General features: G+C 39.5%; 11 protein-coding genes across 15 annotated transcripts; 6 read left to right on the forward strand and 5 right to left on the reverse strand.

Moving 5' to 3' along the window:
• The first annotated feature begins 8,243 nt into the window (after positions 1-8,243).
• On the forward strand, positions 8,244-18,925 carry LOC141444110 (uncharacterized). 2 transcript variants are annotated; one of them, XM_074109542.1, is made up of 3 exons: positions 8,244-8,405; positions 11,951-12,238; positions 16,642-18,925. In XM_074109542.1, exons 2-3 carry the CDS (start codon positions 11,968-11,970, stop codon positions 18,915-18,917), a joined length of 2,547 nt encoding a protein of 848 aa, XP_073965643.1. In that variant the 5' UTR covers positions 8,244-8,405; positions 11,951-11,967; the 3' UTR covers positions 18,918-18,925. The 2 variants fall into 2 exon arrangements, with proteins under 2 accessions (XP_073965643.1, XP_073965644.1); XM_074109543.1 differs by lacking the exon at positions 11,951-12,238.
• Positions 18,926-20,424: 1,499 nt separating this feature from the next.
• On the reverse strand, positions 20,425-29,672 carry LOC141444116 (uncharacterized). The gene is made up of 7 exons (XM_074109548.1): positions 29,599-29,672; positions 28,975-29,091; positions 27,822-28,025; positions 25,628-27,054; positions 23,550-23,631; positions 23,196-23,275; positions 20,425-22,153 (listed from the first exon to the last, which is right to left on the reverse strand). The coding sequence occupies exons 1-7, from the start codon at positions 29,641-29,643 to the stop codon at positions 22,081-22,083; spliced, it is 2,028 nt and encodes a 675-aa protein (XP_073965649.1). The 5' UTR covers positions 29,644-29,672; the 3' UTR covers positions 20,425-22,080.
• An 8,661-nt stretch (positions 29,673-38,333) lies between these two features.
• LOC141444371 (uncharacterized) lies at positions 38,334-49,533 on the forward strand. 2 transcript variants are annotated; one of them, XM_074109921.1, is made up of 5 exons: positions 38,334-38,390; positions 38,937-39,008; positions 40,324-40,572; positions 41,490-44,152; positions 45,393-49,533. In XM_074109921.1, the coding sequence occupies exons 1-4, from the start codon at positions 38,379-38,381 to the stop codon at positions 41,511-41,513; spliced, it is 357 nt and encodes a 118-aa protein (XP_073966022.1). In that variant the 5' UTR covers positions 38,334-38,378; the 3' UTR covers positions 41,514-44,152; positions 45,393-49,533. The 2 variants fall into 2 exon arrangements, with proteins under 2 accessions (XP_073966022.1, XP_073966021.1); XM_074109920.1 differs by lacking the exons at positions 38,334-38,390; positions 38,937-39,008; positions 40,324-40,572 and having other exon boundaries at positions 44,050-44,152.
• Positions 49,534-50,399: 866 nt separating this feature from the next.
• LOC141444374 (prostamide/prostaglandin F synthase-like) lies at positions 50,400-58,671 on the reverse strand. Of its 2 annotated transcripts, none has more exons than XM_074109926.1 (7): positions 58,448-58,671; positions 56,360-56,455; positions 55,670-55,778; positions 54,574-54,702; positions 53,492-53,625; positions 52,633-52,704; positions 50,400-51,296 (listed from the first exon to the last, which is right to left on the reverse strand). In XM_074109926.1, exons 1-7 carry the CDS (start codon positions 58,505-58,507, stop codon positions 51,279-51,281), a joined length of 618 nt encoding a protein of 205 aa, XP_073966027.1. In that variant the 5' UTR covers positions 58,508-58,671; the 3' UTR covers positions 50,400-51,278. The 2 variants fall into 2 exon arrangements, with proteins under 2 accessions (XP_073966027.1, XP_073966028.1); XM_074109927.1 differs by lacking the exon at positions 58,448-58,671 and adding an exon at positions 58,259-58,277.
• Positions 58,672-59,031: 360 nt separating this feature from the next.
• Positions 59,032-79,959, forward strand: Trx2 (Thioredoxin 2). Of its 2 annotated transcripts, none has more exons than XM_074109929.1 (3): positions 59,032-59,142; positions 70,800-70,974; positions 78,938-79,959. In XM_074109929.1, the coding sequence occupies exons 2-3, from the start codon at positions 70,804-70,806 to the stop codon at positions 79,085-79,087; spliced, it is 321 nt and encodes a 106-aa protein (XP_073966030.1). In that variant the 5' UTR covers positions 59,032-59,142; positions 70,800-70,803; the 3' UTR covers positions 79,088-79,959. The 2 variants fall into 2 exon arrangements, with proteins under 2 accessions (XP_073966030.1, XP_073966031.1); XM_074109930.1 differs by lacking the exon at positions 59,032-59,142 and adding an exon at positions 64,585-64,692.
• A 1,323-nt stretch (positions 79,960-81,282) lies between these two features.
• On the forward strand, positions 81,283-88,070 carry LOC141444376 (thioredoxin-2-like). Its single transcript, XM_074109928.1, has 3 exons — positions 81,283-81,763; positions 83,550-83,760; positions 85,740-88,070. The coding sequence occupies exons 1-3, from the start codon at positions 81,564-81,566 to the stop codon at positions 85,893-85,895; spliced, it is 567 nt and encodes a 188-aa protein (XP_073966029.1). The 5' UTR covers positions 81,283-81,563; the 3' UTR covers positions 85,896-88,070.
• Positions 88,071-88,710: 640 nt separating this feature from the next.
• On the reverse strand, positions 88,711-98,767 carry Bx42 (Puff-specific protein Bx42). The gene is made up of 13 exons (XM_074109574.1): positions 98,676-98,767; positions 97,864-98,015; positions 97,477-97,634; positions 97,181-97,363; positions 96,724-96,803; positions 96,243-96,424; positions 95,115-95,348; positions 94,267-94,414; positions 93,640-93,773; positions 93,100-93,244; positions 92,005-92,104; positions 91,152-91,310; positions 88,711-90,477 (listed from the first exon to the last, which is right to left on the reverse strand). Exons 1-13 carry the CDS (start codon positions 98,690-98,692, stop codon positions 90,424-90,426), a joined length of 1,746 nt encoding a protein of 581 aa, XP_073965675.1. The 5' UTR covers positions 98,693-98,767; the 3' UTR covers positions 88,711-90,423.
• A 5,862-nt stretch (positions 98,768-104,629) lies between these two features.
• Positions 104,630-115,742, forward strand: NC2alpha (negative cofactor 2 alpha). Its single transcript, XM_074109715.1, has 5 exons — positions 104,630-104,783; positions 104,877-104,949; positions 111,681-111,823; positions 113,364-113,431; positions 114,264-115,742. Exons 1-5 carry the CDS (start codon positions 104,742-104,744, stop codon positions 114,931-114,933), a joined length of 996 nt encoding a protein of 331 aa, XP_073965816.1. The 5' UTR covers positions 104,630-104,741; the 3' UTR covers positions 114,934-115,742.
• Positions 115,743-124,443: 8,701 nt separating this feature from the next.
• On the reverse strand, positions 124,444-128,938 carry lin (protein lines homolog). The gene is made up of 2 exons (XM_074109948.1): positions 128,736-128,938; positions 124,444-128,504 (listed from the first exon to the last, which is right to left on the reverse strand). Exon 2 carries the CDS (start codon positions 128,419-128,421, stop codon positions 125,980-125,982), a length of 2,442 nt encoding a protein of 813 aa, XP_073966049.1. The 5' UTR covers positions 128,422-128,504; positions 128,736-128,938; the 3' UTR covers positions 124,444-125,979.
• Positions 128,939-129,647: 709 nt separating this feature from the next.
• On the forward strand, positions 129,648-213,338 carry gek (serine/threonine-protein kinase gek). The gene is given in 47 exon segments (XM_074109510.1): positions 129,648-129,755; positions 131,506-131,688; positions 136,176-136,355; positions 136,805-136,926; positions 137,719-137,829; positions 138,209-138,313; positions 141,352-141,500; positions 144,861-145,011; positions 146,060-146,114; positions 147,321-147,451; positions 148,175-148,261; positions 148,748-148,869; positions 150,071-150,224; positions 151,779-151,896; positions 155,106-155,215; positions 156,380-156,508; positions 157,709-157,822; positions 159,409-159,543; positions 160,014-160,127; positions 160,772-160,957; positions 161,615-161,719; positions 162,158-162,294; positions 162,787-163,053; positions 163,290-163,355; positions 164,059-164,177; positions 173,494-173,600; positions 174,838-174,888; positions 176,504-176,623; positions 176,891-176,995; positions 177,908-178,078; positions 179,068-179,162; positions 180,067-180,193; positions 181,330-181,470; positions 184,528-184,735; positions 190,624-190,790; positions 192,262-192,432; positions 192,435-192,456; positions 199,433-199,624; positions 200,139-200,231; positions 200,873-200,995; positions 202,092-202,194; positions 202,867-203,005; positions 203,927-203,999; positions 205,023-205,116; positions 206,076-206,175; positions 206,879-206,961; positions 207,732-213,338. Coding segments are annotated over 45 exon segments (5,511 nt in total). The 5' UTR covers positions 129,648-129,755; positions 131,506-131,627; the 3' UTR covers positions 206,960-206,961; positions 207,732-213,338.
• A 2,714-nt stretch (positions 213,339-216,052) lies between these two features.
• LOC141444391 (thioredoxin-related transmembrane protein 1-like) lies at positions 216,053-226,672 on the reverse strand. The gene is made up of 7 exons (XM_074109947.1): positions 226,485-226,672; positions 224,144-224,311; positions 223,571-223,745; positions 223,189-223,290; positions 221,573-221,695; positions 219,960-220,046; positions 216,053-219,789 (listed from the first exon to the last, which is right to left on the reverse strand). Exons 1-7 carry the CDS (start codon positions 226,634-226,636, stop codon positions 219,703-219,705), a joined length of 894 nt encoding a protein of 297 aa, XP_073966048.1. The 5' UTR covers positions 226,637-226,672; the 3' UTR covers positions 216,053-219,702.
• Between the last annotated feature and the right edge of the window lie 33,707 nt (positions 226,673-260,379).

The raw sequence follows: 260,379 nt of genomic DNA on the forward strand, positions 1-260,379 counted from the left end.
CAGCAGTGCTACTACGAAACTCGAAACTTGAAGTTCGTATCGTACGTACCGTCCCTCTCGCTCTCGTATTAAATGGTATAAGTATCAGAGGGACCGCACGACACGAACTTCGAGTTTCGAGTTTCGTACAGCCCCACAGTACCCTGAGTCATGAGTCATGAGTTCCTACCTACTTACTCACTTGTTAGGTATGTATGAGTGAGTATGGACTCATGAGGATTGTCCTTTTTTTTGTCATAACACTTTTGTATTCGTCAGTACTGGTTCTCAAGCGCCACTCTCGAGTGACGGACATTGATAAGAAAATTGCTAAATCAATTAAGTATTTTACGTTGAATCGGTTTTAATTATCATTAAAAATAATGAAACAGGTTTTGACAAGAGATATGATACTGATTTAATGAACGATATAGTTAAGTGCAATTTTATTTTAAAACTGGTTTATGCCTATGCCTAACGCTTTACCTCTGCGACATATTAAAAATAGGCTAGCTCCATATTCCGCGGATATTCCGAAAAATCCAGACATAGTGCGCGTTTTCATCATCAGCCGGAAGACGTCCAATCTTAAACAAAGAATAAAATTCTGGCCTTTAGAACGCTACAATCATAGTAAAAGAGACCAAGTAGGTTCACTACGTACAAAAGTACATCGCGCGGCTTAAATGTGTGCGCGCCGGTTGGCGCCGGTACGCACGCACCCGCCGCACGCACACACTAATAATTTAAGGAGGATTAAGTTTTCTTTAGTCAAGGCTGCGCTGCCGTCGGTGCCGTACGTTTCGATTTTAGCTCGCTCGTCTTGCGCTCGCTTCGCGAGATGATCACCTTTTACGTTCGCGTAGGTAATCGTACTTACGTATTTTTTGTATTAGGTATAGTTGTAAATTAGTAGTATATAAGTGTAGTGTGATAGATTCGTGCAAGGACACATTAAAAATAATACATACCTACCTATCTATAAATAATACAGTTATAGTATTATGTGTAGGAAACATGAGTAGTATGTATCTACACAGTCGTCATCACCACTTCGGCGAATTTATAAATAATATTTTTAAATTTAGTATAATAATAATAATAGAGCGGCAAAGAATCTTGTTTCTCTAGACACAGATATTGGACAATTTTAAGTTAAATTTCATTCTAAATGTCGATAGGTAATTAATTAATATAAAATAAACATCGACAATCCTAAGCGTCCGCGCTGGAGTAGGCAGTTAAGTCTCCTAAAGGGTCGGAGTGTGCATACTTGTTCTCTTTTACTATGATACAATGGACGATAACTCGCCATTTGCATCGACTGCAAATCACCTGCAAATCTCGTGATGTTTTCAGTCCACCTAATAGGAGGTCTGCCAACGCTTCGTCTTCCGGTTCGTGGCCGCCACTCGAGGACGGTTATCTGTTCGAGCGACGTGCCCCGCCCATTGCCACTTCAACTTGAATATTCTTCGAGCTATGACGGTGAGTTTAGTTCTTCGGCGAATTTCTGCGTTACAGGTTATACTTATCGCACAAAGAAATGTTGAAAATAGCCTGAATGGCTTCGAGAAAAGTATGGTACGGCCGTGCCTTTGTTTTTGTTTTGCTCGACTTGGCGGGGGCACTGCCGTGCCCCCAGAATCCGAGTATAGCTTTCTACATAGCTCGATACTCTACCCTAACCTCTCCCAGTCAAGTATCACGTCTCAGAGCTGTACTCTGTTCCAACGGCAGGCAAAAAAACAAACATTGAAGAAGTACATATTTTGTCCAAAGCACTTGTTTATCATTTGCTCTTAGTACAAACTTTCAAAGTATATTATTATTATTATTAATCGTTTATTTCATAATTACACATAAATTACCTATTACAGAGTAAATTACACTGCCAAACTGCGTAGTAGTTTGTTGGCAGTTCGAATGCTCTTAAATTCTTGAAACACTTGTGTCTTACATCTAGTTAGTCATGAGGTATTATTTACTAGGTATATTGCTTCAAACAGATCCCAGGTTCCTATACCGGTCAATCAGACTCCCCTGGAATATGTAGATAACTAAATATATCTGGGAAAACAAATATCTATTAAATATCCGTATATATAATCCGTAGCCCTTCGTCTTCGGAGCAACGCGACTCAGCGGCTGCTGCAACACGCGCACTGCGCGCCGCTGCTCTGCTCGCGCGACTACCCGACGAAACTGACACCGGCACACAACTACCCGCGTTTTCATCATCATTACAACTGTCAAATGTAGGGTAGCACACAACACTAACAACATCGCTCTGTAAAGGTACGTTCACACACACCGATGACGCAGCACGAGTAGCACGCGGGTAGTTGTGTGCCGGTGTCAGTTTCGTCGGGTAGTCGCGCGAGCAGAGCGGCGGCGCGCAGTGCGCGTGTTGCAGCAGCCGCTGAGTCGCGTTGCTCCGAAGACGAAGGGCTACGGATTAGCCCGAAACAGGTCGAGCTAAACTCGATTTAAGACGTGAGTTATCCGGGTCATTATATTTAATATGAGTGAGTCTCACGGTAGTTTCATGTTTAAAACAAATATCTTTCAAAAACTCATGACACATCGATAAAGTGGAAAGGAGAATAAACATAAGCTGGAGAAAGTTCTGGAGCTGCAGAGAAATTTTTAAATCTAAATTACCACTCAAACTGAACAAAAAGGTGATGGACTCTTGTATACTACCTAGTCTAACATACGGCTCACAGACTTGGATCTTTAACAATAAAATAAAAAGTAAGATTCAAACATGTCAACGATCAATGGAAAGAAGCATGTTGAATATCATAATCAGTGACAGACAAAAAATGCAGATATAAGAAACAATACCAAGATTATCGACGCTCTACCTACATCACTCGCAACACCTAAAGTGGAAGTGTGCGGGACATGTGGCACGCGCACCAGAGAATAGATGGAGAATACGGGCCACACACTGGGCGGGGCCTAGCAGCCACAGAAGAAGAGGCCTAGAGGGCGCCCTAGAGAGAGGTGGATGGACGATATACGTAGTGTCGCTGGAAAAAACTGGACAAGGAAAGCAGAGGACAGGAAAGCGTGGAGACAACTGGAGGAGGCCTATACCCGGAAAGGGGCCTTGACTCATAAGCTAGATTAATATAATTTAGAATATAGGTTTTTTTCTTAGACAGTGTATATACAGTTAAGGAAATAAAGGCTTATTATTATTGTATTATTATTATATAAATAAAACTAAGCAAGCAAATTGAAATTGTATTTGCGTAAGGTCTAAAAGCAGTGAAAATTGGGTACCAGTTGATTACCAATTGAATGAATAATTAAGTATACAACTGGCACCCATCACTGCCTTGAGTACCTATCCTAATAGTTCTGTATAAAGTATTTTTTGGCATTATTTATTCTAATTTTCTCATCAAACAACTTCTGCGGTAAGGCGTTATAAATTTTTGGAGTCATGTACTCAAATGTGCGTTCTCCATAGTAGTTAGTTGCTTTATATTTATCAGAGAATAATTTAGGTTTTCTTCTTGAGACACATTTATCATCCGGTAATTTGCATATGAAAGATTCTTTTTAGGGTTCCGGAGCCAAAATGGCAAAAACGGAACCCTTATAGTTTCGTCAAGTCCGTCTGTCTGTCTGTCTGTCCGTCTGTCCGTATGTCACAGGCATTTTACTTCGGGGGGGCACTCCATACACGTAACAGAAATTGAAAAAAAAATTTTTGAACTCGCATCAACGTGTGGCACATAGTTCGACAGCTCTTTTGAAAAGATAGTAAGATTTCTCAAAAACTTTTTGATTAAGTGAAGATTTCCGGAAATAATCGCTCCCAAAGTAGCAAAAATTGTGTCCCCCCCCCCTCTATCTTGTAAACCAAATGGTTTACAATCCTTAATCTATATGCGATTCTACCAATGCACAGTACAAAGTTCGTAAAATTTTGCGGTGGGCTGTTAGTGGTCACTCAAGACAATAAAATTGTTGTATCATGTTTTAGAATGACGTTGAGAGATACATGCGAAAGGTTGTCCGTAGTAAGTTTTTTCGCCTGCCGTTGGAACAGAGTATATGAGGTCATCACTGACTCACACATTGGTCGAAGACTAGTCATCAGGCACTGCACTACGTTATTTATAAATTACTAACAAAGCAAAATCTCTTCAGTATATATAAGATTTCCAAAACACTGAATTTCAATACAAGAGCTTCGTTAAGGCAGATCGATTATTTTAATTAAAACAACTAATTAGGGACAACCCAAAAACATTCTGATTAAAAACGTTGAAGAAAGTCTCCAGTTTCAAACACCGAACTTAGACCAATTTATATTAAAAACTTTTTCTTTTCAAGTTAAAATTTTAAGAGCTATTTTTAACGACGCAGAAAGTTTGGCTGTCTGTAGCTGTCAACTTCGATACGGTTATTTTACCTAAAATAGAGTTTTCTTGCATTGGTTTTTGAGATATTGAACTTAGAAATGACGATGTTGGCGGTTTTTCTAAGTTTAACTTTTTTTAAGTTGGTTAGGTTGGGTTATTATCTGAGGTTAGATTAGGTTATTATCTGAGGTTAGGTTAGGTTATTATCTGAGGTTAGGTTACGTTATAATCTGAGATTAGGTTAGGTTATTATCTGAGGTTAGGTTAGGTTATTATCTGAGGTTAGGTTAAATTATTATCTGAGCATAGGTTAGGTTATTATCTGAGGTTAGGTTAGGTTATAATCTGAGATTAGGTACTGAAATTAAGCTTCAACATAAGTTTAAAAAGACGTATAATGAAGTTCTCTACCCACTACGCCGTATAATGCCATGACCGTAATAAGAACGTGCCAGGAACAGAATATAGTCCATATAGGCATAGTCTGATACTTTTCAATACAAAGAATTTATTTTGCCTAAGACGTTGTTGTTTCGATACGGTGTAATGGGTAGAGACCTTAAGAGCGTTTATACCTGCTGAGCTGGCAACAACAAAAAAATCGGATTGAAACAAACTTCCCTTTGTTTTGGCGAGCTCAATGGTTATGAAGCTCAATTATTATTATAAAGTGGAAATTGTTAAACTATTCGGTCGGAGCCGGACAGCGTCGTCCGGCGGCAACTCGATTAAACTTGACCGGCAGCACTTGGGCCCTTTCCGAAATATGAGACAGACGAACTCACTGCTAACGGCTACAATGGAGTATACACAAGAATAACTGTAGAGATTTTTGAGAAGTTTAGATCTACTAATAATATTATAAATGCGAGAGAGAGAGAGAGAGAGAGACATTTATTAACACATATTCGATTCGATACACAGAAAAAAGACGTTAGGAAGAAATAATAATTAAAAAAACATCGAATAGTATAAATTAATGTCCACTCAGCATAATGTTGCGGCAAGCCGTATCGCTGTTTTTCAGTGGGACCCGTATAAAACTAAACACATAAAAACATATACACACTATAAGCGCGCGCACGAAATCGAAATGTCAAACTACTAGCCGCATAAATGCTGACAAATATTGCAAAATAGTTCTGCTAGCTTAAAAAATGTCTACTTTTCGTGAATACTCAGCCAACTTCTGCATAAGAATCTGTTACTTTTGCTTTTACCCCAGTTAGCTGCACATGACAGTAATTTCTTACTTAAAGTGGCATAAAGTAGTTATAACAGCTACCTTAAATTCTGTTAACTAACTATATGCTTCATAACAGGAACCACACCCTACTTTATACAGCAGCTGTGTAACTGTCAAGATGTGGTGTGTAATACAGCTAAAAGAGAACAGAACCTCAATTATTCAGTACTCTGCTGGATAATAGAATCTTATACCAGTGTTATACAAAAGGTTACACAAACTTAAGCCTATAGGCTGTGACGAGACGATCGCCAGCGGAAAATAGTTCGCAAATAAAGTCACATTCCGGAAGAATGTATGGCAACACTTGCTTAGTTTAACCATTTTCGAATTATTCAGACTTAACAAGTCAGACCAGGATTTGATTTGTCTATTGAATTTCAATAATTATAGCATGCGTGTTTTTGTTTTTTTGTCTCCACGACGGAAAACAGCACCCATGGGCTACGGGCTGGGCTTTGGGCTGACGTTAGCATCAGCAGCAGCATTCTGCCTTTTTATTTTCAGAGATGTGTGCCCAGTAGTGGGATGAATATAGGCTGGAATGCTAATTCTGTATAAAGTGTATACCTAAAGTGGTCCCGCCGGAAGACCAGCGCTGACTCCATCCCAGAAGTCCGCATCTATGCTGAGCTTAGACATACAAAATTATATTTTATTTCATATTTCATTTCATATTTTGTATTTCAACTATTTTTGTAACTTTTGTGTGTAACTATGTATTATATGTGTGTTGAATAAACTTTTTTCATTCATTCATTCTAATATCTCCACGCCAAAAACGCCTGACGTTAGTCAAGTAAAAATGTCACATCATCATCCCAGCCTATATACGTCCCACTGCTGGGCACAGGCCTCCTCTCAGAACAAGAGGGCTTGGGCCGTAGTTCCCACGCGGGCCCAGTGCGGATTGGGAACTTCACACGCACCATTGAATTGCTTCGCAGGTTTGTGCAGGTTTCCTCACGATGTTTTCCTTCACCGCAAAGCTCGTGGTAAATTTCAAATGTAATTCCGCACATGAATTTCGGAAAACTCAGAGGTGCGAGCCGGGGTTTGAACCCACGACCCTCTGCTTGAGAGGCGATAGGTCAAACCACTAGGCCACCACGGCTACTCAAACCACTAGGCCACCACGGCTAATAATAATGTCACATACTCCGTCACTAATTTGACTAACAACGCAACTCAGACTTAGTATTAAGGGATTTGTAGTTCTCAAATTAGTGAGAGTAATTGGGCAGGAGTAGAATTTCGAACTTTGATTACAGTTTGCATCAGTTTCAATCTTGTATTAACAGGCATGCTGTTAATCCATGGATTATCTGTAGATTTTCTCTGTAGTAGATCTGTAGACCCTTAAGTTTGTTAACCTGTTACCTGAATGTTTTATTGCTAAGGTAAGCAAACACTCCCATTAGTCCTGCTAATGATATGTGTTGAAAAATAACCTAACCTTAAAAAAAACATTTTTAAATTTAATACAAGCTTTTTTTGCTGACTGTACTTTTTGTTGACGGTACTTGCATTGTCACTAAAACTACATTTGCATACCAAATTTCAAATCGATGCCATTAACCGTTGAAGAGTTCCGTCCTGCGGAGACGATCCTGGCCGGAATACCAGGATGTCACTACTATGTTATTGTATTGTCACGCGATTTACATGAGTATTCCGAATTTCAAGTCAATCTGACTACTTGATTACAGACAGATAAAAGCTTGTAAAAAACTAACCTTTTTGTCCATTTTCTATGTCCCACTGATGGGCCAAGTCTTCTCTTTCAGATTCCCAACTTCCTCTGTCGGCAGCTAGGTCTTGCCAGTCGCTTCTGAATGGGACTAGGTCATCCTTGCAGTTCTAAGTTAGGTAATACTGTTTACAAATAACTGTGTACATTTTTTGCTTAGGCGGTACCTTTACGTAACAAAAAAAGAACTATGAGAATTTATTTGCTCACCCGCGACCTTCTTTTAGTTCATTGATATGAAACCTCCGCAATGTAACGCCTGATTAAATAAACTATAATTTACCTATCCTCGCTGCGCTCAGCTGTTTCCCCCAAAGCTTTGCTGTGGAGGACCCATCCTCGCGTACCATGTTTTCATTAACCAATTGAAACGTTTCCTTTACCTCATCATCCCAGCCTATATACGTCCCACTGCAGGGCACAGGCCTCCCCTCAGAACAAGAGGGCTTGGGCCATAGTTCCCACGCGGGCCCAGTGCGGATTGGGAACTTCACACATACCATTGAATTGCTTCGCAGGTTTGTGCAGGTTTCCTCGCGATGTTTTCCTTCACCGTAAAGCTCGTGGTAAATTTCAAATGTAATTCCGCACATGAATTTCGAAAAACTCAGAGGTGCGAGCCGTGGTTTGAACCCACGACCCTCTGCTTGAGAGGCCATATGTCAAACCACACGGCCACCACGGCTTTCCTTTACCTATAAAATATAAATATAATTGGTTCATGAAAACACATTCGTCACAGCCTGTGCTCGCACGCAACACATCCTCGTACTTCTCTGGTGGAAACGCAGGCTAAGTCAGAATAGACAATGAGATCGATGAATACAAACTATCTCATAGTCAAAATATAAGTACTCCTGGCAGAATATTGACAATAAGTCAAAGAAGAAATATATCCGCCAGGCTAAATACCTATGTCAATAGCTAAATTTCCATGTTGACTACATAATTTGATTAAAATATAAATGAAATTGCCGAAATTTCAGGACAAAATCAAAATTCCGTATTTATTTGACGACATGAAACGATATTGTCTTAAATGAATGTAAGTAATAATTGATATTTTAAATTAGATACTTTGTATAAAATAACAGCTTTAATGGTAGTGTTGTGAAAAACACTCACTTCGAGGCTTAAAGACTCGAGGCTTAACGACTCAAAGGCCGCAAAGGTTTCTTGCATCCATAGGCATAAAATAATCCAATTTGAAATAAATAGAGACAAATATAGCCGAGTCTTTAAGACTATGGAGTCTTAAGAGTTCGAGTCTTGCCTCGAAATGAGCGTTATCCACAGCTCTAGTTAATGGTCATACATTTATTGAAGACAAGAGTTCATATTATAGTATAGAGGGATGATAAATATATAGTAACGGCGCCACATGGCAAGGAGCGCCATTTTACATTTTCCAGTGCCAAATAAAATTATGATGGCACCTTTTGAGAGGCGCGAAAGCGGTGTAGATGTCGGCGGCCGATCGTAAAATCCGCCAAATGACGAAATTCCTAGGCATATAATGAAATGGCGCCATTTCATGAATTGGCTAAGGGCCATCCGCCATATCGTTCAAAACTCAACATTTAACGATTTGCCTAGTGACGTAATCATGAAATTCCTAGGCATATCATAAAACGCCGCCATTTCATGATTTGGCCAGTTTAGGCAGATCATGAAATTTCTACGCATATCATGAAATGCCGCCATATCGGTTCTGTGTTCACAATTAATACTAACCACTCCTCGCTTCGCTCGTCGTACCTAATTTTTTCTTTTTTTCGGCATATCACGATGTGCCCGATATAGAGCTAGGAATATCGACGAATGCGTTGCTCTAATCGATCTGCCGTATTGTTTCTCAGGCACATCGTGATATGCCTGGCCAACTTTTAGGCATAACGTGAAATTGCGCCATTTCATGATATGCCTAGAAATTTCGTGATCTGGTGGATTTTACGATCGGCCGCCGACAAAGATATCTCGCTTTACATTGATCAAGGGCTAAAGTTAGCGCTGATTTTAAGCGTCCTCTATTAATCGGGTCAGACTCGAAAAGCTCACTTTCACGAAACGTACGCTATCTCTAAAAGTGCACTTCTTTAAAAGGATCACTTTCTCGGAACGTACTCTGTCTCTAAGCGTGTTCTTCCCAATAGGGTACACTTTCATAAATAGTGCATATTCTCAGAAGATGCCATTTTCAAAAAGTGCTTTTTCTCAGATGGAGCACATTCTCAGAAGACATATTTTGTCAGAAGGTGCACTTTCTCAATTGATGACCAATGCTTAGTAGTATTAATAAATCTTTAAATTTAATAAAACCGCGGCGGGCCAGCGCATGTCGAGTCATGCTTCGGGTAGGGTTCCGTAGTTGAATAATATACATACTAAATGAGTGCGCTTTTGAAAAGTGAATGGGCATGGCCAGATAGGAACAAGTGTAAGTAAGTTTGTAAAATGTCCAATATTCAAATCGTCCTATACGTAAATTTAAATTACTAAATGTCGCCCATAAAGCTGAACGCCAAAATCGCCAAAACGTCGAAAACATTTAATTTCACTTCTAATCAAACCAGCTCTATACAAATATGTGAATGGTTATTTATTTATTATTAAACTAATTTAAATTTCTAGACTATTATGGTCACAAAGGAAGACGGAATTATGCTGATTTGGGACCATTTTGTGACCGCGATAAGTAATTTATTCGTTTTCTTCTGTTTTATTTTGTGTAATTGTCACGAATAAATGTTTTTTCTTTTTTTTCTTTCTATTATTTACTATGTTATTTTTTAGACGGATGATTTTAGAACGCTTTGGTTTTTTTGGTGACAGCGGTTTTGGCATTATGCAACACAAACAAATTGATATTTTGTCCTTTGCGGTATGGATGTTATGCTAGTGAGGACATTTTCTTGATCAATTTACGTCGCTGGACATTTTGCTACACAGACGATTCTGATGTCACTCTGTCGTTACTTTGATCATCCCTCTATTCTAAATTCTAAACTCTTTATTTAAGGATATAGAGGAATTTCACCCACATTATCTATATTTTGACACCTTAGCTTTTTGAAATTATTTGAATTGTCATTATTATATTGGTGCTTTTACATTCGGTTTGGTTCGACATTTGTCGGCCTGGAAATGGGTAGGCGCGCTCGGCGACACGGTGAGAATGTTGTCTGTTCATTACTTGCTGCCAGGTTACCACTGCACGGCCACAGTAGCGACCACGCAATGTACAGAGAAAACGTTCATCGCACCGCTAGGCCTAGTCGTAATGCACTCGATAGTGGTACTTGAGTTCATTTTATTAGTCCTGCAAGAAAAATCGCTCAAGTTGCATTAGGATCAATCGCCTTTTTAGGGTACCTAGCTTGTTGCCATGAGTTACTTATTCAAAGTATAATTTTTATGGGGTACAAATAAACTGAAAGTTAGTAGTTGTGACAGTTTTAGGGCAATTCCTTCATGACTCATCTTCTAAGCAGGCTAATAGTATTATGCATTGTTAACATTTTTCTAAGAAAGTGTATCTCTTATGTCTCGTGGGTTACGGAACAGAATAACAACACTAAGAAGTTGATTGACGCATTATAAATTAGCGGCGCTTCGTTGATTACTTCGTGGCTTTGGGATTAAAACCACTAAATTTCATAATACCTTATTCACTAATACCCCTAATTTTATGCTTAGTATTATGTTGTTTTGCCATGAAAGTGTTTTGAAGTTTAGGCATTATGAGACTAAGGTATTTTGAAATTCGGCCATGTTAAGGTTCCGGTGTTTTAAGAAAATAAATAAGGCATTCTGCAATTTAGGTATTTTGAGACCAAGATATTTTGAGATCTGGGAATATTGATAAAGATGTAAAATAAAATTTAGTAGTTATAAGCCCAAAGCACTTCGTTCTTGTTCGATTTACGGCCTCGCAATGTACTGCAACTTGCACGATTTTTCTCGCAAGTCTAAACTGGGCTTTAGACTTAAACTAGCTACATGTCGTTCGGAATTCGAAACAAAGGATCGGCTTTCTCTTTCTTTCCTTTATGAAAACTGAGAAAATCGACTAGTCCCGAGCGACAGCGCCATTAACATTCGGGTTGTGCTTTTATGTTATAATCGTTTGTTACCGAACATTCGGGGCTGAGTCCGTTTACGTTTAGAAGCAGCCCTACATCTGGTATTTGGGAAGATCATATCGTTGAAAATCATCCATCGAAAGCGCATTGACTAGTTAAAAAACTTTAAAATTTTCGCAAAACATTGTTAATGTCAGCGTTGTATTATTTATTTCACTCGTCTTTGCAAGACTATAGTTTTTACCATTACGTTCTGACCGTTATTTGGCCAATAAATCTGTATTTTCAACAAAAGCAAATATTTTACAAACCAACACTCGCATTTTACTTCTCGTACAAGTAAAACGTGTATCAAAACAAATGTCTGTGTATCAATATTTATTTCTTTTTCTATTTATTTAAGGTTTAAGTCAAGTTTCGCTGAAGTTGCATTAATTTATGTGACGTGTGCATTACGTATATCAACAATGAAATAATATGAATAGAGTACAAATATTTTTGGTTCCAGACAGCTGCCTTTCAATCATGGGGAAAAGGAACAATGAATTCGGTGACAAAGGAGACACTAGAGTCCTCTACAAGAAATCTATAAGCACCATCCGGACACGCTCTAAAACTTACTCAGGTCATTCCCAGATATTCACCAAGAGCGGTATACAGCAGTTGAAGAAAGAGATATCACAAACGAATACGCTTAGCACGCAATGTGGGAAAGAGAAGAGAGATCTAGCCGTGGAGACAAATGTGTGTATGCTGAGAAATTATGTAAGGAAGAGAATAAAATATTCACATCGCGGTACGTCTTCTAAATCCAAGTTTTCAGTACTCACTAATGTTAAAAACACTGAAGATTCTTCGGCTTCTGGCGATAGCACGCAAAATCCCGAAGCAGGAGCTAAAGTTGCTCTAAAGAATATAGATGTAGTTTCAATAATAGTAGATAATTTCAAAGACCTGCTTAATAAATGGATATGTGAAAACATTTTAGAGAATATAAATGAGAATTTTCCAAAACTGGATACTGTCCGCGATTCACTGCTGCACAAATTAGAACGAAATGATACGAAGGAAAAAAACTCGCATTCAACATTTGTTTACCGTAGCAAGATTGGTAAAAATCGTCCCCAATGTTACAATAAACCGAAGGAACCAAAGAAATGTTCGTCGACAATGAAAAGCAAGGAGAAGGTGAAGTTTGTGGGAAAGCTCTCGCGCTACACGATTCCCTTTCGATGCAAAAAGGTTAGGCTGGTATCTACACTGAGTATCCCAAGGGACTTTGAAAAGTCTTCTTTGAACAGCGAAGACACAAACGACAACGCTCTTTATAGAGTGAGGAAGATAAATCAGAATGTTTATCTTTCATTATTGAAACCTAAAGAATTGTTCGCAGGTTCATCCACATTCGACCTTCTGGTTATGTCCTCACGGTCTCTAACTAAACGCTGTGCCACTTACAAAATTGACAATAGTCAAAAGAAAAATTTATCAAAAAAAGTTGCATTTGAATGTCGGATGCCAGATTCTCAGAGCAAAACAAAATCCAAATTTGCCATGAAAAATATTAGTACGGGTGATACATTTCAAAAACAAGGATGCAATACTGTACCCAGTTTAGTAAAAAGCATTTATGGTGATACAAGTCCAAGTTACGTGTTTTTGATGAGTGATAATTATACAATGACCGAATATAGTTCTACACCTGAAGGAACCAATGGCGAGTCGGAAAGCAGTGAATGTAATACACAAAGCCGCGAAGATAAACACTGTGAAGCTCATTTAAAATCAGATGTATTAAGTGAGAAAGATCGCAGTGATCCTATGATAACGATTGATTTTATAAGCCAAAGTCTTGAATTCCCTCCTCTAAAAATTGTTACATCGAATACTCCAAATAATATCCTACGCAAAAAGGTTTATTCTAAAATTAATCGAGCTTCGAGAAAACGAACATATAATAAATGTAAAAGAATAAAAAATAATACTTTTAACACAGCTAATATCAAATCTAGACATTTCACTTATTTATATAAAAGAGTAAATAGAATAAATGCAGAGAGTAATGAATTTTTAAATCATTTTCAAAGCATTTTGAAGCATTTAAGCAAACATGATGGCGATAAGAACATGCGGCTTGATGTTCAAGTGAATGTTTTTCCAATTATTGAAAATGCGGCTTCAAACTTAGAAGCTAAAATCAACATTGATGAAACCCTCACCAATTCTAAAACTGAACTGACAACAAACCGTAGAACACTCGACACGCTTATTGAATCTATAGAAACCGAAGCACTTTCGAAAAACGGAAGTACAAACCTAGAGAGCAAAGGTGCACCAGAGATTATAACACTATTAGATGGTGCAATGAGTGAAGCCAAATACATTCTCGTTCCTGAAAGTGATTCTATCAATAATGATAAGAAGAATAAAGAACTTTCCAAAGTTTCGGACTGTTCTACCATCACGGCTGGTCTAGAAATTTCTCACGAAATAAATGAGCTAAAAAGTGTAATCAAAGGTTTGGCAGTAACAACGGAAAAGTTGATGAGCGTACACTTGCAAGAGAAAAACTTCACGACATCAAAAAAGCCTCCAGTGGAAACCACAGTTTTGTATAATCCTACTACATCTACCATAAGGTCCAGTGATAGCTCGCAAACTCCGATTGTATCAAAAGAAAGCAAGAATAAATCTAAAGGTATACAAATGTCAGATGAATTTATAAGAAACAATGTTCATGCAGACTTTAAATTGAAAAAAGAACCCAAAAAATCTGACAAAACTGAACTTAATGTTAGATTAACAGCTAAAAGCACAACTTATCGGTTCATAGAGAGTGAGTCTATTCTTAAAGTTACAGACATGACTTCACTGGGGAACAACGCAACAGGCCCGAACGACGTAGGGCTAACGTGTTCCTTCCCAAAATCGAAATCGCTATTCGAAGTAACAAATGAGAAAGAAAATCGTAAATTGATGGCCTTTTACTGCGAAGGTCTGTTTCGGAAACCCTGTCGCGTCAAGACTTCTAACTGCAGCTCATCCGTTCCAAGCTCGTGCCGCCCATGCGATACCAAGTGTTGTGCATCGTCTGCAAAAACAATTATACCACCTCAATCAATACGGACAATTGATCTGCGTTGTCCAAGAAAATGTGGACCTTACGGTGACGATTACCCCGAAGAAGACGAAAGGAATTTAATTGATTGTGAAGACGTCTGCGATGTGTGTCCCAAATGCCGAAGAAGCGTTGGTTTCTACGAAGGTTTTCTCTACTGCCTTATTATCTGGATTCCAGTGATAATCATACTTAGTGTATTTTATCTATCAGTTATCAAAAAGAATCTACCGAAGAAGACTACTACAACAACTGGAGGCAATAACACATTGGTACATTTAAAATTATCTGATTTGGGATTTTGATTTTTTACTTTGTTTTATTGTTACGTTGTAATAAAAGTCACATAATAAAAATATTTGTTTTCATGCCTTGAGTAATTAAAGTATACCCAGAGAATATACTATTTACTAATATATTTTACACCAGCTTACTTACGCTCGTGACTATTTCTCAAAAAGTTGTCCATTTTCAGCTGTCCACTTATAAAAATAAAAATAAATATTTCCTGACACACAAAAAATAAGTAATATTGTGTTTAAATATAATACAAAAACAAAACCTAGTGTTAAAGGTAATACAAAGTCAGATAATCTTTGTTGCTGGATCCAATAGAAAGTTTCGATGTAGTTTCTCAAATAACGATTTTTTCCTCGCAAGATTTCGTGACGTTTTCCTGACGTCTAGAAATTTTGGATGTTTTATGCAGTTTATGCTTTATGATCTCATCCTTAGTGTTAGTAATTTAAATTTATTGATAAAACTGATTTCTTGTCAATTTCGTGACTAGCCAACTTTTTGAGAAATACTCTCGTAGCATTGCTTCGTTTGCCGAATTCCATATTCTGAGAGAAATTCGCAAAACCTATCCTTATTCCTTGTCTACATCATAAATCAAACCATTATGACGAATTGCAGGTCTCTGTGAACGATTATCGATTTATCGAGTAAGATTATGGAATGACTGAGTTGGAGTGAATGAAAAGACAGGGAGAAAGACGTGAAGCTATGCGCGAGTGAAAACTTGTTTCGTGGCTTTCATTTCGAACGTAGGTAGGTACGCTTAAATATTTCGCTGAATAAAGTGTTTTACTAAAAATAAGCTCTACATTGTTCATTTTTAGGGTTCCGGAGCCACAATGGCAAAAACGGAACCCTTATAGTTTCGCCATGTCTGTCTGTCTGTCTGTCTATCTGTCCGTCCGTCCGCGGCATTACTCAGGGACTATCAATGCTAGAAAGCTGTAACTTTGCACGGATATATAGGTAAACTATGCCGACAAAATGGTATAATTAAAAATTCAAAAAAAAATTTTTTAGGTTACCTCCCATAGACGTAAAGTGGGGATGATTTTTTTTTCTCATCTAACCCTGTAGTGTTGGGTATGGATAGGTATTTTAAAACCATTAGGGGTTTGCTAAGACGGTTTTTCGATTCAGTGATTTGTTTGCGAAATATTCAACTTTAAAGTGCAAATTTTCATTAAAATTGAGCGTCCCCCCCTCTAAAATCTAAACCTGGGTGGAAAAATTGGAAAAAATTAAGGATGGTAGTAAGTATATCAAACTTTTAAGGAAAACTATAACGGCTAAGTTTGCTTGAGAATTATTAGTAGTTTATGAGTAAATAGCAGTCTAAGGTATAAAATATACCTAAACTTGGAAGATTCCGTATGAAATACGAAATCCTTAGAAAAATATTACTTGATTTTTTCGTTATGGCTACGGAACCCTATTTTGGGCGTGTCCGACACGCTCTTGGCCGGTTTTTATTTAACACTGCATTTGGGCGGTTGAATCAGCGTATATTTAGTTAGTCATTTTGTGATGCACACGGTAGACATTATCATTTATCCGTGTCAGCTCTTGTAAATCGACCTGTACTTTGGGAACATTTATTATTTTCTTACAATTATCAGCAAGTTTCAACCTAAACAAAGTCTTATGCCACAAGTGCTAATCAACAAAAAAACTCACCGTTAAGGACAAATATAATGTTTCACTACAACTACGAATTTTTCGATAATAGGTTATTTTTTAACTGAATCACCGAGGGTCACCTAAATCTTACTTTGTTTCAGTGTCCAGTGTTAATTGTGAAAATATCAAAATGCAAACTAACAAAGAACGTAATGGACGTCCATCAAAAAATCATCCACTAAAGAGACTCAAATCGGTCACGAGGTATCCGAGTAAAGAACCTTCTTTTATCATAGCCTTTGCACTTCAAGAAACGTATGACAATTTAGCAACTGAACAGCAGAAAATTTGCTGTAGTAAAAATTCAAAGGCAAGCGATCATACTATCACACCGAAAGTTTCGACCAGTAATTATTCTACTGGTGAAATGGGAGAAAACCAAAGTGATTCAGTTGTGCCAGAAACTTCACTTAATTATGCAGGGTGCGATAGAGATGAGGGTGGTGATCTAGAGCAAAAACTTCCATCTTTGGAAGAATGCATCATGATTAAGAAAATAGAAAACCCAGAAATGGTTTTTGGGAGGTCCAGTCATCGTAAGAGTCTAAAGCAAAGAACAAGTAATAAACAAAACAAATGCAAAGATTTAAATAAAGTAAAAGTGGTTTACAATAAACGAAAGGGTTCGAAGAGACTGGATAAAAAATTATGTAAATACTTTGGGGAGAAACACATGAATGTCAACACAATATCGAATAAAATCCAATCTGAGTCTATTTCTAAAATGTTGTCTAGATCCAGAATTCTAGAAAAAGTTTCTGCTAAAGAAAATTTGATTGAAGATCAACACATAAAAGGCATGAGCAACCAAGATTCAGCGTCAGCATCATTCATAACTGCTAATGAGTCATTTTTTAGTTACATCAGTCAAGACACTTTAACATATAAAGAAAGCAATAACAGTGTTAAGGATACAGAATGTGATTTGTCTAAATCCGAAAGTATGAATTCTGTTATCCGCATATTACCTGATGAGACGTTCAAAACTGTGATTAATGTGTCGAGAGCTGTAATACAAAGCGGCACCTTCGCTGTTGAACATAATATCAGAACGATGCCCAGCAACACAGTTATAATGCACCAAAATTTGACAAGCACAGAAACTTTTATCGAACCAGTCCCGTTGACGTCCGATCCCGTGAGTGAAGTGTCATCTAAAGCCATTTGTGATAATTATATGGATTTAACTGTCAGTGATATTAGCACAGAAAGATTTGAAGGTGATTCAAGGCTTTCAACAACAGAAGCATCAGATGAAGAATATACTTTTTATAATGCTAAGACGAGCTCATATTTCAACAAATGTGATAATGACTCCATTTCCGAAAACGCAGTTCAAATTGAAAGACCAGATGAGCTATTCCAGGACACATTTGCCAAAGCTGATCCTTGTGCAACTAATTCAAGTCTCATAGACAGGGTTATAAATCTAGGAATATTTCCTGAAATAATATCTCACAACTCCAATCATTATCCAAATGACGACATTGTAACGGAAAAAATAAGTCATAACTATACATACCCTAAAGATGAAGATACTACCGCTTATGATCAAAATAATGTTAACAGAATGATTCCTAACAACATAACTCAGAAATCCTTCTGCCCAGAATTAAACGTCAGCTTTATTAAACCAAAAACAGATTTGAATTTGGTGAATGAAGCAGCAATTACGGATATTCTGCAAGGAAAAGGAAAGCATGAGAACGTAAAGCGAACAGAAGAATTGAGTAATAATTATCCATCAAATTTGTCCGAACTTTGGGAGAAACTGCTCATAGCCCTAGACTCAACAGCTAAGAAAATCGAAGAGTCGCTCAGCGAAAGAATTATTCAGGAAATGAGAGACACATTCAAAATGTTAAACAAAGCTAACGCTAAAAAAGACGTAGAAGCTGGTTTCGTTCCAACAGCGCCAACCGTGAATAATGCAGGTGACACAGACGAGCCAATGAAAGAGGTTTGCCCTGAAGATGCACCAAGCAAACTGGAGCAAGGTTTGCAATGTAATCTAGTTCAAAGTCAACTGATAGACGAATTGATGTTGTTTAAGAATCGCTCTGTAAGTGGCAGGATTTGCCCTGCTGTTTCTCACCAGAGTAGCTCAAAATTTATCGAACACTCCTTCGAGGTTTTAAAACCCCCTGGTGTGATGAATATCCCTAATAGAGGAGACGTGGTCACCTTAACTGATGAAGAAACTGTGGAAGGGCCATCTGCTAAAGTTCTACACATACAGCACCCAACATTCTTGAAGATTTCTGTAATTTGGAAATTTTTGAAAGAAAATGTGTTTGTCTTAACCAGTGTTCCGGTGTTTTTTTTCGTGTTCATTTTGTTTTATTTATTCGTTCTTTTGATAGCTCAACCACTTTAGACGTCTTTGTATGCTGTTTAATGATTAATAAAAGTTTTAAATGTTAATAATAAGTATCTGATTTCATGTGGTTTTCTATAATTTGATTAACTTTATATATAGCGTATATTACAGGGACTAATGTTTTAGGACTCGGGTATCTTAGAATACAGTTCATCTGTAGGTAAATTAATTATCACACATAGTTGTGGGGTATCAAAGGGTGTGAGCGGCGTTTATTTTGGTTGCAACAAACAAGGACGCATATCAAGACCATATATAATTATCTAAATGTATACTTAATACTCGTAATTATAATTACTAATGCTTTAAATCAATATTTGGTACTATTCTACACCAAATTTCCGTCCTCAACCCAATAACTCATTCAAGCTAAATCCCCAAATAAACCTTTGAGTAATTACACACAATTCGTGCCCGAATCCCTAAAATTTACCAAACTCCATCAATACGTAAAATATTCACACAGTAGCGATAAATGATAAAAGTTGAGCAGCGCCAAATTTTACCTAATTCAAATGTAATGGCGCTGACATAGCTTAGTTGGGTTGTCTCATTTGCTTACGAAAAGGCGGTTTAATTTGATTAATGAACTAAAATAATTTCCTTGCTCACCCGCGACCTTACGATGGCACATCATCGCTATCGTAAATCGTGTATCGTGTCGTTGATTGGCTATCGTAAGGTCGCGGGTGAGCAAGGAAATTATTTTAGTTCATTGATATGGACCTCCGCAAAGTAACGCCTGATTCAATAAATTTGATTAAGTCGAAGCTACATGGCATGTCTTGTTTTACCAGGCTTACAAGGCTTAGGATCGTACACCTTCCCTGAAATGTGCAATTCCTCAAAATCGGGGGCGGATTTTACGAATGCAACATACACCTATTATATTTTTAGCGAGGTATCATACTATTTAAATAATTTAATGCTGGGCGTTTTATCTGTCAGTCGGATTTTTTTCTAAAAACGGAGAAGCGCAGCTAATAGGTATAAATTATGAAAACAAGTAGAATTAGATCATGAATGACTTGGCAAAACATACGAATTTCTTGTAATTATTAGGGTACTGGCTGGAGAATAAACATAATGAACAAAATACTGTTGGCGTATCTGTAATAAGTAGGTATAGGTATAGAGTCGTTCACGATGACGCGTGCCGTGGTATATTACAATGTCATTAATGGCTAATTTTGACAAAATCACGCGTCTTCGTGGATGGCACTAGGTGGCACTAGGTATATCCGAGGTTTTCAATTATACCTACCTATTAATTAATACGTTGCAGATGTGATTAGGGTTTGCTTCATTTAATAGCAGTTCTGAAGAAAATACTGTTTCAGAAATAAATTACTTTAGGACAAATGAAAATTATGGAAAACGATACATTATGGCACATTATTATGAAATTCGGACAAACCGTTTCGGTTGGACACTAAAATCTCATGAATTGAGATTTAACCAAAATTTAAATGCCAGTTGGTTAAAAAATCAGTAAAACACCATCAACATTACAATACATTTAATTGGCTCATAAATAAATAAATATCACCCTGTTCACATTATACAAGTTCAAAATAAGTTAAATAGATTGCCTAGGCTTGAAAACAGGCAGTTGCTGGCAGTTGGTTCGAATATTGCTGTTTTTACGTTTTGAAAGATTTTTAATTATACAACAATGAAATTTGTGTACAATGTTGCTTAAGAGTTTAGCGCTTCAGTATTTTTTTTAATTCAAAGTGACCATCAATTTACCTCCTGAAAATAAGGGTTCCTGTGGCAGGCTAGTTGGCAATAGTATTGCGCAGTACATTTGACAACTTTGACATTTGTGTCACGTTTATGATTGGTTAAAGAACTAAATGAGCCAATCGTAAGCAAGACTAACCCACCTTTCGATACTAACGCCATCTAGCAATATTTTGTCTAAGAAATAATTTACAATGACGAATATTACGAGTATACGTTATGCCAATCCAATTTATGGAAAGTGTAAACAAACCGATTTCATCAAAATTCTTGTGTAAACACCCACTGGATCGAATCAATAACACATTATTTATCTATAATTCGTGTCTTTTAACTAGACGTCTAATCACATTTTTCACCAAAATTCACTTGATTTCAATATTTAATTTTCATTTGAAAAATCTTCGTCAAAATCTGACGTTATTTCTGTGTATAATCTGTAGTAGCATAGACTAGCGTAGTGGTGGAAAATTTGACATTTTAAAAATCGATTAATACTCGATTGAATAAGGGATTATTATTTATTTACCTTAAAATTAAAAAATAGTTACTGCTTTTATAATTGAATAAACAGTCTTTGGAATTAAAAATAATAAAATAATGGCGTGTTTCTTTACCCTTTCTATAAATTGCGTTGACATAAACCATACGGAAATTTGTGAGATATATATTTCCGAATAAGATGGAATATAAGAAATAGGTCATAGGAACGTTCAAATATTTGGAGTAAATATTTGCCATGGGGAGGGATAGCTAAAAATTTACCTTATACAAGGTAAATCGTGTGGCTAAAAATTTGCTGCGAAGAATAATATTTGCCGAAGTGATGTCTTGATTTTACGGTCCTCTTTTGCGATTAAGGAACTTTTTTTAAAACAGGCGGGTTTTACAGTTAAATCTTCTCCGCAAGTTTAATAAGTTCTTAACTAATGTCAAACGAATTAACTATAAACTATGTATTAAAGAGGTTGCAAAAGTGTCCTTTAAGCGGTAAATATCATTTACAAGTCCTTCCAGATTAGCGCTAGAGCTCTAAGGCTAGGGTAGCAGTATCAACATTTTCTGAAATAATTTATCGAAAATACAAACTGAGACATGGGTGCACAGAACAACCAGAAAAAGAGGCCAGCGCTGGGAAATTTGGAGTTGAAATAAAAAATACAAAACTTCAATAACCAATCATAATGAAATAATTTAGTAAATATGTAAAGTAACCGATGCATGTGAGAAAACATAGACGTAATTTTTTAAAGGCTTAATTTTTTAATAAAACATTTATGGCCTTTAGTAGTTTGTAAAAACAAAAAATGGGAGCTGTAAAAGTCATTGCTGACAGGACAAAAAAAGTATGCCAGTTGGTGATATCAACTACTTTTTATGAAGATAAAGTGATTATTAGTTATGTTATTTTATTTTATTGCTGGTCTTGAGCTAGTATCAGGTGCCCGGATCTATCCAGGGTGAAGACAGGTCGGACGCGACGGTTCCTGAAAAATTAAAAAAATATTAGTATTTTTCCAAATTATACTAAAACTAGAACAATTTAAAAAAACAAAAATGTAAATTTTAGGCCTGGAATCGATCCCAGTTAATTCCGTAAAACGTGTCCACCCCAGCCTATATACGTCCCACTGCTGGGCAAAAACCTCTCAGAATGAGGCGGCTTGGGCCGTAGGTCTCGCTCGGATCTAGTATGGATTGCTTCCCAGATTTGTGCAGGTATATTCACGATTTTTTCCTTCAAAAGCTCGTGGTAAATTTCGATTGTAATTTCGCTAATAGATTGGCTGGCTAATGGCTATATAATTGGCTGTATTGACTGAATGGCAAAGATCCCTTCAGGGATAAGTCCGCCCTTGTACTTAGAACCTTTTGTTGGTTACCTTTTTGTATTTACTTTTTTGTACAAACAAAGAAATTCCGAAAAACTCAGAGGTGCGGGCCTGGGTTGAAACCAACGACCCTCTGCTTTAGAGGTGCTGCGCTGCATGGGTTATGATAGGTCTCAGCTCTTATCATGGTTTAATGTCCGCGATCCCATGGCGCTCCCATAACGGCAGAGTGGACCGATGTGTTTTTAGATTTCAACGAAATGCGTAAAATATTTTCACATCACAAAAAGGTCTCTACGAGTTTAACTATAACATCCATGGAACCCTGGGCTTGTGGGGAGCCACCCGGACCCTGACCTAAACACTAGTCATGAAATAAGTATTGGTAAAATTTTCATTTTTAATACAAGCTTTTTTTGCTGACTGTACTTTTTGTCGACTATACTTGCATTTTCACCCAAACTACATTTGGATACCAAATTTCAAGTCGATTCCATTAACCATTGTAGAGTTCCGTCCTGCGGAGACGATCCTGGATGACTACCAGGATGTCACTACCAGATTATTGTATTGTCACGCGATTTACACATGTATGCAAAATTTCAGCTCAATCGATAACCGGAAATTCATTTGCAAGATTTGATGACAAACATCGGGACAGGTGAACCTAAATAATAATAAAAGCTTGTAATAATACCTTAGTTTAGCACTCTTTCTCCTGCCCCCTGTGGCGACAGCAGTGGCTTCGGCTATGGCTGGTCCATTTTCAGTCGTGACCTGAAAAAAAAATCATGTATTTTTCTGTATTTTTTTTGTTTGTGTAAATTTTGCTATATGTGTGTGTCTTCTGTGTTAGCGAATAACTGTCTTCTTTCTTTCTTTCTGAATAAATATTTTTTTGCTTTTTTTTTCAAATCAGTTGCGTGATTTAGGCGCAAGCCACACAGAAGAGAAAAGAAGAGACGTGGGACGGGGGCGCGTCGCGGACGGGGCGAAAGACGCGGATAGCACCTTTGTTTTGTGTTTTAAAGAGGTAGGTATCAGCACTTACTTCTTCCTGGACTGGTGGCTCAGTGGTCGGGTTCTGCGGCGGTGCAGGGGCTCCGTACCGCGTGTACACTCGGGGCTGAGTCCTAGAACGTAAAGTCAAGGTCTCAGGGCTTTTAGAGATCTGGGACCTTATTGTCTAACTTGGAATCACAATCGTTTTTACCATGTTCTTTCTGTCACACGGTATAAGGCGAGGGTAGAAAGAGATGGTGGATGCGATCGCAAACGTCAGCGCATTCGACAATATGAGTTGCGACCAAGGACCAAATAATACAACCTTTTGTAGCTGTAGGTATTTTTAGACGAAACTCACGGAAATCAAAAGCTAAACTTCCCCGTTGCCATAGATTTTTATGAAATATCGCAAAAAAATAGTTTACAAATTGTAAGGAACAAGTAAAAAAAAACGATTGAAAATTACTGATCTAAAAAAAAACTATATTAGTTTGTACTGAGCTGGATTGCAAATTTCCTCTTCATTGCGCGAGGGGTCATTTAAGTTTATTAATGCCGCAAAACGCGTGGGGGGATTTTTACTATATCAATAACCAAACCCGAACAGCTTAAAAAAATTATACCGTTGCTTACGTAAGTTTAGGGGACGGGTTCGAACTTTGCTTACTTTTGCTCACAAGGGGAGGGGGGAGTAAAACTACAAAATTCTGCTTTACACTTGCATGACCCCTTATGCCGACTTGCGCTTGGCCAATTTTTCCCTTTCGAGGTACCTACCTACTGTCCTAAAAATAAAACAATGCTATAGTATATTAGCATTCTGCGCAGTGTTTATTTCGGACCATGGCAGTTAGCCTCAAAACCCGCGCTACCCGACCTTAGAAGTTAATATATTCTCTTATTTATATTCACCGATATAGCTGGCTACGCCTCGGACATAATATATTAGATTAGATGATAGAAATGACCTTCACATCCTTTCAAAAGGAAAACTAAAGCTTGCCAAAATATTTACTTTTCATACAGGCCGATTCCAAATACTGTCTAATCTAAGTAGTTAAGTAGCCTTAATTACTGTCTAATGCACTTTGTTTTTTTTTTATTCGACTGGATGGCAAACAAGCAAGTGGGTCTCCTGATAAGAGATCACCACTGCCCATAAACATCTGCAACACCAGGGGTATTGCAGACGCGTTGCCATCCTAGAGGCCTAAGATGGGATACCTCACGTCCCAGTAATTTCACCGGCACTGCTGCTTCACGGCAGGATTAGCGAGCAAGATGGTGGTAGCAATCCGGGTGGACCTTTGAATCACGATCGTTTTCATCATTTCTTTCTGTTACACGGTTATAGCGTGAGGGTAGAAAGAGACGGATAATGCAATCACGAGCGCATATCAATGAACTACCTTATACCTTGGTTCTCCACTACACTACAGATCAGTTCACTCACGAAGGCGCGCCCCTACTCACCCTACTCACTCATCCAAATCCTCAACTCTTAACTACCGCTATATATTAACTTCCAAGTTCTGTCTGGTCCAAAGTTAACTGCTCAGGCTAGACTCATAATTATAATTTGTCGATCAGTTGTCACTTTTGTTTGATTTTAATCTCAAAATGTAGAGCTTGCAAAGTAACTTTACCATTGAATGAAATAATCTGAAAACAATATAAAATATGTTTTTTTACCTTTCGAAGAAATGGTAACCATAGCAATTGTTCGTGATGAAATGAGTTGCTTAGATGACTCAAAATGTGTTAAAAAGAATAATATTTTATTTACCCAGGAAACTTCCTAATTAATGGGTTACTGAAAAGTTTACAGTGCCGTAAGGTACTTCGACCCATTGGAGGGTAACTGACTTTAATTCACATGAAAACCACATAGAAACGTAAAAATAAAAACATCAAAATGTGATCGATCAAGCAACACCAACCACATGGCAAAGAGCCATATTCTCAAAGCACTAATAAAACCAGGACCGAGTTAATCCTAAAGGCCAAAGTTACTTTTCAGGACCAAGGTACCCCGACCTAATGTTAATCAACTCTGGAAGAAAATACACACGATAAACTTTTAATTCCTCTTAATATTAACTTTGTGACTTTAATAACACTAACCTTGCACCAAAAGCAGTAGCCACAGCAGTCGCCGTCGCTCCGCCGTCTTCATTCTCATTCTGATCCTTCTCTTCATTCTCTACACTGTTCCCTTGCTGGTTTACATTGAAACCGCTCTGCAGCGCATCTTGACCCTGGCTCTGCTGAGGCTCAGCAAACTGCTGCTGGTAGTACTGCCCCAAGTTCTGACCAGGAAAAGAGACTAGTTGCCCTTGAGCGAAGTTCTCCTGAGGAAACTGTTGGTAAATCTGCTGATCAGCCTGAGGTTGGTAAGTCTGAGGTTGGTAAGAAGTCTGTGGTTGGAAAGCCTGAGGTTGTGCCTGGTATACTGTTTGTGGTTGCTGATAAGCTACTTGAGGTTGCGGGAAAACCTCTTGTTGGTATACTCCTTGGGCTTGAGGTTGATAAGCCACTTGTGGTTGCTGTTGGAAAGCATCAGCTTGTGTATAAACTGTTTGAGGTTGCTGATAAACTGCTTGCTGCTGGTACACATTCTCTGCTTGTGGCTGATACTGAGGTTGGGCTTGATAGATTAGCTGTGGTTGTGGTTGGAACGCCTGAGGTTGTGGCTGATACCCAGCTTGTGGTTGCGGTTGGAACGCCTGAGGTTGTGGCTGATACCCAGCTTGTGGTTGCGGTTGGAACGGCTGTGGTTGAGGCTGATAACCAGCTTGTGGTTGAGGCAACAATTCACTCTGTGGCTGTTCAGACTGATCATCACGCTCATCGTCATTTTCCTCTTGTTTAGATTGAGGGAACGCATTTGGCTGAAGCTGATTCGCACCTTGCGGCTGCAATACAACGTTCTGTCCTTGAATAGGAGCAAGAGGTTGAATCAAAGGTTCGTATTGACCGTTCACAAATGGCTGAAGCTGTGGGCTTTGGATAAGGAAACCCGCACCAGAAGTCTGTCCTCGGATCACATAAGCTTGGCTTTGTGGGAGCTGACTTTGAATAAGCGCTTGCTGCTTAGCCAACTGTTGCTGAGCTATGATTGCGGGTAGAGCAGCGAAGTGTGTCTGGGCGTCGAAGCCAGAAACCTGCTTTTGCGAAGCTTCTTGTCCAATTAAGAAGGGAGTGTTCAACTGTTCAAGCTGCAGAGGCTGCAGTCTTAACTGAGCAAGAGGATTCAAGAATAACTCAGGAGGGTATTCCTGTATATTTTGCCTAGTAACTTCGACGGAAACCTTCTGTTTGCCAGCGACTGCTGGTGGTACGACCTCGTCTGTTTCTCCCTCATTTAAGTCAGATTCGGTAGTTGGTACTTGGGTGGTCCTGAAGTCTGGTCTTGGTGTGAATGTTGGTTCCGTGGGGTTCACAGTGGTGCGTAAGAACTGTCGCGGCGCGTTGCTGCTGGGAAGCCTGTTTGCTTCGTTCTCTTGCCTCTGACGGGCGAATTCTCGAGCCTTTTGCTGCTGGATCTGGAACTGTAATATGTGGAATTGTATGCAAAGCTTATAATCATCGTAGATAACTGCCCAGAGGGCTAAGGTAGATGATAGAATACTACTAATATTATAATTGCAAAAGTTTGTGAGTATGCGTGGGGGTACGTGTGTATGTTAGTTACACCTTTAAGGTAAAACGGCTGGACAGAATTGGGTGAAATTTGGTATGCTGGATATCTGCATCCAGAATCTGCAACCAGATCATCAGTCCATCTCGATGGCGTACTAGTACGCTGCGCTTGCCAATCCACAGTCTCCATTAGAGAACTTTTTTCTCCTTGTTACATGGCCTGCCCATCCATCCATCCATCCCAGCCTATATACGTCCCACTGCTGGGCACAGGCCTCCTCTCAGAACAAGAGAGCTTGGGCCATAGTTCCCACGCGGGCCCAGTGCGGATTAGTAACTTCACACGCACCATTGAATTGCTTCGCAGGTTGTGCAGGTTTCCTCACGATGTTTTCCTTCACCGCAAAGCTCGTGGTAAATTTCAAATTAAATTCCGCACATGAATTTCGAAAAACTCAGAGGTGCGGGCCGGGGTCGTGGGTCCCTCTGCTTGAGAGGCAATAGGTCAAACCACTAGGCCACCACGGCATGGCCTGCCCATTGCCACTAATTTGCTTCGATTCTATAGACAATCATCATCATCATCGTATAAGCCGTAGGACGACCACTGTTGGACATAGATCTCCCTCATCTATAGAAAACTACAAGATGAAAAGAATAAGAAAGAGAAACTTACCTGGGTCTGCTGCAAACTCGGGTCCAGATTCTTTATGTCAGCGTTAAGAGTAGGTCCAACGTACTGCTGCCCACTGATGGGCGAAGGGTGGAAGATGGGCTGTTGCTCCTGGCGCGGCGGCAAACCCTGGACGCTCACGTCGTCTTCAGCATCAGGGGCGGATGCTGGGTTCCGAGGGTCCACGGGCGGGAGGTAATTTGGGTTCTGATAATGAAATAAATCTTTGAATAGCTAAGTATTAAAAAAAGTACAGAGATTGATGGCTTTAAATCGGTATCCCTTTGTTTCCTATTACTTATGCTATTGGGCATTTCTATCTACCGTTGTACCCTGAGTTTATCTCTCCGATTTCAACAAAATTTCGGAGGTAGACTCAGTCCATGATTCCGAGCTGGAAAAACAGGGTCTCCAGGTGTGTTCCCCAAATATTGTATGGATGTGCGTTTTATTACGAATTTTTCTTAATAATTTTCGTAACAAAACGGACACATCCATACAATATTTTGGGGACACATCTGGAGACCCTTTTTTTCCAGCTCGAAATCATGGACTGAGTCTGAGTCACCAAATTTTGTTGAAATCGGAGAGATAAACTCAGGGTACAACGGGTATGCTCTATTACCATATTCTGTTATTATTTATGATTGTTTTTTGGGGGCTTTTTGTATTTTTTATTTCAACTCCAAATTTGTTACTTTTACGGGTATCCCGTGAAGTGAAACCATATCGAAAATACAAACTGAGACATGGATTCACAGAAAAACCAGAAAAAGAGACCAGCACTGGGAATCGAACCCAGGTCCTCAGCAATCCGTGCTGCGTGCAACCCCTAAACCCCTGCTGGACAGGAATCTAGACACGAATTTTTCCTATGCATACATATCTCAGCAATCAAATTATGTTATTCTGTTATTATTTATTTAAGTGTTGCCCAAGCGAGTTCTCTACAGATATCATTTTTCAATCGAGTCACGTGACATTTGTGTGCAATTTCGATAATCTTCTAATATACAAAATACTCAAGTATACTTTCTTTTAAGACCGGCAACAGACCAGCGACTTCCCTGGAGTTGTTTCTACTCATAGACGGTGGTGATTACTTTCCGTCAGATGACCCATAAATAATAAAAATTAATTTAAAAACATGACGTACCTGTCCTCTTTGCGGCAGCTCGAAGGCGGGCCCGGCGGGCCTCCACCCGCTTGGCGCGTAGGGCGCCGGCGGCTCCGCCAACGCGCAAGCGACCAAACATAACACTGCCAATAGTCCCTATTGACAAATAATTATTAATTGCCAATCTTCAATACAGAAAACCATATCAATAAGCAATTACTATAAAAATAACCTAGTCAAATAACCCTCATTCTTCGTAGTCGGGTATTAACTCGCCCCTTGCCATTTCCGGCGCAAAAAAACCCATGGGTAGGTTAATATATAACTCTCGCGGCATGTCCACGTTGGATAGCTATGGACAGCCTTTGCACCAGAAATTACCAATTAATTATTAATATCAAAATTGTTAATAAAAAAAACAATCGCATAATTTGTTTCGATTCTGTAACGGCACGTAGACACTCATGAAACCCATCGTGCGAAAGTCTCTAATAATATTTATATTGTATTGATAAAAAATGTAAAACCGACACTTTCCTACACAACACAACACTTATCAGATCAATTTTTCTAATTAAAAAGTAGGCATATAAAAGAACATAGAATTAAATTTTTGCGATACTTAAATTTTAGCACAACACAAAACAAAAGACGTGTAATCACCTTCATTTTCGTCCACTTTCGCTTGCAAGTCCCATGCGCGCGCATGTTTTATAGACAAGTATTAACACTTATCATTCCTGTCTCGAACATAATCGACCTTACCAACATAACCTTAAAGAAACACCTTTAAACCTCAACAATCAAGTATCAACCTTCTTTCTTTAGCTATACGGTACTGTCAAATTTGCTAAAGTATCAAGTTACGTTGGGCGTAGTAAAAGGTCTTTTATGATGACGCGATTGGTTGGGATGACACCTTTAGATTGATTTGTATTCTGTGGTCGATTTTGATTGGTTGGAGTGCATGTTTAGCACGTTGTTTGTCTGATTTCTGTCTGTCTTGTGTCATAATTATTGTAATATGACATTGAACGCATAGGTATTTCTTTCATTAAAGCACTGCGATTGCAGTGCAGTGCATTCGTCATTTCTCATTACCATGTCCACCCTAACCAAATATAGCGGTAGTTGATTGATGGTGACGTCACATTAAAATACCAATCTTCGTCTGCGGGGGGAAGCCGCTATCAGCAGGGGACTGAAAGGGGACGGGTGCGTATATCATCATCATCATCAGCAGCCTATAGCAGTCCACTCCTGGACATAGATCTCCCTCAATGAGTGCCATTGCGCCCTGTCCTCTGTGTATTGTGCTCTGCGTCTCGATGGGTGCGTATCTAGTACTTTTTGAAAGTCATATTGAATTATTCTTCCTAACTCTTGTTAGTCATATTTTCTTTTAATGTAATTTTTTCAGAAATCTTTTAATATTCACCTCTAGATCTCTACAGGTTAGGTTAGGCGTGTTATGTGCGGATTTATAATAATTTATAACTACAACCGTCACATTATGACAAAAATTACATTCTGACTTTCAGCAATCTTCTGAGCCGACATGGATGGACTCAGAGTTTACATTCTGTACACACCACTATTTTAATGGGGTTGAGTGAATCGCCTTAAAAGCCAAAGTCTGTGTTCTTGCTGTTTCTTATAATTGTTTTTAATCCCCGACGCAAAAAGAGGGGTGTAATATGTTTGACCGCTATGTGTGCTCTTAAACGGGTGAACCGATTTGAATGCGGATTTTTTATTTGAAAGCAGGGTTTTTAGCGATGGTTCTTAGACATGTTCATCAAAATCGGTTAAGCCGATTTTGAAATATTTAACAACTTTGAAGGGACAATGTCGGGGGTTTTCAACTTTTTGTTGGTTAGATTAGGTTATTAAGTTTGTAATTTTTATTTAGGAGATAGAGACGTGCAGTCGGGAAAACTAAAAAGGGCAAATAAATTCTTGTTTGATAATTAATTTTTCTCAAAAATGTCCGTAAAAGTTGTCATGATTCTTTACATATCAGAAGGTGAAGTGCATAGTTTATGGTCAGCGAAAAATTAAAAAGTTAAAAGGATTGCAGGCGCGCTAGCTCGACAATAATGAATTAGTGCGCCTGCAATCAGTCACATTTATTTTAAAGTTAAAAAGGCCATGGAAATGTTGGCACAAGTAGTATACAGCCAAGTCTAATGACCGGTATCAGATATTTTGTTGGAACTCCGGACTTTTTCTATTGGGTCTGAAATAGCTTGTGGTGTTTTCGGTGGAAAAATACACCTGCAGTTTATTTTTAATGAAAAAGGCGGGAAAGCATAAGAAAATATTGAAATAAAATTAAATTTTATAATATATTTTGAGAAAAAGTTTATTCTATTTCAGAATTATTCATCATTTTTGAGAAAAGCTTTATATTAGTCTCGGCTGGAATAGCAATTGCTGGCTTCGTATTAGTTAAACGGACTCGCAAGCTCGTCCGTTTAATACTCATACTCAGCCAGCAATTGCCTAATTCCAGGCCACGACAATAATCTACTTAATGAACGGTCATTCTCATTTTATTGTGCACCTGTCTAATTACCGTACTGCTTTCTTTTTCATGCAAAAGCGACACGGCACTGAGACTGAGTGCACGTCTAGAAAAAGGATGGCTGCCATTTACATTTATCTGTGAACTCAAGTCTAAATACCGTGATACTAGTGCGGGAAAAAAGCGGTACGGTAATTAGACAGGTAGCATAGTAAAATGAGAATGGCCGTAAAACAGCGAAAAATAATTCCTCCTTCGTAGCCAAGTACGAAACCAAAATTACGAAAACGGACTAAACACAAAACGGATTATACAGCGTTTTGTTATTTTATGTTATTATGGTATACAATTCTAACGATGATAATAAAGCTTAAGTTATCCTCCCACATTTCCTCAGTAAAGTTCGCCGTAACTTTACGCAAGCCTTGGAAGTTTTTGTAAAATATATGTTAACGTTTGTTTGATGCCCTGAGTTTGTTACAATCGGACCCTGAGGGGCCGTAAAGTTTACGGGTTACGAATTATGCTCAGATATTTTTACATGCTCAGATATTCTTACACGCAGGTAACGTTAGCATGGGTCCAAACACGCCCTGTAGTGCTTACGGAGTGCAAAATTCGAACTTCTTATCTTGTCGTCCCGCTGATGCTCATGTTATTTAATACGAGAGTGAGAGAGACGGTACGATATAAACTTCGATTTTCGGCTACTACCCTAACTAACTTAGAAAAGTTGAATAACCTCCGTCATTGTTATTTCAAAGTTCAATGTGACATAACCATCAAAAAGTTGGAAAACCCGCGACTTTTTCACTTCAAACTTCAATATCTCAAAAACGGCTGAACCGATTTTGAAATAATAATAATAATAATAATAATAATTTATTCAGAAAAAATGCGGTACAATTTTAAAAATACAATCTTTTGATTAAATCTACGTAACACGTGTGCCTGAACTAAGGCACAGGCAGGTAAATGAATGTTAATAAAACATGTCTAAGAACTATCTCTAGAAAACCTGCTTTTGACAGCTGCCCTCCCTTGCCATCATCATCATCATTATCATCAGCATGTGTCTACTCGTATTAAAGTACCTATAGATATACCACGTTTTTTCCTATGCATGAACCTAAATATAATCTCGCCTGTTCCCAAGCAACCTTGAGCCAAAAAACCTTCGTGTATATTAACAGTCCCGCCAACTGTTACAAATGAATTCTCCTGGAGTGTTGCCAGGCGTTTGAGTCATGACTAGCTTAGCTGGCAACACCATAAAGGCATAAGTTTCCTACTAAAGCTTGAGCACACGCCTTTTTAGATAGTGAGCAATGCCGTATAGCCTAATGCATGCTATTTTGAACGGCAAACTTAGTAGATGTACCTACGACCTACGTGATAGTTCTATTTCATCATCATCATCATCTCAGCCGTAGGACGTCCACTGTTTGGACATAGGCCTCCCGCATAGACCTCCAGTTGCTTCAGTTGGAAGCGGCCTGCATCCACCGTGAACCCGCGGCTTTAGCCAGGTCATCTTCTGTTCATCTCGTTTGTGGACAATGGACATCGATTCCGTTCAAGAACTTTTCTGTCCCAACGGTCATCTCATCATCATCATCATCATCCCAGCCTATATACGTCCCACTGCTGGGCACAGGCCTCCTCTCAGAACAAGAGGGCTTGGGTCATAGTTCCCACGCGGGCCCAGTGCGGATTGAGAGCTTCACACGCACCATTGAATTGCTTCGCAGGTTTGTGCAGGTTTCCTCACGATGATTTCCTTCACCGCAGAGCTCGTGGTAAATTTCGAGCCGGGGTTTGAACCCACGACCCTCTGTTTGAGAGGCGATAGGTCAAACCACTAGGCCACCACGGCTTTTTTTTCATCTGCTCTTCATCTAAACGAGATAATTTGCTTCATAATTGTATTTACGACTAACCTTTGTCCGGGGCTTCGCTTGCGTAAACATCAGATATGTGTGGCAGCTGAACTGAAACTTCAGTTATACTATGTTCCAAAGGGAATTCCGGAATCTTTCATCAGTCATCTTTATTGTACGAAGAGCACCTATTACACCTATGCAACATTTCGTCTCTAAACAGTTATAGGTACGTACCACGTTTCGACCAAATTCGTCTAACCGTTTTAGCGCTAACCCTTTCCCTGTTCAGTCGAACAAACTGAATCATGTAGGGTCAAATTCAAATTCAAATTCAAATGATTTATTCAGTAAATAGGCCGCAATGGGCACTTTTACACGTCATTTTTTTAAACTACCAGCGCTTTCGGAAAGACCATCATTGCCAAGAAGAATGCGCCGCAAGAAACTTGGCAGAAAGTCATTTTTTCATAAAAATATAATTACAAATAAAATACTTAAAAACTATATTATACAATTAAAGAAAAAAAATACAAAAAATAATAATAAAAGAAATACAGGTATGTATGGGGTCCCTTAGTTACAATACTAAACACTAACTATATCTAAACTATATCTACGTTCAGTGGAAGTGTAGAATACTTCCACCGTCATAAATTTTAAAATAATAATAACAATAATTTAGTTCTGAAATATACATTTCAGGTCAAGTAACCGTTATGGTGGAACCTTTGTAACCTTTATGTTATGCTACTAATATTAAGTACCTGGGCGACTGAGTATTAAAACTCGGTAACAAGCGTTTACCCAGATATGACCAAGATAAGATACAGATAAGATAGATCGATTTTACTTCCCCGAAAACCCCTACATACTAAATTTCATCGAAATCGTTGGAGCCGTTTCCGAGATCCCCGAAATCCAAATCCAAACTAATATTATAAATGGGTAAGTGTGTGTGTTTGTATGTTTGTCCGTCTTTCACGTCGAAACGGAGCGTCGATTCGTCACAATTTTTGGCATAGAGATAGTTTATGGGCCGCGGGCAAAAGCTAGTATTATATGTATACATTATGTACAAGAATTGCTCATTTAAAGCAGGGATGCACCAGAGGCCAGTCGGACAGATTATGCGCTTAAGGTGGGCCACAGCAAATAAACACAACGAAATTATCACAATTTTTCTAGGTTTTCCTTATCTCTATTAGGTTGCTGGCGGGCCACATGTGGCCCGCAGGCCGCGGTCTGTGCATCCCTGGTTTAAAGTAATAAATGTCATGTTGACATCCCATACTTGTCCCATACTTTAGTCAAGGAAAGCATAGTGACATTGACTATATAAAGGCTCGGATGTAACTTTTTCAATTTTCCGAGTGACCTTTACGTTTTCTCAGGATGCTGCCAAAAGCGGCGGAATCCCGAGCGGAGGCCGCATGCTAATCAGCGCACGCGCCGGCCCCGTTTGGCGGCGCATCGTGATAGACGCAGGGCTGGCTGAAATGTATCGATAGTTTTCAAAGTTATCGACCTTTTTGTGCAAAATATCGTAGAACTGTTGACACCAATTGATGTAATTCCAATCCAAGCAAAACTTTAATTATTTTATTTACTTAATAAAAATAATTATTTACTTAAATTAAATCCGACAAAGGTTCTTTTACTGCTTCAATAAATACCCTAAATACCTTTGTAAAATCCCTCTTGTGTGAGTGTGTACGGGTATGTGTGTGTGTGTGTGTGTGTGTGTGTTTGTTACTCCTTTACGCTAAAAGGGCATGGATATCTGGATCCGGAATACACATAGTCTACTTTTTGTCTCCAAATTTCAGGGGAATCGGGTAAAATCTCGAAATATTTCAACAGCTGTGATTAGGGTTATGAACTTAACTTGATTTCGGTTCAATTAACAGTGCCCTATGCAAACACGAACAGCGCCTCTAGCGGAAAGTTTGCGATGTTCGTGTTTCCATACAAATTGAGATTTTAACGCGAACGCGATCGAGACGTATTTTGTAACCAAAAACTTACACTAAGGTACTGTTAATTATTAACTTATACCACGATGAAAACATCATAAAATAAATCGATATATCGAAAAAAGTACAACGATAATATCGATACTTTTTCTAATCGATGACATATCAAACTTGCACATGCCTAATGTCGAGTGACCAGCACGTATTTTAGCTCGTCAATCAGTGTCTCTTTTCTATTAGCTCAGTTAGACAAAGACGCAAAGAGAGGCAAAGCAAGAATCTTAATAGAACTGACCTTAGCTTTTGTGAGCCCTTCGAGGAATTTTAAAGTAATAATTGTAATGCGCAAGCGATTCTGTTTGTTACAAATTGAAGGCTAAATTGAGCCATGAATTTGGATATAGGGAAGTATTACAAAATAATAGTAAGACTTGTTTCCTTTTTCGGGTTCCGTAGTCAACTAGGAACCCTTATAGTTTCGCCATGTCTGTCCGTCTGTCTGTCAATCTGTATCTGTCTGCGGCTATGCTCAAAGACCGTTATGTACCTACTAGAAAGCTGTTATTTGGCATGAATATACAAATCAGTCACGCCGACAAAGTGGTAAAATAAAAAACAATATTTTCAACTTCAAAGTGCAAATTTTCATTAAAATCGAGCGTCCCCCCCCCCCCCTCTAAAGTCTAAACCGGTGGGTGGAAAAATTAAAAAAAAACAGGACGGTGGTAGTATATCAAACTTACAAGGAAAACTATAACGGTTAAGTTTTCTTGAGAATTATTACTAGTTTAAGAGTAAATAGCAGCCTAAGGTATAGAACTTGGAATATTGCGTACAAAATACGAAATCCTTAGAAAAATATTACTTCCTTATTTTTTTCGTAATGGCTACGGAACCCTATTTCGTGCGTGTCCGACACGCTCTCGGCCGGTTTTTTTACTAAGGAGTGATGCCACGTTCCCACTTCCAGACTTTGACGCGCTTCATCTGTCAATTTTTTTTATTTTTTATTTGATCGAGAAAAGAAAAAATACTCGTCAAATAATGTACCTAACTGATGGACTAAATTCAATATTTCTTTTTACCTTTAAACTACCCAATTCTTTCAATGTTTCAGCGAGAATAATTCTAGATTTTTTTAATTGTGATTAACAAATATCCATACATTGATCTATATGTACTACTGAAATATTCCCAAACAATATAAAGATATCCGGTATACGTCCCACTGCAGAGCACTGCAGGCCTCATCTCAGAACGGAAGGGTTTGGGACTAATGTCATGTTGTCATGTTGACATCCCATACTTTTGTCAAAGACATCATAGTGAAATTAATTATTAATAATAAAAATAATTTTAATCGTCTTTTGTTGTCTGTGTGCCGTCCATAACATTTTGTTATTTGTTTTAGGTTCCCGTCTGATCCTCCCCCAAAAATCAAAATTTTCATAAACCGAACAGCCTCCTCATGTGTGTAATGTCTCTACGTCGACATTGGCAAAATACGTCGTACTGGTAAAAAAAAATATTAATAAAAGGTTCCGGGAGGTGTGGAGATCAAGAGGAGATGCATTTGCCCAGCAGTGGGACACTATTGCAGGCTAGTAAAAAAACAGGTTCCACCCTGGTACATGAATCAGTTTGTTTGACTCTACCTACCTTAGTTTTTGACGCTAACTGTACCTACACAATAAAAATTTAATCACAATAATCGAAATATTCTCATCACATACGGAAGCAACCTGATTATTCCATAACAGAAAACAAAGTAACTTCAGTGTGGACAGTATTTTCAGGGTTCATTTAGAAGGGTTTCCATGACTACCCAATGGTTCATTTATTTATTCTGTGTTAAAATTACATTGTAAATTTGTTTAAAAAAAATACCTGAGTTTCTTGTCGACTTCTTCTCATCTTTTTCTGAGGTTTTTCCGGACTAAGATATTTTGACTTTGACTTTGAAAACCTTTGGTATGCCGTAGGTATGTTTTAGGTATTCAAAAAGAAAGAAGAAAGTTGGATTCTAATTAGGAAGTTTTTAGGTTCAAATTACATTGGGGGGGCCCGTGACGGATCCGAAGAAAATTGGACTCTAATTACGTAACCATTAGGTACACATTACATTGGGGGCGTGGCCTGGACGGATCCGTGACACGGCAGACGAAAGGTATAGGACAAACGTCTGTTATTTCGAAATTATAACCTTTTTTATTACATGCTTTTATTTAGTTTCGCCAATCAGGATATTTGTGTCTGAAATAAATTTTGCAAGTCGTATTTCTTCCAATGTTCTCGGTTCGATAATCTACGTATACTAGTAACAAACATACATACATTACACGCGCACACTTTTGCTATACATAGATACTACTCAAGAAAGAATGGACCACACAGTTTAATTGAAAATGAAAACTAATGAAGAACTTTTTATGAAAGTCTTAGAATATGCATTATTCCTAAACAAATTTGATATTTTGACTCAGTAGTAGGTAATATGCCAATATTGATGTTCGAAACTATTTAGGAATAAAAATATCCCTAAGCACTTATAATGACCATATTTTTAATTTAATTTCACCGATGAAACTCAAGTACCTAGCTCTTATTTTATTTTGACTAGTATATATTTTTATATCAATAGAATGAAAAAAGTTGTAAAACCCCCGACTTTATCACTTCAAAGTTCAATATCTCAAAAACGGCTGAACCGATTGTGATGAAACATGTCTAAGAACCATCGCTAGAAAACCTTGTTTCAAATATAAAACCGCATTCAAATCGATTTACCAGTTTAAGAGCTACGGTGCCAAAGACAGACACACAAACACACATAGCGGTCAAACTTATAACATCCCTCTTTTTGCGTCGGGGTTAAAAATTGAACTAAACTTTACCTGTAGCGATGTTTCTTTAACTATCCCAGTTGTTGTTTATATTATGGTTTTAATTTTAATAAACACGGAACTCTGGGAGCAAAGGCGATTCTCACTTGACGTTACCACGTTGGGCTGCCCATCCGGTTACAATTTACTGTTCTTTGAGCGTTGGTAAACCAACTACATGGATCTAATGGTAAATATTTTATTTAATATCGTTCATTATAATCCTAGTTCGTGTTGTGGCCGGTTTTAGAATAGGACCCATCTCTTCCCGTGTAGTGTTGCCTAACGTCAAGATTAGTCCCGACATGTCAGGATTTTTGGCCGTTTGCCAGGATTGCGGTCGGACTTGGCAAGTGTCAGAATTTTTAAAAATTGCCTGATTAAATAAATAGAAAAAATATATGTTTTCATGATACATTTTATTATAAATTTTACATAGTTTTAATGAGTGAAATGATAGTTAATTGTAATCAGAAGTAGTCAGCAAAAACGAACAATATTTATTTATTTATTTAATTTAATTTTTTTATTTTATTTTATTCTAAATATTTTATCTTATTTTATTATTTTAAATACAGCTAAAGAGATATCAATATTTTTTTTGTTTAAAACTCTAATTACAATTTAAAAGCCTTATATTTTGATTGTTTACCATAGGTGGTGGAATTGAATAGCTCGTATAATATACTCGTATGTTAATTACTATGATATTAATTAATTATGTTTTGGTTCGCAGACCGTGCTAGAGGTGACGATTGCCTTGGTCATCGTCGCTACCCATGCTAGACTCGCCGAGTACTACTCAGAAGTAAGCCTCAAAATATCCAAGGGTTTACACCATGTCGATAAAGTTGGGTGGTGCTTTGAAGCATCTAAACCGCCAGGGCAAACGTTGGCTTGTGATACTTGGTAATTCAGTGATACTTGGCTTATCGATGATACTTGACAATTCGGTGATACCTACTGCTTTATTTTATCTTACACAGATCTCACACTGAGAAAATGCAATCTATAAAATCTATGGCAGCTCTCAGTTTTTGATGCTTGCGATTGGGTTGGCAGCGATTTAATTGCTTAAATTTTACTACTGTGAGCTCAGCGTAATTATAATAAAGCAGTATCACTCAATTACCAAGTAGGTATCACCGAATAACCAAGTATCACCGAATTACCAAGTATCACCGATAAGCCAAGGTTTACCCCTATATCCCGTGTGTTACGAAAATCTAAAGGTGCTGATAAACTTGAGCATTCACTAGTAATGAGCATTCTAACGAATGTTAATTACAGGTTGAAGCTCACAAAATCAGGAGCGTTTTAGCGAACATTCTCGCGAGCGTTCCAAGCGAGCAGTCAAGCGAACTGATGGTAAATTTGCGTCGAGTTTTTTGCCGAGCACCCGTCCGACACCATCGTGAATATGAATTTTGACGAGAATTTGCTAGAACGTTCCCTAAAAAATGATAGTTACAACAATGTTTGGTTCTATGCTTGGCTTTGTTCGTTGTTCAGTTCGTCAAATTTTAAATCAGTCAATTTTGGTAACGCACGCAAAACGGCGGTAGGTAACGCACGGGAAACGTCGGTAGGTAACGCACGGGAAACGGCGGTAGGTAGCGCACGGGAAACGGCGGTTAAGAGCCCCACCCAAGGGAGCTACTACGAAAATTGAAGTACATATCGTACCATCCTTCTTACTCTCGTATTAAATAATATAGGCGTCAGTTAGAATTTTACACTTCGTAGTTCAGGGCCAGTAACGTTACGCTTTACGAGTATGCGACTGCATTCCCCACTCTGTGTTACCTCTTCACGCTTAAACAGCTGAATCGAGTTAGACGAAATTTGGTATGGAAATAGTTTGATACCCCGAGAAGGACATAGAATAGTTTTTAACGCGGAAAATTGCATAATTCCTGCAGGATACCGATAAACAATACTAACGTCATCGAGCGATATTTTGCCTGTCTAAAAAAAAAAGGTTGGAATTGTTTTTAGTTCATTACTATCGCCTTCCTTAGAACGCCATTCGAACTTGCATGCTATTTGTGCCTACTACAGAACCCTCGGTTACGCACCGACTCACTCTCGGCCGTTTTTTTTTAATTTGTCTAATTTTACAGCCTTATGCATTTGGGTTAGCTCATCGCGAGCACGAAGCCGGTCTGCCAGATCAGCTATACAATCTAGAGAGCGATGTGGGACAGAGACAGGACCGCAAAGACCCTACGAGCGAGACAGAGACCGAGCGAGTTTTCTACAACTTTAAGACTAAAACCGACGACGACGATGTCGTGGACAGGGAGGACCACGTCACACAGTATTTGTCGGAACTGTTGGTCAATACTGACAGTGAAATAACTAGTTTACAGGTATGTATACAATACTGTCTTTACCATAAAGGTCACAGCTCATTACAGCCACCCGGCACCCGACCGATCGTTAGTATAGATTTGTATGGGTATGCGCTCGCTAAATCAACTCCGTAGCCACGCGAGGTGGCCACGCGCGGACGGCGAGTGGACCACTCGGTGACAGCCCGCTGCTCGCCGCCATAGTGACTACTAGGAAAATCGTGGACCACGCGAGGTCCACTCGGTGACAGCCCGCTGCTCGCCGCCATAGTGACTACTAGGAAAATCGTGGACCACGCGAGGTCCACTCGGTGACAGCCCGCTGCTCGCCGCCATAGTGACTACTAGGAAAATCGTGGACCACGCGAGGTCCACTCGGTGACAGCCCGCTGCTCGCCGCCATAGTGACTACTAGGAAAATCGTGGACCACGCGAGGTCCACTCGGTGACAGCCCGCTGCTCGCCGCCATAGTGACTACTAGGAAAATCGTGGACCACGCGAGGTCCACTCGTTGTCAACGCGGCGTCCACCCGAGGACCACCTGTCGCCAACGAGTCGACGCCGAAAGTCGGGGCGGTGATGGTCGGGTGTCGGGTGGGTCTCATGAGCTGTGTAGTTTAGGGCCCCCCGGAGCCCCCATCTGTTTTACTTCTATTCTCTTATAAAACTTCAAGGAGCCCCCTATTCTGATATAGCGCTTGCAATAATGTAATTGCTAGGTGGAGATGGGCAGCGTGGTAGCGCAGGGGAGCAGAATGAAACCCTTAAGATGGTTGTATCCAAGACCCCGTTTATTGTAATTACCTTAGATTATATACAGTAGCATTGTCGCTGATACAAGCAATATGCGTTTATGTAGCAGTAAACTACTGTGTTACTGCTAATATGTTAAAGTGACCAATTGCCATACTACACGCTCTTAATTATGTTTCAGGTTAACGAGTATGACGAAAGTTAATGGCTGAGATGGTTACAATATTAATAAGGTACCTGCTTACTTATATAACTCACGACGGAAGGTATAGTTTAAATTTAAGTGTTTATTTGTTTGAAAACAAAACTGCAGGGCTACTACGAAACTCGATACTCGAAGTTCGTATCGCACCGCCCCTCTCGCTCTCGTATTAAATAGTATAAGTGTCAGAGGGACCGCACGACACGAAGTTCGAGTTTCGAGTTTCGTAGTAGCCCTGCTGACGTTGCTATTTAATTCATTATTAAAAAATGTGGCTCTCAAATTTATGCAGTCTTAGGTAATTTTGTATGTGTAGAGTGGGCCAAATTTTACCTATATGTTGCATAAAATCCATTCTCATAATTTCGTTTCGCATCAATGCAATTTATGCAGTCTTAGGTAATTTTGTATGTGTAGAGTGGGCCAAATTTTACCTATATGTTGCATAAAATCCATTCTCATAATTTCGTTTCGCATCAATGCAATTTATGCAGTCTTAGGTAATTTTGTATGTGTAGAGTGGGCCAAATTTTACCTATATGTTGCATAAAATCCATTCTCATAATTTCGTTTGGCAGAATCATCATTTCACAGAATTTCGAATTCTCAATTCGTATAAACCTATTATGCTATGGATATGCCATAATAAGGCCGCGTTTCCAACAGGAATGTGTTGCGAGGAATTGTTTTTCATGAACCAATAGAAAGGCTTCATTTGCCATTTGCCTATCCTCGCACTGCACAGTACCGCTCTATTGGAAACAGCTGAGTGGAGCGAAGCGAGGTAAATGAAGCGATCCTATTCAAAGTCAAAGTCAAAGTCAAAATATCTTTATTCAATTTAGGCTATAACAAGCACTTATGAATGTCAAAAAAAAACTACCACCGGTTCGGAAAAACCTCTGTTGAGAAGAATCCGGCAAGAAACTCAACGAGGTATATTTTTTAAACAGTTTTACAATATTATTAAATGAATGTCTTCTTGACAATAGATCTGATTTTTGTATCTGCTTCATTTATAATATTTTTTGGAATTTTATTATGAAAACGTATGCAATTTCCCAGAAACGACTTTTTGGTTTTAGCCAGTCTGTAAGATGGAACTTTAAGCTTCCCTGTGCTTCTAGTAGCCTTTGGCTTATCGACGTTAGTGGGAAAATCTAATATTAGTTCATGAAAAACACATTGCTCGCAACACATCCTTGCGCAGAGGGTTGAAAAGCGCCTTCATTAAGCGGAACTTGTATTCTGCTATATACAATTAAGCGAAATTAAAATTGGCGATATTATGGGACATGACAGTTAGGTATGATAAGTAAGTAGGTATAAAATTATGCCAAAGTATCATTCAGTTAAAAATGTTTCTGCGATAACTGTATGAATATGTATTTCGTACAACTGATTATTATGCGAGATGTGAACCCGTTCCTATTTTTATCGAAAATCAACTTGAGCAATGAATTTTAGATAGGTTCAGGATTATTATTTGTAATTAGTTAATTATGAAAAAGACTTGCGGATACCATTGGCATATTGTAAGAAGACAGTTCTTCAATGGAAGCCCTGTGCCACTGGGCGGATTCATGGGGGAGGGGAGATGGTCATAGGCAAGTCTAAGACAACCAGTAGTCATATATTTTTCTAGACTGAATATGAAAAAGGAGAATGTTCACAATTCGACTGTATTTTTTTATATTTAACTAAAGTTGTGATCTAGTTTAAGATTTTTTTGTACTGACAATCTGTTTATATAATTTTCTAAATAAAATATTGAATCTATTAAGTTAATTAAAATATGAAGTGTGAGCCCTGAGCAGCCTTCACATTCAACTCGATTCACATTTATCTGTCGAGTTGTGTCGTTACGCATCAGAACGGTACAGCAGGGCTACTACGAAACTCGAAGTTCGTGTCGTGCGGTCCCTCTGACACTTATACTATTTAATACGAGAGCGAGAGGGTCGGTACGATACGAACTTCGATTTTCGAATATCGGATGTAGTCCCTCCGGTTTCATACATTTTATATGGTTGCGTTCATATTTATCTGATGCAGTGTGTTGTGGCTTGTGTTGTGTCGCATCAAAGCTGTAGAGAGAGAGAGAGAGAGAGACAGAGCATCATAACACACAGGCCCCTCTTCACCACTGGGCACACTAGGCACGTGCCCAGGGCCCCGCGTTGGATTGGGGCCTCCTGGTCCCTACTCCAATACCAAACGATAACCGATAGCTACTCAACTCCGGCCTGAAAATTAGGCCTACCGAATGCATGCAGCATGTTGTGCCCACTAGTGCCCAGGGCCTCTAATAGATGAAAGACGGCCCTGATAACATAACACGACAGATAAGTGAATGCTGCTTCTGATGTCTAACAAAACTAACTCTCGACAACTGATTGTATAAATAATTTGGTTCAAACACCTTCATTCTTACTCTAACAAAAAGGAGATTATACTTATATAGTAATTTAGCCTTGATTTCTTATTATCTGAATATTATATTTAGTAATAAAATACATGAAAACATCTATTGACCTTTTATTCGTTATAGCTGACCATTGACCCTAGCAAGCGATATGGTTCCAATCAAATCAACTCTGGCAATATCAGTGTTGTAAAAACTTTTGTGTGACTCGGACAGGGTAAGTTATTGTTTTCATACAACTAGTTAGGTCTAAAGAGAATCAAAGAACTAATAATAAGATGATAAATATACCGCGCATATGGCTGAAAAGCCAGCTGTGTGTAAAGAACTGTTCAAAACTGATGCCTGACCTGTTTAGTTTTACTCCTTGATATACTTACCTACCATTTCATTTCATGGTCTATTCACCTTTTTATTTTAATTCATGGCTCTATATAATTGTATTCTTCTTGTTAGTTCTGTGGAGAAAATCTACCAGCAAAGTAATTTATGATGCAATAATGTGTAGATGAGACCATAAAACAATTCCAAAACGAGACTCGTAAAAAGTATTATCTTATGACTGGTTTTTTGGTCTTTTTGTATTTTTTATTTCAACTCCAATTTTGAACTTTTACGGGTATCCCGTGAAACCATATCGAAAATACAAACTGAGACATGGATGCACAGAAAAACCATAAAAAGGGACCAGCACTGGGAATCGAACCCAGGTCCTCAGCAATCCGTGCTGCGTGCTATAACCCCTACACCACTGCTGGACAGGAATCTAGACACGAATTTTTCTATGCATACTTAACATATCTCAGGTTGCTTATTTCTACTATGCTACTTAAGCAGCAGCACTACCCCTACTACACTACTAGTGCTGGTCTCTTTTTCTGGTTTTTCTGGTTTCACTTTACTTTGTTACCACCTTGTTGCTATTACTTTTCTATAAAATTATGAGATGTATTTTGACCTTGCCTGTACAGTCACCATCACCAATATCTGACACAACAAAGTATGTACAAATATCTAATACGACTCTATATCTCATACACACCATTGAATAACTTCGAAGGGTTGTGCAGGTTTCACGATGTTTTTCTTCACCGTAAAGCTCGTGGTAAACCAATGTAATTTCGCACATGAATTTCGAAAAACTCAGAGGTGCGAGCCGAGGTTTGAACTCACGATCCTCTGCTTGAGAGGCGATAGGACGAATAGGCCACCACGGTTTTTGTTACAAACCACTAGGCCTCCACGGCTTTTTTACAATCCGCACTGGGCCCGCGTGGGAACTATGGCCCAAGCCCTCTCATTCTGAGAGGAGGCCTGTGCCCAGCATTGGGACGTATATAGGCTGAGATGATGATGATGTTGACTTTATGTCTAGGGCCGGTAGGACGTGTCAAATATTTGCGCGCTCCGCTGTAGCAGATATAATGCAGTCTGTACAAACGATTCATAATTTTCAGGACCAAACATGAAGTTCATCCTGATCCTCTGTCTAACCTCCTTTGTGGCGAGCACACCAGACTGCCACAGCTGCTTCTTCGGGGTCTGCTATGGGCGCACAAGACTCTTCGGAGGCCAGAAGATATCAGGGCAGTTAGCTGTCGACCGGAGCCAAAACATCATCTATTTCCATTACGCAACCCACCAAGACAAAGACCACACTGGCATGTATAATTTAGATGACATGATATATTCCGAAATACCCGGAATTTCCTTCACCTTTGCCCGTGCAGTGGACGCTAACAATCGAGACGTATACTTGTCTGGCACTAAGGGCATATACAAATATTCGCACAAATTAAACGCGACAGAGCTACACTGTCTTCCAGACAAGACTATATGGCACATGCAATACACTAATAAACTGTATTACAGCATTTTTTCTGCAGCAGGATTAAACACTTTTGAAAATGGACGCTCAAGCGCAATATCTGCTTTAAAGAACTATAATATAGATGATTTCGTCATAGATAAACTCGGCGATGTATATTTTTTGAGTGATGCTGCCATATATAGATTAAAGAATGGTACTGTAGGCAAACTAAGGAATGGGATGTATTCTTTGTCTACTGATATACATGGTAATGTTTACTTAGCTCAGTCAGCGACGAACGGAGTGTATAAGATGGATTATGGCAGTGATAAAATAAGGGGTGCTGGCGCGTTCGGTGCTGGTACTCCATTGAACTTCGCGTTTGACAGAAGCAACAAGGTTGTGTACCACGACAGTGACAGCGATGCGTTGTATTACTTGACACCGAATTATGGGAAGTGCAGGGTGACTGCTAAGAAAACGAAGACGCTGGGGACGTTGGGAAAAATGAGGGTGACCGTCACTCACGAAGGTAATAACAGTAACGGCGTAGCAGCCGTGCTTGATGATGATTTGATATCCATGCAGATGTTTTCGTCAGAATCCGACAAAGAGTAGATTGAAAGAGGGTGGCACTTAGAAAGAAAGAAATATTTGAGCACATTATCCATAAGTTACAGTCATGGAAACTAAATCGCGTACCAGGGTGGGACCTTTTTTACACCATCCATTGATTAAATTTATTTGACGGGTGATAGGTACCGTACCGTCCATGTTGACGGAGACGGCACCACATATTTATCCGACAAATAAAATTAATCAATGGGTGGTGAAACAGCCCCTAAATCTAAAAACCGGCCAAGAGCATGTCGGACACGCCCAAAATAGGGTTCCGTAGCCATTACGAAAAAATGAAGTAAAACAAAATTTTACAAAATTAAGGATTTCGTATTTTATACGGAATCTTCCAAGTTTAGGTATATTTTATACCTTAGGCTGCTATTTAAGAGTAAAACTACTAATAATTCTCAAGCAAACTTAGCCGTTATAGTTTTTCTTGAAAGTTTGATATACTTACTACCATCCTGAATTTTTTCAAATTTTTCCACCAACCGGTTTAGATTTATGAGGGGGGGACGCTCGATTTTAATGAAAATTTACACATTAAAGTTGAATGTTTCGCAAAAAAATCAATGAATCGAAAAATCGTCTTAGCAAACCCCAAATGGTTCTAAAAGACCTATCCAACGATACCCCACACTATAGGGTTCGATGAGAAAAAAAAACACCCCTACTTTACGTCTATTTTTTTAGTTTTTTATTGTACCATTTTGTCGGCATAGTTTACATATATATTCGTGCAAAATTACAGCTTTTTAGCATTGATAGTCCCTGAGAAAAGCCGCGGACGGACGGACAGACGGACAGACATGGCGAAACTATAAGGGTTCCTAGTTGACTACGGAACCCTAAAAAACGGACCAGTTTTCAGCTTTGTTCTCGTCGGTATTTATTTTCTGTTTGTTGCAATAATAAATAGGTAGGTTCAGTCACCTGCCTTAATATCTGCCACAGTGGAGCGTGAAAAAATATCTGGACACGGACACGTACCGGCCTTATAAATAGTCGCATCAGAAATTTTTATGCACGCTTTGTTTTCATATATCGGTGCGGGTGATTGTACGACGACGTCAAATATATGTTTACACTTGAGTAAGATACTTTAGTACCATCTCAGTATATTATTTTACTATGCGTAACTATTATGTAGAAGTTCAAACAGAAAGTGACAATGAGAAGGGAGTGAAGTGTAAACATTTCTTTGGCTTCGATTGTACCAATTGCTTGATGAAGTGAACTAAAGGCTTTACTTAAAGTAGGTTTTTCCCGCATATGCGGAAAGCTTCTATTGTAAATCATTGTGATATACTTTTCCAAATATACCAATAAGATAAAATAGAGTAAATTATATGTATATGTTTGTCAAGTATGTACAGCCAATCTATTTGATTCCTGGGCCACTACAGTTGCTACAGAACCCTGTCATTGTGACATTTTACGTCATCCAATAAGCATTGCTATTGCTATAGACAAACCAAAACTATTTACTATGGCAAGGTTCTATAGTGGCCTAGAAGCCAAATTGGTTGACTGTACAGTAATAATCATATTCATAATATAAAAACACACGGTAAAATAAAAGGTGTATTTTATTGAATTCGTGAATATGTAACAAGATATGTATTACGTATAGGTACATAATAAATTCTTATTTCTAATAGACTACAATTTTTCAAGTTTTCAAAGGATATATTACAACAACATTCTCTAGATGGCATTGCTATCTCAATTCTTATTGGTCGACATTCGATCGTTGTTGATAATGGATAGCGCCATCTAGGGATAATTTACAAAAGTAATCATCGATCAATCAACTTTTTAGTGTAGCTTGTCTCCCGAGTTACATTAAAAGTATGATGTTATGTGGTATAAATCCACTAAAAGTTAGGAGTTGTGACAGTATTAAGGCAATTCCTACATGGCTCATCTGTAGCATGCTGAGCTTAGCATTACAAACAATTTTTTAAGAAAGTGTATCACTGTTGGATGTCTCCTTAGTTACGAGACAGAATAACATACCTACACTTAAAAGTTGATTGACCCTTATATAACTTATTTTAAGTATAAAAATTTATAATAAGTACAAAATAACGGAAGCATTTTAATTTTAGAACAACATTTAAATAGAAGATTTAGATTTTGATTAAATGGAATACAAACCAGTCTTCTCGTTGCTTATCTCTTTCGATCTTTCACATTGTGCCAATTTTGCTCAACGGCACAAAATTTGGCCCACCCTTCATACAAAATTACCGATTCTGCATACATTTGAGGGCCAGATTTTTTGCCGCTCAGTATATGTTAATTATAAGAGTCAATTAACAAGAAAAGGAAATATGAGTACATAGGTACGGACAAGGGTATAAAACTTATAAACAGGTATATCTGCGTTACCAAGACGTGAAAAATAACAAAATAACTATACACCATGCCGCTAATCGTAAGGTCGATGTATACGTACAAAACAACACACACACTATGATCGTATCTTATACATATTTATCGGCGGCTAGTGTCAGTAAGATCAAATACAGGGGCACAATAAACTTCACAAATAATACAATACGGTATTTGACAACTCCTGATTTTGCCATATCTTAATATTATTATGAAAATATAGATATACAGATAGTGTTTAGCGAAGAGAAAATTTAAATCGATTGAAAATTGGATTTATAGTGATTTTTTGAAAAATCTATATACCTGTCTCTTTCTCAAACGCTTTTCTCTATGCAGCCAGTATGGCGGTACTGGCGTGTGACGTCACATGCCAGTATGTCTTTCTCTGTCTAATCTTGAATTTCAAACCTTTATAACTTTGTTATTTGTAAAGGTAGCTTAAAAATTGTTTTTCTATTCGATAACAGGCATTGTGTAGTTTTAATTTATAACACATATACAAAATAGTCAAATACCGTATTATTAAGAATATTCCGAAAAAAAGTAACGAGGTCTGACATTTTAGACGACGTTATGCCCTTGTCTGTACCTACATACCTACAATCAATATTTCTCGAATAGGAATTTTATTTAAACGTACATGTCATGGCTAACTATTTGGGATTATTATCATATTCCTTTTTTTTTCAACAAAGTTTTCTGATTCAAATGGCACACTTACATTATTATTTTTTTAACAAACGGAACGAACGAAGTAAAAATTCGAACGTATTAAACATAAAATCGCATAAAAAATAGTCTCAAAAAATCATTGATTGGATCCATCAACTTTTTCTTGTTTGTTATTCTGTCCGTTGTCCAAGAGAAAACAGTGACAGAGTTTCTTAAAAAAACTGTTATGATATATGCTCCTAATGTGCTTAGGAGATTGTCCATTAAATAATACGCTAGTAACTACGATAAAAATGTACGCTTTATGAATTTATAACCTCAGAAAACATAGAGAAACTCATAGTTTTAAAGAGTTGTCCAGGGGACGTAACCACGGCAACGCGGTACAGGGAAAAGTTGATCGACTCAATTATTTAAAATTATCAGTCGACTCCCCGACACCATACAATACCCTACCCCAAAACATAACTATAAAAATATCCTAAGATGGAAGATAGTAAATTAGATTCAATACATTACTAATTTAGTAATTTCGAGCAGTAAAATTTTACACTGTGTTTACTTCTGAGGCATGTTATTAAGGGGGCTTGTACATTATTTTGTAAGTACATGGGACCTTTTATAACAGGGGCTACACTTAGCCTCGTAAGACCCAGCGTACATACATACGTCCGAGCAAATGTCAGATTTTTTCATTGACTTCTCAAATTCTAATAATCAGAATTGAACGCGTCTCTTACGGTGTTGAGGCACCCGCCTTTGGTATTCATTGACGCTGCTTTTCTAAATCAAGCGTTTTGAACAGGTATACGCAATCAAACCTGAAACTTTTAAGACTTAAACTGCCTTCAAAACTATTTTTTTTAATCAGGTAATCAGGTAAATATCAATATTCCTTGAAACTTAAACGCACAATATAAAACTGGAAAATAAAACAAATGACGAATAAAATATTTTTTTATTCCATACCTTTCGGGAAAAATAAATTTCGTATAGACTTTCTAGTCGTCGTAGCATTATGACGTCATAATCCATGACCGATATCTGTCTAATTGCATATTCTCTATTAATGGCAATTGATGGCGTTAATGCCGCAGTTACATGGAACCAAACATTCTGTAATGTACCACACATACAGTACCCAGCCATAAAGATTGCACATCGGTCTTTGGAAAGGGACTCTGCTAGTTACAGCTTCGTAGAGCGTTGTCACACACTACTTATGTGACGTTTGTCAGTCGTTGTACAGGTGCAATGGAGTACAGACGCATTTAGATAATAATATATAATAAAGAGTTGTTGAAACCCAACAAAACTTACCCAACAAAACAATTGTACGATGGCATCTTTAGGAAAAAGGGGGAACATCCTTTTTCTAGTAGTTGCAACAGCTCTCTATAGATATCTGAAGTTTACATGTCATTAATTTGACGTAAACTAATTCAGGCCATAAAGGTGCAGTATTTTTTTGATATAAAACGTCTCTTAATAAATACGATGATTGATGGGCGGTCGCCAGTGTTCGGAAATCGTCGTGAACAGCCAATTGTGTTTTTCCGAAGATCGATGTGCAATCTTTATCGCAGAGTAGGTACTGTACAATGTTAGCTTTAACTTGAGTAATTACTTGAGATCTCACGCGTTGAATCCAAAACATCTGATCACCGATAAAAGGGTCAATGGTACGCAACACCGTGCCTTTTCAAGTGTCTCGGGCCCTTTGTCTTTAAACTACGCAAGTAATGTCTTGAATCATACTCTGGTCTGCTTACAGCGGCGCTCCGTCCATATCGTGTGAATGGGGGCCAGAGCTCGGTCCCTTAGCGTCATCAGCCAAGGCCTAGGGCTTAGCATCTGGCTGGAAAATGGAAAATGTTTGACACCGATATTAATTTTTGCTAACTACTTCGCAAAATTAGACAACTATTTGACAAATTAATTTTGAAGTGACATTTTTGCGATGCTAAAACAGATATTGGTAGTGCCACGAGAGTTGAAGTGAATGATTTACGCAGCTACATGAAGAACTGATTGGATAAAAGGAAAATGAATGAGTGTATGTCAAAATCCCGCTGTTATCCTGTGCGTTACCTCAATTCTGGTGGCCCCACCTATAACAATCATTTTTGTGACTTCCAGAAAAAGGGTCATCAACTAAAGTTGTATCCACACCCCGTCGACGCGAAATCGGCTTTAACCGATCAAAAACCGAGTGTACCGACGGAAAAAAGTCTTTTCGATGCTTTTTTCGCTCTTATTGCGCGGGCATAAAGAGTTGTTTAGTTTATCAGCTGAAGCCGCGCCCCGATAGGTATGGGGAGACCCTAAAAGGGGGCAATGCTATCAATAGGGAGGCTCAAGGGACAAAAGGTTGCGCGACTCAAGTGATTAAATACGAAATACGGAAATTTTGGCTCCGGAACCCTAAAAAGATGGTGGATGATACAAATGCACAGGAATCGTACACAGTAAGCCTTTCTTTACTTGTAACTTTGCATCACTTTGCGTTCCACGATTCTTGAAACTTTTGAGTTTCGGACCCCAAAAACATGGTTCTGTTTGCAGACTCTCGAGAAAAGCAATTACGTTACTCCACTCCATAACCATAGTACGTATTTCAAAAGCCAAACACGTGCGGTCCCGCTCGCGCACACTGACGCACGTGACAAACTTATCGCATTAATTCATCGCGTTTCTTTTCTCGCGTTGATATCGCCTAACGCCAAACGGCAATGTTAATGCCGTTGTCGGTTAACGGCGTTAAGTCGTGTTAACATTATGGCAACTAATGCATTTCTCGTTAGTGTGGCCCCAGCATAATACGTCGCCCAGAACTGAAACGACTGGTGTCAAAATATCGAACTAAGTTTTGGGAAATCACGAGTATTTTTCCTGACTTTTTGCATTTCTAGCAAATTTCCCTGATTTTCCCTGACTATCCCTGACCACCTTGAGCTTCCCTGACTTTCCTGAAATGACCATCCTGCCATTTGCTAACGTTTCTAACGTTCTGCGACAGTTTTCGCATACAAAATCTGTCATTTGATTGTGATCGCGAATGTCAGAAACGGTAGGCAATCGGCCTCTGTCATCCATCCATCTCGTTCGGAGGCAACGAGGGGAACCAATCTTGATTTATTACTGCGCGGACAAAGTGGGTGAAAGCTAGTGATAGAAAAAGAGAGGATACGTACGGTGCATTCTTTTTCTTCTGTCTTCTTATTCGCCATAGTATCGGCATTGTATTCATGCTCTAGGCCAAAGGTCTGAAAAATTAGGTTTTCATTATTTCGCAACGAAACTAACATCAATCATCATCATAATTATTAGACGTAGGACGTCCACTGATGGACATAGACCTCCCGCATATGCTCCTAGTAAGCGGCCTGCATCCACCATGAACCCGGAGCTTCAACCAGGTCATCCGTCCATCTCGTTGGTGGTTGTCCTACGCTGCTCTTGCCGATCCGCGGTCTCTATTCGTGAATATTTGGGCCCTAACGGCCATCTGTTCTGCGTGCTAACTAACGTGAAGTTATCTAAATATACAGATTGATTGGAAATCAGGTTTTGGCTGACATGTAGAAATCCACTAGAAATCAATACCAAATGTGACACAAGCGTCAAACGGACCTGACGTTACTAACGCCATCTAGCGATATTTCACCTCACCTGTCAGAACACCCTCATTGCAATATACGCGGGGAAAATCATTTAGTAGAGTTTAATTATAAATGGGCCAATCAACTATTTTACCGACACTTTGGGCGTCTCCTGCGTTACCAAAATTGTCTCTGGCTTTACCAAAAAATCGTACTTCCAACAAGATATTTCACGGTTTAATAGGTTGAAGTTACTTACGTAGGATGGCATGTATTCATGTACACCATCTATTAAATTACAGAAAAAACATGTTTAGTTACAAAAATCTGCAATTGTTTGAAAAATGTTGCGGACAGATTAGTGTCGGTAAAAAAGTTGATTGGCCCAAATATACAGTGCAATTCTACAGCAGTTTTAATGAAAACATCTATTCTATGGTATAATACCAACCTTCAGTATATCCTGGTTAGAATAATGGTCACCTGGTCCGGTTTGAACGAAATGCTTTAACACATTTCCCCCCTTTTCCACCAACAAGGCACCTCCAGTTTGCACCCAATCACCCTTCAGATCACCACCAAGCCCTAAACAACAAAACATCTACTAAAAAAAAATTCAATTTTTGACCTGTAGAATGTCCGAATTGGGCCAACGGTCGGCCGGTCCGAATTGCACGAAGTGATGCGACAGTCGGCCATTTTGTACAACAAAAGCTCCGCCATTTTGTAGACCGTCGCCGACACAGTCGGTGTGTAGACCTGGGGGCGTCCCAGATGTTAACTAATGTGATCTATCTATCTAGAGTTACCCAAATCTAAATATTTAAAAAAGTCCTGACACATGACTCCAAATAATGAGCCAGAAAACTAAAATTTTGCAAAGAAGCTTCCTTCATGATACAGTCAAAGAACAGGGCCGTTATTATTACTTTAAAGCAGGTTGCGTGTGGTTTTTTTAAATCGTTTTTAACTCTGCCTATTCCAAAATAAAGGCCGGTTTTCAGCTAATTTGATTTTCTTCAAAAAACGGCGAATTGCAACTGACAAGTAGGTACAAATTAAGAGTGGAGAGTTAAAAATCAAATAGAATTACTGAATTAGCAAAACAAACGAATATTTTTGACACAGTGGGTACTTGAAAATAAATGCAATAAACTAACTAAAAATAAACCAAGACTGTTGGATTGTCTGAGGTTTTTAGTATGTTAATTAATACCTTGTACAGTCGAGTTCATAAACTTCTGAGCAAAAATTTGATCAAAAATATCTGAACACGACTCTATTGTCAACGGCGTAGAAGCGTGTTCAGATATTTTTGATCAAATTTTTGCTTACAAGTTTATGAACTCTACTGTATACCTTTTGTGTATGAGTCCATCTCGCATTTGGTCGTTTTTTTTAGGGTCTAAAGTCTCAAGCGATCTAATATTAAATACTATAGATGTATGTATAAATATCCAAGATCCAAGGGTCACAGTTTATTGTCAAGTCTATTGACTAGACGAAAATTATCGAAAGTTGTCATGGACTTACCCATGCCCCGCCCTTTAAAGATGGCGTCGCGAGACTGCTTCCAGAACAGAGAGGTTACGATGCTGACAGTGTTGAACCTCTTAAAGCCCAGCTTCTGGTACGTTGCCAAGTCTTCTACGTAGAAGAGTTCTGAAAATATGAAACAGTATGATGGTTAATAAAGTCAACAAATACAGGCCTTAAAGTAATTTCTTTAGAATAGAGAGTAGAATTGATTACACTTTAACACAGTTTTGTGTTTTTAAATTCTTTTTTTCATTGTGCCCAGTCTAAAAGTTACAAATACAAAATACGCCAATAAAATGTCCCACGCGGTTGCATATTATTTAAATAACTTTAAATACCTACTGGTAATTTTTGTCGGCTTCGAATTTCTTCTAAAAACGGAAAAGTGCAACTGACAAGTACGAATTTCTAGAGTAGAGTTAGAAATCAAGCAGAATTACGGACTTAGCAAAACGTACGAATATTTTTTGACATAGTTAAGATATTTATAAGAATACTAGCTGTTGCCCGCGACTCCGTCCGCGTAGAAGTATGAAAAATAGTTTACGTCCTATTCTCAGACCTACCGAATATGAATTAAAAAAAAATCATAAAAATCAGTCAAGCCGTTTTGGAGGAGTTTGGTTACAAACACTGTGACACGAAAATTTTATATATTAATTGAGGCAATTTAAATAAATGGGATGCCTAAAGCTTTCAGTTATTTAATTAACATGTACTTATATGGTGTTTACAACTATTCGTGTGCATTCCAGATCGAGAAATATGCGGTTGTACAAATAACAAACCGCATTCATTTATCAAAGTCATAAAAATCCTAAGTAACTTACTTTATTATTATGAAACAAAAACAAGCCAAGTAGATACTACATAAAAAAACATGTACAAACAATGCGCTATCTATCAGCTGCACCTAGAATCATTAACACTTAACAATAACAAAAAACAGAATAACCGATAAATACACATAAACAAGTAAGGTCATATGTAATCCTGGGCATAGCAAAAGTGTTTGAATTTGGCCATAGTCTTTTAATGAGGCTGGCATAGTCACACAGGTGCACTTAAGACTAGAAAAAAAAAGTCATACCTCCGTCAAAGTACTTTCCATCAACAAACTCCTTGGAACCTGCATCCTCGACACCAACTCCGACTAACTTGATGTTGTGCTTTTTCAGTACTGGAGCTATCTCACCCAACTGTAAGACACAAAATGACGGTATTGGATCATTTAAAAACACATGTGCAACACTCCCTTCGCTCAAACCGAGTTCCCTACAAATTTGTAAACTACAGTAGGTACTTATAAAAATCCAATTCTAGCAGAGCCCTGCCTTTAAGCAAAAAGCACACAAATTTTATATTAGTTTATTGGAACACCTTTAATTTGTAATCAAAATCATTTATATGTTTTAGCATTTCTATCTGTTACGGTTCTTTTGATACGAAGTTTCTTCTATCATAGAAGCTTATTAGTTCAGGGCTGATTTAGTAAGCAGTATAGCTACCTCCTGAAGCCATGGTGGCCGTGTGGTTTGACCTACGGCCTCTCAAGCAGAGGATGGTGGGTTCCAACCCCGGCTCGCACCTCTGAGTTTTTCGAAATTTGTGCGGAATTACATTTGAAATTTACCATGAGCTTTACGGTGAAGGAAAACATCGTGAGGAAACCTGCACATACTTGCGAAACAATTCAATGATGTATGTGAAGTTCCCAATCTGCACTGGGCCCAGCAGTGGGACGTATATAGGCTGGGATGATGATGATGATGATAGCTACCTCCTTAGCCCACAGGCGACACAGCATGCAGCCCCAGCGACGGAAGAAGATTACCAGCACATTCTGGTCCTGCCACAAGCTCTTCAATTCCAAGGACTGAAAATAAACAATGTAGAACATGTCAAGTTCTTTTGTTCAAAGAGTTAAATATGAATCTGCAGTCTGCAGGGCACTGAGCACCCTGATTTGAGCATTACTTAATAATAAATACTTTTTGTTAAAAATTATCTTTATTTCTCAGTTTTTAGTGATTCGTAGCCAAAGTACATCTCATAACAATTCCATTAAGCCCAAACACAACTTAGTTACGTAGTTTTATAACAGATTTCCGTTGCCTACGTTCTGGCTTCAGCATCAGATCAGTTCGAAAGAATCATTAACTTAAAGCTTCTTCTTAGTCGCTTATCTAGGTATATTAATCATGATTGTTTATAGACGAGCGAGCATTACTTAGCTTTGATGAGTTACATTGGTCATCTACGGTCTTCTTCATCAGGTCCAGGTTACCAAATGATACTTTCTGAATGTAAATGCTCATCTTAATGCTAAAAATGCCAAAATCGCCATAGGTGTGCCTATAAAATTTGAGGTTTGCCCTCGATTTTCCTAGGATTTCATCATCAGATCTTGACTTGGTGACAATGGGACCACCACAGAAGAATACTCGTTTGAATAAAAAAAGAATTTTGAAAATCGGTCCACAATTGACTGAGTAATCGGTGAACAAACGTAAAAAAAAAAAAAATATACAAACATTGGAACATAGAACCTCCTCCTTTTTTGAAGTTGGTTAAAAAGTCAAAATATCTTTATTCAATTTAGGCTAAAACAAGCACTTATGAATGTCAAAAAAATCTACCACCAGTTCGGAAAAACCTCTGTTGAGAAGAATCCGGCAAGAAACTCAACAAGGTATATTTTTTTTAAACAGATTTACAATATTATTAAATTATATCTATACATCACAAGTATTTAACATAACTTTATTTTTGTTTCTGTTGGTGGGTGGGTATGTTTCTGCCCATGGTCATTTCAAATAAGGAAGCCGCTATAGTAAACTAACAAAAACATGTTTACAGAGGATAACAGAAAATAATGGAATTTTCCATGGATTCTACCTCTTTATCTATGGAAATAGATTATGTCAGATAAAAACTCTGGACAAATTGACATGCAAGATAATCACAACATGTAGAAAGATAAAAGCTGATAAAAGTCATTAGTCTCATTTACTATTAGTTATTAATAACATTTGATTATTTAATCTGCTCTTGAACTCTGATTTCGATGATCAGATAATAAACAAAATCCTTAGGTGGAAAAGTTATTACAGAATAAGTTTTTTTGTGAAACATTTCATTTTTAATACAAGCTTTTTTTGCACTGTAATTTTTGTTGATGGGTGGATCTACTATTTATTGTTGTTATTCTGTCCCGTCAGCGAGGTGACAAAAGTAGTACAGTTTAATAGAAGAAATTTTGTTTCACATTATACTAACATGCTTATTAGATGACTAATTATAGAAGGGGCTTAAAACTAGCACATAATTTGCTTGCTTGGCAAATTTTAATGCTATAAACTTACCATTTAAAGAGTGACTCAGGAGAATGTAATTACACCAACCACTAACAAGAAAAAGTTGATCATCAAGTGCCAAGTAAAACTAGCCCAAGAGTCCCAAGACCATCTACTTATTTTGTACAGTATAATTGTTACTTCTTTGCATATTAATAAATAATACTTTATCACAAAAAAAAAACCTGGACCTTGATAAAATTTTGAACAGCATTCTCGGACACTACTTAAAACTAATTGCCAACCCCTGCCGTAGACTATGAAGTCTATTCGTGAAACTGCAAACTAATGTAACTATCCAATTATGATACATTTCCACTTACCATGAATCAATAATTACAAAGTACTGGCATATGAACAATAGTTACCAATCAAGTATAAAATTCAGAAAAAAATATATACCACAGCATGTCATATCGGAAATCTAAAAAGTGTCAAGGCGGAAAATCAAAATATTGCCGTTTGCTTGTTAAATAGTTCCACGACTGATGCAAGTGCAAAAATAATATTACCTCTCCGTTAGGAATTCCTTTAACTTTCTGAGCACCGATTGTTGCGACGTCTACAGACATTTTTTTAATAAATGTAATAATATTGTTAATATAAAATAATTTACAATGCTGCAACTGTAAAATATAATCTGTTATCTGAATAATAGCGTTTACATAGAGCCGGGTTCAACCAAAATAAGAACGTTTCCCTGATCCGTTTGAAGAACTTCTACACGAAAAATTTTGTTATTCTGTCAAATTGACAAGTCATTGAGTCCGAATTGAAATAATGATTAGTGTAATAAAATTAAATTGAGCTGGTAATTAGTAATTAAACAGAAAAATATTTATTATTAATTGTATTTCGTTATTGTTTTACTTTATTACTATTTAAAAATGTACTAGCTAGCTAGCAATGTTCACTAACGCCTAGAAGCTTAAAAAACGCCTTAATCTCGATTATCATTGGTTTTTCATGTAGTATCATTAAAAAATAAATATCATTTTCCATTGGCTGTTAATCATTGTTCAGAACATTTAACCAATCAAAGGACGAGTTTAGGTGTTAATAGTTTAATTGCGTTGTTCTTCCGCCCGTTCAATTTTTTTTCCGTTTGACACTTCCTCCTATCCTGTCCCGAGTGCGAGCGACTGCCGATTGTGTCACCGCGTGCTTTGGCGTGAATTTAATTACTCTCTACCTGCACAACTTACCCGTAAGTAATATTTTGACTATATTTAGTTGCTAAACTTGTTCCTCTTATATCAAATACCCATGTTATGTTTGTTTCATGCGTTATCTCCTTATTATAGAAGTAAGCCGATGACGGCGGTGACCAATTGAAGCGCCTTGATTTTTTTCCTGTTTTCCACGCTCCTCAGTTATTTTTAGCGTCTAATAGCTCATTCAATTACTTACTTATTTCCATTTGATTCTTTATAAACTTTAGTCTTCATTCGTACTCTAAGTTTAACGCGAGTGATTGATTATCTTAATGTTCTTTTAGTGGTGTGTAAAACATTCTTTTATTGTACTGTTGGGCTCTACGATCGAAGCGACGTATATCGTCGCTTATTAACATCTTATAACCTTGTAATACATTGCTTTAAGCAAGCCATAGGTAATAAAAAATACCATTTTGTTTTTGATAATCAAATGGAAAGATTATTAATGAATGCAGATGTTAAATGTTCTCTTAGGCTATTATGATTCTCTAATGAGCCATTGTTGGTGGTTTTCACTTGTGAATGTACTGTTACTAGTGGGAGTAATGTTAAAGCTTTAAAATTAACTTAAATTTTAATGCCAGTTGGTTGTTTTCTTATCAGAAGATAACAGTACGCGTCATTCAAAAGTACTTTAGATTCAATCTTGAAGACTTGGTTAAATACTGCAAGTAATTCTGCCTTTGCCAAGTAATACGAAAATCTTTGTGCTAAAATGTTGATGGATACAGTTGAATCCGGCCAAGGGTGATATTACATCTTACTAACTGGACGCCATACTAAACAAACAGATGTACTTCGAATCCCGGCCGGGGTAGATATTTGTATGAATAATATGAATGTTTGTTCTCGGGTCTTGGATGTTTAATATGTATTTAAGTATGTATTTATCTATATAAGTATGTTTATCCGTTGCCTAGTGTCCATAGTACAAGCTTTGCTTAGTTTGGGACTAGGTCAATGAGGGCTATCGTTTTTTGTCTCACTAGATGGCGCACTGTTGCGTGAGGTTTTTAAGTGTGGCTTTCAGAGTCTGTTATTACGGGCGTTAAAACAAAGTTTAGATTAAAATCATATTTAAAACACCTTAAAACCGTACCATAAAAATATCCAGCAACCACAGTGTTGCTAAGTTCCGTTTTGTTCGGAAAAAAAGGGAGGACAAAAGTTTCCGAAAGACAAAACTGTCTCAAAACACAGACATAACGCAACGCATAATTCACAGCACAGGCGTAACGCATAATTGCCATAATTAATTTCAGGTTATGAAAAAAAACACAAAAAAAAATCTTATTATAAATAAACCCGCGTAGCTCACCCAAAAACTATGAGATTTGACATTTCGGAGACCTCACGCTACACTAGCGCCTCTAGCGGCGAATTCATTCGCGATAGCCCTCATTGGTGTCAAGTGTCCCATGATATTTATTTATTTATTTATTTATTACTTTCATGGTGGCTCCTATCAAAACCAAACATATGCCTATACTTACGTCGCTAAAACCGATTGGTTGTTAAAGGCGAAGTCATACTAAATGCACTACACTGTATGTTTACTTGTGTTATAGCTGTATAAATATTTTTGGCTGCAACTGTCCTGTCTCTTGTTGACATTTTTTACCAGTGTAACCAACATTAAAAACTTGTAGTTCATTGATATGGACCTATCAAAGTAACATGATTGAATTGATTGATGAAATTGTTAGCCAATTCAGACATCCGCAAAAATAAATAAATGTAGGTACAAGAATTTCTTGTCCGGTTCTAGCACTATATGAGCCAATCAATGCTACTTACGGGATATAGTAGTAAAGTGAAAGCCAGATTTATTAGATGAACTATTAAAAAAACTTTTTGATATGTTAACAAAAAACATAGACATTTTCTTTTAACAAATCAATAATTTACAACGGCGATAAATCATTCCTGTGAATGACTAAACATTTTCACAAGAAAATTTGTCACACAAAATTAAATTCATTGGGTTTCCCTATTATTCATGAAAATGATTGTATATAGGCTTCTTTAGTGTTGGGATTGTTAATTTCAAATAAGTAACACTTTTGGCTCCAAGCCAAAGTACTTATGATTATGACCAGACATCAAAATCTTGGGGAGCAACTAGAGTCAGACAAGACATTTTATTGACTTGAATATTAATATTTTTCATTATATTTATAGCTCCTTTTAGAGGTTTACCTTACATTAAAAATGAAATTTTTATGGGTAGGTTATTTGTTGTGTTTAAAGAAAAAAAATGTTTACAAACATTCAAAGAAAATTTTTGAAAGTTGCGGAAGTTGCCCCACTTGCTGTTATCTAGTCTAGACCTTACTTCTGTCTAGGGCATGCAGAACCGGTCCCGGTTCCAGATTTTTGATACCCGGTTCTGGGATGCAGATAGAACCGGGGAACTGGTTCCGCCGGTTCTGGGTGATAAAATTGGAACTTTTAGTGATTAAAATATATTATACAGAATTTAAGAGGATAAAGCACTTTTGGGAGTTGATAGAGCAAGCAGCGTAGTCGTCGTGATAAGATAAGCAATACGAAAATCCAGAATAATATTACAATGGTTTTTATTCAATTTTAAAGTCTGTGTTAACAGCAAACAAAAGTCTCGACCACCGCAGATTCAGCATTGCCACACCTTTTTGTTTTGGGCATTTAAGCTCCTGTTCAAAACGCCACACCACCCCCCTACGGAGAAGAATAGACCATGGTCCATGTATTCTAATCTATCACAAACAATATAATGCTAAAAGTAGTGGTAGACGTGATTTACTAGTTGCTGAAAACAAGACCCAATATGGACGCTGGATGCGTCCGTGAACAATCCAAGGGGTGCGCCGTTGACAGGATGCTGTAGTAAATATATTCTATGAAAGTTTTAGAGAAAGAAATTCTGTGAAATTAAACCACTTTTACTTATTTGTTAAAACCGGGGGAACCGGGTTTATTGCGTTTGGAACCGGTTCTACGAATACCTTAAAGGAACCGGGTAGAACCGGGTGCATGCCCTACTTCTGTCTGTTAAAAAAGGTTGCCAGGAAGAGATCGCTCTGAAGCGATAGCCGCATTGCGTACCTTGTAATTTTCTCTCTGTGTACTTGTTTTCTATATCACTTACTATTTGTGGTGTACAATAGAGTCATTGTATTGTATTCCCACTATTTTAGAACAATAGTTAGGTTTCTTTACAACCTTTACTTGCATTATTTTCCGGCCATAATCCTCTTTTATATTTTGTCTTAGTCCATTCTCTGGTAATAATCCTAAAAAAAAAAGTAAACCACAGACGAAACAATTGAGATTGACATTGACCCTGACATTGATTTTTGTCATAACCTTGTTTTTTGCTTACGTTTTTTTCCAAGTTAGCAGTTTTTTCACATGAGTGTTGGTTTGTGTAGAATTTCTGCCAAGTCCGCCTTTAAATTGATCAACAATGCTCGTTCTTTTACTTGGCAAGGAAGGCGAGATAAAGAAATTCGAGTAGCATCTGCACAGTAGGTGTTATATTGTTGTTATTTTTATGTCACATTTAAAAAAAACCGGCCAAGGACGAGTCGGACTCGCGCACGAAGGGTTCCGAACCATTATCTATACAAAATTACACATTACATTAGCAAAAAAAAACGCGTTTGTTGTATGGGAGCCCCCCTTAAATAATTATTTTAACTGAATATACGACTAAATATTATATGAGTATTTCAAACGTCTACCTGTTGCCGTTATTAATATCGAGCTAAAAACGGTAAAAAAATCATGTTTGTTGTATGGAAGCCCTTAAATACATATTTTATTCTGTTTTTAGTATTTGTTGTATACATAATCTGTGAAAATTTCAACTGTCTGGCTATCACGGTTCGTGAGATACAGCCTGGTGACAGACGGACAGCGGAGTCTTAGTGATAGGGTCCCGTTTTGACCCTTTGGGTACGGATTACGGAACCCTAAAAAAACGACCAAATGCATGGGTTACTCTAAGTCAAATCTTGTACAGATATGTTTAATATTGTTTTTCCATCATTTTTTTTCGGAGTTCGTATTATTCTTGCTATCTCAATTAGGTTTAGTAAACTTCAGTAAGCTAGTTAAGCGAGCAGCATAAATACGAACTTCTCCGAAAAAATACTATGACGAAACATTATTCATTACATCTGCAATTTGATTTTGACCCACCTTTAGTAGTCAAATTGAGTTGAAATTTGGTATACCTAATATGTTGCTGATATACAAGCTGGCTGCCAATGCCATTCTCAAATTTAGGGTCTATTTTACGACTCGTTAGATGGTTTTAGAAACTAAGTAGCTCATTAATATTGCCATTAAGTGATTCATATATGCATTAGGCTGCGTTTCCACCAGAGATGTGTGAGGAATGTGTTCATCATGAACCAATAGAAACGCTGCGTTTAATTAACCTATCCTCGCTCCGCTCGCTGTGCTGTTTCCATTAGAGCTGCGCGGAGCGAAGATAGGTAAATGAAACAATTTTCATGAGACACATTATTTGCAACGCATCCTCGCACATCTTTGGTGGAATCGCAGCCTTATGGTGGGCGGGTAGTAGTTTAGTTTGTCCTTACGCCTTACATGCTCTTTTTCCTTTGAATTTATCCAGTTACCTACACAGTTTAGGTTATTTGGAAACCCACACTTTCCTACTATGTGGTAGGTAGGTATGCGGTATGCGGGGAATGCAATTGCGCAAGGCAGTGCGAGTCATTGGCCTATAGTGCTGGGAATGGGCCACAACTAATAGGATGAAACGAAATTAGGGTTGTAGGTATAGGAAACGACACGAAAGTAAAACCCAAAATCATACTCTCTTCAAGGGCGTCGCCGATGCGCACCACCCCCTCTAGGGATTCTAAAAACATACCAAATGTAAAGCAACCAAACCAAAGGCCCAAGTACCAAAGTTCATATACTCTCGACTTAACCTATAATTCATACTTTTTTCATTCTCCATGTACATTTTTTCAAATACTAGCTATAAATAAAACTCGAGTCGCGGACTCGCACTCAATAGTTTACTCACGCTCGACACGACTCGGGACTCGGAGGCTTCGAGTTCACCGAGTCATCTAAAGTGAGACGAGTCCACAAAATTAGGACTCCAGCACTCGAGTCTTTGAACACTACATGCCATAGTATAGAAACACTGCCAAGGCGGCTACCATGAGCAAGCAAAAGTTTTAGTAATAATCGATGATCTGTATCGGGCCTCAACACTACATGCCATAGTATAGAAACACTGCCAAGGCGGCTACCATGAGCAAGCAAAAGTTTTAGTAATAATCGATGATCTGTATCGGGCCTATGTCGTTGGAACTATTTCTATAATGTCATTCCCTGGATCGCGTTTCTGATTCATAGTACTGACGTCACCTCATCACTTTACTCCCCTTATACCGATGCCAATCGACTTGCCAATCCAGTCGTCTACTGCGCGCCGAACGCGTCACATGTGCTAACAAACCACCAACTTTAACCATAATTTAGTGATCTGTGATATATTTCTAGTTTATCAGGTACGTGTTAACTTTATGCCCTTGGGTTGGAAATGTTCATTGTTGTCGTGCGACAGCGATAACATTGATTTTTTATTACCATTTACAGTGATTTGCTTTTTAACTCGTACAAAATAAGGTTCGATTGTTTTTGTGTCGTGGAGCTTCTAGAAAAATGTTTTGTGCTTTTTTATCTACTTTTTGCGTATAGTTTTAAACTGTTGTCTGATCATTATCACATGTTTTCACAAACTGATTTGGTTTTTAATCAATGAATTTATTTAATTAGCCAGAGCGAATGGCATAGTAACACCGATTCGTTCACATTCCATTGACCACAGAACTAATCATAATCATAGATAGTACCTACCTAAGAGCAATATAAATGGTATCGTGTATTTCCATGTGTTTATGTCAACATTAAGAAACATTTTGACATGCGTTCATATACGGGTGAAGACCAAAAAGTTGCACACCGTTAAATCTGCGTTAGCAGGTAGTTATAATTTCCATTAACTTTTTCCATATGGTGTTTGTGTGGTTGACTGTACAAAGGCGAACTTACCACTTTAAAGGGGATCTCTATCAGTCAAACTTTTGGGTGGACAAGGAGAGCATTTTTAGGGTTCCGGAGCCAAAATGGCAAAAACGGAACCCTTATAGTTTTGCCATGTCTGTCTGTCTGTCTGTCCGTTCGTCCGCGGCTTTGCTCAGGGGCTATCAATGCTAGAAAGCTGTAATTCTGCACGAATATGTATGTAAACTATGCCGACAAAATGGTAGGTACAATAAAAAATTCAAAAATATTTTTTGTAGTGTACCTCCCATAGACGTAAAGTGGGGGTGATTTTTTTTTTCTCATTCAACCTTGTAGTGTGGGGTAGCGTTGGATAGGTCTTTTAAAATCATTAGGGGGTTGCTAAATAGTTATTTATGTGGCTGGTGCATAATGAGAGGCATTAAAGTACGAGTGTGGTTTTATGAAACGAGCCGAAGGCGAGTTTCATAATAAGATCACACGAGTGTTTTAATGCCTAATTATGTATAGCCGCATACATAACTTTATCTACATGCATATCATAAGTTTTCTATAATATGTTCAGATATGGCCTGTATTTTTAAGTTAGTGTTACTGATAACTAGTTTGAAGTACCTACCAAAGCTTAAATAAAACAGATAATAAAAAACTAAAGTTTTATTTATAATAATTATTATTATCTACATGCATGTCATAAGTTTTCTACAATATGTACAGATATGCATTGTTAAAAAAAGTATTACCGATACTTTAATGTAAACATTAAGATGCACTGTACTTTAATGTGAACATAAAGATGCACCCGCAGATACTAGGTTTCTTAATAAAGTCCATTTGATAGTCGTTTCTGAACATATAATAGGGAAGTTACGATATGCATGTAAATAAACGATTTTTCGATTCAGTGATTTGTTTGCAAAATATTCAACTTTAAAGAAATGGGTGGAAAATTTTGAAAAAATTCAGAATGGTAGTAAGTATATATCAAACTTTTAAGGAAAACTATAACGGCCAAGTTTGCTTGCGAATTATTAGTAGTTTAAGAGTAAATAGCAGCCTATCAGTCTAAGGTATAAAAAAAACCTAAACTTGGAAGATTCCGTATAAAATACGAAATCCTTAGAAAAATATTACTTTTTTTTTGTAATGGCTACGGAACCCTATTTTGGGCGTGTCCGACACGCTCTTGGCCGGTTTTTTGTAGTTCCTGTATTGATCGATGCCAACACTATCGCTTCTGCTATTAAATGCTAATATCAACGTACCTACTCCACAAGTGATTTTTTCCTTAACATTCAAAACGTAGTTTTAGTAAATCAAATATCATAATTTGTTGATTTTATAATAAACTTCCTGTGGTTAGAACGAACGTTTCGTTGGGATTTTCCCAAATCGAAAACAATTTGGGGAAACCAATCGCGTTTATTCCTCGAAAGTTATAAAATTTCCTTAATTTTATTTTGGTGGATGTTGAATCGATGTGACGTTTTAAAGATCACTCTGCGACATACACATTCATTGGATGGATAAATTACACATACTTACATACATTGGCATTTCAATTGGCTTTCATACTTTTATGAGCTGTCAAAACAAGATTTCCGCTTAGATTTTGTACAGTAATAGAGGACTGTGATGAACACATGATCTCTACCTATAGGTATAAGTCCCACTGCTGGGCACAGGCGTCCTCTCGGAATGAGAGGGCTTGGGCCGTGGTTCACACGCGGGCCCAATGCGAATTAGAGCGATGGTGATAAACACATTTTTTTAAGTAGCTTATACAGGATGGAAACAATGAGTGATCTCACTCGATTATTTCTGAACTATACCTACAAGATATCGAAACTGGTTATTGATTCTGAAAGTGCTTTACGAGCTCTATCAAACGGTATCAATAATAGTTACAGGTTTTTTTTTTTTTTTATACGACTGGATGGCAAACGAGCAAGTGGGTCTCCTGATGGTAAGAGATCACCACCGCCCATAAACATCTGCAACACCAGGGGTATTGCAGACGCGTTGCCAACCTAGAGGCCTAAGATGGGATACCTCACGTGCCAGTAATTTCACCGGCTGTCTTACTCTCCACGCCGAAACACAACAATGCAAGCACTGCTGCTTCACGGCAGGATTAGCGAGCAAGATGGTGGTAGCAATCCGGGCGGACCTTGCACAAGGTCCTACCACCTGCAAAATTAATGAATTCCTACTACTGTTACTCAATGTTATTGATACCGTTTGATAGAGCTCGTGAAGCACTTTCAAGATCATTAACCAGTTTCGATATCTTGTAGCTTTAGTTCAGAAATAATCGAGTGAGATCACTTATACCTAGTGCCATCCACGAAGACGCGTGGTTTTGTCAAAATTAGCCATTATTGACATTGTAATAAGAACCACGGCACGCGTCATCGTGAATGACTACATATATCGTTTCCATTCTGTATAGCGTGCCACTGCTGAGCCGGCCTTTGACCTCCACAACTCCCAGTTGGAACTCAATTGATTACTTACTTAGGCATATATATTTTTAATTGAAAATTAATCGATTCAGGGCGACTGCAGAGAAATTTATTTCGGCACCTTCCTAATTACACTACAGTACAGACCACACCTGCTAACTTGTAACTATTCACTCCGGACTAGAATAGTCCTAAATTGTACTCATCCGGAAAACCAGACGATGGAAGTGAATTATATTTCTTCCCATTATAAGATTACAGTGTCTGCCCATTAACAGTATGGAAAAAAAAAGTTTTTTTTGCAAATCAATCCTATATTTCTTGTTCGATGATTTGATCAAGGTCAAGCTCAAGTTAGTTTGGATTAACTGCTATATGTTTATATCTTAGGCTAATATGAGTCATGTTGGTACTCAACGTTGTTTTTGTTAGTCTGTTCAAATCTTATAATTTGTATGACAATGAAAAGGTTTGCCGGTTATTAGGTAGGTAAGAAGCAGTGGCAATTGGCGAAGGGTCCATAGAACCATATTCCCATCGGCTTGCCCAATATTTACAAAATAAGACAAAAGGACATTCGGTATTTATGAAAAATGTAAGCGATCTTTGCTTTGACTTTACCACGGCAACATCTGACGCTACACCACTGTACGAAGCGATATATTAACAACGTATCTATGAATAAAAGTTTTAACTTTGAAATTGGGTTAGACTGGCTGTTGCCTGCGATTTCGTCTGCCAAGTATTCCTTAGCTATCCCGCCAGATCTATGTAATTGTGTGGGACATAGTGTCAAATTTGTTAATTCAGGTTATATTACTGTTATATACTATCAGTGTTCCAAATCATAATTCATAGTGTAGGGCGACGTGATGACGTATCATGTTTCGTGTTTATTTGGGCAAAACACGGTACAATATAAAAACACTTATGAACATTGACCAGAAATATGCCACTATTAAAAGAAAAGATGGGGTAAACGTACGATCTAATGAAGAAAACCCTGATAACAATTACTCGGTCGTACAACGGCACACGATCAATGTAGGCCTCCCCCCTATTTAAGAAAAAGTGGGGTGACCCTCCCCCTCCCTAAATCTCGTTGCGTAATAAGCAGCCCCAACAGTCTATATAAATATGGAATGCTGTAGGTTCTGAGGATGACCCTGAAACTGGCCTCGCCGAAGCTAGCGTGAAGTCTCTATTGTTACGTAGATATTAAGTATATAGATTTATAAAATTTACTACTTGTAGTCGTACAATACAATACAATAACTCTTTATTGTACACCAACACAGTAAGCAGTACAGAAAACACAAGTATATACATAGAGATCGTATCTGTTGGTTTGCAAAAATCTTACTTCCTACTAATATTATAAATGCGAAAGTTTCTGTGTGTGTGTATGTTTGTTATTCCTTCACGCTAAAACGGTTGGACGGATTTGGATGAAATTTGGTACGTAGATAGCTGGACGTCTGGAGTGGATAGGCTACTTTCTATCCCGATATTCCCACGGAATAGGGATAAAATCTTGAAATTTCTACCGCTGGGTTTAGTCTCGAAATTTTGGACAGTTGTTCTTAACACAACCTCAATGAAGACCACGATATAAAATTTGGGAATTCTCAAGGGAATATTGTAAAATCCCGGAGTTTCAATTGTAACTACCAGATCGAATAGTTACGCGTGCGAAGCCGCGGGTAAACTAGTACATTATTATTATAAAATGTAATGTGAATTTTTGTGAGTGTGTATTGTGCATGTATAAATTTGCGAGTACTGCCTTTTCGCAACGTAACGTTTGGCAACCTGTTTCATTTCGCAAACTCTAAAACTGTAAATATTTCAGGATTTATTTCAGGGCCATCGTGTAAGAACCCTTTAGGTTAGGTTAGGTTAGTTTTATAAAAATCCTGAAATATTTACAGTTTCAGAAATATTAAACAGTTGGGAAATGAAAAGTTGCGAAATGAAACAGGTTGCCAAACGTTATTCGCCGAAACATTAGTAAACCATAAATTTGATACACATCACGCTAAAACGGTTTCATACATTAATAATAATTATTGAATGATTATGGTATACACGTTGGTGAAGTTGTTATTTAAGTTTGATAGTAAGTCGCACATAATCTGCCCCATTGGAGGCATTGGAGCATACAATAGCAGACACAGAACTAATACATGCATTAATTTCAATGTCAAATAAATTAATAATTGCTTAGTCATGTTACTTTACTACTTAGAGTAATGATTAGAAGATAATGATTAGTTGCAACGCACATTATTGCATTTTATATGGTTGCGTTCACATTTAGATATCTGACGCAGTGTGTTGTGTTGTGTCGTATCAAAGCTATAAAGAGAGAGAGACAGAGAGCATGACACACAACACGACAGATAAATGTGAATGCGGCTGTTCCTGTGGCCCGGCACACTTATGAATTGGCTATTAAATACTAATTAATAGATAGGTAATGATCGAAGGAAGCTGATGTGTATGATTGATTGCATTTGCTCTGCTTAATAATACACGTGTATTACCTAATAATACCTAGCCATCTTCCCGCGAGCTGTTCAGTTATCTTCGTATGCAAAATCTGTTAGCCATTTTTTACACCAAATAAATTTATTCTGTTCTATAACCTACTAAAGGCGTTGCTTATGTTGCGGGCCGCAAAAATATCGGCTGCGGGTCACAAGCTGCGTACGGACAGCGCGTTCATATATTGGTACGCATTGTCGGTTACGCGTGTTTACGCGTACATTGGATACGTACGGGTACAGCTCCTGTACGGACCGCGAAGAACCTAAACGCGAGCTGAGTCGGTCCATAGCGCTACGAGCTTACAAGCTCCAGAGCTTTATCCATTTTGCCGTCCAAATATCGCCTACCAGAACGAGCGTGTCCTCTTTGACGCGCGGCCAAAGACTTGACTGCCGGCGGCTCGCCCGCGAGTCGGTTCATGAGGCACGCGTTCTCCAAGAGTGTACCCGTAGCGGCACGTACGGATATGGCGTTCCAGGACACGCGAAGCACTGCTCTAAGACAATCAAAATGGCCGAGAACTTGCACAACCGACCACACGACACCATTTCTAACCCCCGCGCGTATTGTTGCAGTAAGATGGCCATCCACATCAAAGACGCCGACGACCTGAAGACCAGGCTCTCCGAAGCCGGGGACAAGCTGGTGGTGATCGACTTCATGGCCACGTGGTGCGGGCCCTGCAAGATGATCGGGCCGAAGCTCGAAGAGATGGCCAATGAGATGGCTGATGTGCTCGTTGTACTTAAGGTCAGTTTTACTTAACATCATTATATCAGGTCAGCCGTAGGACAGGACGTCCATTATTGGATATAGGCCTCCCCCAAAGACCGATAGTTGCTTCGGTTGGAAGCGGCCTGCATCCACCGTGAACCCGCGGCTTTAACCTGGTCGTCCGTTCATCTCGTCGGTGGACGTCCTACGCTGTGCTACGATAATGAAACATTGGCTTTATATCTTTATTTTCATATCATAATATACAGGATATGACAAATTCATGAGTTATCGAATACTGTATTGCGAACTCTTCAGACAAACTTTATATATAGGTACCTAAATAAAGTTTTTGGTAAAAAAAAAACATTTTTTATAGAAGCTTTTTTTTTGTCAACTTTACTTGTATTGTCACCCAAACTACATTTGCATAAGTACCAAATTTCAAGTCGATGCCATTAACCGTTAAAGAGTTCCGTCCTGCGGAGACGATCCTGGCCGGACTACCAGGATGTCACTGCCAAATTATTGTATTGTCACGTACATAACTGTCAAGTTCATAAACTTGTGGGCAAAAATTTGATCAAAAATATCTGAACACGACTCTATTGTTAACGGCGTAGAAGCGTGTTCAGATATTTTTGGGTCGTTCTCGTGAGTCGTTCAAATCGCCATTCCAGGCGACAAATCGGTGCAAAAAATGTTCTTTTTTGTAAACGTTGTATACAGAAAGAACGGTCTCAAAAAGATAGTTAAGGAGTCTTTTGCGTCGAAGGCCTTTACCTATTATTAAACTTACGCGGTTAAAAACATAGTGTCAAATCTCATTTCCCTCCCGTTCCAAATTACGTGCTGATAAATTGTTCGATGTATTTAAGCACTTTTAAAAAGAAAACCTTCCAATTTTTTTAAGCGATCTGATTAACTAACTATTAAGGAATAAATCTGTAAATTTGCACAATTTTAAAACTACTTCATAATAGAAAGAATGAAGATTATGATTTTGTCCACCGAAAACTATCATTCCCTTCCGCGATACCAAAACATTAAATAAATCCCAAGTTCTTCCCTGTGTGGCGGTAGTAAGTGCACTGTTCCCGCCCCGCACCGCTTCAGTGTGCCGCCGCATCTAGTCATTGGAGGACATGCGTTTCGCATGCAAGAAATTCTGGATTTACGTGCACAAAAAGTACTTTGTCACAGTTTGGTCTTCATTACTTTCCAGCGTTTTATGCAATAAGTACTATTTTTATTTTTTGTTTAATTTCACATTAAAATGCTTTGTGATTACTTATTTAATGATATAAATATAAAATGTTCAAACTACATTTGGAATTTATTAATCGAGAAAAACGGCCGATATCTCATTCCTCTCCATGGCATTACCATCCTAACCCTCCAATTTTTTGCAGGATGGTAATGAGCATGTTTGGAGGGTAGTGATTGTTCCAAGTAACATTTGTTTTAATAGTTCTGGTAAAGCCTATTTTAATGAAAACCTATTTTAATTATAAAGATATGTTGTTTAATAGTTATAAAAATGTAGTATTTCTTTTAGATCAGCATAATGGCTAACACAAAAAAGCTAACTAGGGAAGAAATTTTAGCAAAAGACAGATTACGGATAAAACAAGAATATATAAAGATAAAAAGTGATCCCGAACTACATAGACTTCAAAAAAAAGGAAAGAAGAAGGTACATCCTGAAAAAAAAGCAGAGTATTAACCCTTTATAAGGCCCCATTTATTGGAACATACTATCACAGAATCAAAAGCAGCTATCGACCTACCTAGCTAGCAAAGGATGTTTTTAAAGCTAGTAGTATTTTCAATAATAACAATGAATATTGTAACTTATTACTAAAAGAATAATGTAGAATTTCGAAATCAATGCATGTGGTCGCTGAATCGTCTCTGCCTTATAAAGGGTTAAAGATATGACTATCAGAGCACAAAGAGAACAAAGATGAAGATGGCGTCAACAACAGTCGTAAACATTCGAACAAAAAAAGGAGCAGCATAAAATACAACTAATTTTGTTGGAAAACTCACCACCAACCACACCACTTGCTACTGACAACGAAGACAATAATCAGGTCGCACCAGCACTTGTGCCAGATTGGGACCCTTTATAGCACAAAATCCCGCGTGCGTGATAGAAGAAAAAATGCGTGGCATACGTAAAGAATCCACTTTAGTCAGAAAAGTTCGCTATAAAGCCATGAAAGTAATCAAAAACTTAAAAGAAGAAGTAAGAAAATTACAAAAAGAAAGAGATATTTTAAGAAAGCGAACCCAAAAATTAGACTTACAAGAGAAGAACGTAACAAAAACAATAGAAGATAGGTAGCGTGGAAAAAAAGGTAACGAATGAATAAAAGACATTTTATTTATTCGACTGGATGGCAAACGAGCAAATGGGTCTCCTGATGGTAAGAGATCACCACCGCCCATAAACATCTGCAACACCATGGGTATTGCAGACGCGTTGCCAACCTAGAGACCTAAGATGGGATACCTCACGTGCCAGTAATTTCACCGGCTATCTTACTCTCCACGCCAAAACATAACAGTGCAAGCACTGCTGCTTCACGGCAGAATTAGCGAGCAAGATGGTGGTTCTTGAACTTTTTCTTCTGGCATGTGGTAGGACCTTGTGCAAGGTCCTACCACAAAGTCCTAAGTTAAAAAAAGCTTTTATTTGATGAAACTGTTTCAAGAAAAATACAACAAAAATATTGCAGCTCTAAACAAAACAGAAAAAATATCATTTGTAGAAGAAATAATTGTAAGTGACAATTCGAGATTGAAAAGATATAAGATATCATTTTTGATCTGTTTATATACCTAGTCGTGTAAGAAAGAACCTCTAATAGAGGTAATGGTTAGTAGGTCCTTACAATACCGGCTATTTTTGTGTGTGATTTTTTATAATAATTAGTGAAAGAAGCTTTCATTTTTAATAACGAACTGATAAATAGGTACTATTAAAAACAAGTTTTATCTTATAAAAAATCACTTCACACTAACTAGCTAGTTTTTATATGTATAAATATCTCTATACAATTAAATAATTAAAAATTATTACGGAAAAAGCATTACTTTCCATATAATACTCACTACCATCAAGGCATATTTCATTAATTTTGTAATAAATCTCATTACCTTCCTAACGCACTCATTGCCATCCTGTCATATTTCATTTCCATCCGAGCCTTCATTACTTTCCTTCAAAAAAATCTTAAATCATAACCTGTACAATGACGCCTTTACTCATATATTACTCTACGCGGGTATGTGAACCATTTGAAAGTATAAAATTCTCGAAAATCAACAATATTTTGAAAAACAAAAAAATGACTGAATTTGAACGACTCGCGAGAACGACCCTTTTGATTGAATTTTTGCTCACAAGTTTATGAACTCGACTGTACGTAGTAAACCAAATTTCAAGTCAATTCGACTACTAGAAGATTTGACTACAGACAGACAGACAGATAAAAAGGCAGACGTTCTGGCACGAAAGCAAATTCGCGTTGTATGTAGATTACCTACTTACTGGCTTTATATAGTGACAGTAGTTAGTCTTATGCTTTATTACGGCTATTATCATTAATTTGTGGCGGTGATGTCATCCGGTGCTAGCTAACATACGACATCATTCCCACTGCCAAAGTGGCCAGTCATGCTGATAAGGGGGTGTGCACACGGCGTGTTTTATACGCAGACAGCGCGTAGGTGACGTGTGATTTTCAGTCGCCTTTAGGTATTTAACATACGACATCATTCTCACTGCCAAAGTGACCAGTCATGCTGATAAGGGGGTGTGCACACGGCGTGTTTTATACGCAGACAGCGCGTAGGTGACGTGTGATTTTCAGTCGCCTTTAGGTATTTAACATACGACATCATTCCCACTGCCAAAGTGGCCAATCATGCTGATAAGGGGGTGTGCACACGGCGTGTTTTATACGCAGACAGCGCGTAGGTGACGTGTGATTTTCAGTCGCCTTTAGGTATTTAACATACGACGTCATTCCCACTGCCAAAGTGGCCAGTCATGCTGATAAGGGGGTGTGCACACGGCGTGTTTTATACGCAGACAGCGCGTAGGTGACGTGTGATTTTCAGTTGCCTTTAGATATTATACTGTTTTTCACTACATTATACTTTTTACTGTTGAACTAAAATAAAGTGTACAAAATACTGTTTTCAACATCAAAATGACTAACACTAACCTAAATCAGTGCAGCATAGTCAGAATAGTGGTGTTTTAGAACTAATCTACCAATGTAAAAATAAAAATGTAGCGCCTTATTTATTTTAATTTTAGTTTTAATTCTGACGAGGTCTATGAGGCTTTTAAAAATGATACTTAATTGATAAGTCGTGCGAGAAGCACCAAAAAGTTTGTCTAAAATAATGATTATTTCCCTTCTCAGACTTTATTTCTTGTAAAAAAACGTTGGCAACCCTGAGTAAGTTTTTTTTTGTTTAAGTATTTCGTCCGTCAGTTAAATTATTGTAAAATATAGGACGCGTATTTTTTTTTTCTATCACTACAGTCATCAACGAACATGAAGCGCGTCAAAGTTCGGGCCTGCAGGGCTACTACGAAACTCGAAATTCGTGTCGTGCGGTCCCTCTAACACTTATACTATTTAATACGAGAGCAAGAGGGACCACACGACACGAACTTCGAGTTTAGAGTTTCGTAGTAGCCCTGTACCACTACCATGAGTTAACAGTGACCGTACTCGATAGCGACGGCGTAAATTATTTGTATAGAGAATTGTACAGCGCCTCTACAAATAATTTACGCCGTCGCTATCGAGTACGGTCACTGTTCACTGTAAACTCATGGGTAGTGGGGGTTGCTGGGGGGCCGTGACGCAACGTCGTGCTAAAGTAACGCACGCCGCGACGTCGCGTGGAACTTACAATGTTTATTTTTATATATTATTTCATAAAATAGGCGAATTTAAGAGACCTGTTTGAAGAATTTTGGTTTTAGTTGCGTTTCATTTTTTTACCCTATTTAGAAGTTACCGGAATTATAGCGAACCATAGTTGCCATGGCGTTAAAAACTACGTTTTTCTTTGCCCGTCACAATTATTTAAAAAAACTTAGTGTCTTCTGTCACCTGGCAGTGTTAGAATTAGGGGGTTTAGTTATATAACGTTTATTTACGATGAAAGTCAAAACAAAGGTCAAACGTTATTTTGCAAATATACACACGATCAATTAGTATTTTTTTACAAAAATGTTATGAAATCGTTTTGGAATTAGACCACATTGTAAAAAAGTGATCAATACCAATTAGTACGTCAGTCAACTAGCTCTGCTCAAGGTCAAAAAAAAAGGTCGTTGGCGCTTGGCATTTTAAGTCTGCGCGTAAAAAATATGACGTGTGTATAAACCCTAAGACAATGAAAATCTGTTTCTGATACTGACGAGATATTTGATAAGATAATTTACCAAGCACTTGTAATAAATTGTGATGTGTATTGTGCTTAGAACAATAATATGCGGAGTAGATCTGTGCACTATTCTCTCATAAGTTTTTAGTATTTTAGGGACAAATATTTGTTGCAGTGCTTTATTTTGTTCTATATTGTTTTTTTAATAAAATAAGTAAATATCATGGGCGATTTAAACCAAATTGAACTAGTCCCAAAGCAAGCAAACCCTGTGTACAGTACCCGGCGATAAAGATTGCACATCGGTCTTCGGAAAAAGACAATTGGCTGTTCACGACGATTTCCGAACACTGTCGACCGTCCATTAATCATCGTATTTAATAAGTGACGTTTTATATTAAATAAATACTGCACCTTTATGGACTTTATTAGTTTACGTCGAATTAATGACATGTAAACTTCGGATATATAAAGAGCTGTTGCAACTACTAGAAAGAGGATAGTTCTCTCTTTTTCCTAAAGATGCCGTCGTACAATTTAAAATTTTGGTGGGTTTCAACAACTCTTTATTATATTTTTTCATTTAAATGCGTCCGTACTCTACTGCACCTGTAGAACGACTGACAAACATAAACGTCACATAAGTAGTGTGAGTGTGTGAAAACGCTCAACGAAGCCGAAATTAGCAGAGTCTCTTTCCAAAGACCGATGTGCAATCTTTATGGCTGGGTACTGTACATTGTATTAGGTACTAGGCAAAGCAGACAACGGATAAAGGCTGAAATACCTAGATAGATACATGCCGAAATACATATTAAACACCCATGACTCGAAAACAAGCATTCATATTACAAATAAATAAATAAATATTTCTCATACATAATATCTGCCCCGGCTGGGGATCGAACCCGGGGCCTCAGGCTTCGTAGTCAGGTATTTTAACCACTAAGTTATGCGGTCATTAATGTATAATTATAGAAGAAATAATCTTTAGCAGGCTTCCAATAGAAGCGGATGAAGTCGCTCACAGAAACTAGTGATGGATAATGTATAATTAATTGATTTAATGACGATTGATTTGAATGATGACTAACGTTAGTAATGCTACGAATAGTTCCTGGAATGCATGAGGAGTTTGTTATAATAAAATAACCCAGCATGTGTGATTCAGGGAAAAACCATGGTAGCCGAATGATGTGATATGTGTATGATATGTAAAGTATGGTGGATTCAGTGGGTCGAACAATCCTACCAAAGCAAATATTAGATGCTAAAGTTCGTAAGTGTGTGCGTGTTTAATACTCTTTAGACACCTGAACGGAATTAGGTAAAATTTGATATACAACGTATTACGTTTTCAATTAACTCTTAAGACGGGATAAATGAAGTTTTTTTTTTTTTTTTCAAAACAACTGTTTAAAAGATAATCAAAAACTAAGAAAAAATTTTTTTTTATATCATATCATGTGTTACGCCAATGTTAGACGTGAATTTTACAATTTGTTCTTTTCATATGTAAACTCGATTTGGCCAAAAAATTAATTTCTAGGTTGTTTCTATCAACGAACTGTGCCTTCTGTCGAAGTCAACAGAAATTAAAAAAAAAACACTGACACAGGAGACTATTATTACCTAGATTGATGGTGGTAAGACTTTTCGGACAGTAACTCAGATTTTTTTTGTGGTTTTTGTCGTTGGGTAGTTTTGGGCAGTAAGCCAAAATTGTGAAAAGATATGATATCAGTGCGTTTATAAAATTAGAGTATTGGTAAGCGACTGTCATTCTGAGAGCCTCGTTAAAATTTTGTATAAAAAAAAACTTAAGAAATGACAGTGACGCTCGGACATAGACGCCGCGCCACTGTCGCTGAGCTCAATGAAAGGTTTTTCTATATATCGTTGGTGACAATACAAAGTCCGTTGTGATTTATTTATTTATATTTAAGTGCTTTTGTTTGCTTTTGTGGCGGATGGATGCGAGCGGCTGAAGACATGTGGCGCGCCATGGAAGAGGCCTATGTCCATCAGTGGACTGCTGTAGGCTGATGATAATGATGATGAAGTACTTTTGTAGCTTTCAATTTAAAATTGAATTCCAGATTTAAACAAAACAGAGCCGGCCTTAACCATCTAGGCACCCCGGCGAGTCATGCCTCTGACGCCCTTTTAGATACGACAAGCGGTCAAAATGACAGGTCGTGTTTGTTAAACATTGAATACTCATACTCACTCCTACGAGATAAGTCTTGTTTTCCTTTAGTTTAGATCGAAAAAATAGGTATTCAAATTTAGTGTTAAGTTGAGCTGGCGCACGCGGTGCCCTGTATGTAGTACCTCCCACCTCCTCCTAAATGACCAGATGGTCCCAAAGGAAGACGTGCGCTGTTCGCAAGACCGGCAGATTGCATATTTGGGACCATTTCGTGACATGCTATTTTTTTAAACCATTTTTCTCATGTCACGCCTAAATGTTTTACTTCTTTCTTTCTTTCTAAAATCTTCTCCATCGTGGCAGCAACGACTGCTTCAAAATTTTCTTTAAGCTAAGATATAACTTAAACCCAATCTTCTTCCACAGATCGATGTTGACGAGAACGAAGAGATCGCCGCGGAGTACCACGTCAACTCCATGCCCACTTTTGTCTTCGTGAAGAACTCCAAGAAGCTGGAAGAGTTCTCCGGAGCCAACGTGGACAAACTGAAGAACACAATCCTCAAGCTGAAGTAGGGAGCCACCATAATCTCAACAACGGACTTCGCGGACACGTCAGAACACAAGCACGGGGCTAACTGGGCCGAGTCATGTTAAAAGAGCGCTAAATTGTTATGTAGTCTATTTTGGCGTACAGGGGGGCGTACCTACCACAGGATAGTCCTGATAACACTCTAGAATCGACCCAGTAACATCCAAGGTCTGTCTTGGTACCAATCTTGTCCAGTCCTGGTAACACTAGGATTGTGCTGGTAACAACCTCGTTTTACCCCGGTAACACTGGTAACACACAGGATACTCAGATGCATGCATAAGCAAAAATTCTAGGCTATTCTGGTGTTTTCCCTCCCTGTAATACTTTTCTAGACCGTCAAAGTACATTGTGTACATGAGATGAGAACTTGACTAGTGTTACTCGCATCTCCAATGCGCGAGTTGTGATCTGTTAGCGCTCTTTTAATATGACGCAAAGGTTTAGAACGCTAGAGTAACGTCAAAAAAAGTACTTCTTAATCGTGCGACGAGCTCGCTTAAATGTTGTAGTTAAAATTTTAGCTACGTATACGCTCCGAGATGGTAGTCTGACGTTTCCGTATAAAGTGCAGGACCTAAGGCCCCAAGTGTATTTTATTTATTCATTCGGTCACAACGTCTCTGTTAGAAGCGTAGTTCGCTTGGTGTGATTAATTTGCGCATAATATTTATTTTAACTTTTGTTTTCAACGGATTATATTTTTATACTTATGCCGAGAAGTGTCTTAAATACTTAGCACAATTTTGCGCGTTTGTTTGTACTACCGATGGTCCGTTGTTTACTGTATTGTATTCTGCATTTATATACATTACAAAATATTGTTATTACAACAATTAAAAAAAATAAAATACAACACTTGTTTTATTTTATTACATAGGTTATTTTTCGAATAGGGCTAAATATTAATACTAGGGTTAACCACCTCTTACCAACTCAGTGATATTTTCAATCTTATTACTAAAGGAAGAAGGTTAATAATTCTGGCTGCAATTTGGTGCCAAAAATTGTCTATGACAGGGTTTTAGGTGGAGTCTTTTACATGGAGAATTCATTATGTTACGTACAACTAAATTGAAATCCACATTTAAACTCGCTTCCACTGTAATGTTGTAATGGGATTCTAAAAGGTTGCCTGGAAGAGATCGCGCTGAAGCTCACCTATTACTTCTTAATGTGCATTAGATATATGAGCGAATAGGTGCATATGTGTATCAGGAGATAGATCTCCATAGATGCCCCCAGGTGACCTGTCGTTTTGCCGAGTTTCATTACGCAGATTTTCGTTTCGCAGATCTCAGATTTTTCTTTTCAACGTTTGGTATAATTTCATTACGCCTATTATTCGTTTCGCCGAGTAGTCGGTAGGGAATAGCGAAGCAGATTTACGTTTAGCAGATTGTTTGTTTCTTAATTGTTTCAGTTAACCGAACAACTGTTCGTCGAGACACGATAAGCAGAGTTATCACATGGCATTCATATTGTTAAGTAGATTTAATGTTCAGTCGATTTTGTTTCGTAATTGCGTAGATAAAATCGGCCAAACGACAAGTAGGTGAGTTGATATACTAGCTGTTATCAAAATGTAGTTAGGTGCGACGACGAGCGTCAGCGAGGAGGAGTGTTAGGTAGAATTGCGACCAACAACGCACGAGCCGAGCGAGCGAAGCGAGCGTGTGCGGCACGGGGCGAAGTAGTCTGGAACTCCAATATAAAATACATTATGTCAAAAATACGTTTATTATGCGTTATACGTGCTTGTAGGGTACATATCAAGAAATCAGCTGTCTGCCAATAAGCCATAGTGTAATCCCACCTTATTCTGCATAATGCCATCATAAAGATGCGAAAAGTTGATATGCGCACTGAATTAGCGTTACAGCGAAAGTTCGACCAAATTGCAAAATGTGTAGTGATTAATAGGCTACGAATTTCTGTGAATAGTTGTCCGCTGACTCATATGCCAGCTGCTAGAGGTTGAGTTACGAAACGTTACGAAACCATCTGCGTACAAATTCATTTTACTCGGCGAAATGTCTGATCAAAAAAAGTCGGGAATCATTTATGTCACTAAGCCCAGTTCAGTTAGCTGCAATAAAAGGTCGCACTGCAAATTCCATTTTATTGTCACTAAGGCTGCAAATTCCATTTCATTGCGGCGCTCCTACTGAAGCTATTTAGAGAGAACACGATAAATACGAACTTTTCTGACAAAATACGATGGAAAACATGTAGGTACACCTATGCAACTTGCACGATTTTTCTTGCAAGTCTAAACTGGGCTTTAGAAATGTCTTTGTCAAGGACCGAGTTTCAAAATCTTCCGTCATATTTATTTCACAAATTGCCCCTATTCTCGAAGAATCAAGTATTTCCGCTACATATTTTAAGTAAAGTAATCGGCCGACGAAAATGCTTTAGGAGACAAAAAATTGTAAGCAGTCTGAAGGTGAAGCAAGAATGTCCGACGAATCAACAATCTCGTCGAGCCCTCCATCGACTGCTAATTCAACTGGCACTTTGACAGCGTCATCAAGTGGCAAAGGGGAGACTGCTACAGAAGGGGAATCAGATTATCCTGATATCGAAGCCCATCCTTCTGCGTATTCCCTTGAATCTGTCGCTGCCCCTGCCTTGACTTCATCCGTGATTGGTGAAAGGTAAGAAACGTAAAAAACAGTAGGTATAGTTTATTGAATGAACTAAAATAATTTCCTTGCTCACCCGCGACCTTACGATAGCTAAGCTTATGCAAAATATGCGTGTTCATGCAGTTCCTCCACCTCCACACTGTAAGAACACACACAAATCACACAAACCCATCTATCACCACCACCACACTACACTGACGCGTTTCGAACTCAACCAGAGCTCATCTTCAGAGTGACACAACCGTACACCATGCTACCAGTTGTTAGACTAACGAACCACAACCACCGTTTTAACTTGTCACTGTAACTCCCCAAGTACCCACATACGTTTTATGAAACAAAACAAAACTACCCACAAATTATTAATAATTTTTTTAACCGTCCTTCAAAACTAACGATTTTTATTTATTTAGTAGGTATAGTACCTAGCTTTACAGCGTCGGCTGTAGTCTTTGATCAAGGTACAGTAAAATCGAAGTTCATATCTTACTGTTCCGCTGACGAAATTGTGTGACGTGACTGTGTGACGAAATTCGAATTCTACCCTTCGTAGTATGGGCCAGAGGGCCTACTCCGAAATTCGAAAATCGAAGTTCGTATCGTACCATCCCTCTCACTCACGTATTAAATAGTATACCTAGGTGTCAGAGGGATGGAAAGACACGAACTTCGAATTTCGTAGTACCCCCCGCTGGCGCCTAGACTAGAACGACCCCTCCTCTTGCTCTACCCCAGCAGGGCTACTACGAAACTCGAAGTCCGTATCGTACCGTCCCTCTCGCTCTTGTATTAAATAGTATAAGTGTCAGAGGGACCGCACGACACGAACTTCGAGTTTCGTAGTAGCCCTGCAGAGCCGAAGCTAAGTACAGCTACTCGTTATCTATAATCTGCCACCTCGTCATGGAAAATAGTAGATTGTACAACGAAAGCAGAAAACGAGCCATTTTACCCGAGACGTTCATATAGCGTACCGGCTCGGGTGGATAGACACGTCGAGGGAAAAATGGGATTAATGCTTGAGTTTTACACTCTGCTTTTTCACTTCGATTGCGAGGAGACGAAATAACAACAGTACCTATATAAACATTGTTCACTTACTAGGTATCTTTTATTTTTCTCATGCATTGCTGATATAATTATAAATATTTAGTTTTATTGATTTGATTGATTTTTAGTTTTATATAAATTAAAAAATATATGTAGTAACTTTTTTGTTTGTGGCTGTTTACGCCTGATTGCCTTGGTCTTAAACGAAGATTTTACTTTATGCACTAGAGCATAAAAAATCATTTTATGTCGCCTGGATCCAGCATAAACACGAACTTTACGAGCATGAGAACTGAAAAAACATTTGTCCTTGGGAGCTGTGGCTACAATTTTCTGGGTCAGTTTGCCATGACGTAAGTAAATTTGTCTAGCTCAGGGTTAGAGTTGCGGACAACCGTTGGATGCGAGTGGCAAGTTGTCGTTTATTGTGGCGTTCTACCCTTAGAAGAGGCCTTTGTTCAGTAGTGGACGGCTCCCGACTAAGAGAGACCATAGTTCCCACGCGGGCCCAGTGCGAATTGGGAACTTCAACACACCATTGAATTACTTCGCATGTTTGTGCAGGATGTTTTCCTTCGCACATGAATTTCGAAAAACTCAAAGTGCGAGCTGGAGTTTGAACCCACGATCCTCTGCTTGAGTAGCCCACCAAGGCTTCCTACTTATTATCGGCCGTCGGGTAAACCCTAAAAAGGCGTAAAAAGGCTAAATATTGAGACAGTTCTACTATCCACTGGTTTCACAGCACGCCAGATGCCACAAGCCAAGTGCCAGAAGGCGCCGCCGACATAGAACCTACCAGCATCCGGACGCTCGCAGAGCTGCACCAGAGGCTGGCGCAGGTGCCTCCGGAACAACTGGTGGTGCTCTACTTCCAGTCCAATACGATCTCCACCCGACTCATTGGGCACGCGCTCGTTGGGCTCAGGAATATGTTCGGTTTGGAAATCATCAAGGTCGGTATCATTGGCTCCAAAAGGAAGGCAGAGGTCAGAAACAGTAAATTAAAAAAACCGGCCAAGAGCGTGTCAGACACGCCCGAAATAGGGTTCCGTAGCCATTACGAAAAAATAAAGTAATATTTTTCTAAGGATTTCGTATTTTATACAGAATCTTCCATAGTTTAGGTAATATTTTATACCCTAGGCTGCTATTTACTCTTAAAATACTAATAATTCTCAAGCAAACTTAACCGTTATAGTTTTCCTTGAAAGTTTGATATACTTACTACCATCCTGAATTTTCTCAAAATTTTCCACCAACTAGTTTAGATTTTAAAGGGGGGGGGGGCCGCTCGATTTTAATGAAAATTTGCACTTTAAAGTTGAATATTTTGCAAAGTAATCACTGAATCGAAAAATCGTATTAGCAACCCTCTAATGGTTTTAAGAGACCTATTTTTGAATGTACTACTATGTAGTTTAGTAGGTACTACAGCTTTCAAGCACTGATAGTCCCTGAGCAAAGCCGCGGACGGACAGACAAACAGACAGACAGACAGACATGGCGAAACTATAAGGGTTCCGTTTTTGCCTTCTTGGCTACGGAACCCTAAAAACCAAGTCCCGTAGTCTTGAACTCTATTTCGTATAGGTACCTAAGGTAACGTCTGATTATGTTGTCATGACATCAAAAAGCAATTTAGACAAAAACGATCAATATGTCAACAACCCGTCTTGCGTTATTACGAAGTGTTTATGAACTTATGAAGACGATGACTTGTCGATATTGCAAAACTTGTTTCAATCGATTTTCTATTATTAAAACTAGCATCACTTTCAATGTCACCGCAATGACCATGATGTCATGGATTGTTTCGTGAATTTGTATACAGTGTTTCATTGGTAGAGTAAAATACCTATTTCCGCCAAAACGTCCTAAGTATCTGGCCCTATACTTACTACGAAGTGCAAAATTCGAACATCGTATCTTCTGTCCCGCTGACGCTTATATTATTTAATGCGAGAGTGAGAGGGACCGTACGATACGAACTCCCCCCCAAAAGTTTTTATAGGTACGTTATAGACAGGGATTCGAGAAAGCGAACCATGGAGTCGACATTAATATTACAATTTGGTCTATAATTAATCATAATTACGTAATGAAATAAACCCCGAGAACTCGTCATAAATCGAGCCTTTCCTCTGGGTAGTTGTTTACCAGCATTAATTTCGTCATGGCGTGTGCTCCGAGAGCAAGGGCTCAATTAGCCCGAAACATGTCGAGCTTTATTTAACCAATCACGAGCAAACGTCAAACGGACCTCACTATACTAAAGCCATCTATCGATATTTCACTCTGTGAAAACCCTCATTCAATGGTGTGCGTGTGAAGTTCCCAATCCGCACTGGACCTGCGTGGGAACTACGGCGCCATCTCATTGTGAGAGGAGGCCTGTGCCCAGCAGTGGGACGTAAACAGGCTGGGATGATGTCAAGCTAATCTTGATTTAACACGTTTCGGCCCCGGCAGCGATCCTAAGCTCTTACGCTATGCCTGCGCATATCCCACAGCAGTCACTTACCATGCCAGTGACACGTATACGTGTCACAGACGTAGTACATTCCGGTAGCGTCAGTGACACAACGTATGTGACTTTAGTTCCTCCTCCTATGCCAGTGACACGCATGTGTCAAAATATTTCGTACCTCCTAAAGGCTGGCATAGCGCATATCCCACAGCAGTCACAAATACGTGTCACTGGCATAGGAGTCAGAACTAAAAAGTCACAGACGTTGTGCCACTGGGGCCGAACGTGTTAAGAACTGAGTTACCCGGGTTATGTATGAATTTTGGATAAAATTCTAACGTTAATGTTGACTCCATGGTTTTCATTCTAAGTGGAGGCTTGTGATCAACAGTGGGACGTGTATAGGCCCGGACGGTAGTAGCGGTGGTGGTGGTATTTTAACCAGCTTTTCACCATTTCTTCCAGCTGGATCTGCAGCAACATTATGAAATCTCATCGGCGTACAACATCAACCAAACGCCGACGTTTGTTTTCATAAAGAATTCCGAGAAACTGGAGCAGTTCAGCGGAGCGGACGTCAAGAAGCTCAAGTCTGTTATCAACCCTTTAACGAAGAAATAGGACTATAGGGGCTTCAATAGAGACATCGCATGCATACAGGTGCTTCGGGAGGCGTGAGGAACCAATGAACCAATAGCGGATTCAGTTATTTAAAACTACTATATCGATTGTCGATTCACAAGACCTGGCACGAATGGATTGAACGAAAGTAGGTAATGTCACTAAGGCATTTTTGTAGGAAAATAACGGCTCAGGATGACTTCGTCCACAGTCCCATTTCGTCACCTTCTTAAATTGTCCACAGTGCCATGTCGTCAGCCTACAATTCCTAAATCTTCACCTTCCTAACTCGTCCACTTTATGATATCGTCCATATCCCATTTTGTCTATTTCTATTTCGACCAGTGTCAACTCGTCCACTTTCTTTCATAGACCACAGAAGTAGTTTAGCAGACGTTGTCTCAAAGATATGGTCAATTTAAGCGTTTAAATAGTAAAATATCCCGAGAATAATTTGCAAAAAAGCCCCTTTTCAATAATAATTTATTCTATAAATATTAGTCTGGATAATGAACGGTGCAATAATGTTGACGAGTTAGCACTGTAGTCGAAATAAGACTGTTGACGAGTTAGCACTGTAGTCGAAATAAGACTGTTGACGAGTTGGGTCTGTGGCCACGTAAGAAAGCAGACAAGATAGGAAAGTGACGATGTAGGAATGTTGGCGAATCAGAACAGTAGACTGTATGAGAATGAGGACGATTTAAGAAGGTGACAAAATGGGACTGAACAAACTCATCCTGAGCCAAAATAACAGATGCATGACATTTTCATATTATTATTTTCGTGAAGTGTAGTAAATAGTTAGTAACACACACAGATACTTTCATTCACTCATTCAATACATTCGTGCCAGCTCTTGTGAATCGACCTGTAGGTATGTCACACGGTCTTCGACTTCGGGCTTCTAATGGACTCTCGTTCGTAATTCCTTATTTACCGCCCTAATGACACAACGTACTATAACTATACTATGCATGGCCACTGGAATTAAAGACGTCGGGGTTTACTGAAATATGATTGTGAACAATCTATTATGATTATCAATTACTGACGGTGTAGTTGGTCCTCCTCACGTCTCCCGAATCACCCTGTACCTTAGACATGCATAATTACCATTACAAATCAACGCACGTAAAAAGAGCTCCTGGCGACATACCTGCGCGCAGTGAGCGAAATACGGACCAAATTGGCGGCGGAGCTGTGGGGGACGCCATTGGCTTGTTAGTTGACAGATGCGCAAACGTATCCCCTCCAGTAGCCACCCAGAGCTCTTTTTACGTGCGTTGATTTATATACACTGAACTTCATTAGTTAGATTGAATTAATTAAAAAAAGGTGTTTTTATTTTTTGGTTTACAATGTTTTGATAAAGATATTTTATGTTTACCTTGTTGCTGTTGCTTCATGCTTGATTCTGTAGAAAATTGTGAGAAGGGCACATAAGAACGAATATCTGGGCTTTAGTAGGTATTATTTAGATTATAAATAAATTTTGTCTCATTTCAGTACAGAAGCTAAAAGAAACGTTTTTTTCTTATTTATTCACTAATTTTTGTAATTTATTAACTGTCCACTTCGGGTACGGCGTATTAATAAAGAAATCCTTGTTTTTTTTGGGAAAAATGAATAACATACATACAACAACATCAACATGTCGATATTTTTGAAGATTTCTCTATTTTCACATTGAATCATCTTTTCTTTTTCCCAAAATTAATTCAACCATCATCGGTCAGATGGAGCGTTATGTTAGGTAGAGTAAATCGTCAATTACTAGCCATACTCTTCAATAAGTGGCCACCTTATACTAAAATGAATTCTGGTCACCTATGAATATAATTCATTTTTAGGTGCAGCACACAGGCACAGACTATAGCAAATTAAATAACATTGGATGATTTTATCGACAACTTGTGTTTACACGCCGCTTCGCACACGTAAATCATTAGCTCCAGCAGCTGAATTGAAATTCCAGGATTTAAAAGCTCCCGTGGGAATTCCCGAAAATTAAATCGTGGTTTTCATTGACGTTACATTAAAAACAATCAAGTCAAATTTCATGGCTCTTAAGCCCAGCGGTTGTTGTTTCGAGATTTTATCCCTATCCCGTGGGAATATCGGAATAAAAGTCGCCTGTTTTTTTCCAGATGTCCAGCTATCTACATACCAAATTTCAACCAAATCCGTCCAGCCGTTACAGCGTGAAGGAGCAACAAACATACTCACTCACTTACAAACTTTCGCATTTATAATATTAGTAGGATTTAGAAATGACGAGGAAAAGTAATAAATACTTAAATTAAACTATTATGAATAAATTACTTATATTTTATTAAAAAAAATACAAAAATAGGGTGTAAAATTTCCGAATTTGATAGTATTCGTCAAACGTTTGTTGATCAAATGGCTGGATCTAATGTTTTTAATTACTCGATGAAACCTCTTTTGTTGAACAACTATTACACTAATTAAGCCCAGTTTCGACTTGCAAGAGAAATCATGCAAGTTGCAATACATTGCAGCGCTCGATAATCGACGATTGACCGCTTCAAATTCATTCGCTTATGAAATCGCAATGTAATCCAACTTGTACGATCTTGCTAGTCTTGACTGGGCTTTAGACACGTATTTATACCTACGTATAACCCATTTCAGAATGATAAAGAGAACACTGCAAACATTCACCATAGATTGAGCGATCCACCGATTCTGTCAAATGCAGACTTTAAAATTATATCATTAAAGTTGAAATAGCAGTATGTTATCATGGGAGCTTTGAGTGGATGATAAGGCTGATATAAAGTAAACACACTTGTCGATATACTTATTTATTACAGATATAATATCTGATTCACATTATTTCGCGTCTTTACAATATTCCGTGTTTTTACTAAGTTTTGACAAAAAAACCCTAAAGAAACTCTATAAGGGCACAACTTTGGCCGTATAATCCATTTATGCAAGATCCTTAAACAGCTGAACCGTTTTAGATGAAATTTGGTATATATAGTCAAATACTCTAGTTTCATCGGTAAATTGCAATAGAAAATACATTTGCGTTTTAATCTGAAGTCATTGAAATGAACGAAAATCCTAATATTATAAATTTGCTTCACTTGAATGTAGCCTTGAATGCATGCTTGCTTGCACTATTTCTTGCACATTTCGGACATGTATGTTTGCCTATATCGTCACTACTTTGAAAAAGTCTCGTATCTAAAATCAATATGTCAACAAAATTGAACCTTGATGTAATGTTCATAAGGTCCACTCAGAAAAATTCTAGTACTCTACTAGAAAAATTATCTAATACTCTACGAGTTTTTTTTTAAGTAGTGACGATATGCTTGCTTGCAATCTTGCTTAATCTTTCGACGCCAACGACTCAAATATACCCATCGCAGGTTCCACGGCAACGACCTATATATACGTCCATTAATTCAATACAAAAGCAACCTTCGTTCAATTGTGTTAAGGTTCAATTTTAGGCATCGCAATATAGAAGCCTGGCGTATAGGTGATGTCTTTTGTATTTGACGTGGCGGCGAAAAAGTTAATTTGCTTGCTTCTTTGAAATATTTATGGTTCACGCGAGCGAAGCTAGCAAAGGCTAGTAAAAAAAAGAATTATTAGTATTTTAGTTTTACAAACGAAACTCACGTACCTCTCTTCCTTTCGGTAGTATTATAGACAGTCTGAGTTCCGGGGAAGGACATAGGACAGTTTTATCCCGGAAAATTAATTCCCGCGAGGGTTTCTGTGACAGGCCAGTTGGCGTATCGTGAAATCCGTTTAACAACTTTGAAATTAGCGGCACGAGTGTGATTGGTTAAATAACAATGAGCCAATCGCAAGCCAGACTGTAACGTCAAACTGCGATACTTACGCCATCTAGTGATATTATTTTAGCCTGTCAAGAAACATTCGTAGACGGAGTCGCGGGCAACAGTCAGTGTTTAACCTTTTCGCCGCCACGTCAAATACAAAAGACATCACCCATACGCCAGGCTTCTATATTGCAATGCCTAAAATTGAACCTTAACATAATTAAACGAAAGTTGCTTTTGCATTAAAGTAATGGACGTATATAGGTCGTTGGCGTCGAAAAGGTTAAATATAGCAACAAATCACTGTGAACAGTTAGTTGGGTCAATCAATTGTTTAGTGTAGCCTGCTGCCATGGTAACGTCTCCCGAGTTACTTAAAAAGTATGATTTTTGGGGTACAAATCCACTAAAAGTCAGGAGTTGTGATAGTTTTAAGGCAATTCCTTCATGGCTCACCTCCTAAGCATGCTAATACATTGCAAACATTTCTTTAGCGAAGTGTATCACTGATGGCCCCTGAGTTGGCTGTCCCAACAACACTAAACACTCTAGCACTTCACTGAGTTCATTGTTTTCACCAAGGCAGAACTTATAAAACTCATCCATTCCGTCAAAAATTTGTTTAACTACTGTCATTCAATTCTGCTAGAATCATATTGAAGTACATTATATTGCTGTAATTCTTATCGCCCTAATATTTATACAAACAATATTAACTTTATACAAAAACCATGGTAAGGCACCGTGGCAATCTGAAACAAGATAATAGACCAATTAGTGATAAACAAAGGGGACTTAACTGCCGCGCGATAAAGGATTCATACTAAATACAGTCTATTCGCCGAGCGTTGATAATATGGAATAGCGACTGTAATTGAGGAGTGTCTTTGCAAAAGGGCTTATTTCCATTTTCCTCTTTTTTTAACTAAAAATGTACACACACACACAACACACAAACATCACGCCTGTATTCCCAAATGGGGTAGGCAGAGCACACGGAAAGTTACCGTTTCGGGGCCACTTTTAGCAATTTTAGGTTTTAAGTTTGACAAAAAAGGTATAATAGTGACAGGTTGCTAACCTGTCGCCTACAGCAATACCTTAATCTATATCCTCAGTCGCCTCTTACGACATCCACGGAAGAAATGGAGGCGTGTAATTCTAACCGACAAACGTCCAATACGTTGTAATTTCGTAGTGCCCTTATCGAAATCTACACCGAAAACTTATACGACGTCAGACTGTAGTATACCTATACCACGGACGAGTTTGAAGTGATAGGTACTACACACGAGAGTCTACTTCAGTGCTCTGTTGCACAAAAGGAGAATGAATGAAATGAATGAGTGAATGTCAAAATGCTGTTGCCATTATACGACATGTTTTTGTGTTCGGGCTTGACCTATAAGTAGTATATGGAGCTGACCTCAGTCGCGGCGCCGCTTGGGGTGCTGCGCGGGGTGGGGTGGGGCGCGGGGCGGTCGTGGTCTCGCTTGCGGCCGCCCTTGTCGGCGCGTTTGGCTTCGCTCAAGAACCGATCCAGCCCGAACGGGTCGAAGTCAGCTTCCGGCGCGCTGCGGCTAGGCTGCAATGAAATAAACAAATAAGTGGTTTTTAAACGACTTCAAAAAAAGGAGGAGGTTCGATTCGGTTGTTTTTTGTTTCTTATTGGCAATGAAATATGAAATTTAATTTATTTAGCTTTAGACATGGTTACAAGACAGTGGTTTTTAAACGACTGTAAAAAAAGGAGGAGGTTCAATTCGGTTGTTTTTTTTTCTTGTTTCAGAACATCATCGTTTTTTTTGTATTTATGAACCGATTTGATTTGTTTTCCTTGATATGCTATATATTGACCTAGTTCCAAAATAAGCAAAGCGTGTGTAATGGATACTAGACAACGGATAAACATATTGAAATAGATATATACTTAACCCTTTTCCAAGCCCCGTGAATTTAAATAAGCTAGCTCAAAATGAATCGTTTTATATTGTTTACCATGAGAGATTAATTTAAAGACAAATAATATTTTCAACAAATTCAATTGATTTTGTACCATATTGTAAATTTCGCAAGGTCGAATATTAGTGTACATTTATCTGGTCGCTACATGCACTATGCCTGGAACAGGGTTAAATACATATTAAACACCCAAGACTCGAGAACAAACATTCATATTTTTAATACTGCCCCGACCGGGAATCGAACCCGGGACCTCAAGCTTCGTAGTCAGGAGACCCACTGGGGTATCTGATCGTTAGTAAACATAAAAATGTGACCTGTTCAGTGCGGTGCGCGGGCGCATCCTTCTCGAACTGCACGGGGCCGGAGCGCGCCGCGCCGCTGCTCGTGCCAGCAAACTCCTTGTCCGCCACGAATCTGCACACACACATTTATTACATTTTTGAGTTGTCTATGATATTTTTACGCGTCCAAAATTTCAAGACTCTAAACCCAGCGGTTGAAATTTCAAGATTATATCCCCATCCCGTGAGAATATCGGGATAAAAAGTAGCCTATATGTTATTGTTGTTGTTATAAGTGGAAATAGGCAGGGCACATTGCCAGGATGAACCACGGTCGTTGGGCGAGGCGGACACTGGAGTGGAGACCTCGTGAAAACACTCGCAGTAGAGGGAGACCACCAATGAGGTGGAAGGACGATATCTGCCGACAGGCGGATGGAGGATGGATGCATATGGCTGTCGATCGCCAGGCGTGGAGAAATGGAGAGGAGGCCTATGTCCGAAGACGGACGAACTAAGGGCTGTTATGGATGGATGGATGGATGGATGGATATGTTATTCGACAAGTCCAGCTACCTACATACCAAATCATGAGTCTAAGCCCAGCGGTTGTTATTTCGAGATTTTATCCCTATCCCGTGGGAATATGGGGATGAAAAGTAGCTTATGTATATTTTCATGACCTTAATTCAATTCAAGATACTTATTTCGGAAAATTATAGTACATTTAGGTACACATCATCCATCCATGTGTTATTTCGAGATTTTTTTATCCCTATCCTGTAGAGTAGAACATCGAGATAAAAAGTATCCTATGTTTTAATCCATGTTATAAACTAACTTTTCGCCAAATCTCATCCAAATTCGTCCAGCCGTTTTAGCGTGACGAAGTAACTCACAAACTTTCACATTTATAATATAAGTAGGAAGTAGGATTAGTGGGATCCGTGCCCAGGGCGTTTGCAGCTTCCAATAAGCTCGCAGTCGGAAGCGTACCTGCGAGTGTTGGCGATGGTCTCCAGGTCGCCGCCGTAGCCTGACACACACACACACACACACACGTACCTGCGAGTGTTGGCGATGGTCTCCAGGTCGCCGCCGTAGCCTGACACACACACACACACGTACCTGCGAGTGTTGGCGATGGTCTCCAGGTCCCCGCCGTAGTTATCCTTGTCCTTATTCCTCGTGGGCCGGTAGATGTGCGCGCCGACAGTGTCCTGGTTGCGCCACGGCTTGTCGTACACGTTATACGCCTCGTCGTCGCCGTAACCTAGCACACAGAGAACACACGTTATAAAAGACCACTCATTAACCCTTAATAAGGTAGAGGGGCATTTTTGCGTACAGATGTGCCTTTATTTATTTTGTTCACTTAAAATACCAACCGACTGCTTTCCTGCGGTTTTCCTGCAATATGCGCTTGAGGGGTGGGGTAACTCGAACCGGTGCGGGGCGGAGCGTGGCCATTCTGTACGTTAGTACTATTATATATTCTGTGGCTTCGGTTGGAAGCGGCTCGCATCCACCGAGAACCCACGGCTTAAACTAAGTCATCCGTCATTAGCTTGCTGATCTGTAGTCACCATTCGAGAACTTTTCGACTCCAACAGCTATCGTTGTCTATGCTATATGGCTATACTATCAAATACATTATGTAATATTCACCGCTGTCCATTCCCTTGCTGTTGTTGAAGAGTCGCTGGTCAAACATCGCCTCGCCGCCCTGGTTCGTCTTGGCCGGCATGCCGAGCGCGATCTGCTCTGATATGTCGCGCTCGCGGTCCTTTACCAACTTAGATCTACAAGCAAATTATTACATTCTTAACCTTTTCTTATAGTCTATAATATAGGTCCTTTGTCCCACTGCTAGTAGAGCCAGAGGTCGCGGCAGCCAGACTTAAGTTAAAGTAACAAAGGCTGAAAGTCTTTTTACAGGTAAGAACGATCCACAACTATGAAATTTGGATATTGAGCGCTTTCAAAAATATTATGTTTCAAACGTCAATTTTAATTTCACGTCAGTTTCATTATACCATAAATCAAAAATTGTATATATTTTGTTCGGAATGATATTAGAACTGTCTGGCTTTGAATGGGTGCAACCTGCCAGACAACCCTAAAAATTAAATATGTATGCTTGACTGAATTATATCAGCAAATAGCGCCTGTTACAAATACGCGGCAACACAGGAGTGCGATTATTAAACACTTTGCTAATATATCTTGTCAGGAGTCTATTTAAACATATTTTAGTGTTGTCTAGCAGGGCTTGCACTCCCGGCTATGGCTAACCTCTTGTCGGGCGCCGCCCTGGCCAGGTTGCGGTCCCTCTGGCGCTCCTTGTGTCTATCAGCGCGCAGCTTGTCGCGCTCGCCGGCGGTCAGCCCGCTCTCGTCCACCTCGGCTTGTAACTCGGGTTCCTCTTCCGGAGCCCTAATGCCTGAGGAAGGGAAAGGGACGCTATTACACAGACGTAAAATAAATGAACTAAACAAAAAGTCAAAATGTGTCAAGGGCAAGTCGGTTTCGCACACGAAGGGTTCCATACAACCGCATCGAAAATAAAACATTTTGGGTGTTAAGGAAAACCTCTTTTGTTCTAAAGTTTAGTTTATTTTGCTATTTGTTGTCATAGCGACCACAATGATGCATATGCTGTAAACACTAGAAAAGCCACAGCCATGTAACAAACGAAAGCAAGGATAACTGAGCGAAAGGACGAAAGGTGGCTTCACCATTACAACCAAGGAAAGAGACAACAGTCCATGACTTGGTAGAGGCCATCATCTCCGACCCCTAAGATATTTAAGGCAATCCTATCCGCCAGTAAGGTCATTGGCTTTATTTCTGGGATAGCCAAGGGGTGGTTATGATTGAATACCTGATGTACGGGACCAAAGATGTGACAAAATTTTGAGTCAAAAATTATGACAAAAATCTCTTCAACAGTGTTAAATCAGTGTAATCTATGGTTGGGTAATACCAACTGAACCTACCGAAAAATTCCGGAAATTTAAAACGCACTGCAGGTGTAACCAAAATGTAGCCAAACTCACCAGCCCTATGATTCCCGGCCCTCTGCGCCAGCCAAGTCACCAATTCACTCACTCACTAACTCACCAGCTCAGTCATCAACTCACCAGCTCTGTGATCCCTGGCCCTCTGCGCCAGCACCCTGAGATGCTCCTCTTTCTTCTCTTTCTCTCGCTGCGCCAGCCTCCTCTCCAGCTGCGCGCGCGCCTCGACCGCCTCTCGCGCCTTCCGATCTGCGATGTACAGAGCTTCGGCCAGCTTGGAGAAGTTTTCATTGATGTGAACTTGTTGAAGGCCGCGCCCGTCGGCGGCGAGACGCTTGTCCAGGGGGATGGTGTAACCTGGAGGGATGATTATTATATATGTATTTTTAAAAGTCGCTGAACTAACGTTTGATGATTAAGTTTGATGACGAGAACAATCTATATTTAATGAAATAAGCCCGGATATCTCACGTCTTAAATCGAGTTTAGCTCAACATAGCCCCTAGGCAATGCAATTATTGCAGCCCCTTTTTAGCCGTTTATAGTCACAGCTCTTTTCTAGTTCAATCAAATCATCTGACAGCATGCGTCGAAAGAAATCAATAATCAATGTTATATTTAACTTATATTATATTATTCTGATTTGTGGTGTGCAAAATAATAATATTTGTATTTGTATTGTATTGTATTGTCATTGAGGTTACAAATGTTCCAATAAAATTTTCACTTTATGAAATATTTTTAATTTCTTTCCCCCGCGCGCGGGGCCCTATCCTAGCCTAAGCGGGGCCCCTAGGCAAGTTGCCTACTGTGCCTAATTGTTAATCCGGCCCTACCGCAGAGTCGCGTTGCTCCTAGACGAAGAGGATTAAGACGTGAGTTATCCGGGATTATTTCATTAAATATGAGTGAGTCTCACGTCAAAGTACGATCTATTTAATTATTTGTTCCTGTTAAAGGGCCCACCCGGTATCTGCCCTCATAAGGCAATTGGCAGCATCTCAAAAAAAAATAACTTTTGAGTTATTTATACCATCACATAGCTTGGAACAACCTCTATCAGATGAACTAAGCAAACTGACCATATCTTGTCTACAACTTGATCAGAAGCCCCTTGGATTATTTTTCGTATCTCAATTTTTTCAACAATTATGTTACACATTTACTCTGTTTACTCGAAATGTCTAAAAATGAGATACTGCCAACTGCCTTATGAGGGCAATATAGGTCTCGCTAGATAATGAATGATACCCTTGGCGTTCTTCCAGTGCGAGACGCAGGGCGGCACCTTCCAGTCGCGCTGCTGCTTGACGGAGACGCGCCGCGGCGGCGAGTGCAGCACGGGCGCGGGCGGGGACGGCGCCGCGCGCGGGATCTTCTTGTTGATCTGGAAGCGCGGAGGCTCCATCGGGTCCGACTGGGCTTCCACCATCCTGGGGGCAAACGAATACATGGGTTCTACGAGCGTTTCAACCGCTATCGGTTACCTGTCGCATATATTGATGAAATGAGAGACCAAAGCAAGAAACTTTAATGAACTACTGTGTAATTTTTATATGACGTCCTGAGGAGACCCAGCCCCCAAAAATACTTATCAATTTTAGTACTTAGTAGTAACAGGTTATCAGAAACACTATTTGGACATTTATTATATTTTTTATTAGAAAATAAGATCGAAATCGAAACATAAGCATAAAAAAAATTGATATTACGTTACGGAGGCAATGTTTACCTGATGACGCGCTGCTTGGCGCCCGAGTTGAAGGCGCCGCCCTGCTGCGCCGGCGTGTAGCGGATGTACTGCGCGGGAGCCTGCCGACAAACTCACTATACAAGCGCTTGTAAGCTCACTGCCTTGCGCCATTTAAACTGTTTGCCTTAATGCATGTTCACACTATGCCAGTAAAATCATCTTGCAGCGCTTGATCAACTTGTAACTTGTTAGCCCTGCAGGCCGGTTATGTAATACTACTGGCAAGATTATACTGGCATTAATACAGAGTCATGAGAAAAGACTTCACCAACATGCAAATGTTGAGGCAATCCAGCTTTTAGACAAGACTTTGCCTCAGCCCAGTGTAGTAGCCGCGGCCACAATTAAAAATTGTTGTTATGCTATGACAAAATTTTGGGTTTCTATTTAATGTCATCTCAGTTACGAAACCATAAAAATGAAAGTTTCAACTTACAGCCTTGGGAGCGGCCTTGACAGGCAGTGCAGCTGAAATCTTGGCATTGGTAAGTTTCTCCAATGCTAACTTAGTCTTCTCGGTGATGTCCTGGATGTCGTCCTCGGAAGGTTTCTGGAGAGACGGATCTTCTTCTGCCAAGACTTCTGAAGGCAGCAGGTCTGTCAGCTTAGAGTAAATTATCTGAAAAAGCAAAGAAAACATTTTATCCGGTCAGCAAGCAACAGAAAGAAGCATCTTAAGCTTGCGAAGAATACAAAAATAAATTTTGTAACACCCATGTATTTGTATCACACCTTATCAGCTCCATGGCCTTGTCTCGCTATAGCAGAATACTTGACTTTCCCTGTCTCATCCAGCTGGACTGCCAAGGCATTGGAGGTGCTCTCCTTGCCTCGGGCTCCCATGCTCAAGGGGTATTGTGCCACATGGATCTCGGGGAATGCTCCTCCATCTGGAATTTAGAAAAAAAAATGTTTATTATAACACCAGGAGATTACAATAAATCATTATATAGTGGATATCAAACTAGGCTGAGCCTGTATCTTGGGAGTTTTGCTTACTTTTGATGACAAGGAGGATGGGCAGTCAAAAACTACAAGTCTGCTTACGTAATTCTTGAATAACCCCTTAACGTCAGTCTCTGATCTGAGTTGTAAACTTGTGAGAAGTAAGTCTCATACCTCCAAAATCCTCCTCTGCTCTCGGCACCCAGCCCTTCCGCTGGCCATACGGGGGCACGCTGGTCTGAGACACCACCAGCGCACTGCCCACGCGCATTGCTTTGAGCTCGTCATCACGATCCCACACCTGTTGTGTCGGTGCAGGTAGTAAACTGGAATAACAATCCTAATGATTAGATTATGGAAAATATTTTTATACAATGAAATTATTGAATTATGACATCCTGAAATAATTTATATATGAATATAGGTGGTGAAATAGTACTTTATATTATTTGACTTGAAAAATGGAAGAGGTTATCAATTTGGTTGAATTTTTTTTTTTAATGTAGCCATTTAGGTCACACTTGTTTGTAATGCTGTTGATTCTAAAAAAGGATTAGAAAGGATTACATTACAATATCAAACACTTTCTGTTGGATTCCCGGAAGATATTATAAATGAGTTAGTTGCATTGCATAGCTTTGAAAAGAGATTACACGAATATGACTGGAATGTTACATTTTGTAACATTTAGTGTAATTAGAGTAGAATTCAGCATTTGACAAAAAGTTAATCAAAATAAGTAGGCTTGACTTTTGCGAAGGAAAGTATAAAACCTTATGTTTATTTAATTTCACCACGATAAATAGGATAATACAACGTCTGTGACACAATGACATATGTATATGAAAAAAAATCGTAATTCCAGGTATCACAGTGCAAATTAAGCTATAGCTCGAGTTTTAAAAGGCACTTGGGATTTAAAACATACGATTCTATAGCTAGAAAACACTTAAAATTCGATTTTATAAAACAAAAACACAACACACCTCGTTAACGACGCCATTTTCACTTTTGGATTGATGGTTTTTTTTTTTTATAGAATGAATGAAAGAATCAACTGTCATGTCATGTAATTTTTTTTTTAAGATTTTATGGCCTGGAAACTTTGTTTTTTAAGCAAAATACAGTGACCACAAGATGCCACAAGACCACAACTACGAAATTCGAGAGTCGTTCCGTCCCTCTGAATTTAGAGCGTTTTCACATTATCCGATCCGATATCGGTATTGGACGACGATAGACAACATCTGACAGCCGACACCATGAGCTGCTTTCACATATTTTCGACAAAATCGTTCCGATACGGCCGGCTCAAAATAGCCACCACACCAACCACGCATCGGGCTCTGCGCACACAGAGACAATTTAGATACACGCATAGCACACATACTGTTAGAGTTTAAATAAAATATAACACGTAATGGTAGACGATGTTTATTGTGCGGAAGCACATCTTGAAGTAGATCACAATGGATATGTCAATCATGACAATATTATTTTTCTTTACTAGACATAAACAACAAAACCTTAACACCCCCCCTCAATATTAACTTCAGTTAAAATTGCAATCATTAAGTATTAACAGGGGTAATACAAATATATAGACTCATAAAACATACACAGCACTATTATTCATTTCATTACTAGTACTAACTAACTACACTAACATAAACATTGACACTTCAGCATTAAATAAACTCACAATACTTTAAGTTTTTCTACAAAATAATTGTGTTTCACACTGCCCAATGGCTTAGTGAATATATCCGCGATATTTTCGTTAGTTGGAACGTATGACATTTTAAACATGTTCTTATTGTAACAATCTTTGATAAAATGATATTTTATATCAATATGTTTGGTTCTGTTACTGTTTTCGTTACAGTCGATCATTCGTAAAGCACTTTGATTATCGATTTGTAAGTACGATTTAATATCATTATAGCCAAAATTAGATAATATACCTTTTAAATAGACGAGTTCCGTTGTAGCCATGGCTGCTGCCACGTACTCCGCCTCTGCAGTCGATAGAGCGATTGTCTGCTGTTTCTTTGTGAACCATGATACCAAATTACTATTATGAAAAATAGCACAACCACTTACGCTTTTCCTGTCGACGTTGCTCGCCCAATCCGCATCAGTATAGCATAACACTTGTTTGTCTTGCGTCTTCGTGTATGTCAGGCATTTGTGCGAAGTTAATTTTAAATATCTTAATACCCTTTTCGCTGATGTCCACGTAGTATTTGTTGGCTTGTCTAGAAATCTACTTAAATACGACGTAGCAAAAGTAATATCTGGACGTGAGACTGTGGAGATGTAAATAAGGCATCCAATCAACTCACGATAAGGCACATCAATTACAGTTTCTTCTTCTTTGATTGGAGTTCCTTGTTCCATAGGCGTCTGTGTTCCTTTGCAATCCGTCATTCCAAATTTTTCTAGTACTTTCTCAATCAATTTAGTTTGGCTAATTTTCAGCTTATCATGTTCTCTTTTTATTTCCATACCTAAGTATTCTCTGACTTCACCCAAATCTCTTATCTTAAATTCTTGTTTCAGCTTCTCAATTGTTTTCTTTATCTCTGTAGTTTTTCCCGTTATTAAAATGTCATCAACCCAAATAAGTAGCCATACGTTGGCTTTGTAGTACAAACAGAAATCATATTTCGATTGTTCAAATCCTTGTGTTACTATATAATTATGAAATCGGTCATTCCAACATTTTGGAGCTTCTCTCAATCCATATAACGATCTTTGTAGTTTTAATACTTTTCCCGCTGAAACCTCAACGCCCTCTGGTGGCTTTATGTACACTTCTGTGTGCAGATATCCATTCAAAAAAGCAGTTTGAACATCCAGTTGTTTCATAGGAAAATTGTCTTGTACTGCGTGGCTAAACATCATTCTTATTGTCGATACTCTTGCAACAGGTGAATAAACATTGTGAATGTTATCCGTCTGAAAACCTTTAGCTACTAATCTCGCTTTCTTTCTTCCATCTTGTTTCGTCTTAAATATCCATTTTGTATCTATGGCTTTCTTTCCTCTAGGTAATTCGGCTTCTTTCCAGGTATTCAACTCTTCAAGTGACTTTATTTCTTCATTTATTGCTTTTTTCCATTCTTCTCCTTTGTCTACAGCTTCTTTATAACTACGCGGGTCTGAGTCCGCTATTAGAGAAAATGCTATATTTGCATCATACATTTCCTCTTCTGCTGTGTAATAATCTTCGAATCGAGGTGGTGGCCTCCTATCTCTTTGTGGCCTTTGTGGTGCTTCTTGTGCTTCTCTTCGTACTTCGTCGCTTGTATCTTGTTCTATTGGTTGCTCCTCTTCATTCGTAGTTTGTTTATTACAGTTTTGTTCTATTTCATCATCTTCGTCATCATTCTGTTTACTTATTCTCTGATCATTCTGTTCTTTGATATTTTTCTCGTATACAAAATCATTCTCATCAAATCGTACATCTCTAGATATTAATATAAGGTCTGCTTTCGGATCCCATAAGCGGTAACCGTTTGATGCATATCCAATCATTCGCATTTCCTTAGCTCGTTTTTCTAGTTTGTCGCCTCTGGGCATAGTTACTACCCAGGCTTTGCTACCGAATACTCGTAATCTCGATAAGTCAGTCTTACCTCTCATAATGGCTTCAGGCGTTTTAAAGTTTACAGCTGTCGAAGGGCATCTATTTATTTGGTAGGTTGCGCATAAAATTGCTTCACCCCACAGATATTTTGGTAAATTCGTTTCTACTAGCAGTGTCCTTGCCCTGTCCATCAAACTTCTGTTCATTTTTTCTGACACACCGTTCTGTTGTGGCGAATACGCTTGTGTATACTGGATTCTTATTCCTCGTTCTCTGCAAAAAAGTTCAAAAAAGTTATTTTTGAATTCTCCGCCGTTGTCGCATCGTATTTTGTTTACTTTTGTTGCGTATTCTATCTCTAATCTCCGAATGTACTCGATTAAGTTGGCAGTGGCTTCGCTTTTACGTTTTAAAAGATATGTACAACAAAAATGTGAAAAATCATCTATTATTACTTGGTAATATATTTCTCCGTTGATACCAGGTGTACGTTGAGGACCTGCAATATCAGTGTGTATTAACTCACCTATGTAAGTTGAACGTGGCCTCTTGACAGGTACGAAAGGTAATCGCGTCGCCTTACTCATCATGCAAGGAGAGCAGGGTTTGTTGCTAGTCGGCAGCCGCATCCAATGTAGACTTCTTCGGTTGAGGTGACCCAATCTTCTGTGCCACAAGTCGTCGTCGCTTAAAGCTGCGCTACAAGTCGCTAAACATATTTCGGCATTTAATAGAAATAAATTACCTATGCAAGAACCAAACACATAGATATTAGAATTTTTCCTGCCTATTTTTACATTTTGTTTACTAAAAATTACGTGAAAGTCATTTTGAACCATTTTCTTCACTGACATTAAATTGAAGGATAGATTTTTGACAATCAACGATTCTAAATTTATTGTCACATCGTTACATTTCATTAATATGCAACCTTTTTTCTCGGCCATTAGGTAGTCTCCGTTTGCGATGTAAATTTTGATCGGTGTTTCTAAAGTTTTGACGTTGGTCATACATTTTTCGTAATCTTCGTTAATCATATGCTCTGTACATCCTGAATCGATTACCCATTCTATGTTTCCGTTCGTAGGTCTTGATGGTTCTTTGATTTTTCCTGTTGTCCAAAAATTAAAATGCTTTTGTCCGGTTTCTTCGAATGCTATGTTTCCATAATGGTTGGGATGCCGTGAATATCTTTGGTAACGGTTGTTCGTTCTTCCTCGTCCGCGTCCGCGACCTCGGCTATGCCAGCAATTCTTGTAGCAGTCTCTTGATAGGTGTCCTGGTTTTTTGCAGGTATAACATGTAACGAATGCTGTATCCTGACTGTTGTTGGTTGGCATTTCTTGCACTTTTAACTCTTCGTCCAGTAGTCTAGCTCTCACGAAATCTAGTTTTAACGTACTTTCTTGGAACCCCGTATTGCATTCGATGGCAGTTATTACATGGTCGTACTTCTCTTGTAGGCCTGTTAGTAGATAAGCGATTTTGTCTCGTTCTGTTAAGGAGTCTCCAGCACACTCCAATTCACTGGTTATACTGTCAAAATTTTCAAAATAGTTTTCTAATTTTTGGTCTGGTGATTGTTTTAGGTTTATTAACTTTCGCCTTAAAAGTATGGTAGATATAACGCTCTTCCTCTGGAATATTTCTTTTAATATGTCTAACATATTCCTTGCGCTGTCGCATTTTGTAATTATATTTAAATATTTGTCTGGGAGACATTGAACAATAATATTTTTGGCTTTTGCATTGGCTTTCTTAATCTCTTCCTTATTTAATTTACTTACATTTTCATCTTCTTGTATAATACCCCATAATCCTTTTTCTTCTAGAACGCATTTTACACGGTAAAGCCAATTATTAAAGTTTTCAGCTTTTAGTTGCGGAAAATTCGACGAAGCCATTTTCTTTTTATTTTCTTGACGTTTTTATTTTTCAGTTGACACTTTTCGACGACTTTTGTTTTACATCTTCATTTTTCTTATTTCAATTTGTCTACATATTATTTACATTTTGTACTTTTACATATTTATTCACTATATTTATCTTTATATTGATGTTATATCTTCTTTATTGATAGCCCATAACCTGTTAGAGTTTAAATAAAATATAACACGTAATGGTAGACGATGTTTATTGTGCGGAAGCACATCTTGAAGTAGATCACAATGGATATGTCAATCATGACAATATTATTTTTCTTTACTAGACATAAACAACAAAACCTTAACACATACAAGCCTTGTCGTTAGACAGCCCACGGGCGTCCGATGGTGCCGTGAACATATCGGTGTCGGCTCCGATATCCGATATCGGCCCGGACAATGTGAAAGATAGGTACATATTTCATACATTTTACTTGCCTCGATATGGTATCAATCGTTGTCCGATACCGATATCGGATTGGATAATGTGAAAACGCTCTTATACTATTTATAATACGAGTGAGAGAGACGATACGATACGAACTTCGAATTTCGGAGTAGGCCCTCACTGACCTCACTCAGCTTTCCATTACTTTGAATACGTTTTTAGGGTTCCGTACCTCAAAAGGAAAAAATGGAACCCTTATAGGATCACTTTGTTGTCTGTCTATCCGTCTGTCAAGACCCTTTTTTCAGGAACACGTGAAGGTCTCAAGCTGAAATTGATATCGAATACTCATATCTGCGGTCCCTTGAAGCCTTGAAAAAATCAAACTTTTAAGTCAACGCAATCAAAAGTTACAGTCATTACATTAACTATAGGGTACTTCCAGTTGTCATAGAAACTTGAAATTTGGTGTTTGTGAAGGTAGCTATAATAACACAACTTGCTACGTACAACTGCGTACGTTTTGCTTAGGAGCAGGGCTCTGCTTATACTGGATGTATTAAATCACTCGGAAAAAGCGGCAAATATCTTTAACACACGATTCCCGTTTACATACTTATAAATGTGTACAGAACCCTCAGTGCGCGAGTCCGACTCGCACTTACCCGGTTTTTTGCAGGGAGGGTAAAAATTTTGTTACATATTATTAAGTAGTAATCTGTGTCAATCTATGAAGATAAGTAAGTAAATAAATATTTCGTATTCAATTCTTTTTAAGATAGATGCGCAAAGCCAGAAAAAAAAAATTACATTAAAAAGACAAAGGTGCTGTATTTTAAACTGCCAATTGAAAAACTTTTGAATTTATTTACTAAAACTGTCCGTTCATTGCTTATTTAAATATAATTTAACAATAAGTATAATATTAAAAATATCAAAATGTGTCATTATAACAAAATAAATGTGGCTATCATCAAAAAATCAAATAAGAAAAAAATATGGCAAAACTGTCATTTTCGTATATAAATGAAGGCTGCGAAACGTCTCTCCTTTATAACCTCAAAAATGCGCGAGATGCATCAAACTCCTATGGTGAAGTGAGCTTTTTCTAATCCTTAATTAGTGCTAAAGTGAACGGATTGCCACAATGCCATCGAAAAAGAGAAAATACAATGCGAGGTTTCCCGCCGTGAGTAGAAAAGCGCTGTTTGACGGCAGTAACTATGTGTAATAGGTGTTGTTTTTGGATTGGTTGTGATATCGTGATATTGTTTATTTGTAGGGTCGAATTAAGAAGATAATGCAGACGGACGAGGAGGTCGGAAAAGTAGCCCAGGCCGTGCCAATCATAATCTATATCCTTTTCAATAGACGAGCGCAATGAAAATTGCCGTTTTGTGTATCTTGTTATTGAAGTCTGTTCAGTGTTACATATTATTAGACAAAGATATTTGAGCTTTTCTTAAAGCTTTGAGTCAGTTTAAGCCATTATTATGATCATGAAATCTTATTACGCATCTTAGTATTAGGAAAAGAATGAGCAAGTCAGACCTTATTTCCGATTTGGATTTATTATGGTCCTGTCATGTTTATTGTTAGTAGATTAAAAGTAAATCCACTGGTGAACTAATTTTACTAAGTAGTTTGGAAGAACAACATTTGTTTCTTCAATTTCATTTACAGGGCTTTTAAATATCATTTTTTTAAAGCAGCAAAGGGGGTAGTATAATGAAGATGAAAACTTTAGACTACTTAATTTGTTGACAAAAATTTGACAAATATGCTTAAAGCCAGTTAGAAACATGCATGTTGCTTGGACATTTTCATGCCAGGAGCTTGCATATTGTATGAAGTTTTACAAAGGTGAGCTATTGACGTTTGTCATTTTTTTTCTATCAAACTAGGTATAGGTACTACCACGAGAGGAAGTGAATGAATACACAGCTACAACTTTTTGTGTAATGACTAGGTTTGGGACTTTTGGATGCTTACTGTGGTTCTAGAATCCATGGAGTCGTCATTCGTCATATGCTAAAAAAAAACAATTTGCGAAGTCAAAGTTATGTAATATTTTACATTTTATTTACTTGCATATTTAACACAACATAATACAAATTGTTATTTTCATATACACTAAAAACAATTCTGTTAATCAAAATAAACTAAAACAATTACTTTATGTGACAGCACAAAAATGTCTCCTTCAACTGTCTAATATTACCCGAAACTTCCAAATCTGAGGCGGCACTACCTTTTTTTTGGTATAAATGTATCATAATCGTCATCAATTACTATTTCATGTTCATTTTAAAAAAAGGTAGTAAGCATGGATTGTTACTGTTTTTCCTATATTTTGCGCGGTTAAATGAGTTGTATATTGATCAAAAACTCTTTTGTGTTGAAAAAGATCTTTCTACTCACATCGACTGAAGTTAAAAACTAATTCTCGAAAAAAATATCCAATACTGATATCTCTGTGGTACTAATGAGTTTCACAAGTCGTATTAAAATGATTCAGTTCAATTATAACAAAATTAATGATAATGTCCTTTATCAAAAGTGACAATATTACTCAATTTTTTTAAATATTAAGTTACAAAAAAGTTGTCAGTAGTCTGTCCAACACTAATATCAAAGAAGATGCATATTTAGATAAATTGTATATGTATTGCGTCACCTGTGAACTGCGGCCACTATAATTATAAAGAATTATGATAATTTATTGCACCATATAATAATGTGTTTAATTTACGATGTAACAACATTATCATAGTATTTAATATATTGTTTTATTTTTATATTCTGACTTGAACTTCAAAAATTTTATAATATCATATGACGACTCCATGGATTCTAGAAACATGGTAAGCATCCAAGTCCCAACCCTAGTAATGACAGCAGGATTTTGACATTTTCCCGTTTCATTCATTCTCCTTTTGTGCAATCAGTTCTTTTTGCACTATCTTGACTTCGACTCTTGTGGCACTATCTTTAAATAACTTAAGCAATCTTGATTTGTCTTTCTATTGAAGAATACTTTTGCAAGTTAAATAACAGGAACTAACAAATAAATAACTATGTATATTACACAGTTATTTATAACTATTTGGGTATGATTTTATATATCACTGTCACCTAATAAATAATATTTGTTCCACAAACAGTAGATCTGTCACCTAAATTGAATCACCAGAAAATATAAAATGGTTAGATATTAATTAAAAATTACTTGGAAATAATATCGATCATCTAATTATTATATTGGGTTCCAAAAATAATAAATGTGTCACTAAAATTGAATCACCAAGACGCGCATTGCGGGTCGCAGTTCTACTTAACACTCCTCGCTTCGCTCGTCGTCATACCTAACCAGACCAACCCTAGTAAACTTATAACACCCTTGCATTTGGGGGTTAAAAATACAAAATATGCAGGTTGCCGACATTTATCGACTTTTATAGGTTTTTTTTCTCGTCTAACCCTATCATTGGATAGGTCTTTTAAAACCATTGTTGTGAAGACGATTTTTCGATTCAGTAATCTATTTGCGAAATATTTAACCATAAAGTGCACATTTTTAGTGAATTGCAGCGTTCCCCCACCCTTCTAAAAGTGAAACTGTTGGTTTGAAAAATTTAAAAAAAAATCATAATGGCAGGAAGTATCATAATTTACAAATAAAGCTATAACTGCTATGTTTGCCTGAGAACTATTTAAGAGCAAATAGCATCCTAAGCTAAAAATATACCGCTTAAACTTGGAAGATTCCATACAAAATGCAAAATCCTTAGAAAAATAATAGATACTTCATTTTTTCGTAACGGCTACGGAACCCTATCTTGCCCGTGTCTGCAGGGCTACTGCGAAACTCGAAGTTCGTGTCGTGCGGTCCCTCTGACACTTATACTATTTAATACGAGAGCGAGAGGGACCGCACGACACGACTTCGAGTTTCGAGTTTCGTAGTAGCCCTGCTGAGGCCTACTCCGAAGTTCGTATCGTACCGTCCCTCTTGCATGCTCTCGCTCTCGTATTAAATAGGTAGTATAAGTGTCAGAGGGACCGAAAGACGCGAACTTCGATTTTAGAATTTCGTAGTAACCCTGCTGACACGCTCTTGGCCGGTTTTTTTTACGTTACGACTATCGATCCTACGTGAGTGGTAAATTCCGAGAAATAATTATGTGGGCGTTCACTCCCGTCCAGTCGATTCCTGGTGACTAATGTGTTTTGACATCGTAATTTAGGTATCCCATCCGGATGTTTATATGATCTGTTGTCAGAATCCACTAATTTTAATGAAAAGTAAACGCGGGATTCTGAACGACAGAGAGGCAACACTACGCCTCTCCCCTGTCTACCTATACCTACTCTTCAGTTCGACACCGTAGTTAACCCCCGACGCAAAAAGAGGGGCGTTATAAGTTTGACCGCTATGTGTGTCTGTGTCTGTGTCTGTCTGTCTGTGGCACCGTAGCTCTTAAACGGGTGTGGACCGATTTGAATGCGGGTTTTTTATTTGATTCCAATAATTGAATAGGCACTATAATGTTACGCGATTCGAACACAATCCGGGAGTAACGTAAAGACGTCGCATAAAAAATGTATCTCAAAAATGCGTCAAAACTGAGTATTAAGTAATGAACTTTTAGGCAGATTTATTATGGCGCGTGGTATACGATATGCACAAAAGATGACGTATCGTGGCGCAGCTGTTGCTATATCGAAAATACAAACTGAGACATGGATGCACAGAAAAACCAGAAAAAGAGACCAGCGCTGGGAATCGAACCCAGGTCGTCAGCAATCCGTGCTGCGTGCTATAACCCCTACACCACCGCTGGACAGGAATCTAGACACGAATTTTTCCTATGCATACATATCTCAGGTTGCTTATTTCTACTACGCTACTTATGCAGCACACTAGCTGCTAGCTAGCTGTTGCTGTTATCGACGCGAGCTGTTATCCACATAGAGATGTGCGAGAATGTGTTTTTAATGACCACTAGAGTGGAAACGAAGCCTTAAGGTACTTACTTCACTTGACCCTCTGACCCGCGTCAGTAAAAAACGTATTCAAGTGAGTTTATTTGCATGTATCACGCGACATAGTTCGTTACCAGTTAGGTTAGATTATATGTCTATCTAGTATCTAGTACATGTATCTATGTGTAAGTAAGTATGGGCGAATTCTTAAATTTCGAAGCAATAATTTTATCAAAATATCTGAACACGACTCTATTGTTTACGGCGTAAGCGTGTTCAGATATTTTGATCAAATTTTGCTCACAAGTTTACGAACTCGACTGTACCTTCGTCTGTCTTTTATAGTAATATAGTCTTAGCCCCTGTTTCACCACTAATGGATAAATTTTATTTGATAGATAAATGACCTGCCGTCTTCGTCTATTCGGACATAACCTAACCAACAAAAAGTTGAAAAACCCGCGACTTTGTCACTTTTTGAAGTGAATATCTCAAAAATGGCTGAACCGATTTTGATGAAACATGTCTAAGAACTATCGCTAGAAAACCTGAATTCAAATAAAAATGGCATTCAAATCGGTCCACCCGTTTAAGAGCTACGGTGCCACAGACAGACACAGACACACATAGCGGTCAAACTTATAACACCCCTCTTTTTGCGTCGGGGGTTAAAAACAGAATAAAATAAATATTTTAGGGGGCTCCCATACAACAAACGTGATTTTTTGGCGTTTTTTGCTCGATAATAACGGCAACAGGTAGAATCTTGAAATATTCATAGAATACTATCACTTTAAAAATAAATAATTCGTACTTAAAATAAAATAAAATAAATATTTAAGGGGGGCTGCTATACGTGTTTTTTTTACTAATGTCTAATGTTGTATAGATAATGGTACGGAACCCTTCGTGCGCGAGTCCGACTCGCACTTCCCCGGTTTTTTTCCCAAGAAACTACCCAATTTCCGAGACACATCGCGGTCTTAATTTACAAATTCGGTATATAACAAAGCTGGTTTTGGGAGCGCCCTTTATAATGTCCGCACCCACACATCTACATTTAGTACTTATTACTTATTCGGTGCTTTAGATGTCACCTTTAGGTACTGAAAGAGGGGTTTTTCCACTCCCCACTTAGGTGAGCCAAACCCAAGAACGGATCGATGGAATTGATTAAAATAGAAAAACTGAGGCGTTTGTAAAATGCATGCATTTTGGGCATTTCTATCTACCGTTGTACCCAGAGTTTATCTCTCCGATTTCAACAAAATTTGGGAGGTAGACTCAGTCCATGATTCCGAGCTGGAAAAACAGAGTCTCCAGATGTGTCCCCAAAATATTGTATGGATGTGTGGTGGACGTTTTGTTACGAATTTTTCTTAATTGGACTATCCGACATTAAGGCATTATAACCTTCGAACTTTTTGACAATGGACAATGTGACACCTGGACTCTCGGACATATAGACTATCCGACATTAAGGCATTATAACCTTCGGACTTTTTGACCATGGACAATGTGACACCTGGACTTTCTGTCATTTGGACATGTATGCCCCTAAACGAATATTTTTATATCAGAAATGCCCTTTTACCCGACTCGTCAAGCATTGTTATGTTTTTCGAGCATATGTTCGCACCCTAACGGTTGGACGGGTTTTAACATTATGACGTATCATTAGAACATTCGATTTTTCATAACTATCGTAGTGACATCCATACTTAATATTATAAATGCGAAAGTGTGTGTGTGTTTGTATGTTTGTCCGTCTTTCGCGCGTCGAAAACGGAGACGATTTTTATCCGGAGTTTCGATAACGAATTGATTTTTTTATTTTCCCAGCAAAATCATCACGCACAGTTTCCAAGTGGACAGAAACTGCGACGGAGCTCCGCTAGCGCTACCGACCTACCTTGAGCCGTTAAGAGTATTGGGATACATAAGACTCGATAGCTTGATTCCATCGACATTTTTTTCTTTGACTCACGCAAAATTTCATTGGCTTCGTGAAAAAAAGCGAAATGAAAATTTGCTACAAAGAAAAAACGATTATAGGAAAATAATCTAACAATTAACAAACCATTTACCTCGCCTCGCTCCGCTCAGCTGTTTCCACCAGAGCGATGCGAATATAAGTAAATGAAGCGTTCCTATTGGTTCATGAAAAACACATTCCTTGCAACACATCAATGGTGAAAACGGTTCCGTATGTTTTTCTTTTTAGTTTTTTTACAGGCAGACTGTTTTTTTTATTTTTTTTTTCTATTACAAGCTTTTGAGCTGGTAAAGTTGTCGTGTATTTGAGCCGGAGGGCTGGGGGGCTAGTACAAATTTCTAAAATCTAATTTCGTATCGTACCGTCCCTCTCACTCTCGTATTACATAATATTAGCGTCAGCGGGACGGCAAGATAACGAAGTTCGAATTTTGCACTTCGTAGTATAGGGCTTGAGCTGGGGGGCCCTGGACAAGGACCCCATGTGCCCTTATGGTGAAGACAGTATTAAGATGACGCGATAGTCTGAAACGCAGTCAATAAGTGCACTTGTGTATATAATAAAAATAAAAATACCGCTTTGTGTACTCTGCCGAACCTACATCTGACCAAATAATCATGACGAGACGAAATAGAGCGAAATAAGTAGTTATTTGCAATTGCGCGACAATATGTTTTGCGGTGAAATTGAGCTCGTAAACATTTTCAGTATTTTCTTAGATACAACCGTAGAAATTTAAACAAATAGGCATAAAAATGACATACAGGCGGTGATCTCACTGCTCCTTACCATCAGTCAAATAAGTGGTCTATCAATTTTTAAACAAGTTCCTTTCAAATGAATGGACTGACACGTCTATTGGCATTATTTTTTTATGTCATGCAAACGATTACGAACTTTAGGGTGGTAGACCACATATTTGGCTGATGGTACCATCAGTCATCATGATGGTATCATCGGTCTTGTCAACAACTAAGTACCTAATATAAAAACCTGTAAAGTTTGGCTTTGCCGCCCCTCGCACCCTGCCGCCAGGCCATGCCCCCTTGGTCCTAGGTAAACACACGCCTGCTTATAGCTCCTTAACTCAGCTTCCACCAACACCTCGGACATTGGAGCTGTTCGTGGAGTCGCTCCTCAGCAAGGCCATGCGCGTGACGGCGGCTCGCAACGCGAAGACCCTCAGCCCCTCTCACGTGAAGCAGTGCATCCTGGCGGAGGCGCGGTTCGACTTCCTCAGAGACCTGGTGAGTGCCTGTCAGGACCATACCCTCCTAAAACCCTACGTCAAATGTTTAATATAAGAATTTGTAACTTTATGACAATCATGAAAATTTGGTCCTCAAGTGAGGACCGGGGGATACAGGAGGGAGTTGATACTCAAGTCTTAACCCTTTGCACTTAAAGCAGTATCATCCCAGCCTATATACGTCCCACTGCTGGGCACAGGCCTCCTCTCAGAACAAGAGGGCTTGGGCCATAGTTCCCACGCGGGCCCAGTGCGGATTGGGAACTTCACACGCACCATTGAATTGCTTCGCAGGTTTGTGCAGGTTTCCTCACGATGTTTTCCTTCACCGCAAAGCTCGTGGTAAATTTCAAATGTAATTCCGCACATGAATTTCGAAAAACTCAGAGGTGCGAGCCGGGGTTTGAACCCACGACCCTCTGTTTGAGAGGCGATAGGTCAAACCACTAGGCCACCACGGCTCTAAAGCAGTATCCCTAGTGCCATCCACGAAGACGCGTGATTTTGACAAAATTAGACATTAATGACATGGTAATAAGAATCACGGCACGCGTCATCGTGAACACAGTAACCAGCACCAATATTTGACAGCAAAGCGTGCATAAATATCTGATACGACTACAATTATTATATTTCCATTATAGAGCCGGTAGGAAGTGTCAAATATTTTTTCACACCTCTCCTTCAAAAAAGTAACTTTTCCTCCCTGACGAGAGGGAGCAAAGTGCAACTTTTCTGTTCAAGGCTTTTCTAAGTGTTTTAATGAAAATGCCATTTGATAATTGGAAAGCCACGCCATTTTCTATGCTGATTGTTCTTTAATAATATTTAGAATTATTTTTTTCAAGTTTATTAATATTCGGTGTGAAAAGTTGTATGAGCCACTCGGGAGCAAAATTATTTTCATCTTGGGCGTTAACACTTGAATCCCTCATTACGCTCAGGATTCAATTGTAGAACCCTTCGCTACATTCTGGATTCAATGTACGCCCTCGCCGTAAATACACCATTTTGCTCCCTTGTGACACAAATAACTATTGCACGCTCCGCTGTGACAGATTGCAGGTCGGCAGTGGACATTAATGCAGACGTATATTTACCCCCTGTTTCACCATCCATTGATTAAATTATTTGACGGATAAATGTGATGCCGTCTCTGTTTGTTTTGTTCGAATAGACGGAGACGGCATTAAATTTATCCATCAGTTAAAATTAATCAATGGGTGCAGTCCTGGATTTGTCAATAGGCCGTATAGGCCGCGGCCTAGGGGCGGCAGATTTCGAGAAAATTATTACTTTAGAAAGTTACATAGGGCGGCGGATATAAAGTGGCCTACACTCCTAAAAAACATAAATCCGCCACTGAATGGGTGGTGAAACAGCTCTGCTCCTTAACCTTTTACATTGTTACTATAGATAGAGCGAAAGCAAGCAGAAGTACCTACCGTACCGCTGGTAACAAGTTAAAAGTTAGTTGCTTGATTAGCTCCGCAAAGTGACGCCTTCAATCACTTATCCCTTGTTATTTCCTGCTCCAGGTCCAGAACATCCCAGACGCTTCGGAGGAAAAGGACCAGAGTGCCGAGGATTCGCCTAACGCATCCAGGTTATTACTTTAGGGCCAACGTTAGCTGACGCGGTTTGCACGGAGCTTATTGAACAATAGCATGAGCGGCGCTAACTGCGCGCGTCGCGTGCGTAGGATTGTAGGTACCTGCACCGGCGCCCGCGCAGTGTACCCGCGCCAGCTAGCGTAAGTCCGTACTATTTAACAGTGGCTGCGAGCTGTGCTGTTTAGGGTATCCTGCCTCCTCGCAGAAATATTATTCCTAAATGTTTCATTTGACAAACTGTTTATTCTCCAACTCGCAATTTTCTCCGAAACGAAATATTTTTCTCGGTGTATTTTCATATGGTTTTATAGAACACAGTAGGTTAGGTTCATTTTACGTTCTTAAAAAAAAGGGTTTCAGAGAAAATCGTGAGTTGGGAAATGAAACGGTTTGGCAAATTAAACATTCGGGGATAATATTTCGCCGAAAAGACAGAGAACCGTATATCTTGCTCGCTAATCCTGCCGTGAAGCAGCAGTGCTTGCACTGTTGTGTTTCGGCGTGGAGAGTAAGACAGCCGGTGAAATTACTGGCACTTGAGGTATCCCATCTTAGGCCTCTAGGTTGGCAACGCATCTGTAATACCCCTGGTGTTATAGATGTTTATGGGCGGTGGTGCTCTTACCATCAAGAGACCCACTTGCTCGTTTGCCATCCAGTCGAATAAAAAAAAAACGCGAGTTCTCCGCCGTTTTGAAAAACTTCCAATACACAGAATTTCACGAGAATCGGTTGAAAAATGCAACTTCTGTACGAGATGGTTAATACTAACTATAAAGCCTTCGACTACATCCATCCAACAAAGTTTCCCAACATTCTCCACAGACTTTCCGACACGCCAGCACCCCCCCGCCGACTGAACAGAGAGGACTCCAGCAGCTCCAGCAGCTCCGAGGTCCGGCCTAGGCCCTCCCGGGACCTGCCCGCGCGCAGCGTCTCCCTGGACCCCGAAATACACAGGCCCCGGGTCGACGTCCCCGCGACCATAGTCTCCACAGACACCGTCATCGACTTGTCCCTAAAACCCCCGCAAAAAACAATCCGCACCGCCAATTTCTACCAAGAAACGCTCCCAGATGAAGTCCAGCATCACAGTGTCATAACCCCCAATCCGACCTACGCTAGTCCACAACCTTCTACGTCTAACTACGCCAATTTAACCCCCGTCCAGTGCAGAGTGGAACCAGTGCCAAAGCCAGAACGAAGGTTCTTCGTTGAACCGACGCCAACCCCACCCCTGACTCCGGTGACGCCAGTCATAAATATCGACTTTACGAAAAGCTTAGCTATGCCGGAAATTAAAGTTTTAGGCGCAACCGCTTCTAATATTGTTCCCAATGATATGAAGCCCAGGTTTCACAGGCAGGTCTCTAAGAATAAGGAACCGATAAAGAAAGTCAAGCCTTTGGGAGCGGTGACTACGGCAAATGCCTATGTGGACTTAGACAATTTTAACACTGGCAACCTACAGATCGACGAAGACTATGATACCTGAATATGTTTGTAAGTTTGTTTGTTCTTTTTTCTTTTTGTTTTTTTTTTTTGGTAAGTGTGACGTCATATTTGTTATCCAATGTTTTATAATTGACGTTCTGAACGAGAAATGAGAGATGAGTAACATTCAAAAGTATTTTTTGTGGCAATTCATAGGATAAGGATCCGCGTCGCTTCAGATTCAAACCAGAATAAAAGAAGATAAAAATGAAATAGATCCTTTTGTTGTGAACTGCAACATGTCACAATAGTTTTTTTTATTGTGTTCTTGATTTAACCCTCTCTCTGCTAGGTGATCTCGCTTAGATAAAATAAACACTAACCCCCTTATTCATAAAACTTAACAAGCCTATGTTAACTAACAAATGCTTTGTCCCTTTCTAACAAATACATATGTCGAAGTGACAGATAAGGACAAACGAATTTTAGCGGCATTTTAACTAAAATAGGTTTGACTGTCGTTTATGAATAAGGCTGTAAAGGTTACTCGGTGTTTTAAAATTGGATAGCATCTATACGTGTTGTGTTGTTTTCCATGTATGTGTGGTATTTTTTTTTAATGTGTAACAATTATTGTTTTGTTGTACGAAGTCTAATTAGGGTTAGTGTGAACTTTAGTCTTTTATTTTGTATGTAAAAAAATCTAGATGAGATTTATTTTCAACACTCAATAATAATCAATTGACACGTCCGCCCAACTAGGGTTGAACAAAAGTTACACAACATTAAAATAAAACAAGTTTCGCGCCAACCCTGAGTATTTTGGGAACCGCAGTGCTGTGCGATGTTCAAGGTCAAAAGAACATAGGCAGGGAGTATCTCATCTATATTTTTACACTTCGATAATATGTGGCGTTATCTGGGAAAAGGTACCTTGTTGTCGGTATTGAGTTATTGATATCCCCATAATCTACATACATTTAGCTATCGAACCATGTAAGAAACATGCATGTAGGTTTAATAGATATTTTTTAAAAAAATGTTGAAGCTCAAAAGCCAGAAAAGGTGATTCTGAGAAAATTGAATTCAAACTTATACACCCAATAAAAGTATGTTATTGTTGGAAGTTACATAGATGACATGCTATTTGAGGAGTAGATTGTACGGGCTTTCAGGTTTCAAGAACAATTTTGTAATTGGACAACGGTTTTCCTATAGTTTACCTTGCCAAAGTGCGTAAAGTAAAAAAAAAAGGTTTATGGATTTTTTAAATTTTTTTCTATTTATAGTATATTTCCATTGGATTTTATCGAAGGAAAAAATATTATGCGTAATTGGACACTAAATAAGAACTACTCCGTTTTGAATTAACGTTGTTTATTATATAAAAAAAATACTTTAACAAAAATAACTTTGTTGTTTACAAATGTAATTAAACAGTCAAAATCAACAAACTTTTATATTTAGTACGCTAAAACATAGCCAAATGAGACCAAATTAACTCAACAAATCTTAAAAAATTAGTTTTTTCAGTCTCAAAATTCAAGGTAAAGTTTAGTAAAAAGTTGGTACAATCACTATATATTTTCTAAAAGGTACCTTATCGTCGGTGGTAAAATATTTAGTGATTATGAAGTGATATCATTTGAAAACGACTAATAACTTACGATTAATTTTAATAGTCTTAATTTAAGAACACTGTGGTATTAAAACTCTTAACAATAACCTATAATTTTGTCTCAACACACTAAATGATTAACGTATTTCAAAAGGTACCTTATTGTCGCACGTAAAATGTTTAGTGACATAGTTAAGAATAAGATCTAAAAAAATGCTTTTGATTTGTAGTTGTAACTATTAATCGTTATTATTATAACTATAAATCAACCTCTAAAGACCAGCAGGTGGTAGGACCTTGTGCAAGGTCCGCCCGGATTGCTACCCCATCTTGCTCGCTAATCCTGCCGTGAATAGCAGTGCTTGCATTGTTGTGTTTCGGCGTGGAGAGTAAGACAGCCGGTGAAATTACCGGCATTTTGGACGACCGGATGGCTAAGTGGTTAGAGCACCTGACTACGAAGCTTGAGGTCCTGGGTTCGAATCCCGGCCGGGGCAGATATTTGTGTGAATAACACGAATGTTTGTTCTCGGGTCTTGGATGTTTAATATGTATTTAAGTATGTATTTATCTATATAGTATGTTTATTGCCTAGTTGCTTAGTACAAGTGCTTTATAGAGGTATCCCAGGTCTAGTTGGCAACTGCAATGGTTTATTATATATCGTTGCTCTTTGTCTAAAAAAAAGACTAATCCTTAAATCGTTTCACTATTTCGCCGTGGCAACAGTGCTTGCAGTGCATTGCGAGTTCGCTGTTTAGCGCAAAGACGCCATATTGGTCGTATAATAAATAGGGCGTCTTCGGCGCTAATCGCCATCTTGCGCGCTCGCGGCATATCGCATGCTGGTAATTGTTGCGCTCGAAGCGAACTCGCTGCGCGCTCACCTCGCTTTCAACGCAAATAGGCGGCCTAACTGGCTCGCCTTTGGTGGCCAGTTGAATAAAAATTAAACGCGAATTCTTGCCGTTTTGAAAAGCACCGCAATCACGCTTTCATTCGAGAAGGCCTGTGAGCAGTGGGACTGCTAGGATGAGATGGATGATACGCGCCGATAAAGCCGACGTCTAATTAAAAAAGATACCGGACATTCTCCCCTTTTTTTACCGACATCTACAAAACCCTTCGGCGACTGAATAGATAGGACTCCAGCAAGCTAATAACGTTTGTCTTCGGACTTATGGCTTTTAGGCCTCTCCCAAATTTAAAATTTACCGCCCACAAGCGTCTTTGTGTGACCTCGAAGTTGGACCTACCCTGGACCGTTTGTCCCAGGTATACATAGTCTCCGACAGAAACCGACTATGCGGGAGTTGGGACAAAACATTAGTTAAATGGCTTTCCTTGCCCATGTTCATTTCTACCAAGGTCGGAAACTGCTGAGGTCTGCGAGCATAGCACTGAGTCCTCATGGTCCAGCCATGGGCCGACTACAATATCGTCCGAATCGAAGGCGAGTGACGTACCCGCCATTAATGTTATGCCTCGTCCTTTAACCCCCGTCCAATGCAGCGGTGAACAGTTCCAAATCACCTCAAGGATAGGTTCGTTCTGTTGAACGGACGCCAGACCCAACCTTGACTACCGGTGTCGCCAGTCGATAAATATCGAACTTCCCGACAAAGCAAGGCTAAGGGGGAGGTTAAAGTTTTAGGCGCAACCGCTTCTAATATTGTTCCCAATGATATGAAGCCCAGGTTTCACAGGCAGGTCTCTAAGAATAAGGAACCGATAAAGAAAGTCAAGCCTTTGGGAGCGGTGACTACGGCAAATGCCTATGTGGACTTAGACAATTTTAACACTGGCAACCTACAGATCGACGAAGACTATGATACCTGAATATGTTTGTAAGTTTGTTTGTTCTTTTTTCTTTTTGTTTTTTTTTTTGGTAAGTGTGACGTCATATTTGTTATCCAATGTTTTATAATTGACGTTCTGAACGAGAAATGAGAGATGAGTAACATTCAAAAGTATTTTTTGTGGCAATTCATAGGATAAGTATCCGCGTCGCTTCAGATTCAAACTAGATTATTCTAGTTTCTTATAAAAGAAGATAAAAATGAAATAGATCCTTTTGTTGTGAACTGCAACATGTCACAATAGTTTTTTTTATTGTGTTCTTGATTTAACCCTCTCTCTGCTAGGTGATCTCGCTTAGATAAAATAAACACTAACCCCCTTATTCATAAAACTTAACAAGCCTATGTTAACTAACAAATACATTGTCCCTTTCTAACAAATACATATGTCGAAGTGACAGATAAGGACAAACGAATTTTAGCGGCATTTTAACTAAAATAGGTTTGACTGTCGTTTATGAATAAGGGGGTAAAGGTTTCTCGGTGTTTTAAAATTGGATAGCATCTATACGTGTTGTGTTGTTTTCCATGTATGTGTGGTAATTTTTTTTAATGTGTAACAATTATTGTTTTGTTGTACGAAGTCTAATTAGGGTTAGTGTGAACTTTAGTCTTTTATTTTGTATGTAAAAAAATCTAGATGAGATTTATTTTCAACACTCAATAATAATCAATTGACACGTCCGCCCAACTAGGGTTGAACAAAAGTTACACAACATTAAAATAAAACAAGTTTCGCGCCAACCCTGAGTATTTTGGGAACCGCAGTGCTGTGCGATGTTCAAGGTCAAAAGAACATAGGCAGGGAGTGTCTCATCTATATTTTTACACTTCGATAATATCGCTGACTTATTACAATGTGATTATAGTTGCTACATACATACAAATTGTGTCCTTCATTACAAGGTACTTCATTACACTATTGTAATAATCAGCGATATCAAATTGTATGTTTTTTGTATGGTTTAATTATTATGAACCAAAGTTTCTACTTACTGACTGTATATTTACTAAATATTATTATGCTGTTCACGCACATGAGATATTGTTCTATGTTAGTTAAAACGATACGTATTATAGGATGTCAAAGGTTTTTTCGAGATGGAAAATAGATCGCTTAGAACATGTTTAATAGAAAAAACAAAGATTTAAGCGAATTAATTAGGTTTTCATGACAGAAATATCGCTAGATGGCGTTATTAGCGATAGGTCCGTTTGGCGTTACAGTTTAGCTTTCGATTGGCTCATTTATACTCTAGTCCAAAATTAAGCGAACTAGATTGACAACTGAAAATGTTACCAGACATAGCAAAAAAAAAACAGGCATAGGAATATGTCGATACAAATTTGTCGATATAACCCTGTGTAGACGCGGAATGAAAATGTTTGTCACTTTTGGACTTTTTTTTTAAATAACAAAAGGCCTGAAAACGACAAAATGGATAATGACAAATAATAACGCAACGAAAATTTCACAATAACGGAAATAGTTCCAAGCAAGCCGATGGCAGTTAAGTCGAATGACATATATGAAATGTTAATAAAACAAAACGGCGGATGGCGTCCTTCCCGATGTTCAATATTTATTTTAAAAAATATATTTTATTATTATTTCTTGTTGAGGTTTTTTCTAACAACGATATTAAGTTTTTACTTTTTTATTTAATATCGATATTACAGCACTCGTGTAACTGTGGCAACATTTACGCGTAATGAACTGTCAAGTTGGTTCGTCTAATTCTGGACTCGAGTGTAGTTCAAATCACAAACGTAACAAATCTCGATGTTGTCTAACGTTGTGTAATTGTCACCAATAAATGTTTTTTTTTTTCTTTTCTTTTTGGATCTCACGACACTAGCGCCATCTAGCCGGTCATAGAAACCCTCATTAAAAATGATTGAAATTATAACAAAACTTGCTCTTGCTGATACCTGTTACGATTTGAACTGAATGTTTTGTTTGATGTATCTTTAAGGACATAAAATTAACTAAATTAAAGATTAAGTTAATTTTATTATACTTTTTTAACTGTGTGCCCTTTGTTTGGCGTTCTCGCTTTAGATTGGTCAGAACATTAAACCAACATCATTGTAAAAGGACCAATGAAAGCGCAGTTGATAAAAGCGAGGTTTGATTACGAAAATATATTTTTTTATTTTGCTGCAAGTCAATTAAATTGAGATTTATTATATAGAATAGCATTAAGTATGCCATTCGGAATGTGAGAGCGTTGGTCTAATCCTCTGGTCTGCGGCTAGATGGGTGAAATAAATCTTTAAAAAAATGGATATCAAAAACACTTAATTTGATTTGTTTTCGTGAATAGACCAGAGAACTGGAGAGTGACTCTCCTAAGTGGTAGACAATTACAACTTGGCCGAGATGTAAACACGTTTAGTTTTTTTTGCTATGTATTTGAGCTCCGAAGTACCTACCGTTATAAAATATTTTTCAGATTATTCCGAAACTAAGAATTCTACTACAAAATTTTCAAGAATCATGATGAAGTTATTCATCTACAAAATTAGGATAAATAATTTTATTCAGTCGCTTAGTTTGCTTTTATGATTCATTTTCTTTTGGGCTCTGTGCCGGATACGATTTGGTTGACAGAATTGTACGGTGTCTAGGTATATTGTCAGGTGTCTTATTTTGACGTTAACCGAAGTCAAGACACCTAACTCCGCATAAAACCTTCGAGCGAACAGGCCAAGATATAATTGTCTGCCAAGATTAGCTTGAGGTTTATGAGGTAGGTTCGTTTAAAGCATAGGTTCTCAAGTGGGCGAAAACGAGCGAAACTGGCACTAGAGGAAAATAAGGTTGAAACCTATGGTCCTGGGGCTGTCCGACATAGTCCAGTGCAAAATAACATTGATGGCGCCTTTTCAGAGGTGCTGTCTTGTAGTATGAATACTCTGTGCTTTTGTGCTCTTGGGTCGTGTCGAATAGAATCCCTGTTATTTTTATTGGCAGTTGAACACTCCTATTGTTATTAATATTATGCGTTACTGTAATAGAATGTGTAAATGTATTTTTCTAAATAAATCCAGTACGCTGTCACTGGACAAATAAGAATAGGTCCACGATAGGTCAAAAGTCATTTCGATGTTTAGAAACCAAGTGTAATTAGAAATAAAATATAGAATGGATTATTGACATTATTGTTCGAATAGGCGAAGAGCTGGGTAGTTGAAGTGCGAGTGTTATTTTAGGTGAAATTAGGTATTTTATGGCAGGCAAACACTGAACATTGTCCACCATATTCCTTGAGTGTCATAGTTCAATGAGACTCCTAGCTGTATAAAGCGAACGGGGTTCTGTGATTGCCCAGTGATGGTTTTAATTTACTTTAACCTTGTCAGGCCCAGAGTACCTACCAAATTTAGGACAAAGAGTCAGCAAATATAAACTTTTTCTTGATTAGTATTAGTCAAGTTTCAAATTGGGATACTTACGAGGTTAAGTCGAAGGGTTTTATCAGCCATCTTCGTTCTCACCTCAGGATTAGCAAGGTTCGCCGTTGACAGACACGTCGAGGAGGATATCAATAAATGTGAAATGAGTTACTTTATGCTTTAAAAAAGTATAATGTAATTCGAGTATTCAGTTTATTGTTTTTTTTATAGGTAGTTGTTGTGCTAATGGGTTTTTAAAGAACTCTCAATTTTCCTCTTTTTTTGTGTGAAATAAAATAAATGTGCCAGCTCTTAGTCTATGGATTCATATAAATGTTTAAATGTATAGAATCAGTCTGTAAGTTAGTAGGTATTTATGTGAAAACGTTTATGTATCCAAGAATTTTGGAGTCGGTTACCAGTGGCACTGATGAGATGAGTTATTTGATTTTAAGTTTAGTTAAGTGGAGGTAAGGTTAAAAATTGTTTACCAACTCTGTAGCTGACGCGAAGACTGTGTACTGAAGAAATCGAAAGCAATACTGCATAGGGAGGGTATTTATGTATAAAAACTGTTAAGACTAGTAGTGTGTACAACGTAGTATTGTATGTTTTTATGTTGTAAATTATGATAGAAATACAGTTTGGTGATACGTAAATTTTAAAGGTAAACCAAAAATATATGACTATTGTCAAGAGGGCGCTATTGTTCTTATTTATATGGCAATAGTTCAGTATAGTCGGAACAATGACATCTTGACTTGTCTACAACGTTTACCTGTTAGCTCTGATGTTAATTTGGAAAGGCTTTGTAGTGAAATAGTTTCATTCCCCAAGCGTTTTTTTTTTCAGTAGTTTATTATAAACATTGTTTACAATGATCCGTTGTTGACTACTAATCGTTTTGGGCATTTTTTGTTATTGTTCAAAGAAACCGCCACAGTGACACTGACAATCATTAAAATTATTGCCAGTGTAAGAAATTAATTCCAATGAAATTCCGCAACATGGCGAATAGTCATATATTTCTGGTCAGGCTTTAAGTGCATTTCATTTATTTTCGATATTCCCACTGTGGCGTGAAAATGAAGAGGCCCTTACCCAGCAGTGGGGATTCCCACCGTCGCAAAAAGTGAAGCAACTCCTGAAGGAAATATATAGCCAATTTTTTTCCATGTAAGAGGGGGACACGATCATGTGGGTCACGTGATGGAAGCAATCACCGCCAACCATAGACACCCGCAACACGAGGGGTATCACAGGTCCGTTCCTGGCCTTTTGAGAGCTACGAATTATTATTTCGTAGTTTGAGAGATTGGTAGGCTCGTTTTTTAAAGATCCCCGAGTTGTGCCGCTCCGGAGAATGCGGTCCCAGGAATCTTTTCGTAAGTACTTTGGCGGGATAATTTCGCCTTTGTACATCTCTTGACTGTAATTTTCATATGTTGTATGTACAATGAAGTGTTATGTTATACGACACAATACAATACTTTGTGATAAGGGGGAAGAGTATTTTTTTGCATATTTTCGTAGTATCTTCAGAACTATTTATCTTAAAATTATAAAATATCTATTTTAGAGATTGTCACAACAAACCCATTCATTTGATTTGTCATACGTTTTAGTTAACAAACTTTATTTAAATAAAATCTATTTTTATGAAACTTGGCTAGAGTCATACCATACCTATCCTAAATCTATGCAATTCTGATAGATAATATTAATACACGGGTCGAATCTAGTCGAATGGACTCCTTTTGAAATCTGTTGAAAAATTAAAAGTGGTACCTCGTGCACTAAAGTTAATTTACAGCAAGCAGGCAAGAAAATAAATAAACTCAATATACAAAAATATTTCGCTTTATTGGTGTTAAATTAAATTATTGTTACTTAACAATAATAACTTAGGGTTACCTTAACTTGACACAAAATTTAGAATTTTATTTGTGGTTTCAAAATAATTATCCAAAACTTTTCTAACCCTTATGCATTTTTATACAAACTATAAACAATGTCAACATTCAAGGGATAAGAGATACTGCATCAAGACAAATTTAAGGATATTGTTGGCAAGATCTGTCAAATTTATCTATTCATTTAACACAACCCTCGTCGGGATCGACTGGATAATAATGGGCTATATTTGCACCCCAGTGCGAAATTCTGGCAATTATTCTCAGTTATAGATACAATATTGAAGACAAGCGAGAAAAATAAAATCTTCGCACTCCACACTTCTTAGTTTGCGCCTACTAATAAGTACGGCTTACTGGGATTTTTCCCCACAAGTCCGCAGTGCGAAATATGTGAACAGTCGGCAGCAGAAGGAATGAGTAGTTAGGATGCTCATAATGATGATCTACACACGACGCTACTGCCAAGGTAATAGTGTTCAGATACTACCGAGCACCAGAACTGCTCATCTACTTCTGGTGCTGAATGAACAAGGGTGCAGTGCAAACAACTAGGAATAGCACAAATAATTAATTAATGATTCTGTATGTATTATGTATTACTTAGTTAAACAGAGGGGAGAGACAAGGTTTACGAAAATCTGTGTGCTTATTTAAGAAGGTAAAGTTACAGTCAATCAAGTAGAATAAAAGAAAAGAAAATTATGAAAAATTAAAAAAGATTATTAGCTTTTATTGCGAAAACTTTCTAAAATCACATAGTTTTGATAACTATGTTCTAAAATCACATAGTTTTGATAACTATGTTTACTCTGTTATTGATAAAGAATTCAAAGCGACATACTTTTCAACATATACATGTTTCAAATAAATAATATTGTATTGTGAGATTCTAAACATACAGTTTGAAATTATTTGAAAATTTTGTTTTATTAGAAAACTGAACGCAGTTTTGATATTTTATAAAATTCAAAGCTATGTAGCTCGATTTAACAATTCACTTAGCATATATAAAACAGTCTGTATGTTGTTCCCTAACACTTAAAGCTATGTGATATACCCTAAATAGATCCCGTAGTCAAAACATAATGTGATTTCACTTGACAAATCAACAAGCATGCTGGTGAAAAAAGAGAATAATAGAAAAGATCATACTAAAGAGAAACACCTAGGCAAATCAAGCTTTTTACAAGTAGTTGTTTTTTTTTCTTTAAAAGTATAATTAACAAAAATTTTAATAATGTTGTTTCTAATTTCATCCCACCATTTTAAGCAACAACACATCCTAATATGAAGCATTTCTTAATTTAAAGTATAATTTTGGAACAACAGTATGAGCTTTCTCATTCTGAGACAAAGCCCGTTGCAGTGGAATGTATAAAGGTTCAAGATGATGTCATAAACACTTCTTGTTGGATTTGCCAAGTGAAAACCCACTGTAATTAATAAATTAGGACATTGCGTTAATACTGACATTACAGTTACTAAATAATATGGTAATTGATGGCGACATATGTACATTGTTGTGGCATGAAATATAATTTAGTAAAATGTTATATACACCCGCATACGTATGTAACTTAGACCGAATTATTTATATTATACAACCATTTATGTATATCATAATCAACTCTATAAAATAACTTAATGCTAGAAATATTGAATTAATGATATTATGCAAAGAAAAATGCATTTTCGTAGTATACTTTATGGGCTTAGTGCAATAACACATTATTCAAATAAGAATAAAAGCACCCTTATTAATATTACGGTAAGGCACACATTTGAGCGTTTTCCGCGGTCAAAGACGTGTAAAACTTGTAGAACACCTTAGACCAGCCTAAATAATAAATAAAAGATCTCAAAGTTGCTGGCTCTGAACACTCTTCTAAAGGGGCTCATATTTTATAGGAAGACTTGAAGTTAAAAATCCTAAGTACACACAAAATATATATTAACTTACACTAAAACAAATTGCTACAAAAATAATACATCCAAAATTATTGATAATATAAATTAACTTAGCCAAATTAAATGCTAAACTTAAGTTAACCAAATATGTTTTGGAATGAATGTATAGATTTATAATTGGCAGTCTTTACATATTTTTTTCTTTTGCCTTGAAAGTATGGGAACTTCAAAGTTTTCATTACTTTATTTTGAGGCAAGTGCTATTGGGGCATTAGAAAGGTGGATAAGCTTTGAGGTACATTCATTATATTATAACCATAATTAAATAGCATCCGCTATAACAAAGATGGTATAGACCTGCAACAAACCTAGACTGACTTGTGCTCAGTCGTAACAACCTAGAATTTTCAACTCAACTCATTTCCCTCATACAAGCTTTCACAGACCTCCAGCAGCCTCAAGACAGGGCTTATGTTATATGGGAATAGTGATCTAGAAACCAATCGGCTAATCTGTAGCCGGAGTCTTATTAGAACGCTCATAGTTTCATCCAAACCCCTACTCCCTGCAGAGTCTGTGTGTTGACACGTCTCAATGAACTTTGGCCAATTGCGGCGAACATACTTCAGAAATCTAAGCAGATACAGCAAGAAACATGTCTCGTTGCTCACTAAGTAATCTAGCAAAACATCGCTGTCATGTGAGACTACCTTCAAGAATTCTATGAATGACGCTATTGGGTTCAACATAGGTATTAAATCTGGATACACGGAATTCCTATACACAATACCAACTGTTATGTCCAAAGTACACACCATAGATTCAATCAAGTAATCGTCTTGTTCACTGAACAAGTGTATGAGCATTTTAGTGAAGGGTGTCTCAGGGTGAAATTCCATTGTATTTCTAATGAAAACGTCTAGTTTCTTCAAAACATCGCGAATGGATCGTTCAACTATTTGCATGTCCTGTATAGCATTGTAATCAGATGAATCAATCGAGCTATCTGACGAATCACAGCGCATTTCTTTAACTGTCACCGCAATAGATTTCAGAACTAATAGTGACATTCTTTGCAACATGGTTTTATCTACTTCACTACTAGATTGTGAAGAATCCTCGTTTTCATCATCTCCGTAACTTTGATCTACTAATTGAATAGAAGATGACATCGGCGTCACTGCAGCGCCTAAGGTATAGTCCCTTAAAACTGTACACTCATTACCTAGAAAACTAAAACCACTTCTACTATTCCTTATTCTGACATCATTTAGCAGCCTGAAATCTTTCACAAATCGGACAATTGAATGTGCTAAACAGCATATTTCTTCAGGTAAAATATCTTGTAAAGCTAATGTCGAGCCATAGCACAAGACTTCATTGAATAAACTTAGTAAGTGTGTGTACACCATGGCTGGAAGCACAGTGTTCCGTAACAAGTCTACAAAGCCTTGCAGATCAGCATAGAATGGTTTAGTATCAATAACTGAAAGATTCGCTTTCACACTTATAATATTCTCCCAAAGTGAAAAGAAAGTAAGTATACAGTTTTCAGCATTGGCTAAATTCAGGTACCTAAGAAGCAGGAGTTTCATATTTTTAACTAAAACAGGCCAGTGATGCTCTAGCGTTTTTATCGTTAAGCATTTTATATGTGAAGTGTCAAACGATTCAGAGTCTGTGAGTATGACAGTTATGCATCCGTTTTCATTGACCCTCTCCATTCTTGATGCTAGAGGTTCAGGGGATTCAGGCTGCTCTACTCCACTGACCTGCTGATCCAAGGGGAATTTCAACACAGGCTCATGGAGTTTAAATGTCGCCGATTTGTTTTCAATCGGTTTTTCACCTGATGAAGTTGATGGAGCACTATGAGTTTGTAGATTCGAAAACTCATTGTGTAAATTATCGCCATGAGAACTTGATGATGGCATCTGACTTGTACTGCTGTAACCAACACTACTTCTGAAGGGATTGTCTTCCTGAACATGCATGTTGCCAACAGAGTTGATGTAATTGCTGTCTTCTAGAGGATGCTGGTCAACATCTTTCCACTCCACTATCCTTTTAATAATATCAAGGCTAAAGTTTATTTTTTGTACTGTTATTCTGTTGATTCTATCAAACAGATAAATGTTTTCTGCAATTTGTTGTAGCCAGTTCTCATCAACTGTATCCTTGGCAACTATTAGGAAGCTAGCCAGTACCCTGCTGGCTACAAACGTAATAAACTTGCTCTTATGGTCTGCCAACTCTACAACCTCTGTGATCCAGTCATGCCTGTTTCTCACAAGCGTGTCACATGCCTGCATTAGTTTAGAACATATTGTACCAGTGTTGTTCTGTTTTAAATAAATATCAAACATAAGCTGCATCGTTGACAAATAAGTTAAGGAGCATGTCAGTGGCCAAGACACTATGTTGAGGCGCCTGTCAAACATTTGAGACACTCTGAGCTCTTCTACGGGACATAAGCACTGCCCTACCAAGTTCTCTTGAAGTATCCTCAGTTCAGTGAGAAGTTTGTCATCTGCCACTGTCCATAATGGAGTTGAATTGGAGCCTGAAGGTATTGTGTCCACTAAAGGCAGCCGTAGGATGGCAGAACAGTCAACAGCGTCTTCGCTGACGGTCCCACTATCGGGAGACTCACCATTTCGTGGAAATTCATCAGAGGTCTCAGCTGCTGGTGTTTCAGAGTCAAATATATCTGCAATCTCTTCAGCAGATCTGTCGCTGCCATCGTCGATGTCTGGCGCGTCTATACGCTGCTTCTTTTTAACGGGTTGATCGGAAGCCATACCTTCATTTGACTGCGCTTCGCAATCCAAGTGCCCCCGCAAAACCATTAACTCGTATCGAATCCAACTTTGTTTTATTACTCGCGTCGTACGCGGACCACAATTAGATGTAAGCCGCAACGATTGCCAGGCTGGAAACAAAAAGGCTAAAATGAATGCGTGACCTTTCCAAGTAGCTACTCAATTACGCGGACCACAAAGCCATCGCGTATTCCGTCTAAAAAGACGCCAAACATTGAATCATACTTTCAGATCTCTGAATTACGATAAATTCTTATCGATTTAAGTTATTGACACATGAAATTATCATTTTAAAACAGAAATTCAATAAACTTTCCAAAATATTTTGATGGCATACATACCATTGACAGGCGAGCGAGGTTGTTTGAATAGATATTTCTGTAGGAGGAATCCATAAGTTATCGTGTCTCATTCACTGTAATCCAATATTGCACATAATCACCAACTTTTAAGTGATTTTTCTTCGGAGAACACAATTTGTAATAATAAAAACTCTATTCAACAGATCGTCGACTCCATTACGCACAATATGACGCTCATTCAAGTGTGATACTCTTTACGTTGGAATTTATTTTATATTGCCAAAAAAAGTACAAAATAATACATGTACGTTTCTTAAAATATATTTTATAAATTAAAATAAGTACGACTATAGTTCATAAGCACAAAAAAACATTTTTTAGTATAAAAGTGCTAATACTTGTAAAGGATTTCCGTAGCCACTTCCGGGGAGGACGTTGCCAGCGCAATGCTCCCGAATTTAGCAATCACGATCGGTAGCGAACCGGTTGGAATGTAGCAAGAAGTTCGATTCTACCTTCAGTTTTATCCATCGCACGGTTTTATCATTGATATTTATTAACTTTAAAAGTATAAGATAAGCAAAATGCTATGATGTAAATTTTGCAAGTTGTCACTTTTTTCGTCAATCTAACTAAGGAAAACCACAAGATTGCACGTTTTTATTGATTTATACATAATAATTATATAAAATCAAACCAGATATGAAATCGTTAATAATTTCAAACGGTAAATAATTTTCAAGTAAACTTACTTAAATATATTCTGAACTGAGCATTTGCATAAGTTGGAACGGCTTATGTATTGTTCATCCATCAGTTTAGCAGTCTATGGTTATTACGTTTCGTACAACGCAGCTACTGTTTATGTAACAATGAAAATTCTGAGAGAGTAAAGTTTGATCACAGCTTTCTGTTCAATAGCAAGAAATTTAGTAAGTTTGACAAGGAACGTCAAACAAAATGGATTCGACCGAGCCCTCTGGCTACCCCCGAGTAAAATGTACGCTTCGGGGACTCGTTAACTAATAAAATAAGCCCTTAACGTATCAAAATTATCAGGTGAATATGATTAAGTTGAAGATAGTGTATTTAACTTAAGTGACAACAATGAGTCATCTCAGTGTTTTTGCATAACAATCGATAGAATGGATTTAGGTTAAGATCTCTGTGCTCTAGGACTCGGAACAATACAAAATTGAAACTGGAAATATATCGTTACAACTTGCTGTTATTTTCGTCTCACGCAAGTAATATATTATTGTTTATTTATAGGCTCGATGCGGAAACGTATCGATATGTCATCGGTGTTCTAACTATAGTTTTTTTATAGAAAAAAATGATTTGGTATTTAGATTTAAATCTACGTTTGGATTAGATTGCGAAAGAGTTGTAATATCGAATGTCGCCGCAACCTTGTGATGAATGGATAGAAAGTAATTCGTCGCCTTTTGTGTCGTTAGACAATGGTGAAATTTGTGTTTGATTTCCTGCCTATAAGCTGTTATGGGCGTTTAAACTTTTTGCACCTTCGTTCGTTTTTGTTACCCTTTTACTTCGTATATTATTAATACTAAGTCTAAGACTTCAAGCCTATGGTATTGAGATAACAGTGAAACTATTACTTTTTAAGTATACTTGTGAAAGTATTTAATACACTCATTTATTTATTATTACCTCTTATCTATTAAGCAGTTTTACTCAGCTGAGTTTAGAGTTAAGTTTCATAATTAGTGTTCACAATAAACAGCTGTAATAAACTGTATCACTATTTACTCTGTGATATAAAAACCATGTTAACTAAATGAGTAGTGGTTGTGTTTTATATGGGTATAGTTCCTATAATGATATATGATTAAAGAGTGTGTATTAAAGTTACAAACTAGTTTAAAAAGTAAAACACTAAAGCTTCCAATTAATCAAGAACACACTCAATTTTACCAAAATTCTTATCAGTTATTTTTGTTCACTTATGAAAGTGGCAGTCAATTTGAAAATACTAACTTACTAGTATTAGAAATATGAAAATGTGGGTATGTTTCCTTTGATACACTTTAATGCTTTATAGTACTGTACTGATTGTGATGAAATTTGGTGTGGAGATAGCTTGAGACTCTGAGAAGGATATGGAATAGTTTTTATCCCGAAACTACAATACCAATGGTTGGTGACATGCTTTAATATTTTTATGGGCCTTTGCATTGTGTAATATCGGTCTGTAGTGTGGTGTATATATCTGAGGCTCCCCATGAGGCTGACATAGTCACATTTGGTGTGCTAAAGCCTCATTAAAATATCAGAGCAAAAAAAAAAGTGAATTATGTGACCGACTACAAAATACCTGAGTTATTTCTGTTACCTAACATTGATATGGCCCTCCAAATCACGGCTATGGTCCATGGAACTATCAATTTTAATGTTTTCTTTCAATATAAAAAAAAATAGGAGCTCCCAAAGAATGGCTGAATAAATCCTTCTGATTCTCTACAATGGCAGAAGTATTTCATTGTATTTATGTAGCAACATATATACTTATAATTCTACTAAATTTAATTTTTCTCTGTGTATCTGTTTTCTGTATCACTTACTATTTCTGGTGTACAATAAATAGTCTTTGTATTGTATTATATTGTGATGACTAGAATAGTTTCTAGAATCTAGAAAATTCATGCCCAGGATAGGGAAGAGTGGTGGACGAAACGGGCCTTTGCCCAGCAGTGGGAGATTCTTCGGGTGACATAAAAAAAATCTAGAAGGTTGTTTCTCATTATCATATTCTACAAACAAGTATTAATTCTTATTTTTTTTACAGGTACATAACAAACAATGGAACAAACAAACACACACAATAAACTGCCTTAAATTTTACGGTAGCTTTTATACATAATATAGTGTTAGTGTATGGACATGCAAGTGTTAGTGTGAATTGCCAGGATGTCGGACGATGAGGATTCGTCCCCGGATTGGGCACTGGTGCCCACTAATAATGTACCTAGTGAGTATTATTGTTCTTTATTATTCTAATAGATAAGCTAGAGCAGGGTACACTACATAAATACAAAAACTAAATTCCAAAAGTTGGAATCACAAATTTCAAATAAGTACTGATTTTTATAATTCTGAATGATTAAAACCTCTTAATATAACTATTCCGATTCTTCATAAATGCGATTTTTATAGATCCGAAATTTCAAAATATCTTAGGTTTAAAATTACACACACCAAACAATAAGAAGTCTGACTCAATAATAAAAAACAGTAGTACATACTTAAGTTTATTCATTTTCACCAAAGTGGCGGAGCTCCTATTCCGCACAATTCTAACCTATCCTAACCCATGCAGGTAAATTTTCCTAAATATTTCGTGATTTATTTATTCTATATGTTTATACCCGCTAGAGCAAGGCTGGCAAAGCCCAGGCCTGGGGACCATAAAATGCCCACCAAAGCATTTGAATTTGCCCATCAACGCAATAATTGGCGAGCCAGCTAATAGCCTAACAAATTTTAGTAGTAGTGGCCCGGGACCGCCTCAGACTTGAAAATTTCCCTCTTTAGAAAAACTGTTTGCCACCCTTTTCCAGACATAGTGCATATAGCAACCCCGTAAATATACACCTACTAAATATATAATATGGTACAAAATCCTTTAGACCTGTTCATGTTGAACGAGCACGCTCGACATTAACGCTTTTGACGCTGCACCCTCTGTGTACGTCACACTGTTTACGTAAACTTACTTTCATATTATTTTAGTGCAATAAAGGTACTCTACCAGGACAGTCACATCTTTTACTTAACAATCCGTTCTTCTAACATTATAACAGTTACAACATAACTTCAACATACCTTCAACATTCGTAAATGTAAGGTCTATTAAACTAGTAGACCCTACATATGTATTATACTGAAATAGCACCTTACATAGGTATTAGCGGGCTGTTTGTAACTCGACGTCTATGTGTGCTTTTTTGTGTAAAAATAGCACCTATGTAACCACATTGTTACAATTAGCAGGTTCCGTAAAAGGCTACATGATTCAGCCAATTAAAATGATAGAGCATGCATTAATTAGTTCTGTATTAATATACTGATTCATGGTGATAACACAGTTGCGGCACCTAATATGCATGCTTAATATTGCACGTTTTTAAATAGAATAAACCATGAACTAAAAGAATTTCCTTGCTCGGCGAAGGTCGCGGGTGAGCAAGGAAATTCTTTTAGTTCATTGATATGGACCTCCGCAAAGTAACGCCTGATTCAATAAATTATTTAGAATAAACCATGGTGTTCTAGTGGTTTGACCTAGGGCCTCTCGAGCACAGGATAGTGGGTTCAAACCCGGGATTGCACCTCTGCGTTTTTCGAAATTCTGCAAGATTACCTGTACATTTGAAAGCAATTTAATGGTGTATGAAGTTCCCGATCTGCACTAGGCCTGCGTGGGAACTAAGACAAAAGCACTCTCATTCTGAGAGGAGGCTTGTACCCAGCAGTGGGACGTATATAGGCTGAGCTGGGATGATGATGATGATGATGAAATACTGGAAAAGATTTATTCTGTTAGTAGGCCACAAAGACCACTTTTTAACCCCCGACGCAAAAAGAGGGTTGTTATAAGTTTGACCGCTATGTGTGTCTGTGTGTCTGTCTGTGGCATCGTAGCTCTTAAACGGGTGAACCGACTCGAATGCGGTTTTTTTATTTGAAATCAGGTTTTCTAGCGATGGTTCTTAGACATGTTTTATCAAAATCGGTTCATCCGTTTTTGAGATATTGAACTGACAATGTCGGGGGTTTTCCAACTGGTTGTGTCAATTTTATACTACATTTCAGAAAGACCATCATTGTCAAGAAAAATGCGCCGCAAAAACTTCGCACAATATTTTTTTCAATACAAAATATATTGGTAATTGCAATAAACTTAACCAATCAACAAGGCTCTAGCTCTATACTACGAAGTGTAAAATCTGAACTTCGTACCTTGCCGTTCCGCTGACGCTTATATTATTTAATACGAGAGTGAGAGGGACGGTATGATACGAACTTCAGTTTTCGAATTTCATAATAGCCCCCTTATAGACTTAATACATTTTTTGGTGGTGTGTATTGACGAAGGATATCCGCGAGAGGTGGTTGAGTGATTTGGACCTGTTCAATGGTGCAGTGAATGTTATTTTGAGTTGTCCGGTATCGGAAGATGCAGTACGAATTTACAGGTTCATCAAGCACTCCTTTGCAGCCAGATAATCTGGACATCGCAATAGGAGTGTTTGATGAATGTGGACATCGAGTCTTTCAATGAGGCTGGCATAGTCACACTGGTGCACTTAAGCCTCAAAAAAAAATAGAAAAAAAATAAAATAAAAATAATAGCCCCCTGAAGCAGGTGTCTTCTAATTAATGTTATTCCGATCATAGTATTTCCAACATATTGTCCGGCACGGCGCAGTAGGTATTGTTCGCTTAAGGCAACAGGGATATCCTCCACAATTATACGAATAGCTGTTTCCTGTTCATTGTTTTTAAATATGGCCGCTGCGCTGTGCGCCCGCGATGGATTAGGCGCTTTTACGTTATCCTGTCTAATATGGACATTGGATATGATATGACATACTTTATTACCATGGTGGTACCATCAGCCAAATATGTGGTCTACCACCCTAAAGTTCTTTACCTCAAAAGCATAAATTCCTTGTAGCGATTTACCAAGTCGCATTTTACCTCGTACTAACAAAATTTTAATAGAATCATGTACTTGACGCAATTTATCGCGCATCTTTTTACATTAGTATAATTAATTTGTAGCATCTCATTTTTCGTGTAGTATTTTACCCTAGACGCATTTCGCCGCGATCGATGTTTGCTTGGGACTCTAATTAATTTGACAAGTTAATTGATGTTTGTACTAAAATACATAATCGAGGTGAAATGCGATTAAAACTAATAGAGACTAGAAAAAAACACGATTGAGACACAACGCGATACTTAAATGCACGATCGAGGTGAAATGCGACTAAAATTTATAGCGACTAAAAAAATAAACGATTGTGACACAACACTATAATTAAAAATACGATCGAGGTAAAATGCGATTTGGTAAATCGCTACAAGGAATTTATGCTTTTGAGGTAAAGAACTAACAAACGCTAAAGCTGATAATCGTTTGCATGTCATAAAACAATTCGTTTGCATGCCATTACACGTGTCTGTCAACTTATTTGATAGGAACCGGTTTAAAAATTGATAGACCACTTATTTGGCTGATGGTACCAATTACTGTTTTCTACACTTACACTAATGTTAGGTATACAGGAAAGATTTGTATTTTTGTATGTTCGTCCAAAAAAAAAGTAGCTAGAAAATATGCAGGTTGAAGTGGCAATGGGCGGGCCACGGCGCTCGAAGAACAGATAACCGTTGTACGAGAAAAATCCTTGAGTGGCGACCATGAACCGGAAGACGAAGCATTGGCATGCCTCCCACTAGGTGAACTGGCGACATCGTCAGAGTCGCGGGCACCCGATGGATGCAAGTGGCGAGTTGTCGTTCATTGTGGCGTTCTAAGCGGGAGGCCTTTGTTCAGCAGTGGACGTCTTCCAGCACAGATGATGATGTACGAATGAACTTAAAAACTACTGCCAGCCAGCTCAAATTAACCACTTAATTTGAATAACTATTTTTTAACTCCCCCGGGGCCCCGACGCAAAAAGAGGGGTGTTATATGTTTGACCGTTATGTGTGTCTGTGGCACAGTAGCTCTTAAACGGGTGGACCGATTTAAATGCGGTTTTTTATTTGAAAGCAGGTTTTCTAGCGATGGTTCTTAGACATGTTTTATCAAAATCGGTTCAGCCGTTTTTGAGATATTGAACTTTGAAGTGACAAAAGTCGGGGGTTTTCCAACTTTTTGTTGGTACCATCAGCCAAATAAGTGGTCTATCAATTTTTAAACAAGTTCCTATCAAATGAATATGTCGCTAAAGTTGAACTTTCAAGTTGACAGACAAGTCTATTAGTATTATTGTTTTATGACATGCAAACGATTATCAACTTTAGGGTTAGACCACATATTTGGGCTGATGGTACATGTCACGTGAGTGTGCTGCGGCAGCGGCTGGCGAAGTGCCAGAACCGATATGGCGGCGAAACTGGCCAAATCATGAAATGGCGGCGTTTCATGATATGCCTAGGAATTTAATGATCTGCCTAAATGCCACTAGGCAAATGCAAATCGTTAAACGGTGAGTTTTGAACGATATGACGGATGTCCCTTAGCCAATTCATGAAATGGCGCCATTTCACGATATGCCTAGGAATTTCATGATCTGGCGGATTTTACGATCGGCTGCCGACATCTAATAAACAGGACTGGCATTTTGTCGCTTGTTGTATCTAAAAGAGCGCCAAAGGCGTGACTCGCCCGGGGCGCCTAGATGAATAAGGCGGGCCCTGATTGTAACGTAATCTCTCTTTCAGTACTCGGCATCAAGCGGCTCAAGCAAATCGAGACCCTCTTCCTGGCACGGCGGCTCCAATGCCCCAGCACGCACGGGCTGAGCGTGGAAACTCTGTTAGATGTGCTGCTAGTGCTTTATGATGAGTGCTGCAACAGCAGTCTGCGGAGGGAGAAGGCGGTCGCTGACTTTATACAGTATGGTGAGTTTTGTCCAGCTATTACCCTATAAGGAGGCGTCCATAAATTACGTGAGACATTTTTGAGGATTTTTTGACTCCCCCGCCCTCCCTGGTGAGATTTCGTAAGATTTTCCTTAAGTACCACCCCCTCCCCAAATGTCACGTGAGATTTTTTGAAATGTGTTTTGGCTGTAAATCCGTTGAATTTAAAAAAGAAAAAGAAAATTTGTTCTATTATTTGTTTTTTATATAATTAAATTCAATAAGAGGAACTTTAAGTCTGTCAAGTCTAGAAACCGAAAGTATTTGTCAGTTACTAATCTATGAAAGTATATTTTGTAGAAAAAAAGTTGTCCTCGCGACACATCCTCGCACATCTCTGGTGGATACGGTGCCTAATCATCAGATTTTTTTGTCCCATTCGCTGGAGACTATTAAGTCCTGATATGACCTTTAAATCCTTGTAACAGTGAAGCCAGTAGCATCGGCGTTGAAGCGGCTGCGTCTCTCCCGCGAAGACTTCGAGCTGGTGAAGGTCATCGGGCGCGGGGCCTTCGGGGAAGTGTGCGTCGTGCGAGCCTCCTTCATGCAGGTACGGTATAAGCACCCAACAGTAGCGTTTGAGACAACATTCAACAAGCCCCTTTTTCACCGATGTGACAATTGTCAGTGACTGTTGTCATTGCTACAATCACTATCGTTCCTACTACTTTCACAGAGAGCTACCTATTTAACCACAAAGAGCCTGACATAGCATACCACACATAACATAATCATAGCATTGACATAATCTCATATCGGGATTTACTGACAAATCTACAAATACAAGGTATCAATAAAATAACTGCTATAAAATAATCACTAAAAAAATATAACATTGTTTACAGAGATTTTGACCAGGTTATGTATGAGAGATAAAAAAAAATGTCGTTTTTTTAAGCCTAAAATCGACGCCATGGTTCCTAAGAACAGATTGCGCTATCTGTTATAGTTTATGACTTCTCCATACTGATCCATTTGGATTGGTCAACCTGTATTTGTATATTTGTAGTATGTTTAATGTAAAATGTAGTATGTTTAATAAAAACAATTTTTAAGCTACCTTTTAAAAAAACAATGTTATAAAGGTTTGAAATACAAGATTAGACAGAGAAAGACATACTGGCATGTGACGTCACACGCCAGTACCGCCATACTTGCTGCATAGAGAAAAGCGTTTGAGAAAGAGACAGGTATATAGATTTTTCAAAAAAACACTATAAATCCAATTTTCAACCGATTTAAATTTTCTCTTCGCTAAACACTATCTGTTTATCTATATTTTCATAATAATATTAAGATATGGCAAAATCAGGAGTTGTCAAATACCGTATTCTTTTTCTAGGGTGCAGACATTGGTGTCAATACAACAGTGGCAACCGGCGGGACAATTTCAACCACAACCGGGGAACGCGTTTATGCCATGAAGATACTTAATAAGTGGGAGATGCTCAAGGTTAGTCGGTAATAATTAATAACATTGGCGTATCTAGGGTTATTTTTCAGGGGGGGGCTGGCCTGGATTTTTGTGCGGAGATATCAGTATTATAGAATTTTGTATCATTAGCCCAACATTCTGGGGTGGGCTAGTAAATCGATCAGTGAACTTTTTAGTATACCTTGTTGCCATGGTAACGTTTTCTAAGTTACTTATTTAAAAATAGTTGTTACAGTTTGAAGGCAATTCCTTCATGGCTCATCTACATTTTTATAACAAAGCGTGTCGCTGATGTCTCCTGAGTCACGGGCTAGAATCACATACACTATATAGTTGATTGAACCAAATATAGGTGTCTGCTAGTTTTAATACTGATGCAATCGTTTTTCCCTTGCAGCGTGCTGAGACGGCGTGTTTCCAAGAGGAGAGGGATGTCCTCGTGTTTGGCGACAGAAGGTGGATCACCAACTTGCATTACGCTTTCCAGGATGAACACAACTTGGTGAGTCGTCATGATATTGTTTTTTAATGTAGCCTGCATCATGTCCCACTGCTGGGCGAAGGTCTCCCTTTTTCTCAGCCACTTTTCCCTAAATATGATATTTGTATCTTTTATTTAAGATGATAGTGTAAAGGTACCGTTGGGAAGCAATCACCGGATCCATGTTTTTTTATTCGACTGGATGGATTTTTTAAACGAGCAAGTGGTTCTTCTGATGGTAAGAGATCACCATCGCCCATAAACATCTGCAACACCAGGGGTATTGCAGATGCGTTGCCAACCTAGAGGCCTAAGATGGGATACCTCAAGAGCCACTAATTTCACCGGCTGTCTTACTCTCCACGCTGGAACACAACAGTGCAAGCACTGCTGCTTCACGGCAGGATTAGCGAGCAAGATGGTGGTAGCGATCCGGGCGGACCTTGCACAAGGCCCTACCACCTGCAATGTGCTCCCATAACGTAATTAGTATCCCACTAAATAAATAAATAATATAAATGTGGAAAAAAAATGCAATGGAATTCGCTCCCGTCGTCTGTATATCCGGATGAATACAATCTATACTTATACAAAACCTTGTGGTTAAAGTGATAAAAAAGTCAGATAATCTATGTTGTTGTATCCAATAGAAAGTTTTGATGTAGTTACAAAATTACGATTTTTCCTCGCAAGATTTTGTGACGTTTTCCTGGCGTCAAGAAATTTTGTATGTTTTATGTAGTTTATGATCTCGTCCTTAGGGATGCCTAGTACCCATTTGATTCCTGACCCACCATAGAACGCTCTCACAGTAAATGTCATAATGAATACGGTATTTGACAACTGAATTTGCCATGTCATACAGTATTATGAAAATATAGATAGACAGACAGTGTTTAGCGAAGAGAAAACTTAAATAGGTTGAAAATTGGAATTATAGTGTTTTTTTTTTCAAAAATCTATATACCTGTCTCTTTCTCAAACGCTTTTCTCTGTACGTCACATGCAAGTATGTCTTTCTCTGTCTAATCTTGAATTTCAAACCTTAATAACTTTGTTATTTGTTGAGATAGCTTAAAAATTGTTTCTCTATTCGATAACAGGCATTGTGAAGTTTTAAGTTATAAAACATATACAAAATAGTCAAATAACGTATTCCATTGTCAAGCAAAGCAAAGCAATGTCACTATAACTTTTTCTACAATAAGGTACCACAGTGGGTCTTGCATGATTCAGTTGGTTCGATAGTACGATCAAGGGCATTAATATACTCTATCAAGACGTTAAAAATATCTATACACCTTTATGCCAGTAAACATAAGGTCGATGTATACAATTTTGACGCTATGGCTGCATTATATTTCTTGCGGCGCATTCTTCTTGGCAATGATGGTCTTTCCGAAAGTGCTGGTAGTTTGAAAAAATTGCGTGTAAAAGTGCCCATTGCGGCCTATTTACTGGATAAATCATTTGAATTTTGAATTTGAATTTATATTAACTTTGAATTTGAATTATATTGACTGCACAAGTTCGACTGTAGTGTTTGAGGGTAGGTTAATTGGTGTCAATTGTCCGATGATATTTATTTATTTCCTCTACCGCGGGTGTTAGCACGGGGTCTCCACTCCAGGACTCTTCTCGCCCAACGACTGTGTTTCCATTCTTGCAATATGTCCTGCCCATCTCCACTTTCTGCGTTCTATGTCTGTTATTACGTCATTCACTTTAGTCTTCTGTCTGATCAACTCGTTTTTCTTTCGGTCCAGCAGGTGTATACCGAGCATTATTCGCTCCATTGCTCTTTGTACGACACGGACTCAGCAGACCTTTCCGTTAAGGTGGACACCAAAACCAAAAACCAACCACACCAAAAAGATGGACAGATGATATCCGGCAACAAGCTGGCGTAAACTGGATGCGAGTGGCAATGAATAGGCAAGACTGGAAAGTAGAGAGGAGGCCTATATCCGAAGGCTGTTATAGATAGATAGATAGATAGATTTATTTATTTAATAGTTTACTGCCTCATTAGATTGATTATAAACAGAGGTCTCGGGCAATTATCCAGCGACAATGGTCTATGAAGATGCGCACTGTTGTTTTATCGGCTAAGCTATTGTTGGTTTGATCAAATATTTTACCTCTAACTTCATTTCGACGCGTTCGACTTATAAAGTTAATCTGTTCTTGTGAAAGTTTATTTTTATTTGACCTATAAACAGGCCCTTTCTAAAAAAACAAAAAAAAAACAAAGGCATTGTTAGATAGTGATGAACAGTTTTTGAATAAGTCTTATTTTCATAACATACAGTGAAACTTGTGCCATGTTGTTGAACTATGTGTGCGTTTGAAGTAACAGATGAGGATTAACAGACAATATTAAAGGAGTATTACGTTCTTCAGTGATTTTTGTTCCCATAAATCTGTATAAATAAAAATGAATCACCAGAATGTATGTACGCGCATAAATTCCGAAGGACGGCACCAAATTGGTTTTTTTTTTGTGTTCGTTATTGTCGGGACAAGTTTTGTGTGAAAAATAAAAACGGGCGAAGCCGCAGGCAACAGCTAGTGGTTGATAAATCGAAACTATGGTCAAAGTTTAAGAAAAAAAATTTTTTTTGCCGCTCAGTATAATATTATACATACCTATACCTAAATTGAGGTTTCTATGAGCAGCATGTTTACAGATCGCAATGATTAACACATGTATTAACCGGTCTTATTTCCTACCTGGATCCTGTAACACAGGGACTCCTAGCTCAGGATCCAGAGCCGTAGACTCATGTTTATAAGTTTTTTATGCAATAAATTATTTTCATTTTCATTTTTTTCATTTTCTTTTTTCTTAAATTGTATACTGTAGTTTATATGTATTCTATTTGTAATTTATTTTGATAAAATTACTTTCTGCCAGGTTTCTTGCGGCGCATTCTTGGCAATGGTGGTCTTTCCGAAAGAGCCCATTGCTGCCTATTTACAGAATAAACGATTTGGATTTTCGGCCAAAGATACTGAGTCCTTACTTTTGTTTAATTGATTCCTTTTTTTTTTTGCAGTACCTGGTGATGGACTATTACTGCGGCGGCGACCTGTTGACGCTGCTCTCCAAGTTCGAGGACCGTCTGCCGGAGGACATGGCGAGGTTCTACATCGCGGAAATGGTGCTGGCTGTGCAGAGCGTTCACGAACTGAGATACGTGCACAGGTAGGTTCTACTACACATAAACTACTGTACTATAATTTTTGATTTCTGGTAACTTTAAGGGGACAATTTACAGGTCAAACGAAGGTAAATTTTCTAAGACACTAGTGGCCTAACTCTTACTGTTTCAACACGTGTTTTGGTTGTAAATGTGGACCCTTTGGTTGTAAATGTGGACGGCATATTTTTCGTTCATCAAAGTTTCAAGGCACACCAGTGAAAAATAGCCAAGTGAGAGGGTTCCGTACAGTATACCTACCATCATTATCAATAGGTACAAATCGCACACGCCACGCGTCAGTTGTTTTCGTACTACTTTCTCATTAAAATGATTCATGATTTCAATTCAGCATACACTTTGCGGCAATCGCGGTACACTAGAAAATATACCAGATACACCAGAAGAGATCTAGAGATATGCCAGAGCTCATCATCAGAGCAACACAACCGTTCACCAAGCTATGAGTAACATCTGGTAGCATGGTGAATGGTTGTGTTGCTCTGATGAGCTCTGATTGCGTTCGAAACGCGTCAGTGTAGTGTGGTAGTGCTGGTGGTGATAGATGGGTTTGTGTGATTTGTATGTGTTCTTACAGCGTGGAGCTGATAGCTATCATAACGTTGGGGGTGAGCAATAGTTATTTGTGTCACAAGGGAGCAAAATGGTGTATTTACGGCGAGGGTGTACATTGAATCCAGAATGTAGCGATGGATTCTACAATTGAATCCTGAGCGTAGCGAGAGATTCTAAAGTAGAATCCTGAGCGTAATGAGGGATTCAACTGTTAACGCCCAAGATTAAAATAATTTTGCTCCCGATTGGCTCATACAACTTTTCACATCGAGCATTAAGGAACTTTAAATAAAATTCTAAATATTATTACAGAACAACCAGCATAGAAAATGGTGTGGTTTTACAATTATCAACTTCAAAAAATAGCATTTGCAATAAAACACTTTGCAACAAAAGCCTTGAACAGAAAAGTTGCACTTTGCTCCCTCTCGTCAGGGAGGAAATAGTTATTTGTGTCACAAGGGAGCAAAATGATGTATTTACGGCGAGGGCGGTACATTGAATCCAGAGTGAAGCGAAGGATTCTCCAATAGAATCCTGAGCGTAGCGAGGGATTCTAAGTTAGAATCCTGAGCGCAACGAGGGATTCAAGCGTTAACGCCCAAGACGAAAATAATTTTGCTCCTAAGTGACACACACAACTTTTCACACCGACTATGAGGAAAATTGAAATAAAATGCTGTAAAAATAATGAAACAATTTTTAATTAACAACTATTGAAGAAAGTGAATCCTGACCTACTATGGACCCTTAGTAAATTAACACATTGAGATTCAACAACGCTCCAATGTGGGTCAGGATTCACTTTTGATGATAGTACCTACCTGGATCATTCCACGGCAAAGGTAACGCGAGTCACGCTGCCATTGCGTGTGTTTTTATTAAAGATATAAATTTGAATGTCATTGATGCCTTTGTATCTTTAATGAAAAAAAAAAACGTAATGAAATTGTAACTTATGTTACTTTTACATGTGGAAACCCCCTACCTATAGAAAAACAATGATCACAGACTATGTATTTAAAAAGCCACTTGAGCCAAGTGAAATAAAAAAGTATTTTCGTACTGGGAAAACAGACACAACTTCTGCAATATAAAAATAATTATTATTGTTCAGCATTTTATACCTGCTGAGCTGGCAACGTTGCATTTTTGATAGTTTTTCTTGATTATTCCATAAACATTTTTGCTCTTCTCTACCACTCAAAGGTTGAATGGCAGAGATCTCTTCAGGAATAAGTCCGCCTTTGTACTTAGCACTTTCTTTTTTGTATAACATTTTTGTATTTCCTTTTTGTACAATAAAGAGTATAAACAAACAAACAAACAAAATTAATGAAAATTAAAAATGTGGTCTGATAGAACACTTCTTAATATATTATAAGGTAATGTGTCTACTCCAATAATTATGCGTGATAAGACTTTTATATGCTTTAAAAATTATCTATATTAATAATTTCGTCAAGGGGTACGGTAGACTCGAACGAAATGCACATCAAATTGAAGTGCGTAAAAAATTAGTCAATCCGAGTCGACAACTTGTAGGCGGAAAATTCGGATTATCGAGTATTTTCAATATAAACTTGAATTAATTACTAAGTATATAATGGCGTTGCGAAGTAAACATGTCAAAGTCATCACATCAAAGTGGTGTTAGTGTCACGCAAGTGTCACGTCATCACGTGTCACAGGTGTCACAGGTTTGCATTTCGTTCTCCATTGTGACCTCTTAAGGGCACCACACACGGTACGATTCGTCGATTTTCATCAGATCGATCGTACAGACGAATCGTACCGTATACGGGGCCCTTTTGGTCTAATTTCTTTGATTATGAGACTGACATCATAATTATTTGGGAAAATAAGATTTAGGAGAACTATCTACTGGTGAAATACCGATACGTAGGTTAGCTGTGAAAGTGTTTGTGATAATATTAAGGCTGGGAATATACGTCAAATTTTTCGATAAGTAGGTACGTACGACAGTCTTTACACTGGCAATTTTTTTTTTCAAACATTATTATGAGTAGGTACATTTTACCCGAGCGAAGCCGGGTTTTCATCTAGTGCTTTAAAAACTTTGTGTGTGGTTTCATAGTACGAAAATGCATTTTTTTTTCACTTTCTTGCAAATTTTTCAGAACTAATTGAATTATATTTCACCACTTTCACCTTACTTTCACATTAAAATTATGCAACGAAAACAAAACGATTGTTTGTTTTTTTTTTTAAAGGCGGATATAGGCTGATTGATAGGGAAAGGTCACCACAGATAAAGTATCCTTGTGCTGCTTTTACATGTAAAAAAAGAATCGAATCCAATCGAATATTACAATGGTATCGGATATCAATATTCATTAAATCACAATAATAGCCAAAGATAGTTTTGATTTCAGTAAAATTGTGACATTTCTTAAATATGACGAAAATTTATCAACTTTCATATAACGTTGTTTAAGTCGAAACGAAATATGTTCGTTTTTTAATCGATTAGGTACGATAAAATTACAATCCATTATTTTATTAAGATCTGTGTTCATTTGGCACATTGAAATGATACATGCCAATGAATAAATTAAAAAAAGTAGCTTGAACAGAAAAGTAGCATTTTGATCCCTGTCGTCAGGGAGCAAAACCTACTTTTCCGAATGAGAGGTGTGAAAAGTTACTTTTCTGAAGGTGTGAAAAGTATTTTTTTCAGTTCATTTAAGTTGTACCGTTTTTTTTCCAAATAAACATTAAACATTTTATCAGAGTTATCAGCAGTTCTATTAAATATTGTTTTACAGGGACATCAAGCCAGATAACGTGTTGTTGGACGCGAGCGGCCACATACGGCTGGCGGACTTCGGCTCGTGCCTCCGGCTGGGAGAGGATGGAAAGGTGCAGAGCAACGTAGCCGTCGGGACGCCGGATTACATATCGCCGGAGATATTGAGGGTGCGTGGTTGAAATAGTATATTGTTGTAGAAGCTGGAAAGTAAACAATAGATGGACGAGTTAGTTCGAAGGCCGACCCGAACGGGAGGCCTTCAATAATGCGAGTTCATCTATTGCACTTTTGGCCGAGACTAAACATTGTGCTTTTCACGACTACTGCGAGCAAATAAAAAACATTTATCACAAAACAAATAATAACAGTCCAAAGACTGTGTTGCTCCCGTTTGGTTCTCGCCGATTTTTATTTTTTTAAACAAGTCCGTTCTTTGTGGCCAGTACCCAAAACCACATATTTAAAAAATAAAAACTGTATTATGGTCTCTGCTCACTACGCAGCCTGGCTGCAGCAGCAAGCTGAACATAACGAGGATATATGGGAGCTCGCGCAATGGGAGTTCTGCCAGTGCAGTGCAGTGCGCGGCAGGTTTAAAAAGTTAATGCTGCGGCATTTGTGCATATTATGGGTTTAAGAAAAAAAACCTTATAAAAGTCATAAATGACGCTTTCATTGGTTAATTTTTAAATGCAGCAGACGATTAGTTTTTTTAATTGTCGTTTCAGCAGGCCAAGAAAAATATTCTGAAATATATCTGAAAAAGTCGTATCGTACTACGAAATACTACGACCGATACGACCTGTTACCGTAACGTGCTACATTGTTGTTGAGCCATAAATGAGTCAGCTGTTAAATGTACAAATATAAGCAGTTTTGTGAACTGGATTTAGGTTATCTATGGCCACATTTTCGAGCAGTGTCGTGAAATAGTAGATTGTACGACGAGTGCAGAAAACGCATCATTTTAAAATGGGTTAGCCGTGCGGTTTTAGCGCGCTATCCCTCTTCAAAGTAGCGCTTGAGAAAGATACGTAAACTTACACAATTACCTTGTTCCATTAATTTAAACAGGTTATAAAAAAACACGAATAAAAGTAGAAACTTTTTAAAAATATTTTTATAATGTTCGTGGCTATATCCAGCATAAATAAGAACTTAAAGATCCTTGTTTCATTGGTTAATTTAATGTTTAATAATTTCTTATTTTTACAGGCAATGGAGGATGGCCAAGGTCGCTACGGTCCCGAGTGTGATTGGTGGTCGTTAGGTAAGTAGTAATAGAAATGCAAACGTACTAGCTCGCGCTCATAGTTTTACCCACGTCCCAGAACTTCCTGTTAAGTCTACATTAAAACTGATAAGTTTGCAAAACAAAAATCATAGCCTATTTTTATATAACACTTTTATTTTACTATTTGTTGAAATGGTTAACATATACAGGGCGACTTGTAATTCAATTCGACCTATTCCTTGAAAGGGGTTATTCTAGAGCTTATTTACAATGTTTTTAGTCCAATCCAACCAGTAGTTCCATAGATAATTCAGTAGTTTTTCGAGTCTTTCGACTTTGAACACCTTTTTCCGACCTAAAAGTGCTAATGGTAAAAAAAACCATGACGTCCCTTTTTTCTTTGCTCGTAGCCAGTAAACAAAGTATAACTTTCAATAAAAACTATATGAAAAAAAGATTAAGGCTTTACTTCGTAGAAATAAAAGGTTCACAAGTCATTCATCATAATTTATTTAACTGTTAAGGCTGTAAGCAAATGTTGACATCTTATACTAAATTATTGAAAATAATAATGATATGACAGAGCAGGTATCAGGTATGCTGGAAGCGTCAGGCCCGATATCGGTTTGTATGTGGCGGTTTGTTAGCCTACAATATCTTATCCAGACTTATCTAATGTTCTGAGCAAGGTACCATAAGCCGAACTTTCAAGTTGACAGACACGTCTATTGGCATTATTGTTTTATGACATGCAAACGATCATCAACTTCATGGTGGTAGGCCACATATTTCGCTGATGGTACAAATGTGTTTTCTCAAACATGACATGAAATATTGACGTTGTGTTACAAATAATAGGCCGAGAAGTATCGCGCTGCAGGCGCTGCGGCTCCGCTGCGTGCGCGCGGTCACTCTAGCGGCCTGCAAAGAGATTTCATACAACCTTGCAGGCCGCTGGCCGGCAATGCGACCGTCTTTTGTTTGAACGCGCGCTCTGCGACACGCACGCGGCCCACGCCCAGCAACACCGCCCGCCGCCAGCAGCCACACAACAGGGCGACCAGACTAGCGTCCCGCCAGCTTCATTTCTTGATTTTTTTATTTTTATTTCATGTAATGTTTGAGAAAAGCGCTATACAGGCCTCGGCTGGAACCTGGGGTTGCCGGGCTCGCATCCCTATCCACGGCAACCCCCTACTTCCCGGCCTCTACAGTAATGTACTATTGCATCGTTGTTTGCAGGCGTGTGCATGTACGAGATGCTGTTCGGAGAGACGCCGTTCTACGCGGAGTCCCTGGTAGAGACGTATGGCAAGATCATGAACCATGGACGGTCGTTCCACTGCCCGCCGCCCGACGAACACGCTGCCCAGGTCAGTGCCTTCTTCTAAGAGGAGGGGGGGGGGGGGATCGAGCTGAATTTTTTCCTACGTGGAGGAAACAAGGTTTTGGCACATGTAGCGTAATTATTTTGTCGTAAGAAACGATGTGAAGTCTTGAGACAACTTAGTTAAATCAATATATATAAAACAAAGTCGTGTTTGTTAGAACACTTATAACTCAAGAACGGCTGGACCGATTTTCATGGTTTATGATTTGTTGTATTTGAATCCGTCCCGAATAGCAGAATAACTAAAAAACATTGAAAAATTGTCGAAAAAATAAAAGAAAAAACATTTTCCCATACAAAATGTTCATGAGTTTCGTAACTGTCAGTTATAGACCACATCCCCACACACTTAAAATAAGTTAGTTATTATATATGCCTTGAAAAATATTCACATGAATACAAATACAAAAAAAAACTTAATTGTCAGACTATAAAATTGATATGGCAAAACAACGTTGGTCCAGTGGTGGTGTAGTGGTACAGCACGTGGCACGGAATGCCGAGGACCTGGGTTCGATTCCCAGCACTGGTCTTATTTTTCTGGTTTTTCTATGCATCTATATTTCAGTTTGTATTTTCGATATGGGTTTTACGGGATGACCGTAAAAGTTACAAAAAATTTGGAATTGAAATAAAAAATACAAAAAGATTCCAAAAAACCAATCTCAAAAAAAACTATGTTCATTTGGACTTGTGTATTTTGCAGGTATCAGAAGAAGCGAAGGATCTCATTCGAAGGTTGATCTGCGCCGCGGACTGTAGGCTCGGGAGGAACGGACTGCAAGATTTCAAGGTATATAATATAAAAAAATTACATAATAAGTAAACATTTTTGGTTGGGGTAGATGACAGTTGTAAAAATACGATTTACCATAATACACGTTTATTGCAGACCAGGGTCCATTTATTGTTATTTGTTTGCCTATATTCATGATGTTTTCTTTCACGTAAAGCTCATGGCGCATTTCAAGTCATGACGACCAGATGGCCAAGTGGTTAGAGAGCCTGACCTGACTACGAGATTGAGGTCTCGGGTCCGATTCCCGGCCGAGGCAGATATTTGTATTAATAATACGAATCTTTGTTCTTGGGTCTTGGATGTTTAATATGTATTTATGTATGTATTTATCTATGTATAAAAATAAGTTTTATCCGTTGCTTAGTATCCATAGTACAAGCTTTGCTTAGTTTGGGACTAGGTCAATTGGTGTCAAGTGTCCCATGATATTTATTTATAAATGACGGTGATGATATTGAATGCGTATTATTTTGCGTGCAGAACCACTCGTGGTTCGCCGGGCTGGAGTGGGAGGCGCTGCGCGAGATGCAGGCGCCGTTCGTGCCCGACGTGGCCAGCCCCACAGACACCTCCAACTTCGACGTCGACGACACTGACATCAGGTATAATAATAACACCACGCAAATATAATAAAAAATAAATCGGGCCCCAAGATACAGGCTCAGCCTAGTTTGGGGTCCACTGTATACTACTAAAAATGTAATATTGCTTGTGTGTAATAATAAAATTTTCATTTTCATTTTCAAATAACAATAAATGGAAAATGCTATAAAAACTTGAAAATATGTAGTACTATGTAGATTAGGTAGACGACTATAGTTCCACTTCTGCTGGCTCGTGCAGCGGCATAAAATTCAAGCTATACTTGGTTTGGATAGGTATTTAACTGAATGTAAACAAACTTCGGCTGCCAGATTTGGTACATTCAAGGATTTTAAACATTTTACTTATCTATCATTGTAATTTAAACTAGACTAGTGTATTTCAATACAGAAATGTAAATGTTTAGATAGTTTAATGGGGAATTTCAATATTTAAGACACCAATTGACGTTGTTTTGTTAACATTTAGTTAAATACCTATCCAAACCAAGTATAGTAGAATTATTTTCAAGATTTTCGTAGTCGGTTCTCCTCCTCCACACTATAAGAACACACACAACACCCAACTTACACTATATCTAACATCAGGTAGCGTGGTGAATGGTTGTGTTGCTCTTAAGATGAGCTCTGGTTGAGTTCGTAACGCGGTTGTGAGCTGGTGGTGATAGATAGAACTGACGGAATAATTAGTTTTTTTTAGGACTAGCCCATTGTTATAGGTAGTATGAAGAACTGATTGCAAAAAAGGAGAATTAATGAAATGAATGAGTGAATGTCAAAATCCCGCTGTCATTACATGACATGTTCTTGTGTGCGTGCCAAAGTGTTATTATTCTAACCCCCTGTTTCACCATCCATGATATAAATTTATCTGACGGATAAATGTGATGCCGTCTCTGTTTGTTTTGTTCGAATAGACGGAGACGGCGTCACATTTATCCGTCAAATAAAATTAATCAGACAGCACGTTAAGCTGGTTTTCCACCGGCGAGGCGAGACGAGAATTGACATTTGTATGGCAGCGCCCGCGTCGGCCCGCGGCGGCACGCGGCGGGCGCGCGAGAATGCATACAAATTTCAATTCTCGTCTCGCCTCGCCGGTGGAAAATCACCATCAGAGTTAATGTTTCGATATTTTTGATCGCGTTTGCCGCTCCGAAATATCTAAATAATGGCGACTCTACAGTATGTGTTGTGTCAGGTTGTCAGAAGCAGTGCCGCCGCCGTCGGCTTCGTCCGCGTTCTCGGGACTGCACTTGCCATTCGTGGGGTTCACGTTCACGGCGGGCTCGCGGCTGTCCGACCTGGGAGCGCCTGCCACCCCGCTCAGTCCTGCCAAGAACGCGCCCAGCCAGGTAACTGTCTTAACGTGCAAGGAATTTATTGAATCATGCATTACTTTTAGAGCAAGAGTCCGCGGCAGCCAGACCTTCGTTATAGTATAAAGGCTGTTTTTACAAGGTTTTATTTGGTTTCACCTGTCCCGTTGTCTGTCTGTAATCAAATCTTGCAAGTTAAATTTGACCCACTTCCAGTAGTCAGATTGACTTGATATTTGGAGTACTTGTGTAAATCGCGTCACAATACAATAATCTAATAATGACATTCTGGTAGTCCAGCCAGGATCGTCTCCGCAGGACGGAACTCTTCAACGGTTAATAGCATCGACTTGAAATTTGGTATGCAAATGTAGTTTGGGTGACAATGCAAGTACAGTCAACAAAAAGTACAGTCAGCAAAAAAAAGCTTGTATTTATTTTTTTTTTTTTACGCTTAGGTTATTTTTTATATGGTATTAACACATGTAAGGTAATTTTAAGATAAGTAGTAGTAAGATTTTTTTTTAACTATATTTTCGCATCACATACTTTTCACGAAGAGCAAAGGGCCTCGCAAAGACCTGCCGCCCGGAGCCTCGCAATGGGTAAGGCCGCCGCTGTATCGATTCTTCAAAAAAAACTTAATTCAAATCATTCAAGTTTCAACGAACTAAAAACAATTATTTTACTCACCCGCGACCTTATGATAGTTACGTCTATGTAATAAATATGTGATCAGCTCTACCTTGAACACTGTAAAAGAACACGCAAATCACACAAACCCGACTATCACCATTACAGTTCTTTATTACAATCATGGCCTACCAATCCCTACAAGCTATATTTAATACAAAAAAACAGCAATAGATGGCACTACTATTAACATTTGTAAATTATAAAATGTGAATAAGCCGAATTAAGTAGAAATATTAAGATTAAAATTAAGACTAGCATATTTTATAAACACAACTTCACATCAACCTTAATTCAACTCCTTAATTTGAAGATAAGAAACACCATAAAAATAATAAATTGAGAATACGAAAGTATAGGCTGCATGTGGCTACATTTCAGCTATGAGGCTTTCGCAGTGTTTTGCAATTGTGACGCTAGATGGCAAATAACCGGAATGCGCTTGCTGGGCTTGCCCCGCGCTTGCTCACATTCGTCAAAACTATTTGAGAGAAACATGCCATTCTCTTCTACTGACGTAAATAAGACAGAGACATCATGCATCATGTTGGTTGTTGTCAGTGTACCATATCCTTAGTGTCTCACTAGATGGCAATACGTATCGTGTTATTTGTGTTCTCACTGGTGCCATCTATTGGTAAATCAAAGGAAAGAAAAATAGCCAGTTGAATAGCCAGTATTAGGGTGATACCATTTGCTTGTACTAGGTGGTGTCTCTGTTATATATGTACTCTGTGGTTACGTCTATGTAACAAATATGTGATCAGCTCTTCCTTGAACACTGTAAAAGAACACGCAAATCACACAAATCCGACTATCACCACTACAGTTCTTTATTACAATACATAATTTGCAAGCTAACACAGAACATTCTAGAACTTATCTTTATTGTTCCAGGCTCCATCGAATGCGGGCGACCGCGCGGCCCTGAAAGCGCTTGAGCGCGAAAACGCGTTGCTGGCTCAAACCATCGCCGAGTTGAGGTCGGGAGGACAGCCGTTAGACGCCGGTAGTGGTGAGACACTAGCTATATACAACTAAAATAACCTCCTAAAGCCCACAGCAAATATTACTCTTGAGGTCGGGAGGACAGCCGTTAGACGCCGGTAGTGGTGAGACACTAGCTATATTCAACTAAAATAACCTCCTAAAGCCCACAGCAAATATTACTCTTGAGGTCGGGAGGACAGCCGTTAGACGCCGGTAGTGGTGAGACACTAGCTATATTCAACTAAAATAACCTCCTAAAGCCCACAGCAAATATTACTCTTGAGGTCGGGAGGACAGCCGTTAGACGCCGGTAGTGGTGAGACACTAGCTATATACAACTAAAATAACCTAAAGCCCACAGCAAATATTACTCTTGAGGTCGGGAGGACAGCCGTTAGACGCCGGTAGTGGTGAGACACTAGCTATATACAACTAAAATAACCTCCTAAAGCCCACAGCAAATATTACTCTTGAGGTCGGGAGGACAGCCGTTAGACGCCGGTAGTGGTGAGACACTAGCTATATACAACTAAAATAACCTCCTAAAGCCCACAGCAAATATTACTCTTGAGGTCGGGAGGACAGCCGTTAGACGCCGGTAGTGGTGAGACACTAGCTATATACAACTAAAATAACCTCCTAAAGCCCACAGCAAATATTACTCTTGAGGTCGGGAGGACAGCCGTTAGACGCCGGTAGTGGTGAGACACTAGCTATATACAACTAAAATAACCTAAAGCCCACAGCAAATATTACTCTTGAGGTCGGGAGGACAGCCGTTAGACGCCGGTAGTGGTGAGACACTAGCTATATACAACTAAAATAACCTCCTAAAGCCCACAGCAAATATTACTCTTGAGGTCGGGAGGACAGCCGTTAGACGCCGGTAGTGGTGAGACACTAGCTATATACAACTAAAATAACCTCCGAAAGCCCACAGCAAATATTACTCTTGAGGTCGGGAGGGCAGCCGTTAGACGCCGGTAGTGGTGAGACACTAGCTATATACAACTAAAATAACCTCCTAAAGCCCACAGCAAATATTACTCTTGAGGTCGGGAGGACAGCCGTTAGACGCCGGTAGTGGTGAGACACTAGCTATATACAACTAAAATAACCTCCTAAAGCCCACAGCAAATATTACTCTTGAGGTCGGGAGGGCAGCCGTTAGACGCCGGTAGTGGTGAGACACTAGCTATATACAACTAAAATAACCTCCTAAAGCCCACAGCAAATATTACTCTTGAGGTCGGGAGGACAGCCGTTAGACGCCGGTAGTGGTGAGACACTAGCTATATACAACTAAAATAACCTCCTAAAGCCCACAGCAAATATTACTCTTGAGGTCGGGAGGACAGCCGTTAGACGCCGGTAGTGGTGAGACACTAGCTATATACAACTAAAATAACCTCCTAAAGCCCACAGCAAATATTACTCTTGAGGTCGGGAGGACAGCCGTTAGACGCCGGTAGTGGTGAGACACTAGCTATATACAACTAAAATAACCTCCTAAAGCCCACAGCAAATATTACTCTTGAGGTCGGGAGGACAGCCGTTAGACGCCGGTAGTGGTGAGACACTAGCTATATTCAACTAAAATAACCTCCAAAAGCCCACAGCAAATATTACTCTTGAGGTCGGGAGGACAGCCGTTAGACGCCGGTAGTGGTGAGACACTAGCTATATTCAACTAAAATAACCTCCAAAAGCCCACAGCAAATATTACTCTTGAGGTCGGGAGGACAGCCGTTAGACGCCGGTAGTGGTGAGACACTAGCTATATACAACTAAAATAACCTCCTAAAGCCCACAGCAAATATTACTCTTGAGGTCGGGAGGACAGCCGTTAGACGCCGGTAGTGGTGAGACACTAGCTATATACAACTAAAATAACCTCCTAAAGCCCACAGCAAATATTACTCTTGAGGTCGGGAGGACAGCCGTTAGACGCCGGTAGTGGTGAGACACTAGCTATATTCAACTAAAATAACCTCCAAAAGCCCACAGCAAATATTACTCTTGAGGTCGGGAGGACAGCCGTTAGACGCCGTAGTGGTGAGACACTAGCTATATTCAACTAAAATAACCTCCAAAAGCCCACAGCAAATATTACTCTTGAGGTCGGGAGGACAGCCGTTAGACGCCGGTAGTGGTGAGACACTAGCTATATACAACTAAAATAACCTAAAGCCCACAGCAAATATTACTCTTGAGGTCGGGAGGACAGCCGTTAGACGCCGGTAGTGGTGAGACACTAGCTATATACAACTAAAATAACCTCCTAAAGCCCACAGCAAATATTACTCTTGAGGTCGGGAGGACAGCCGTTAGACGCCGGTAGTGGTGAGACACTAGCTATATACAACTAAAATAACCTCCTAAAGCCCACAGCAAATATTACTCTTGAGTCGGGAGGGCAGCCGTTAGACGCCGGTAGTGGTGAGACACTAGCTATATTCAACTAAAATAACCTCCTAAAGCCCACAGCAAATATTACTCTTGAGGTCGGGAGGACAGCCGTTAGACGCCGGTAGTGGTGAGACACTAGCTATATACAACTAAAATAACCTCCTAAAGCCCACAGCAAATATTACTCTTGAGGTCGGGAGGACAGCCGTTAGACGCCGGTAGTGGTGAGACACTAGCTATATACAACTAAAATAACCTAAAGCCCACAGCAAATATTACTCTGAGGTCGGGAGGACAGCCGTTAGACGCCGGTAGTGGTGAGACACTAGCTATATACAACTAAAATAACCTAAAGCCCACAGCAAATATTACTCTATACATTTTAAACCTTATGTAACTCGTGTGAGTTCGATTTTTATGTTTTTATTTAAACCACTAAACAGAGATTGTCTATGATTGGTTTAATGCCGTAGTTGTTTACATTTAATCTAAAATGATCTGGCATAGAGTATAGCTCAAAAGTATGGCTTAGTTTAGATTGGGTAGACACCTTTTATACGCCAGTTGCATTGAGACTTCCTATATTCAAGTAACCTAAGGCTAAGATAGCTGCTTCTGCATGACTAACCTCCTTATACATAAACGACAATCAAACCTATTTTAGTTAAAATGCCGCTAAAATTCGTTTGTCCTTATCTATCACTTCGACATTTGTATTTGTTAGAAAGGGACAAAGCATTTGTTAGTTAACATAGGCTTGTTACGTTTTATGAATAAGGGGGTTAATTTACAATGTTTAAAGCATAAAATGCAATTTAATTACAGAAGAAGCCATCCAGTTGAAAGATGAAGTGGCGACGCTATCAAAAAGAAACGCGGAGCTAGAGGCGCAGGTCAAGTGCTACGAACAGCTCAGCGGTGGGATCGCGACGCAGGTAAATGAACTGTGGCTCAGAACCTGAGGGCCTACTCCGAAGTTCGAAAATCGACGTAAGTGTCAGAGGGACCGAACGACACGAACTTCGATTTTAGAATTTCGTAGTAGCCCTGCTGTACAGTCGAGGGTTTAAATATCTATACAGCCATAGCGTCAAATATATGTATGTATTACATCGATTTTATGGTTAGTGGATACACAGATGTTTAGAATTTTTTGTCTTGGTAAACTTATTTCATAGGTTCACTAATGTTTCGCAACTAACGTTTGGCAACCTGATTCATTTCGCAACTGTTTAATATTTCTGAAACTGTAAATATTTCAGGATTTTTATAAAACTAACCTAACCCAACCTAAAGGTCCTGGTCCTGAAATATTTACAGTTTTAGAGTTTGCGAAATGAAAAGTTGCGAAATGTATCAGGTTGCTAAACGTCAGTTACGAAATGAACAAATACAAATACAAATACAAATAATTTATTTGTCAAACATAGGTTAAAATAGTTGGTACACTGATCATAGATTTGTATCACTATGCTGCGCCCGAGGGCATACAAATATAAATGTCTTGTAGGTAGGCACATTCAGTCATGCAGTAAACTAAATAAAGTCTAAAAAGTTGCAGAACTATCACGCATATACTCCTCCATTGAATAGTAGGCCTTACCCGCCAAAAAGTTAAAAAGTTGTTTCTTAAAATCGTGAATATCTTCAGTCATCAATATATTCTTCGGAAGTTTATTAAAGATCTTTGATGCCATGCCGAATACGCTTTTAGCAAGTAATGCTGTTTTGTATGGTCTTTTGTTAATTTTACCTTTTTGGCGAGCACTTTTAAAAACCGGAAATTGATTCCTATTACATTTACGTAAGTTGATATTTCGAAAATGTATATGCAGGTCAGGGTTAGTATACGTAACTTAATAAAATGAGGTCTACATGAGTCAGTGAACGGATACCTATTTTATATTTATAACTTTTGAAAATGGAAAGAAAGGTTTATTTTGGCTCCATAAGTACCACCTAAAACTAAGACTAAAACTAAGTTACTTAATGGCTGACATATTATATTTTTACGTTTTCTACCCTCATGGCTCCGCCATTTTGGAATGTTTGTTTGTTTGTAAAAATATAACCAGCCTTAACTATTTTTTATTGCGTAGGACCCGTCAGTACCACAAGACGCGGCGACGCGCATGCGCGAACTGGAGATGATGGTTGCGGCGCTCAGCGGCGAGAAAGAGGAACTGCTCAAAGACAGGAACGACAATACGGAAAAGTTGAGGCTACAGGTCAGTTGTGCTACCATATAGATGCGTTTCCACCAATGTAATGTAATGTGCAAGGAATGTGTTTTTTCATCACACTTGCTCGTAAACAGTGTCGTAACATGCAGGCTACCTTGGCTTACAAATAAACATTTTACTCGCAAATGTGATGAAAAACATTGTATGTCGCACGGGCGGTACTAGAATTACGAACATCGACTCATTAAAACCCTCAGTCTTCGACTTCGGGCTTCTAATAGACTCGTTCGTAATTCCTTATTTACCGCCCTTAAGACACAATGTACCATTCATTAACCAATAGAAACGCTTCATTTACACATCCTCGCACGGCGCATCTCTAGTGACAGCTGAGCAGAGCGAGGCGAGGTAAATGACGCGTTTCTATTGGTTCATGAAAAACACATTCTCGCAACACATCCTCGCACATCTCTGGTGGAAATACAGCTTTATTTGTGAACCGAGCCGGATGTTTAGAGATTTAGATTAGAGGCCAGAACAATGAAGAGAGAGCAATGAAGGAATGGAGGTCTTTGTTAGAGGCCGTATAGCGTATGCATTCTCTATCTCTTTCTAACAGCATACTATACCGTGAGACAAAGAAACAAAACGATTATGATACCGAATGCGTTGGACAATAAGCTTGAGGTTCATTTAGCCCCTTTATATTTCAAGGCTGTTTTTATTACACTATCTATATAAAGAAAGAAGACATTTATTCACGTTCGCAAAGACAAACAAATACAACAAAATTAAAAAAAAAAACACTAAACAGCAAACACAAATAAAAAAAAGGAAAATACACGATTTTGTGTGTCCCCGCAAAAGTGAAACGGCCGCTGACTCAGCATTATGTATTATTGTATTCATCATCATCCCAGCCTATATACGTCCCACTTCTGGGCACAGGCCTCCTCTGAACAAGAGGGCTTGGGCGATAGTTCCCACGCGGGCCCAGTGCGGATTGGGAACTTCACACGCACCATTGAATTGCTTCGCAGGTTTGTGCAGGTTTCCTCACGATGTTTTCCTTCACCGCAAAGCTCGTGGTAAATTTCAAATGTAATTCCGCACATGAATTTCGAAAAACTCGGAGGTGCGAGCCGGGGTTTGAACCCACGACCCTCTGTTTGAAAGGCGATAGGTCAAACCACTAGGCCACCACGGCTATATTATTATTATAGTTAAAAAAATATTTGTTTCCAGGATAAAGAACTTAAAGATGCGCTGTCGCAACGCAAACTTGCCATGACGGAGTACAACGAAGTGACAGAACGGCTGGCTGAACTAAGGCAACAGAAGCAAAAGCTGTCACGACAGGTATGACTGTTTTTGTGAAGGCTAATAGATGTTGTTATTGAACCAGTGAGCGAGTATGTGGTTAGGCGTAGACGAGCCTACTCTTTGTTCAAAGGACAGACAATCTACCCATAACAGGTTCATCATACAGAGCTAACAATTTCAGCTCATTTAGGGGCTGTTTCACCATCCATTGATTAGTGTTAACTGACGGTTAAATGCGATACCGTCTCCGTCTATTCGAACAAAACAAATAGAGACGGCATCACATTTAACCGTCAGTTAACACTAATCAATGGTGGTCTGAGTGGAGAGCCTTGGGGGAGGCCTATGTCCAGCAGTGAACGTCTTTCGGCTGACATGATGATGATGATGATGAATGGATGGTGAAACAGCCCCTTAGACTTCAAGTGCCTGCAGGTGGTAGGACCTTGTGCAAGGTCCGCCCGGATTGCTACCACCATCTTGCTCGCTAATCCTGCCGTGAAGCAGCAGTGCTTGCATTGTTGTGTTTCGGCGTGGAGAGTAAGACAGCCGGTGAAATTACTGGCACGTGAGGTATCCCACCTTAGGCCTCTAGGTTGGCAACGCGTCTGCAATACCCCTGGTGTTGCAGATGTTTATGGGCGGTGGTGATCTCTTACCATCAGGAGACCCACTTGCTCGTTTGCCATCCAGTCGTATAAAAAAAAAAAAAAAAAGCACCAGCAGGTGTTCCGTCGTATTAGGGTAGCGACGAAGACGACGTTCAAAAATCCCTAATTAGTTTTTTTTTTGTAACGTACGACATCAAGCGAAGTAGCGAAACGAATGACATTTCTAGATTCAACTCTTTTTATTTTATTTATTATTATTTCCTCTAGTGGAAAAGGCAAAGGTTGAACACCATTACAGCCAAATTTTTCAGTAATTTTTTTCTTCTTTTTTAAGATTCAACTCAATATGAAATGTCGTTTAGCGTAACACTAGACACTTACGCGCTGTCCGTGTCCGTCCTCCTTTAAAATAAATATTGAAATCAACCACAACAATTCCGAGTAATTATTATCCGGTTCGAAGGACCATAAATGTAGTGGATAGGACTGTATTTAAAATAAAGGCGACTGCTTTTGGCAAAATCTTACTTTAATGTCAATTAAAACAAAATCTACTCCCGTCACAAGCCCATAGAGAAAAACTAACATAAATACTATGTATAAAACCTAAACTGCAAACCTCCACAGATTGCTTTCAATGCCTTTTCCGAAATCTCTACATTAAGTATTAATTGCCACATTTATCCATATCGATAAGTGGTCGTTTCCCATCAATACGATCATAGACAATCTAATCATTGCAATGGCAGATATTTTTGAGGGTATTCATTCGTTTCTTCGATTATTGAAGGCAATCTTATTGAAAATGATATTTTTCAGTGGTTACTTGGTTGATTTCAATACTTTGTGAGTTACTTTAATTATACAACAACATTTTAAGTGATGGTTATTGTGTAATCCGAGAAAAAAGCGTGACAGTGTCTTCGAGAAGTGTTTGTTTACATGACAAGACACGGAAGGATGAATAGACTTTAGCTACGCTTAATATCTTACATAATTTGTTAATTTGAGGTGCGCGACAAGGAGGAAGAGTTGGAAGTAGCGATGCAGAAGATCGACGCTCTGCGGCAGGACATACGCCGGTCGGACAAGGGCAGGCGCGAACTCGAAGCGAGATTGGACACTGCTATATCGGAGGCCACTAAGGTAGTCCAAAATCCTATTAAGGTCTTCTTCGTGACAACTTCATTACGTTAAAATAACAGAATAATACAATAAAATCAGACGTGCTAATTTTGCCGCAAAATATAAATAATCAATAATTCACTATTAGTCACCTCTCGTTAAGTGCCTGAAAATTTCCGGTCACATTTCCATCCATCCATCCATCCAATCATTCATTCACTCATCCATCCATCCATCTAATCATTCATTCATTCATTCATCCATCCATCTATCCATCCACCCATCCATCCGTCCGTTCGTCCACCTGTCCAACCATCCATCATCCATTTCGTAACCTTGATATGTATTTTTTCTTTCTCCGTATTTCCGTAATGTCACGAATCTGTCTTTCTTTTAATTTCGATTCTGTCATATAGTTTGAGTTGTATGTTTGTAAGTTTTTCAATCATGCAAATGTCTTTTAATTTCACATGTCATCTCTATCGTTTCAGGAGAGAAAGCTGAGAGAGGAGACGCTCCGTTCGTCGCGGGTGGAGGCTGCCGGGCCTCCCGGCTCCGCCGCCGCCGACGTTGCCAGGTTACAGGCAGAAGTCGACGCGCTAGAGGTAACAATCATTCTATACTGGTCTATGGCATACAATCTATGCCAGTATGATAAAGAGTTAAACTTTGTCTATAAGTATATTCGACGACAGAACTTAAAGCCACTGACGTAGCTCGGGTTGCCAGACTTAAGTCATCATCATCATATCGGCCGTAGGACGTCCACCGTCGTACTGAGGCCTCTCCGCTGTACCTACAGTTGCTAGGTTGGAAGCAGCCTGCATGTCTCGTTAGTGGACGTCCTACGTTGCGATTACCGATCCTAGGTCTCCATTTGAGAACTTTTCGACCCCACCGGCCATCTTTTCTTCGTGCTATATGATCTGCCCATTGCCACTGCAACGAGCTAATCTGCTTGGCTATGTCGGTGACCCTCGTTTTTCTGCGTATCTCGAAATTTCTAATTCGATTCCGTAAAGAAATCACGAGCATTGCTTTCTTCATAGCGCGCTGTGCCGGGAGCGTGGACAGATTGCTGGCAAGTTGTTGTGAGAAATGTCCGCTGTTCACGAGAGACAAATGAGAGAGCAGAAATTCATTCCTAACACACGAGAGAGTCTGTTTCATGCGACCAAGTGGTGGCAATAATGTTCCATGATGTTTACTTATTTTATTTTTATTTTAAATTATACATGGCCTGTTCCAGTTGCAATACAAAGAGTCGCTGGCCCAACAGCAGGCGCGATACAACTCTGAAATGGCGGCGCTCAGGGACCAGCTGCACGAAAACGACGCGCTCAGGAACGTGCTCAATAGAGAGGTTAGCCTCAACCAAATAACAGTACAAAACAATTACTGTACAGTAGACTCAGATTACGGCGGTTTTTCACCGGTGGATAGATAGACTCATGAGTGACCCTGTTGCATTTTTACAAGCGTTTATTTAGTCTGCCCTGTTTGTCTATTGGGGGTAAATCTTGGAAGCTAAATTTGACTCACTTGCTGTGGCTTGAAATTGAGGATACTTATGTAAATCTGGTGACATTACAATAATCTGGCAGTGACATCCTGGTCCGACCAGGATCGTCTCCGCGGGAAGGAACTCCTCAATGGTTAATGGCATCGACTTGAAATTTGGTACGAAAATGTAGTTAAGCTAACAATGCAGGTAAAAAATATATTTTAATACAAGCTTTTTTGCTGACTGTACTTTTACAGTCAGCAAATAAGCTTGTGTTAAAATATATTTTTTAACAAAACTTACACTTTCTAGTTATGGAATTGTTGATAATTTGTTGATAAAATAACAAAGTCAAGTTAAAGCCAAGTTGAGAAAGACGTAAGCAAGCAAATGAACTCAATGAAGAAAGTGATGAAAGCTCAAGCAAATAAGACAAGAAAAAAAAAAAAATACAGAAAAAAAAAAAAAAAAAGCTAGAAAAGCTAAAGCTTGTTAAAGAATAATATGCCTTGGGCTCGTGTATGTGATACACTGGGTTCGATTCCCAGGACCACTGTAGATACAATTAAGAAACAAGTTGTTTGTCAGATGGCGGAGAACGGCCGGCGGTGGCAAGCGGAGCGGAGGCAGATGGAACAAGAACTTGAAGAGCTGCGTGCCAAGCGGGACACTATGCAACATTGGGAGACACAGGTGGGTCACAAAGTATAAATATATTTGGGGTATTTTGGTGTAAATCGAGAATGAGCCTTTTTGGAAATATGGTGTTTTGGGCCTAATTTCTTATGAGAAGAAGGGGCTTTCGAAATTAGAGTGTATTGACTAATAGTGCGTTTTGGGACTAGTGCATTCGCCACCGGAAAGATATACAGGACCAAGCAAAGGTCGGTTGCCAATTGTTATATTAACTAAACTTTTTAAATTACCTTGTAGCTACCATGGCGAAATTATTAGTAATATACAGGATGTCTCTGACTATGGAGATGGTACTAACACATAACTGAGTAACTTTTGTTCTGAAACTTTTCGAAAACATGACCAGTGTTCATTTTATTATAATATCATTTGGCACTGGTGCAAGTCGATTGCCTTGATGTATCACAACATTATACTAAGATCCGTTTGTTGTAGATCGCGGACATCATACGTTGGGTGGCGGATGAGAAAGAAGCGCGCGGTTATTTGCAAGCGCTCGCTACCAAGATGACGGAAGAGCTGGAGTATCTTAAGATTGGTGAGTTGTATTTTGTAGTTGAAACCGAGAGACCGTAAGACCGTTAATTGTGTTAATATTACAAATCTTTTATGGTACTTTAGGGTTTTTTTGTACAAATCTAGATTTTGACTATGACTGAGATCATTCTGAATGATTTAGAATCAATGTTTTTAAGACTAAATTCTATGGACATTCTAGTGGTTCTTTTATGGACACTCTAGGTGTTTTTATGGACATTCTAGGTGTTCTTTTATAGACACTCTAGGTGTTCTTTAGTGGACACTTTGTGTTTTTATGGACTCTCTGGGTGATCTTTTATGGATACTTTAGGTGTTTTTATGAACACTCTAGGTGTTCTTTTATAGACACTCTAGGTGTTCTTTAGTGGACACTTTGTGTTTTTATGGACTCTTTGGGGCTTTTATCTTTAGGTGGGCCGGGCACTCGGTGTTCGCAATGGAGGCTCTTTTATGGACACTCCTGCAGTCCTCGTTTATGGACACTCCAGGTCGGCGTTCTTTGATCACCCGGGTGTTTGTTCCAGCCAGATGAGAGATACCGCGGCAGCAGTCTGCGAAGGGCTGAGTCGACCCGGGCCGGCGCTGCACAGCCGTGAGGATACGGCGCAGGTCGGCGGGGCTGAGTCGGACCCGGGCCGAGCTGCTGCACAGCCAGCAGCCAGAGAACTCGGGAGCAGCAGGTGCGAAATGAGTCGGACGCTGCCGAGCTGCTGCACAGCCGAGATACAGGCCAAGCAGCAGGTCGGCGAGGAGCTGAGTCGGACCCGGGCCGAGCTGCTGCACAGCCAGAGGTGAGAGATACGGGCAAAGCAGCAGGTCTGCGAGGGGCTGAGTCGGACCCGGGCCGAGCTGCTGCACAGCCAGAGGTGAGACAGATACGGGCCAAGCAGCAGGTCTGCGCGGGCTGAGTCGGACCGGGCCGAGCTGCTGCACAGCCAGAGGTGAGACAGATACGGGCCAAGCAGCAGGTCGGCGAGGGGCTGAGTCGGACCCGGGCCGAGCTGCTGCACAGCCAGAGGTGAGAGATACGGGCCAAGCAGCAGGTCGGCGAGGGGCTGAGTCGGACCCGGGCCGAGCTGCTGCACAGCCAGAGGTGAGACAGATACGGGCCAAGCAGCAGGTCGGCGAGGGGCCGAGTCGGACCCGGGCCGAGCTGCTGCACAGCCAGGGGTGATACAGACATGTGCATATATGTGGTGCATAATATGCGCCAAACGCGCCAGCTTAACTTAGCCACTTAATACCTTTTTTTATGGATCTAAAGGAAAACTAGACTTAGCGTATTAGCTAATAAGCTTTTACAGACTTATCTCAGTGAGTATGAGTATGTATCTTAGTCAGTATAATGTCTAACAAACACGACCAGTCATTTTGTCACTGCGTACGGTTTTTCACTTACAGTACAAAAGCATCCATTGTGTCTCTTACAAACACATTAGCCTACTAACCTAACTCTTGCTTCTCGCTTTGCACTCTCGACACGTCGCTGGGGTCGCCCGGCGATCAAATGATATTTCTCGCGATAGAGAAACGCCTCCAGCAGCGTTTTCAGTTCGAGATCTTATGTTTCATGCGAGAGATTTGGCCTTAGGGAAAAACCTCTGAGCCGCGCCATTCCGTGTACGTGTATTTATGATATTGTAATTTGTAGGCATGATAATGACAACGGAAACAGATACAATTTGACACGACATTGTCCCAACTCAGCGTGATATCGGCCTTCTGCCACAGTTTTGTCTTGAATCTTGCTGGTTTTTCATGTTTTAAATAGTGATACATTTATATTTTTCGTCCAGGGAACTGCTAGAAACGCGGCAGAGGCTCGATGCGCTAGCGCATGACATGAAGCGTAAGGAGCAGCACATACGAGAGATGCAGACGCGGCTGGACGCGCCGCACCAACCTTCCAACTCCTGTGAGTATATTGCTATTGTACATACACTACCACAAAAGATTAGGGCATATACTTATGCGATTAAACTACGTTATCGCTGAAAGCTATATATTTTTACACCTAATTTAATAGTTACACCCGTCTGTCTGAGTTGATGTAGCTCCGCCCGGCGGAGCTCCTTTTTTAATGTTCTTTTAATTTTCGATGTCAATAGCTACCATATGATCATTGAACGTTTTTAGAGTTACTTAAATTGCTGGTATGTTTATTTGCCGGATAATAACTTGACACATTGTGTTTAAAAACTTTGAAAATGAGGTTTATTGAGTTTATTTTTTTCAGTGGTAGCTTTTACAATTTAAATATTTTATAGGATTTTATCTTTACAGCACAACACATTATTACGTTAAATATAATAAGTTTATTTAGTGCACCTTTTCTTTTTGTTTTCGTTACATGTTCTCCATCCCATCCAATACAAAAAAATCTTTGCCCATATATGACGTAACCGACCTTATTGTCAAATGGAATTGGGCTCCCACCACAAAGTCCAACGTCGACAACGGCGGAAAAAACGAAAATAATGTGTCTATGGCTCACAAATATCTATGGACTTTAATCTTTTTTTAACTCTATGTGAAAAAAAAAATGAAATTGGAACTGTGATTTGAAATTCCAAAACGTTGTTACTCGTTGTTTATTATTGGTTTTTATTTGGATACATTTACGTGTTTCTTTTGTATACGGCATTTATATTTTATAACGATTGTATTACACGGCATTTACTTTTTTTAACGTTGTTACTGGCCGCGGCCATTGTTTATTAACCCTATTGTTTATTTTGTCTATGGTTTCGGATGGATCCTGCGTTGTTTGTATGACAGTTCGGACATGGTTGAGACCGTACATCCCCCTTTTTATAGGGGTGACGTCGTGCCTATGGGGGGTTGCTATACTCGTGTACCACCATTTGTACGATTGACATTGTCAGTTTTAACAGTTGTAGCATTATTCTGGCGGTAATTATTTAAAAAGGTGGTTTTAATCAAAAAATCTTCAGTATTCCTTGAAGTACGATTTTTTTATTAGTGAGAGATTATATTGATGTTGAATGTACTTTTAGTTTAAACATGTATGACCTATGTTTCAATTGGTTGAAATTATACATAGCGCCTACTTGTACAAACGTTGCTTCAATTTATTTTAAGCGTATCTTAATGTTTAAAGAAACTTTAGACTTGACAATTTAATTAACTTCAATGATCTAATTTTAGCAATAAAATTTATACACATGATTCGATATATTGAGGTAATGCTACACCTGTGCGACGTTGGACATAATTTTTACCCTTTATTTGTAACACACTATGCAGTTTTAATTTATTTACTTATATTTTATATACCCCAATATTAGCGCTCAAAATTTTCTTTATAAAAAGAATCTCCGCTAACGAGTAATTTCTAGTCCGTTATTAATACTATTTTCTAGTCCCGTACCAAAGATTTAGCTCTCAATCATTCGAACTAGTCATTTCGTGATTTCTATTTAAATTAAGTATTTGATTCGTTATTAAATCTTTGGCGTACTGCCCGTATTGACCTTTCAGACTACTAAGTGGTCGAGTTCGATTCCCGCGTATTATACAGCCAGCAACAGAAATGGATGAATACACGACTACTTCTAAAGCAGGGCTTCTCAAAGTGGGGTAATTTGACGGTAGGGGGTTCGCGACAAGGTTTACGTGATGATGGCTGCAAGACTGACAAGATGATTAAGATTGGTTTTTGGAGTCTTTTTGTATTTTTTATTTCAACTCCAAAGTTACTTATTTGTTGTTGTTTGTTTCAGTTTGTATTTTCGTTGGCAAGACGATTCTTACCTATATTTGTTACCTTTTATTGAAATAATTAATAAATAATATAGGTACATTATATTATGATGATGATTGAAATAAAAATAACCTTAGTTTCTCCAACAGTCAATTTTATTACTTTCGGTTCGCTGTCGTCTAGAAACTTTAACAGGGGTACGTGGAGCCATCAGTTTGAGAAACCCTGTTCTAAGGTAATAAGAGTGTGTAGATCATTTTGAGCAACACAACGGCTCATCTACTCCTGCTGCTGACTGTACATATTTATTTGAAATCGGATGTTTCATATGAGCGTCAGTACTTAGCCGTTTTTGACTCGAAAATAACGTTTCAAACCTTAAAAATTATGAATAAGAATATCTTCGACACAACAACGCAGGATTTATTTATTGTTTAGTTTTAAGTTTATATAGATTTTAGAATCTCATTTATTTTCATTTTGTAAGACTGTAACGTCAATAAAGTACTACATTTTTATGTGCATTTACAGTGCACAAGTACGAGAGTCTATGGTCTTTTGGCGTTTTTTAGTTGATTAGTCAGCATCAAATGGTTAACTGGAAGAGATCCCTTTAAGGGACAAGTTCGCCTTTGTACATCTCTTTATCTTGTTAATTGTAATTTTCATATATTTTATGTCCAATGAATGAGTTACAATACAATACAAATACTTTTATATATAAAACGGTTAGGACGTAAAGAATATGAAATATGAGTCACTTTTTGAGTCTCTTAGAGACTTTAGACACTGCGTGATGGAAAAGTAGACATTTTTTTTATTTCATTAACAAGTTAAACTGTTTCAAATGGGCAAATTGACGGCAGAATCAATTAATCATCTAGTCCTTTCCGTATAATGTATTTTTATGTGTATCGAATATGTGTAAATAAATGTTTCTCTCTCTCTCTCTCTCTCTCTCTCTCCTTTACTTTTGTTTTTATGCTTTTTTTTTAAATTTATCTTATCACAGTTATCACCACTTTGATATTATGATGCTGGCTATATCAAACTTATTTTTTAACGCGCTTCTGTTAATTTCTTTGCATTTATGTATTAATTTTGCTATCCCTTTCCAATTACGAGATACATACGTAAATAATTGTCTTTTGTGAAACTGGTGTACAGTGCTATGTTGTACATAATTAAAGTTGTTTTATTACTTTGTTGTTTATTTTTGTTATAAAAAAGTTGTCATAAATCTATTTCAGCTTGCATTCAAGTTGAATCTTTTGTGCGTCTCTGAATCTTTTTGCATTTCGTTTTATATTGTGGTTTTTTTTGTCCCGTTGGGTCAGCGAAGCGTGAGCGTTACTTCTAACGGGTGTGGCCAGTAATACGAGGAAAAAATTAAAACTTAGATCGTTCTCGTCAAACTAAACAACATTAGTTCAGCGACTTTTAAAAATAGTAGTCTTTGAATTTTCCTTTTTTCATACAAATTAAATACGCCATCCTAAACGTCGCATCAAACATTTTGTTTTACCATCCATTGATTAGTGTTAACCGACAGTTAAATATGATGCCGTCTCTGTCTATTCGAACAAAACAAATAGAGACGGCATCACATTTAACCGTCAGTCAACACTAATCAATGGATGGTGCAACAGCTCCTTAATCTCGTATTTTATTTTCACCATAAACGGGCTAAATAAATTTATGACACTTATTGTACCCTATGTTGTTGTAATATAAGCTCTATTGATATACAATTAAAGTAGTAAGTTGTGCGCAAGCAGCCAGGCAAGGATCTACGAAGTCGTCAACCTACTGGACCGGGAAGGATGAAACTGGTTCGTTCATTTTTAATAACAGTAGCACACTTTTTTACCTTTCTTACTCTACATACCGCCTTGTTGTAGGTTCAAAAGGTTGGTATGTCGTTATTTGAGTAATTAATTTTGATAGCTCTCAATTTATGTGTCGAGACATATCACATGCAAATTGGTAGGTACAGATCCAGTAAATAATGTTTTGCCTTCGTATTTCGTCGGATAAGTTCGTATTTATCTTGATTTCTTAATTAGTTTCAGTAAACTTCAGTGAGCTGGTTGAGGAAGCAAGATAAATATAATATAAATTTTCCGACAAAAACGATCGCAAAACATTCACTACATCTGTATCGTAATGTTTTTTTATTTTTATTCGACTCGATGGCAAACGAGCAAGTGGGTCTCCTGATGGTAAGAGATCACTACCGCCCATAAACATCTGCAATACCAGGGGTATAGCAGACGCGTTGCCAACCTAGAGGCCTAAGATGGGATACCTCACGCGCCAGTAGGTTCACCGGCTGTCTTACTCTTCTCGCCGAAACACAACAGTGCAAGCACTGCTGCTTCACGGCAGGATTAGCGAGCAAGATGGTGGTAGCAATCCGGGCGGACCTTGCACAAGGTCCTACCACCTGCAGAACATGGAGAATACATAACAGATAATAGTAGTTAATGTGACTGTTACATAATTAGATGCATTTATCGAGTTTTTAAAGCGTAGTTGTGTACAATTGCATTGTTTTAATATTCAGACATATTATAAACAAGACAAGCTAATCTTTGCAACAAGACAAACTTGCAACAAGACAAACTGAACATCAAAGAAATGGCACTATTTGAAAACTTTTCTGACGCCATTAAATAATTTCCTCAGAAGTTGCGTGCTTGCACAATGACAGCTGTCAAAATAAAATTGTTGTAGCGTTTTGATGGAATATAAGTGTGCTACCGATTATTTATTTAAATCTCAAGTATCAGTCCTCATAGAAGTAGATTTTTGTATGTGATTGTGCATTTGTTTTTGCCCTGGCAACATTGCCTGTTGTTTTCTTTTTTCACACGTCTACAAGAATGACAGCGGGCAATGTTGCGTTTTGGAGGTGTTAGTTTATTTATGTTTTGTGCTGCGCCCTAGATTATAGTACCTACTCTATGTTCCATATGTAAATACGAGCAAGTGTGAAAGAAACTGAATACATACGCCATCACCGTTTTGTAGAAACCTATAGCTTTTTTGTAGTTTTTTTTTTTTTAGTTATAAGTGGGTTATGATTTTGTTATATTTATTTGTTACAATAGCTCAGTGATAAGGATGTAAGAGTTGTTTTTAGAATATGGGAGAAGACCAGTTGTTTCAGTGTTTTTAAAGATTTAATAGACATATTAACGAGAATTTGGGATAGCGTTGTGTAGTGGTGTTTAGTTGACTTAAGAAAATCCTTTATCACCCCAAGGTTTAATGTCAGTTATGCCTTAAAACATCAAAGGCTTTTTTTCACTTAGAAGTCAATGTGGCAATCAGCCTTATTGTTATTAAGGTCACAGCTCATTACAGCCACCCGGCACCCGACCAGCACCGCCTCGCCTCGAGCGGTTATTATTCTTCATATGGATTTGTATGGGCATGCGATCGCCTCACTCGCGAGGTTGCCACTCGTGGACGGCGAGTGGACGACTCGGTGACAGCCCGCTGCTCGCCGCCATACTGACTATTAGGAAATTCGTGGACCACGCGAGGTCCACTCGTTGTGGACCACCTGTCGACAACGAGTGCACGCCGAAAGTCGAGGCGGTACTGGTCGGGTGCCGGGGGGCTCTAATGAATTGTGATGATACTGATGTAGGAACTGTCACAAAGAAATGGTAAATAACTTACTTCGCCGACTATAGTTACCATTGGCATACCAACACAGTATAAGTAACATAATTAATAATAATTTTCATTACGTTCTGACGTTGACTTATTTGTTGTTTTTATAATCGCTAATTTGAAACGTGACATTAGTAGCACCAAAAGGTACATGACTCAGTTTGTTTGAGCGCACATGCGCTCACCCACCACGTCGTCCAATGCTTAAGTTTGTCGCCGATTTTACGTGGGTATATTATGGCTTTCCAATTTCTTGATAATATGTCTGTCTATACGCAAATCTTCTCAACTGTATGTAAAATCAACAAAAAAAAAATTGTAAAAACATTGATTAAATCTTAATGACTTTTAATAATCTAACTTTTAGCGTAGATATAATTTATTCTGTATTAGTCCTCAAAACAGTGATGGTTGCTTCTCATTTGACATTTTTCCCTTTTTTTTATATCGCTTCGCTTTTGCTTGAGCTTGTTGCGGCGGCATGGATGTGACAATCGTATCATCACACTCAACAGGCCCAAAGGCACATGTTTAACGTCCATTTAACATGCCCATGACAGTTAATGAGGGTTTTCACGGAGGCGAAATATCGCTAGATGGCGTTAGTATCGTTGGTCCGTTTGACGTTTGCTCGTGATTGGCTCATTTAGTTATTTAAACAATGGGAGACACTCTTTCCCGGCCCGGATAACACCGACATGGAAATAACGGCCCTGTTTTTTGTGTACACGCCAATAGAAACTGACAGGAGCTTCTATGGGCGTGTACACGAAGAACAGGGTCGGTATTTCCATCCCGGTATTATCCGGGCCGGGAAAGAGTGTTACCCTAACCAATCACGAGCAAACGTGAAACGGACCTCACGATACTAACGCCATCTAGCGATATTTCGCCTCCGTGAAAACAAACTTAACTGGCTATAGGTACCTACATCAATGTTAAATTGTTTTTCTAGTTTTGAAGACTATAGCAATATCCAAACTAGAAGTCCTTAAAAACACCATTGTTTAGGTAAGCATTGTTAGAATTTTGCTTACGTTTGCTGACAAGGGGGAGGCGGAATCAAAAATTACTAAAATTCTGCTGACGTACCGTAAACTGCTTCAACATTGCCCTCTGGCCCCAACATTGCCTGATTCGATTTAGTCGATAACTTAGCATCCTTTAGGTTTTTAAACTATTATCCCCCCCGTAATAATAATTCCCTTGTAGGTAAAAGCTTAAAACCTATAAGAGTGCTAAGTTATCGACTCTAAATCGAATCAGGCAATGTTGGGGCCAGAGGGCAAAGTTGAAGCAGTTTACGGTAAAACTTGAATAACCCCCATGTTGAAATGGAAGGTATTCCACAAGGCCAGCCTACCCCTACCAGAGCAGTCGTGATGACGAGTCCATTCAAACGCCACATAACGCGCTGAGCGATGGTTTTCTTTAACACTTGTTTGTATTAGTTATTGACTAATCAGTTATGTAATAAAAGTTTGTCAAATTTTAAAACTTAAGGACGCTAATCACTATTAAAAGGTACTAGGTTTTTGTGTGTATGAAACTTGTGAGTAGCGACTTATTTCTGTTTTGTTGATCTGAAGTAACATAGGACCTTGCTATAAGTGAATTAGCGAAATCACGAGTCCATATAGTCAGTTTAATATTGAAACTATTCGCTTTTTAGCTAAATTATACCATTCTACACGATATAAAACTGGCCATGGTTTATTTATAAAGTTACCGATAAAGTTACTCTCAGAGAAATTCGGGTGACACTCTTTACCGGACGTACAATACCGACATGATATTTTGTGTACACGCCCATAGAAACTCTTGTCAGTTTGACACCAGTTTGTATTGCCGTGTACACGAAATATCGGGCCGGTATTTCCATGTCGGTATTATCCGTGTCGGTAAATAGTGTCACCCAAAACCTCATTGGTAATGTAGATTTAGATAAGGTTAGTGTACACCTGATACTTTGTGTGGGCCATTATTTTTCATTGTGTATTTGTTGATCAAATCAGGGCTTGCTCTATGTGGGCTCGTGACGTCATAGTTTGTAGTGTGCACTGTGTTACCGTCCATTGTGCATGTCTATTCTGTACTGGAATAAATCCCTCTCTATTTGTTAAGGTGGTGTAAATAAAAACAAATTATTACATTTTCTGCAATCTTCTAAAATTGAGGAGGCTACCCTCGGTATCGTGGCAAAGTAGTGCACTCACTGTTAGATATCGTTACGCTATGCCCTAGCTGTCAGTGAGGGTTTCTTCATAATTGAAATATCTATAGATGGCGTTAGTGTCGTGAGGGCCGTTTGATGTTTGCTTCCGATTGGCTCATTTAGTTATTTAACCAATCACGAGCTAACGTCAAACCGACCTCACGATACGAGCGTCAACTGGCCTGTCGCAGGCACGGCTCAGGATGACTTTGTCCACAGTGCCATGTCGTCAGCCTACAATTCCTAAATCGTCACCTTCCTAACTCGTCCACTTTATGATATCGTCCATATTCCATTTTGTCTACATTCCTATTTCGACCACATTGTCAACTCGTCCACTTTCTTTTATAGACCACAGTACTACTTGGACAGCAGTGCCAACTCGTCCACGTTTACCAGACGTTGTCTCGCAGATATGATCAATTTAAGCGTTTAAATAGCAAAATATCCCGAGAATAATTTCCAAAAAGCCCCTTTTCAATAATCATTTATAGAGTATTTATATTAGTCTGGATAATGAACGATGCAATAATGTTGACGAGTTAGCACTGTAGTCGAAATAAGACTGTTGACGAGTTGGGTCTGTGGCCCACGTAAGAAAGCGGACAAGATAGGAAAGTGACGATGTGGGAATGTTGGCGAATCAGAACAGTAGACTGTATGAGAATGAGGACGATTTAAGAAGGTGACAAAATGGGACTGTGGACGAAGTCATCCTGAGCCGCAGGCACCCTCATTTTATTTACACGTATAAAACACCTTAATAGATGGAGCGAAATAAATTTATGTTTTTTTTATTTATAAAACTGTCCGGCTAGCCCTGTACTGACTAAATACCCTGATTGTTAAGTATTATAACGACTAAATTGTATTGTTGAACATTTAATTTTAATTATGTGTTGGTTTTGGTATGGGGTGCGCGACTGCCGATGGTTGGAACTGGAATTGAAATAAATGCTACAGGTTTCGATAACAAACCATTTATACTTCTTCTTACAAGTAACTTTTTGTATTACTTTTAGTTCTATTTCGAGATATCGGTCAAAAAATAATAAAGTGAATAGTTTCGTGCGTTTTTTAGCCATAGGGCTCAGGAACTGCTTCTTACGACAAAAAGGTGGTATTTAAAAAAAAACACTAGTTATTTATATCATCTGGTGCACAATGTCTTACGCTACACAAATGGAGTAAAAAACTTAAAAGTTTTTTTTAGAGACCGCCTTTTGCCGTAAGAGGGCAGAATTAAACGCTTGAATTGTTTATTTGTTAGCTTCAATCTTATTGTTATTTTACAATAAATTTTATAATTAATACCAAATTTCAAGGCAATCCCTAACTCTGAAAGTGGATGACAATCGACACGTACCTATTAACACAAGTTATTAGGAACTTGTGAAAATGGGCACAATTTACAAGTCTGACAAGGCCATTTACAATTTAAAATGACCATCCACAAGTTATTCGTCTGACAAGGCCATTTACAATTTAAAATGACCATCCAAAGTCGCGCATCACCAGATTTGGTTGGGATTGGTTTATGTGTTCCCCTCTAATATCTAACCGGTAATCTCGTGTCGATCGGCGGCTAATCGAGGTGTGATATTCCAGTTCTCGACCGGCCGGCGTCCCAGCTCAGCTATCTCGATCAGTTCCTGAGCGAGGCGCCGACGGAGCGGCATTACGACAACGTGCCGCTTGTTAACAACGAGGAAAAGGTTGGTAGATGCAGCATATCGTAATAATGACAACCAGTGTGATATCCTGTCGGGTAAAGTTTCAAATAAAGTTGAATAACCCGCCTTTGGGCAGTAGGGTATAATCGTTTAATATATATAATATGCTAGTGTTCTAAAAATCTAATTAGTCCTTCGGTTAGATTTTCAAATTATATTCAACACGATTTTTTTCAAATTTAAATAATTTATTCAGCAAATAGCCCGCAATGGGCACTTTTATACGTAATTTTTTAAACTAACAGCGCTTTGAGAAATACCATCATCATTGCCAAGAAGAATGCGCCGCATGAAACTTGGCAGAAAGTCATTTTTTTTTTAAATAAAATAATTACAAATAAAATACTTGAAAACTACAGTATACAATTATAGGAAAAATTACAAGAAAAGAAAAACAACAATACAGTACAGGGATGTATGGGATCTCTTAGTTACAGAATTAAAACTAAACACTAACTATATCTACCTTCAGTTGAAGAGTAAAATGCTTCCACCGTCATAAATAAAATAAGAATTGATTCTGAAATATACATTTCAGGTCAAGTAACCATTAAGCCTTTGGATTCCGAAGGCAAGCAAGGATTTCTTTTGTCAATTAAACAAAACATGATGAGGGTACAGCCAGTTAAAGTTCGCAGTCCGGACTTCCACTCCCGACTTTCATTTAGTATTTAATTATTTTTTTTGACTGGCGGAAGAAAAAATAAGTGTCCAATATTTTCTGGTAATCTAATTGACAAACTACCTGATTAGAATAATATTTTTCTTAGCCAGATAACTGCCCAATAATCGGTGTAACTATTAATTAGACTAGCGTTTTGATCGTGTAATCTACAATTTAGTTTGGGTTAGGTTACATTTATTTAATAAAAATCCTGTACAGTTGACAATTTTGCCCATTATTCTTTCAAAATTTATGTTTGATACGATCTCCTCTGCCGCCTAGACTCCAAGACTATGCCGGAACTCTGCCCAGTTAATGTTGAGACAGAGAGGCACCCACTGTTAGAAATTATTACGCTATGGTTCAATTAACTTTTTTTTTATCTAGAAGCCTCGCACCTGCAGTAAATATCAGACCGATTGATTATCGCCGTATTTAAAAGAAAAAAAAAACTTTATTGTATTTCAATATGGGTATCTACGTCATTTTATACTGTATCTTATTTTCCTTTGCCTTTTTTTTTTGCTGTATTATTTATTTTCCGTTTCGCTTTAGATGTCGCCGCAGTATCGTTACGGCCGCGTACAGCATTGTTGCAATGCGCAGGTACGCTTACCCTCGCCTGTATGTCTGTGCATGTTTATAAGCTGAATTTGCATGGGCACGGCTAGCACAAACTACCGCGGGTGGCACTGGCAGTAAGCGCGCATTTAGCATCATAATTGTTGCAAGGGCCATTACATCACATCCATCCATCCCAGCCTATATACGTCCCACTGCTGGGCACAGGCCTCCTCTCAGAACAAGAGGGCACACATCACATATAAAAAAAAAATGAGGACTGCATGTTTAGACGGGAATAGAACCAGAACCGCTACCATGAGTTTACAGTGAGCGTACTCGATAGCGACGGCGTAAATTATTTGTAGAGGCGCTGTACAATTCTCCATACAAATAATTTACGCCGTCGCTATCGAGTACGGTCACTGTAAACTCATGGTAGTGGTACAGAGGTCTCAATTGTCTGTCGCATTCGGAATCATAATTTTTAGAGAAAGATACTGGGAATGCGATTGTGATTCCAAGTGTCTTAGTAGCTTGAGATTTTTTTGCATTGTTCGTTTTCAATCTTTCTCAATCTATGAATACACGATGCATCTGCAGCTCTGCAGATACATACTGCATACATATACATACTGCAGATACATTATGATTATGCTAATGTAGCTCTACATTATGCTTTCATTTGCATGATTATTGATTTATTAAAATGACCGATGTAATTTGTAAATAAAGCATGCACGTTTGTTTTATGGGTAATTTGCAACGCGGGTTTTTTTTATAATGGCAACGTTCTTTCAAATGCTAGAAAACTATCAATAAAAAACGAAGAGTGTTTTTGATGACTTTTACAACATAAGTGCGTTCATGTTTGAATATGTGCATTTTTGACATAACGACCAAGAAGTTGTATCCACTCACTTTGAAACTTTATCATTAAAAAATATCTCGTTAAAATCTCAATTATTTCCTCTGTGTCAACAAAACGCCAGAATCCCTCCCCCTAAAGCTAGGGACATACTTATCCCATTATGAAATCTGGACCCTGATATTTGTGTGCTTAGAAACATACTTGTCATACGCAATGCTACGTTTGAAAAGTATGTTTCTAAGCGTGTCCTTAGCTATATAAGCTGAGATAAGTGTGTCCCTAGCTTAAATCCGTGTCATAATTTATGCATGACTAGGGTTGCCACCTTTTTTTACAAGAAATATCTGACGTCTGAGAAGGGAAATAAACAGTATTTTAGAAAAATTTACAGTATTTTCTACTTTTAAAATTTAAAAACAAATTTTTGGGTGCTTCTTGCACAACTTATCAATTTAGTTTCATTTTTAAAAGCCTCACAGACCTCGTCAGAAAATAATAAAGGAGGTAAATTTTTATTGGCAGATTCTTTCTGAACCACCACTATTGTGACTATGCTGTAATGACTTAGTTTGTGCTTAGTGTTAGGCAATGTTGATGCTGAAAACAGTATTTTACATACTTTATTTTAGTTCATCAGTAAAAAGTATAACGTAGTGAAAAACAGTATAATACTGTTTTCAACAGTATAGTTGGCAACCCTATGCATGACCGCTAATGAGTCAGCATTGCAAGCCTGTAACATAACGGCATCTATCAGCAATGTATGACAACAGCGAGGTGTTTGTTTAGATGATGTACGGGTCGCAGCAGTCTGCCGCTCTCAGCGGCTCGGCGGAGTCCCAGGACGAGCTGGAGGCGCGCGCGGCCACGCCCGCGTCCAGCAAGAGCTCGCCCAGCGAGATGTCCACGGTAATACCTAACTGCTACTTTTTAGGGTTCCGTACCCAAAGGAACCCTATTAGTGAGACTCCGCTGTCTGTCTGTCCGTCCGTCTGTCGCACACAGGGCTCTATCTCTTGAGTCGTAATAGCTAGACACTTGCTTTGTGCAAATTTTAGGGATGCTGGCAACGCAAGGGTGAAAACTGCGCCTACTGCTGGTCAACCTGTGAAAGAAAGGAGCTGATGAATTAGTTTTTTTTTTTTATAAAATGCTGACCAAATATATAATTTTCAGGATCCATCTTTGGGACCAGTGGTGCCCGGCAAGCAGAAGCTGCACCAGTTCTTGGTGCGGACTTTCAGCAGTCCCACGAAATGCAACCACTGCACGTCCCTCATGGTAAGTTACGGAATGCAGTTTTTTTTAAATAATATTTAATGCATATTGGGGGCGATCTGGATGGTAATTTCGTTAGCAATATAAATAAATTAATTAATACGCTTGAAGTCGCAGCGATTGCCCGAATGTTTTTGTGTGCAGCGCCATGAGCAAGGAGCGGAATTTCTCATAGCAAAAATCAAACATCAAAGGGATTGAACATAAGTTTTATCGACTATTCCAGTTATCGATGTTATCGAATCGACTCTTCTTGTTACCGCCTTGTAACAATATTCTGTAACATTTGACCTCTTTGATAAGAGACTTTTATCTCCATATTAAAATAAAAAAAATCGCGTCAAAGTCGCATATTATGACATTTATGTCGCTTGAGTTTTTCTTAGTCATTCCCGTGTTTAAAATGGTTAATCCTAAAAGAAAAACGATTGACAAATGGATTAAAAAACATCCCTTACTTATTTACAATGAAGATTCTTCAACGATATACTGCTCTAAATGTAAAGTAAATTTAAAGCAGATCAAGCTCTTTATACTTTAATTGTAACTTACTTAAAAAGCGCTATTATAAAAGCACCTACTATTTCCTGTTTTATTAATTACTGAAATATTTATCGATAGTCGATAAAACTTATGTTCAATTCCTTTGACGTTTGATTTTTGCTATGAGAAATTCCGCTCCTTGGCCATGAGTCACAAAAATGACAGCGGACACTGCGGTCCGCGGTCTCAAATGAAGAACTTCGAAAATATTTGTGGCTGGTTGGAAAATAAATATTGGGAGTCGCTGGCGCATTCCATGACATCCCTGTCATCCCTCCCAATATCCCTCTCCCGAGTGTTAAGCACTGATATTGTTGATCCCTGAATATTTAATCGATGTGACCAAGATTGATCCAGCCTTGTTTGCCGCAGATCGGTCTGACGCGGCAGGGCGTGGTGTGCGAGACGTGCGGGCTGGCTGTACACACGAGCTGCTGCGCGCGCGTCGCGTCGCGCTGCCCGCTGCCCGCGTCGCGCTCGCGCCGCCCGCTCGGGATCGACCCCGCGCGCGGACAGGGCACGGCCTACGAGGGATATGTTAAGGTGAGTCACGAGGACCGGCAAGGCGTGGTGTGCGAGACGTGCGGGCTGGCTGTACACACGAGCTGCTGCGCGCGCGTCGCGTCGCGCTGCCCGCTGCCCGCGTCGCGCTCGCGCCGCCCGCTCGGGATCGACCCGCGCGCGGACAGGGCACGGCCTACGAGGGATATGTTAAGGTGAGTCACGAGGACCGGCAAGGCGGGGTGTGCGAGACGTGCGGGCTGGCTGTACACACGAGCTGCTGCGCGCGCGTCGCGTCGCGCTGCCCGCTGCCCGCGTCGCGCTCGCGCCGCCCGCTCGGGATCGACCCCGCGCGCGGACAGGGCACGGCCTACGAGGGATATGTTAAGGTGAGTCACGAGGACTGGCAAGGCGTGGTGTGCTGACCTGACCTCGAGGTATATCAACCCATTCGTTGCCGAGGAACGCCAGATTACGTACTACAGACAGTACAGTATGTATAACAGACGCCCATTGGCGTCCGCGGCATTATATTAGGGTCCACCAAGACGCCGATGGGCGTCAATAGCACTGAATGGGTCAAAAAAAAGTTGTTAAAAATTTAATTTTTAATATAAGCTACTACAACTTGGGGAGATTTGAAAAACGAGCCTATTCATATCTCAAAAAGCCGGCAACGCATCCATAACTCTTTTTTTATGGGTTTCTTTTTTTTGGTGGCCCGCCTGCTCGTTTGTCCCCAAGCATGTAAAAAAAACTACATTTCTGTACCAAATTTCAAATCGACGCCATTAACTGTTGAGAAGTTCCGTCTTGCGGAGACGATCTCGGCGAGAATACCAGGATATCACTACCAGAAGTACCAGATTATTGTATTGTCACGAGATTATCGTAAGTACCAATTGCAAAATTCAAGTCTATCCGGCTACAGGAATTAGTCAAAATTAGATTTAGATTGTAAAAAAACTGAACAGCGAAAAAATTTACACAATTTGTGCTGTATAACGTCGGTCGTTATTTTTTTTACGCAGGTACCGAAACCAGGTGGCGTGAAGAAAGGCTGGATGCGACAGTTTGTCGTCGTCTGCGATTTCAAACTCTTCCTCTACGATATTACGCAAGACAGGTAATAAAATATCTATCCTAAACTATTAATGAAACAAATGAATTTAGAAAAATAAAGACTGGTTGCAGCACTCATTGATAAATTTTATGTGACGAACAAATGTTTCCGTCTCTGTTTATTCGAAGAAACAAACAGACTAACTGTCACATAAATATAAAACCTAAAAATATTCTATGTTGATTCTGAAATTAATAAGACTGTACAATAAGACATTGTAAAAAAAACATTTTTAATTTAGGCGTTTGCTTACTGTTCTTATTATTTTTCCATACTTGTATTGACACTCGAATCTACACACATATTCAAGCCAACCCGACCACTGATAGCGGGTCATTCGATTGGAAAGATTGTACAGTCAGCAGCAGAATTAGATGAGTGGTTGTGGTGCCCAAAATGATCTAAACACTTATTACCTCGGCAGTAGAATCGTGTATCAGATCATTTTGAACGCCGTAGCATCTCATCCGCTACTGCTGCTGTACTAATAACCTGCGAGTTGATTAATAGTATTTTATTCAACTGTATCGTAATAGGGGTCCTTAAAACACGAGTGTGGTATTATGCGTAGCCGAGTTTCGTAATAGGGTCACATGAGTGTTTTAAGGCCTAATTACGTACAGTTGCATACAATATTTTATCTATATCCATATATTAAATCCTCTATCATGTGTTCCGCGAACCATTGAGAATGACCTGCATTAACTCTAACTAGGTAGGTATGTCTGCCCCACGAGCTGCGCCCGCGACGACCTGCTGCTGCACGTGGTCGTGCCCCCCCCCCCCCCCCGTGCTGTAATGATGTATGAAATCTCATTACGATACAGCCGTGTTCATAATAGAATCCAATGTCGTAATGCTGGTCATGGGTGTAGATAAAAGTATTGAATGCAACTGTTTGTTTCAGAAACGCGCTGCCGTCCGTGTGCGTGAGCCAAGTGCTGGACATGCGGGATCCCGACTTCAGCGTGGCCTCCGTGAAGGACTCGGACGTCATACACGCCAACAAAAGGGACATACCTTGTATATTTAGGGTAGGTTGCTTTCATACGAAGAATGGTGACGTCAGCGACCACCCTGTTGTACATAGTGCCACGAGAGTTGCAACTGAATGATTACACACACGGCTACATGACTGATTGCATGAAAGAATGAATGAAATGAATGAGTGAATGTGAAAATAGCGCTGTAATTACATGACATCTTGTGTGCGTAACGTCAACTTGGTGGCACTGCCTATACTAGATTTACGAAAACGTCAAAGTCAAAATGCCTTTGTTCAATTTAGACTAAGAAACATTAAATGAATGTCAAAAAATCTACCACTGGCACGCAAAAACTAAAAGGTCTCGCTCTATTTCTATTCGTTTTAGTTTGTCTCCTACGTTATTGTGCAAATTTAGGTGTGCATAGACTCTTAAATTATTAACCTTTTAACCGCCCCAGTCATCCAGTCGTGACAGCCAATGGAATGCCTCACATGCCACGGTCATCTATGACCAACATTCAACTTCATAATTAAAAATTGTCGTTGGTTTTTCTGTGGCGTACAGAGCCCGTAACTTCATTCGTAGTGTGGCGGTCAAGAGGTTAAGAACCTATGTATACCACTCAAAAGAATATAAGGGCCACTTGAATTTCACCGGTAAAAAGAAACTCGCTAATCCTGCCGTGAAGCAGCAGTGCTTGCACTGTTGTGTTTCGGCGTGGAGAGAGTAAGACAGCCGGTGAAATTACTGGCACTTGGGGTATCCCATCTTATGCCTCTAGGTTGGGAACGCATCTGCAATACCCCTGGTGTTGCAGATGTTTATGGGCGGCGTTGATCTCTTACCATCAGGAGACCCACTTGCTCGTTTGCCATCCAGTAGAATAAAAAAAATATGTTTGCGTTTTTAATTGAATACATTTAATTGGATGAAAATTACTGGTACAGTCACCAGCACCAATAACTGACACAACAAGCGTGCATAAATATCTGATACGACTTTATTCCTAGGGCCGGAAGGACGTATCAGATATTTTTGCACGCTCCGCTGTGGCAGATATTAATGCTGGTGACTGTACTTTGTTATGTTGTAAATAATTAAACCATTTTTAGACAAGCAATGTTATAAAACAATATGTTTATTAGCATAATATGAGTAACGTAAATAAAACCAATTTCCAGATATCAACGTCGCAACTGGAAGGCGGCAAGCGATCTCACACGCTCATGCTGGCGGAGTCCGAGTCGGAGAAAACGAAATGGGTGGTCGCCCTCAGCGAACTACATAGGATATTGAAGAGGAACAATCTGCCCGATAAATGCGTAAGTTGACAAGTGTGCGGCTGAATATATTTTAGAGCCCTTGCACGGGTTTAGGATGACAGTTTCATACATTAAAAAAAATAGGCTTCATTTTCTTTTCATATAAGTACGTTATCAAAATATTCAAGTTATGAAATGGTGGATTAATCAAGCACAATTTTAATTTTCTAGTAAGTTTTCTGGGGTATGTTTATTATTACATTGTTTGTAAAGTATTTATTGTACGGGCCAATTAGCAAACTACATATATACTAACTAGCCTCTGCCCGCGATTTCGTCCGCGTGGAATTCGATTATCCCGCGCTGTTCCCTCAGGAACTGTGCATATTTTCGGGATAAAAAGTAGCCTATGTCACTCTCTGGCCCATAAACTATTTCTATGCTAAAAATCACGTTGATCAACGTTTAAGTTATTGAGTATGGATCATAAATGGGTATGCAAGCAAGCATGTAATTATGCAAGGAATAGTGCAAGCAATCATGCATTCGAGCATGCAAGCAAACATGCATTCAAAGTTGCATTCTAGCATGCAAGCAAGCATGCAAGTGAGCATGTAAGGAAGCATGTAATTATGCAAGGAATAGTGCAAGCAAGCATGCATTCGAGCATGCAAGCAAGCATGCATTCAAAGCTGCATTCTAGCATGCAAGCAAGCATGCAAGTATGTAAGGAATAGTGCAAGCAAGCATGCATTCGAGCATGCAAGCAAACATGCATTAAAGCATGCAAGCAAGCGTGCAAGTAAGCATGCAAGTCAGCATGCAAGCAAGCATGTAAGGAAGCATGTAATTATATTATGCAAGGAATAGTGCAAGCAAGCATGAATTCGAGCATGCAAGCAAGCATGCATTCAAGCTGCATTCAAGCATGCAAGCAAGCACGTAATTTTGCAAGAAATAGTGCTAGTAGTAAGCATGCATTCGAGCATGCAAGCAAACATGCATTCAAGCATGCAAGCAAGCATGCAAGCAAGCATGCAAGCAAGCATGCAAGCAAGCATGCAAGCAAGCATGCAAGCAAGCATGCAAGCAAGCATGCAAGCAAGCATGCAAGCAAGCATGCAAGCAAGCATGCATTCAAAGCTGCATTCAAGCATGCAAGCAAGCATGCAAGCAAGCATGTAATTTTGCAAGAAATAGTGCTAGTAGTAAGCATGCATTCGAGCATGCAAGCAAACATGCATTCAAGCATGCAAGCAAGCATGCAAGCAAGCATGCAAGCAAGCATGCAAGCAAGCATGCAAGAAATCATGCAAGCAAGCATGCAAGAAATCATGCAAGCAAGCATGCAAGCAAGGATGCAAGCAAACATGCAAGCAAGCATGCAAGCAAGCATGCAAGCAAGCATGCAAGCAAGCATGCAAGCAAGCATGAAAGTGAGCATGTAAGTAAGCATGTAATTATGCAAGGAATGTTGCAAGCTCTGCTGCAAGCAAGCATGCAAGCAAGCATGCAAGCAAGCATGCAAGCAAGCATGCAAGCATGCAAGAAAACAAACATGCAAGCAGGCAAACAAATATGCAAGCAGGCATGCAAGAAGGCATGCAAGTGAGCATGTAAGTGAGCATGTAAGCAAGCATGTAATTATGCAAGGAATAGTGCAAGCAAGCATGCATTCGAGCATGCATTCAAGCATGCAAGCAAGCATGAAATTTTGCAAGAAATAGTTCTAGTAGTAAGCATGCATTCAAGCCTGCATTCAAGCATGCAAGCAAGCATGCAAGCAAGCATGCATTAAATCATGCAAGCAAGCGTGGAAGCAATCGTGTAAGCAAGCATGTGATTATGCAAGAAATGGTGCAGCAAGCAAGCAAGCATGCTTTTTAACACATTATTAAGTCAGCTCAGTCAGCTCCGCGGTTAGAATACAAAAACAAACTTTTGGTCATCCCTTGGGAATGGCAATTTTTTTCGGGATAAAAAATATCCTATTATTTATTCTGGACCTCTAATATGACGTATGCAAAGTTTCATAGGAATCGGTGCAGTAGTTACGGCGTGAAAGCGTAACAAACAAACAAACAAACAAACAATCAAACAAACAAACAAACTCACTTTCCCTTTATAATAGTAAGGATAAGTAGGAAGTAGGATTATTGCTTCAAATTACTTATAGATTCCAAGTAAGTCAAACGATAGCGTGATGTAGTCTACAGGCAGCGCCATCTTTTGGATGTTTTTATAAGTAATTGTAAGCTCGGTGCAATTTTGTGGGTTTCGAAAGCAAAATATTAATCGCTCGTGTGTCAATTTTTTGTAAACAAATATCTCTCTCTCTCTCTCTCTCTCTCTCTCAAATTTCCTTCCTATTAAATCCTATTATGTTCTTCATATACGTATGTATATATTTTTTTCTAGATTTTGTGATTGAAATTGAGGGTTTTGTGTTAAGAACATCATCATCATCATCATCCCAGCCTATCCTAGTCCTGCTGGGCACTGTTGGGCACAGGCGTCCTCTCAGAATTAGAGGGCTTGGACCGTAGTTCCCACGCGCGCCCAATGCGGGATGGGAACTTCACACATACCATTGAATACCTTTGCAGGGTTGTGCAGGTTTCCTCACGAACAACTGACCAAAATTTCAAGACTAAACCCAGCGTTTGAAATTTCAACATTTTATCCCGTGGGAATATCGCGATAGAAAGTAGACTACTTATGTGTTATTCCAGAAGTCCAGCTACCTACTTACCAGATTTCATGACTATAAACCCAGCGGTTGTTATTTCGTTATTTCGAGATTTTATCCCTATCCCGTGGGAATATCGGGATAAAAAGTAGCCTATGTTTTATTCCAGATGTTCAGCTATCTACATACCAAATTTCATCCAAATCCGTTCAGCCGTTTCAGCGTGAAAGAGTAACAAACATACTCACTCACTCACTCACTCACTCACTCACAAACTTTCGCATTTATAATATTAGTAGGAATATTAGTAGGATTTATGTCGTCATTTCAATAGTCTTGTCATTCACTCATTCAATTCATTCTTGAATCTCTCGTGAATCGACCTATATGAGTGAAAATCACGAAAGCTCCATCTCTCCGCTCCGCAGGTGTACAGCGCGTGCGTGATAGTAGACTCGATGGCGGCGGCGGCGGTCCGCGGCGCGCTCTGCGCCTGCGTACTGGAGGGCTCTCGCTTCTGCGTGGGCGGCGACGCGGGGCTCGCGCTCATAGACCTGGAGCGGGGAGAGATCACGCCGCGCCGCCAGCACGCGCCCGTCGCGCAGGCGGCTTACGTGCCCGAGGAACAGCTGCTGGGTATGTCATCTATATCTATACTTACTAATAATATTATAAAGAGGAATGATTTGGATGGAGGATGTTTGTTACGAATTAACTCAAAAACTACTAGACCGATTTTAAAAATTCTTTCACTATTAGAATGCAAAATTATTCCAGTGCCATAAGGCTATATTTATTACCTGAAAAAAATAAGGTTCCGTACTAAAACTTCAATAATGTGCCTCAGAGTGTAAAAAAAGTTGCAATAATACAATATTTTCATTAATACGTAGTCTCTAGGACATTTCCCGCACAAAAAAGTTGGGGACTAATGTAGTCTCTAGGATGCGTGACGGGTTAAGAGCGTTTATATCTGCTGAGCTGGCAACGTAGCATTTTTGTTAGTTTTTCTCGATTATTCCATAAAATTTGAATGAAAATTAAAAATGTAGTCTGATAGAACTCTTCTTTATATATAAATTAATGTGTGTACTTCAATAATTATTCGTGATAGACTTTTGTATTTTTTTAAAAGGAATCAATGTTTATTAACGGTTTTTAAAGAAAATAAAAGTCTATAACGAATAATTATTGGAGTAGACACATTAACTTATATGTCGACGAGAGCGGAGAGGAGAGATGAGATGATGATGATGGATGAAATGAGAGTACTTCCGTCTCGCCGTCAGGATGCGTTCATGATGTAGGTACTTGAGTGAGAGCTTCAATAAGAACTTCTTTTGGAGTGCAGGTCTTTTATTTCACCAACCTATAATAATTAAATCACTGAACCAATCAGGGTATGTACAGAGCTAATCGATAGACGAACCGACAGAGTCATTAGCCAGGTTTTGTCGTCCCTATGGTCCGAAGTAGAATGACGTTCCGGCCAACGAGCCCGTCCACGTGCACCGCAACCGGTAGTTACGTCACACGGCGTTCGCCGCCATTTCGATGTTGTAATAGTCAATTGCCAATCCTATAAGGCTTGATTATTGCAATCCACGACATATATATTTAAGAAGAGTTGAATCAGGGCACATTTTGAATGAGGGCTATCGTTTTTTGTCTCACTAGATGGCGCACAGTTGCGTGAGATTTTTAAGTGTGGCTTCCAGTCTGTTAGGATTGTAATTTTACATGAAAGAGGTTTGTAGTATTTAGTTTCATCTATGGTTTGTTTAGAAGATTTTCTGTTATGTCAGTTGGGTATGTCAAGTAAATAGAACTACCAGCTAAATATATTCAATAGTGTTACAGAAATCTTACTGTTTTATTGGTAGCTTGCTGAACTCTATCAGGTTATGTGGCCCAGCATCAATAAAACTAGTAAAGAGCAGTGAAGTATATTTATCTCGGTATAAAATAAAGTGAAATATGAAGTGATTTTTTTTCCTGTCAATGGTGAAAATGGAAGTTTCAGGATTAAAAATGAATGTAGAGCGCTTTGATGGAAATAATTTTCGTCAGTGGAGGTTCCAAATTAAATGCGCATTACGAGCAAAGGGTATAGACATTAGTATGGAGAAACCGAAAGATACGAAAGAAATTGAAGAGTGGAAGAAAAATGACGGCGCGGCGATGTTTATTATAACGTCTGCAATGGATTACAGACAAATTGCGCTAATTGAAAATTGCGAGAATGCGAAGCAAATTATGGATAAGCTTGAATCGATTTATGAGCAAAAGTCCGAATTCAACAAAATGTTGGTCCATGAGAGATTCTATAACTACAAGATGAATCTGTCAGATGGTGTAGCACAACATATTTCTAAAGTCGAGAGCCTGGCACAACAGCTTAAGGATAGTGGTGAAACAATAAGCGAGACTGCTATTATTACTAAAATTATTAGTACTTTACCGTCAAAGTACCGCTCCCTAAGACAGGCGTGGATGTCGCTTGAGAAAACTCAGCAAACAATTCACAACCTCACTGCTCGACTCATGGATGAAGAAGCCAGTCTGACAGCTGAAGAACAAAACGAAGTGGCCCTTGTGACGGCCCAGGAGAAACAGAAACAGAGTCATGATGACGCTGCGAATACTCGTCAACGCTTTGTCTGCTATAATTGCAATAAGCGCGGCCATTTTGCTAGAGATTGTCGTGCAAGGAAACCAGGACCGAGACCTTTCAATTCCAATCAAGACAACAAGAGTAACATGGTAGCATTCCATGTAGTTGAGAATGCCTGTGCTGCCACTGATTGTAATGATGATGTTTGGTTACTAGATAGTGGAGCATCTGTACACATGACCTATAGAAAGGATTTCTTCCTGCATCTGCAAGAATATAGCAGTGGTTGCAACAGAATGGTGAAATTAGGAAATCAACTCGAACTTAAAGTAAAAGGCATTGGCACAGTGCTGATAAAGAAATGTCTTAATGGACAATGGGAGACTAATATTTTAAAAGAAGTTTTGTATATACCAGAACTTCGCAGGAACTTATTCTCTGAAGGAGCCGCCATGCGTTTAGGTTTTGTAATACTGAAGAAAGACATATCTGCACTGATCTATAAAGACGATGAAATAGTTTTAACTGCAACTCAAAAGTCGAATAATCTTTATGAAATGAATTTTAAAACAGTTATCAGTGCAAGTTGTAATACAGTTCAAGCCTCAGAAGGAAGTTTGAAGGTTTGGCATGAAAGACTTGGACACTTAAATGTGAAAGAAATAAGAAATATGATTAAAAATGGACAGCTTCAGTGCAACGAGAATGATTTAGAAAAATTTGTTTGTGAAGCTTGCATGTATGGAAAGCAAACACGTATTCCATTCCGTAGTTCTCATCGAGGTGAGCTCGGCCGGGAGACCTGGTCTACAGCGATGTCTGCGGGCCTATGAGTGAGTCTTCGGTGCAAGGTATGAGATATTTTGTCCTTTTTAAAGATGCAGCTTCGAGTTACTTGTATGTTTGCTTCATGAGGCACAAAACTGAGGTGTTGGATCATTTTAAAACATTTAACGCTATTGTACTTAACAAATTTGGTCATAACGTAGGCATCTTACACTCTGATAATGGCACAGAGTATGTCAATAATAATTTTAAAGAATTTCTTAATCAAAATGGAATTGTGCACGAGTGTACTGCACCGTACACACCTCAGCAAAATGGACGGGCAGAGAGAGAATTACGCACGATTGTTGAAAGTGCTCGTACAATGCTTTATGGACGCAGTTTGCCCATGAATCTGTGGGCAGAAGCCGTGGGTTGTGCGGTGTATCTGTTGAACAGGACATCTTCTAGCCAGACCCCGAATATATCACCAGTTGAAATCTGGTCGAGTGAAAAACCAAATTTACAACATCTGAAAATATTTGGATCAATTGGTTATGTTCATATTCCAGACGCATGTAGAACAAAATGGGAGAAGAAAAGCCAAAAGATGATTTTAGTAGGTTATGAAAATCAAAACTATAGAATGTTTGACCCTGACACAAATAAAGTAAGAATTTCTCGCGATGTAACTTTTGACGAAACTACTGATGTTTCTTTCAGTAAGGAACCTGTTACAATTGAGTTTGGTGAATCTTCTTGTGATAAGACCTCAGAGCAAAATCCAACTTTAGAAGAGCCGTCAAGCCCACAGTCACAAGAGGAAGGTGACACTAGTTATGAGAGTTTAAGAAGCAGTGATGAAAGTGACTTGAATTATGAACCTCCTCAAGCAGTACGTGACGCGCCAGGCGTTCCTACAATGACTCTACGACCTAGAAGGCCCATAAATTATGAGGCTAATTTGATTGAGTCCTACGAACCGCCCACTTATGACGAGGCGATAAAATGCAAAGAGTCTGACAAATGGTTAGCAGCAATCAAAGAAGAGCTTAAAGCTCATGAAGAAAATAATACGTGGACTATCATAGACAAAACTGATAAAAAAGCAATTACGTCAAAGTGGATTTTTAAAATTAAGAAGAATAAAGATGGTAAAGTCGAGAAATATAAAGCACGACTGTGTGCTAGAGGGTTTAGTCAAGTTAAGGACATTGACTATTCTGAGACATTTGCGCCAACAACTAGATATGATTCAATCAGAATGTTATTAAGCATGGCTGCCAAATATAATTACGAAATAGTACAATTCGATGTAAAGACAGCATTCCTGTATGGAGACCTCGAAGAAGATATTGTGATGGAGATTCCAAAAGGAGTGTATGCTGAAGCTGGTAAAGTGTGCAAACTTAATAAATCTCTGTATGGACTCAAACAAGCGCCTCGGTGTTGGAACATTAAGTTCACCAGCTTTCTGAAATCATTCGGGTTTTTACAACTGGACTCAGATAGTTGTGTATTCAGCAGTCGTCTTAATAATGAAAGGGTGTTGTTAATACTTTACGTAGATGACGGGCTGATATTTGCTTCAAATAATGATACCCTTGATTTTGTTATTAAGTCACTTAAAACAACTTTTGATATAAAAGTTCTAGACTTGAATTGCTATGTTGGATTAGAGATAAGGAGAACTGAAAAGTCTATCCGTGTAAGTCAAACAAATTATATAGACCAGATTATAAAAAAGTTCAATATGTCTGGTGCTAGTGCTTGCTCTACGCCTATAGATTGCAATGTTGTATTGAAAAGCTCAGATGGAGAAGAGAAAGAGTCTGTCAGTTTTCCTTACAGGGAGGCAGTAGGTTCTTTGCTGTTTTTGGCTTTAGTCTCACGACCAGATATCTCGTATGCCGTAAATTTAGTTTGCCGGTATGTTAATAACCCGAACTCTAATCACGTGAAAGCAGTTAAGCAAATAATTCAGTATTTAATTGGAACAAGACATTTTGGAATAGAGTATAAAGGAAATGCTGATCTAGTGGGTTACTCAGATTCTGATTATGCTAGTGACGTAGAGTCAAGGAAGTCAACAACCGGTTATTTGTTTTTAATGAATAATGGACCAATCACTTGGACAAGCCGTAAGCAGCAAACCATTGCGTTATCCACTATGGAAGCTGAGTTCATGGCTGCTTGCGATGCCACAAAGGAACTCCTATGGCTCAAGCAGTTCTTGTATGAGTTAGGAGAGCACCAAAATTCTATAAAGCTTTTTGTAGATAATCAAGCCGCTATACGATTAATTTGCAATCCGGTATATCACCAGAGATCAAAACACATTGATGTAAGGTACAAGTTTATTAGAGAAAAGGTTGAGCAAGGAACATTGACAGTAGAATACATTGAAAGCTCTAGCCAGTTGGCAGATTTTTTAACAAAAGCACTTCCTTGTCAAAAGTTCTCTATTAATAGAAACCGAGTTTTATGTTTAACGACGAATGGGTCTAATTAAATAGTGGGAGGTCAGTTTTGTCCATACCTAACTGGATTGTGTTTTACCTTATATTTTATTGTTGTTTTTCATTAGAAGAATACATTGTCAATATGTTTTATTTACTTGATGTAAAATTAGTGGGAGTGTTAGGATTGTAATTTTACATGAAAGAGGTTTGTAGTATTTAGTTTCATCTATGGTTTGTTTAGAAGATTTTCTGTTATGTCAGTTGGGTATGTCAAGTAAATAGAACTACCACCTAAATATATTCAATAGTGTTACAGAAATCTTACTGTTTTATTGGTAGCTTGCTAAACTCTATCAATTTTTATCCATCCATTCCTTAAAACAAAGTTTACGATTAAAATCATATTTAATGCACCTTAAAACCGTACCATAAAAATATCCAGCAACCACAGTGTTGCTTAGTCTCGTTTTGTTCGGAAAAAAAGGGAGGACAAAAGTTTCCGAAAGAAAAAACTGTCTCAAAACACAGACATTTATTGCCCCGTAACGCATAAATAAACCCGCGTAGCTCACCCAAAAACTATGAGATTTGACATTTCGGAGACCTCACGCTACACTAGCGCCTCTAGCGGCGAATTCATTCGCGATAGCCCTCATTATGGCAATACGTGGTGTTTGTTCCAGTGGTGATAGCGGGTCGCGGGCGGCACGTGCGGCTGGTGCCGCTGCGGGCGCTGGAGTGCTCCGAGGTGGAGTGCGTCAAGCTGGCCGAGTCCAAGGGCTGCGTGCTGCTCGCCGCGGGACAGCTCAAACACAATACCTACGGGTTCGCTGTCGTCTGCAAACGGCAGGTCACTGCCTTCCACTCTCTTGTATTATCTACTAATGTGTAAATCATTAGAGCATAGCAGCTGAATTGAAATTACGGATTTTTTTTTTAATTCCCGTGGGAATTCGTGCAAATTAAATCGTGGTTTTCATTGATGTTTAATTAAAAACAGTCATGTCAAATTTCATGACTCTAAGTCCAGGGGTTGTTATTTCGAGATTTTATCCCTATCACGGGAATATCGGTCTACATACCAAATTTCATCCAAATCCGTCCAGCCGTTTCAGCGTGAAGGAGTAACAAACATACTCACTCACTAACATTCGCATTTATAATATTAGTAGGATAATAAATAGCATGGCGAAGGTATTACAAAGATTAGGGGCCGGCCACATTCGGCCGTTATTCTTAGTTTTAATTGGTCCTTTATAAAGTACGCGAGGCCTCAAGAGGATATACGCTTTTGGTTGACCATATTTTTCGCGTATTGAATAACACTATATTTGCGATTTTCATATTAAATACAAAAATAATATATCAGAGTCTGTGCCCATTAGTGTTTGTAACGGCGGTTTAAACATGGCCGGATCGCGGCGTGAGCGCAACGTAAGGTCTCTAATACTATTGATATGTTAGCGATATCGCAGTGACACTGAGACAGCGAATAATCGCTGCAATGTCGTAAGTTGCAAGCCGCGTGTTTTTGTCAATTCCGACACGCTAAGGGACCGTTGCTCAAAACGTCATTCTGTACAGTCACTAGTAAGTAGGTACTAATATCTGACACAATAAAGGTGCCCCCACATACAGTCGCTCGTCGTTCGATTGCAGCGATAAATCTGGTCACGTGACCTGACCACATTTTGAAGGTGATTTTGAATTTCTCGCGACTCGAAAAAGTAGCGTCGAGCAGCAGCGACAAGATGGCTTCCTGCAGGATTGATACAATACAATACAATTCAAAGACTCTTTATTGTACACCAGAAATAGTAAGCGTTACAGAATTTATCTTGGCCTTGGAAGCTGATTTCTTAATCTCATTTAGTAGCAGTCGTGGCAGTGGTACAAATAAAAGAAATTGGGGAGTGAATGAAAAAAACAAATAACAATGTTTTACCGAAATTGAAGAGCTTTGTTTTTCCTGCGATAAAGCTCAACATTTTCAGCATTATTGCCATATGTCACGTGGCCAGATTTGACGTTGGAAACGAGCGTCGAGCGATTTTATGTGGCCGCGTCCTAAACCGTGCATCTGATAAGCATCTCTCCGTGCATCTAGGGCCGGTAGGACGAGGCAGACACGCCACGGTCATCTACATGACCAACATTCAACTCGAAACTAATCCTTCTGCAATGGAATTAAAAATCAAGTTGATTTGTCGCTGGTTTTTCTATGGCGTACAGAGCACGTCACTTCATTCGTAGTGTGGCGGTCTAGGGGTTAATGTGACTTTTCGGAGCTTCAAAGTTTAATCGAGTTTATTTGTGATCAGAACGCGTACATAGTGAACGTGTACGAGATAACCCGCACGGCGGCGCGGCGCTGCCGCATCGCGGAGCTACGCGCGCCCGGCGCCGTCCACAGCGTGCAGCTGGCGCGCGGCCGCCTGCTGCTGGGGTACCGCGGGGGGTTCGCGGCACACGCGCTGCCCGACCCGCGCCGCCCGACCACGACCAGCCCGCCCTCTGTGAGTACACAAGGACACAGTACACGCACACAGCGGCAGCTGGCGCGCGGCCGCCTGCTGCTGGGGTACCGCGGGGGTTCGCGGCACACGCGCTGCCCGACCCGCGCCGCCCCGACCACGACCAGCCCGCCCTCTGTGAGTACACGCGGACACAGTACACGCACACAGCGGCAGCTGGCGCGCGGCCGCCTGCTGCTGGGGTACCGCGGGGGGTTCGCGGCACACGCGCTGCCCGACCCGCGCCGCCCCGACCACGACCAGCCCGCCCTCTGTGAGTACACAAGGACACAGTACACGCACACAGCGGCAGCTGGCGCGCGGCCGCCTGCTGCTGGGGTACCGCGGGGGGTTCGCGGCACACGCGCTGCCCGACCCGCGCCGCCCCGACCACGACCAGCCCGCCCTCTGTGAGTACACAAGGACACAGTACACGCACACAGCGGCAGCTGGCGCGCGGCCGCCTGCTGCTGGGGTACCGCGGGGGGTTCGCGGCACACGCGCTGCCCGACCCGCGCCGCCCCGACCACGACCAGCCCGCCCTCTGTGAGTACACAAGGACACAGTACACGCACACAGCGGCAGCTGGCGCGCGGCCGCCTGCTGCTGGGGTACCGCGGGGGGTTCGCGGCACACGCGCTGCCCGACCCGCGCCGCCCCGAACACGACCAGCCCGCCCTCTGTGAGTACACGCGGACACAGTACACGCACACAGCGGCAGCTGGCGCGCGGCCGCCTGCTGCTGGGGTACCGCGGGGGGTTCGCGGCACACGCGCTGCCCGACCCGCGCCGCCCCGAACACGACCAGCCCGCCCTCTGTGAGTACACGCGGACACAGTACACGCACACAGCGGCAGCTGGCGCGCGGCCGCCTGCTGCTGGGGTACCGCGGGGGGTTCGCGGCACACGCGCTGCCCGACCCGCGCCGCCCCGACCACGACCAGCCCGCCCTCTGTGAGTACACGCGGACACAGTACACGCACACAGCGGCAGCTGGCGCGCGGCCGCCTGCTGCTGGGGTACCGCGGGGGTTCGCGGCACACGCGCTGCCCGACCCGCGCCGCCCCGACCACGACCAGCCCGCCCTCTGTGAGTACACAAGGACACAGTACACGCACACAGCGGCAGCTGGCGCGCGGCCGCCTGCTGCTGGGGTACCGCGGGGGGTTCGCGGCACACGCGCTGCCCGACCCGCGCCGCCCCGACCACGACCAGCCCGCCCTCTGTGAGTACACAAGGACACAGTACACGCACACAGCGGCAGCTGGCGCGCGGCCGCCTGCTGCTGGGGTACCGCGGGGGGTTCGCGGCACACGCGCTGCCCGACCCGCGCCGCCCCGACCACGACCAGCCCGCCCTCTGTGAGTACACAAGGACACAGTACACGCACACAGCGGCAGCTGGCGCGCGGCCGCCTGCTGCTGGGGTACCGCGGGGGGTTCGCGGCACACGCGCTGCCCGACCCGCGCCGCCCCGACCACGACCAGCCCGCCCTCTGTGAGTACACGCGGACACAGTACACGCACACAGCGGCAGCTGGCGCGCGGCCGCCTGCTGCTGGGGTACCGCGGGGGGTTCGCGGCACACGCGCTGCCCGACCCGCGCCGCCCCGAACACGACCAGCCCGCCCTCTGTGAGTACACGCGGACACAGTACACGCACACAGCGGCAGCTGGCGCGCGGCCGCCTGCTGCTGGGGTACCGCGGGGGTTCGCGGCACACGCGCTGCCCGACCCGCGCCGCCCCGAACACGACCAGCCCGCCCTCTGTGAGTACACGCGGACACAGTACACGCACACAGCGGCAGCTGGCGCGCGGCCGCCTGCTGCTGGGTACCGCGGGGGGTTCGCGGCACACGCGCTGCCCGACCCGCGCCGCCCCGAACACGACCAGCCCGCCCTCTGTGAGTACACGCGGACACAGTACACGCACACAGCGGCAGCTGGCGCGCGGCCGCCTGCTGCTGGGGTACCGCGGGGGGTTCGCGGCACACGCGCTGCCCGACCCGCGCCGCCCCGAACACGACCAGCCCGCCCTCTGTGAGTACACGCGGACACAGTACACGCACACAGCGGCAGCTGGCGCGCGGCCGCCTGCTGCTGGGGTACCGCGGGGGTTCGCGGCACACGCGCTGCCCGACCCGCGCCGCCCCGAACACGACCAGCCCGCCCTCTGTGAGTACACGCGGACACAGTACACGCACACAGCGGCAGCTGGCGCGCGGCCGCCTGCTGCTGGGGTACCGCGGGGGGTTCGCGGCACACGCGCTGCCCGACCCGCGCCGCCCCGAACACGACCAGCCCGCCCTCTGTGAGTACACGCGGACACAGTACACGCACACAGCGGCAGCTGGCGCGCGGCCGCCTGCTGCTGGGGTACCGCGGGGGGTTCGCGGCACACGCGCTGCCCGACCCGCGCCGCCCCGACCACGACCAGCCCGCCCTCTGTGAGTACACGCGGACACAGTACACGCACACAGCGGCAGCTGGCGCGCGGCCGCCTGCTGCTGGGGTACCGCGGGGGGTTCGCGGCACACGCGCTGCCCGACCCGCGCCGCCCCGAACACGACCAGCCCGCCCTCTGTGAGTACACGCGGACACAGTACACGCACACAGCGGCAGCTGGCGCGCGGCCGCCTGCTGCTGGGGTACCGCGGGGGGTTCGCGGCACACGCGCTGCCCGACCCGCGCCGCCCCGAACACGACCAGCCCGCCCTCTGTGAGTACACGCGGACACAGTACACGCACACAGCGGCAGCTGGCGCGCGGCCGCCTGCTGCTGGGGTACCGCGGGGGGTTCGCGGCACACGCGCTGCCCGACCCGCGCCGCCCCGAACACGACCAGCCCGCCCTCTGTGAGTACACGCGGACACAGTACACGCACACAGCGGCAGCTGGCGCGCGGCCGCCTGCTGCTGGGGTACCGCGGGGGGTTCGCGGCACACGCGCTGCCCGACCCGCGCCGCCCCGAACACGACCAGCCCGCCCTCTGTGAGTACACGCGGACACAGTACACGCACACAGCGGCAGCTGGCGCGCGGCCGCCTGCTGCTGGGGTACCGCGGGGGGTTCGCGGCACACGCGCTGCCCGACCCGCGCCGCCCCGAACACGACCAGCCCGCCCTCTGTGAGTACACGCGGACACAGTACACGCACACAGCGGCAGCTGGCGCGCGGCCGCCTGCTGCTGGGGTACCGCGGGGGGTTCGCGGCACACGCGCTGCCCGACCCGCGCCGCCCCGAACACGACCAGCCCGCCCTCTGTGAGTACACGCGGACACAGTACACGCACACAGCGGCAGCTGGCGCGCGGCCGCCTGCTGCTGGGGTACCGCGGGGGGTTCGCGGCACACGCGCTGCCCGACCCGCGCCGCCCCGAACACGACCAGCCCGCCCTCTGTGAGTACACGCGGACACAGTACACGCACACAGCGGCAGCTGGCGCGCGGCCGCCTGCTGCTGGGGTACCGCGGGGGGTTCGCGGCACACGCGCTGCCCGACCCGCGCCGCCCCGACCACGACCAGCCCGCCCTCTGTGAGTACACGCGGACACAGTACACGCACACAGCGGCAGCTGGCGCGCGGCCGCCTGCTGCTGGGGTACCGCGGGGGGTTCGCGGCACACGCGCTGCCCGACCCGCGCCGCCCCGACCACGACCAGCCCGCCCTCTGTGAGTACACGCGGACACAGTACACGCACACAGCGGCAGCTGGCGCGCGGCCGCCTGCTGCTGGGGTACCGCGGGGGGTTCGCGGCACACGCGCTGCCCGACCCGCGCCGCCCCGACCACGACCAGCCCGCCCTCTGTGAGTACACGCGGACACAGTACACGCACACAGCGGCAGCTGGCGCGCGGCCGCCTGCTGCTGGGGTACCGCGGGGGGTTCGCGGCACACGCGCTGCCCGACCCGCGCCGCCCCGACCACGACCAGCCCGCCCTCTGTGAGTACACGCGGACACAGTACACGCACACAGCGGCAGCTGGCGCGCGGCCGCCTGCTGCTGGGGTACCGCGGGGGGTTCGCGGCACACGCGCTGCCCGACCCGCGCCGCCCCGACCACGACCAGCCCGCCCTCTGTGAGTACACGCGGACACAGTACACGCACACAGCGGCAGCTGGCGCGCGGCCGCCTGCTGCTGGGGTACCGCGGGGGGTTCGCGGCACACGCGCTGCCCGACCCGCGCCGCCCCGACCACGACCAGCCCGCCCTCTGTGAGTACACGCGGACACAGTACACGCACACAGCGGCAGCTGGCGCGCGGCCGCCTGCTGCTGGGGTACCGCGGGGGGTTCGCGGCACACGCGCTGCCCGACCCGCGCCGCCCCGAACACGACCAGCCCGCCCTCTGTGAGTACACGCGGACACAGTACACGCACACAGCGGCAGCTGGCGCGCGGCCGCCTGCTGCTGGGGTACCGCGGGGGGTTCGCGGCACACGCGCTGCCCGACCCGCGCCGCCCCGAACACGACCAGCCCGCCCTCTGTGAGTACACGCGGACACAGTACACGCACACAGCGGCAGCTGGCGCGCGGCCGCCTGCTGCTGGGGTACCGCGGGGGGTTCGCGGCACACGCGCTGCCCGACCCGCGCCGCCCCGAACACGACCAGCCCGCCCTCTGTGAGTACACGCGGACACAGTACACGCACACAGCGGCAGCTGGCGCGCGGCCGCCTGCTGCTGGGGTACCGCGGGGGTTCGCGGCACACGCGCTGCCCGACCCGCGCCGCCCCGAACACGACCAGCCCGCCCTCTGTGAGTACACGCGGACACAGTACACGCACACAGCGGCAGCTGGCGCGCGGCCGCCTGCTGCTGGGGTACCGCGGGGGGTTCGCGGCACACGCGCTGCCCGACCCGCGCCGCCCCGAACACGACCAGCCCGCCCTCTGTGAGTACACGCGGACACAGTACACGCACACAGCGGCAGCTGGCGCGCGGCCGCCTGCTGCTGGGGTACCGCGGGGGGTTCGCGGCACACGCGCTGCCCGACCCGCGCCGCCCCGAACACGACCAGCCCGCCCTCTGTGAGTACACGCGGACACAGTACACGCACACAGCGGCAGCTGGCGCGCGGCCGCCTGCTGCTGGGGTACCGCGGGGGGTTCGCGGCACACGCGCTGCCCGACCCGCGCCGCCCCGACCACGACCAGCCCGCCCTCTGTGAGTACACGCGGACACAGTACACGCACACAGCGGCAGCTGGCGCGCGGCCGCCTGCTGCTGGGGTACCGCGGGGGGTTCGCGGCACACGCGCTGCCCGACCCGCGCCGCCCCGACCACGACCAGCCCGCCCTCTGTGAGTACACGCGGACACAGTACACGCACACAGCGGCAGCTGGCGCGCGGCCGCCTGCTGCTGGGGTACCGCGGGGGGTTCGCGGCACACGCGCTGCCCGACCCGCGCCGCCCCGAACACGACCAGCCCGCCCTCTGTGAGTACACGCGGACACAGTACACGCACACAGCGGCAGCTGGCGCGCGGCCGCCTGCTGCTGGGGTACCGCGGGGGGTTCGCGGCACACGCGCTGCCCGACCCGCGCCGCCCCGACCACGACCAGCCCGCCCTCTGTGAGTACACGCGGACACAGTACACGCACACAGCGGCAGCTGGCGCGCGGCCGCCTGCTGCTGGGGTACCGCGGGGGGTTCGCGGCACACGCGCTGCCCGACCCGCGCCGCCCCGACCACGACCAGCCCGCCCTCTGTGAGTACACGCGGACACAGTACACGCACACAGCGGCAGCTGGCGCGCGGCCGCCTGCTGCTGGGGTACCGCGGGGGGTTCGCGGCACACGCGCTGCCCGACCCGCGCCGCCCCGAACACGACCAGCCCGCCCTCTGTGAGTACACGCGGACACAGTACACGCACACAGCGGCAGCTGGCGCGCGGCCGCCTGCTGCTGGGGTACCGCGGGGGGTTCGCGGCACACGCGCTGCCCGACCCGCGCCGCCCCGAACACGACCAGCCCGCCCTCTGTGAGTACACGCGGACACAGTACACGCACACAGCGGCAGCTGGCGCGCGGCCGCCTGCTGCTGGGGTACCGCGGGGGGTTCGCGGCACACGCGCTGCCCGACCCGCGCCGCCCCGAACACGACCAGCCCGCCCTCTGTGAGTACACGCGGACACAGTACACGCACACAGCGGCAGCTGGCGCGCGGCCGCCTGCTGCTGGGGTACCGCGGGGGGTTCGCGGCACACGCGCTGCCCGACCCGCGCCGCCCCGACCACGACCAGCCCGCCCTCTGTGAGTACACGCGGACACAGTACACGCACACAGCGGCAGCTGGCGCGCGGCCGCCTGCTGCTGGGGTACCGCGGGGGGTTCGCGGCACACGCGCTGCCCGACCCGCGCCGCCCCGACCACGACCAGCCCGCCCTCTGTGAGTACACGCGGACACAGTACACGCACACAGCGGCAGCTGGCGCGCGGCCGCCTGCTGCTGGGGTACCGCGGGGGGTTCGCGGCACACGCGCTGCCCGACCCGCGCCGCCCCGAACACGACCAGCCCGCCCTCTGTGAGTACACGCGGACACAGTACACGCACACAGCGGCAGCTGGCGCGCGGCCGCCTGCTGCTGGGGTACCGCGGGGGGTTCGCGGCACACGCGCTGCCCGACCCGCGCCGCCCCGACCACGACCAGCCCGCCCTCTGTGAGTACACGCGGACACAGTACACGCACACAGCGGCAGCTGGCGCGCGGCCGCCTGCTGCTGGGGTACCGCGGGGGGTTCGCGGCACACGCGCTGCCCGACCCGCGCCGCCCCGACCACGACCAGCCCGCCCTCTGTGAGTACACGCGGACACAGTACACGCACACAGCGGCAGCTTACTAAATATAATAATATTTTTTGATCAAGAAACTATCCAATTTTATCTATCTTTGATCTCTAACAACATACACAATTACTGAAACAATAATATTTGCTAAGCCTTGTATATGATCAGTAACGTAGTGTTATTTTTGTCAGCCCTGGTGCACCCGGAGAACCAAGTGAACCTGTTCCTGTCCCACTCTGGCGCGCGGCCGCTGTGCGCGGCGGCGGTGCCCAACAGCGCGGACACGCTGCTCGTGTTCAACTCGCTGGCGCTGTACGTCGACCGGCACGGACACCGCGCGAGAGACACCGAGCTCATGTACACGCAGCAGCCCAGTTACCACGGTCTGTATGTCGCCACAATGGACGACTAGATGTAAACCACATGTTCACAAACTTGTTTCGTCTAACGTCCACTTTGAAAATCAGTTATTATGTCGCGGCTCCCATTTTTTTTCACAGACGCTTCCCCCACCACTGGAACGGGAAACATCATATTTTTTCTACCTATTAACTAATCTACAAAGTAAAAAGTTCTAATAGGTTCTCACGACGCTCGAGTAAATACACATTTAGCATCTTGGCTTCCCCTACTACAGATCTGTTCACTCACAAAGGCGCGCCCCTCCACAGCTATATCAATGTGCACAAGTAAACCTCGTACTTACACGTTGTCTTAGTCTTAGTGTGCGTGACTGGCGGTACGCTTGCGACTGAGGACACGTTCGAGCTATGCACACATAAACTACAATTATAAAATATGGAGGGGCGCGCCTTTGTGAGGTGAATACATCTGTACAAGTTTAAACAGTAAGATGCGACCTTTATCAGCATAATGAATTATTTTGTTTGATTACAGCTATCAACGATACGCACCTATTAATATTCACAACGACGCATATAGACATCTACGACATCGAGAGTGGGGAGTGGGTGCAGACTATCAATATACGTGAGTTAATTAAAAGAAAAATAGAAATAGCCTTTAAAAAAATTAAATTAAAACTGTTTATTTCGAAAAAAGCATATACAGTTCATATAAAATTAATGTATAGTTCTTAAGTAATAGGATTGTAGTAGTTAATATAAAAATGCTTGATTACATGAATTTAAATACTTATTTGCAAATTTAAATGTGAGTACAGGAGAAAAGTTTTTCCATGTCAGTCTTTATGACATTGACATAAGATTGATTTTTACTTGACCTGTGTAAAACTTTTTTCACTACATTTATAACACTTGTGTACAATGTTATATGAATAAAATATTTGTATTTGTATTTTTGTATTTTGTACTTGTATTCAACATTTAATATCACTACTCATAATAATATCATTACTGGCACTTGAGGTATCCCATCTTAGACCTCTAGATTGGCAACGCATCTGCAATCCCCCTGGTGTTGCAGGTGGTTATGGGTGTGTCTATGGTGATCTCTTACCATCAGGAGAATTGCTCGTTTGCCATCCAGTCGAATAAAAAAAAACTAATACTGCTACCATAGTAGCCGAAGCGAGTAGGCGATGAGTTTTCTGTCATTCGATCAGTCACGATTCTGCCTTATTATATGTTATGTTGAATGTGTGTTGTTAGCAAACGCGCGGCCGCTGGACGCGTCGGGCTGGCTGTGCTGCGTGTGCGGCGGCGCCACCAACGGGTTCCCGTTCGGCAGCGACACCACGCCCTTCATCATCTACCTGCGCCCGCTGCTCGCCAGTCAGTATCATTCATCTTAATACATACGTCATCGCCAGCCGAACCACGTCCACGTAGGCAGACGAATTAAAAAAAAAACTTTTCACTTCTCATGCTCGTAAAGATCGTGTTTATGCTGTATCTATGCGACATAATGACTTTTTATGCTCTAGTGCATAAAGTGAAATCTTCTTCTAAGACCAAGGTAATCAGATGTCAACAGCCACGAAGAAAAAAGTTTCTAAATGTTTTTTAATATTTTTTTATTTATATAAAATTAAAAATCAATTAAAATAATTCAATAGAACTAAAAAAATATTATTACACAGAAATGCATGAAAAATAAAAGGTGCATAGTAAGTGAAAAATTGTTTCCACTGTTGCTATTTATCATTTTCTCGCAATCGAAGTGAAAAGCAGAGTGTAAAACTCGAGCATTAAATCCATTTTGCCCTCGACGTGTCTATCCACCCTCGCCGTGCCGGCTCGGGTAGCTATATGAACGTCTTGGGTAAAATGGCTCGTTTTATGCTCTTGTTGTACAATCTACTATTAATATTCAATTATAAAAGCAGTAACTATTTTTAATTTTAAGGTGTTTCAAAATCACTTATGTATACGATCGAGCATTAATCGATTTTTAAAATGTCAAATTTTCATCTAGCTCTACGCTACCACAGACCATACACATGTTTTATTCAGTCAGATTTTGACGAAGAATTTTCAAATTAAAATTAAATATTGAAATCGGATTCGCGCTGTCATCGTTCATCCACCATTACCTCTCATATTTCGTTTTATATTTTTTTTTTACCGTACAACGACAAAAATTACTCTTAATAACGGCCATATTTTTCTAAAAATCTAATCTAATCTAAATATTGAAATCAAGTGAATTTTCATGAAAAAAGTGATTAGACGTTTATTTAAAAGACACTAATTATAGATGAATATGTTATTGCATCGATCCAGTGGATGTATTTTGATGAAATCGGTTTGTTTACACTAATTATATTGGATTGACACAGCGTAATAGTGCTGCCTCCCTAAAATTGGCCCAACGCACGCCTATGAATACAGGTTGTATTTTTTGTAACGAAACTGTATTGTCATGCAGAGGGTCCTCTCAACGTGGAACACGCGGCGCTGTGGGGCTCCACCAAGCGACGGTTTTCCGTCCGCGAGCAGTCGCATCAGGCCATTGAGGCCCACAACCGATTGTGAGTAAATGTGTTATTTATAATAGTTAACGGATAAAGGGGTTTTTGTTATAGTAGGGGAGCCTATGATGCTTAATGGACATATACTCGACGCCGTGTGGACATACATATCAGATTTTGTAGATTTTGTGGTCTTTTTCAAACATGTAAAAAAAATACATGGAAATACTTAAGCATATGAGATATTGTAGTTTAGACTGCGGACTTGCGTGGTGGGGGTGCATAGAATTGATTGCCTGCCAATTTAAGTCAGCTTGACATGCAATGGAAAAATGGGTCTAGTTGCATATTACTTGTAACGCTCGCTCAAGCAACAAAGACGTTATTTCTATCTAAGTAGAAACTGGTTTGCCTTATCTATCAGATAAGATATGTTTATATTCAACTGTGTTGTATAACCCGTGTGGTGTCGGGTTAGAATTATATCTCTCCATTTCTTCCGTGGATGTCGTAAGAGGCGACTGAGGATATAAGGTTAAGGGATATTGTAGGCGATAGGCTAGCAACCTGTTGTACCGTTTTTGTCAAACTTAAAACGTAAAATTCCTAAAAGTGGCTCCGTAGCGGTAACGGTAGCTTAATCTGTTTGGGAATACAGGCGTGATGTGTGTGTGTGTGTTTTATTTGCTGTTTGTTTCCCATATAAATAGATTAACATACTGTCTTGTGCAGATCGGAGCGGCGGTCGCGGCTCATCTCCGCGCCGACAAACTTCGCGCACCTGTCGCACATGGGCCCCGGGGACGGCATCCGCTCGCAGCGGCTGCTCGACCTGCCCACCACCGTCGAGACAGCCGACGACCTGCCGCAGGTAACACACACACACACATGGGCCCCGGGGACGGCATCCGCTCGCAGCGGCTGCTCGACCTGCCCACCACCGTCGAGACAGCCGACGACCTGCCGCAGGTAACACACACACACACACACATGGGCCCCGGGGACGGCATCCGCTCGCAGCGGCTGCTCGACCTGCCCACCACCGTCGAGACAGCCGACGACCTGCCGCAGGTAACACACACACACACTAGCTAACAGTGCTGGCGACTCAATATTTTTATAAGCACAGCTTGGACAGGTCATCCATCACCAGTGGCCGGATGACGGATGCAATTTAAGACAAAATCATGTCGAACGATATACGTAATATGGATATGACTACAATTGGTTGAAAAAAGAGAACATAATTGAAAAATAGTTTGATAATTTAATTGTTGTAGTAAATAATCGTATTTTTTTCTATATTACATATTTTCAGTGCATTCCTTTTATAGTTCACTATCCACTTATGTAGGGGAAAATTACCTCTTTACATCTACAGATGTAAGAGGTGCGTATTCGTAAAGTGATACTTCACCATTATTAGGAACATTACATTACAATGAATAAATAAATGAATTATCACTAGATCCCGGATTTTTGTGGCAATGACGCCACAATAGGGTAGTTTGAGGAGTAAATGGAACGGTGTTAATTAATACGTCTGTGTAAATGATGATGATGATGCGTGTGAAGATGGTCCCAAAGGAAGATCGGCAGATTGTTGATTTGGGACCATGTGATGTTTATTGTATTTTGTTTTTATTTTTACCCATCTTCCCATGTTGTCACGAATAAATGATTTTCTTCCTTTTTTTCTTTAAATTAAAATTTAATACCTATATTAGGATGCAATAACTTATTTTTTTCTTAACAATTTGATGTTTGTTTTATTTCGACTTGTTCTTTACAGATGTATAGCAGTCGAGAGAGCAGTAAGCGAACATCCCCGCTTACGATATCGCATGGCACAGGTTCCTATAACGGTAGGTCTAGTTTATTGTATGTATCAAATAAGCAAAAGTATATTGGTTCAACTGAAAATCGTTCCATAGGCGCCACGAAATGCCGACATGGCGCCTATTATGGCATGATTTTCAGCTGTCTTGTTTTGCCGACTGTGGCGTTCAAATTGATATTTGTTATTTCCAGTACCGTCCGTGCGACATACAATGTATTTCGTCCTATTCTTGTGAATAAAATTGTATATTTGTAAGACAAGGAATATTGTTTTTAGAACAAGTGGTGCAGCTCCGCGGTGCCTGAGCTGGCACGCCCCAGTAATACATCAAATTTATTATGCCTTTAGGCGTAATACGGAAAAAAACATCCTTGGTTTTTATTTAGGGGGTTGCAACCAAGTTAGCCTGCATGTTACGACACCGGTTACGAGCAAGTGTGATGAACATATGTATACCTAATAGGCGGCTGACGGATGCTAATTACGTCAAAATCATGTCGAACGATCTACGTAATATGGATATGTCGTCGTTTTAGAGTAGCGACGAAGACGACGGTCAAAAATTCCTAATTAGTTTTTTTTGTATGTTCTACTTATGTATTTTTTGTGTTAATTTGAATTTTACAGTGCTTAGTTTTCTAACTGTAATGCTGTATTTTTTTATTGATAGATAAATAATATGATTTCATTTGCCATAATTATTTTAAATATAAATATTGAAGTAAACGCACATAAAGTCCTAAGTGAAAACGTTAACGTAATTGACAAGTCTAAGACTTTATATAAACACTTAATCGTCTTAGGTATATTTACAAGTAACCAGTACTTTATTAATGTACTATTTATGTGCTATGGAGGATAGAGTTATTATTTACCTACTTGCTGATTTATGTATAAAACTTCATATATTTTTGTACATAAAATATTATTCCAAATTAAATAAAAGTTTTATCCATGTTATACTTTCGTGGCCATATTGCATCTGTCGTCCGCCCTTTGCATATAAGTTACAACGACGTCCACCTGTACACTGAACCATTGTCTATAGGGTCGTGGCGAGCGACGCGGCCGCGCGACGGGCCGCCGCCCGCGCCCGACGCGCCGCCCTCGCCGCCGCTGTCGCACCACCGCCCCATGGAGAGGTACCCTACCCTACCCTAACCTAACCTGCTTATTTATTTATTTATTAATAATTAACATTTACTGGCTTACAGGTACCTAATTAGTTATATGAACAGTAGGTTCATTATCAAAGATTAAAAACAACAAACATGATTGACTACAATATAAATTACAATAGCGACATATTTTATTTAGTAAGTAATGCCAACTGTCGGCGAACACATCCGCATCTTGGATTTCTACCGCAAAGTGATTGAACAGAGATACCGCTCTATTTATACCCTCACATTTTATTTACGTTTATTCGACCACAAAATGACACGTACAATCCGCACTGGGCCTGCGTGGGAACTACTTCCCAAGCCTTCTCATTCTGAGTGGAGGCCTGTGCCCAGAAGTGGGACGTAAATAGGCTGGAATGATGAACATTAACATCGTACATAATTTTGTAGCTTTGTGGTGACTGTATTATGGTAGGTGTACTATTATAGAGTGAGATGCCCAATTTGGCCAATTTATATATTGCAAAGTTTTACTTCAATTTGATTTGTGCGAGCGAGCGAAGCGAGCGAGCAAGACCGTTGGAGCAGAAGCGACTTGAATAGGTTAGGTTCAGGTTCGGGAGCGAAGCCGAGCGTAGCTCCCGCTTTAGCCTTCGATGTTAGGTTTTTTTTATAGCAGCCAGGATAATTGCCACTAGGAAAGTAGGTTGGATGCCATTCAATATGTTGCTAAATCAACGTATGCCAATCAATATATTTGACCAAAACATAAATGACATCTTAAAAAAATTCCAGGTAATAATTTGCATAATAATAATTTATCAAATCATTAGTTGGGAAATGATATCAGTGCGAAACGTTGAGTTGGGAAATAACATTTCGCCTAAATAAAAATATGGGATAAATAGTTTGGGAGCTAATAATTTGCTAAATAATTTTCGGCGAAACATTAGCAAACCGTGTGTGTGGCGTTTCAGGTCGATCGGCGGCGGGTCGCAGGGCAGCGGGTCGCTGCTGGAGCGCTCCATCACGCCGCTCAGTCTCGGCAGCATGAGCTCGCTGCACGACGTACTTAAGGTGAGCGCTTTACAGGTATCGAACATCTCCCAAAAGCAAATCCTTTCTTGGAATCACCTCAACAACAGTCACTATATCCACGTTTCTTAGACTTAAGCTATACCTTTCGCCGCCTAACTTTGCCTAAAAGTTCATTGCCCCGACTAGTACCACAAAAACTATAAAGGTATAATTCCAATAATTGAATAGGCAGTATACCGTTAAGCGATTCAAACACAATCCGGGAGTAACGTAAAGACGTCGCATAAAAAATGTATCTCAAAAATGCGTCAAAACTGAGTATTAAGTAATGAACTTTTAGGCAGATTTATATGGCGCGTGGTATAATGTAAATATTGTAATATTCTTGCGATGTTCTTCATAGTAAATAAATCATTCATTCATTCAAAAACAAATTCGATTGGATCTCAATTTTAATACTAGTCGAGATGTCGTTTTATTTGCAATCGAAATATCAATTGTTTTGAAAAATCTCGCACGTAATCTGGCAATATGGGAATTGGGGCTGCGTCTAGTTTGTCTATGAATTAAAAAAACAACGTTTGCGTGATATGCGTTAGAAAAGTTTCCATTCGACGTTTTTTTTAATGTTCAGTTTTTCTTATTGCAAAGATTGGTTTATTTTGTTTATAATTTGTGTGAAGATAAAGCTGTTAGCGAGAACGTGTCAGTCCTTAATAAGTATGTGAATGCGCGTGCGCAGGTGGGCACGGAGGCGGCGGACGCGCTGCACTCCGAGGACAGCAGCTGCGGCGCCTCCCCGCCGCACCCGCACGACCCCTGATGGTGAGACCAACTAACGTAAACCTTACTCTAAGCAGGCGCGCGAGCTGACTATCATCGTAAGATCCTTGTAAGATACCTACTGGTTAATATGCAAGCTTTTTTTATTTTTGTCAAGTACAAAAATAAGTAGCTATTCGAACAACTCAAAAATATGTTACTGCGGCGTTTATTGCGTCGGAATAAGAGTCTGTGGTACTTATTTTTGCAACTTTGAATAAATTTATATTTTTACACTTGACTGTACGTATGTAATCTCATTACTGTACAAAAATTAATTGACAAACGTTGAGATACATTGACAAAAGCGATGGCATCTTAGAGACAATTTTTGAGTGAAGAATAGAGTTGCGGGAAGAATTATTTCAGTACCTATCTTAGAATACATAGATTTAAATAATTTATTAAATTAGCGTTACTTTGTGGTGGTCCTTATCAGTTTACTATAAACAATTACATATGGCTTTGTTGCTTAGACGAAAGATTTGTACTAAATTTAATTTTTCCATCGTATTTTTGTACCACGTTAAGTTATTTAAACTCTAGACCGACCTACATCTTTTAAGCAGCTATAAAGGGGCTCCTAGACGGGCCATATTTTCAATGCAATTTGTGGCCGGCAACTATTGGTGTCCCTCTCTTACTCACATGTTAGATAGGGACACCAATAGTTGCCGGCCACATAGAGCCCCCCTTTAGAAACTTTTTTGTACGAGCTAAACCTGTTTCGTTTTTTTAACAACTGCTCAATAAATTATTTGTGATTATTACAGGAATCAACTGGAAGCGTACTGGACGCTCGACTTGTCTCGCTTCTACGCATGCTTCTGTTGAACTATTACATAATACATTACATATATCACCAAATAACGCTTCGTCAAAGGAGGCTACAGCGATAACATTAAAAAATTAAACTAAAAAGAGTTATGGACCCTAAAAATCTATAAAGTTTAATTTAAGGTGGTGTTAAATACAGCCACTTGCATTAATATCGGCCACAGTTGAGCGTGCAAAAATATCTGACACGTGCTACCGGCGCTAAAAATAGTCGTGTCAGATATGCACGTTTTGTTGTGTCAGATATTGGCGTTGGTGACTGTACCATAGTACAAGCTCCCAGCGGCTTGATGCAATTTTTCGTTACACAAAATTATCCCGTGTGTAACTTTTTTTTTTAAGAATCTTAGAGCAGTCCGTAAAATGCATGCCGACTTCGTCCTTAGCTCTTTATAAGGCATCGCTGAAGCGGATTGTGAACTTCAAATTAGTTTATCGAATGCATATTTCAGAAGTATCTAGGTTTTATTTGATACCTGAGATACGAAGGTTTTTTTTTTCTAAAACGATGAATATAAAATCTTGATATAAATAAAAGTGACGCCATATCAAATGCGATCACAAAAACATTGTAAGAACATTTGTGTTCGAAAATCGCACGAAATAATAGAAATGCATTCTTTAAATTTGTAATTTCACGTGCTTACTACTATATCCTGAACGTGATGTACTCTTACATTCGTAATAGAAACGAAATTTCAATAGCTATTTATGTTTTCGAATATATCAAAATAGGATAGGCTCTATTTATATGAAATATGTTAAAAGCATAATTATTTGGTTCCTAAAATATATAACGATTTATATACTTATCATACGCGTGGAAATATCAAGTTTTACTTCCAAATGATAATAAAGAGCCGTGTGTAGACGGCGGGAGGGGTAAAGGAGTTGACCATTTGTACCCCCTGTGTACCCTTAAGGTACTAACGGCGCTAGTTTGTACCGGTGAAATATGCTATTGTCTCGATTTGTACACTTTTCTTATAGCTTTCCTGGTGGTTACGAAAAATTACTGTCGGTATAGTTGATCAGCAATATCGAAACATGAACTCTCCGATATTTTTGACCACTTCGGCCGCTCCCAAATACCTAGTACTGTACATATTAGTACTAAGTAGTAAGCAATTCAATCTTATCAATATGGCTAAATTTCAGAAATATTTAAACAAGGATTTTATAAAGGTTCGATTCTACTCGCGTAACTGAGCTACTTTTACTTTGTAACATTTTCAAATAACTTGAATCTAGATAACAGTTAAATCAGTGTATCGGACATGGCGGTACTATCGCTGTCTCATGGTATGAGGGCAAAATTTCCTTGGTACGGGGGCCTTTAAATAATTTGACATTTCACATCTCTTTAAAATATTTAAAACTAGCTTATGCCCGCGACTTCGTCAGCGCGGATCAAGGTTATCGCGCGGTGGCGACTTCTACCGGAATAAAAGGTCCTTGGGGTTCAAACTACCTATATACCAAAGGTTTCGACGTGAAAGCGTAACAGACAGACAGAGTTACTTTCGCATTTATAATATTAAGTAGGGATAAACATTTATCAATGTGCTGTCAATTCAGTATTGTATTGCAGACATTGAAAATTACATTAAATCTGTATGAAAACAATGAACACTGGTCATTTTTTTTTAAAGTTGCAGAACAAAAGTATCTCAGTCATGCGGGGAGAATCGAACCTCGCACTTAAAGCCCCGTGGTCAGAGGCGTTATGGTCTATCCCACTTGGAGTCACTATCGTTTTCATCACTTCTTTCTGTCACACGGTATAACACGAGGTTAGAAAGAGATGGTGCATGCGATCGCGAATGCCAGAGCGTTAAGCCGAGTTTAGACTTGCAAGAAAAATCGTGCAAGTTCCATTACATTGCGAGGCCGTAAAGCCAACGAGTTTGTAGTGGGGTAATGAAACTTGCACGATTTTTCTTGCAAGTCTAAACTCGGCTTTAGATAATATCGCCTCTGGTTTAGATGTTTATGAACGATTGGCTGTACTGATATCAAAGCCTTTGTCTCTGACATCGCAGGTACTTACAAACTAGTGTCAACAATTACCATTTTGGGACTTAAGACAATGGTCACACTTTAACACAACGTGGCTTGTAGGTCAATTAGAATAGGAAGGATGGTATAGCTCGGATTTTATATGAATTAAATATAACAAAATAGGTTATGATAAAATAATTGACACGCCGCTTCTGCGCTATGTTGCGTTGGTAAAAACAGAAACACACTTGAGATTTGGGAATGTACCGAAAAATATATGATACTTAATTTTTTTTTTGTTTATTTTTTACCGACGTAATAAAAAAATGTATAATCAGCTGTGTCAGGCTTTCACTTAGCTTTTCAAAAGCTTATTATTTACGATAATACTCGCTAAGCTTACGTTAATACCACTATGTACCGCCGAATGTATAAAATATACGTAAACATATTATTTACATATTTATTGTTCGTAGGTTATTTTTGTGTGTACAGTGCAATATTTAAATTCTAACTTTGATTATACGATGTAAAATTTTATAGGTTGGCCTGTAGAAAAATATATCAAATGTGGCTTTTCAGTTTTCAAAATGTCGCTAGTTAAAAAAAAATCTTTTGGGAGCGAAATTTTTTTTGAAGCGTTGGTTTGTTGGCTTATGTACATAATTAAGCTGACTAAAAATTATAAGTTGGTATCAGTGAAAATTATGTTATTTATGAGGTCAACCTGTAGAACTCTGTTTCAGAGGGGCTAATTAACGCTAGCGACATTTTTTTTTTAATTGAGAAAATAGTTTATTTCCGTCTAGGCTCAACTTGAACCCACCTTCGAATCTTAATATTGAATTGACAATAACTACCGTACCATACGACGTAGCGTGAAATTAGATCTGTCATGAATCGATACTTTATACGTATGTAATTTTTATTTAAACTGTACTGCCTGCCTTTAACGATTGATTTTACCAACTTAGTTTTGAATGTGACCTTACTTCGTGGCATGTTTGAATTAAAACTAACATGAGACAATTATTTGAAGAGAAACACGACTCATTTACGTATTAATCTTTGAGATAATTATGCACGTCATGTTTCGAACGAATCCGTGGTTCCTTCTCAAGGCGAACGCGAGCTCGAACGAAAGTAGCTATTGGAGCTACCTGAGCTGCACGCCACAGCATCGGGGCCTTTAGTTTTCATACAAAGTTAACTCTGCGCATCATCTCTTATAAATAATATTTGCTGAAATAAAGAAAAGTAAAACAAAAATCGAAAAATCGATAAGCTAAGCCTAAAATGCTCCCTCTGGCCGCGTGGTCCTACTGCCTTTGTCCTACGTAACGATGGACTGACAGCATCTACATGAGAATCCTAGAGCCATGAATAAGAATGTATGAAAAAGCTGATAAACCTAAAAGAAAAGAGTTTAAGTGAATTAACCTCGTAAGGCCCAGTGTCCTAAATTTAGGACATTCGTGAAAACTGATGTCAACTTCTACTGATTGACATTAAGTTTCAAATTCTAATGATCGAAATTTGACGTGGGTCTCAGGTTAGAGAGATCAAAGTAAAAAAAATGTTGGTAGAATCAATCGACTAGCAGGATTCTGTTACCAAAACTACTGTCACATTTTATTTTAAGCTTATTTTATAATAGAACTTAGTCGGTTGCATGATTTAATTTATGAATTTAGTTAAATTAACTATGCTTATGCTGCATCTTATGTATTTGCATTAACTACTGAACTTTGAGTGAGTTTATTTTATTACTTATTGATTTAAGTACGTACCTTATCTTAACGGAAATAGAACGATATGACATCTCAATGTATTAAATCAGAATATGCGACTATAATTCGTTGTTAATAGCATTAATTAATATTTACCCGTAAGATATATTAATATGTAATTATTTTTTAACAATCTAGTCTTTTTTATGACCTTAATGTATTATTGTGACTATGATTTTTGTCTTCAATTTTATTTTAAGGATAACAATTAGTTTTGCTTAGTGAAATGAGATTTTAGCTTGCGTTGTAATGAGCTTGATTGGCGGCCATTTTGAAGGAAGCTTCGGCCCAAAATGGCGGATCCCGAAGCTTCTGATTCAATGTTAGAGCAAGTTGTACACATATTTTTGTTTTATGAGTCGACGGACATATTTACGAATAAGTTATCCAAAGATCTGTCTATCATTCTTTTTTATTCGACATATATCGATGAAATGTGAAGTAATTAAATAAGTGAAATTAGTTTTTTAAAAGTATATTAAAAAAAATGTGTACCAGAAAGAACTGATTGTATATTGCTTTTTATAATTGTGTATAATTATTACGTATTGGAAATTTGTATCAATTACAATTTCGTCTGATCGTTTGGGTAGTAACCGCCATTCCGTATGTTCCATAGACAAGTCGTTAGGTTGCGTTTGAGGACCATAGATCAAGTCCACGTATCGTTGTTTATATCGAACGCAACTGATAATCGCCTTACTCCGGACGCGCATCATTTCCATAACGCATTTACCTTATTATTGTCAATTGATAAAATAAGTATTAAATATAACAGAAAAAAGTATTTGAAAGTTAGAAATCCATTGGCAGATAGTGTATAACCTAATAATATAAAAGTCGAAATTTGTTGAAACAAGATATCTTAGACTAAGAAGTGTATTGTTAAAGAAGTTTTTATAATCCCATGAAATAGGACCGTTTAGGAGTAGATTTTGCTAAATTTATCAATAAAATTGCATTTTATAATCGATTGTATACACTGGCGTACCGATTTTTGCTTTCAACTCTCACTATATTACATCAATGCGTGTTGACTATTTACTTGAAACAAAAATGGTTGACATGAATTGATATAATTCTTGAATGGTTTAACTAAGCTTTTTATTGATAGATGTCATCTCAAAAATGTTATTATTATGTCCATGAAATAAATTGTAGTTCAAGTAACGAACGTTAAGTCCTGTTTACACGGAGTCAGTAAAATCGTGCCAATATGAGACTGCGACGCTCGATCGTCAACTTTGGTATTCCATCTGCTGTTGGCACTATATTATTGAAACAGTGTAAATGTGACCTTACATAAAGGAAAATTAATGCAGTAAACAGTAATAACGTTTTTCTTGTGTAAGTAACAGAATTTAATTGAAATATAATGCATTGTTGAAGGGTGAAGAAAATGTCACAATTCTCATGTTTGCCTTGAAAAGAAATCTCACAAGAAAATCTCGTCACTTAATTTTTTTTTTGTTATTTATTAAGTAAATTATCTAAAATCTAAATTCCTCAAAAATTACGGATTGTGACATTTTCTTTCATCAATCACAAAATGTGAGAAACATACAAAAACATTCACAAGCAGTGTTCAATATTATTAGCGTATCGCGATATCTTCCTTGTATCTTACCACATACCGATATGTTATAATTTGTATGTAAATCTAAATTATTGACTAATATTATATTGCAATTACGTGAAATTATCTCAATACTTAATTATTTTATGTAAATAATAAAGAAACATTTGAAACTATATTTTGTTTAATAAAAAAAACCTCTCCAATTTCAGCAAAAATAGTGTTATTTTTTTTTTCATTCACTCCAATTTCTTTTATTTGTACCACTGCCACGACCGGTACTAAATGAGATATAGAAATCAGCTTCCAAGGGCAAGATCAATTCTGCAAGAAGCCCTGTAGTCGCTGCTGTTCGACGCTACTTTTTTTGAGTCGCGGGAAATTCAAAATCACCTTCAAAATTGGGTCACGTGACCAGATTTATCGCTGCAATCGAGCGACTGCATGTGGGGGCACCTTAACGTTGCATTTTGAGTCGCGGGAAATTCAAAATAGGGTCACGTGACCAAATTTATCACTGGAAACGAGCGTCGAGGGACTTGCGCGTGGCCGCACCTCTCGATACTAAGCTTGTTCAGTCATGTTCGTGTCACAACTGACAACTTTCACACTTGTTTTAACTACCCGCGTTGTACAGTCGCCATCAGATATTTCGGAGCGGCCAAGGTGGTCAAAAATATCGGCACATGCACTCTATTTTTAAGGTAACAGAGTTCATGTTTCGATGTTTTTGATCACCTTGGCCGTTCCGAAATATCTGATGGCGACTGTACCCGCGTTACGGTATTTTATACACTATAGGTAGAGTCATTGACGATGACGCGTGCCATGGTTCTTATTACAATGTCATTAAATAATAATAAATAGACACTTGACACCAATTGACCTAGTCCCAAACTAAGCAAAGCTTGTACCTACTATGGACATTAGGCAACGGATAGACATACTTATATAGATAAATACATACTTAAATACATATTAAACACCCAAGACCCGAGAACAAACATTTGTATTATTCGTACAAATATCTGCCCCGGCCGGGATTCGAATTCGATTAATGTCTAATTTTGATAAAATCACGCGTCTTCGTGGATGGCACTAGGTGTACCCTCGTGTGTATACTCTTGGATATACACGATATTCAGGCGAAAAGGGTTAAACCGGCCATTTTGAAAATAAAACACAAATTTATAAATACAATTTTATTCAGCAAGTCACTATGTCAATAGTTAATATAAACGCAACACTTAAACAATCTTAAGTCTTTGTACAAGGCATGGTCGGTCGCTTCGCGGGGATGCGGGTGGACGCTGGTGCCGGCAACGCACATATGCGTTGTTGCGACTTGCGCCTAGTGCCGCTGTCGCAATTTTACAGGCGATTGAACACATGTGCATCGGTGCTTTACAGTATCGGGCTTGACACCGCCACGGAATGTTACTTTGGGAACGAATAGATGACTTTAGTGCTGCTACGATTAAAAAGCGACTAGCAGGGCCTTTTCATATGTTGTTTGGTAGATTCTAAATAAAAACGACTGAGTTTAGGAGTGTCTGATATATTGACATGAGCAGTTTTCCATGTGCATCGGTAGTGTATTTGTATAACGTGTTATATTATAGCGCTGTGCGAGAACTTACACAAAAACTAGACAAAAAGCGAATGCTGTGCAGTGCATTCATCAGGATTTATAATCCATTTCTCAAAATGTCCACGTTATCTTGCTCAAACAAGCAAAAGTAAATGTTAAACTTCGCTCAGTGTCTCAAACGTAAGAACCCTGGTGAAGGCACTAGTGAAGTCAGTAGAACGCTTATATGCGTTCATGGCATTTGATGCGTTAATATGGCTTTGGTGTTTTCCATATTCTAATTTCAAAACGGCACAATTAATATGATGGCCCCCGCTCTACACCGTGTATCTACCGTTACAATGTCACCTTAAATTATGCTTTTAAAAAATATACAATAAAATAAACAATGCATGTTAGGATCAAAATATAATCAGAGTATTAATCGAATATTAATACATATCCATTTAATCTCGGTAAGTACGTAAGCAATATACGATTGATTTTCGTCCGGAATGTTTTGATACACAATCAAACTTCGTTAGAACTTGAGAAATTTCTGTAAATAAAGATTAATTACAATATAACTTAAAACTTATGTCACACCACTCGATAATACTTTAAAATAATAACACTACGCTGTCGCTGGTTCACTGTCAAAGTTCTGGGTTTCATCTTGTATTTGCGCTCCAATATATTCAATACACATAACTTTATAAGCTAATAATAAAGGGGGGGGGGGGGGGAGCTTTAATGGCGTTACCATAAAAAACAACGTCTTAAGCATGTAATAACTAAAAATTACTCTGAACCGACAAAATAATGTTTGAACAACGGTTTTAACGGTTATTTCAAGTTATAACAACACGAAAGCCGGTATCGCGCGGCGTATCCATACTAATTATGATTGAGTTCATTTACCCCCAGTTGCAAGCGAATCTCCAATTAGTAATAAAATAATAATAATAATAAATATCACGGGACAATTCACACCAATTGACCTAGTCCCAAAGTAAGCTTAGCAAAGCTTGTGTTATGGGTACTAACGGATAAAGATAATCATATAGATATAAATGCATACTCAAATACGTATTAAACACCCAAGACCCGAGAACAAACATTCGTATTTTTCATAAAAATATCTGCCCCGACACGGGAATCGAACCCGGGACCTCAAGCTTCGTAGTCAGGTTCTCTAACCACTAGGCCATCAGGTCGTCAAATATAAAACGAATACTGTGATGGCATACCCTCTACGTTGTTACGCTTCGAACGCATCCTATTGGAGTGAATCATCATTTTAAATGATACCATGAAAAAGACTAATATTTAGCATAATTTTCAAATGAAACCTAGAACGTGTCAGAGAACAGCGTCTAAATAAGTGTAAACTAAAATTTGGTGCGAAACTAAATCAAAATATTAAAATTGCGTGTTGACTACAAACTATTAGCGTAACACCGACTGGTGGTTTGAGCCGTAAATAAAATAAATCTCAGTAGAAATATATGATTTCCATAACACAAAAATTTGATAAATAAACCTCGTCTTAACTTGAGTATTAAAGATTCTATAATATGTAAAAAGAAATACATAATGATACCATTACATCCTGTGCCTCGTAAAAATCATTCCAATAGAATATGTAGAAAAAAAGAGTCTTAGAACATAATTACATGACTAGGATCCTAGATAATGAGGGGTTTTCGACTGGCGAAATATAGCTAGATGGCATAGTATCGTGCGTGAGATTCATTCGACATTTCTGTCGTTCTGTTCATTACAAAATCAGTGTTGCCAACTCCTAGAAACTCGAGTCGCTAAACTTAAAATCAAAAGTTGCTAGAAACTCGCTAAAATTAATTCCACCAGGAGCGAGCGGACTCAGGACTAAAGTCCATGTTGGGATACGAAAAAAAAGTACCTTAAATTAGAAGATTTCCGAATTCACTGAAATTGATTTGATTTTTTTTTTAAATAGCTAAAGCTAAAGCTAGAGCATTAACGAATAGAGCTTTAATTAAATAAAGTTTGAATTTGGTGCGCAAGCACGTTTGTCGCTCTCCATATAGATCTCTTGGCACTGTAATTCTCGTTGTCGTCGCGTTGACAAAAAATGTATCCATTCTCGGTCTTAGAACTGTTCAAATTTGTATTTCAAAAGTCGCCAGATGTCACTAAACCATTTTTGTCGTCAAAACTTTTTTATGGTCGCTAAGACTTCAGCAAAAGTCGTTAGTTCTAGCGAACTGGCTTGTGATTGGATAAATATCTAAATAAGCCAATCACAAGCAAGACTAAAACATCAAACGAACCTCACGATACTAACGCCATCTAGCGATATTTCGCCTCTGTGAAAACCCTCATTCGATGGCCATACCAGTTGGCAAGTGACTACGAGATGATTAAATTCTATTGAAATGAACTTTAGTGCACATTATCAAACTAAAGGACGATAGAACTTTGTGAAATATATTATACTAGGGTTATCTACGCCTTTCATTTGTTTATTTCGGCTTCAGAGGTATTTGTGTTAATTTAACCCAAACCATTAGTCCATGTGACGCTCTTTAAGGATTTCGAGTGTACCTTAACCGAAGTAATGGAGTATATTCCTTACAAAACTGTACTCACACAGTATAGCTTATTTTGACGTCGGAGCGTTAGCAGAGTAGCGTTGTAGGTCTTAGTTTCCGTTTCGTCTCTAAACAGACAGACGGTCATAATGAGAGAACGACAGTTAAAGTAGAAACTAAATGACGACGCCATTTTCTTTAAAACTGTCACATTTTAGAAAAATGATTGAACATGGCAACATTTCATAATGAAAACTTTTAATTCTTTTATCCATTTTACTTTTTACTGTCGTTATTGAATTCATGTTAAATCCAAGATGAATTATTTGTAATATATACTACTAAATTAAATACGTGAATAACGATTATTTTATTTCTATAAAATCAAGGAAAGCTATGTTTCTGTAAGGAATGCACTCGGCCAGATTAAAAGTATGCTTAAAACCACAAAAATGCAAAAATGTTGAGCTCACTCTCGTTGAAGAAAGTCAGTCTTTCCTTCAAGTCGTAGATGGGCATTTTCGTAAAAAAGTGTACCTTGTCTTTTTTTCAATCTTATTAAAAGTATGGTTTTTCCTACTCAGAATAAAGAGCACTATCTATTTCGATAGTTTGAAAAAATGACCCAAACAAAAACGTCAGTTTTGTGACGTTTTTTTTTATACACTCGGTATGGGCGTCACAAAACTGACTCATAAAATTTGTATGAAAAAATTAAATACATTTTGTAAGAAAAGTTACATTTTTTTTAAATGCCCAGATTCGATTATTAAATCATCGTAACACATCAAATTATCGTGTGTAACATATTTAATTGATCGATACTCGTACAAATACGCGAAACCTTCAATTTGATAAAAAGAGAGCTTTATAATATTTAAGAATGTTTTATAAATCTCGATTAAGCGATATAAATGTGATAAGTTTTGAAGATTTCGCATCAAAGTATGACTCATAATTAACTTTATAAAGGCATTAATTGAACCATTTTGGTGTTCAAGAGCATTGAGTTAGCTAAAATTATTTCAAGGTTAAATATGACACTTTCATTGCACTAAAGACTTTATATAAAACTCAAAAAAAATGAAAGTGTCTTTACTATGTTGGAAAAATTGGCGTTACAGTTACCCAGAATATCAGACAACTATACCACAAACTTTACAAGTACTACAATTCTATTCAGTCAAAACCGGTATAGAACACCAGTTATAACGACATATCGGATGTAACGACCAAGAAAAAAGTCCCAACACTATTATACAAGTGGAAAGTTGAGATGGGGCATTAAGCATAAAGGATTCATATTCGTAAAAAAACATGCGAAAGTTTCACTTTGAAAATTAGTACCGTACAACTGTATGGAAAAAGTTTTCTTTGATTTGTGGGTGTTCTAGTACTCTAACCTTAGTTGGTCTCAAAGAGTGATTTAATCCTTGATAGAAATGGGACCGATTGGCGTTAAAAAAAAGTCAAATCTGTCGATTTTCTCACTGACTGTACATTTTATCAAAAATCTGTGAATGTCGATTGTCATCACTCAAAAAGTTAGTAAAGGTCTCCTAAGAGCATTTTCGCGTAGCAGCAAGGGATCTAGTAGCTGCCCTTGCTGCCCCATCTCAACTTTCCACCCTGTATACCAAGTAACACTGGTTATATTATAACGACCAACCGTGTTTAATGACCATAATATTGCTGTCCCTTCGATGTCATTATAAACGATTCTGGCTGTAATTGTCACTTTTGTATGAGAAAGTTAAACAATTATGTCGATTTGTACCACTTGTAATTTTTGTGGTAAAGGGGCCTAATAGAACGATTCACTCAAAAATATCTAATACAACTCTATTTCTACAGCCGTTAAGGCATATTAGATGCTTTTGAATGCATGTTCCTATCTGATATTTAATGCCGATGACTGAACAATTTTAGTAATTTTGATTTGGGGGACAGTCTCGGCAAATATCACTTTAAAAAAAAACGGTGATATAAGTTTTGGTTAAAAATAACATTTTTAATTTAAGCATTTTTCGCCGACTGTACTTTTCGTTGACTGTTGCATTGCCATCGAAACTACACTTCCTTATTAAATTTTAAGTCAATGCCATTAATCGTTGTGGAGTTCCGTCCTGCGGAGATATTCCTAGCAGAACCAGAATTTCGCTATCAGATTATTGTATTTCATAATATTTTTCGGCCACATCCTGGTATACCTATGTAAACAGCCGGTACTGGGTACACATGTTAGCTCAATGACAATCCAAAAAAAAGCTACTTTAGCTAGCATTAAAAACCTTTTCAACGAAAGCTTATTTCACCGACATTGTAATTAACAAAAGCGCTAAGTGTTGGACCGGTACGTCCCCCCCCCCCTTTTATGCGTCACCCAGTCGCGACTCAGTCAGCCTTGCGCGGGCGACGTTTGCGCACCTCTGCGCGCGCGCTGTTGTCGCCGCGGGAGTCGCCGGCCTCCTCTTCTGATGTCTGTGAATTAAATAAAATAAAATTTCTTAATACATTGGAACCGATAGGCGAAACTATAGGTAAAACCACTTAAACTGTTGTAATGTAGCAGTGCCTAGAATCGATATGGGACTTAAAGTAATTTTTCAAATATTGTCCCATTTCTATATGTTACAGCCTACTCAACTCACATCGCTGGGCGAATTCTTCTCTGCGTCGCTGTCGTTCTCGTTGGCTTCCTGCACGTCATCCACTATGTCTTCATTGATGAGCTCCTCCTGTCAAAACAAACAGTTTACAGATTATTCCCCATAACCTTTTGACCGCCACGGTCGGTAAAACACGACAGCTGAAAAAAGTGCCATAGTGGCCATGTCGGAATTTCGTGGCGCATATGGGACGATTTTCAGTTTTTTTTTGTCGGCTGTGGCGGTTAAAAACCAGCGCTTAATAATAATAATTTATCAGTAGGTAATTCAATCCCGGTTCTGTACAACTCTCTACTTTTTATTGAACACCAACTCATAGTGAGCAGTACAGAAAGCGCAGGTATTTAGAGATGTACATACACACAACAACAACTACTGTACATACAAGTGCTCTGATTTTTAACAAATATAAATCAATCCTAGGCTTAAACCTCTACTAATCGGTGTACCATCAGCCAAATAAGTCATCATATCAGCCATAGGACGTCCACTGTTGGACATAGGCCTCCAGTTGCCTCGGTTGGAAGCGGCTTGCATCCACCGTGAACCCACGACTTTAACCAGGTCATCCGTCCATCTCGTTGGTGGACGTCCTGCGCTGCGCTTGCCGATCCGCGGTCTCCACTCAAGAACCTTTCGGCCCCAGCGACCATCTGTTCTCCGTGCTATATGGCCTGCCCATTGCCACTTCAACGAGCTAATTCGCTTGGCTATGTCGGTAATCCTTGTTCTTCTACGTATCTCCTCATTTCTGATTCGATCCCGTAGAGAAATCTATGGTCTATCAATTTAAAAACAAGTTACTATCAAATGAATATGCCGTTAAAGTCGAACTTTCAAGTTGACAGACACGTCTACATATAGGGAATATAAGGCAAAGCTTTGCTCAGGGGGCGACACTAGCACAAACCGCCAATCATGATATATTTATTAGTAACAAAATAACATAATATTTACTTCGATAGTAACGATAGAGCTATATTTCCAAATATTTAATTGAAATAATATGATATTATGGCATCCTACGGACTGACTCTATAGTTATTTGTGTCACAAGGAAGCAAAATGGTGTATTTACGGCGAGGGCGTACATTGAATCCAGAATGTAGCGAAGGATTCTACAATAGAATCCTGAGCGTAATAAGGGATTCAAGTGTTAACGCCCAAGATGAAAATAATTTTGCTCCCGAGTCGCTCATACAACTTTTCACACCGAGCATTAAGAAACTTGAAAAAAATAAATTCTAAACATTATTAAAGAACAACCAGCATAGAAAATGACCAGCCAGCATAGATGGCTTTCCAATTATCAACTTAAAAAAATGGCATTTGCAATAAAACACTTGGAAAAGCCTTGAACAGAAAAGTTGCACTTTGCTCCCTCTCATCAGGGAGAAGTTACTTTTCTGAAGGAGAGGTGTGAAAAAACTGTTTACTTGTGCTAGTGCAGCATTCTGACCGCAGAACATTGCAGTAATATTCCCTATTGGCATTATTGTTTTATGACTTATGACATGTAAACGATTATCAAGTTTAGGGTGTTAGAGCACATATTAGATCCCACACAGACACAGTAACGCGAGTAGCGGTATTACCTGTTCGTCGTCGGACTTCTTGGCGTCGGCGTCGCCGCGCGCGCGCTTGTCGAGCTCGGCCTGCGGCACGAACTCCTTGCCGCGCCGCGGCGGGTACAGTAGATCGATCACGCACACCAGCACCTGGAACAACAACCATCATCCATCACGTCCGCGTCGGCTCAACCACAATACAAGTAATATCCACTAGTTCGACTTCATACTAGCGCCCGAATCGACGCACGCACACAGCCAAGCGTCATTTACACGGCCGCTAACCAATCTTCGCAAGACAAAACTACGCAGTGCCACGCCGCGCGCCGCGCAGACCGGTCGCTGGTCGAGTGCTGCGCCGCGCCGCCCGCTCTATTCGCCCCCGTTTCGATTCCGTAACGTGGCTATAGCGCTCGGTACTGACGCTTCATAAGAATGAGAATTATTTATGTGACAAAAATCAACAAGTCGTTTCGAACTTGCCGCAATAGACGCATTTTTTTTATTACCATTGTATCTTATAATTTAATTAATAAGTAAATAATCATAAAATTAACATATATTTTATTCCTACACGTAAAACTACACACATACAATAAAAATGTACACACGTTTGTTTTACTTTTTGTAGACGCCAACCCTAGCGCTCCACCCAGCCGTAGTAGGTATAAATTTCAAGAATACGGTCGAGTCAATCTACTGCCTATTACTTTGTATTGTGGTTCCAGTGCCAGACCTCGTACATAACTCCATCAGATCAAATTTTACTGGAGGCACGAAAAACTTCACTACCAAAAATTTTATATAAAGGTCTGTCTTGGTTTTATTATATTAATACAATTATTAAATTTATTAGGAATAATACTTAAACAGAAAAACTTTTTTACAAATTTGTAGCAATGGAATTACAAGATTTTCTTGGAAAGAGTTACGAGGTGTGACACTTTAGACGACGATCAACATCGTCTGCCGAAAGATGACCATTGTATTCAGTTTCATTCATTTGTATTCAGGCCTCCCTAAAGAATCCCACAGTGATTCATCGGAATTCAACCTTTGAGACATCAGTCCACCTTGTGGCTACTCAAACCACATCGACTCTAATGACCACCTTTTCAAGCAAACTGCCCTTTCCACTGTCACTTAGGCTGCCTGTCCACTGTGATAGATATACCTTTCATATGCTGAATGTAAAAAAAAAACCTGCATTCTAACCTCCTCCCTTTCAAATAATATTAATAACGCCGATTAAGATAAAAATACAATTATACTACTGAAATTATCCAACAAAAAGTAGGACAACCCCCAACTTTGTCACTTCAAAGTTCAATATCTCAAAAACGGCTGAACTGATTTTGATAAAACATGTGTTAGAACCATCGCTAGAAAACCATCTTTCAAATAAAAAAAATCGCATTCAAATGGGCCCAACCGTTTAAGAGCTACAGTGCCACAGACAGCCACACAGATACACAGACACACATAGCGGTCAAACTTATAACACTCCTCTCTTTGCGTCAGGGGTTAAAAAGATAGCCTTAAATTTTGGACTGATCTGGGACAAAGCATAAGAAAGCGTCCCGAGATACATTAGTCACAAGACGAAACATATCATTCAAAACAAAGAGACTACAGTTACATACCAATCCAAGTAAGGCTCCTATAAAGATGGTTGCCACGGCGAAGATAAGGTACGAGCCCCAGGTCGGTAACCCATACGTCTCCATCAGCATGTTATGGACGCTCTGTAACAACACATTCAAATAGAGAGAGAATTCCTGAGAGGAAAACTGTCAGTAATAAATTATTTACATGCTTTTTTTCACTATGGTTTTTTACCAACTGACCACCAGCTGACGCGGAGCTCCTACTTATGTGTGTTTTTGGCCCTTTGGGCTCATGCAAACTTAACATAACTTAACCCAACCTATATTTCTAAATAAAGATTTTGGGATATTGATCTAACAATCCGGTAGACCGTCATTTATCGAGATGGTGACAATGGTGACTGGTTGTTACACTCACCCTCAGCGCCTGAGACAGCTTGAAGAACTGGGCGACCAGCCCCATCTGCAGCGAGTCGGGCGCCTTCCACGCGGGCACGGGCTCCGTCTGCTTCCAGCGCTTCTGCTCCAGGTAGCCCAGCATAGAGTCCACGTCGCGAGGGCCCTTGTACTGACGGAACTCGCCCTCAGTCACACTGCAACATTAATTACGGTTTATTTTCATGCTAGCTTTAGGGCCTGCGCTAGCAACTAAAAACATAAAAGTATTTAGCTACATGCTTCATCAAATTAATAAAAAATATAGAAATAAGCAAACCTTATAAAATATACAAATAAACAAACAACTTAACCGATTTTAACATATTCAATCCCCACCCATTGTCCTGCCTGACCCAAAGATCCCAATTACACCATTGCCCCGCTGAATAGCAATGGAGACCTGTTGAACCAACCAGCGGACGTATTGTCCATCTCATTCCATCTTCGTCTTACACCGTGTTACAGAAAGAAGTGGTGAAAGCGATTGTGATTCCAAGCCAGGGCCCAGGGGGCCTAAATTGAATAAAGATATTTTGAGTTTGAGTGGACTCACTGGTAGATGGTGGGCAGCGCTGTGACGACGAACCGTCCGCTGAGGCCGGGCGCCTTGGTGACGTCGACGGCGGCCGTGCGCGCGCGCAGCCCCTGGCGCCCCGCGCGCGCCGACAGTTCGCGCCACGCCGGCGCCAGCGCGCTGCACGCCGGGCACCATGGCGCGTAGCTGGAACAACCAACAACCTTTAAATGCGCCCATGCTTATCGCTAGATGCGACATCTAATAATGAGATCACAAATAGTAAATGATACCTACAGAAAACAGATACACAGAGAGAATAAGGGAATAGTCAGTCTTGTCGCTTCAGTGCGATCTCTTCCGGGCAACCTTTTTTACTAGAAATAAGTGAGGACAAGGTAACAGCAGGTGGTGCAATTTTCAGCAGTAAATTAAAATAATAACAAATAGCAAAAATATTTATCATTGTCAAGATGTAAGTTTCCAGCCTGATAAGACACAGTAGTACAATTTTTATACTTGCTCACAGATTAGCACAAAATTTTAAAAACAAAATAAGTCGGGATTTAATAAGTACTTCTGGTAGGACCATGGTACTCTATGACTGCACAACTGTTGAAGAAGCTGGGTCTGAATTACAATTTGGGCTTTAGGAGGCTAGATGCAGGTTTTGACTACTGCATCATTATCAAAACTATTAAACAAATAACCAATAACATACTTATGTGCAAAAGCTTAACGCATTCACTGCCACCGACGCATATGGGTTTCCGGAACTTTGCCCAGTGCCGCTGTCATAATTATTCATACATTTTGAATGCACACATGCGTCAGTGGCACCTTGGAAGCCAGGTGGCAGTGGATGCGTTAAGCTGGCCAATGAAACAGTAATATACCTACCAACAATAAACATCTATCGGTTTTTACTGAGCAAGAATTCTAGCTAAACAGTATCATGTTTCAATGTTTGAAACAATGAAATAACGGTGTTACTTTATGTATCAAACCCTATACCTTCATGAGCAGATTTTTTAGCTCAACAAATGTAATAGCTATTTCAAAGTGTGACAACAGACGTGTCATATTATAGATTTTGAATGCTTGATATGGGTGAGATTAATGCAAGACCAGTAGTTGTCAACCCAGAATGAATGACAATAATATCATCTCAGCCTTTACATCCTACTGTAGGGCACAGGCCTCCTCTGAGAATGTGAGGGCTTGAGCCGTAGTTACCATACAGATCCAGTGTGGATTGAGAACATGAAAATAATGTAGGATCGGGTAATTGTAAATCTCATGTTATTGCCAAAAAGGGTTGATTTATCAAGCTATATAGTATTTTGATTCATTCCATAGACAAATATTTATTGAATTTATTGAACAGTTTTTTTGGCAAAAACATGTCCCATTGTCAATTGTCCAAAATAACAGCAACCCTATCAATACTAGTACCATATCACCTTTAAATCAACGGTGTAATATCCTTATTTGCTACACTTAATGAATCAGCCATGAAAAGGTGATTAACATATTTACATCTTGCATTAGTAACAAGTGATGTAACTCTTAGTTGGATTGTTGGTCATAGGTGTCAAATTTGCATGTCAATATTTTTAAGGATAGACATTCTTAAGATTTATGTTAGTAGTCTATACTATCTATATGTATATAATGAAGAGGTCAACTTGTTTTGTTTCTATGTAGATTATCTCTGCAACTACTGAACCAATTAAAATGTTATCTTCACAAAGTTAGATTATTTCTGAGTAACTTATGCTACTTTTGGTGCCAGGAATGTATACATTTCCCACAAGACAGTTAAATTTCTGTGCGACAGTAAGTAGATATATTTTTTTTAAATCAAGCATTTGTGGATATCTAAATATTATGAATGAAAATGAATCTAAATTGTAGTCAATGCGACAACTGGAGAACTATTCTGAGTATTTGCTTGCAACTTAACAAATACGTTAAAAAAAACCTTGTATTACATAAAGTTTTCAGCTTATTGGTGTCCCAACCAGTTTAAAATGCATCTCTTTTAATGTAAATGAAAAACAACAGACGACCGGTTCCCCGAACTTCAGTGAAAAAGTCTGACAACAATAGATAATGCGTCATGATTTTCAAAACGGTTCTTTAGACCTTTGCGGCCTTGTACATGGTTGATGAACTCTAGCGTTCTGACGACGTTTTTTTGTACACCTTTACTCTATCAGAGCTAGAATAACCCCTGAATTAAAAGACAAGCACTTGCGCTATAAATAATCTTAAGAAACAATACTAGACGGCTCCGGGATGTACAATTTATAGCTCATAAGATTCTGACACGTTTTTATTTGAAACGACACCGGTCGAAAAAAACAACTTTACTCACAATTCTACCATCCATTCTCCTTCAAGTATGTCCCGCCAATTGTCTTCATCTAGTTCCCGATTTGCACTTGTTATGTTAAACAAACAACATGAAAATATTGAGAAATAAATGAAAAAGTGTAAAATTTCCGGAATTCTGTGTACCCGCGCCATGTCTGATTTTGAAGTGTTGCCACATAAATAAACAAATTAAATTGTCACTGTCACTAAACAGAAGCTACACAGGTAGAGTGGCTTTATGCTCGGTTCACATTATTCTAGTAAAATCATGCCAGTAGCGATACATTGCGGAGTCACAATCCAAACGAGTTACACAAGATCGATCGAGCACCGTAGTGTGATGCTACTGGAACGGTCTTACTGGAATAATGCGAACCGGGCATTACATTGTTATTATTGATTACTATTTTCTATTTTTAATTACGATTTGCCTCCTTTTTGAACCCCTATAATCTAACAAACAACAAATGATTAAAATGAGCGAGCTAAACAATAAAAACTGGCCAAGAGCGTGTCGGACACGCCCAAAATAGGGTTCCGTAGCCATTACGAAAAAATTAAGTAATATTTTTCTAAGGATTTCGTCTTATACGGAATCTTCCAAGTTTAGGTATAACTTATACCTTAGGCTGTTATTTACTCTTAAACTACTAATAATTGTCAAGCAAACTTAGCCGTTATGGTTTTCCTTGAAAATTTGATATACTTACTACCATTCTGAATTTTTTCAAATTTTTCCGCCCACCGGTTTAGATTTTAGGGGATCGTTTTTTTTCATGAAAATTTGCACTTTAATTAAAGTTGAATATTTCGCAAACAAATCTTTGAATCGAAAAATCGTCTTAGCCCCTTACGGCTTTAAAAGACCTATCCAACGATACCCCACAATATAGAGTTGGATGAGAAAAAAAACACCCCCACTTTACGTCTATAGGCGGTACCCTAAAAACATTTTTTTTTAATTTTTTTATTGTACCACTGTCGGCATAGTTTACATATTATTATATATCCGTGCAAAATTACAGCTTTCTAGCATTGATAGTCCCTGAGCAAAGCCGCGAACGGATAGACACAAACAGACAGACAGACAGATAGACATGGCGAAACTATAAGGGTTCCGATTTTGCCATTTTGGCTCCGGAACCCTAAAACGTAGTTTGTGGGCACGAAGGTTTTATATTACAGCGCCCTCTGATAAACTTTAATCAAACTACTAAAGCATACATCAAAGCCCACGTTAGGCCACAACCAACTTCGCCACGCGCAGCTACTAGATGTCACTGTCAGTAAACTTTCTAAACTCCTTGGGAAATCACACACCGACATCAGTTGTGATTGTTCGCAATGTTTCATCTCGGAAAATTTAGCTACAAAAATTTGATCAAAAATATCTGAACAGGACTCTATTGTTAACGTAGAGTAGAAGCGTGTTCAGATATTTTGGATCAAATTATTGCTCACACGTTTATGAACTCGACTGTACGTAACGTGTTCATTTAATTTCTTTCAACATTATTGTGAAAGCAGCTGAGTGATGTAGGTAGTAGTTCAATGTTCATACTTATGCCCAATGTTTCAGTTATATCAAGGATTCTATGGAAAGAAATTCATCATCCCACTCCAGCCTATGTATGTAAGTAGGTACTACGTCCCACTGCTGGGCACAGGCCACCTCTCAGAATGAAAGGGCAGAATAAAAATAAATTTACCTGAATTGTACTATCTATTCTGTGCCTGAACGAAACGGCGATTCAATTTTTTCAAGCTTTCATTTAACTTTCTACGTTCGTATGTTTGATTGTATGTACAGACGAGTTCATAAACTTGTGAGCAAAAATTTTATTAAAAACTAGCTTTTTCCCGCGGCTACGCCCGCGTGCAATTGAAATTTGGTAAGGAAATGCTATATTTGTTTTTTTTAATGTATTTTTTTTTAAACAAAAGATTATTACTATTGACATTCATAAAGCAGATAAGTGCTACGCATGCCGGCCGGCCAGCCATTCTTTTTTCAAACGTCTTATTTTTAAAACTGTCATTAATTTTTTAAAGACGGCCAGTACGTGTATAAATAATAAAGGTGTTGCGTCACGGTGCGTCGCTGCGGGGCTTCGCGGGCTTCGTCTGCCATCGATCGACGGTAGCGCGTTTTGTCTATGGACGGACGTGTGTCTATGATACTTGAGCTTGAGGGTCACAGGGCGCGTACTGTACTGGCCAATATTTTCCATTACCAGATGTGTTTATCCCACTATCCCACTAAATTATCAATGCGAAAGTTTATGTTTGTGTTCTTACAGTGTGGAGGTGGAGGAACTACATGAACACACATTTCTTGCATAAACGTAGCTATGTTAAGGTCGCGGGTGAGCAAAGTATTGTTTAAGTAAGTAGGTATTGTTTCAGTTCATTTACATGGACCTTCGCAAAGTAACGCATGATAAGGCCTAATTCAATCTGTTTGTATGTTACTTCATCACGTCTAAACCAATGAACCGATTTAGATGAAATTCGGTATACAGGTAGAATGAGTCCCGGAGACGGATATAGGATAGTTTTTATCCCGGAAAAATGTACAACTCCCACAGGATAGCGATAAACGAATTCTGCTTGGACGGAGTCGCGGGTAACGGCTACATACATACAAGTACATAGTTTGGAATAAAAGTATAGTTCAAAAAATGTTCGGTTACTTTTTAACCCTCGACGCAAAAATAGAGCTGTTATAAGTTTGACACCATAATCTGTCTGTCTGTCTGTCTGCGTCATCGTAGTTCTAAAACGGATGGTTCGATTCCAATACTGTTTTTTACGTGAAAGCGAATTAGGTGATTCTTAACAATGTGAACAGGTAAAATTGCATACAATTAGGTAACAGACGGTAACGTTGCCACGTTGTATGTACATTAAGTACGTGAAACGAGAAGTGATTAAAGTCAACACTTTGTGGTTGGACCTTTTCCATAATTAGGGTGAGTAAAATTAATCGCACTCTTATCAACTTTGACTGTCGAGCGAAAACTTTTCAAATTCAAAACTCAAAATTTCAAACTCTCAGAATGCATCATTGCAAACCGTTCGCTTTTTAACCCCCGACGCAAAAAGAGGGGTGTTATAAGTTTGACCGCTATGTGTGTCTGTGTGTGCGTCTGTCTGTCTGTGGCACCGTAGCTCTTAAACGGGTGGACCGATTTGAACGGTTTTTTACTTGAAAGCAGGTTTTCTAGCGATGGTTCTTAGACATGTTTTATCAAAATCGGTTCAGCCGTTTTTGAGATATTGAACTTTGATGTGACAAAGTCGGGGTTTTCCAACTTTTTTTTGGTTAGGTTATTAATATTAACAGTGCTGTTGTAGAGGTGCCCTTACTGGCTGTCATCAAAAATACTGTACTAAACTTATTTGTGACACATTTAAACAAACATCCCGAATAGATTTGATCTATATTTTGACTGTGGAATTTTCGAAAATAGAATAAAACTATTCGATATCGATCAGACCCGCGACAGTTGTCAAATATCACAATATTTTTACTGTTTTTTTCTCCTGACTAAGAAGTTAGGGTTGTCAAAAGTGCTTAACTTGTTACATGAAATTTAATTTTGATATTATTTTAAAGAAATAAAATGCATTTAGGTACGTCTCGGCATGTTGGTGGCTACATACATACTATTAGTCATACTTGTTATTACAACTAGTTATTTTCGTAGTTCTCGGAACCTGTGTTTGAATCTTTGTTTTTCTGTCTCTGACTTGAAAATACCATATCGAGAATACAAACTGAAATATAGATGCATAGAGAAACCAGAAAAATAAGACCAGCGCTGGGAATCGAACCCAGGTCCTCGGCATTCCGTGCCACGTGCTATACCACTACACCACCACTGGATAACAGTCGGCTCTCATTATATTTGAAAATTGAAATGACTAATAAGTATCTAGTTGATTCTGCTACATTAAAGTTGAATTTTTATTTGCTTTATATCATATCTGATTAGACAGTTTTCTGTTTCCCAATACCTGAAAGACAACTGATAAACCGTGACCCAATTAAAACATCATAAGTAATAACAAATAAAAATCATGTAATGAAATAAATCCAATACCTAGCTGACAATAAAAAAGAGTTTTCACATTATCCTTATTAATCTACGTCAGTAATGCCGTATTTGTTTATAAACTCTTTGATATTCGTCAAACTGCTAATTGGCACGAAATAGTAGATTGATAGCCAAGGGTGGAAAGTGACCCATTTTACCTGAGATATTTCTGGCGCTCGAACGAAGTGAGAGCGCCAATAGCTCGAGGGGAAATGGGTAATTTCACCCGAGTTAGACACTCTACTTTTCATTTCGACTGTGAGGAAAGTGAAATAGTACAAGAAAAATGAGAATATCATTAAATTGAATTTCAGTATTATTCAGTAAATTGAATTTACTTATACCCAACCTTCAACGGTACCTTTTCGACCTGGCCACTTGCCTCGGCCGAGTATAAAAAAAAATCGAGTTGGTCACGACCAAGGAGTTTATATACCTACAAAACTGGAGGTTGAACGCCGAACGAATAAGGTTGACCTTTATTACTTATTTATATATTCCATCTCTTTCTTTCACATTTCACGAATGACATCCATCTCTTTCTTAACCTAACTAAAGAAAGAGATGGTATATGTTCGTGACGTAATAAAGATCAAATGTCTTGTTTTGTATATAAGATTCTTGGTCACGACGACGTGCATCTAGATGTCCATGCCGAAACGTGAAAAAAAGTGTCATTGACGTAACTCAACTTAACCCGGCTCAACTTAACTCAACTTAATCTTCGACTCCGGGGCTAATCGAAAACTTAAAAAAAAAATACTTTCCACCCTAGAGATGAAAACGCAATTTTCCACCCGAATCCATGGAAATTAAACTTTCCGAACAGGAGAGATAAAAATGAATTAAGTACCTCTAAATGGTTTCAATTTCGACACCATGGGCATCCCTAATGCTCCAATTTCAAAATCGAACGCAATGCCATGCGTGTCTATGACGTGACGTACGTTTTTTTTTTCAATTTCAAACATCGAATGGAAGCTTGGAGTGTTTATTTTTTTTAGAATAATGGCATTGTTTGTGGACAAGATTTCACGTATCTCGATCAAAAGCGAAGTATTTGGAACCATGGAGGTTTTTTGGGCGTGACTGTGCGGTTTTGTACAAACGTACCTATATTGACGGGTGAACTACTGGCTGGTTAGAAAAGCACATGCATAATCTCTTTTGACTATGCTGGTCAAACATAAAATAGAGGTAGCTCTCTGCCAATGTTTCTAGGGGAAAACATACTCTCGGGTTATTTTTACCTCAGTCCAGCAACGGGCTTGACCTTCAGTTCATTGCCAAAGGATTAAACGGCCTGAAATATTTTTCATTGAAAATATGATTTATTTTTGGAAAAATATTAAATTTTTTACCCGGTACACATTACGAGCTTTCGAATCTTCGATACCTACGCAATTTCGCTTATAGTTCTCGAAACTTGAAGAACGCTAAAAATTCTTAAAATTTGGCCAAAAATTTAAAATTCATCCAAACAATGAAGGAAACCCTCTGTAAAGTTTCCCAATTTCCCCGACGTAGGATACAACAAAACGTCCAGAGCACGAAAGGTTTCAACTTTGATCGCTGCAAGTTCAGTTTCACAACGAGTTTGTAATCCACCGATTGTGAGTAGGTACATAATTAGTAATTAAAGTTTAATCATAATTTTCGTTGAAAAACACAATCAAACATTAAGCCATCGGGCGCTGTCAGCCGCGCGCGATTTAAAAATCGAACTGTCAAACCCGACCAGAGATACGACACACTTGTCAAATTATTTTTTCTTAGGCACAGGAATCGAGTTCGGCCGTTGTCAAATTAGACGCCGTGTGTTCGATATTTAACACTTTGACGCTGGCAGCTAATCCTCGAATTATTTTTCTTTTTACATCGTCTCGTGTGTCATGGCTGCATCGGAGTAATCCTTTTAAACGCGGTCTTGGTAAATAACCATCATCGTATTTCTTAGCTTAGGTATTTGGTTCGGAACAAGTAAAAAAATCAAACATTAATCCAATATTAACTTACTGATTTCAGTCGACTCTATAAAGCGTTTTTCCGAGAGTGCTGTAAAATGTATGCATGCACCGTACCTCGACAGATTACTTAGGTAGTTTTTACTACTCTTTCGGTAAAAGACTGTAAATATCTGGATTATTTCTAGGGGACGGTATGGCTTCCTGAGATGCTATAGCTAAAGTCGACGAAGTAGAGTCAACACCTAAGCCCTGAGGTCATTATGGCCTATTGCACTCAGAATCACAATCGCTTTAACCAATTACATATTTCTGTCTGTTGCATCCAAAGAGGCGACTTGCACTGAAATTTATATTCCATTTGTTGATCTGAGGTTCTGCACATCGATATTCACGGGTAAGCAAAGCACCAATATTACAAACAAAATTTCACACGCATTGCGTCTACAAAATTCATAATTCGTCAAGTCACTAACGACGCACTATTGTATTTGTACCGTCTTGTCCACCCCCGTCAAGCCATGGCTTCCCAAGTAGTCCATTGTGAGTATTGCTAAATCATTGATCGACGATAAATAGATCTGTGATCTATGGATCATTCACACGCATCGAGACAGGTGGCGAGCGTGCTTGTTTGATTCGATCGAATCTTAAGTTTTGAAATAGGAATGGCTGCTTGTTTAGATTGCGTTGTCAATGATTGTTGTTACAAAATGTTGTCATTGCAAACTGAATTGTTCGATAAATGTTGAAATTTTGTTTTAATTATTAATCCTAAGCCAAGTTGTATATAGAGGTACTTCACATAACAAAAACCAGTTGAAATAAACAAAACTTCGTATAATTTAAGCTGTTTAAATCATCCAGGGAAACAAAATGAATAATTTTAAGTGTTAGTACCTACCTACCTACTGCAAATATACCTAATCATTTCCACGCAAGTAAAGAAGCCGACAATGAGCTAGTTGAAAAAAAAATATAGTCCAAAAAAGGAATAAATATTTTGAAATTTGAATTTGGAAGCCCGATTCGGTGTGGCCAGGTCTAAAATGCGTTTGTCGTGTAATCCTCTGGGGATGTGGATTATTTTTTTGCTTTTATTTTTTACTTTTAAAAATTGTCCTCGCGTGGGATATGGCTATGGCGACGTGGGTCGGTATGCCGGTTTATTAATTTCGAATCGGTCATTGTTACACTGGCAATATTGATTGACACGTGTAGGCAAGGTGTGTGATTAACTGAATTCGATGCGACGCGGTCGCTAGACGTAAAAAGTGTCCTTAAAAAGTATCAGCTATTTATTTCATTGTGTTCGAAAATTCATTCTTATAATAGCATTCTTATACTAGCTTGTCCCTGCGGCATCGCACGCGTAACCATTATATTTGATAGTCGAATTAAACTTCTGGGCTTTTATTACATTCTCATGGGTACTTCCAAAAGTTACATCGTGTATAGTCTTCATAATGGTCTTCATTTACATTGTACGGCGAATACCCGAGCAAAATTCCATGTCTTTAGACTTAGTGGTTAAAGATTATAGGATTCTACATGGATCCCAGCAGGAATATCGGGATAAAACTTAGCCTGTATGTGTGTCCATAATAATAATGTCCAGACGTCCCGTACCCGTTACCTACATAGTAAATGTGATCTAAATACGTCCAGTCGATTTAGCGTGGAGGAATAACAAACACACAGCATATACACAGGTTCACAAACTTTCGTATTTATTAGTAGGATTACGTTACAAATATCAGCTTTTGTGAGAGCAGTAATTTTGAAAATTTATTTCTCACTCTACGAGTATTTTGTTCTCTATAATTTACAAGCTTAACTTGCAACGTTCGTATGTGTGTATACCTATGTATACATATAAGTAGGTGGTCCTAAAATCTTTCAAGTCGAATAGTCTAGAATTCTATGATTATGACCAGTTACCGTCAGTGGCGGGTCTTATAAATCTAGTTACTAGTTACTTGTAGCTATATAAAATCGGACCCTATCGCGGGCCGGACCGTGGGCTCTCCCGCTTTCTTTCCGCGGGCCGGATTAGAGGGGCTCGCGGGCCGGACTTGGCCCGCGGGCCGTAGTTTGGCAACCCCTGCCTTAGAACGTCACAATGATCAACATGTGCAACTTTCGGGATATCATCGGTCAACCTCGTGTGAGGCCTCAGCATCCTGCGTCTTCCGATTCGCGGTCGCCCTGAGATATATGTATCTATATCTGTGGCCTACCCCATTTGGGAATAGGTACAGGCGTGATGTTTGTGTGTGTGTGTGTGTGTGGGTGTATGTGAGCAAATATGTGTAAGTAAGTACCTATTCTGTTTCTAACTCTTTCAGGCTAAAACTGTTTGTTATTGTTGGTGGTTGTAAAATTGTATTTTGTTTATTTTCTATTGTAATAAAGAGTTTACATACATTTTACATACACTATATGAGGTACGTATATAGATGAACGTCTTCAATTTTTATTTCGATAATCCCACGGGGTCGGGATATTTTTTTAAATCTCAACCGCTATGTTTCGAGTCATGTTTGGCACGGTTGCTTTTAGAATTTAGATCATCGTCAATGTAGACCATGGTGTATTTTTTGGGAATTCCTACGGGAATTAAGTAGAATCCTGGAATTTCAATTCAACTGCCAGAAATCTAGGTAGTCTTTAAGGCTGTAATTGCTTTCTATGTCTCTATCGATAATGATACAACGGAAAACAGTGTGATGCAACCGCAACAATGGGTCCCTAGGGAGAGCCCACACCGAAGATGTTAGATAAATATCTCTGACTCGCTCTTTCGTGTTATGCGCCGCCTTATGACGCAACAAAGGAGTATCTTGATATCCTCGGTTCATGAAGTTCCGCTGTAGAGCGTCCTCTCAGAAGCTTGGGCATAGATCCCATGCAGGCACACTTCGGCTTGGAACACATACACACACCATTCAATTTCTTCGCAGGTGTATGTGTACAGGTAACATCAGACCCACATGCTCGTTTGCCATCCAGTCGAATAAAAAAAAAAAATCGAGATGTGTTCCTTCACCTTAAAGGTCCATCCATCCCAGCCTATATACGTCCCACTGCAGGGCGCAGGCCTCCCCTCAGAATGAGAGGGCTTGGGCAGTAGTTCCCACGCGGGCCCAGTGCGGATTGGGAACTTCACACATACCATTGAATTGCTCTCAAGCAGAGGGTCGTGGGTTCAAACCCCGGCTCGCACCTCTGCGTTTTCGAAATTCATGTGCGGAATTACATTTGAAATTTACCACGAGCTTTACGGTGAAGGAAAACATCGTGAGGAAACCTGCACAAACCTGCGAAGGACCTTAAAGGTCAACTCACCATAAATATCGAATGTAACTTAGGACAATTCCGAAAACTTCAGAGGTGCGAGGTCAGGATCGAACCAGGGACCCTCTGTTTGAAAGGCTTCAGTTTAGGCCATATCTCAATCGACTAATAGCCTTTCCCATCTGTCTGATCCGTTTCATGGCGGATATCGGTTATTTCCATGGAAAATTGGTATCGGTCAAGTGTGAATAGCTTCATATAAAATATTCCGCCACTGGAACATCCATTTAAAATACTTACGCACCCGACATTCGATAAGTGGAAACTTGAACTACGACGGATTTTTAGAAACAGTAGGTAAAATCAAAATAATAACGATATCATTGCAAACCCACGTGTCATATTTTAACATCCGTTGCTCAAATACACTCAGTTAAGATTCAGTTACATCGTCAACAAACAATTTGATGGATAGGCTGAACAACAAATACACCTGTGTACACGACGACGAAAAAAAAAGTTCATTCATAGCGAGCGGAACTGCTGCATTCTTCGCCGGACAAAGGATATCGCGGGCCATAGACAATATAGATATTCCCACGTTTTTTTTAAACGGTAGCAGAATTTATGAGGCGCGCTAAAAAGGTTGTAATGGCTAATAGTTGTTAATTGGGGTTTATCTGGATTTATAATGTTATTCTTTGGCAATTTATCAATAAATGTCGCCGTTTAATATCCTTAGTTGATTAAATAGATTATTGTAATAATTTAACATTTAAAGAGCGCGGTTGTTTTTGCGGTAGGCCCTCTTTTGTATCATTTATACAAATTAATTTTAATATGAAAATGCTAGAGGTACATATACATCGATACACCAACATACACCTGAGTAAATTTGGAGTTTCCATGCATTGAGTTTGTGATTTAACTTCGATTAAAGTAAACAAACATCCTAAGTATTATCTATAACAATGATTTTAATAAATGCAAAATTTCACTCTGTGTAAACATGCGAAGCAATGAGGGCTAAAAGACGGGTGACATATCGCTAGATGGCGTTAGTATCGTCAGGTTTTTTGACGTTACGGTCTTACTTGCAATTGGCTCATTTAGTTATTAGCCAATTGCAAGCAAGATCGTACGTCAAAAAAACCTCACGATGCTATCGCCATCTAGCGATATGTCACCCGTCTTTTAGCCCTCATTCAATGGTGTGTGTGAAGTTCCCAATCCAAGCTGGGTTATTGTGGGACGTAAATGATGATGATATCGACCGGAAATAATGATGATTATGATACCTAATGGTGTTTTATGGTCTGGTACAACCATAAGGACTCGAAACCGCAAGATCATTGGGAAGAAGATGGAAAAAAACACTGGGTGATAGTTTTTTTAATAGTCGTAACGGTATTTACTATTGGTCAATTACAAAAATCGATTAGTTAAGTTTTTGATTTTGATAAAAAACATTTGAATCGATAAAAGTGAGTTGACTCACCAACACAGCCTCAAAGACTTGATAATAAACGTAATGGAAATTCCTGCGGTGTAAGTAGTTACACGTACCTATTGTAATAAAATATTATTATTATTTATCCCTAATATCAGTATTACAAGCTTTCTCCCGACACAGCTACCGAACGAATTCTTAGAGTATAATTCTAAATTTAAACACCGCGCGTTGGCGGTAAAATGACCATAAACAACTTTATTTTTTTCTCTCGCCCGTCCCGCCTTTTGTGCCAGTATCCTGCCCTTTTCAGTCAGGCCTTTTTAAGGTAGAAATTTATTATGTATACTTTCGGGCATGACCAGTAGCAGTTTTTAATTGTGAATTATGAGGTTATATTTTTGTGTTTTTTTCGACGTAGACGTTTCCTGGCGGATCGGAAGGTGACCTTTATGTTTTTTATAGACCTTGATTTTATTTATTTCGGCTGGTTTTTTGTAATTGGTTTGGATTCGTAGCCTTTGAGGATTAGTCGAGCGGAACGGTTAATGCGTTCGATTTTTGAATGTAGCGGATGTTCTTCCTAAACTTAGGAATGCTAGTGGCGGACAGGAAGCGTAGGGATCAGTGTAAATCAGTTGATATACTTTTTATTGAAAGTTTTAATACCTATTTATAACCATCAAGTTTCGATTGAAGTTACCACCGCATAAAATTGTCCCTTTTTAAAACGACATCGAAAAAAGGAAGTTCTCAATTCGGTATTAGTATACGTACCTGTTTTATAAAATTCCTTTTTGTAACATAAAAACTTCAGACAGAACTCGCTCGCAGAGCTTTAAAACCAAGGCTATACTTATGAAAATTCCGATCCGACTTTTCCCGAAAAACCATTTCGCACTACATCTGTAGTACTTAGGGTAGGTAGGTACTAGGCATTATTTAGGTTAATATGACCACTTCCAATATAACGGATACATTTTTGACATAACTAACTATATGAATTTTGGACGCAAATCTCACTGTGCAACCCCCTCGCACTTGGCATGGAGTATTAAGTACGTGAGTATCCCATATCAATGACGGAGGGGGTCGTACGCAACCGACATTAAAAACTTCAAGACCGCCGCAACTAAAAACTGCTTTGATAATCCAAAAAAGGGTTTGCGATACGCGATTGTTAAATACAGTCGAACAAACTATGTATAGGTAGTGCCACGAGAGTTGAAGTGAATGATTACACACACAGCTACATGAAGGATTGCACAAAAGGAGAATGAATGAAATTAATGAGTGAATTTCAAAATCCAGCTGTCATTACATGACATGTTCTTGTGTGCGTGACCTCGACTCTGGTGGCACTAAACAGGGTGGAACATTTTAATGATCAATTTCATCATGATTTCTTTGACAAAAGTATGGGGTGTCTACCTGACATTAGTAGTGCAAAGGTTTAATCCTGGTGCATGAATCAGTTTGTTCGACTGTACATACATAGGTAGACATAGATTCTGAAGACGAGTCCCTCCAACTCAGTTCATTACGTACTAATTAGGCTAGCGTTTCGTAGCAGTAATTAATACTTAATTAGTCTTTACCCGCTTCGCACGCGTAAAGCATTAGATCCAGCAGCAAAACATTAGAAATGGCATTTAATAAACAACCTCCCATCCCAGCACACACGTCCCACTGCTGGGCACAGGCCTCCTCTCAGAGCAAGAGGGCTTGGGCCATAGTTCCCACGCGGGCCCAGTGCGGATTGGGAACTTCACACGCACCATTGAATTGCTTCGCAGGTTTGTGCAGGTTTCCTCACGATGTTTTCCTTCACCGAAAAGCTTGTGGTAAATTTCAAATGAAATTCCGCACATGAATTTCGAAAAACTCAGAGGTGCGAGCCGGGATTTGAATCCACGGCCCTCTGCTTGAGAGGCGATAGGTCAAACCACTAGGCCACCACGCCTTAATAAACAACCTACCATAGGAGTTTCCAATAACTACATCGTAGGTACAACACAACGGTATCCTTTCATTTCGCAACTAACGTTTGGCGACCTGATTTATTTCGCAACTTTTCATTTCGCAAACTCTAAAACTGTAGATATTTCAGAATTTATTTCAGGGCTAATCGTGTAGAAAATCCTTTAGGTTAGGTTAGGTTAGTTTTATAAAAATCCTGAAATATTTACAGTTTCAGAAATATTAAACAGTTGCGAAATGAAAAGTTGCGAAATGAAACAGGTTGCTAAACGTTACTTGTGAAACATTAGTGAACCAACATTTCACTAACGTAAATACTTAAATAAAATAGCCGCGCCACCTGTCGGTAATTGTAGTAGTTAAAATTTTGAGATTTTATTTCCATCTTGTGGGAATATCGATATTCAAAGTAGCCTATGTATTCCAGATGTCCAGTGTCATTACACATTTTGCTAAAAATAATCCCACTAATATCATAAATACGAAAGTCTGTAAGTCTGTTTGTTTGTTTGTAACCTCACCACGTCTAAACCGCTGAACTGATTTACAAGAAATTCTATAAATAGATAGCTTGAATCCCGGGGAAGGACATAGGATAATTTTCATCCCGGAAAATTAGGTATAATAGCCATGTATATTTATTTTACTGAGTTGTGTAGGGTTGATCATGTCTCTAGATTCATCCTGTAAATAATAAAAAGTGAAATAAAAAATGAAAATGAAAAATTGTTTATTTCCCTTATTAACTAGTCTACAATTTCCTTTAGTGGTAGGGACTTCCTTTTAGTTTAGTGAACCTGTGTTAGGATGCCCCGCTCCTCCATAAGTCTATACAGGAAATATTACATTATAAAAATTACTTATATTCTTAATTTAATACACTAAATCACGGTGATGTGTGTGCGTGCGTGCGTGTGTGTGTGTGTGTGTGTGTGTGTGTGTGTGTGTGTGTGTGTGTGTGTGTGTGATATGCCACATATTAGGTACACTTAATATTGAACTCGGTACAATAATAGCTCCGTGTCATCATAGCTTAGTTGTTTCAGCCATGTAGTTAGTTTCATCTTACATTTGTATAGGATTAATTGATGAATATTGACTATCTAAGGTTGAAATCTAGGGTTTTGTGTAAAAAGTATCGTATACCAAATCTGTTGCCCCCCACTGGCTACCCTTTATTGTGTATTAAGGGTTGCATCTTTGGATATACCAATTAATAAGTATTTGGCGGATCCACACCTGGGTCTTAAAAAAAGGTTAAAAAGATTTAAAAATGCCAATTCTTCACGTACGGGAATTATAATCGGCAATGTAGCGTGCCCCTTAATCCATAGACTCTTTTTTCTCGCATCGTTTTTAGGGTTCTGCACCTTAACAAGAAAAAACGAAACCCTTACATAACCATTCTGTTGTCCATCTGTCTAACTTTCCGTCCGTCTGTCGAGTTGATGCCCATTTTCTTAGGAAAGCATAGATATTAGGTACCTACTCAATCCCTTGCAACTTGCAACCCTTGAGGCTGTGCAAAATCAAACTTCTAAGTTAATACAATCAAAAGTACAGTCAATAAAAATTGTGGTTTTATGGGTACAAATTGCCTTACCTATAATAATCAAACTTATGGGGTACTTCTATAAGTAGTTGTGCTAGAAACTTAAAATTTAGCACGCAGGCTAGGCTCTTATAGCACAAAGTACAACCAATAAAAAGAAATCTGAAAATCTAAAATTTTCATGTCTTTCTGTCTATGTCAGTAACCAATAAAAAATTACCCGCACGTTGCGTATATTTTGCTTAGGAGTAGAGCTCTATAGAATGTGTTTCATAAATACCTCATCATCATCAGTCGAAAGACGTTCACTGTTGAATAACGACAACTCGCCACTTGCATCGGTTGCCCGTAACTCTAGCGATGTCGTCACTCGTCAGTCCACCTAGTGGGAGGCATGCCAACGCTTCGTCTTCCGGTTGCTGGCTAATCCAGGTTTTTTCCCCCCAACTGTTATGTTCTTCGAGCGATGTCCTTGCCACTTCAACTTGGTAAATTTGATCATTTGGGGACTGAATTAAAAAAAATACTTACCCAGAAAAATCTTCGTTTTATTACCTTATACCTATATGTAAGTATATTACGGAAACCTTGGTGCACGAGTCGACTCGCACTTGACCGGTTTTTAGTTTGTAGGTACTGGCTGGCTGGATACTGGATTTGCGTCAGCGATCCTTTGGTGTTGGTGTATGACGCGGGAGTGTTATTGTCTGTGGCGTTTTTGTTCTGTGGAGACGAAGGACCATTGAGATTGTTGTGAAAACTTGTGGAAATTCAGAAACAATCGTTTTCACCAGAAGCCGTATTGCCTGACGTTTCTGACGGTCGCGATCGCAATCAAATGGCAGATTTCGCATACAAAAACTGTCATTTGATTGTGATCGCGAGCATCAGGCTAGCTACTACGAAACTCGAAACTCGAAGTTCGCATCGTACCGTCCCTCTCGCTCTCGTATTAAATAGTATAAGTGTCAGAGAGACCGCACGACACGAACTTTGAGCTACGAGTTTCGTAGTAGCCCTGCAGAAACGTTGGACAATACGGCCTCAGGTAAAGTTATGTGCACGCACCTTATGAAGATAACTTTAAAAAAATTCTGGCCATATAGATAGAGCTTTAATGCTATACTTGGTGTGGATAGGTATTTAACTAAATGTAAACAAAACAACGTCAATTGGTGTCTTAAATATTGAAATTCCCCCATTAAACTATCTAAACAATTACGTTTCTGTATTAAAAAAACTGAAATTGAAAAAACACTAGTCTTAGTTTGTATTACAATGAGTCAATGATAGATAAGTAAATTGTATAAAAACCTTGAATGTACCAAATCCGGCAGCTGAAGTTTGTTTACATTTAGTTAAATACCTATCCAAACCAAGTATAGTAAGCCTTTACCTGGTGGCTTTGCTAATACATTCAAGTCCGATTCCCCGGGAATATCAGTATAAAACTAACCTGTGTTGGCAGTGCTACTCTAAGTATCTGCATACCAAATTTCTTCAAATTCCGTCTATACGTTCATAGAGACGGTACAACAAACACACACACACACACACAGATTTTTGCATTTATAATAATTAGGTTGGTAGTAGGATCATCGCTGTAACATCGTCGTCAAAAACCGAAGGATAACAAATAAGTTGACTATAGATTAGCATTGCAATGCACTCGTGCATTAATAAATAGGTGTACTTAACTCGGCATAATAAGGCATTAAGCAAGCTCCTGGTGTGCGTAGGTGCGTGCACACACCTAATAAGCATCTAATAACCAAAAACTTATCATATCAAGCATTTAATGAGTCTTAATCCACGGTTATACAGCTTCACTATCAGTCGAAAAGCGCGGGAACCTTTGTTTTCTTAATTCAAAGGGGTACCAGAGTGCCACAGACAAAACATTCGATTTGGCGATAGCATAGACAATTGAATGCGGCACGCGGCGGCGCGCGGCGGGAAGTGGTGCGCAAATTGAGTGCTCCAATTACGGTGTCGGGTGTCTAGATGGTATTATACAGTAGGAGTGATTCTATGGTTTTTTTAAAACGAATTAGCAGGCACTAACGATTTTACCCACAATATCCAAGGAATAGCAGGTGCGTTGTCAGAAAAAAGTGTCGATAAAGAGAAATTTACTTGGGCCACTGCCACATATATGGCCATGGCTGCTATATTATGGTAAAATGCTAAAAGTGATCTTGCTACTACGCGGGACTTATTTACTATTTTAAAAATTAATTCACAGTCCCTGTAGAAATATTCAAAACCAACTATTACAGAGGTAGAGTGAGCGTACTATTAGAAATTATCGAACTAAACTTGAGAAATCTCTTTACAAATGACTTAACAAAAATAAACTAAAAATAATCGCCACAAGGTCATCCACCCTGTACGTTCCACCAGCTCCTTATTTGCGCGGCGCACGTGACCCAAAATGGCGACGTTCGAAAATCGAATAAATCAAGAGGATTGGTGGCTAATCGGCGCGCGAAAACATGGAGTGGCCATGACCCGGCATTAGGGGTAATCGGGTAACGTATGGGTAATGGGTAATGAATATGGGGTAATTAAATTTAAGTTTATTCCTTAGTACCAACTTTATGCGACTTGTCTTACCATAATTGGTGGTGAATTTTTAAATGCATGTCGACGGTTATAGGGAAACAAAAGTTTTTTTTTCTGACCAGTGATTGACGTCTATTTCACTTGATGGTGAAAGCATTAGAGACCGAACGGAAGGTAGAGCTCACTAGTTTAGTGACAGACAACCGATTCGCCGAGGTCGCCTAAAATATTACATTCATTATTTACATTAGTAACTATGTTTTTTTTTATTAGACTTGATGGTAAACGTGCAAGTGGGTCTCCTGATGGTAAGAGATCACCACCGCCGATAAACATCTGCAACACCAGTGGTATTGCAGATGCGTTGCCAGCCTAGAGGCCTAAGATGGGATACCTCAAGTGCCAGTAATTTCACCGGCTGTCTTACTCTCCGCGCAGAAACAGAACAGTGCAAGCACTGCTGCTTCACGCTACGAATAAATAATAAGTCTTCACGGCAGGATTAGCGAGCAAGATGGTGGTAGCAATCCGGGCGGACCTTGCACAAAGTCCTACCACCTGTAAGTTTAAATTTGAATTCTTATCAGGTAATACCGTAGATTCTTGAAGGACAGGTTTACAAGCGATAAAAACCAATAGGTAGGTACTGCGATTCATAATAAGTGTTTATTTTTGTGGTCTATTACGAGTTCTAAGGATACGACGAAGATAAATTTAATTTATAATTTATTTATGGTGACTATGCAAAAGCTTTCCAATATTTCATTGCTTAGACGAAATCTGAAAATATATTTGAGTATTATAAGTTTGATGAAGATAACTCGCGGGGAGCTTACACCGATCATTTCCCTCGATAAAAGGGACGATAAATTGAAAAGTCGAGTTCAGCGTAATCGAATATTCCCGATTCACTCAATAGCCACCCGCATCAAAGAATTTTTCAATCTAATTCAATAAATCGTTTGAAAATTACCAAACAAGCAGAATTGGCACTCCCCGCGCTTACACGGAAACGTCATTTGGCCATTTTGTTTCGAAATTCGAATAATGAAGCGCGGGTGGAATTCGAAGCCGTAGGTTTTTAAATTGTCTATTCCTTTTGTGTGTTGCCAGCCGACTTAGAAGTGTGGGCGTAGGTCTGACTTGACATTGTGCCGCGTAGGAAAATTGAATTTTGTAAATTTCAAAGGATCCGGTCGCGTGCGACAAACCGTTAGGATTCAATTTGGCTGAACCGTCCGAAAAGTAAATTTATTGCATTACTCGTGCATGAATTTGCATCGTTATTTCCCTCTTTGATCTATTTTCTTGACGATAGCGAATCGGCGAATCGGCGTTTCACTTTCACATTACTTGCTTTTCTCATTTTCTAACATTGGATTGGGACGGTTGAGTGCGTTAGAAATGTTTTAGGGCATTATACGTCAAAGTGGCTTGGATTTTGAACTACAAGTGTGGTGCATTTTTTTAATTCTTAACTGATTGCTGTGTTCGCAAGTAAATAAATAATAACTTTTTATCATATATAATAAATTCTAAAATCGTTTAGACTTGTAGCTTTGCTAACTTTTATTTGAATATTAGGAACTTACATTGATTTAGAATATCCTATTCTATATTGTGTATTCTAAATCGATGATTAGGTACCTATCAAGTATTTGTTCAAAATCAACTCCAATTTTTTTTTAATTGCTATGACCTGAGATTTCGGGATTTTACTTGTTTCTTTATCCTGTGGGAACATCAGGCTAAGGGGCTGTTTCACCATCCATTGATTAGTGTTAACTGACGGTTAAATGTGATGTCGTCTCCGTTTATTCGTATGAAACAAATAGAGACGGCATCACATTTAACCGTCAGTTAACACTAATCAATGGATGGTGAAACAGCCCCTAAAAGTATCTTATACTTAGATGAACTGACACAATTACTTTGCTCACCCGCGACCTAGTTCATTGATATGGACCTCCGCAAAGTAACGCCTGATATATTATACCTACTAGATGTTTTATTCCCGATTTTCAGGTACTTACAAAAGAAATTTCATGGAGTTCCGTCCGGAAGTTTTAGCTTGAAAGAGTGACAAGTACACACACAAATTTTCGTATTTATTTTATTTTGTATTTATAAATGCGTGGAATCAGTTATCGCGCACTGTTCCCTCGGGAAATATGCATTTTTCCATAGGGTAAAAAAATTAAACGCAACTAAAACCAAAATCCTTCAAACAGGTGTCTTAAATTCGCCTATTTTATGAAAAAATATATATAAAAATAAACATTGTTTTTTTGAGACCAATGCCAATTAATCTATATCTAGTCTACTTTGATAGGCATGTAAACAAGATTGTTAGCAAAACAAGAAATCGATAGAAACAACGCACCTATGAGTGACTCATTAAGTCTAGGCTACCAGACCGTAGCCATTATTTTTACTGTAACTTCTTTTTTTATCATATTTAGATAGTTTAATTGCATTGCTGACTATTGTTCATGTTTGATTAGGTGTTTGATGTTCGAACCTAGGGGTAGATAGATGTATTGAAGGTACAAGCTTTGCTTAGTTTGGGACTAGGTCAATTGGTGTCAAGTGTCCCATAATATTTATTTATTCATCATCATCATCAGCCGGAAGACGTACACTGCTATGAGCAAAGGCTTCCCCCTTAGGACGCCACAATGAACGACACCTCGCCATTTGCATCCACTGGTTTCCCGCAACTCTTACGATGTCGTCAGTACACCCAACGCTTCGTCTTCCGGGTCATGGTCGCCACTCTCGGACCTTTCTCCCCCAAGGGTTCTGTCCTTCGAGCGATGTGGCGCACCCATTGCCACTTCAACTTGCATATTTTTCCAGGTATTTATTAAACTACATGTGTTCAAATATCTCATAGTTTTGGTTATCTTTTTTTCACAATAAGTAAGTAGGTAGGTATGGCAACACTTAAACACTAAGTACCTACTACCTCCCCACATCAATCGAAAACTCATAAGCGTCAGATGTATTAGGAAAATGAATTATAAATCCGTGCCACAGACAATAGCGGCATTAGGTGCACCATAGACAAGGACGAGGGGGTAACACAATCCGTACGTCAACTCTATTATTTATGGATTCTTTAACATGTAAGGACGTGGGGAGGGACATTTGGGGAAGTGTTTCTTCTGCATCGGCGGAGAGGGCTTTTGTGCACGCGAGGAGTGCTCAGGTTTGTATTGGAAAATGTTTCCTTGGGTCTGGACAGATGAGTTGTTACGAATATTATAAATGAAATACATTATTTTTGATGCCTCCTGAATTTGCCATCTGTATCCTAATTATTATCTTACTCTTACTAATATTACAAGCAGAAAGTTTGTATATGGATGGATGTTTGGATGTTTGTTACTCTTTCACGCAAAAACTATTGAACGGATTTGCATGAAATTTGGCATACAGGTAATGTATACCTTGAATTAACATATAGCCTACCTTTTATCCCGAAATAATGTATGGTTCCTGTGGGATCAAAAAAGGTTTAAGCTGCATACCAAAAGCTAGTGAATATAAATATACAGATAATGTTTAGCGAAGAGAAAATTTATTCGGTTGAAAATTGTATTTACACTGTTTTTTTTTGCAAAATCTACATATCTGCCTAGCTCTTTCACACTTTTCTCTATGCAGTACATATACTTGCATGTGACTTGATATGCAAGTACATACCTACTTCTTTCTCTATATAAGCTAGAATTTCAAACTCTTATAACTCTATCATGTGTAAAAATAACTTAAAAATTGATTTTTATTCGATAACACGCAATGTGACATGCAAACGATTATCAACATTAGGGTGGTAGACCACATATTTGGCTGATGGTACCTAGCTTGAGATAACCAAGTGATCAGGGAACCTGACTATGTACCTAGCTTGAGATGACCAAGTGATTAGAGAACCTGACTATGTACATACCTAGCTTGAGATAACCAAGTGATTAGAGAACCTGACTATGTACCTAGCTTGAGATCCCGGGTTCGATCGTTCTAGTCACTAGTCGGAGCAGATAAATATCATATTCATGAATAATAAGAATGTTGACTCTCGATTCTTGGACGTTAAATATGTATTAAATAGGTAACTATGTTTATCCATATCCCATTCCATCTTAGTAGACCGAAATTACTCTAATATAATCAAAAGTCCTTTAAAAATACTATTATTTCAAAGAACATAATTAAAGTTCGTCCTTTCTATGTAAGTCTGCCAACTGCTATCAATTAAAACTTCAGAGGTCTGAGTTTGACGTGAAATTCTATTACAATATTAATTTACGCTAAATACAGGATTATGTAGTTACCTACGTTCTTGGCATAATGAGAATGATCCCGCCTGATTGGGTATTTGTTTACTTATAAGTATCCGTAGGACAAATATTAAATTAAATTTCAGAATTTCTACACAATTTGTACACTCAACTCAAGTTGAAATGTTATATAATGTCTGTCGTTACTCGCTGACGTAGATCCAGGTCAGCTTCCGTTGTTTTCCTTTGTCTTTTTTCCGATAAACTTCACCAGTCCTGTAAATATAAGCAAAAAAACAAAATTGAATTAAATCTAATCTATACTTACGTTTTTATTTACAAAAGTTAAAATTTTCTTTGCAATTGAAAACAAAACATATGTATAGTGCCTAATTTACCTAGCTGCCGAATTCAGCATAAGATGCCGAATTAACCTACTTAATATCATCTGAAAATACTTACCTACTAACTACTTAAAATGAAAGAAATTCGCAATATAAGCAAAGTGCATTACATCGTGGCATTTTAAAAACTTTCAAATCAAGTTATACACAGCCCCATCACTAATTAAAAAACCGAAGTGGCCAAAGACTAAAAATTGGCGGGAATAGCGCATCGAACGTTAATAATGGAACATTTGTTTGAAAAACTCTCGAGGCCGTGGAGTGGCCACATGCCAGTACGTTATTAAATAGGGCTTATTGCACATTAACTTTGCACTTTGTGGTATGATTTTGTTTTGTTTTATTAACTGTGGTTGAACTTTTGTGATCGATTCTTCTCTTCTAAGTCGCTACACTTTTGACAGGGCGGTCGCGGTAGTCAACTGAGGCTCAGTAGTGAACTTTCATGACGATTTTCTTGGGAAAATAATGCGGTTTTCCCTCCATACCGCAGTGCTGGCACGCTAGATACTACGAAGTGTAAAATTCGGACTTCGTATCTTGCCGGTCCGCTTATATTATTTGATACGAGAATGAGAGGGACAGTATGATACGAACTTCGATTTTCGAATATCGTAGTAGCCTCTCTGGAGTATGGAGTTCGTAGTTGCATGTTGCGCGTCCTCTCTCACATAAGGGGGGCTACTACGAAATTCGAAAATCGAAATTCGTATCATACCATCCCTCTCACTCTCGTATTAAACAATATAAGCGCCAGCGGGATGGCTAGACACAAAGTTCGAATTTTGCACTATAGGACAAGGTCTCGTAGTCTCCTTATACGACACGCGCGGGAAGTTAAGGAAGGAAGTTAAGTTAAATTGTTAATTATTATTAAGATAAAATTAAAATACTAATATTAGCATTATTTTTTTTTCATTTCGATATTTTGTTTTATTTATCAGGTGTAATAATCTAATATGATTTAATATAATTTGTGAGATTTGATTTTATGACATTTACATTGGATTTGTCATAACTGTCGGAGTGACATAGGGTATATAATATTTCAATATGGCGGCAGCGAAAAAAAATATGGCGAAGGAATAAAAAAATATATTTGTATTGTAACAATATGTGAATCAAATGAAAGCTAATAATAAGCCCATTCTAAATATATACGGGTTATAATACTTTGAATCTACTGTTTTTAGAGAAATATCAAAAAGTATAAAATAAAAAACATTAAATTTAAAAAAATCAAAAAACCCGACTGCCTTAAAAACTAATAGGAAGAAAATAAGTCTAGTGGTCTAGAATTCTGTCAAGAAGCTCATTTAAGGTTCAACAGTCGAGACCCATTCAAATCGTAACCAGCTCAAAAAATCTTGGTAATGGGTCCCGACTGTTGAACCTTAAATGAGCTTCTTGACAGAGTTCTAGACCACTAGACTTATTTTCTTCCTTTTAGTTTTTAAGGCAGTCGGGTTTTTTGATTTTTTTTACCGATTGTTGTCGGTCCACCTAGTAGGAGGCTGTGGCTCTCTTCCTGTTTGTAATCGCCAGTCGATAACTTTAAGGGTTAGTAAATCAAATATGTCTTTACTATTTGGAAAAAACGTTTCTTCCAAGGTGTAAGGAACACCCAAAAGTCAGACCGAACCTTCGGTTGTAATTCAACGGCCGTCCGCCATACGCTGTACTTATATGTATAGCTATAGTAAACAATATAGTACATTATGTATACAGCGTAACATCTCGTTGTATATGAGGGAGGGCTATTCTGAAATGAACGCTTTCAAATTTGATGCAGTAAAATCTCAAGTTTGATAGAGAGGGGTTTAGGGGTGCTATCGAGTATTTGTCGATCGGCATATACATGATCTTAGAGTTCATCAGCGTCATCCCAGCCTATATACGTCCCACTGCTGGGCACATGCCTCCTCCCAGAATGAGAGGGCAGTTATAGTTCATGTCGTCTTGTAATTTGCCACAGACGCAAACATTACATTGACGACCGGATGGCCAAGTGGTTAGAGAACCTGACTACGAAGCTTGAGCTTGAGGTCCCGGGTTCGATTCCCGGCCGGGGCAGATATTTGTATAAATAATACGTATGTTTGTTCTCGGGTCCTGGATGTTTAATATGTATTTAAGTATGTACATATCTATCTATATAATTATATTTATCCGTTGCTTAGTACCCATAACCTATACTACGTAACCTATACTAATGGCATTATCCCATACTAAGTACTGCAGAGGAAATAAGCGTCCTACTCATATTATAAACGCGGAGGTTTGTGTGTGTGTGTGTGTGTGTTTGTTTGTTACTACTTCAAGCAAGGGCGGATCCACCGTTGTGGGCACGATGGGCATGCCAAAAAAGTCAAGTCAGTTTCAAAAGTCGTTCATGAGTACTTAATGATTGTTTATGAGCTAGTTTGTACTCCGACTCGCACTTGGCCGATTTTTGTGTGGCTGTGATTTGGCTGTGACCACAACCTTTTTTGAGGGCTGGATCTGCGCCTGCCTTTACGCTAAAACGGCTGGACGCATTTGGATGAAATTTGGTACGTAGATAGCTGGGCGTCTGGAATAACACATAGGCTACTTTTTATCCCGATTTTCTCACGGGATAGGGATAAAATCTCGAAATAACAATCACTGGGCTTAGAGTCATGAAATTTGGTACGTAGGTAGCTGGACGTCTGGAATAACATGTAGGCTAATTTTTATTCCGATATTCCCACGGGCTCGGGATAAAGTGTTCAAATTTCAACAGCTGGGTTTAGAGTCATGACATTTTGTTCTGTTGTTCTTAACACAACCTCCATGAATCACGATGTAATTTTTTGTAAAATCCCGGAATTTCAATTCTAACTACCAGGTGAATAGTTCACGCGTAAATTTTGAACACCACAATCGCTCATTCACTTCTGCTGCTGACTCTACCTTACCTGCTATCACTAGCTGGATTGACGACATTGAGTTGCGGGAAACTGGTGGATGCATAATGGCGAGTTATCGTTCATTGTGACATTTTAAAAAAGCCTTTGTCAACAGCGGACATCTTTCCATTGATGATGATAACTTTTCTATACAACTAATACAGTTACATTTACATTTGTAGTCGTTTAAAGTTTCTGTGCTACGTAAAAACGATGTAGGTACTAACTCAGCTCAGCATGTGCCGTAGCCCTGTAACCAGAGCTGCAGCGCTGGTTTTCAGCTGAACCCCGGTGAGTGTGCACCCACGTAACTGAACGCGTAATTATTGCGGGAAAAGAAAAAAACTATGTATGATATAAATAAGCTACGGCGTAGCGAAAAGTAGCAGTCGCTTTTTTTTAATTTACTGGCAGACCTTGTTTAATATCAAATTTATATCTCTGTTGCCTAATAAGTAGGTAGGTACTATTTACAAATTCTTATCTATGAGTTTAGAAGACAAAGTTGAGGACTTCATTAATAAACATTGTATTCGTGAAGAAAATAATATCGAAAATAATATTTAGAATATTGTAACAATTTGATCTAAAAGTTGCAGAATAGTCGCTCGCAGCAGCCGAGGGGCGTGCGGCGTGCGGGAAGGAGATAAGCGGCTTACAGACCAGGACGGCCGTATACGGTGGCCCCACGTGCGCGAACGGGACAGACCTAGTTTACTATATGCAGCTGCTAACATTACTGCGTACCGTAACGTCGGTAGCGCTTTTACAAAATGGCGTAGCTGTAGTAACGGTTCAGTTCGAATTTCGAACGTTAACAATCGGGATAGAGTTGGTTTTGTTTTGTTGGGAAAAAGGCTGTAAATTCACTAGGGTTGCTAGAGTAAAATAAAAATACATTTTCCAGGGAATATCTACGACGACGGTACAAGTAAAGTTTGCGTTCGCTATAGCTTCGTATGTATGGCCCACAATTTACCGTGGCATCTAAACAGCTAATTTTAAAAGAACTGGCCGGTGACAAATTTGAAGTTTTTTTTTAAATGGCGGTTCGTGTTATGTTGTACAGTTGGTATTATGTAAGGTTTTATGGAATGTGAAATGTTTTGATATGAATCTAAAATATTTCAGGGGATGGTTGGGTGTAGATTGATATGATTTGACTTCTGTAAAGGTTTTTCAGGGTTATTTTTGAGTAAAGAGGTTAGCCTTTGATTTTAAACACCGTATGTATGGAAACATTTACTAGTACCACCATTTAAAATCCTGAAAAACACTTACTTATCTACTTAGGTAGGTATATTGTGTGCAATTGTGTAAATTTTGTTGTAAACGTGTCTCTGTGAGAGAGAATAAATGTCTTATTTTTTTTCTCTACTTATACCTACACCTACCTCCCTACTACTACCTTTTGCAGGTGGTAGGACCTTGTGCAAGGTCCGCCCGGATTGCTACCACCATATTGCTCGCTAATCCTGCCGTGAAGCAGCAGTGCTTGCACTGTTGTGTTTCGGCGTGGAGAGTAAGACAGCCGGTGTAATTACTGGCACTTGAGGTATCCCATCTTAGACCTCTAGGTTGGCAACGCATCTGCAATACCCGTGATGTTGCAGATGTTTATGGGCGGTGGTGATCTCTTACCATCAGGAGACCCACTTGCTCGTTTGCCATCCAGTCGAATAAAAAAAAAACATTTTCGGTTGAACTTGCCCAGTCATCTATTGATTATTTTTTTGGAGAACGAAATCATTTGTTTATTATAGATTATTTAAAAAAAGATGATGATGATGACCAGAAAGCGGAATTTTCATGCCATTTTTTGACCTGTCATAGTGACTTATCACTTATTGACTCTACCTAAATGATGTCGATATTTAGACTTTAAATTAGAATGTCGTTAACTTATCATGTTATGTAGAGCATTCTTTTTCCGCATACAAATGGATATTTGACTGTATAAGAAGTAGTTTAAAACAAGAAAATATGTCAACATTAAAACAAAAGAATTCGGGAAAAAAAAACTGAACTGAAATTATTAAATCAGTAATTGTTATCATTCATTGTTCATTACAAAATGTCTATTTCACATTTTCAACTGCTCGAAAGTTGATTTGAAGAGATCACTCTTTAACTTAAGACCACCTATTGTTTACCTCTACTTTTAATCTTCTTTGCTACTAATGTATGACTATGTTGTGACAGAGTCGCGGGTAACAGTTAGTAACTTTTGTAACTAGCTTTATCCTGGTCGCTCTCATGGGATCAGGAAACATCGACTAGCTTTAAGTTCGATATGCTCTATCTAGCTTTCCAACTAGTAAGGCGAATTGGACGTTTTTCCTCCAATTTTCTCTATCACCCGCTTTAAGTGAAACTCTTTTCCACGCACATCAAAAATATGGAACCAGAGTCCTGGGACAGAACTCCCGGAGCGGTACAGCTATAGGGATCTTTAAAAAACAACCCTATCAGTCTCAAACGGAACGCACCTTGATACTCCCCGTGTTGAGAGGTGTCCATGGGCGACGGTGATTGGTTCCCAAAAAATCGTTAAAAGTAGTTGAACAAATTGGAGAAAAGCAGTTCAATTTGCTCCATCGCTAAAACTACCTAGAAGAGCAAATCGGAGGGAAAATGGACCCAAGTTGCTCTATTAGTGGATACAATCGATTTCCGGCATTGCACAGGCACAATTTCCAAAAAAAGTAATTGCTCAAAGCTGTAGATAGAGCAAATTGGAGGAAAAACGTCCGATTTGTCTTATTAGTTGTAAAGCTAGAAAGAGCATATCGAACTTAAAGCTAGTCGATGTGTCCTTTTTCCTTTTACAATGTAGAATCAAGTCAATAGTTATTTGTGTCACAAGGGAGCAAAATGGTGTATTTACGGCGAGGGCGTACATTGAATCCAGAATGTAGCGAAAGATTCTGCAATAGAATCCTGAGTGTAGCGAGGGATTCTAAAGTAGAATCCTGAGCATAATGAGGGATTCAAGAGTGGCTCATACAACGTTTCACACCGAGCATTAAGAAACTTAGCCCTTTGTTGTTAATTTGAATCGACAGTATCGATATCCTAACAAAACAGTATCGCTGCTACTGTGTGCTCTTGGTCCTTTGGGCCGATGCAAAATCTAGCACATAGGTAACCTAAACTTACCTATTGTTACTGTGTTAATTCAAATTGAGTAGTAAAGCAAATTGGAGAGGAAATGTTCAATATGCTTTAGCTTCCGAAATTTTTCATCTTTCTTCCGAAATTGGAGAAAAAACAGTTTAATTTGCCCTATCGCTAAATGTATTCAGTATTTATTTATTGCAACACCTTTTACAAAAAATTATTATAAAAAATGATGCCCTGTTGGGGCGTGGCAATTTTAAAATTAATTACATTAATCAACTTATACATATAATACTATTCAATGGAAAAAATCAATTGTGTAAACAAAGCATTTTTTCACGATTACTCCGTAGTTACTTACATTTGAACGCCAATCCCGATCATATTCACATCTCAATGAGCTCAGCACTGTTTTTAACAATCATTTTATCATTAAATAATCGTGTAAATATGTTTATTTTATAGAATTAAATGGAAGACGAAAATCCGTTATATTTGTCAAATTGACATGATAATTTTTTCCTCACCGAAGTTGGTCTATGGTCGGTCTAGTCTCTGGAAATTTAGTGCTGTACCAACAAAATTAATTATTTGACTGAACCAACCTTACCTACCGATAATTATGGCTGGCTCTGCAAATTAATTTATTCGTAGATATTAATTATTTGTGTTAAGTTACACTATTTAATGAAGGTTTATAAAGGTTTCTAATCCTATCCTACTATCCTACTAATCCTACTAATATTATAAATGTGAAAGTTTGTGAGTGAGTGAGTGAATATGTTCGTTACTTCTTCACGCTGAAACGGCTGGACGGATTTGGATGAAATTTGGCGAAAAGTTAGATAACATAGGATACTTTTTATCCCGATATTCCCATGGGATAGGGATAAAATCTTGAAATAACAACCGCTCAGCTTTGTCATGAAAATTGGTATATAGATAGTTTGACATCTGGAATAAAACATAGCCTACTTTTTATTTCGATATTCCCACGAGATAGGGATAAAATTTCGAACTAATAACCGCTGGGCTTAGAGTCATGAAATTTTACCATGATTGTTTTTAATGTAATGTCAATGAAAACAACGATTTAATTTTCGGGAATTCCCACGGCAATTTTTAAAAATCCCGGTATTTCAGCTGTTGGACCTAATGATTTACGTGTGCGAAGCCGTGGGTAAACACTAGTTGGACGATAAAAGAGTATTATAGTAAAAATTATGTAGATTTCTATTTACTAGTACTTATCATATTTACTGTGGAGTCCATTGTTGGACCAAACAATCATTTTGAATCACTTCCCTGTGTCTACTCTCATTTCCCTGTCTTATGTTAATTTAAAAATGCCTCTTCTAAATTATATCGAAAATACAAACTGAGACATGGATGCACAGAAAAACCAGAAAAAGAGACCAGCGCTGGGAATCGAACCTAGGTCCTCAGCAATCCGTACTGCGTACTATAACCCCTACACCACCGTTGGACAGGAGTCAAGATACAAATTTCTCCTATGCACACATATCTCAGGTTGCCTTTTTCTACTACGCTACTTAAGCAGCAAAAAATTCTAAATTAATCCATATTTTAACTGACCCTTTCAATTCTAAAATACTCCATCATAAAACTTGGGGAAAATATACGTCAAAAAATATAAGTGGATATACATGTTTCACCATTTTAAAAATTCTACCCTTAAAGGGGTATAAAGGGGAGTGTAAGTTTGTATGGAAAAAACGTTAGGTATATATATTTGAAGATATACCTAATTCTAAAACTTCGTGAAAATGCTATTAAACATTTTAAGTTAAAAGGGACATGGAAACATTGTGAATGACTCTTGAACAGGACTAAGAGAATACGTGATTCGCCATTTTTAAAAATTAAACTTAGGGAAAACATTAAATAATGAAATATGAGTAAATTCAAAATAATTATTTACTGCTGATTGAAGTATCTTAAAGAGCTTTCACATCACTAGAGCCAACGTCAGTCAGTCAGTCAGCCAGTCGTCAGTCAAGTGTCAATGTCAGTCACCACATTTGTTTACACAATTGATTTTTTCCATTGAATAGTACCATAACATATTATGCTATTTTAACCTCATGTAATTTTTAGGAAGAGGTTTAAGGAACACTTATAAATTAACTTTATGTAATGTATCTAAATAAACTACTTATACATTTATCTAGAAATAACATAAACTTAGAACTTATGTGGTATCACAGAATGAATAGATAATAGGACAAGTAATACCTAGTGCAATGAGATCATCTTTAATTAAAATAATAATAACAGTAAAACTATTTTTCTTTATTCTTCTAAATATTCATTTATACTGTAGTAACATTTCTGAGTTAAAAAATCCTTTAGTAGTCGTATAATTTTTTTATCTTTTGTATAGCTCAAATAGGACCGAAAATGTACTATTTGCTCTATCGTAGATCATGGTGGATAGTGTCCGAAGCCCGAAGCCGGGGCGGGTTGCTAGTAACAAGTTTAGTTAGCCTAATCTTAGGTATCTACTCAGGATTATTGTGTATGAATTAGGTTACCTACTACGAATTTCATAAAACCCATCGTATCTATTTTTTGTCACTTACCTGATAATTTTCAACATCATCATATGTTTTCCTTTACCGTAAAGCTCGTGGTTAATTTTAAATACAATACGATACAGTACAATGACTCTTCATTGTACACCACACAAGTAATCAGCATCATCATCAGCCAGAAGACGTCCACTGCTGAACAAAGGGGAGGCCAACTAATCCAATCCAACTGACAATTAATCTATATCTAGTCTACTTTGATAGGCACGTAAACAAGATTGTTAGTAAAACAAGAAATCGATAGAAACAACGAACCTATGAGTGACTCATTAAGATATTACTTATAATGTCTAGGCTACCAGACCGTAGCAATTGTTTTTACTGTAACTTCTTTTTTTATCATATTTAGATAGTTTAATTGCATTGCTGACTATTGTTGCTGTTTGATTAGGTGTTTGATGTTCGAACCTAGGGGTAGAGAGATGTATTGAAGTACAAGCTTTGCTTAGTTTGGGACTAGGTCAATTGGTGTCAAGTGTCCCATAATATTAATTTATTTATTTATTCATCATCATCATCAGCCGGAAGACGTACACTGCTATGAACAAAGGCTTCCCCCTTAGAACGCCACAATGAACGAAAACTCGCCACTTGCATCCACCAGTTTCCCGCAACTCTCCACCCGAAGATTCTTCGCACCCCCTGCTAACTTTGTGGCAGACTAAGCCAGGACAAAAATACATGGCTTTGGCGTCGTCTCGCGTCACGTTTCCATAGTTCTGTGAGTACTATAGACTTAGTAATTTCCGTAAACAATGATAAAATTAAATAGCGTTCCCTGAGTGAGCCGGTAACCGGACACCGGTGGGCCGCCGGTTCAACGGCAGAAGCCCCGCGCGCCAACTGCGTAACTAAATTCAATAAGCTAGTATATTTATACTTATCGAAATTACAAACTGAGACATGGATGCACAGTAAAACCAGAAAAAGACCAGCGCTGGGAATCGAACCCAGGTCCTCAGCAATCCGTGCTGCGTGCTATAACCCCTACACCACCGCTGGACAGGAATTTAGACACGAATTTTTCCTATGCATACATATCTCAGGTTGCTTATTTCTACTACGCTACTTATGCAGCAGCACTAACTTTATTTATACTTACATTCATCTCACTGCCTTTTTTGAACATGAAACTACCGTGAGACTCACTCATATTAAATGATATTGTAACGGATAACTCACGCAGTAAATCGAGTTTAGTTCGACATGTTTCGGGCTATTTCGTAGCCCTTCTTCTCAGGAGCACGCGACTCGGCGGCTGCCGCAACACGCACATACGCGCCACCGCTCTGCTCGCGTGACTCACTGTATTCCCGGTTGGTCGACGCTTCTGGGGACCCAAGAGCTGGCACGTATTTATCCCAGCGGATCGCACTTGCGGTAAAAAGGGGTAATGCGGCCAGCATCATGGCAACCCTGCCACAAGCACTTTTAGACGGGGTGCTCTTTTTATAATTCTTATTATATAAGTTAAGGCAGGGTTACTCAAAGTGGGGTACGCGAACCCCTAGGGGTTCGCTATTTGACGGTAGGGGGTTCGCGACAAGGTTTAATTGACTCCAAAAACCACCAGGCTGCAAGACTAGCAAGATGATTAAGATTGGTTTTTGGAGTTGTATTTTTTATTTTTAGTTTCTCCATCAATCAATTTTATTACTTTCTTTATGGGGTTCGCTATCGTCTAGAAACTTTAACAGGGGTACGTGGAGCCATAAGTTTGAGAAACCCTGAGTTAAGGTATCTTAGGTTAGTTCTTTTTGTCTTCTTGTTAACTGTTAATATCATGTGTTTCATGAGCCGTAATTTGTTTTTCGATTAATAAAATAGATAGAGTTAATTTTATTAATAGATAAACAATCTACTATTATATTTTATACATGCCACTGGATGAATGTATAAAAAAAGTATTTTTTTCAAATTTTTAAATCATTTATTCAGTAAGTACCTAGCCGCAAGGGGCTCTTTTACACGTCATTTTTTTAAACTACCAGCGCTTTCGGTAAGATCATGATTGCCAAGAAGAATGCGCAGCAAGAAACTTAGCAGAAAGTCATTTTATCAAAATAAAAACTTACAAATTAAATAGTTATAAATTTTGTTTGATTGTTCAACGAAAGCATAAAACGATCTATTTTACCCGAGCCGTTCATATATACACTGGTATGGCGAGGGTGATAGCACGTCGAGGGGAAAATGGGTTTAATATTCGAGTTTTACACTCTGCTTTCACTTCGATTGCGAGGAAATGAAATGCACCTTTTGTTGTTCATGATTGCTGTATTTAGTTTTGTTGATTTATTAATACAAATTACTTATGAATTATTAAAAAATAAATTTATTAAAACTTTTTTGTTCGTGGCTGATATTTAGAACCTGAATGTCTTAGACGAAGATTTTACTTCGTTCGATTCCCGAACAGAGGGGCCACTACGAAATTCGAAAATTGAAGTTCGTATCGTACCGTCCCTCTCAGTCTCGTATTAAATAAGATTAGCGTCAGCGGGACGGCAAGATACAAAGTACGAATCTTGCACTTCGTAGTATACGGTCCATCTTGCTCGCTAATCCTGCCGTGAAGCAGCAGTGCTTGCACTGTTGTGTTTCGGCGTGGAGAGTAAGACAGCCGGTGAAATTACTGGCACATGAGGTATCCCATCTTAGGCCTCTAGGTTGGCAACGCGTCTGCAATACCCCTGGTGTTGCAGATGTTTATGGGCGGTGGTGATCTCTTACCATCAGGAGACCCATTTGCTCGTATGCCATCCAGTCAAATAAAAAAAAAAAATACGGCCTGAGTTCAAGTTTTTTTTTCAAATCTATGTAGGTACAGTCAAGTGTAAAAATATGAATTTAAGTTTCAAAAGTAAGTACAACAGACTCTTATTCCGACGCAATAAGGCCGTAGTAACATATTTTTGAGTGGTTCGAATAGATACTTATTTTTGCACTTTTTAAACAGGTCGATTCACAAGAGCTGGCACGAATAGATTGAACGAAAGTAATGTCACTTAGACATTTATGTAGGAAAATAACAGATGCATGACATTTTCATATTTTTGTGAAGTGTATTCAAATAGGTAACACAGATTTCATTCACTCACTCAATCCATTCGTGCCATGCTCTCCTAAATCGACCTGTAAGTTTTCTGAAATTCTCTAATTTTCTGCACAACTTTCTTTACCTTTTTGTGTTTGTTTCTCTGTCTTTGTTTGAACTTTGTTTGTCTGTATATGGACCAGTATCTTTACTGAGTTTATATAGGTATACTTGTTGTGAGTTTTAGTTTGACTTATGACGTATATAATTTTGTTCGATGTGTCTCTCCACTATCATAATCAAAATAACCATCTCTCTATAGCCCTATAGGGTACTTTGCGATTGCTATCTCTTGCGATCGCTAGATTATGATAACGTTTGACAGATAGGAATAGCGATTGTTGTTGATAGAATTAGTGACCGCGTGAGATAGACAATGGGCCTACGTTTTAAATAAATAATTCATTTGAGTTCATGCTTCGGAGTTAACTATTCGCTACTATTCTTTTTCTTGAGGTGTCGGGTTTGGTTTACATCGCTTTACTATACTTACTAGTTGGCTGATAATTTCTTCTTACTAAGTGTCTTGAAATTTTTAA

Source organism: Choristoneura fumiferana, chromosome 29 (assembly GCF_025370935.1).
Source record: "Choristoneura fumiferana chromosome 29, NRCan_CFum_1, whole genome shotgun sequence".
Classification (NCBI taxonomy): domain Eukaryota; kingdom Metazoa; phylum Arthropoda; class Insecta; order Lepidoptera; family Tortricidae; genus Choristoneura; species Choristoneura fumiferana.

Bases quoted from the DNA above. Each gene is read 5' to 3' on its own strand.
- NC2alpha (XM_074109715.1), top strand. From the start codon at position 104,742: ATGCCATCGAAAAAGAGAAAATACAATGCGAGGTTTCCCGCC. The intron at 111,824-113,363 runs GTGAGTGCCTGT...TTCCTGCTCCAG, and splicing joins TCGACTTCCTCAGAGACCTG to GTCCAGAACATCCCAGACGC. The intron at 113,432-114,263 runs GTTATTACTTTA...CATTCTCCACAG, and splicing joins GATTCGCCTAACGCATCCAG to ACTTTCCGACACGCCAGCAC.
- LOC141444391 (XM_074109947.1), bottom strand. From the start codon at position 226,636: ATGGCGCGGGTACACAGAATTCCGGAAATTTTACACTTTTTCATTTAT. The intron at 220,047-221,572 runs GTAATACCGCTA...TTGTTTTGACAG, and splicing joins AGAAGTCCGACGACGAACAG to GAGGAGCTCATCAATGAAGA. The intron at 219,790-219,959 runs GTGAGTTGAGTA...TTTAATTCACAG, and splicing joins AGAAGAATTCGCCCAGCGAT to ACATCAGAAGAGGAGGCCGG.
- LOC141444374 (XM_074109926.1), bottom strand. From the start codon at position 58,507: ATGTCTGTAGACGTCGCAACAATCGGTGCTCAGAAAGTTAAAGGAATT. The intron at 56,456-58,447 runs GTAATATTATTT...GTTTATTTTCAG, and splicing joins AAGGAATTCCTAACGGAGAG to TCCTTGGAATTGAAGAGCTT. The intron at 52,705-53,491 runs GTTGGTATTATA...CTAATTTTTCAG, and splicing joins CTAACCAGGATATACTGAAG to ACCTTTGGCCTAGAGCATGA.
- Bx42 (XM_074109574.1), bottom strand. The intron at 97,364-97,476 runs GTGTGATACAAA...TTGCTTTTTCAG, and splicing joins AAGGCCATGGAGCTGATAAG to ATAATTTACTCTAAGCTGAC. The intron at 96,425-96,723 runs GTAAACATTGCC...GTTTGCCCCCAG, and splicing joins GCCAAGCAGCGCGTCATCAG to GATGGTGGAAGCCCAGTCGG.
- LOC141444376 (XM_074109928.1), top strand. From the start codon at position 81,564: ATGTCCGACGAATCAACAATCTCGTCGAGCCCTCCATCGACTGCTAAT. The intron at 81,764-83,549 runs GTAAGAAACGTA...CTGGTTTCACAG, and splicing joins TCATCCGTGATTGGTGAAAG to CACGCCAGATGCCACAAGCC. The intron at 83,761-85,739 runs GTCGGTATCATT...CATTTCTTCCAG, and splicing joins TCGGTTTGGAAATCATCAAG to CTGGATCTGCAGCAACATTA.
- LOC141444110 (XM_074109542.1), top strand. From the start codon at position 11,968: ATGGGGAAAAGGAACAATGAATTCGGTGACAAAGGAGACACTAGAGTC. The intron at 12,239-16,641 runs GTACGTCTTCTA...ACTTTGTTTCAG, and splicing joins AATAAAATATTCACATCGCG to TGTCCAGTGTTAATTGTGAA.
- LOC141444371 (XM_074109920.1), top strand. From the start codon at position 45,401: ATGAAGTTCATCCTGATCCTCTGTCTAACCTCCTTTGTGGCGAGCACA.
- LOC141444116 (XM_074109548.1), bottom strand. From the start codon at position 29,643: ATGCGCGCGCATGGGACTTGCAAGCGAAAGTGGACGAAAATGAAG. The intron at 28,026-28,974 runs GTACGTCATGTT...TTTCATTATCAG, and splicing joins AGCTGCCGCAAAGAGGACAG to AACCCAAATTACCTCCCGCC. The intron at 23,276-23,549 runs GTAAGTGCTGAT...TTTTTTTTTCAG, and splicing joins AGCCACCAGTCCAGGAAGAA to GTCACGACTGAAAATGGACC.
- lin (XM_074109948.1), bottom strand. From the start codon at position 128,421: ATGGTTTTGCGGGGGCACTTGGATTGCGAAGCGCAGTCAAATGAAGGT.
- Trx2 (XM_074109929.1), top strand. From the start codon at position 70,804: ATGGCCATCCACATCAAAGACGCCGACGACCTGAAGACCAGGCTCTCC. The intron at 70,975-78,937 runs GTCAGTTTTACT...CTTCTTCCACAG, and splicing joins ATGTGCTCGTTGTACTTAAG to ATCGATGTTGACGAGAACGA.